The sequence below is a fragment of the Lissotriton vulgaris genome, chromosome 8 (genome assembly GCF_964263255.1).
Source record: "Lissotriton vulgaris chromosome 8, aLisVul1.2, whole genome shotgun sequence".
NCBI lineage: Eukaryota > Metazoa > Chordata > Amphibia > Caudata > Salamandridae > Lissotriton > Lissotriton vulgaris.
The window spans coordinates 61,363,224-61,651,581 of record NC_141696.1 but is presented as its reverse complement, the minus strand read 5'-3'; the positions used below and the strand labels follow the sequence as shown (position 1 = coordinate 61,651,581).

General features: G+C 47.8%; 1 protein-coding gene across 1 annotated transcript; it reads left to right on the top strand.

Annotated features, from left to right (window-relative positions):
- The first annotated feature begins 104,990 nt into the window (after positions 1 to 104,990).
- Positions 104,991 to 267,208, top strand: LOC147693383 (protein NSUN7-like). Its single transcript, XM_086933716.1, has 11 exons — positions 104,991 to 105,203; positions 130,340 to 130,398; positions 151,148 to 151,281; positions 177,781 to 177,933; positions 231,842 to 232,025; positions 253,559 to 253,772; positions 255,843 to 255,986; positions 261,554 to 261,655; positions 262,496 to 262,616; positions 263,507 to 263,633; positions 265,928 to 267,208. Exons 1-11 carry the CDS (start codon positions 105,020 to 105,022, stop codon positions 267,047 to 267,049), a joined length of 2,544 nt encoding a protein of 847 aa, XP_086789842.1. The 5' UTR covers positions 104,991 to 105,019; the 3' UTR covers positions 267,050 to 267,208.
- Positions 267,209 to 288,358: the final 21,150 nt, after the last annotated feature.

The following is a 288,358-nucleotide window of genomic DNA, read 5'->3' as shown; positions in this document are numbered from 1 at the left end:
CTCGGAAACATGCAACACTAGCCATGTTTGGTTTGGAGAAACGTCACACAGCAGAAAACATTTTGGATGTCTTTAACACAAAGGTCCTTAAGTGGCTGTCCCCAAAAAAACGCCAGGTTGGTTATGTTTCCACGGACAATGGCGCCAATATAGTTAAGGCCATGAGGCTGGGTGACTATTTCAGAGTGCCGTGTTTGGCGCACTGTATAAACCTGGTTGTCCAAAAATTCTTGGGTAATAAAGGCAGTGCAGCGTACAGAGTATTGGACACCTGCCGAAAAATGTGCAACCATTTCAGCCATTCTTTTAAGGACCGGAAGCATCTGAGGGGCCTGCTACATGACCGTCGAATGCCAGTGAAAGCACTCATCCAGGAGGTGGTAACACGTTGGAACTCAACCTTCTACATGCTTGAGCGTCTGTATGAGCAGTATACGGTACTCGATCAATATTTCTTAACAGAGGGTACAGCTCAGGAGGACCTGAGGATGGGTGCGGCGCAATGGAACATAGTTCAAAGCCTGACACGCATGCTTCGTCCTTTTGAGTTCTTCACACGTGCAGTCAGCAAGGAGGACTGTAATTTCGGAAAAGCTATCCCATTGTTGTACATGCTGGAGCACCAACTGAAGGAGGTGTGTTCTGTGTTTGAAAAAGATGTAAAAAACCAAGACTCTTTTGTTCTGGCTGAGAAATTATTAGAGCTCCTACAAGGTGATGAACGTCTTAAAATGATCCACTCAGAAGAGCATTACATTTGTGCTACTATTCTGGATCCACGCTACAAAAAGGCGCTGGCAGGCCAAGCATTCTTTCCTTTTGATGATGAACATGTTCCAAAGTACAAACGTTGGCTAGCCTTGTCAGCCAAGAGGTTTGAAAGAGAACGGCAGAAAATTGAAGGAAATGGCAGTACATCAGCAGGCCATCCCCAGTCAAAAGAATCCACTTCTGCACCTGTGGCTGTGGCACAAGTGACCTGTCAGCCGTTAAAGACACCGGCAACCGGATCATCTGCCCCAGACACAACAGAAACATTGGAGGCTGAAGAGGATTGGCTAGCTCGGCTTGGGTATGGTTCTCAATAGGGCAGAGGCACAGCAACAGCTAAGCAAAGTGGAGGAACCTTGGATGAGGACCTTGAGTCGATGGTGAAGGACTATCTGAATGACTCAACAGAGGTCTATGTTAATGCTGACCCATTGGCGTATTGGCATGGGAAAAAATAATTGTGGCCAGAGCTCACCAACCTGGCTTTAAACTACTTGTCTTGCCCACTCGCAAGCGTGTCTTCTGAACGTGTTTTCAGTGCTGCTGGTGGCATTGTAACTTCCAAACGGAGCCGCCTCTCGCCCAAAAGTGTGGAGAGGTTAACAATGATCAAGATGAATCAGCACCTCATACCACCAGATTTCAGAGTACGAGAAAGCGCGCCGGATGAAGACGAGGTGGCCAGCAACATAGATGAGGGAATTTCTACTCTGTCAGGTGACACTGAGCTCACCCTGCCTGAATTCGCAGAGTATGATGACGAAGCCTTATTCTTATTCCTGGACCGTGATACCGAGCCCTGAAAATGAGACAACGAATCAATAACTTTCTTTTTCGTCCTTATTCACTTTTATTCCTGTGTGTCTGTCTTTCTTTGTTGTGCACAGTTAATATATTTCAAACTTTAATCAGATAATCACAAAAACAAGCCCATCAGCAGAACTGTCTTCACTGGTTTGCTAATTGATTTGAAGGTGCCGCAGTCTGCATTCCTCAGGTTCACAAGTTCAGAAGAACATGCTCCTCTATCCTCCTCCTCCAGACTCCTATTTCCATCAAAGCAGAGGGCTGGTTTACGCCCAATGAAGAAAGACTCAGCACTTGTGGGGGTGTTGTTCTACCTCTTTGCAGGTGAGTTGACGGCTCTGGGACCATTGTTGGGAAGCTCTAATACCGGATAAAAGTGGTTTGGACCAAATCCGAGGTGCAAACTTTTTAGTGTTTTTGCTGATTTGCTTGCCTTTGAGGTGCTCTTAGGGGGGGTTCCGTCTGTGGGTGAGTTTCGGGGTCTGTCAGCACTGCTGGGACACTCTAATCTTGATTGCATTTGCTTTTCAGGAAATCCATGGTGGCAACCCCGACTTATGGCCTAGCTACGCAGCGCGTTTGGACCGAAGGCCGAGAAATATTGTAAGAAGGAGATGTTGCTTTTGGCCTGTTTGGGGGTGTTATGCTTTTTGGTGGGTGGGTTGGCAGGTCTTGGGGCATTCCTGGGAAGGTCTAATACCGGGTAGAAGTGGTTGGGACAAAACCCACGCCAATTTTATTTGTTGCTATTTCTGACATTTTGCTCAATGTAGCGTTTTCGGGGGCCTGTTTGGGGGGCTTCCTGGTGTTTGTGGGTGAGTTTCGGGGTCTGGGAGCACTGCTGGGACACTCTAATCTTGATTGCATTTGCTTTTCAGGAAATCCGTGGTGGCAAACCGGACCTATGGCCTAGCTACGCAGCGCGTTTGGACCGAAGGCCGAGAAATATTGTAAGTAGGAGATGTTGCTTTTGGCCTGTTTGGGGGTGTTATGCTTTTTGGCGGGTGGGTTGGTGGGTCTTGGGGCATTCCTGGGAAGGTCTAATACCGGGTAGAAGTGGTTGGGACAAAATCCAGGCCGATTTTTTTGTTGTTGCTATTTCTGACATTTTGCTCAATGTAGCGTTTTCGGGGGCCTGTTTGGGGGGCTTCCTTTTGTTTGTGGGTGGGTTTTGGGGTCTGGGCGCACTGCTGGCTATATATACTTTACTTTGCAAGAGGTTTGAAGCAAATCCATGGTGGCAGAGGGGAGTTAGGGCCTAGCTGCAGAGCGCGCGCGGAGTGATTTGGGAAATTTGGAAAAAAATGACAAAGTCCCCATTTTTGTACTTTTGCTCTTTGGCTGTTTGGGGGTCTTCTACTCGTTTTCTCCTGGGTTGACGGCTCTGGGGCCATTGCTGGGAAGCTCTAATACCGGATAAAAGTGGTTTGGACAAAATCCACGGCGATTTTTTTTGTTGCTATTTCTGACATTTTGCTCAATGTAGCGTTTTCGGGGGCCTGTTTGGGGGGCTTCCTGGTGTTTGTGGGTGGGTTTCGGGGTCTGGGCGCACTGCTGGCTATATATACTTTACTTTGCAAGAGGTTTGAAGCAAATCCATGGTGGCAGAGGGGAGTTAGGGCCTAGCTGCAGAGCACGCTTGGAGTGATTTGGGAAATTTGGAAAAAAATGACAAAGTCCCCATTTTTGTACTTTTGCTCTTTGGCTGTTTGGGGGTCTTCTACTCGTTTTCTCCTGGGTTGACGGCTCTGGGGCCATTGCTGGGAAGCTCTAATACCGGATAAAAGTGATTTGGACAAAATCCACGCCGATTTTTTTTGTTGCTATTTCTGACATTTTGCTCAATGTAGCGTTTTCGGGGGCCTGTTTGGGGGGCTTCCTGGTGTTTGTGGGTGAATTTCGGGGTCTGGGAGCACTGCTGGGACACTCTAATCTTGATTGCATTTGCTTTTCAGGAAATCCATGGTGGCAAACCAGACCTATGGCCTAGCTACGCAGCGCGTTTGGACCGAAGGCCGAGAAATATTGTAAGTAGGAGATGTTGCTTTTGGCCTGTTTGGGGGTGTTATGCTTTTTGGCGGGTGGGTTGGCGGGTCTTGGGGCCTTCCTGGGAAGGTCTAATACCGGGTAGAAGTGGTTGGGACAAAATCCACGCCGATTTTTTTGTTGTTGCTATTTCTGACATTTTGCTCAATGTAGTGTTTTCGGGGGCCTGTTTGGGGGGCTTCCTGGTATTTGTGGGTGAGTTTCGGGTCTGGGAGTACTGCTGGGACACTCTAATCTTGATTGCATTTGCTTTTCAGGAAATCCGTGGTGGCTAACCGGACCTATGGCCTAGCTACGCAGCGCGTTTGGACCGAAGGCCGAGAAATATTGCAAGTATGAGATTTTGCTTTTGGCCTGTTTGGGGGTGTTATGCTTTTTGGCGGGTGGGTTGGTGGGTCTTGGGGCATTCCTGGGATGGTCTAATACCGGGTAGAAGTGGTTGGGACAAAATCCTCGCGGAAAAGCCTTTTGGCACTTTTTGTAACTTAGGGTTCGTTAGGGTTAGCCCTTGCAGCAGGATTGCATGTGTTTCGGGGTGTTCTAGATTTTTGCAACTGAGTTCTGGGGTCTTAGAGCACTCGTGAGAATGTGTAATTTTGGTTGCAAGTCATTTGAAGAAAATCCATGGTGGGAAAGGGGGGATTTGGCATAGTTAAAGAAAGCCTTTGCCACTATTCTTAACTTAGGGTTCGTTAGGGTTAGCAGTATTTCTATTGCATGTGTTTGGGTGGGGGGGTTTTCGAGTCTTGGAGCGATGCTGGCTATGGATACTTTTGCTTGGTTGCTTGCAAGTGGTTTGAATGCAATCCACGGTGGGTAAGGGGGTACTTGGGCCTACTTTTACTTTCAAAGTACGTTTTGTCACCAGTTTTCTGCTAGGCCTCGTTTTTTGAGATTTGATTGGGGGTCTTCTACATTTTTGCGACTGGCTTTAGTAAGGGTCTGGGTGGGAGCACTGCTGGGAAGATCTAATTTTGTTCTAAAACACAGTTTACAGGACACCTAGCTTGAGGGGAAAGATCCGCTACATTAATTTGCCCATACTTATTTATCCCTGAAAAGGTGACTCAGACAGAGTACGCACTTTCAAAAATATTGTACTGTCTACTAGGAAAATCAAAGTGTGACTTTTTGCACTCCACAGCCTACATACCTTATATTTATTTATCAGTGGTGTTGTAATATTATATCACTTCCTGTTTTTCGTTGAATAATTACCGGCCGGGTTTCAGTCTGTGCAATGGGGAAAAAAGGATGGAGTCAGGCTTCACATTAGCGAGCCACAATTCAGCATCAGGCAGGCAGTGGACAGGGTGTCTTCTGGTCACCAACATTGATGGACGAAGCGTCAGCTGCAATGGAGGAGTGCCACTAATGAGAGGAGTTTTTTTCTGCATGCAACTTACTTACCAAATTCAACAGGACAACTACAACAACATACAGATACAGTATCCTTTGTCTTTTTCTCTGACTGTGACTGCATTTCTTGGATCTCTCTCTGCTTCTAAATTGATCCCTTAACACATCACTTAATCCACTCCACTATCACATCTGCACCACACATAGTCATTTGTAAGTGCTCCTACGTAATTCGCAAGTCGCAGCACGCCCCAGCCCGTAGAGGACTGGGATGGCCCCAATGATGAAGCATGTCACCAAGGGGCAACCCTGGTGAGTGAGGCGACACCTAGAAAAAGAGCAATTTCTCTTTTTCTATCTACTATACCTTCCAGTCCAACCCCATTGAGTGTTGTGAATGGATTTATAGTGACCAGCAAGGCTCTCAGGTATCTGGCAACAGAGACCTTATGTTGAATATAGTTATCAATAATTCCACACACACCCTGTACTGTCGCATTCTTTCTTCCACAGTTGTCGAAAGTACTACTTACTTTTCACTGACATGCATGCAGTAGTGCATGCACTTTCAAAGATTGATGGATAGGTTTGTACCCAAAGATTTGTTTATGTTCAATTGTTTGTTCATGCTGTGCTTTTTTTACAGGGTGTCTTCTGGTGACCAACATCGATGGACAAAGCGTCGGCTGCAATGGAGGAGTGCCGCTAATAAGAGGATTTTTTTTCTGCAGGCAACTTACCTACCAAATTCAACAGGACAGCTACAACAACATACAGATACAGTATCCTTTGTCTTTTTCTCTGACTGTGACTGCATTTCTTGGATCTCTCTCTGCTTCTAAATTGATCCCTTAACACATCACTTAGTCCACTCCACTATCACATCTGCACCACACATAGTCATTTGTAAGTGCTCCTACGTAATTCGCAAGTCACAGCACGCCCCAGCCCTTAGAGGACTGGGATGGCCCCAATGATGAAGCATGTCACCAAGGGGCAACCCTGGTGAGTGAGGGGACACCTAGAAAAAGAGCAATTTCTCCTTTTCTATCTACTATACCTTCCAGACCAACCCGATTGAGTGTTGTGAATGGATTTATAGTGACCAGCAAGGCTCTCAGGTATCTGGCAACAGAGACCTTATGTTGAATATAGTTATCAATAATTCCACACACGCCCTGTACTGTCGCATTCTTTCTTCCACAGTTGTCGAAAGTACTACTTACTACGTACTACGTACTACGTACTAATGACATGCATGCAGTAGTGCATGCACTTTCAAAGATTGATGGATAGGTTTGTACCCAAAGATTTGTTTATGTTCACAATTGTTTGTCCATGCTGTGCTATTTTTTCTTGTCTTCCAAAACCTTTCCCAAAAAACCCCGTACCCATCCATTTTTCAAACCCTAACCCTCTTCCCCCGGGCTGTGTGGTTTTGATTGATGTGTGACTAAATTACAGCAATAAATCCACACACTTGCTGGGGAGGATAAGGTGATAGCCACAGGCTGGTGAAGAAATCCGAGGATATATTCTTACTCTGCTTGGCAAAGACCCATGGCTAATGTCAAAGAACTTCAACCAAATTAGTTATACTTTACCATTTGTTAGGCTACAATGTGGCACTGTTGTAGTGTACTTCTGTCACCTGCTATATTCTCTATTGTACCGTTGTATTGCTCAGGAGGACAAACCAGATTTCATTTTCTTTTTTTTCATAGGCATGCAACTGCAACTGTGTCACACCACTAGTACCACCGCTATGAGGAAATTTTATCCGCCCAGGATTGCCAACCTTATTCGCTGTTTCCCGTGGAGCCAGCCCTGGGCCTAGCCCTACTTGCAAACAGAAATTACAGGTAAAATAGGCGTTTGGTTGGAGGTAGTATAATGGAGTATTAGGAGAGACGAGAGATTGGATTGACGGTAGTACTACTAAAGTCCTAGGACTATTCAGGAAAACAAACTTACTGTTAAACCCCCACCCACCAGACTCAAAAGCAGTAAAAAACAGGTATGGTCAGATAAAGTTTCAAAAAGTATATTTTTATAGCCCTAACAAAATAATCTCCCGCAAGACCCTCCCTAACCCCAACGATTGTCCTTCAAAAGTCCCCAAAAAACCCAACTCCCAATTCCCACCCCCCAAAAGTCTCTAAAAAAGGGGCAAGGGACACTATGGCAGGGTGCTGTTGGATTTAGCAGCCAGGGCATCATGCTCCTTGCGGAGGGTGGCAAGTTCGAAGCGGAGGCCCTCCACCGAGTTCTTATAGTTATGAACCTCCTGCTCCAGGTACGACAGTCTGAGGGATAAGCGGCGCCGGTGTGCCTTGCAAATTCTGTGAGGGGCAGCTGCTTTCTTTGCTGCCCGGCGGTGGCATTTGGCTTTGGTAGCCCGGCTCCGTACCGCTGGAGCACTGCGCTGGCTGGCAGCCCGCACGGAGGAGGATGCAGCTGTCCAAGTGGACGTTGTTGTTGTACCAGACTGCGTCTCCTCCTCCTCCAGGGCCACCAGCCGCCGATATTCAGCGACAGTGGCATCCAGCCTCCGTTGCCGGGCCATTCAAGCCAGCTCCTTCCTCCTTGATGGTGTCTTGGATTTGGAAGGAGCAACTACATGAAGAAAGAAAGACAGTCTGTAACCAATGCTCCTTAAGATTAACACAAAATGATTGAGCAGAAAGTTGTCACAGTACAAGTAGCAAATTGAAAGCACAGTACATAACTATTGAGGACAGTATCTATGTAACCTCCGACTTCTTCATCCTTGCTCTAACATTAGTGGGAGTTTAAGGAACAAATTCTACGAGCACTATGGACTTCCATTACAGTCGACTATGACAGTACACCACTCTTATTCTTCTTCTTCTCTCTTGTTTAGGAAAATTGGTACGTTATCTTATGCAAGCCGGCATAATGCCAGCGCAGTGAACTTGCACCCGAGAAAAACAGACGCACACCATGGTGAGTGAGACAGACTTGCGTTACTGTACTGGTCCAGTACATGCAGGTGGTGAAGCTCTTACTTTTCTATTACGGGTGGCACTGAGAATACTCTGTTAAAAGGGCTACTGCTTAATTAATTTCGCTTTCACCCTACAGTGCAAATGAGTATTAGAAAAGGAAAATGAAGAAGCTAAATTATCTGATTATCTATCACTTCACATGGGATGTATTTGATGACATATGGGATGACTTTAGATGCTTTGCTTATTATTGAGTGAACAGTGATACCCCCACACATGAATGACGTACTACTACTAAACTAAAGTTATTAAGAGAGGTAGGGAGTGTCCACCGTAATAACCGGATATATGCTGTGCTTGCAGTTGCAATACAAACTACTGCTACTATTCATGGTAGTATTTGGACAACGTTACAACTTCTTTTCCTTGCCTTTCCTACACTGGAATGGACGTGCGGGTGCGGTGTTACATGCTCTTCAAAGTAACACTTAGTTCATCCAGTGACCGTCTACTCTCTCTAGATACACATATGCTATCTAAGAGTCAGATAGTACCATGAATGATCCAGGCATCCATCCATTCAAAGTATATGCACACATACAGTTTCTGTCTCACCCACCCAGGCTGTTCTCCTTCCACCCATCCTTGCTTCATCATTCACCCAGCCATGCACCATACCATATTCTTTCCTTCCCAGCCACCTCGGGGACCAAGCAAACACATATCATTCTTCTTTGCCAGTCATCATTACATATCTCGTCCTTCCACACTTACTTACACCCTTCTTTCGCTTTTCGTTCATCCCATCCATCAAGTTCACCTCAGATCTGATTGGGATTCTTCTCGTCAAAAACTTCACAGCTAAGTCGAAGTACATTTAGAGGAGGCTACTACCTGGTTTATTTATAAAAACACCCGTGCAGAAAGCACACTCTGCAGTCTTCAATCTCAATGACTAAGGAATGTATAGCTTACCTCTGCCCGCCACCACCGTGTGAACCCTCACAGGCATGTCCTTGTCCGGCACTTGCACCGCCTCCTCCCCAGAGTTGTCCTCCTCGTCCAATGCCACCACCACCTCCGCGCTGGCCCCGTCTCCAGATGTTCCACCTACAAAGTACATTTAATAATGTTAGAATACACCACTCACTACTATATAATATTTGGTCTAGGAGGAAGAAAGAAATGTGAAAAAAACAGTATACAATTTAATAATTTATGACTGTGTACTCTAAAGTAAAAATTTGCCTTTTTCCAGGGAAGGCTGTTGTCTTGCTGCACTTTTTGGCACAACTGATGAATGTTTGCTTTTTACTTTTTAACACGCAACACTTTTTCTCCTAACAGACAGAAGCTTGACTTCTAAGAACACGAGCAGGATCAAGTTCAAACCAGGTGAGAGCTCGGCCACAAGAAATGTGTCCAATTAATCGTCAGCACTAAGCACTTTTCCATTTTCAGTTACACGTTCACTTTTATGACAAACTTGATTTTAATAAATGTGTTTACTTTTATTAAAGCTTTTAAACTTAAATAGACTCTGTGGTTTTTGGTCCTCCAGACTAGAGTGGATGAGCTAAAGGTTTTGGAATTTTTGCAAGCATGAGTCCGTGCCTCTGCCATCGGTGACTTTGGGAGCTAAATGACTCTGCCACACTATCTAGTCAGTAAGGAGATTGGGGGTTCAACTACAAAGTCTGTTATCACTGAGGTATGTGGAAAGTCTAACAGCACCTATTATAATTGATAAGCTAAGCAATGCATTATTTAGTGTCCATAGTTCTGTTTGTGCAGATTTGTCCCTGCAACAGTAGTAGAATGGATTGTCCTCCTATCCAAACCAAAAGTAAAGTAGTATCTTATTCTTTCTTGGTGGTCATTCACCTTTTTATTGTTGGCAATGGTCAAAGCATAAACATTTAGAATACTTGAAAAGACATTATGGACAATCCCAGAGGACTGCACTCAGTGCATAGAGCTATTGCTGACTAGAATGGGAGTCCAATGGAAATGCCAAATGTGCAATCTTAGTTAGCTACACAGACAGACTAATAAGAATAATCTAGTGATACCACACGGAGTCATAGTCGAGGCAGGATAAGAATTTAGATCCTGTCTACAAGAAGATCAAAGACGATTTAGAAAAAATCGAATGAGGAACGCTAGGAAAAAATAAGTACTCTATATTAAAATTAAAACTTACTGGGGCCAGCAAAGGAGCCCTCGCCTGCCCGGTCCTGGCCTGCATCGTCAACAGCACCCTCCTCCTCCTCCTCCTGTGTCCTCCTCTTGCCCCTGGGGGAAGCTGATATACAACATGAAAGAAAGAAAAACAGAAAACATGGATAATATTTCTCAACCAAATCAAACATTTCAAAAGAACTAACAAAATATTTTTGCGAAATAGCAAATAGGGAACGACTCCACGGGATATATTATAGACGAATCTCATGTGGTCGACTACGTTATTACTTTAGTATTGCTTGATTTGCGGACCGTCGAATTGGAAACTACCCTATGTAACTCACTAAACAAAGTACTAAAAAGGTTTGCCTAGGATTGGCAGGCAGCAGTCCGCAGCACGCAAAGTGACAGCCAAAGTCCATCGTGATTGAAGATCAGCGACAACACTAAAGTTTCCTACTACATTAACCAGTCATTAAAATACTCAAACTATTAATCCACCACCACTATTTCTTCTTATCGCCATGTGTACAAAGGAAGGACTGGACTTGAGTCTGTAGGGGCTGATTTAGAAGCCCCTTGCGGCTCTTTTGCTCCATTGTTGCGTGACTTTTGTGACGCAGCGACAGCACAAAAGAGGCGCAATGGTGCGGCGTATATTAACAACGTGACGCATATGGGAGATGCATCACGTTGTAAAGCCCTGCGCCAATAGGGGGCGTTCCTGCGCAAGGGAGGGCGTTCCTGCGCAGGAACGCATCCTAAAAGTGGCTGAGGGAAATCTACAAGATTTCAATCAGTCACTTTGAGGACAATGATGCGTGACTCAAACCCTGCGCCTGCTTGAAGCAGACGTACGGCTTGACGCAGCATTGGGGAGATAGGGCACCCCAGAGCATTGATGGAGCTGCACCATCGTTGCGACGCAACTCCAGCAATGCGCCGCCTTTACGGCACAGATGCGTAACGCTTTGGTGACGTTTTGGGCCCATGGTGCGCCGCATTGTAAATACGGCGCACCATGGGTGATGGTGGCGTGAAGCACAATTACTGGCGCATCCCTGCTACTTTGCAGGGATGCGCCGGTAATTAAAAATCAGAACCTTAGTGTGTAGCATTATGCAGTTCTTTAAACTACACTCATACATAATTTCACAGGCCAATGAAATGAACACAAAATCTAAAACAAATAAGCATAGTAGCAACACTACTGAGAAAAAGGAGAGCAGTGTACCTGAAATGCACAGAAGATTTTGAAATATAATTTACCTACAATGTAATGAGCAGCATTATTGCTCTTGGTAAAAAACAAAAATTTGCAATATAATAACACAGCAGGAGAAAACATAGTAGTAAAGAAATAGCTACTACTACTCACCAAGCCCGGGGATCTCAAGGCCAAGGAGGTCGAGCAGATCTCACTCACGGGTCAGGACATCCGTCCAGCGGTGGGTGGCCTGGTTGTAGGCCGCCAGACCCGAGAGTGGTGGTAAATGGCCTGGCACACCTTCTCCCACGGCTTCCGGCGCTCCCGGACCCCGTACCCGGCACTGATCTTGCTGCCTCCCATGATGGTCCTGGGGAGGCGGCGCTGAACATAAAAAATGAGTTGGCCCACCTCCTCCGGGGTAAAGATCTCCCTGGGTACGACCTCCTCCCCCCTCAAACGCCCGCACGGGAGCCGGACACTGGGTGCGGGACCCTTCCCCTTCTCGGGATGCTTCCCGGCTCCCTTCACCATGGTCTGGGCGGAAAGGAATAAAGAAAATAGAATAGGGAAGAGAAGAAAAGAAAAGAGTTTAAAAAAGTAGTTTAAAATTAACCAAAAGTAGCAGTAAACACAAAAATATAGGGCTAGAAAAATAGAGGGATAGATAATAAGTAAAATAGATTACAAAAAACTTCAAACAAGCAAAGGATGGCAGAGATTGACAGAGGATACAAAGACCATGCCCAGAACCATAGCAATGAATGAGAAACAAGAAGGTCGCGCCCGTTCACGACCGCGCGGGTAAGTTCGCGCGAGATTTTCCTTGCGAACATGCGTGAAACTATACTGGCAAGCCGCAGACTTTGCGCGATTACACTTCGCGCCCGGAAACAGAAATACGTCAGGCAAACAAGATGGCCGTGCCCTTGAACGACCGCAAGGGTAACTTCGCGCCTTGCGCTACGAGCGGCTCGCAAAAACGCACAAAACCTTGCCAACGAACACGCCGCAAAAAACAAATTGCATATTCGCACGAATTTGCGGCTTCCGAATCCGATCTCGCGCGTGTTCGCACCCCGCGAATCCCGCGAAATTGCAGAAAAACAAGTTTTTCAAAACTGAAAGCACTCGGCAGGGGCAAGAGTTCAAACTCATCATTAGTAACAATTCCCTGTAGTGCTTCCTGACTGGGGCCCCTCCAGAATTCAGTTGCTAGTTGCAACAATTGTATGACCCTGCTCTGACCCTCACAGCAGGCTCATAGAATAGCTACAAGTAGGCCACAAAGGTCCTGGGAAAAAAAAATGCACTGCAACAGAAAGCAAATTACAGATAAGGAAGCAGGTGCCAGACTGGAATTTTAAAACAGTGACACATTAATAAACTAACCCCAAATTAATTCATGTCAGTTGAAGCAGGGCTGGTGTGCTTGCTTTTCCCCCCCATAATCTACAGTGATGATGAACCAGAGGGTGGCATTGATGTAACAGAGGGTTGCAGTGGTGAAACAGAGGGTGCTGGGAACCTGTGATGATGAACCAGACGTAGAAACAACATAATCGCGACCGTTGCGTGCCAAAATGTAAGTTCGCAATTGCGAACTGGTACGAAACCCTCGTGAACTGGCAGAAATCCTTGTGAATACAAAAAAAAAATCCGCAAATTCGCTAGAATTTGCGGATTTTGCGGACTGTGAGTTCGCAAATCCGCAAAATTCGCGAACGCGAGATTCGCAAAATTCGCCCATGCTTATCCTTGATCCTGGAAATACCTATCAGATCCCAGTTCCTAAAACCCTTCGTGCGACTAAGGGTACCAAGCCTCTCAGAGGCTCACAATGGGGTTGCCTGTGTGAGTTTACCTGCCCAACCCAGTTTCTTATGGACTATATGCCACAGCTGGACGGAGTGCCTGGTTGGCCCCGTCAAGCTATACCTGCCCGGTCTGGAGTAGAAAGCCGCCTCAAAGTCCCCCCCCCCGGTAAGAGCCATTTATCCATCTCATAGCCCGGGTCGGCACCTGCACTATACGTCCCCTGATTAATGGCCGATAGATGTGCTGCCCAGTAATATTTCCTGATGTTGGGGAGTGCTATCCCCCATCATACCAGCCCAGCGTTAGCTACTGGAGGGAGATCCGGGGCGCACCGTTCCAAAGAAGATCTCTCTGTGTAGCCTCAATAGCGGTGAAATATTTGTGTGGAACCAAGTCTGGGTGATTCTGTAGGGCATAAAGAAAACGTGGCAGTGCCATCATTTTAAATAGTGCGGCCCGGCCCAATAGAGACATTGGGAGGCCCTTTCATACCGCTGCGCCCCGTCGGAGCCGCTGAAGGGGTGGCAGGAAATTTCGGTCATAGCATGTGGCGCGGTCTTTCGAGATATAAATGCCTAAGTACGTGAACCCATCTCTGACTATTTGGATTGGGCAGTTGGCCAGTGTCTGAGGGTGGGATCCATGTAGGACATACATGAGTGATTTCCCTCAGTTAATACTATAACCTGAGTACTGCCTGAAACTCCGAAAAATGTCGAGTGCTGCTACTAGGGACTTGTGAGGCATCGTGATGTAGAGGAGGATGTCATCCGCGTAAAGCGAAATCCTGTCCTCCCAGCCGTCAGTCCACTGTATCCCATGCAGGGAGGGTGTCTGCCTCACCCATGCTGCCAAGGGTTCGAGAGCCAGAGTGAACAGCAGGGGGGAGAGGGGACAGCCCTGCCTCGTGCCCCTTTCCAAGCGGAATGCCTCCGATAGTTTATTGTTCACCACGACTTGGGCCAACGGATCCGTATACAGGAGCCATACCCAGCTAATGAAATTAGGACCGAACCCCAGCCTTCGAAGTACTGCCATCAAATATGGCCATTCTAGTGTGTCAAAAGCCATGGCTACGTCCAAGGACACCACCACCGCATCTCTGCGAATCCGGTGGCAGCAGCCCAACACCCCGTGGAGGCGTCGTAAGTTCAACGCCGTATTTCGGTGAGGCATAAAGCCTGATTGATCCGGATACACCAGAGTTTAGAGGACTGGGTTGATTCTGTTGGCTAAAACCTTGGCAAGGAGTTTTGGTTCTACGTTGAGCAGTGAAATTGGCCTATAGGAGGAACAGGACTCTCTAGGTTTCCCCGCCTTAGGAATAGCAACAATAGTGGCTATCCGTTGATCACGAGGCAAACTGCCTAGCTCCCTGCTCTCATCGAACATCCGTTTGAGATGCGTGCCAAGGCTATTAGGCTTAAGTTTATAGAGTTCCACCGGCAAACCATTGGGCCCAAGGGCCTTTCCAGGACGAAGGTCCTGGATGGCCTTCACAATCTCGTCCACGGCCAGGGGTGCCTCCAGAATCTCGTTTTCATCGTCTGAGAGAGAGGGAAGGACTACGCCTTCCAGGAAAGCCACCGGATCGCTCTTCGTCATTTCAGATCTCCGAGAATATACCTGCTGATAGTGGGACGCGAATTCCCTGACTATTTTGTGCGGATCTGTAATAACCATTCCTGCATCCGTCTTCAGTTCAGCCACCACCTTCTGAGCCTGCTGCTTTTCATCTAACCATGCTATCAGTTTGCCTGCCTTGTCTCCCTGATCATATAACCTTCCGTCTCTGACCCTCGCCAATGTCCTAGCGGCATCCGTAGCGAGATCTCTGTACTCTGAGGCCTTTCGTTGGAGCTGGTGAATTGCGTCTGGGCCCCCACCGAGTTGCGCAGTGCCCTCTAGTCTCTTCAGGTCAGACTCCAAAGTTCGCATTTGTGCCTCATGTTCTTTGCGGTGCCCTGCTATTGCAGAGAGTGTTTCACCCCTTATCACCATTTTGAAGGCCTCCCACAGGACCACCCCCGAGTCCACGGTCCCCAAATTTTCTTCAAAGTAACGATCAATTGTGTGAGTTATTTTCTTTTTCATAACCTCGCCCTTTAAATGTCATGCTGCTATGGGAAGACACACATCCAAATTTCCGGTCACCCAGTGTGACATGTGCCCATAGTGGGGAGTGATCCGAGATGCCCCGTGGCAGGTGAAATGTGTGATGTGGAGCCTACAAGAAAGTATACTGTTGTTGCGATGGGTGTAAGAGGCGCCAGAGATCAACCAGACCGAACACCTCTAGTAGGTTGGGGAGCCACCGTTGTCCAGCCCCAATATCTCTAGCCGGGTGTCTATCAATCTGCCCCGAGACCACTGCGTTGAAATCGCCTCACATCCTGAGGAACCCCTCGGGGAGGGACAATAGAAGCTCCCCCAAGTCATGATAAGATTGTGTTTGGAGACCCGGTGGGATATATATAGTTACTAAAGTGAGTTTACAACCCTCCCATTTCCCCGAAATTGCCGCAAAGCGTCCCAGAGGATCTACCTCCGTACGGTCAATGACCATGGGAAAGGTGCGGCGTACTCCTCTAGACCCCGAAGTGAAACCGGCATGGGCCGCTAGTGTGTACCCCCATCTATTTAGTGCCTGACACGTGTTCCCTCGCAGGTGTGTTTCTTGCAGTAGGACTACGTCCGGTGAGTGTTTCTTCACAAACTGCAGCACAATGCTTTGTTTAAGTTTATCCCCCAGTCTGTTGACGTTCCTGCTAATCAATTTAAGACTTTTATCACACTTTGTATCCATGGACCCTATAGTTAGCCTGCACCTTCCTTTGATTCCTGTCGTGCTGTTCTAGAATGTGTGCCCTGCCGTGCTGTGAAATGAAATTAAATGAATGTGTACTTGTAAAGCGCCCTTATACCCCAACCGGGGTTTCCTGGCGCTCTACTCATACCGCTGTGGAACCATTCCTGGCTTTTTCCCTGTGAAATGCCCACTCCAGGGCACCCCCAAGGTGAAGCCAGGCATCCCGGCACTGTTGGGGCCGTTGTGGAGATTAAGCAAGCTATTGCCCAGAGTTGCAGAGTGGGACCCATGATTAGAATAGGCACCGAGGCGAGAATTATCAGGTCCGAGGATATTGAGCCCAAGACCCTCCGAAGCGGGAATTGAACCTTGGTCCCAGGCCAGACCTCTGCATCAGGGTCTGCCGCTCTAACCATTGAGCCACACTTCTCCACTGTGCTCCTAACAACCGCGCCCCGTCCTCCCCTCTGTGAACCCCCCAACTTCCTTCCCCCCCCTACCAGACCCTCCCTCCCAACCAGTGCAACCACCCCCCCACCCTGCTTCCCTCTTCCGTAGGCTCAGAACTACCCACATCCCCAATTAGCAGAGCGCCTTTCGCCCGATACCCAACCTGGAATTGGGAGAAACAACAAAAAAAAATCCCCCTTTTCCTTCACAAAGAAAACATGTTTGAAGCGGAGCGTGCGTCAGCCCCAGCTCCAACCGCCACCCATGGCCACCCCAATACTGTAACATAACACCAGTAATCTCCACACCCTTTACCTTTAGAAGAGACATCCAGTTGCAATTTGCTTCGTACCCAATCAGACAAGAACTCAGCCCTTTACGGGGCCGAAGGAGGACTGGAGTCAAAGAAGGCAGGGGGGGACCATAAGCAAAGCTACTATGAATGACATCCTCCCCATCCCACAACAAACAATATCCCCCCCCCCTCCTCGTCCATCAATCCTTAAAGAAATCATGACCCACATCCAAACAATAATTCCCAGTGTACATTACAGTTGGTAGAGGTCCGCAGTGATCGATCTGGCACCCTCAATGTTCAGCCACATCCCAGAGCGTCCCCCAACGAGGACTTGCCGACCTTGACCTCCACGAACGCTGACTCTGTCCATCATTGTCCGATCTGTCAGCCGTCGACGCAGGAGACGCCGCCTGACTAGTTCTCCAGCTTCCATCACCGGCCTGTTCCCGAACTGGTGGCGACTTCCGGTCAATCCATTCCTGTACGTCCGAAGGAGAGGTAAAGAACAATGATTTACCCCGGCCAGAACCTTGAGCTTGGCAGGGAAAAAAAATCATATATTTGATGCCTCTTTCCCTCAGTGCTGCCTTCACGCCCACAAAGGAGCGTCTCTCTCGCTGCACCTGGAGGGTAAAGTCCGGAAAAAAACTAATTGTGGCATTGTCGTAGGATAAGTCTCCTGCTTGCCTGGCCGCTTGTAAAATTGCGTCCCTGTCTCTGTAGTTCAGGATTTTTGCAATGATGGTCCTGGGCGGCACCCCCGGTTTGGGTTTAGGGATAGGTGCACGGTACGCCCTTTCGACAGTGAAAATGTTGGACAAACGTTTAGGCTTCAAGTGGTTGAGGATCAGATCTTCCATGGAAAAGTTCAACACTAGGCCCCTCCAAATCCTCCGGCACACCCACCACGCGGATGTTGCTTCTGCAGGCCCTCCCTTCTTGGTCCTCCAGCCGCAGCGCCATCTAGCGATGCTGCTGCACAAGGTCGTTGACTCGCTGTTCCAAAACCTTGGTCGACGTTTGTAGCACTTCGATGTCAGCCTCATTGGCTTTAGTTTCCTCCGAAGTTTTCCCAAGGTCTGCTCGGAGGAGATTGACCTCTATGGAGACCTTGTCAATTTTCGTCTCCAATGTGGCGCCAAGCGTTTGTATGGCCGCCATGATGGAAGCAAGTGACGGTTCGCCTGGGTTGGCCTGGCCACCCGAGGCACTTTCCGCTTGCGGCGTCCCCACCTGGACTGTGTACTTGTCCACTTTATTCGATTGTGTCGTCGTATTTTGTTTGGGCCTCATGGTGGCTACAGTCCCAGGCAGTCAGCCTATGACGCACCAGTCACTTCAGGAGTGTTGTCTACTGCCACTGTTAGAGTTTGGCACCCCACCAGGGTCTCAGCAACCCCTCCCCGTTCTTATTAATGGCGCCGGGCCGCTGGACCGTCCTTCAACACACCGATCTGAGCCCACGGCCGAGGGGCTCCCCTCCACTGTCTTCTCTGCCGTGTCCCAGCGAGGGATGCGCTCCACCATCGCACATGGCACCTCTGCACCGGCCGCCCCTCCGTCGGGTGGGTCCTGTCCGCAGGTGTCCCTCTCGCACCCCAATGGCCGACCTCACAGCGGGGGGGCTATCTCGGATATTGGTCCCTCTGGGCGTGTTGACCACCACCAGTGAAGGGAGGGGAGTCACTTGTGTGGCCCGGGCTGCCTTTGCAGTCTCCTTGACTAACCTGTCAGGTGCTCACTGTTGGGCCCCTCAATCTGTCCACGGGTCTGCCTCGGGGCCCCTGTGCCACCACTGGGTCTCTGCTGTTTGCGTTGATGCACCCTCCTCAATTGAGCTGTTCAGCCGCTCTGTGTCGCCCCCATCGGGGGTTGGCGCCCCGCTTACCGCCTTCCTGGCCGGGCACTTCTTGTCTGGGCCGCGTTTCTCGTGGGGCCCAGGCCAGTCTGGACTTCTGGTCCCACCGTTGGCAGCCCGTCCTGATGCTGGGAGCACGGCGCAGGTCCACACTCGAAACCCCTCAAAGTTGGGCCCTCCTGGAAGCTATCTGGTGCGGCACCATGGTCCGAGCCAGGCTCCGGCCCAACCCGACTAGGCCGCAAAGCCAGGACCTTGCCCGCGCCGCCAGGCCGTCCACAGCGCCTCAGGTCCTCTCCCCGACCTCCGGTCCCGGATGGAAGGAGCGCAGCGCGGCCTCCGCAGCAGGCAGTGGGGCCGGAGTCGGGATGTTCCGTGCCTCTTCCTCGATCCAATTTAGCACCACTCTGGGGGTGTAGAAATCCTCGGATTTTGGCCTGATTTCCTCTGGGTTAAGGCTCGGCTCCGCAGAGCTCCAGGTTCAGGCGGTCATCTCTGCTGGCGCCCGGCCACGCCCCAAATTTCTCTGATTTTGTACCAGGGAAATCTGAGCCTAACTATAACGCCCCAGTAACCTTTGTTTTTATTCAGTGAAAGAAAGAAAAAATAATATATGCAGCAGGCGAGCGATATAGACACAGCAAGTGAGGGAGGAAGGGGACGACTATAGTGCGGTGAGATGGAAGGGAACAGAATAATGATATAAGAAAAATTGCCGATTGGGGCACAATGAATAGAAGCGAATGTTGCATTTGCATTGCAGTGAGCCACACTTCTCCACACAGTGGAGAAGTGTGGCTCACTGGTTAGAGCAGGAAGACCCTGAAGCAGAGGTCAGACCCGGGACCAGGGTTCAATTCCCGACGCGGCAGGGTCTTGAGCTCAAATGTCCACGGACTCGATAATTCTCGCTTCGGTGCCCGACCTAATCATGGGTTCACACTCTGCAACTCTGGGCATTAAGCTTGCTTAATCTCCACAACGGCCCCCCCCGCGGCGGGATGCCTGGCTTTCACCTTGGGGATGCCCTGTAGGGGCTATCTCACAGGGAAATGCCAGGACGGGTTCCCAAGGCAAGCGCGGAGATACCCCTTCGGGGGTCGATTCTGGCGCTATATAAGAACCATAATAATAATAATAATAATAACATTGTTACCATTCTGATCCCTGGAAAACACACTGTAGTAATAATGCAGTCAAAATTAGTAATAAAGAAAAGTTGGTTTATTGGCAGCACAAATGACATCCATCTGTATCTCAGTTCAGGCTTCTTCTGAGCTACTACAGTAAATCAACGCAGTAAGGCAGTTCTGGAATGCAGAACACTCTTAAAGAAAAACATGTCTTAAGCCATGTCTCATGCACTGGCATGCGACCACAGTAGTACACTTAAAGGGAAAGAGATAGGCAAGAATATAACACATCTCCCTCCTTATCAAACAAAACAAAAAGAGAAAATAAACTTAAACAACAATAAACTGAATAGCATATCTAAAAACAAAAAAATAAAGTCTTAACATAAACAGAATCAATTGACATATCTTTTAGGAATGTTGATGACACGTTTGGTATCTTTCACTCTATGAGCAATAGAATCATCTGCAAACAATTTGCTTTGCTTATTAGATGGGTTTCTCTTATCATTCATGACAGTACACTTTGCTAATTTCTTAACATTCCAAAATTTGCCATCCTGAGTCATGACACTATTAGAGAATATTTTTTTACCTGAATGGGATCACTAAACTTTTTGGAACCCTTGGATAACAAACCCGGTCTGAGGATTCTCACCCACTCTCCCACCTGAAAATCTTGAGATTTTGTATTCCACTTTTTGTCATACCATTCCTTAGTCTTAATTTGCTTACTCTCCACACATCTGGCAACATCCTCCATATTAACCTGGTCCACAAAAAACTGATTGCATTTCTCTTTTAACCACCACGGTAACATTATCGAAGCTGGATTTCGACCCTTGAACAACTTAAAAGGACTTACCTCAGTGGTAGTGTGAGGTGTAATACGGTAAGTCCACAACCTTTCCCTCAAAGCACTTATCCAAGACACTCCAGATTTGACTGATTCCACAACAAAATTCTTCAAGACTCGATTAAATCTCTCAACTTGGCCGTTCTCATGCGGTTCGTATAATGAAGTAAATCTGTGAACAATGTTACAATTCTTAAGAAAATTGGCCATTTCACCAGATGTTAATTGAACACCATTGTCAGACACCAAAACAGAAGGACATCCCTCTCTAGTAAACACCTCTTTGAAGAAACTAATGACAGCTTCAGTAGTAGCCTTAGGGACAAACTTCACCTCAGGCCACTTGGAATGATAATCCACTATCACTAAGGCATAACGTGAAGACTCAGGTAACACATTGAAAGGACCTGTTATATCAAAAGCAATTTTTTGCCACGGTTCTGAAGGCCATTTAACAATTTTGAGTGGTGGAGTATACACTTTTAGCATTCTTTCTTTACACACACACTCTTGACACTCCCTAACCGTTCTGTCAACAAATCTGTCAATACCTGGCCACCAAAACACAGAACGAACCAACCTTTTCATGGATGAGATACCAGGATGCGTATCATGAGCAATTTGTAAAATGATGTCCTGCATGCCCTCTGGAGGTATACATTTCCCAGATTTGAAAATGAAACCACAATCCAATTCCAATTCATCTAAAACATTGTAAAATGGCATCAATTCTGACCTGATAATGTTCTTATTTGGCCAACCATCCTGAATATAATTCACTAAATCTTTCCAACTAGAATCTTTTCTAACACACTCTTGCCAATCAGATTCAGAAACATACTTGAATTTCCCTTGTAAGACATCTTGAATGGCTAAAACAAAATCACCATCATTCCTTAATTACACTGACATTCTCCATCTTGCATGGCAAACGTGCAAACAATCTGCTGTGACGTTTTTTTTTCCAGGGACATAAATCGTGACAAAATTATATTCTTGCAACCTAGAAGTTAGTCTTGCGATTCTGGCTGTGGAGTTCCATCCCCCACCCACAGATAAAATATTAACTAAAGGCTTGTGATCCGTTCTTAGGGTAAATTTTGATCCCCAAACATAAAGTCTAAAATGCTCAATGGCCCAAACGCACGCTAACAATTCTATTTTATCACAGAATATCTACGCTCACACTCATTCAAAGTTCTCGACGCAAATGCTACATTCCATTCCTCACTACCTTCCCTTTGAGATAACACCCCACCCAAACCATATAGGCTGGCATCAACCGTGATAATACATTCTTTGTTGATTCTAAAAGGTTTTAGATTTGGAGCTTTAACAATGTCTCTTTTGACCTCATCGAAAGCTTGTTGTTGAACATCAGACCAAACGTATTCGGCACCATGTCTCAACAACCTTCTCAAAGGTTCCATTTTATTAGCAACATGTTCTACAAATTTGCTATAGTACTCACACATACCAGAAAAGGATAACAACTGATCCTTGTTTTCTGGCACCGGAGCTTTGGTGATAGCTTCCACATTGGATTTTTTTGGAAAAACACCTTTACCTGATAAAGTATGTCCCAAATATTCCACTGACTCCTGAAATAGTTTGCACTTATGTGCTTTCACAGTTAAACCATTACTCTGTAGTCTCTTACATACTTCTTGTAAATGATGTTCATGTTCACTGGTATTTTTTGAGAAAACTAATATATCGTCCTGAAAACATTTTACATACGTATCTATATCTCTGAAAATGTGGAACATGACCCTTTGAAAAACTGATGCAGCAGACACAAGTCCAAAAGGCATGCGTATATATTGAAACAGACCCTGAGGTGTTATAAATGCCGTAAGTTTTCTAGACTCTTCTGTTAATTCGATCTGATGGTAGGCAGATCTTAAATCTAATGTAGAGAACATTTTTGCCCCATCAAACAGTGACACTAACTCATTTATATTTGGCAAAGGGTGGCAATCAATAACAATATTGGAATTCAACGCTCTCAAGTCCACACATAATCTTAATTTTTGGTCAGGTTTTCTCACCAAAACTATGGGAGAAACCCACTCTGATGATTCTATAGGTTCAATGATCCCCTCCTTTAACAAATCATCTAACATGGCTTTGAGTTCTTCTCTAATATTGATGGGAACTCCCCTAAGTTTTTGAATAACAGGCGTATGATCCTTTTTTAACACAATATTGTGCGAAAAATGTTTGAGCTTCCCTAATTTTTCACAAAACACTGTATTAAAATGTTTGATAAGATCACATCCTTTACTACTTAGAATGGGATCATTGGATAACTCAACCACAGAAATGGTATTCATCAAACTATCATCACACAACGATACCGGTTCTTTTGCCTTTTTTTCCTTTCCGCGCCCATTCTTTCACCATCAATAGCTTTCATGTAATTTATGAACTCTTCCTTCCACCTTGTCCATGGCATAGGTGGATCACCTTTTGTTTGAAGAAATTTGGTGGGAGGATCAAACTGCATGTTGCTTGTAAATAGGATAAAATGTAAAATTTTGTCTTAAAAGTCTTAAGAAAATGAACACTTTTCCTTTAAAAATTGAATAATAAAGTGATAAATTGCAGATATAAATATACAGCATACATTTCTGTTCATAAAGAAGTTACCTGCGTAATGTGGTAAAAAAAAAAAACGCTTACTTTAATAAAAGAAAGGCTTACTGCTGCTCAAAATGCTTGTAGAAATTGTTGTCCAAAACGATCTGGTTATAACACGAATTACTGTAAAGTATTATCCAAAAATGATGTGAAATAGTTGTTAACTCCGATGATGAGAGATCGGAGTAGAGTTGCTATGGTAACCAGATTGCCGAAAATGGCTGCCAGACTTAATACGTAGTGCGCCGTGCGCGATGACGTTATCTGCGCATGCGCATTGGAATTGTTGACAGGCGGAGGATTCCAAGCAGGTAAGACGCGAGCAATATTTTAAAAGTAAATAAACATGTGTGGTTCGAAATAAGGCAGAAAAAGGGGCAGAAGGTTAAGAAATCCAAACACAAAAATATCGGCAATAAGCAGATTGAACCACAAAATGGAAGGATAAATCGGAGATGGAAAACGGAGATGTGGAGATTTCTTCTAAAGTTTAAATAATCCTTGTTCAAACAATATTAGTTAAAAATAGTTGAAATAAATTACGAATACTGCTGCAGGTGCAATCAAAGCACAATGAGTAAATAACAGCCGCTGGCACAATCAAAATTGCATATAATAAAATGTTGTACATACCATTTGAAAATTTTCAAATTGAAGAGAAATAAATGAAATGGGTTCAAAGCACCACTTAGATAAATCCGTGCTGCAAGTGGTGATTTCCCTCGTCGCCAAAAATTGTAGTAATTATGCAGTCAAAATTAGTAATAAAGAAAAGTTGGTTTATTGGCAGCACGAATGACATCCATCTGTATCTCAGTTCAGGCTTCTTCTGAGCTACTACAATTAATCAACACAGTAAGGCAGTTCTGGAATGCAGAACACTCTTAAAGAAAAACATGTCTCATGCACTGGCATGCGACCACAGTAGTACACTTAAAGGGAAAGAGATAGGCAAGAATATAACACACACCCTCGATGAAAGAGATGCCGCCAATTGAGTTGTCAGAAGCCCCACCAATAGGGAAAGACATTGCTATATTAAAACAAACCACACCCTGTGCTGGAACCATGGATGTAATATGTGCTGGTGAAGGCCGATGCCGAAATGCATTTACTGAAATAAATCTCACCTGAACTCCCGAGAGTGCCCGAGCATCCTTGGCGTAGTTGTTGTGTAACATTGGCGGACTCATCCCCGGCCCAGAGGCACCCGCCGAGTGTTCGATGGTGGGGATGAAGCGAGGAATTGATATATATATATATATATGTGTATCCTTCCACACTCTCGTCTATCAAAACGAAACAGACAGCACTCCAAGGTCGTGTTTATGGAAAAGATTTATTGGCAGACCCCCTGCCCCACCGACAGACGCGGTTCGCCTTTCGCTTCGTTAGTGTCCAAAAAAAAAATATATATATATGTATGTATCTATGTGTGATATGTGTGTGTGAAGCATGGAAATAAGACACACCATCACACCATAGGAACTAATTGTATATTGATTTAATTATTTTAACACAAATATATTTTCAAGACAAAAATGTTATACAATTGTTTTTATGTTAAAAGTTAATTATTCAGTTCACACGGATTGAATAAACAACTGGGTTGATTGTAATTTTTAAATGAAAAATAAGTCACTGTTTGGTAATGATATTCTGAATTTTGGGATACTGAGTTATGTGACCGATGTCATGAAACATCAATAGTCCTCGGATTCACTGAACATTTTACAAATTATCCAGTAGGTGGCAGTAGTGCGTTGTTATTGAGTTTTGCTGTTCTCTATTTTGAACTTCTCAAGTGCTACTGTAGAGTAATAAATTGACAATTAAGATTTAAATGGTCAAACTATGAGCTAGGATTGGCTGAGACATTTGGAAATAATTTTTTTTAATGCCGTGGGATCGGCTGTTAGATTTGTAAATCAGTGAAAGTTAATGTATTAATGAAGTTAACTATGTAATGTTTATAAATCGGCCGAGTTCCGCTCTGTGTTTGCTTCAGTGAAGGGTGAATGTTTGGTGTGGAGCTGGTTCTGTGAAGTTTTGCACGTCTGGAATGTTTTCGATTCCGGTCAATCGCGGTGTGTTCGTCCACCACAGAAGTGATCACAGCTGTGTGACCAACAATGGCGCAATTAGGAAAAATTGCTGAAACTTTTAAACCCCCTGATAAAACAAAACAAGCATTTACAATGCAATGGTCTCGGCATTATTAAAGGTAGAGCTATTGGCATTGCTCATGACATTTTTTTAAAAAATCATAAATAAATAGCATTGTCATTTACATTGCCAATAGCTTAATCGTTAAATAAATGGCAGTGTTATTTACGCCAATAGCTTAATCGCTCGCCTATGCATGACCTATTGCATTTACACCCACACAGAGCCTCACACACACACATACAGAGCCACCCACACAGTCATTCACATAGAGCCACCCACACACACAGATCCAGCCTCACACAGACAGAGCCACCCACACATAGAGACACCTACAAAAAAAAGCTATCCACACAGAGCCACACACCCAACCACACAATCGCAGTCTGTTACTAGAAATCCCTCTAGAGCCGTTCTCTAGCGCTGGCTGAACCGGGGTGCAGTGTCAGTCTGTGACTAGAGGTCCCTGTAGAGCCGTGCTCTAGCGCTGCGATGACAAATGTGCAGTGTAGCAGTCAGTTCCATTAGGCAAAATATCGCAGACTATTGCAGTGCTTTGTAGTAGTAGTATCCTGCATAATCATTTCTAAATACGTAACATTGGGCGTAGGTTAAGTGCACTTTAGTTTGCTACTTTTAAAGCATGCGATGTTATGTTGTTGTTACCTGATGCACCCGTAGCCTAGTTGTATGCATAGTGCTTGCACATTTGTAACGCTTTAAAACGACTTTGACATACGGCACGTTATATCGTGGCTTAATTGCTGGCTTTAAATCGTGTGAAAGAGACACCCTGTGTTTTCAAAGAAGCACTCGTAACAACGCTTAATCAAACCTAAGCCTCGATAGCTAATAAGAGACACAATAGCCACTTGTGTGCTCAGCAGCAGATCATTCCCAGCTTTCGCATATACAGAGCCAGGCTCCTGCGCGATGTGAATAGGATGCAGAATCGCAGTATGTTACTAGGGGTCCCTGTGTAGAACCATAATACAGTGCTGGCTTAGCCGGGGTGCAGCGACCATAGGTAATAAATGTTATCCTCTAAAACTGGGGTTGATAGAAAAGCAGTTTCTGTGGTTTAAATGCGGCAATCCGCTTTGGAAGTTCTACAGGGTGCAGGACTGTTACAATTATGGTTTCATTTTGTGTATAGAGGAACGTGTATATAATTGTGACCAAATATATAAATTATGCCTATATCTAGTATGTAAAGGGACATGGCATTTCAAAGTGTGTATTCTTATAACAAACCTGTATCCAAACTTTGAACTTTACCAAACAGCCCTAACAGTAGCCCTAGTCCCGAGACTGACTTGTGACTAAGGAGCCTAAAGGATAAAAACTACCACCGATGCCAGATCCCTAGGGTTTACACTGATCTTGTACCATGTAAATCAATGACTTAAATTTGCATAGGATTGAGTGCTATGTAGAGCTGAAAATGCCATGCCAGATCAAGATGCTACTAAAATTGTTCGACGTTCAGTTTGGGGTTGGAAACAAACCTTGAAGGCTATGCTGCAATCATCGATTCTATGATTTTGGCCCATACAGCATTTAAATGATGCAGTATTTGTGAGAAACTAAAATAATCTTGCTGAAAAGATTACACTATTTGTAGAATTAATGTCCATGAGGAGTTAACATGTCCTCAAGTTTCAGGTAATGCTTCTCAAAAAATTAAAATACTTCGAACTGGACCTACTTAACCTTACAAACATGAGCATAACACAAGCAGTGCCTACAATAACACAAGCAGTGCCCACCAATCAGAGGCCCCACACTTGGCTCAAGACTTGTGTACAGGTGAAGCAACTACGCTAAATGAAATTTTGGTGGCCCCTCACTAAATTTCGAAGATTCTGGCTCAATCATTTTGTACTACTCTGCTGTTTACACAGGAATATGCTATGATGTAGTTTACCTATTATTTTGTTGGTCTCTGAATTAAATGCTCATCGCTGTTATATTCTGTGATCTGTAAATCAGGAGTTCAATTTCCGAAGGGCCAACTCCTTCCCAGTTTACTAAACTGGTACCATCATATTTGGTGATACGAACACCAATTATTTACACAACTTGTAAAGACCAGAAGAGCAATATAAAATGAAACAAACATCGATTTATTATGTTTTACAAGAAGTATTTTCTCTGAAATAGATGGTTACCTCTGACAATCAATTGTATTTTCCAAATAATTCCAGTCCATATATGCTTGACTTCTAGGTTGCTTGGTGCAGCTGTATAAAAGTCGAATGCGAAGGTGACCCGTCAGCACATTTTGAAAACTATTCACAAGCAAATTACAAAGTGACTAATAGCTCATTATATGCCTACTGAAGTATTAATCTGTAATCTAAGGCGTTTAATGTTTTGAACCCAGAATTGTAAAGTTATGTAGGCATTAGGTAATACTTTGCATAATTTTACAGTCAATAGTACATGAATTAAAATAAAAATCTAGCTTCGCTTAGTGAAGGGGTGAGAGCCTTCTTACATCAGTAAAACAATTAGTTTGAGGCAGTTAGCGCTGGGCGCACCACAGGACTTTCTTTTCCTTTACCTTCAGTCATGGTGCACAGCTGTACAACATGGCTAAACAAAGCTTTGACAAAGTCAATAACTCTCGCTTAGTTGAGACCTATTGGCTTTACCACAGTTTTAGTGTTTTCCAATCCCCAGTCACTGCTGCCAGCTTCTGGCTTTTCAGTCATACCATTGCTGTAAAACTCGAAGGTTTAGTAGATTTTTGTGTTCGCAAAACGTTTGAGCATGACAAATCCCTAACAATCAAAGAAGTAAAAACATGCATACATGAAGAAAGAAAATGAGAGTTGTAAAATTGAGTGAAAACATAATCCAGGTTCTTCTTTATCCTAGAAATTACGCTCGATTATGTGGACCTAACCTTCAATTTTGCCCAGAAATAAAATCGTTCTAACCCTTTGTAGCCAGGGGCTTGAAAAACTGGAAATGAACCCCTTGTTTGAAATGTTGTTCAAGCCCTCGCAACGCTCGCTCTGAACGTCTCATCATTTAGGATGTCATCGGATGAAGTGGCCCTGCTTTAGTCCGTTTTCTGCCTGTAAATGTAACTGGTTGTGGTGGGAACCTCACACTATGCTGTATGGGGGCAAAACATGTATATGAAGTTTCCATATGTGCTGTTGCCATCTGCACAACTAATCTTAGACGTTTTATCCTTCAGTTGAATATGGCCCTTCTATCTCTTCTTCTTAAGGTACTTGTGAAATTTATGAGGTAGCAATGTTGTTGGTTTCTTTTAGTGCATGGAGGCAGTGCATGTGTGTTACCAGCTAGCAGGCTTTATACAGGAATGGGATTGATCTTCGTGTTATGTTTGAGATGTGCCAAAGGGAGATATCGTTTTTACTTTCCACACAGCTCTTTTAAAAATGCAGAGAATCCTAAACAGCACCTTATAGTAAGGGCAGCAGTAAAGCGATTAGTGGAAAAAAATCAAAAGTGCATTTGGTTGTTCTTGTTTGAATCTTTCACGGACTGCCTTAAATAAAATCATGCTCCGTTAATCCAGCCAGGAAGGTCAAGCTTAGCTACAGTAGGGAAGGGCAATTAAAACAAGCAAGCAACTATGTGGGAGGAGGACAGGGAACGAACAACAACTGCTGAGCGACGACGTGGGGGACGGGGCAATAACAGGCGAGCAACGACACAGGAGAAGAGCGAGGGGATGGCGAAGCAAGTGGCGAAACAGCAACGATGACATTGTGAGGCAGAAATAATAAGTCCTAAACGAGAGCGGGACGGAGGAGGGCTGCGGGCAGAGGGAGGGGGGGGGCGCTCCCTCACAAGGCAGTCTGGTGTCTCTAGCGGATCTTTCCTTTGGGCGCGATGTCTCAAATCACAGCCCCAGTCTCCTTACCTGGAATGTGTTTTCGGAACCCCAGTTAGACCGCTGCATGCAAGTGACCGGTAGGGTGACCAACCGTCCGTAAATTTCACGGACAGTCCGTAATTTCGGCCGTCTGTCCGTTGTCCATGAAGGATTCTTTAACGGACGCCATTTGTCCGTAATTTTAACCGAGCACAGCTTGCCCCCACCTCCCTTCTTGACTCCGATGCTGTATGAAAGATCAGACCCCCAGCAGCACTGTAGAGGCACAGCGGGATGGCAACCCTCACACCTCCAGCCCTTGATGAGCTGTTAAGAGGTGCTTGAAGGTGACAGAGGGAGGGGCGGCAGGTTCAGAAGCAAGGACATCCATTCGATGCAAACAGCCCTGAATGCGTCTTGTATCTGCTATTTAGAGGGGGGCTCACACATTCCATTTCTACCCAGGGCCCCAAACATCCTTGACTCGGCCAGATTACACCCCTGATTACACCGAGGCAGCAGCTGCTTCTCTTCACCGAGCTTAATTACTGTCACTAATTTGTAAGCAAACCTCGGTTCTTCAAACATGCATAATGTAATACAATAAAGAAATGGCACAATCGCACCCACACTGATTAACAAAGTATGGAGGACAATCAGTTCAATCAGTTCTCTTAGAGTATCTCCTGTAAGTACCGTATATCACAGTGGGGGTGGCATTTTGGACAGAGAGCCTGTCTTCTCGTTGTCTTGTGCAGGAGGGGGCGAGAAGCCCAAGATGATACTAGAATACTGCATGCCCACCCCTGTGCCCACCCTGGTGGATCACGTTCCCTCTCCTGTGATGACTCCTGCTCCTGTCCCCCCATGTGGTGGCTCCAGTCCACCCCCCGCCTGTGATGGCTCCTGTCCCCCATGTGGTGGCTCCAGTCCACCCCCGCCTGTGATGGCTCTTGTCCCCCCTGTGGTGGATCCTGTCTCCGCCCTGGGTGGCTTCTGTCCCAGTCCTGGAACGGCCCCTGCAGCGAGGGTGAAGTTCTTGATGGGCCTCTTCTCAAAAGGGCTCAGCTCAAAATTAATATGGAAAGGTGGGCGAGTGAGTAAGTGAAGGGATGGGTGGATGAATTAGTGAAAGGGTGAATGGATGAATGAAAGATTGAATAAATGGATAATGAGAGAGGATAGATGGATTGATGAGTGAGGGGAAGGATGGAGAGAAAATGTAAATAGCTGGATGTATGGGTGGAAGGGTAGCTGGATGATTGATGAGGGGAAAGATGGATGAGGGGAAGGATGATGGATGGAGGGGAAGGATGGATGGTTGAGGGGAAGGATAAATGGATGAGGGGAAGGATGGATGGAGGGGAAGGATGGATGGATGAGGGGCAGGATAAATGGATGGGATGGATGGATGGGTGAGGGGAAGGATGGATGAAAGGAAGGATGGATGAAAGGAAGGATGGATGAGGGGAAGGATGGAGGAAATATAAATTTTATGGTCGAGAAATGTTCCCTAACGTGTACCCCACCGTCTCCATGTACCAGTCTAAAGTGCATGTAACTTCCCTCCTCTGCCAGTTCCGAAGACGCAAATATATTTGCGTCCAATGTTAACATGTCCTCTTTCAGATCCGCCATGAATGGATCAATAATTCAGTTCCTAAGTATGTCATGCCAACGTCTTTACATGGTGCATGTATGGTCAAATTGCACCCGTTTCGAAGGCTCCACAAGGCCCAGATGCAAGTCCAGGCCTCAAGCCTCCTGAAACGCTCCGAAGTTACAGCCCCCACCTGCATCTCTGAACTCTGCCTTACTCCCTGCGCGGCTAACGGCGCGTGGGTCAGCCTGTTGCCTGCCAAGACTGTATTCAACCTTCGAATTATCTGGTCCGCTCCTCGGAATGCATTCCTGCCTACTAGTTTAAGTAAACATTCTCCCAGCTACAGAGCAAAAGGGCCGGCCTCACTGTCTTCATGCAAGTAATTCATAGTCTCTGTTACCATGGAAGGCCCATGCCCCTCGCATCTCATGCAGACACGTAGATGCCTATACACGCACTCACAGTCAGTATAGAATCGCCTCTGCCCAAGAGACCTTTTCTTTTTAGATAGTATGGTTCCCAAACATCAGATATCAGATATGATCTAGGTACGAGTTGATCTGACATGCCAGACTTCTGTCTCTTTCCGCTAGTGAAAATGTCAAGTTCCCTGCAACTCTCAGTTCCACGTCAGTCACACGTCATGTAGCTGCGCGCGCATCCAAGCCTCTGATTTCTGCTGACATTGCACAATTCTGTCAAGTACCCACCTACTTGTAACACCTACCTGTGACGTTTTCAACACTCATGCCTATGTTCACGCCTAGTTTACGCCTTCTAATTGCATATCTCTACCACGTGTATGCTGTTATCTTGTTTCTCTCAGCTGTTACGCCTACTGTATTAGTTTCTATAATGCAACTCAAGTATATAAGCTATGTATTGTCAATAAAATATTGCTCTATCCCTTCCTGAACCCCTGTGGTTGCAGGAACATGATATCCAGGTCTTGACCATTCCTTTTTAAGGAATAAAACCCCAAAGAACTCTAACACCACGGACTCTGCCTCTTTCTTTCCGATTGAGTTATTATTGATTAAGTACTTACCTGCATAGAAATTAGGACGGTAAATCATATATTTACCACATATTTTTGGCGCCCGAATAGGGACCCCTCCCCCACCCCACGCGCCGGTTGGTGCGTTGCAAGCTCTGTCCCCTGCCATCAGTTAGACGGAACTACGCGTACTGGCAGGATTTCCTGTATCTCCCTCTGGCCCACGGAGGTGACGAAGACTGCGATCAGCACCCAGACGAGGGGGTGAGGAGTGCGGAGGATCCCGACCAGAGCCTAGCCGAAAGAAGCAAGGTCCGAGGTGTCAAGAGGCCCACCAGTTTTCCGAAGTATCCACGTGTCGAGTCCAGTCCAGTCCAGTCCAGTCGAGTTTTCCGAGGCCTTCCGTTCCGTGCTTCCCGGTGAGTACCATTGCTGGGTCGTATCTAGACGGGTGCATTATTATGTATCCGGTAAAGACGTGTTTGGGTACACAAATGCGGTCTGCACTGTTTTAGACAGTGTATCTGTGCTGTTTAGCAGTACATCAGTTATTCAAGGTCTGCACTGTTTTAGACAGTGTATCTGTGCTGTTTAGCAGTACATCAGTTATCAAGGGTAGAGATATATGTTCTAAATGTTTTTTATGTGATTAATGTTGTGGTATGAGTGATTGTTTAATGTACAAAGTCCCAGGGGCACCCCTCTCAGGCTCACAGAATGTTTCCCTTGGTTTTTCAGGACAGCCTATTATAAATGAAGTATCAGAACCAGTTCCCCTGGCTGTGGGTCCATTATCACGTGTTACAGACTTGTTACTTACGAAATCATGTCCAGAAAACTTGTTAGGGATAAAGACATTGAAGGCTCTAGGAGCAGTGATATGTTGTTCTCCAGAAGGAGTTAGACTTTTCTTGCGTGACTTTAAAGGTCACTATGTATTACGAGAATTTGATGTCAGACTGAAAAATGTACCGAAACACCTGTGGGCACAAGGCCCAACCGATGTAGGCTGCATGCATATCACACCATACCGTGTTACACTCAGACCAGGAGTTGTTTTGCCCCGAATCAGACAATACAAGTTACCACCCGATGCTGTAGTGGCTTTACTGGAAATCATTGAAGAGCTTATTGCCCAAGGAGTGGTCGTAGAGACCGACTCAAATATCTGTAATTCCCCTATCATTCCGATTCTTAAACGTACTGACCCCAATGCACCGCCAGTATATCGGCTGGTGATTGATTTACGAGAACTGAATAAATGCATCGTTCCACAGTTCCCTGTGGTTCCCGACATATCATCCCTACTGACTGCTATTGATTCAGAAGCAACGTTCTTTACTGTAATTGACCTCAAGAACGCCTTCTTCAGCGTGCCCATCGACCCAGAGAGCCAATACCTTTTTGGATTCAGTTTAAATGGACGAAGTTTCAAATTTTCACGCGCACCTCAAGGATTCACAGAAAGCCCCAGCATCTATAGTCAAGCACTGAAAAGACAACTCGATTGTATTCAAATGCCAGTTAATACCGCTTTACTGCAATATGTCGATGATCTGTTGATCACCGCACAAAGTGAGCCCGAATGTGAACAAGCATCACTGACAGTTCTACATTTTCTGGCCGACAAGGGGCACAAGGTGTCCCCTTCGAAGCTACAATTCTGTGTTCAGCAAGTTGTGTACCTGGGTCACTTGCTGTCCAAAGTGGGGAGACAGCTCACTCCTGATCGCATTCAGCTAATTGTAAATATGCCACAACCCCAGACACAAAAGGAAGTGCGGGTCTTTGTAGGCCTCACCTCGTATTGCAGACAATGGATTCCTCAGTATGCATTTCTAGCTAAACCACTCATTCAGTTGACAACACAGGAGGCAGCGACTTCGACTGCCCTTCCTTGGACTCAGGAACATACACAAGCCTTTGAGGACTTAAAGAAAGCTTTATGTCAAGCCCCAGTTTTAGCAACACCATGTTACAGCAAACCTTTTACACTTTTTGTTACAGAACGTGACGGTACAGCATTGTCTGTCCTCACTCAAGATCAAGCAGGTTCACATAAGCCTTGCGCTTATTTTTCAAGTACATTGGATTCAGTAGCCCAGGCACTTCCTGCGTGCTTGAAGTCAGTAGCAGCAACAGCACTAGCAATCAGACAGAGCGATTCAATTGTTTTAGGACATCAATTAACAGTACAAGTTCCACATTCTGTAGAGGTTCTTTTAAATCGAACCCAGACTCAACATTTGACTATAGCACGACTGACAGGTTATGAATTAACACTATTCCAGCCACACATAGAAATCAGACGCTGTAACATCCTGAATCCCGCAACATTGTTACCTTCGATTATGACTAATTCAGCCCCGCATGATTGTATAGAAATCATTAATGCAGTAACAAAGCCCCGACAAGATTTAACCGATGTTCCATTGACAAACCCAGACCTGACACTTTATGTGGATGGTTCATGTATGAGAACAAATACAGGAGAATTAGTGGCCGCCTATGCAGTGACCACTGAAACTGAAGTGAAGGAAAGATATCGTATTGATATACTGTCCGCTCAAGCAGCAGAGCTCGTCGCTCTGACCCGAGCCTGTATACTAGCCAAGAACAGAAATGTTAACATATACACAGATTCACGTTATGCCTTCGGAGTCGTACACGACTTCGGAATGTTATGGCAAGAACGAGGTTTCCTGACCTCTCACGGTGCCAAGATCCAATATGGTCCTCTCATTCAAGCACTGTTAGAAGCAATACATTTGCCTTCAGGCATATCCATCATGAAATGTAAAGCTCATACTAAAGTTACCGATTCCGTTTCCCAGGGTAACGACCTGGCAGACCAAACAGCAAAACATACAGCATTAACTCATACTCAGACAACAGATATGACAAAGACAACAGTACCGACACATTGTATGACAGTTAGGGATCCCACACTAGACGTAATCGATATTCAGACACATGCTACTCCAGACGAGATTAAGAAATGGACCGAACTAGGAGGGACCCAGACAGATCAAGGTTGGATGACAAAGGGAAAATCTATATGGTTTCTCCCCGACTCTATGGTTCAAGTCATAATAAATACAGCACATAGTCCAGCACATCTAGGAGAGAAAGCGATGTTAGACAGTTTACAGAATCTCTGGTACAACAAACACTTACGAGCAGCAGCAAAACAGAAAGTGCGTACTTGCATGATCTGTTGTCAGTTCAATCCAGGAAAAAGCGTCCCTGTAGAGCAAGGTGGATTCCATCCTCCTGATCACCCTTTTGAAGTCCTCCAGATGGATTATATCCAGATGGACCGTTGTCGAGGATTTAAGTACGTCCTCGTAGTTGTTTGTGCACTTTCCCGTTGGACCGAAGCATATCCAGTCTCAGATTACACTGCTCCGACCACTGCCAGGCAGCTGGTTCGTGAATTTTTCCCACGGTACGGCTTGCCTCGTATCGTGTACTCAGATAACGGACAGCCATTCTCATCCGAGTTAATGAAGCAGGTTTCACTTCTGCTAGGATATCAGTGGAAATTCCACTGCGTCAGACACCCCGAAGCCGCAGGCCTTGTAGAAAGGCATAACCAGACACTGAAAACACGCCTCGCTAAAATATGTAGGGAGAAAGGGGTCGACTGGATAGTCGCCCTGCCAGTTGCATTATTCTATATGAGGATGGTCGCCCACTCGCGATCAGGACTATCCCCGTATGAAGTGGTCTTTGGCAGGCCACCGAATATGTGGGGGACGCCCATGCCGAAGAAAATTACCGATGTTGACTGTAATATGCTGACAGATTACCTTGCCTCCTTGATGTCTGCACTCCAATCATGTCGTTCACAGGTTGCTGCCGCCTTCCCTGACAACACTGATGTAAAGCCGCATGATGTCCGTCCCGGCGATCTGGTCCTAATTAGAAATTTTGACAGGAAAAGCCCGCTGGAGCCCCGCTGGAAAGAACCGAAGACCGTCCTTCTCACCACGAGGACCGCGGTCAAGGTGGAAGGCCGAAAGGGATGGATCCACACGAGTCATATTAAGAAATGTTCCGAACTACTGCTAGAGACTGACTCGTTCACCCCCTCCAAAGACTGCCTTGATACGAGTGACTTTAAAGTTCCGAAACAAGAGAAAACTCCCCAAGAGGAGTATAAATCAAAACTCCAATCTAGCAAGTCAGACAGTTTAATTGTTTAAGTCCTCCCCTAGGTGAATCGGTTAAATAGTCTCTGACATGTATCCCCTAGATCGAGATAGAGAGAGAGAGAGACAACTCAAGAAACGTACATATTGTAAATCACTCCATAGTCACTGTATAGTGACATTATTGATTATGTTTTTTCTGAGTCTTTTGATTATTGTTGCTAGTATATTGCTTCACACGTACTACCCTATCTTCAAGCGTGAACAATCTGTTTACAATGTCACTGCTGAACATTCTTTTAGCGAGTTACCCCCTCATGAGTTATCTTACAGACTAGCGCTGCGCAACAATACATTCATTAGTATGTTACATCATTCCCATCAGACTAATAATGCTACAAACTGTTGGATATGTGGCCGACTCCCTCCCTATCAGAAGTACAAGGGAGTTCTGCCCCTCTTTCCGTACCCGTTTACTCACAATGGCTCCTGTGGAGCATGGTTTAGAATAATTAATTCTCTAGATTCTGATATTGATGTTTTCAAAGGAAATTGGGTTTGGGGAAACCTGAACTTAGTTTTGCTTAACGCCTGTTATCCTGACAAGAAGGGACTTCCCATAAGAATAGGAACTGATCTAGAAAATGAAGTATATGGATTAGGTAATTACACAATTAACCTTATGATTCTTACTGTTGAATCTGAAGCCACACCAGTCCTTCCTGCTATGTCAGTATTACCAGTCACGGGTGATTTATGTGTCAGAAAGAAGGGTTCAGTACACTTAGGTCATAGTAAATGCACTACTGTGGTCGAATTCAATGATCAAGGCAAATCTTCCTTCAGAGCAACTCGTCATTCTTACTTTGTTTGTGGTCACACCGCATACATACGTCTACCCCCAGATTGGGATGGTACCTGTTACATTGCATTCCTTCTGCCACCTGTTTTCCTAGCCCCTCCTGATTATCACAGAAATATAAACCTAGTTAAGAGTAGACTTCGGAGAGGTCTCCCGATTGTCGATTACACTGAAACGGCATCGGAACAATACACAGATTTCAATAAAGGATTCTTTTTCTTCATAGGTCCTGTCCAAAACAGTAAACTAATACGCAGATTAACTAGAACACTCTAAGCAGTAGTGAATGAAATGGCCTCCGCCCTAGGTAACTTAACAGAGGAGCAGTCCGCTATGCGGGTTGTTGTTCTTCAGAATCGTCTTGTTATTGACGTCATCTTGGCAGACAGAGGCGGAGCTTGTAAGGTCATCGGGTCAAGTTGCTGTGTTTTCATTCCAGAAAACGCGCCAACGGTATACCAAGCTATTACACGTCTTCACAAAATTGCAAGTTTGATACATCAGAATCCAGGCACCTGGACTTGGTCCGGTTGGTTCTGGACAACGTTGACCGCTTGGGGATGGAAGCTCCTATCCTTCCTGGGCATTGCCCTTGTCATAGTATTCAGTTGCTGCCTGTGCCTACAGTGTGGGCCGGCGATTTGTGGCCTGTGCGTCACTTCATGTATTGAACATTCCAGTTTTTACTTAAAACGAGAAAAGAAGAAAGAAGAGCAAATGATGTTACAAGAACAGACTGATCGGTTTATGAGAATCGATATATCATGAAGGGTCCGTAGGGAACAAGGAGGGAATGAGGAAATATAAATTTTATGGTCGAGAAATGTTCCCTAACGTGTACCCCACCGTCTCCATGTACCAGTCTAAAGTGCATGTAACTTCCCTCCTGTGCCAGTTCCGAAGACGCAAATACATTTGCGTCCAACGTTAACATGTCCTCTTTCAGATCCGCCATGAATGGATCAATAATTCAGTTCCTAAGTATGTCATGCCAACGTCTTTACATGTGCATGTATGGTCAAATTGCACCCGTTTCGAAGGCTCCACAAGGCCCAGATGCAAGTCCAGGCCTCAAGCCTCCTGAAACGCTCCGAAGTTACAGCCCCCACCTGCATCTCTGAACTCTGCCTTACTCCCTGCGCGGCTAACGGCGCGTGGGTCAGCCTGTTGCCTGCCAAGACTGTATTCAACCTTCAAATTATCTGGTCCGCTCCTCGGAATGCATTCCTGCCTACTAGTTTAAGTAAACATTCTCCCAGCTACAGAGCAAAGGGGCCGGCTTCACTGTCTTCATGCAAGTAATTCATAGTCTCTGTTACCATGGAAGGCCCATGCCCCTCGCATCTCATGCAGACACGTAGACGCCTATACACGCACTCACAGTCAGTATAGAATCGCCTCAGCCCAAGAGACCTTTTCTTTTTAGATAGTATGGTTCCCAAACATCAGATATCAGATATGATCTAGGTACGAGTTGATCTGACATGCCAGACTTCTGTCTCTTTCCGCTAGTGAAAATGTCAAGTTCCCTGCAACTCTCAGTTCCACGTCAGTCACACGTCATGTAGCTGCGCGCGCATCCAAGCCTCTGATTTCTGCTGACATTGCACAATTCTGTCAAGTACCCACCTACTTGTAACACCTACCTGTGACGTTTTCAACACTCATGCCTATGTTCACGCCTAGTTTACGCCTTCTAATTGCATATCTCTACCACGTGTATGCTGTTATCTTGTTTCTCTCAGCTGTTACGCCTACTGTATTAGTTTCTATAATGCAACTCAAGTATATAAGCTATGTATTGTCAATAAAATATTGCTCTATCCCTTCCTGAACCCCTGTGGTTGCAGGAACATGATATCCAGGTCTTGACCATTCCTTTTTAAGGAATAAAACCCCAAAGAACTCTAACACCACGGACTCTGCCTCTTTCTTTCCGATTGAGTTATTATTGATTAAGTACTTACCTGCATAGAAATTAGGACAGTAAATCATATATTTACCACAGGATGATGGATGGAGGGGAAGGATGGATGGATGAGGGGCAGGATAAATGGATGGGATGGATGGATGGGTGAGGGGAAGGATGGATGAAAGGAAGGATGGATGAGGGGAAGGATGGATGGATGACGGGAAAGGATGGATGATGAGGGGAAGGATGGATGGATGGATGATGAGGGGACGGTTGGATGGATGGATGGATGATGAGGGAGTGGGTGAAAGGATGGATGGATGATGAGGGAATGGATGGATGATGAGGGGGCGTGAAAGGATGGATGGATGATGAGGGGAAGGATGGATGGATGATGAGGGGAAGGATGGATGGATGGATGGATGGATGGATGGATGGATGATGAGGTGGTGGGTGAAAGGATGGATGGATGGATGATGAGGGAATGGATGGATGATGAGGGGGTGAAAGGATGGATGGATGATGAGGGGAAGGATGGATGGATGATGAGGGGAAGGATGGATGGATGGATGATGAGGGAAAAGGATGGATGGATGGATGATGAGGGGAAGGATGGATGGATGATGAGGGGAAGGACGGATGGATGGATGGAGGGATGATGAGGGAAAAGGATGGATGGATGATGAGGGGAAGGATGGATGGATGGATGGATGATGAGGGAAAAGGATGGATGGATGATGAGGGGAAGGATGGATGGATGGATGATGAGGGGGTGGGTGAAAGGATGGATGATGAGGGGAAGGGTGGATGGATGGATGATGAGGGGGTGGGTGAAAGGATGGATGGATGGATGATGAGGGAATGGATGGATGATGAGGGGAAGGATGGATGGATGATGAGGGGAAGGATGGATGGATGATGAGGGGAAGGATGGATGGATGGATGATGAGGGAAAAGGATGGATGGATGATGAGTGGAAGGATGGATGGATGATGAGGGGAAGGATGGATTGGTGATGAGGGGAAGGACAGATGGATGGATGGAGGGATGATGAGGGAAAAGGATGGATGGATGATAAGGGGAAGGATGGGTGGATGATGAGGGAAAAGGATGGATGGGTGGATGATGAGGGAAAAGGATGGATGGATGGATGATGAGGGGAAAGGATGGATGGATGATGAGGGGAAGGACAGATGGATGGATGGATGGATGGATGGATGATGGGTGGGTGAAAGGATGGATGGATGGATGGAGAGTGGGTGAAAGGATGGATGGATGGATAAGTGGGTGGGTGAAAGGATGGATGGATGATGAGTGGGTGGGTGAAAGGATGGATGGATGAGTGGGTGGGTGGATGGTGGGTGGGTGAAAGGATGGATCAGTGGATTGGAGCGTGGGTGGGTGAAAGGATGGATGGGTGGGTGGATGGTGGGTGGGTGGGTGGATGATGGGGGTAGGTGGATGAGTGAAATGATGGATGGATTGATGGATTGATAAGTGCAAGGGTGAATGAATGGAGATATGAGTGAAAGGGTGGGTGTAAGGATGGATGAGTGAGTGAAAGGGAGGGTAGATGGACAAAAGGATGAATAGATGTGTGAAGGAGTGAAATGATAGATGGATGAGTGATAGGGGCAATGGATGGATTCATGAGTGGATGAGTAGATGGATGGGTGGGTGGGTGGATGGATGGATGGAAGGAAGGCTAAGTGAAAGGGTTGATGGAGAGAGAAAGGGAGGATGGATGGATGACTAAAAGAGTGGATGGGTGGAAGGATTAGTAAGTGAAAGGATGACTGGATTGGTGAAAGGGTAAATGGCTGAATGGATGAGTGAATGGATGGATGAGATGAAGAGTGGATGGATAAGTGTACAGATGGATAGGGTGAAAGGGTGGATGGATGGATGGATAATGGAGGATGAGTGAAAGGATGGATGAGGGGATGGATGAAGGGATGGATGAGTGAAATGATAGATGGAAGAATACATGATGGATAGGTTTGCAAATGGTTGAATATGTTTGGAAATGGCTGGGCTTACTTATATACTATTGCACGACCTCTGATGTGTCTGTAAAATGTACCTATTGTCCTGAAGTTTTGTCCTGAACTTTGACCTCCTGTCCTGAATTTGTGTCCTGAATTTTGACCCTTTGTCCTGAATTTTTACACTCACCGTCCTGAATTTGCACCAATGCCAGTTGGTCACCCTAGTGACCGGACTGTCACTGAACAGTGCTTGCTCCCCGGACTCCACTTCCAGCGGGGGGCAGGAAAAAGACACGGCTGAAGAGCCGGTTCACGGAGCCACTGCACAAGTAGCGCCTTGACCCACACGGATCACGGGCTGTGCTAAAGGGTCTCTCGTGCCTGGAGAGGCGCAGAGTTGCGGGACTGGTCTGGGTGGGCATAAGCGGAGGAAGGGATGTGGGTCCGGCGGAGGAAAGAGCGCAGGGAGAGGAGGAGGCTGAGAGAGGAAAGGCGGAAGGAAGGAAACCGAGGCAGGATGCAGCATCGGGACAACGGAGGGTCTGTCTCGTCTGGTGGTCGGGCAGAAATGGCAGCCTCAAGCTTCCGGAATTTTTCGAATTCGGGGGCGTGTTTTGCTGTCCTGAGTGACGGACGACGTCACGAGCTAAAGAACAGCAAAACTTACGCCCCCGAATCCGAAAAAGACGGGGCTTGTTTGGAGTGACTCACTTCTCTTCCAATGGCTGGCCTCTGTTTAGGAAGCCAGCCAATGGAAGCGAACGGAGCTGAGAGGCGGGTCTAAACTGCCTACTACACAACATAAGATCTCCTGACCGGAAGCTGCTTCGCAGCTTAATGGTCCCGAGACCTAAAAACTAATATAAATTATTTGAACACTGTGGGCCCGATGTAGGTAGCCCTTTACCGATCGGAATCGGCCGAAAATACGGATTTTCGGCCGTTTCCGATCGGTAAAGGGCTATCGAGATGTAGGGGCACATTTTCGGTAATTTTACCGAATCGTTATCATTACCGAATCGGTAAATTTACCGAATCGGTAATATTTACAGATTCGGTAATGATACCGATTCGGTAAAATTACCGAAAATGCAATGTAGGTAGCCAATGTTCCATCAGCACATGGCTTACAGAATCGGTATTTTACCATGGAATACAAATCCATGGTAAAATACCGATTCCTGTGTACATGCACATCTGTGCATGTACACATGTGCCATGTGACAGACAGACGTGCTCTTAGGGCATGTCTGTGTGCCACATTGCACACATGCCCGTTTTGGGGGTGCTAGAGGGTGTCAAAGTGACACCCCCTGCACCCTTGTGAATTCTTTAATTACCGATTCGGTAAATACCGAATCGGTAATGCCTAATCATTCCTATGGGCTCCAAAGCCCATAGGAATGAATGGGCATTACCGATTCGGTATTTACCGAATCGGTAATTAAAGAATTGTTAAGGATTCGGTAACGAATCCAGATGTTGGGACCTACATCCCATTTACCGATTTTGAAATACCGAATAGGTAAAATTCGGTATTTCAAAATTGGTAAATGGGATTTACCTACATCGGGCCCATAATTTTTTAACAAAATGTGATTCATATGAAATTTTTTTTTAAAAACGCTAGTGATAGAGGTGTTTTTCAAAAATTGTTTGTAAAATAGATTTATTTTTTAATTCTCTTAATTTGAGTTAATGTGCTGTAAGACATTAGTTCTTCGTTAAAAATAAATATTTAACATGAATTTGCATTAAAATATTTTTTATAAAGAATAATAACTTTAATAATTTTCCCTACATAGTTCAGAGGCAGATTAGCAGCGGTGTTTGAAATCCCTACCTCGATGCACACAGTTACCGGCAGTAACTTTACCCTCCTAAAAGCTGCTGTAGGAGGTTCCACCCCATGATATGAGATGGAGACGTGTAAGTCTACACCAAGGTAAAAACCTAGGCTCGGAAATGGGGAATAGGAAAAAGGTTTACACTTGCACCTAGGTGTGGTAGTAAATGTACATTGTATTGTAATTTAAATGCATTAGTATAGCGCTTACTACCCCTGACGAGGCGTCAAAGCACCTTTTCGGCGAGTAGCACGCTACTCTGGAACCCATAAGCATTAGTGTTGAATTAGTATGGTGAAACATGAAATTAATTTGAGTGGTGGATATGTTAGTTATTTGGATTGAGAAGGGTTGGGGGGGGGTAGAAAAGGGAAGAAGGTTTGCATTTATATAGCGCTTGTAACTCTGATGGGGTTTTGAAACACTGTATTGGCGAGTAGCACGCTACTCTGGAACCCATAAAGGATTAGTGGTGAATTTGAGAAGTGAACATGTTGGTCTGTTATTTTGATTGAAAAGGATAGTGAAGAGGTGCTCGGAGACTCAGGACTGGCGTGGCAGACGAAACCACTCAAATACCTAGGCCTGCTTTTCGGGAGAGACCTAATATCCAAACTAGAACACAACGAGGAGTCAATCCTGAAGAAGATAAAGGAAAGACTAGACCTATGGTCACCCAAATACATAAGCTGGTGGGGCAGGATCGAAACAATAAAGATGATGGTAACACCGGCCATCAACTATACGCTCAGCATGCTACCGCTCACGATGACCGACACATTCCACAAAAAACTGGACAAACTCATAAACAACTTCATATGGAGAAACAAAAAACCCTGAATCAACCTACAGAAGCTGAGATTAACGAAAGCCCTTGGAGGACTCAACTTAGCGAATTTTAAAAACTTTCAAACCGCATGCCTAGCAAGGCAAGGAATCTTCTGGCTGGACAACACCCAAAGCTACGAACCTGTTTGGTTAGAGGTGGAAAGGAACATCTTGGGGGGGCTAAACCCCGTAGCGCTTCTAACCGCGAACAGACACCCCCTAAGAACAAACCCGATACTGAGACACACCAAGGAGGCACTGATGAAAATAGACAAACGTCTGGCACGGAAACTGAAGGGCACGACATGGGAATCGATCTGGTTCAACACAAAGATAACTTACCAAGGAGCAACAATGCACAATGATACATGGATAGAGAAAGGAATAAACCTCCCAAGCCAGCTAGAAACTAAACAATCACCATTAACATTCAAAAACCTGCAACAACTACACGAGCTCCCGAACCCGGAACTTTACACCTTCCTGAAGATCAAAACAGCCATAACGAAAGCAAACCTAAGCAAGGAAGAACCGACGATCATCAAATACATGCAAAGCCTAAACTCGGCAGGCCACCAAACGGCAAAGATATACAAGCTCCTCAACCCATCCACATCGTCACTGAACAAGAAAACAATGAGCACATGGGAACAACTCCTGGGAAGGCAGCTAAACGACAGCGAACAATGCAAACTGTGGCGCTCGGCATCGAAAAACAAGATAACCCCACAACTAGCCCAGACAAAATTCTGGCTCCTCCACAGAGCCTACTGGACACCGACAAGACTCCACAAAATTGGCATTACAGAATCAGGCAACTGCTGGAACTGCGGGAAAGAGGAAGGAACTCTAGAACACCTGATCTTCAACTGCACAAAGGTCAGGAAGTTCTGGATGAAAGTGAACAGCTTCCTGAACGATATATTCAACAAAGACTTAACAATCAGCTTTGTAAGCCTGGCCACAGAACACATGACAGCAGACCTAAACAGCAAAGAAGAAAGAGACCTACTAGACTTACTGCTCACAGCGGCCCTAAAAATAATCCTGACGAACTGGAAAAACACGGCCAAAGCTAACTTTAAAACGTGGATGAACTGGGTCACCTTTCTCAGAGGAGCAGACAACATAACAGGGAAATTCTCAAAGGAACACAACTCAAAAGAAGAGATGTGGGAGCTCCTAGACGCACAGCTGACGCGAGCCCAGCCAAGGACATAATCAATCAATCAATCAAAAGACATTTATAGAGCGCACTACTTACCCGGAGGGTCTCAAGGCGCTTGGGGGGTGGGGGGGTGTGCTGCTACTGCTCGAACAGCCAGGTCTTGAGCTTCTTCCTGAAGGAGAGGTGGTCCTGGGTCAGGCGCAGGTCAGTCGGGAGGGAGTTCCAGGTCCTGGCGGCCAGGTAGGAGAAGGACCTTCCTCCTGTTGTCGTTCTTCGGATGCGGGGGACGGCGGCGAGGGCGTGACTGGCTGATCGGAGATGGCGTTTGGGAGCGTAGAAGTTGATGCGGTTGTTGAGGTAGCTCGGGCCTTGATCGTGTAGGGCTTTGTGTGCGTGGGTGAGGAAACGGAAGGTGATTCTTTTGTTGACGGGGAGCCAGTGCAGGTCTCTCAGATGTCTGGAGATGTGGCTGTGTCGTGGGATGTCGAGGATGAGTCTGGCTGAGGCATTCTGGATCCGCTGGAGTCTCTTCTGGAGCTTGGCGGTGGTTCCGGCGTAGAGGGCGTTGCCGTAGTCCAGTCGGCTGGTGACGAGGGCCTGGGTGACCGTCTTCCTGGTCTCAGTGGGGATCCACCGGAAGATCTTCCGTAGCATGCGCAGGATGTTGAAGCATGACGAGGAGACGGCGTTGACTTGTCTGGTCATGGTGAGGGAGGAGTCCAAGATGGAGCCCAGGTTGCGTGTGTGGTCTGTCGGTTTGGGTGCGGTGCCCAGGGCGGGGGGCCACCAGGAGTCGTCCCAGGCGGAAGGCGAGGAACCCAGGATGAGGACTTCCGTCTTGTCTGAGTTCAGTTTCAGGCGGCTGGTCGTCATCCACTCGGCTACGTCTTTCATCCCTTCGTGAAGGTTGGCTCTGGCGGCGGCGGGGTCGTTGGTCAGGGAGAGGATCAGCTGGGTGTGGTCAGCGTAGGAGATGATGTTGAGGTTGTGTTGGCGTGCGATGGGCGCGAGGGGGCTCATGTAGATGTTGAAGAGGGTGGGGCTCAGCGAGGATCCTTGAGGGACGCCGCAGATGACTTCGGTGGCCTCTGACTTGTACAGTGGTAGACGGACTCTCTGTGTTCTTCCGTCGAGGAAGGAGATGATCCATTCCCGAGCCTTCTCCTGGATTCCGACGTTGCTGAGGCACTTCACTAGGGTGCGGTGGCAGACAGTGTCGAATGCCGAGGAGAGGTCTAGGAGGATGAGGGCCGCTGTTTCTCCGTTGTCCATCAGGGCTCGGATGTCATAGGTGGCAGCGATGAGGGCGGTCTTGGTGCTGTGGTTGGCTCGGAAGCCAGACTGTGAGGGGTCGAGGGATCCGTTCGTCTCGAGGAAGGCGGCCAGCTGTTTGTTGACGGTCTTCTCGATGACTTTGGCTGGGAACTGGAGGAGCGAGATGGGGCGGTAATTCTTGAGTTCGGTGTGGTCCGCTGTAGGTTTTTTTAGTAGGGCGCTGAGTTCGGCGTGCTTCCAGCTCTCCGGGAAGATGGCGGTGTCAAAGGAGGTGTTGATGATGTCCCGCGGGTAGGGTGCGATGACAGCATTGGCCTTGTTGAAGACGTGGTGAGGGCAGGGGTCGGTCGGAGATCCGGAGTGGATGGAGTTCATCATGCGGACGGTGTCTTCGGTGCTGATCGGAGTCCAGGCGTGGATGGTGGTGGTGGGGGGCGGTGGTTCGGTCGTGGCGTGCGTCGGTTGAGTGCTGAAGCTGTTGTGTATGTCTGCGATCTTGTTGTGGAAGTAGGAGGCGATGGAATTGCAGAGGTCTTGCGATGGGGTGATGTCGTTGTTTCCGGCGTTGGGGTTGGAGAGCTCTTTCACGATGTTGAAGAGTTCCTTGCAATTGTGTGCGTTGTTGTCCAGCCGGTCCTTGAATGCAGTTTTCTTGGTGGCGCGGATCAGTTGGTGGTGTTTCCGGGTGGCAAGCTTGAGGGTGGTCATGTTGTACGGTGTTGGTTCCCTTCTCCAGGCTTTCTCGAGGGCTCGGCAGTTCTTCTTGGAGCTCTTGAGTTCGTCGGTGAACCATGGGGCCTTCTTGCTGCTGGGTCTGCTGGGCGGGGTCCTCAGTGGGGCGAGTTCGTACGCGCAGTTGCTGATCCACTTCGTGAGGTTGTCGGCGGCCTGGCTGGGGTTCGCTGAGCTGGCGGGAGGGTGCTGGTTAAGGGGAAGCGGCGAGCTGGTCGGCTGTGATCTTGTTCCAGCTTCTACGAGCAACCTGTTGCTGGTGGTGGATCGTCGTTTTTCTGAAGGTGAAGTGGACGCAGCTGTGGTCCGTCCAGTGGAGTCCAGTGGCATGGCTGAAGGCGATGTCTTTGCTGGATGAGAAGACTGCGTCGAGTGTATGTCCGGCGAGGTGGGTGGGGGTGGACATCAGTTGCTTGAGTCCGAGGTTGGCGAGGTTGTCGAGCAGGGTGATGGTGTTGCGGTCGTTGTTGTTCTCCAGGTGGAAGTTGAGGTCCCCCAGGAGGATGTAGTCAGCGGAGGGGAGGGCATGCGGGCTGACGAAGTCGGCGATGTCCTCGCTGAATTGTGTGCGTGGTCCCGGGGGTCGGTAGATCAGGGTGCCCCCGAGGGTGGTGTTCGGGTCGGTGCGGATCTGGAAGTGCAGGTGTTCGGCTAGAGTTAGACATACAACTAAGGCCCCCCCCCCTCTTTCTTCTTTTCCTCTCTCCCCTCGGAGAACACGAAGGCGAAGCGTACCACATTATGTACTGTATATAAGAATGCCAACATGTATATTCTACTTTTTTATATTTTAATAAAAAGTTTTAAATAAAAATAAAAGAAAAAAAAGAAAAGGATAGTGAAGGGATAGAAGACCGAAGGATTTGTTTTTTTTGTTTTTTACATTTTTTTTTAGGTCATGGCAGTAGGAGGAGGCTTTTGGATGAGTAAAAAGGGTTTTTGGAGGGGAGGAGTCAGAGGGAAGAGTTTAGAAAGGTTTGTTTTGGGGGAACGGTATAGTAAAAGAGGTGTCAGATGATGCAAGGAGGGGTAAAACAGGAGAGAGTCTGGAAAGGGTTATTTTGGCAATCATAGTAGTGGTATGGGGCTTGGGATAAATGAGAGAGTGGATGTAGAGGATATATTGATAGATGTGTAGGATGAGCGATAGGGTAGTGCATTCGAAAGGAGTAGTAGAAAGAAGTTTGAGATGAGTCAGAAGGTTGGGCTAGAAGATATATTGAGAGAAATATAGGCTGAGAAATAGGGTAGTGCATTTGAAATGCTAAATTAGAAGAAAGTAATAAATATATAGATCCATAAGTACATTGAAAGTATATAGATGCATAAAGGAGGTAAGTATATGTAGATTAAAGATATTGATAGAGGTACGGGATGAGAAATAGGGTAGTGCATTGGATATATTTTTTCAGGAGAAAAGTAACAGACACACAGATCCAAGTACATGGAAGGTACATAGATGCACAATGGAAGCAAGTACATGTAGACCAAAGATGATTTTTTTTTTTTAATTATCATTTTAACAACATAATGACTCTAAATGTTTATACAAAGCGATACACAAAGATAGGTACATATTTATAGTGAAAATAAATGCTTTTATATAGAGGGATTCGCTTAAATTTCTGTTTGCGTATGGTGCTTATGTGGTGAAGAGCCAATTCTTGAGTAGTTTTTTGAAAATAAGGTGGTTGTCGGTGGATCTTATGTTAGAGGGTAAAGAGTTCCATAGTTTGGCTGCTTGAACAGAGAAGGATGTGCCAATCATGGATTTTTCTCTTGTATCTTGGGATTTTGAGGCAAGATGCTCCTTTAGAGCGGAGGTTTCTTTGTTGAATGTGTTTGGAGATTTTATTCCTGATGAAGAAATGAAATGAAATGAAATTTGATTTTGTAAAGCGCATGGCTGCCCTAGAGCGCCCCAGCGCTACCTAACTGATAACAGAAAACTCTAAAGGATCCTGAATTTAAGGGGTTTTAGGAAAAAGAAAAGTTTTAAGTGATTTTCGGAATTTAAGATGGCATGGTTCAGTCCGGATATACCTAGGGAGTGCGTTCCAGTTTTTTGCCGCATTTATGGAAAAGCGGCGGCCTCCTGTGCGGGCCTTCCTCACTCTAGCAACTATGGCCAGGTTGTCCCCGTCCGATCGGAGGGCCCTGGCCAATCTATAGGGACGAATCAGGCTCCTCATGGCCGGGGGACCTTTGCCTTGAAGTGTCTTATGGGTGATACAAGATGATTTGAAGGCAATTCGGTCATGAACTGGAAGCCAGTGGAGAGCTCTCAGCAGTGGTTTGGCCGATGCTCTTCTTGGCGCCCCCATAAGCAACCTGGCTGCAGCGTTCTGCACCCGCTGCAAGATATTAATAGTGGCTTCCGGTGCTGCCAGAAAAAGAGCATTGCTATAATCCAGTCTGGATAAAATTAATCCCTGGATTAGTAGTTTCCTGGACTGAAAAGGCAGAAGGGGGATAACTTCCCGTACTGCCCGAAGCAAGCCAAAACACACACCTGCAACTTTCTGGGCGTGTGTCCTAAAGGTTAGCTCGGGCTCAAACCAGACCCCTAGGCTTTTCATTTTCTCCTTTGGTTGAGGCAGCTCGCCCATACAGGGCGGCCAAAAGGCTTTGGGCAGGGATGTAAATTGATGGCCCAGAATCATGATCTCGGTTTTAGCTCCGTTCAATTTGAGCTTTGACCAGGTCATCCAGGAAAAGATTCCAGTGAGGCAGGCTGAGAGATTATCTGAGCATCCCACTTGTTGCGTCAACGAGATGACTAATTGAGTGTCGTCTGCGTAGGTGATGGATTTAATCCCAAAAGGGGCTACTACCTCCTCCAGCGGGGCCATATAAGCATTAAACAAGGTAGGGCTCAAAGACGAGCCCTGAGGAACTCCGCACCGGAGGGGAGTGGATTTAGACATGACACCATTTTCCCAGATCCTGAAAGATCGTTCGCTCAGGAAGGATTCCAGCCATCTCAGGGCGGATCCTGCAATGCCCAGTCTAGCAAGACGCTGGACTAATATTTCATGGTCCACCATATCAAATGCAGCGCTCAGATCCAGGAGGATCAGAGCCGCTGATCCCCCTGAATCTAGGATGCACCTTGCCTCCTCAGCCACCACTATAAGGGCTGTATTGGTGCTCTGTCCTGGGCGAAAACCTGTTTGAGAGTCACTCAGTAGGCCATTACTTTCCAGGAACCCTGAGAGCTGTTGATTGACTATTTTTTCAGCAATTTTTCCCAGCCCAGGTAACAAAGAGATCGGGCGAAAATTAGCTAAATCGGCAGTGTCGAGCCCTGGTTTCTTTAGGAGTGTTTTAATTCTGGCCTGCTTCCAGCTGGGTGGTACCACCCCATTGGTGAATGAGGAGTTTACCAACTCTGTTGCAAGGGGGGCAATAGTATCTGCAATTTGTTTGAGGATGTACATCGGCGCCGGGTCAGATGGGGAACCACTATTCAGGGAGGATAGCGTCTTACAAAAATCCTCCTTGGTAATGCGTCTGAAAGCATCCAACCGGGGGCCAATGGTCGGGGGCGAGGGGGTGTCATCACCTATGGTGGTGATAGTCTGTGGTAGACTATCAAGGATTTCTTGTATCTTGACGTCAAAGAACTCCGCTAACTGGTTACACCTTGCTTCAGTATATTCTTGGCCGATCATCGGAGCAGGGACTTTAAGAAGCTGCTTAACGATCTTAAACGTTTCCTTCGAGGAATTGGCAGATAAGTTAATTTTTTCCTCGAAGAAGATTGCCTTAGTTTTCTGCCGTGCAGCTTTATATAGTCTCAAGGCAGACTGATAGGAGGCTTTGCTATTAACTTCCCAGTCTTTTCTCCAGATGCGTTCCGCCCTTTTACAGGCTTTTCTGAGGTCTCTGAGTTCTGTGGTGTACCATGGGGATTTAAAAGTACTACTTTTTTTTGGTGACCATTTTGAGAGGCAGTACCGCATTCAGGGAATCATTGAGCCAGTTCTGAAAGCTTGTGTCTGCCCGCAGGGGATCTGATTCTATCCCCGGAGCCGTTTGTTCTAAAGTGCCTGTCAGTTCTTCCAACGATAGCTTTGGCCAGGCTCTCTGTAATATACGAGGACGAGGAACACTTCTTTCTTCTGTGCGGATTTCTCAAGAGAATGGAACCTCAAAATGGTCCCATTCCATGTATCGCTTTGTGGGTGATACAAAGCAGCTTGAACGTGGATCTTCTGGCAACCGGTTACCAATGCAGGGCTTTCAAGGCAAGGGAGATGTGGTCTCGCTGTTTGATATGCAAGAGTAGCCTGGCAGCCGAGTTCTGAATCCATTGTATTCTTTTCATGGTCTTTAAAGGTGATCCGTGGTAGAGGTTATTGGCGTAATCGAGTTTGGACAGAACAAGGGAGATGATAGCTTGGACTTTGTGCGTAGTTCCCAAATGAGGGAAAATTTGTCGCAGTGTTTTATAGTGACAAAGCTTGATCTTGCTAGTTTATCCACTTGGGCATTCATCGACAGCTTGGAGTCCATGGTCATTCCGAGGTTTCTTACTTCCTTCGATACTTTAGGCGGTGATCCCAGTTCATCAGGCCAGGCGGCAAGCGGGTCGGAATGTTTTCAAACTCCACACGTGAGTATTTCCATTTTGGAAGCATTCAATTTGAGATGGCTCCAAGTCACCCACTGATTCACGTCTCTGAGACAACTGAAAATTGGGGATTTTCTAATGTCTTTGGGGCATTCCAGTTGACTAAACACACACATGAATTTTACCTTTGTAAATAGGCCCAAGGAACTACAACATATATTGTTCGCATCCACAAAGGGCCATTGTATCAAGCCAGCTATGTATAGTAAGGCGTGTGATATCACAGCAGCTGACATATGTGCTTTATCACTCAAGGGAACACGGTATTTCACCTCCTGATCTTTGGTCTGCATACATCATCGGCCACGGCATCACATCAGTCAGCTCATAGTTACATAATAAAGACATCAAAACAGCTGATGCATCACAACAGCTGATGTACAATCTACATCCAACAAGGAACCGTGATCTCAAACCAGCTGATGTACGATCTACATCCAACAAGGGACCGTGATCTCAAACCAGCTGATGTACGATCTACATCCAACAAGGGACCGTGATCTCAAACCAGCTGATGTACGATCTACATCCTACAAGAGACTGTGATCTTAAACCAGCTGATGTACGATCTACATCCAACAAGGGACCGTGATCTCAAACTAGCTGATGTACGATCTACATACTACAAGGGACCGTGATCTCAAACCAGCTGATGTACGATCTACATCCAACAAGAGACGGTGAGCTCAAACCAGCTGGTGTACAATCTACAACCAACATGGGACCGTGATCTCAAACCAGCTGATGTACGATCTACATACTATAAGGGACCGTGATCTCAAACCAGCTGATGTACAATCTACATCCAACAAGAGACGGTGATCTCAAACCAGCTGGTGTACGATCTACAACCAACATGGGACCGTGATCTCAAACCAGCTGATGTACGATCTACATCCAACAAGAGACGGTGATCTCAAACCAGCTGGTGTACGATCTACAACCAACATGGGACCGTGATCTCAAACCAGCTGATGTACGATCTACATCCAACAAGAGACGGTGATCTCAAACCAGCTGGTGTACGATCTACAACCAACATGGGACCGTGATCTCAAACCAGCTGATGTACGATCTACATCCAACAAGAGACGGTGATCTCAAACCAGCTGATGTACGGTCTACATCCAACATGGGACCGTGATCTCAAACCAGCTGATGTACGATCTACATCCAACAAAGGACAGATCTCAAACCAGCTGATGTACGATCTACATCCAACAAAGGACAGATCTCAAACCAGCTGATGTATGGTCTACATCCAACAAGAGACGGTGATCTCAAACCAGCTGATGTACGGTCTACATCCAACAAAGGACAGATCTCAAACCAGCTGATGTACGATCTACATCCAACAAGAGACGGTGATCTCAAACCAGCTGGTGTACGATCTACAACCAACATGGGACTGTGATCTCAAACCAGCTGATGTACGATCTACATCCAACAAGAGACAGGGATCTCAAACCAGCTGATGTACAATCTACATCCAACAAAGGACAGATCTCAAACCAGCTGATGTACGATCTACATCCAACAAAGGACAGCTCTCAAACCAGCTGATGTACGATCTACATCCAGCAAAGGACAGATCTCAAACCAGCTGATGTATGGTCTGAACTCATCAAGTAGTAATGGTATCACTTCGGGTAATGTATGCTCTACATCCAACAGTGGGAAATGTATCACACCAGTTGACATATGCCTTACAGCCAAGGAGAGGCAATCATATTACACCTATGTATGGTCTGCGTCCCACAACCTGCCACAATATCACCAGCTGGTTAATGGTCTGGGTCCAATAAGGGGCAGTGGTATCACTTCAGCTTTGGCGAACCTTTTATTATCATCAAGAAGAGACAGAGATGGCAGGTGCTCCCTGAGAGGTCGTTATTACAGGGGGCCATTTCATGATCTTGGATTGTGTCATGGTGAGCTGCCCTGGCTTAGTGCTGAGCTGAGTGCCTGCTTTTATGTGGGCGCAGTGTGTAAAGAGCAATTGTTTAATCAGATATTTATCTGAGTTAGGGCTTGAGTTTTAGCCGTACTACTGTTCAGACACCGCGAGCAGAGGTTGCCTCTTGCTCTTTCTCTTTACAATCGGTGCTATTTTAATGCACTAACTTAGAGACATTTCGGGTCAAATAAATTCACTTTTCACACTGTGGGAGCATAAAATAACTCTTTGGCTCATCATGATATGACTCTAGATGCACAGGGCCTGTGCATAGCCGAGTGTCCGGCGTTTGGGCCAGAGGCATCTAAAGTTCATGCATATAATTTGGAATCTTCAAACTCTCAGACACCAAAAGTCAGGTGTTCGGTTCTGCACTGCGCCGGCGCAGCTCATCGCGATATGTCCTGAAGATCATGTTCTGATTGACTTCACACTGTAGGTGCTGGTAGGAGGTCGGCAAGTGCATTGAAGATCATTAATGAATGATGACGTCTAGACTTAAATGTTTCACCTGTTAGATTGAATATTAGTCAGAAGCTTTTTTAAAGTTTTGGAAGATCAGATCTGAATTAAGGTTAAGTGGTTGGGGTTTTCAAAAGATGAAATCATTGTTATGACCATGAGATGCAATGGAAACATTGAGAGAAGAGCAGCTGAATTTTATTTATGTTTCATTTGGTGTGAAATTAAATTCAATTAACTCAAAAGAGAGTTTGATCAGTAGCTCAAGAGTCATTCCATATTTCTTTTTAATTTTTAATAATTATCTCGGGGAAGGGCTTTTAAGACCAGCACCTGCTACCATATAATACATGTGTATTAATAGTTAAATATTGAGTTCACAACACGTGTTGAGTTCATTGATGTGTGATCCTTCGATCATGTTTGCTCTTCTGGTTGCTCCCTGCACCTTGATGGGAACACCCCTTATGGATCCAGTCACCTCTGTTCTCCACTTCCGGACCTGCCTGAAGATCTTCCAGTGACCTCCCTGATGTGACCTTCCAGTGACCTCCCTGATCTGACCTTCCAGTGACCTTCCTGCCGCATCATGAGCGGTTCTTCAAAGATCCACCTCAGTCCAACATTCTAGAGCAGCCCGTGGGAGCAATACCGCCTGCTCCATCACCACTGAGAGGCTTCTAACCGCATCATTTGCCCCACCCAGCTGATCGGCTAGGGGCTATTGGTCGGCCCACTATAGAACTCCCTCTCTTTCTTACTCCTAATTATGGTGACAAAGATGAGCAGGAAAAGGATGTGTGTTATGGAGCCCATATGCTTCAGCTCTCTGGTGGGGGAGGCTAGAGTCACTCTCAACCTCAAAGAACAACAAGCATTTGCAATGCAATAGGTCTCACATTTGTTAAAGTTAGAGCTGTTGGCATTTAAAATAACAATGTTTTTTGCTTTTGTTTTTTTTATTTACAGTAGAGGTATTATATTTGCATAGCCAATGGTATAAAAAAGCAAAAGTAAAAAACACTGTCATTTTCAACGCCAACTGCTCTAACTTTGACAAAGGCGAGACCTATTGCACTGGGAAATGCAATCGGTCTGGCATTTGTTGGAGTTGAAGTTATTGGCATTATAAATACCAATGTTTATTACCTAGCCATGCTGCAGGGTGCAGTACCATATGTGGACAAAAGAGGTCCCATGGGACCTCTTTTGGCCACATATGGTATTACACCCTGCTTAAAATATGGTAAATCCATCCTACCCTTAATGCAGTGGTACCCAATCTGTGTGCCGCGGCACCCTGGTGTGCCCCAAAAAATAGCCAAGGGCGCCGCAACACATTGCGTCAATATCCCTTGTGCACTTACTTGCATTTTGTAAACTCGCTTTCTAAAATACGTTTTGCTAAAGTTAGAGGAAACTCCCTCTAGCACCGCTTGATTGAAGTGCGACATACAAAATAGAACATGCATTGCTGCTGCATGCCAGATATTGTTGCAATTAAATCAAACTATGAGCGATGAGGAAATCCAAACACACGCACAAAGGGAAGGCAATTTAAATCATAGAACAAGTACCGTATTTTCCGGCGTATAAGACGACTTTTGAACCCCTGAAAATGTTTTGGAAAGTCGGGGGTCGTCTTATATGCCGGATGCCAAATTAGACCCTTTGTTTTTATGGATTTTTCGATAGCGCGGACTACTCTTGGGTGCGAGTTCGAGCTGCACCATTTCCCGCCCACGCTTCCGACCCAGCGGGTGGGGGTGGGGGACTCTAATCTACCGTCCGACACAAACGGGTAAAGTCCGCGCTATATAAAATCGCATGCCATCTAAAGATTGCAGCCGGGGATACCGAGCAGCTTCCACAGGCGTTTCTGTAGGCACAACTACCGTGGAGCGGAACGTTTATTACATAAACCCAAACTACGAGCATATACCGGTAATAGTACAAAATGAACAAATTAGAAAAAGCAAACGTTAAGTTACATGGATCAAAAGTGCCTAGACTGACCTGCACACGCGCCTCCACATCCCCAGGCAGATTAGGCAGCAGGATGAGGCAGCAGGAGGTCCTGAAATATAACAGGCAGCTCTGAAGATGGCGGCCCCCACTGTGTTCCATATGTGCTGATCTCTCTCTCCTTCCAGAAATCTCGTGCTCATCGGAAGGAGGGGAGTGTCAGTACCACGTGATCTCCTGAGTCCATGGAGATAGAAAGTTGGACTGCGCTGGAAGTGGGGGTAGTCTTATACGGCGAGTATAGCACGAAAAAGAAACCTAAATTTTATCAAGCAAAGTAGGGGGTCGTCTTATACGCCAGGTCGTCTTATACGCCGGAAAATACGGTAACTGTGCCATTAAATGAGTTCATTGACGTTAGGAGTGTATGCAATTTAAGAGGAAAGATCTTCTTATTCTCAGTCGTACCCTTTTCATGAATGACTCATGATAATCATTAGCTAAAAGAAAGCTATGTGTGCGTTTGGGAACTCTGTTGCTTTGAGCATTAATTTACAAGGTTGGATTGCATCCTGGTCTGTGGTAAAAAGAGATTCAAGTGCTACAATATCCTCAGCAGGAGTTCACTTGAGGCTTGGCCTCCCAGTGCTTCATGACAAACTTGAAAAATTGCAGCAAGTAGAAATTATTTGCCGTTTGCTTTTCCAGAATTCCTGGCATTTCTGCACTTTAGGGACACACACATTTCTAATTACTCTTGCTGTAAAATGTGTGGGTTACTATATGCAAGACTCTTGCATATAGTAACCCACACATTTTACAGAAGGTGTGACCTGCAACAAGCAGCCCAGATCATATCTAGCTGGGCTTCCTACCAGTCCCACTTTTGCTAACGTATGAAGATCCCTCAGTAACACAATTCCCAACTACCTGGCTCGCACACAGAATTAAATAGACATGGAAAGGGGCACTATAGTTGAGATTCATGAAGGGTGTCGCAGTGGTACCTGCCTCTCAAGCTGTACTTAAGGTGAAGCAAAAGCAGGGTGCATTTCTTTTTGAGTCTCTAGCTTTAGCTTGTAAACTGTTTCGCAGCCGCTTGGGTTCTACTGTAAGTCCCAATCAGCCTCTGCCTGTTGTGGACCTGGTTGAAAAGGCTGTCTTCAAGCTTGCAGGCTCACAGGTGAGTTTAAAGCTACCAAAGCTATCAGTAGCCGCTAGCGCCATTTTGAGAATCGCTGTCTTGCTTCGTTATATTTTTACATTTTGCTTGTACGATTTGTTTTACCATCACCAACTTGTACAAAGATTGGGACTTCAGCATTGTACAGATTCCTCGGTATTTCCACTTTTCATTCTCCAGCAGTCTCCACCGCCATTCTTGAAACCTGGAAGTTGGTAGAAGTGTATGCTTTTTGATTGTTCTCCTAAACACGTTGTAATCAATTGTATTGCTACCCAACCTTTAAAATCTGTAGCTTAGGTTTTACTTGGTTAACAGCAGATTCCTCAAATTGTAAGACACATTAAAGTGAGAAGTAATTAGCATACTTGCCATCAAACAAGAAGTGATATGAGAGAAATGCTAAATATATGGAGAACACCAAAACTTTACTAATGTGGACAAATGGCTAATAAGATTAGTAGAGCAGTATTCTCACATATCAAAAGTGGCTCCTTAACAGCTAAAATGATCTGTAGGCGTGCACCCAATGCTAGTGGCAAATATTTAAATCAAAAACTAGTTTTAAGCTATTCCATATACAAACCACAGTGCTGAAGAGAATTCTTTCTGCCTTAGCCAATTCAAGATTTTTAAAAAAAATTAAATAACTGTTATACTTTTATTTGTTACATCTACAATTATAATACCATTGTCAGCTTCATGTCTGGAATCCAGAGGCCAGGCTTGCATTCCCATCTCCTGCCAAAAAAAAGTAACATTATGGGGTGCCTCAGCCAACTGCAAATAGGTCAAGGGAGCCGCAGGTCAAAAAAGTTTGGGAATTACTGTAATAATGCATTGCATGCAAGACAGTACCCCGAGTACATTCAAATAGCTATGTCCGTATATACAAATAGTAGCTTAGAAATGTGACAAAAGAAATATTATATTACTGTTGGATTAGGTTGTACTCTATGTGGAGCTGATGAATGGAAATGTATAGATCTCCTATACATGTGAAATGTGCTAGCAAGTAAAGTAACCACTGCCAGCCTTGCTTAGGACCAAGAGTGTGTCCTGCCTTAAGCCTTTTATGAAAATAGTACTCTGAGGCTGTATATGAAACCTAGGGAGTAACAACACATGTAACAGGGGGTGGCCTCATGGGAGGTTACAAGAAGAGACAAGGCGGTGCTAAGGAGGGACTGCTAAGTCTATTGTTAAATGAAAAACCACCATTTACAAAGCACAGGGACAGGAGCCAATTAAAAACATGTGGGAAAGTGGGCAGAGCTTTATGCCCATATCCTGAATACAGCATGCCTCAAAGAGACAGCACAAGTGCTGCCTAGGCGAGACCTAAAAACTGCCACCAAAGAAGAACAGATTCTCTGTGTTCTACCTCAAATCAGGAAACTATGGTTACAAAATCGGCATGTTGCCGGAGAATATCCGACTTGCCTCAATTGTGATCATTCACAAACAAGGCAAACCAGCCAATGATTGCAAAGCATAAAGTTCTATCTCTATGCTCACAGCTGAGGCCAAAATACTTGCAAAACTACTAGCGAATAGACTTATCCCATTGATTACCAGGCTGATACACCCGGACCAGTCGGTCTTCATGCCAGGCCGGAACACCGCCCTGGTGCCTAAACGGGGTATTGGGTAGACTACACACAATTCAGGAAGACATGGCCATTTTGTCGCTTGAGGCTGCAATGGCGTTTGACACCATCGAATGGAACTATATATTTGCCATCTTGGAAAGAATGGGATTCAGACCTAACTTTATAAAATGGATTAAATCACTCTATTCCAACCCGATTGCACACGTGGCTGTGAACCGGCATTCTTCCAGACAATTTCCACTTGAAAGGGGAACCTGGCAAGGTTGCCCCCTTTTACCCTTAATTTTCGCCCTGGTGCTGGAGCCCCTGGCAACATTGGTGAGGGGAGACCCTCTGATCTGCGGACTGAAGTGGACGGAGGACCATGAAGACAGAATCTCACTATACGCGGACGACATCCTGTTATACATGGCCTCTCCGACCTCTTCCCTCCATTTTATCCTCCACATTTTCTGAATATTTAGTGGCCACTCTGGATATATAATAAATTGGTCTAAATCAAAATATTTCCATTTCAGGGCCCGCTGCCTCGTGGACTGCGAGAATATGAAATCCCAGTAGCATCGAGGGGTTTCCGATATGTAGGTGTTTTCATCACCACCGACTCAGCTCGATTTTGTGAGGAAACCCTACTTGGGCCCCTGACGCGTTTTCGGGCAGATGTCAAACACTGGCGTTCGCTCCCCCTGACCCTGCTGGGTGGGGCACCCCTTTTTAAGATGCTGGCGCTGCTGCATTATATATATATATTGCAAAATACCCCAGATAGGATTCCTGACGCTTATTTCTCCAGTACAGACTGTGCTGTGTGCACTTTTCTGTAGGACCATCAGGCACCTCGATTTGCAAAACAAAAACTCTCAGCGTGATGGTATGATGGGGGAATTGCGTTACCAAATACCAGGTCATACTACCGAGCATCTCACTTAGTTGCAATTAACCTTTGGGCACATTGGGAATCGGGGGGGAATCGGGGGGACCCGGTTTTTCGCACCGACTGGCGGCTTATGGGACAAGGAGGGTACAATAGAGCGCTCTACACAAACCCCCAAAAAATTGCACTTACTGGACGGACAGCACGTACCATAGAAACTTGGCATAAGGTCAACAAACAGATGGGTTGGCACAATAGAATCACACGTGCAACCCCGCTTTGGGAGCCTGAGCAACTGGGTCGATTTGGCACCAGCCCAGGGTTTGATAAGTGGGATCTCAATGGTATCTCTACAGTTCTGGACATGTGGAACTCTAAGGGACTGGTTACCTTTGCTGACCTCCAAAAAAGTATGACCTCTCACAAGACTAAACATTCCGATACTTGCAGATCAGTCATGTACTAAAAACAGTAATACCAGGGGGCGACCCACTCCCGGAGGCTTCCCCACTCAAGGATAGGTTGATATTGGACCCCATGCAAAAAAAGGCCATATCCTTGATATAACAAAAATTGATCAACAACCTCCCAGATCCTCTACAATGCCTGCGACAACACTGGGAGATGGACCTCGGTGAGCCTGAGGAGGAAGATTGGCGAGACGCCTTGGCCTCCCCAGAGAGGTGGTCCTTCCCATGAGAATGCGGTTAGTCCAGCTCAAAGCCATGCACCGCGTCTACCAAGCAGCAGGAGTCCTGGTCAGGATGGGCAGGCACACTGATCCCCTCTGCCTTAGGCAATGTCAACAAGAAGGGACCTTCTTCCATACGATCTGGGCATGCCCAGTTGTTGAGTCATACAAGAACGGAATTGATGGGCATCTTGAGAGGGCAGGGGGAAGGAAATAACAGCTACCCCACAACTATGCCTACTGAATATATGGGACGCCACAGACTTCATTCAGACCAAGCAAACATGGGTCTCGCTTGAGTGGGCCATTGCCAAACGCAACATTGCACAGAAATGGGGGGTCGGGGGAGGCGCCACGAATCAGAGACTGGTCAATTGAATGGATAGAGCCATGATTGCCAAAAAGGATGTATTTAAAAACAGAGGCCGCCCCAAAAAATAGGATCGTAAATGGGCAGCATGGTATACATATAGATGAGAGCTTTGCCTGTCACTTATTGTGGAGTTGCAACGTAGTGCGGTCGAAATGCATGGAACATTTACCGCAATCGCATACTTGTCAGAATAACGAGCTATTGTGTTGTCCAATTTATTCTTTCATGCTGATTGTATACCTGTAGACATGCCGAGCCTTGAAGGCATTGCTGTTTTGTTTGTGGTATTCCTCAATAAAAACAGTTTATTAAAAAATAAAAATAAAACAGGAAACTATGCAGATCTGCAGTTCAACAGCAAGAAGACACTGTGCAACCAATGTATAAGAAGCTGGGTTCTCGCTCCATAGTGCGCGCTGACCCACCTGCCCAATACTGCAGGCTCTCAGCATCTTTGTCCGTGGCAAGGGTCTACCGGCAAAGTCTCTCCATCTAGCCAATGTGGCAGAGGGCAGTTACCCCAATGAAAAGCCAGTTTATTGCAAGAGGCTTCCTGAATCAGGTAGACAAGCCAAAGTGCTTTTATGTCCAGGTATAATTTTTAGAGGTGATATTGTGTTACACTATGGGGCATATTAGCAAGAACCCCGTTAAAAATATCGCTGTTTTAGCGGCAGGAAACTGCTGCTAAAACGGCGATAATGGGCTTGCTAATATGCGTTCTAGAATTCCAATAGAAGCCCAGGTTAGATGTGCAGGACATCTAACCTGGGTTTCTATTGGAATTCTAGAACGCATATTAGCAAGACCATTATTGCCGTTTTAGCGGCAGTTTACTGCTGCTAAAACGACGATAATTTAAGGAGGTTCATGCTAATATGCCCCTGTTGGAACTGGGGTCACCAGTCCCCTAGGGTAGCATGGCACGAGCGGGTAGGCATCCGAAAGTACATGTGTTAAGCGATCATGCAGCACACACTCACACTGAGACAGAAACCTGGGCACGCAATAAATTACTCCACTCCAAAGCTTGTATAAAAACAAGTGATTTGTATTAAGATAAATAATCAGATAGATAGAGCAGGATCAGGGAAATCATAAATTCATTTAGAATACATGTGTCTCAAAACTTGCAATCAATAATGGATGAATAGATATTAAATAATCAATAAATATTAAATATTGGATCAATAAATATTAGTTAGATAAATAGTAAATATTCAATAAATATCAGATATTAAATAAATACATTTTCAGAAAACCACAGGCCTATCCTTCGCCTTGCTTCTTGACAGTGTAAAAATGCATTAAGGAGACAACCAAATAACATGGCATTTGTTCCTGCAGGTATTTCACCCATGTTTCACCAACCATAAATAGGTGAATAAATAACTGTAGGTTTCAGTAAATATAGCACTGTATAGGAGTAAACATGTCATTAGAATAAACGGATCTATGACAGAATATCGACTACAAAAATATCGACCTACAAGAATATCGAGTCAACAATATCGAGGGCAAAAATATCGACATCCTATCTACAACATGGTAAGTACAAAAATATCGAAAAAATAATATCGTTGTAAAAAATATCGATGTTTAAAATATCGTTTTTTTTTTTTAATATATATAAATGTAAAAGTAAGTATATAACACTAATAAATAAAATATACATATTTAAAAGTATCTAATAATGTTTAAAAATAATAAATAAACATATATATTAATAATACATTAATTAAATAAATACAGTAAAGATATAATATATATGTACTGAACAAAAAGTAGTAATAATTAATTAACTAATTTCTAAATTAATGAAATATATTCTAATTTACTAATACATGTAGAAACATAAAACAATAACATACATAAAAAGTAAGTAATATAAAAAATAAAATAAACGTTATATTTTAACAATTAATTATATAAAGCGTTTGATAGCATAGGGATAAAATTACTATTCCCACTCCAGAGAGTGCAACAGTCGAGAAAACTGACCCTGAACCCAAAAACAACCCCTTTACCCACGAACTGAAAACTGACCCTGAACCCTAAAAATACCCCTTTACCCAAAAACTGAAAACTGACCCTGAACCCTAAAAATACCCCTTTACCCATGAACTGAAAACTGACCCTGAACCCTAAAAATACCCCTTTCCCCATGAACTGAAAACTGACCCTGAACCCTAAAAATACCCCTTTCCCCATGAACTGAAAACTGACCCTGAACCCTAAAAATACCCCTTTCCCCATGAACTGAAAACTGACCCTGAACCCTAAAAATACCCCTTTACCCATGAACTGAAAACTGACCCTGAACCCTAAAAATACCCCTTTACCCATGAACTGAAAACTGACCCTGAACCCTAAAAATACCCCTTTACCCATGAACTGAAAACTGACCCTGAACCCTAAAAATACCCCTTTCCCCATGAACTGAAAACTGACCCTGAACCCTAAAAATACCCCTTTACTCATGAACTGAAAACTGACCCTGAACCCTAAAAATACCCCTTTACCCATGAACTGAAAACTGACCCTGAACCCTAAAAATACCCCTTTCCCCACGAACTAAAAACTGACCCTGAACTCTAAAAATACCCCTTTACCCAAAAACTGAAAACTGACCCTGAACCCTAAAAATACCCCTTTACCCATGAACTGAAAACTGACCCTGAACCCTAAAAATACCCCGTTACCCATGAACTGAAAACTGACCCTGAACCCTAAAAATACCCCTTTACCCAAAAACTGAAAACTGCCCCTAAACACTCAAAATACCCCTTTACCCAAAAACCCAAAAATGACCCTGAACCCTAAAAATACTCCTTAACCCAAAGTAAAATAATATTATTTAATTAGCAATTAATAATTAATTAACAATAACAATAAAGTAAATATATTAGCACATAAGCTGTAACTAATATAATTTAATAATTAATATCATTTTCCCCAATTAATTAATTAACATTAACTAAAATTTTTATATATAAATAAATTACTCTAATCATGTAATTAACTAACTAATATTATTTAATTACCAATTAATTACTAATTTAAAATATGTACCAAATTATATTAATTAATTAACTAATTAACTAATTAATATTAATTATTTGCCAATTAATTAGTTATAAATATTTATAAACATATATTAATTAATTAATTATTATTAAATTACTCCCCACCCTATTCCCCTATAAACCCACATCCCGCTACAGAAAATATATATCAATTAATCAATTAATTATTTCCCAATTAATCAATATTAATTAGCAAATAATTATAATTAATTAATTAATCCTACTAATTATTAATCAACTTACCATAATTAAATTACTTCCCACCCTATTCCCCTATAAACCCACAACCCGCTCCGGTACTAAAACATCAAATTTCCTTATAAATTTCTATATTATTATAGAAAATGTATACACATATAATAGTAATTATTTTAAATACTTAAATTAAACATATAACACATACACAATAAAAAACTATAAAATAATACAAATATCGATATTAGTGTCATCGAAATTATTAACATCGATATATATGCTATCGATATTACTAACTTCGATATTACTTACATCGATATTAAGTATTTCGATATTACTTACCTTGGGTCGATATTCTGTCCTACGATATTCTTGCCTTCGATATTATGCACCTTCGATATTTCAGACTCGATATTATGGTAGGTCGATATTTACAACTCGATATTTTGACTGTCTACCAGAATAAACATCCCCTAGTGCAAGTATATCCATCTCCTTAATCAGGAATGACCGATTTATGCATCCCTCCCAGTAGGAGTAGACAATCCTTAGATCAGGACTACACAGTTCCAAAACAGTAACAACTCCTTGTGCAGGAATAAACAGTGCATTAAGTGTGGAGCAAACATTTCCTAAGTATAAACATCCCTTGTGCAGGTTTAACTAGTTCCTTAATTAGGAACAACCATTTTAGGAATTACCCCTAGTAGGAGTAGGTATTACGCAGTTCAACAATAGACGTAACCTTTTCATTGTAAATATGCCCATTTCAGAAACCCTGGATAGGCATTGCGTTAGCCATTCCTTCAGCCGGATTAACACCTTTAGTGAAGTAGGGGTAAACATTTCAACATGAATATCTATCTCCTTAAAATCTTCCCATCAGTACATTTCAGTAATCCTGTCTGGAAAGAAATAATGTTTCCTTATACAGCAGTAAACAAGCAAATGAGTAACGGTAGGCTTTCACTAAATATTGCACTCAGTGCGAGAAATCATTTCATAAGAATAAACATCCCTTAGTGCAAAATTAACCATTTTTAACACGCAAGCCTGAGCTTAGAAGACTTGGTTTATGCATGTAAAGCCTTTTAGTAAATGAAAACATTTCTTTAAAGCAAGGAGCATCTCACTCCATAACTGTGGGCATGTGCTCCACCTTTCAACCAACATGAATAAATATTTAATTATCCAGCAGTCACAGTTCATTATGCAGCTGTTGGCGTTCCCACCCCCAGGCCAGAATCCACATTCTAATTCCTACATTAAGCAGGCATAAACCTTTCAGCACCCAAGAGTAATCCTGTAAATAAGTAGAGGTTATAACACTGGGGCAGGGGTGTAATAAAACTTCTATAGTTCAGAATAATCCTGGTTCCAAGCACGAATAACCACTTCAAAACTCTTCCCCAATCATAGGTAACATCCCCCTAATCAGGAGTAAACATTACAGGGAAGGAATCAGGCATAGGCATTTCATGTAAGTAATTTTTATAAATAGAACATTACTCATTGCTAGAGAGCAACATCTCATTAAGCAAGCACAGGCCTTGCTTTAGACTAGTAAAACATTTCTGTTAATTAAGGAGAACATTTCAATAAGCAATTCAGTAAAGCATTCTTAATGAGCATTTTACTATGCCTTGGACTCCCCTATGCAGGGCTAAGCCATCGCAGGTGAACTCAGTATGTCTTTAGGCCTACGCCGGAACCAGGGCCCAAACAGTTAATAAATGGCAAGCCTGTCCTCAGGCATAAACAGTAACTTAATGGCCTACACGTCACTAGAGGCACATAGGGGCCAACAGGTGAGCACTTAAGGTCAAAAATACAGCGTTTGGGGGCGTGGCCAAGATGGCGGGCTGAGCGGTCGCACTTGCCGAGAGCCCCCGGACCCCTGAATTCCTGCACCGCCTGGAACCGCAGACTCCCCCCCGGGTCAAGCGGCAACTGAGCCTAGTGCTTACGGTGGAGGTGTAGAGAGCCTGCTGAGCCTGGTTTGCGCCGTCGGAGACGAGATTTTGGCCGGGGAAGCCCGGATCGAAGCCCGCTGAACGGCCCGAGTTAAAGCTGGAAGCCGCGAGTCTCCCAACCCCCGGAGCGTGACGGAGCGCCCGGCCTCCGAGGTTTGAAGCCCGCAGCGGTGCATGAACTGTTGAAGAGGGAGCCGGCGTCGGCTCCGCGAACGGCTCGGAGTTGTCTGACAGCAGCTGAACGGAGCGGAACGGAGCGGAGGTGCAGAGCGGAGGCGGAGTCGGCATCACTTCGCTGCGCCAGCCCGTGGCTTGACGAGGCCCGTTGGAGAGACCGCCTCGGCTAGCTATCTGGGCGGGACTGTGGAACGAGTCTCTCGGGGTGGATATTACCCTGAAGCAGTGGACCCCGGCGAACGTTGCATTGTGACTTGGCCCGCTGGCCGAATTTTTGGATCTCGGGTCGGAGAAGAAGGGAGGGTCTCCATCTTGGGCGTTGTCCCCTCGATCCTATTGAGCGGCCATTTTGTGGAGCTCGGCCGGGTTGCTCGGCCCTCCTGGTGCTCTTTGTGTGGGCAGCTCCCGGCTGGCATATAGCGGTTTTCTTTGCAATCCAGTGAGCCTCAGTGTCCGCTATTGATCTACAATGTCGAATGCCAGGGGGCAACGACGGGGCGACCGGACCTTGCCGGAAATGCTGGGACGAAATGCCCTACGCAGTGGAGGTACCCAGCCTGCCGCGACCTCCCCGGCACCGACCAGGGGGGCAGAAGGTGGAGAGCCCCCGGTGACGAGGTCTTTTCTCGAGTCCCTGTTTAGTTCCCTCCGGGAGGACTTCCAAACACTCAAGCGCGAGGTGGCCGGGGAGGTCCGCGAAGTGAGGAGAGAGATGGACTCCCTGGGGGACCGGGTGAACACAGTGGAGGAGGCTGGTCACTCCAGGGATGAGGAGATCACCCATCTGCAGCAGGAGGTCCTACGGCTACGGGAGCAACAGATTGAGCTGCAGGCCCACGCCGAGGACCTTGAGAACCGGTCCAGGCGAAACAACATACGGGTCCGCGGTGTGCCGTCCGGTGAGGAGGGCGAAGACGTGACTGCATATCTGGTGGCCCTCTTCCGTGCGATCCTGGGAGAGTCGGAGGACTTTCAGATTCGCATTGACCGGGCACATCGAGTGGGTCGCCCCCGCAGAGCCACGGCGCCCGCTCCGGACATCTTGGCCTTCCTCCCGAACTTTCCTTTGAAGGAACGGATCCTCCGAGAGGCACGAGGGCAGCAACCTTTCCGATTCCGGGGCCACCCTGTGACCCTGTTCCAGGACTTATCCACAGTCACTCTACAAAAGAGGAAATCCTTCAAGATCGCCACGGACTTCCTTCGAGAGCACGAGACACAGTACTCCTGGGGGCACCCCTTCCGTCTGATCTTCAGGTGGAACGGTGTCTTGCATCAGCTTCGGTCCCTTCAGGATGTCTGCGCGGTGTTGGGCCTAACTGCATCGGATACTGATACCCCAGCCCCACGCCGGAGGCGCAGCACTCGTAATGGATGGCAGCAAGCTGGGGGGGGTGCCTCTTCTCCGGCGGAGCGCCCAGGTTCACCTGCAATCCGGGCGGATATGGAGGCCGCCATCCAGGAGGCCTCCAGGGTGGCGGCGAACGGCGAAGTGGCCTTGACGGCCTGAACTCACTCCGGGGGGAGTCTTCTTTAGCTCATTCTTCTTGCAGGTGCGGGGATCCGGGGGGTGGGCTGGGAGGTAGGGCGAGTGCTGGAGGTGGTGGCTGGACGTCCACTAGGTTGACTTACCACGGCCTTGCCCGATTCGGGCCGGACTGGGACAATGTCTTTTTTGAAAAGTTTGGGAAGCGGGGAATGGAGTTGGGGCGGGAGGGCAGATGTTTTGACTTTGGGACCTAGAGGGGGGGCCAGTGGTGGGGGGTGGTGTGGATTCGGTGGTGTAGAGGTGGGGGGGGTCTTTTGGTTGTGGGGTGTTGGGGTTCGGGGACTGTACTGTGCCAGTGGTTGATTCAAAGTTGCTCTGTTTTGAGGCCTCGAAGGGTGCCTTCTGTGTTTGCTAGCGGGGCTTTGCTTCTTGATATGTGCTCCTTGAACTCCCTCTTTGATGGCTCTTAAGGTGCTTACTCTCAATGTGAAAGGGCTGAATAATCCGGTTAAGCGGCGGGCAGTATTATCCCTGTTGGAAAACTCACAAGCGGATATCTGCCTGTTGCAGGAGACCCATTTGCTGGCTAAGGATTGCTCGCGGATGCGTACCCCCAGGTTCCCCACACAGCTATTCTCCTCGAGTACCTCCAAGACGGCAGGGGTGGCCATTTTGTTTTCCAGAGGGTTCAGGGGTGAGGTCGTGAGCAAGGTAGCAGAACAGAAAGGGAGACTACTAGTATATAGGATTAAGGTGGGGGGCTTGACACTGACTGTAGGCTCCGTTTATTGCCCGAATGAACATCAGGACCACTTCTTACACAGGGCCTTGGATGACGTTGCATCCACATCTGATAGGCATATAATGTTGGGGGGTGATTTGAATCTGGTCTTCGACGCGGCGCTGGATAGGTCTGTGCAGCGGCGCCATCAGTCGGGTGAGCTTTCGGGCTCGATTCGAACTCGACTTGCGGAGCTGGACCTGCATGACATGTGGCGCCGCCTCCACCCCACCACCCGCGCATACTCTTACTTCTCACACGCCCACAGATCTTATGCGCGCTTAGACCATCTCCTAGTGTCGGGCCCACTGCTCCTTTTGGCTTCGAATGCGGACATGGGGGTCCTCTCTCTTTCTGACCATGCTCCGGTGGAGGGCGTTTTTACTCTCCCGCCGGTGGCTCGGCCGAGGGGGGTCTGGAGGCTCCGAGACACGCTTTTGCATAGGCGGTCGGTGGTGGATCAGATCAGGGCGGCCATTTTGGCTTTTCAGACCGTGAACGATAATGGGGATACTTCCCGCGCGACGCAGTGGGCAGCCCTAAAGGCCGTGCTCCGAGGCGAATTTATCGCGATTTCCGCTGCAGAGAATAGGGACCGACAACTCAAGAGAGATGAGCTTACTCGGCAGGTGAAGGAGCTGGAGCAGGTTCATCACAGGACAGGGGCCCCCAGGGTGTGGAGGCAGCTGAAGGCGGCGCGGAAACTCCTGGCGGCCCTTGACACAGATCGGGCGGAGTACGCGGTGCTCCGCCTGAAGCACAAATATTACACGGGAGGCGATCGATGTGGGCGGCTCCTGGCTAACAAACTCAGGGTGCAGCACTTGCAGCACCGAGTGACGGAACTAGTGGACCCGGCCGGAGGCAGGGTCACGACCGATGAGCACATAGCGGACGTCTTCCGAGGCTTTTATGCGGACCTCTACTCCGGGGAGCCCCCATCGGCCCAGACTGAGGGGGACTATTTGGACTCGGTCTCGCTCCCGTCGCTGACACAGGATCAGGCTCAGTATTTGGAGCGCGACATACGTGTCGAGGAGGTGATCACGGCGATATCTCGGCTCAAACTGGGCAAGGCCCCGGGACCGGATGGCTTCATCCCGCTGTTTTACAAAATCTTCTGTCAAGAACTGGCGCCTTTGCTGACTCGCCTCTTTAATTCCTTCGCAGACCCGGGAGCCATCCCCTCCGAATTTCTCCAGGCCACGGTCTCAGTGATCCCTAAGCCAGGCAAGGATAGGACTGCCTGCGGGTCCTATCGTCCCATTTCGCTGCTGAACACTGATTTGAAGGTGTTCACCAGTATCTTAGCTGCGCGCCTGGCGTTGCATCTTCCCGGCATGGTGGATTGGGACCAAGCGGGCTTCGTGCCCGGTAGGCAAACGGTAGATAATACGAAGAGGGTGACACACATTCTTGAGAAGGCTTCCAGGATCCCTGGAGAGAGGATGCTCCTGTCCATAGACGCGGAAAAAGCTTTTGACAGGGTGCACTGGCCCTATCTTGAGAAGGTCCTATGCAAATTTGGGATGGGGGAGAAGTTCCGCCATCTGATTTTCAATTGCTACCGGTTCCCATCTGCGATGGTCCGAGTGAACGGCGGTAGCTCTCGACCCTTCCCCATTGAGCGGGGCACGAGACAGGGGTGCCCGCTCTCCCCTTTGCTCTTTGCCTTGTACATGGAGCCATTTGCACAGAGGGTTAGGCAGAACCCTGACATTGTCGGTGTCCAGATGGGTGGGTTTCGTCACGCGATTAGCCTGTACGCGGATGATGTAATTCTGACGCTGGATGACCCACGGAGATCGCTACCGGCCTGTGTGGAGGAACTGAACTTATTCGCTGACGTAGCGGGCTTCAAGGTGAACCTGGGCAAGTCAGCCGCCCTAGACATCTCGCTAACTGCTGCCACTAGAGTGGAACTGCAGAGGCTTTACCCTCTGAGCTGGTCCAAGGACCGGATCCCGTACTTGGGAATCCTGTTGGCGCCCTCCCTCCCGGAGATGGTCACGGCCAATTACGCAGCTCTGGGCACGAAAATCAGGGAGGAGCTGGGCCGGTGGGATAAAGGCACGCTATCGCTACTGGGTAGGGTGGCCGCAGTGAAGATGACCCTCCTGCCTCAGGTGCTTTACCTCTTTAGAGCATTACCGCTCCATCCTCCTGCGGGGTGGCTTGCGGAGATTCAGACTGCCATTGCGCGGTTCGTGTGGCAGGGTCGCAGGCCGAGGATCAAGAGGGGCATCGCTATGCTATCACCGGAATCCGGTGGGCTGGGGATACCGGACTTGCGGAAATATTTTCAGGCCGCTCAGCTCCGATATCTTGTGGAATGGAGCAGGTGGGAGTCTGATAAGCATTGGCTGTTCCAGGATCAGGCGGTGGCGGGTAGGACGCTGCAGGAAGTGCCATTCTTGAGGCGAGCCCATCGGCCCCCCAATCTTTACGCGTCTTTGGTAACGCGGGTCCCACTTCAGACGTGGGACTCGGTGGCTGCCAGATGCGAGCTAACTACCTTCCCCTCTCCCTTCACGCCGCTCATTGGCAATCCTGACTTCGGCCCGGGGATGGAACTGGGTGCCTATGAGCGTTGGCGAGTGGCCCGCTGCTGCACTCTGTACCACTTGTACTCCCCTGAGGGAGTTGTCTCCTTCCAGGACTTGAGGAGGGATTATGGACTCCCCGAAGCGGAACGAATGCGATACTTGCAGGTGCGCCACTGGGCGCTGCAACCTCAGGTGCGCGACGTAGCACACCGGGAAATCACGGAGTATGAGCGTTGGTTGATCACTCGCACGTCGGACGCCAAACTGATCTCAGACCTGTATAAAATGCTGCAGCCCCCCTCATTTCACATTCACAACCCCGGTCGGGACCGATGGGAGCGAGAGCTCGGGCGCGAGCTGAGTCATAAAGAGTGGGACCACATCTCCTACCGCGCGCGCCACTCGGCCTACCACACGGGTCTTACAGAGACCTTTACTAAAATCTCGACCTACTGGTACCGCACTCCGGAGAAACTGCACGAAATGGATAGGGCGATACCAGGGACGTGCTGGCGCAACTGTGGCAACACGGGTACACTGACACACATACTATGGGATTGTCCCCTGCTGGCTCCTTACTGGGATGAGGTCCTGAGCGAGGTGGACAAATGCTTTGGTATAGAACTGCCTAGATTCCCAGCCTATGTCCTGTTGGGGTTGCCGAATGGGTTGATGTATCCCCTTAGGTCTAAGAGGGGAAGGCAGATCGCAATTGCGCTGGGATCAGCAGTGCAGAATATTCTCACACACTGGCGCACTACAACACTTCCCTCTGTCGTTGGTTGGCTGCACAGATTATGGCACGTTCTTGGAATGGAGAAGATGTCCTTGGTGGCCCTGGGGGATACTGATACCTTTGAGGAATTGTGGGAGCCCTTTCACAGCCTGTTATGTTCCGAGTTTCGAGAGATCACCTGCCCTAGATATCTTCGGTTGTTGAGGCTGACGCCGCCGCCGAACCCGCCTACTTGACTGGGTGGGGTCGGTATTGTATAGTAGAGATTCATGGAGAGTTCACAGTAGTGGAGACTGTAGATGCTGGCACAGTACAGGGGGTGGGTCGGGGTATGGTAGTTGGGGGTTCGGTTTGGTTAGGTAGGTTTTTGGAGCGGGGTTGCTTCTCCTCCCTTCACCCCCCACCCCCCCTTTTATTTTTATTTTTCTTTTCTTCCCTTCCCTCCCCCCCCCCCCTTTTTTTTTTTTTTTCTCCCCTTTTCATTCGTTCTCCTTCTTGTCCCCTCCCTCCTGATTTTTTCTCCTCCCCCCATCCCGCCCCTCCCCTCCCTTTCTCCCCCCCCCCCTCCCCTCGTTGTCTGTCCGTGCCCACAGGTACGAAAGCTACGCTCCCGGATCGGATGGGGCTTCTTGCACACTTGTAATTGCATTGTTGTATTGGCTGTACGGTGCGCATTGATGTGCGGATCTTGTGGTTCACCTGTTCCTGCCCCCTTGTGTCCTACCCCACCCTGCTTCAATAAAATACTTTAAACCTAAAAATACAGCGTTTCTCTGGGGCCAACAAGAGAGCGCTTGGAGGCACAATTACAGCGCTTCTATGGGATATTCAAGAAAGCGCTTGGAGTGAAATTACAGCGCTTCCCTGGGCACTACCTCAGTTCCTCACATGACAGCGCTTGGCCACAGGCAATGCTGGGGACAGCGCTTCAGCAGGCAATCAGGTTTAGATAATAGCACCCTGCAGGTACAGCACTTCACAAGGCAGCAACCCCCTTCAGTACCTCAGCGCTCTTCACAGGGACAGCAAGGGAGCGTTGGGGGAGCAGGGAGTCAGCGCTTCAGACGGCAGCAACTTCTAGAGCCACAGTAGTTCTTGGTGACACAGCGCTTCAGGGGGATAGCGCTTTTCAGGATTCACAGCGCTACGATATAGCAGGCAATTCACAGCAGAGGTAGCGCTCGGCAGACAGTTAATTCCAGGTAGCGCTGCTGAAGGGCACCACAGAATATAGCGCTTCAGGCAGGAATCACGCCCAGGATTCTAGCGCTTCACAGACAGCAGGGTGCAGGGCTATAGCGCTTTGGCCCACACGAGGTGGGGGCAAGACAAGCAGGTCTAACAACATTCAGTTCAGGGTGCTGCAGTTCAGGCAAATATAGCGCTTCAGAAGGCAGCAACCCCCTCCATTACTTCAGCGCTCTTCACAGGGTCAGCCAGGGCAGCGCTAGATATACAGGACAGGTGATACCCCAGTAGCAGGTTAGCAAAGGAGACCCCAGGTGACATCAGGAAACGCAGGGTCAGTACAGCGCCAATACCTGATTGCTTCTTCAAAAGTCCTGTGATGATTTAATTTCTTCTTAGCACTTGCTGGCTGTCAATAAAATTCTCCTCAGCCAATCCCTTCAAGTGGTCCCTGGGGGTTCCCTTCTGCTGGGCTAGGTCAGGGGGGATTTACAGGAGTCCTCAATACTTGTAAGGCAGCACTCCAAGCCCTGTCACTTCCAGTATCATAGTCCCTGACTAGGCCCCTCTGCCTAAACTCCTGCGTAGGTTCCTCCCCCAGGTCTCCCCTCAGTCACTCTGACAGGAAAGTCTCCTTCCCTTTTCTTATTTACTGCCAGTTGACAGTTGGTAGTGGCAGTTGGTGTCACCTCACCTCTTCCAGAAGGTTCCAGAGGCTTCCAGGAGGTTCCACCATTTTACCTGTGGGCAGGCTGGCAGGGTAAGTTGATACATTGTATGGAGGGTTCCAGCCAGGCCCTAGCCACTAGAATGCGCCCACTAAACCCCGCTGCAGCAGCAGTGGTCAGTGGCAGCCATGTTAGGGGTATAAGACACCTGCATCTTAACATTAGTTTAACATTACACAGGGCTTTCTCCATTACACAAGGCCTATACATTGTTGTTACCATGAGGGCATTCTAAATTAAAAGGGAAATAAAAGGCGAACATTTTTTGGGGAAAGGGCCAAGTCTCACAGCCCCTAAGTATTTATAGGGCGTGTACATAACCAGGGAAAGCTGCCTGGTGCCGAAACTGTGTTTTCAGCAAAACTACATGCATTGAAAGCCCAACTGGATCAAACAGGTTAGTGGGAGAATTGAGACACTAGACATATCTTACATTTTGTAGCAAAAAGGGAAATGCGCTTTAAGCCATTTTAAATTTTGAGCGAAATTGATTCCGGATCTTACATACATGAACAGAGAAGGTCCTTTCACAGGTTTTTGGAGCATTGGCACAACACATCTGTTTGTAAATGCCAACCTCTGGGTCGAATGGGGACAGCGAGTGCACTGGGGGAAAACATGGCTTTGGGAGGCAGGGATTGGCAAAGCGGGTCATGTGCAGGTTCGGACTGGGATCACCATTAGGCCCGGGCACCCCCAAAAATGTGGCACTGTTAGAATTCAGGGTCTCTAGTTGGCAGAGGCCAAGGCTTCTGACCAAATAGGGACAGGGTAAGGGGGATACACGTGTGTGGACAACCCCTGCTCACCCCCTTGGTAGCTTGGCAGAGCAGACAGGCTTATCTCCAGGGCAATGTGTAAAGTATTTGTGCCAACACATACAGTAATGAAATAGAGCACCACAAACGGACACCACACAGGTATATTTATAAAAATAATATATCTTTATATATTTTTAGGCAGACTTTTAAAAAAACGGACATAAACCAACATAACATATGCTTCTTGAAACAAAAGTATTCTTCTTGTGGAAAGTGTTCTTAAAAAGTAAAAAGAGTCTGTTGCAAAAGAGTGTGCAATTCAGAATGCACCACGAGCAGTCTTTGATTGAAAAGGACTGCCCCTCTCCTCATGGGGACCCTGTGCGCGGGTGCGCATAAGAATGTAATGCCCCCATGAACTGTACCTCCTTAAGGCTGCTCGGATGATGATACAAACAATAACTTCCTTTTAGCACGGTACCGCACTTCACTCTGGTGCCGGTACAGGCTTCCAGGGAGGGGCTCGGCGATAGATCACTTCAGCGCCGGCTGACACCGGTGATCCACACACCCCGCGCCTCCCCCTCCCCCCAGGTGGACAAGCGCTCATGCGAGGAAAACACTTGAGCGTTACCTGGGGGGGGGGGGAAAGCGGCAGGCAGTACGGCTCCCGGGTTCCTTGTGACGCGAAGCTCGTGGCAGACGCTCTGGGCCAATCCCAGCGCTGATTCCTTGCTTTCCTCCTGAGGACTCGGCGAGTCGCGAGCCACTCACGGCGCGACATCTGGGGACTCCGGCGATGACATCAGGGCCTACGGGCCAATTGCAGCGCGGCTGGGGCGATGAGCCCCTCTTCCCTCATGGCGATCTTCTCCGTGCGATTTCTCGGCGGGGGGGGCACCTCTGGAACTATCGGCTCCAGCGGTGGAGGTCAGGGGCCCTCAGCGCTGGGGGGAAGGCACGGCCAGACAGGCCCTGTGGCCGCAGCGGTGATCTTTGGTAAAACAGGCACCAGGGGGAGATCAGGCCGGCAAGGCACACACCGCTCTTTTTCTCCTCCGGTGCAGACGCAAGACAGGGTGATCTTCCCACTCTGAAGGCAGCAGAGCGGTGTAGGTCAAAACGGCAGGAATTTGATGACCCTGATTCCTGGGATCAGGAGGCTAGCTCTACTTCTAGCCCTTGGAGAGTTCTTCTTGGCAGGAGGGGGACCAAGCACACAGCACAGTCCCAGCGGTCCCTCTTAGGTAGAACAATAAAGACAGCAGTTCAGCTACCAGACACACAGCAATGGCAGCACTGTTCCCCCGGTCTTCTTCCGGCGTTCTTCTTCAGCAGGGATCCTCCTCTTGAGTCAAATGTAGTCTGCTTCTATTGTGCACGGGTCTTTCCTTTATACAGCAAATTGTCTTTGATCCCTTTGAGGTTTTGTGATTTAGGCACGGGTTGCCCTTGTCCAGATCCTGGGGGTGGGAGTCTCTTGGTCCTGGGGAATCTTTCCCTTTGAAGCAGGGAGGCAGGGACATCCGTCATCCAGCAGACAGGGGAGCCGGTATCGTAAAAGGCAGGGCACAGCCCAGCACCACTCCTAACCCTAACCTTCAGGGGCAGCCAGCTATCGCCCCACTGCTGGAGCTTTCCCAGACCCTGTCACACTCCCTCTAGCTCGCACACCAAGGCAGGCCCACAGACAGACTGGACAAGAAAATAGCCACTTTCTAAAAGTGCTATTTCCAAACACAAAATTTAAAAACCATATATGCTATAAGATGTATTATCAATTTCTGAATCCTGTGAAACCAGGTTTGGATTTTCTATCTTGCTCCTGTGGGAACATAGGCAGGTACACATGGGACCCAGCCACCCCCCATTTTGTCCTATGGGCACGATAGCCTTGCTGCAGTGAAAAACTAATTTGGCAGTAGTTCACTACTAGAGCATGTCCCCTACATCAGTACAGGCTCTACCTTTCACCCACACTGCCCCCTGCCCAGGGGGTACCCAGGGCTTTCCCTGGGGGTGACCAATGTGTAAGGAAAGGGCAGGATCCAGCTTGGCAAGTGGATACACCGGCCAGGCTAATAGGGCAGATTTCAAACTGCGCGCAGGCACTGCCGTGGCAGGCCTGAGACACCTTTTCAGCGCTACTCCTGTGGGGGCACAATAAGTACTGCAAGCCCACTAGAAGCATTTGTATTACCAGCCCTGGCACACTCAGTGCCCTTTACTAGGGACCCACTGGTAAAGCAAATATGCCAATCATGTATATCCCATTCGGGGACAATATTACCCAGGGAGCACTTGCACTTTGGCACTGATCAGCAGTGGCAAAGTGCCCGAAGCATCTAAACCAGCAAAACGTAATCCAGCATAGAGTCAAAAACATAGGAGGCAGAGATCAAAAAGTCAGGGGAAACCATGCCAAGGATGTCAGGTCTAACAGGCACCCAATCCAGGATCGTCCCTTTCATGGTCCGCCATTTACTTAGTCTATTTGGACTCATTTTTAGAGCAAGGTTTGATAAATTAAGCATTTTAAAGCTTATAGAGCCAGTAACATTGGTGAAAACTAGAATCACTGCAGCTTGGCCAGTGTAGAAAGGTAAAATAAGGTGGGCCAAGGGCCACGACCACTGATCTGGCTAGGGTTGCTACCTGGTGTTTTCTTTTGCCAGTTTAACTGGTATTTTAACGTCCCGGCTTGTATGGAAATGAAGAAAATCACCCAAAGCTGGTCTTTTTCCTCTGATCAGTTTGTACTTTAAAAGCAAACGTGATGCAAACGCATATTAAAATGTGTTCTAAAGGTGACCGGTAGTTAAACCCAGACAAAGGACAAAAGCCATTTTAAGAAGGAATATGGATGTTTTCATATACAGAGTCCTCTTTATTTATCATTTATCGGGCGTTAGCAGACTCTGGTCGTTAATTTTGGTTTGTGTCGTTTTTAATACCTTGAACTTGGCCCGAAGCTACTGGAGCGATTTCCATGAGCACTAGTTACATTGCACACGATCAAATAAATGTTTATTTTAGGCCTTGGGAGCTTAAGTGGTTTGCCCAGAATCACAGGATGCTGAGCTGGTGCTGGGACTCGAACGTAGCTCAAGCCTCTCTATTGTTCTCTCTGGGAAAGGTGCACTCCCAGCGAAGCCTATGCAGACGTACATCCCCTCCATAGGGTATTTAAAAGACACTGGGGCAGAGGTGACAACACCTGGCCCTCAGGAGGCCTCGGCATGGTCCCTCCTCCCCCGCCCACCATGGCCAGAATGAGGTGGCCTGGCGGAGGAGGGTCAGGGGAAAAGCACTGCTGCTGGGCAGGGTCAGACAAATGGGGGTGAGGTGAGAGTGGCCCAAGGGCCAGAGCAACACTTGCCCAGCAGCCTGGGTCGGCTGAGATGAAGACACATTACAGTGGCCTGGTGACTTGTCCCTCCAACCCTGATCATGTGTAAATGTGGAAAGATGCAACTCTGGAATGACAAACAAGACAACCAGGTGAAATGACACAGGTCTGGGATACGTCTCAGTACACCCACGGGGTCTAAAGGAAGTCCACAAACCACTAATTAGCCAAGCAGTACCCAATAAATGCAGTTATGGTTCCCACAATGACACTGAGGAGGCTTCTGGCTGGTATATTATAAGCAAACTTACCCGCCCGAAAATAATGTTCACCCTGTGATAGTCGAAGGCGAAGAGGCAGGGCCCAGGAATGGGGATGAGTCATGGGCAGTGGGCATTGGACCCCTGCACTCTCCAGTCACACAAATCCCCACCCCACCTCCACAGCAAGAATGAAGATATATGGAGCCTCCTCCCATGTCCTAGGGAGGTTTGAATTGGAGCCCAGCCGTGCTGAGAATTCCCCCCCCCCCCCTCCCCCCCGAGCTGGAATCCAAATCTGTACAAGGGCTTTCCATGTCCCAGTCTGAGGTGGCTCTTCACTGCGTCACGTGTGAAGAGTAAAGAAACCGTGTGTAACTCAGTGGCACCATTTAAGTAGGCAGGTCTATGTAAGGTATGTGTGAAGGTAGTCTGTCTTCTTCACTCTCTTCTCAGCACAAGCCAACATGCACACAGAATCCCTGCACACCTCTCTGAGCATCCCTGGGTCCTGGCTCCGGCCATCAGCCTCCAACTGTCTATTCTACCCTTCGTTCGCAGTCGCTCCCTCTACCAACCATCCATGCAGGCTGTGGCCCACACATGACGCGGTGAGGTGTGCACGCTCTAGGATGCAATCCATTGCACATCGAGAGAGAGCTGCACCTCCAGCCAGAAGTAGAGGCTTGCCATGCAAATGACAAGCAGCAGAAGGTAGCACTTGACTGTTCCTGTGTAATGTACAGAAGACACTACAAAGATCAGAGTTCTGGTGCACTCAAGTCCTTATGCTTGGAGCTTCCCATCAGGCTCTACGCGGTATGTTAAACTCACAGTCCGCGAGTGCAGGGAGTCTCCAAAGTCCACACTGATTGACAGAACCTCAGTGGTCACAATAAGTTCTGGGATGGGTTCAGATCGGAAGTATTTTCTTGAGCCTCCTCAGCTCAATGGACCATGCTGATGAGGCAACTGGTTCTCAAAGAGAAGTTGGGACTTGTTTGCACCTGTCATCAGCTTTGAGGGTTTTTAAGCTACAAACGGGGCATCCAAGGATCATGTCCCGAGTGACCAGCAGGTCGGTTTTATTTACTTTGTGTGTGTGTGGTGCTCGCACAAGGGCGGCAGGCCTTTCATCTGGTCATCCAGAAAGTGATTCGTGATAATGCGCAATAAACAAAATGGACGACAGGCAGACTCCTGGAGTGACCCACAGAATCTAGCATTGCAGAAACAGAAATAGGTGGATGCCTGATCTTTGTGATCCCAGAGGAAAGAATGGATCTGTTTAAATCCTGTCTTTAAATCCCACAGCCGGTCACCTGTTCATCAGGACTGGCGGTGGATGGTGTCAAACGCTCCTTACCGCTCTACCAGAGCGAAGGGGTTGACATCCCTTCTTTCCTCTTCAACTCTCGCGTGATTCATACGGGTGACCCGACAGATGGGCTCTCACCCCTAGATCAAAATCCACCAGGAGATGATGGAATAAGTTATCTTCCAGGAATCTCCCATCTGCTCACTTATGTGTGTCTAAGGGTGTAGCTCTAGATTCAACTGTGGTTTCCTGGTTCTTCGACCAGGAAGTATCTTTAGCAGTGAAAGTTTCAGCTTTGGAAGAAACAGCTAAAAGATGAGAGCCTGGTTGATACATTTCTCCAGACAGCGGAACTAGCTGTTGGCAGATTTTTTAGTACAGCCTGTGACGCGGATCTTTAAGACCTTTTCCTTGTTTACTTAATGCACCTGGAAGGAAAGTGACCAAAGATGTCAGTAAATGCTGTGGCAATGCTGCCACCACAACCTGGCCAAGAGGGCCTCCACAGAGGCAAACCACAGCCTCACAGTGTTATCACCTGGCTCGCCTTTTGGAAGCATAGACTGAGCTCCAGATGTACCCTTTTCATAGATGTGAAGGTGAAATGCAAGAAGAATAAAACAGAAATACAACTGAGAAACATAAAACCAGGACCACTGGAATGATGCAACAGTGGAGGACCATCTGTGCGGTAAGGTTCCCTACATTACACAGCCAGAAAAGGCAAATTAGGCAGCGTCATGGCACATCCTTTGACAGTATCACTGCATTATTTTGTCTGTTTTACACATGTTAACACTGGACAAACAGTCCACCTAATTGGTAATAGTTTAACACTCAAATACAGCAATAGGCAAATGAAAGATGACCAGTCGGCTTTTGTGAAGGGTTTTGTACTGTGCAGCAACATATTTTTGGAGCAAAATTCTGAATATTTTTCAATTGATAATGCTTTATTTGACAAATATGGCAAATCCATAGTTATGTGGAAAACACCACAGCCCCAAAAAGACATAATTCCAGTGGTCCTGAATAAAGCTTAAATATTCATATCTAGGGTGTATAAGAAAAGCTAAGGTGTCATAAGTAAGTGCCCAAAAATTGGATGATTGAAAAATGAGGATAAAATGTTCAAACATTCCCAGGGAAAGTCAATGGGACCAACAATAAACATAAGCGTCAAAAGGAACAATTGTTCATACAAGAGAAGAAAAGGATGGCTTTTCTATGAGAAAATATATGTTAAGTGTAATATCTAAAAAAACAGTGACATTCTGTTTCCCTGAACTGGGCTTTAGAAGGGTTCAGCCGCAAATGAACGTGATGTGCATGAAAGGGGTTAGTGTGGGTTGAGAATTTAGGCATCAGACATGGACTCTCAGAAGGAGCAAAAATCATTCCAGTAGGTAGGTAGGTAATATTTATTGTTTGGTTAATTAAAACCTTTACAATTTCCATGTAAAAACATAATAGCAACAAAATTCATATTTGAAAACCATTTAAATTGAACATGTAAAACTGTCATGAATTACATTGATATACACAGGGCAGCAGCAGCAGAGTTCATTTTCTAAAACCTTTTAGATAAAACATGAAACCTTCTTGAATTGTATAAAAAGCACACAGCAGTTGTCAGTAAATATTTACACAGTCTATAAAATCACTCCAGTAGAGTGGTTCCCAAACTTTGGACTCCTGAGGACCCCCAGTAAGTCACCAAGCAGTTTGTACTATTTACATTTCAAACATTAAAACAGAAGTCAGTGAAAAATACACAAACAAGTGCATACCAAACAAATAATCCAATAGTGAAAGATTTGATTATTTTATAATTGAAAACATTTGCAAAAATCTAAAGATTTGAATGGGAAGGTTGGTGCTGCACCTCGGCGAGTAACCTTTTTTCAATGTTTGCTTTTATTTTGCGGTATGATACTCCTGCTTCTGCCAGGGCCGTACTGGAAACCCAAGGCAGCCCTGGCAAATGTTGTCAGAACAGTCCCTCCACTGTGCACACCAAGTGTAGCGAGTGAACCTGGCCACTACAAAGGGAGCTTTGGGGGGCTGTACCCCCAAATAAAATTTGGAAAACATGGTACATTTCACATACATTTGTCATTATATATTGAATTGTATTAGCTTTTAAAGCAGAGTAAATGATGAGCTTACTGTGCAGCAGGATACAACAATCTTTTATTGGTGCTCTTCAACGATTCCCTCACTATCACCCTCCAACAGTGCCTTTTATCTCTCCATAGCTCCTCTGTCACATGTATTGCATTTGTTTTATAGCGCCTCTCATAGCAGTGTAGGGCAGAGACAATGAATCCTACATGTGCAAATCAGTGCATAGAAATTGTTACATAAGGCAAAGGTGACTTCAATGTGTGGGATTTATGTCATCTATACCTGTAAGCATTTTTTTAATAGTGCTTGGTCTGGAGAAGCACAAACTCAAGATTCAGAACATAACAGTGGTTAGCACTGACGTTGATAATAAGAATGTATTTCTACCCAAATAAACCTTTATTAGCAGCATCAGGATAATGAAAGACTGAGAGAAAACATAATTTACTACCTTGTACCATGCCGTTTTAATGCAGCTCTTTGATGGCAGTTCATAGCTCACGGTGCTAGTTTACGATTGTAACTTATGAACTGCACAGTAACCACAGAAGCTCTGTGACAAAAGCTGTAACCCACTGAGCTATGCACATAAAATATTGTTGTTTTAAATACATGGTACATATTCTTTGTAGCAGGCATATTACTTCTCTGCGCTTCCGTAGAGGAGTCAAAGTTGCCAATAGACAAAACTTCAATTTCTCTCTCCAGCAGGTACATTAATCACCAGAGTTATCTTGACGCTTTTATTTTTGCTTTGAAAACAGCTGATTATACAAGGAACTTTGCTGTTCTTTTAAAACTGCTGCCTGGGGACCCCCTGGGAATGTGTCACGGACCCCTAGAGGTCCCGGGACCCCAGTTTGGGACCCACAATGCACTATTAGGTACATGCATCAATATTGCTTTTTGCGATTCCTTAATTGCGAAAAATAAGGAATCGCATTTAAGGAATTGCAAAATGCAATGCATCAAGAAATCGCTAAATAAATTGCGATTTCTTAATATTCCTTAATTGCGACTCGCACATTGCGAGTCGCAATTAAGGAATACCTCCCCATTCATTCCTATGGGCCTAGAGGCCCATAGGAATGAATGGGAAGACATTCTCAATTTGCGATTAGCAATTAGCGAATCGCAAATTGAGAATGCGATTTCAAGGGTGCAGGGGTGTCCAAAGGACACCCTGTTGCACCCCTGAAATCAATCTGTGCACATATGTTGTGCACACACGTCCTTAGGGCATGTGTGTGCACAACATGAAACTTTGAAAAATGCACAAAAGTGCATTTTTCAAAGTTTTCGCAAATTACCATGAGGTTCAACCTCATGGTAATTTGCTCCCCCTAATTGCGAAATCGCAATTTTTTAAAGTTTCGTGCATTGCATTTAAGGAATCGCAAAATGCGATTCCTTAAATGCAATCGCAATTTGAGAATTCGCAAATATTTGCGAATTCTCAAATTGCGAGGGCCTTCACCCTTCATGCATTCAAAAAGCAGATTTTGCGATCGTAAACGGCCAATTTTTGCGATTCGCACCGTTTGCGAACGCAAAATCCTTTGATGCATGTACCTGTTAGACTCCACAGAGACTTCAGCAGCCACAGAACCTCTTTGTGGGAACCCACAGAGAGGGAGGGGGTGAAGTCTAAAATCAGGTCAGGATGTGCTGCCTGCTGGTGGCTCATGCATCAGACGTGGACATTGGACCGAGCAGAACCACTGCAATATAAGTTCTTTTACAAATTCTCCTCCACTTGGATGGGGTCCAGAAGCGAAGCCAATGGGTTCAGCCAAACTCATCAGACCTGAATATCCACTTGGTTAAATACACTTTTCAAGCAATAAGGAAGATGATGCGGTCACTAGATAGTTTTAATTCCTACTATCAATTTCCATAATGTCCTCCTCCAAAATGAAGTTGCTCAGTAACCCCAGTACATTTTCCAAGTCATGTTAATGATGTGGAAAGGTAAATTTATTGTATTAAGTGAAGGCACTTTTACTTTCAGGTTCACCCGCTGAAATACTTTTCTGCTGCTAGTCTGAGATTTGCTCCTGGCCCACTGCTTTAAATGGGCCGGTACTCACCAGCACTGAGTACCAGCACTTCTGATTTTTTCACCCTTGAGTACCAGCACTTCTTCTTGGCCAAGGAGAGTGCAGGTACTCATAAGGGTATCAAGCTCAGTGGAATATAAAGGTGCTGCTGAGTAGCTGCCGACACGCATGTCGGTCTCTGAGCTAGAATCTGCTGCTTACCGCGAACCTATGTGATGACCACAGCAGCACTATTTCAGCCAGAACATCTCTGTAGCCAGGCTGAGGTGTAAGGGGCTGAAACAGTGACAGTGAGGCAGAGCATGTGGCAACCGAGGCACAGCAGAGTGGACATCAGCGAAGATAAGCATCTGTAAAAAGAAATGTATTGACTGATATGTACGCGGCATCTCAGGCAGTGCCAGTATGTTCCTGTGCATGCTGCCTGTGTAAGTGCTGTTGTTTCCAGTCACCTTAGCTGGTATATAGCTGCCAGCCCCACACGCCTTGCATCAGGTCAGCCTGTCCTGTCCCTGAATCGTACTCATCAGGGGTAGCTTGTAGCAGTCCAAGGCCTCCCGATCTCACCAGTGGGGATCTGCCTTTTTTTGTGGGGAGTCCTCATTGTCTCAAAACGAATGTACTTTGGCTCGAAGAGGCCAGTCCCTTTGCAAAGCTTATAACAGACTTTTTCTGCTGCTATGGTTTAAAGTGGTTAAAGATTTCTAAAACATGTTTAGGTTTGTACAAGCCAGACCCATTTAAAAGTCATACCGTGGGATACTCATGTAAGCAATGGATGCTCTGCAGGCATGCATTTAAAACTGTAAATCCTTACGCGGAGAGTTAAAGGAGGTTCGGCCTCAAGTGTATCCTTCCAAAGATACAACACATGAAAATGGGCCCTTGAGTGTACTGAAGTCAAAATAAACCCATTCTTTTTTTACTTATTCGGGAAGTAGGACATCCCTGGATAAGAATAATACCACCCATGGGGTTCAACCGAGGGAAGCTAGTCTATCCCTCGGAGTTCTTATAAATCTATGTTCAAGACAATTATAGTGGGTCCTGTTTTTTGGGGGTCAGAATTAAATATAAAATATACCTTGTGGTATGCTCAAAAATATTCTCTATTCAGGGTGTACCACTGGTATGTTTAAACACACTATAAAAAAGTTGCTTGCATAGTGAATTGCAATGAATCACTGAATGTAAAGATTCAAATTACCAACATGTTTCGGCCTCTATATAAGCCTGAAATGGTCTAGGGTCTTCATCTGGGTAATGTATTAAAAGGCAATGATATACATTCTAACCATGCAATCAGGTAAGTAATTCTACCTTACCAGTCCCTCTTGAACATCTGCAAAACCCCAGTCATACTAAACTACGGGCTCCATTGCAAAGTGTGGGGAATGGCTCCTCCATTATCACGAATGCTGGGGTCACTTCCTTCACACATACATCAGAAGGCCAGCGTCTGGATTGCACCTACTGGAGCACCCTCCACTGCCACGGTGGAGGGGGCTCATTTAAAACAGCCCATGTTTTTTTAATCTACTCTCCTGCTCATTGGAATCTATAGCTTGTACTGAAAGACATTCATTGGTGTTGACTTTGAGGCTTTGATGCTGATGGTTTTGTAAATGTATTTCCATTTCATCAAACGGCGCAGGTAATTCTCGAAGATACAAGTGCGGTATTCTAATCGGTTAGGGTAAGCCATTTATTGTAAAGAGACTTGTTTAATTCTAGGGACAGGCCAGTGGGATTATCCTACCTTTTCCTACTATTTATTATCCCTAACGTATATGCCATGGAGTAGAGTAAACTAAGTAAAGACAGCCTGGTTGGTGTAAATGTGGTTTGAAGTATTTGGGCACTGTAGTGATAATACAATAAACATTAAACATTAGAAAAAGAAAACCACAGATGTTAGAATGAGATCATGGTACATCATTTGTCAAGTTTTCTTTCTTGAGTGCTCATGCTATTCGCTACTGTGCATGGTAGAGAATTGCAAAATGTTTTTTAAGTGTCATGTATTGAGATAATCCGCACACATGGAAAATCTGAACGATGATATTACATGTACACTTTTCTACATATAAGGACAAAAAGAATATTCCATACATGCATCTTTAAAATCTCGATCCTTTTAATTGTTCAACCTTACCCTGCCTCTTAGGGCTGCCTCTAGCTCTGGCCCAAAATCACCCCTCGGCCGCAGCTCAATTTAGTGAGTGCCTGCACTTATTTTTTCCCATTTAGAGTTCTGCTCCGGGGGCACTTAGGGGCTTTATCTCTGCTTTTTTGGCTTACAAAGCCAAACAAGCATTTGCAATGCAAAAGGTCTCGCATTAGGAAAGTTTGAGCTATTGGTATTGTAAATGACAAATTTTTTATTTATGTTTTGTTTTTGAAAATAGCGAAATCAATAGCTTTGTCATTTACAATGGCAATAGTTATAACTTTCGCAAATGTGACACCTATAACATTTGTAATACAATATGTGTTGTATTTTCATGACTTACATGTATTGATATTACAAATAACAATGGCTTTTAATTTTTTTTCAATAATTAATACTTAAATAAAAGTTATTGTAATTTATAATGGCAATAGCTTAAAGTTTTGTAAATAACTTTTGTGAAGATTATGTTCAGTGTATTTTATTGTGACGAAAATCCAAGAACAGAAGTGAAATATTAACATCTTTTTGTTACATTTGTAATAAAGCTTGAAACATTGAGAGAACATATTTGAATCAGGTGTTGTTGAATGGTTGCGCAGATTGATGCTGTGGTGGCGCAGATTGATGCTGTGGTGGCGCTGAGTGATGTTGTGGAGGCGAACGAGTGATACTGTGGCGTTCAGTGATGCTGTGGTAGCGCATAGTGATGTTGTGGTGCCCCTAAGTGATGCTGTGGTGGTGCGGAGTGATGCTGTATGCTATGCTATGTTTTGTTTTGCTATCCTATGTTTTGTTTTGTTATGCTATGCTATGTGTTGCTATCCTATGCTTTGATTTGTTATGCTATGCTATGCTGTGTTTTGTTATGCTATGCTATGTTTTGTTATGCTATGCTATGTTTTGCTGTGCTATGCTTTGTTATGATATGCTATGTTTTGTTATGCTATGCTATGTTATGTTTAGTATGCTATGTTTTGCTATGCTATTATATGTTTTGTTTTGCTATGCTATGCTTTGTTGTGTTTTGTTAAGCTATGCTTTGTTATGTTTTGTTATGCTATGCTATGTTTTGTTGTGTTTGGTATGCGATGTTTTGCTATGCTATTATATGGTTTGTTTTGCTATGCTATGCTTTGTTGAGTTTTGTTAAGCTATGCTTTGTTATGTTTTGTTATGCTATGCTATGTTATGTTTTGTTGTGTTTGGTATGCTATGTTTTGCTATGCTGTTATATGTTTTGTTTTGCTATGCTTTGTTGTGTTTTGTTAAGCTATGCTATGTTTTGTTGTGTTTTGCTATGCTATGCTATGCTTTGTTGTGTTTTGTTAGGCTATGCTATGTTTTGTTGTGTTTTGCTATGTTTCGTTATGCTATGTGTTGTGTTTTGTTATGCTATGTTTAGTTATGTTATGCTAGGTTTTGTTATGCTATGCTATGTTTTGTTTTGCTATCCTATGCTTTGTTTCGTTACGCTATGCTATGTTTAGTTTTGCTATCCTATGCTTTGTTTTGTTTTGTTATGCTATGTTTTGTTGTGTTTTGTTATGCTATGATATTTTTTCTTTTGTTTTGCTAAGCTATGCTTCGTTATGCTATGTTTTGTTATGCTATGTTTTGTTGTGTTTTATTATGCTATGTTTGTTTTGCTACGCTATGTTGTGTTATGCTATGTTTTGTTATGGTATGCTATGCTTTGTTATGCTATGCTAAGCTTTGTTTTGTTACTCTATGCTATGTTGTGTTTGGTTATGCTATGCTATGTTTTGCAATGCTATGTTTTGTTATGTATGCTATGTTTTGTTGTTTTGTTATGCTATGCTATGTTTTGTGTTTTTTGCTATGTTTTGTTTTGCTATGCTTTGTTTTATGTTATGTTATGTTATGTTTTGTTATGTTATGCTATGTTTTGTTCTGCTATGTTTTGTTGTGTTTTGTTATGCTATGCTATGTTTTGTTTTGCTATGCTTTGTTATGTATGCTATGCTTTGTTTTACTATGTTTTGTTATGCTATGCTATGTTTTGTTGTGTTTTGTTAAGCTATGCTTTGTTGTGATTTGTTATGCTATGCTATGTTTTGTTGTGTTTTGCTATGCTATGCTTTGTTATGCTATGTTTTGTTATGCTATGTTTTGTTGTGTTTTATTATGCTATGCTTTGTTTTGCTATGCTATGTTTTGTTATGCTATGTTTTGTTATGCTATGCTATGCTTTGTTATGCTATGTTTTGTTATGCTATGCTAAGCTTTGTTCTGTTATGCTATGCTATGTTGTGTTTTGTTATGCTATGCTATGTTTGCAATGCTATGTTTTGTTATGTATGCTATGTTTTGTTTTGTTGTTTTGTTATGCTATGCCATGTTTTGTGGTGTTTTGCTATGTTTTGTTATGCTATGCTTTGTTTTATGTTATTGTTGTAACTTTATCTCCCTAATGGTACGTCCCACCCACCCCTTCCCCTATGACCCATTTGGTATTCCCTGCCCTGAAGCTTGCCATGGAATGTTGGGACACTCTCCAGTGAGGAGGGCGGATGGTTAATAAACAGACTTGCTTCTACTGGTGTCCTTCTCATTGAGCATTTGTACTTCTAACACTGGCGACGGAACTGCGCAGGGAGCAGTAGTTAACCATCTCCCCTTTTACTGCTCTCTCCACACACACACAAGAAGAGGAGGAAGTACTTGTGTGGGAAGAATCGAAGAAGGAATAAGAACTTTCTGTATAAGGTCAGCTACTGATGGAAATGATGCTTTATTGGCTAAGAGCATACTAATTTTCGGAAAGAAGCAGTTGGAAGGACTGCCTAAGAATAAAGGTCAGGAGTGTGAGAGCCAACCTGCTATCTGTGGGCGTCCTGCGAGACACTGTTTGCGCATAAGAACCCTAGCTAAATCTCCCCGTCTCTGTGGAAATCGAAGTTGAGTGGCAGAGGCTGATTGTGGTACCAGGCTAGACGCGCAATGAGGATAACGAGACTGTGTGTATTCTGCCCACGCTGTGTAGGGGAGTTTTGCGTACACCAGACCACCTTATCGCGCCTAGCATTTAAGTTAGGAAAGACATTCATAAAGAAATCGCACCTGATCCTTTGGACAGCCTTGGCTTCTGACCGGGAGAGTGTGTGGCGCCTGGTGTGACAGCGGAGCCCAGGCTTGCACTTGTGAGGAGCCGTGCTGTGTCCAATTGGCTTTGTGTGCCTGCGATCATCTGTGCGAGCGTTTGGGGCACTGGTGAGGCCATGCATCGTCGTCGAGCCTAGGAGAGGTTGACGGGGTCTGCAGTGGTCTGCCGCTCGAGAGGAGCTGGGTGAGCCGGTTCAATCCGCGGATCGGCGTTCGTCCGGAGCCTGTGTGTGGGAGATCGAATTTCCTGTCAGGACGTCAAAGAACATCCTGACTAAGCCGGATATCCAGGACGCTCCCGGCGCACCAGTAGCTAAGGGCCTTAAATCTTGAATAAAAGTTAACCCCTTCTAGTCAGTGATCGCCATGCCTGTTGCCCTGTGAGGCTGCTTTGCGGGCTAATTCGTAGTGCTTCCCCGCATCCCATCGAAGGCGAGCAAAGAGTTCAGGAGTTTATGGACACAAGCTTCAGGTCGTGGTGGTGAGTGAGATTATCCTACGGGCTGTGTGGAACTGGAGGGACAATCAGTAGTCCTCCACCATTAACCGGACTGAGACCTTTTTGTAGTTATAACTAGACTCTATATGTAAGAGTTGTACGGGGAAGTGATACTCTCTCAGGTGTGCACTCCTGGAAATCTATAGTCTGATGGTGGTGGTGTAATACCTAGGCTTTATTTCCTTTCTCTGAGTAGTTGGTGTAACCATGGCAGCGGCAAGCATGAGCCAACCCCCACCCTTTTTGAATGAGATAGGCGAACCGGAAATCAGTTGGAAGGAGTGGGTGAAACTTTTTGAATCTTATTTAATAGCTGTTGGTGGAGAAAAATACAAGCCAGAAAGGAAAAAACACATTTTATTACACAATTTGGGTAGGCAAGGGCGCAAGGTCTATGAGTCGCTACCCATGTTAGAACAGAAGGGAGAGGATGAAACGGGTGTTGATGTGTATGAGCAAACTATGGGAAAGTGAGAGAAACATTTTGGGGACAGGATAAATGTAGTGTTGGAACGCCATAAGTTTTTCAAAAGATGTCTAGGTAAGCAAGAGTCTGTGCAAGATTTTATTGCTGCATTGTGGGGCCTAACACAGCTATGTGAGTTTGGTAACTTAACTGATTCCCTTATAAGGGACCAACTTGTGAGATGCACCAATAACCCACGCATCCAGGAGAAGTTGCTAGCAAAAAACCCAGGGTTAAGAGAAGCTATCGAAATAGCCAAGTCTGTAGAACACACGGCAAGATGCATTAAAGAAATGAAAACCAATGGGGAGGAAGTAGCTTCTGTAAAAGATGAAGAGGACTGTAATGAGGTGTGTAAGATTAGGTCTAAAGAAAATTACAGTGTGAGAGGAGAAACGAAGGAGAAGGGTCCTAAATGCTACAGGTGCGGCAGCAATAACCATTTTGCAACCTTTTACCAGTGCCCCGTCAGGTTTGTCACGTGTAAAAAATGTAATAGGAGAGGGCATTTCACGAGGGTATGTAGAGATGGTGAACAGCACACTAGAAATGATGATAGGAATATGGAGAAGAGTGCAGCCAGGGAAGTTAAGTGTATAGAACAAAGAAGTGAGAAGATAATTTTGCAAGTAAAAGACATAGATAGTACTGTAAACTCGATTTACCCCAAATGTGATGTCTTCCTCGATGACCAGTGTGTAAAAATGTACGCAGACTCATGCTCTCCATACACCTTACTGAACAAAGATGATTTTGTGTCCATGGAAAATTGTAATGTGAAATAGTTGAAAATGCCTGACATTTCTCCCACAGGGTATAACAAGGGGAAAATACCATTGGTAGGCATGAAAAATGTACAACTACGCTTTAAGGACAGGGAAACGTATGGAACAGTGTATGTAGTGGAATCAGGATCTAATTTACTAGGATGGGTTCACCAAAAAGAGCTGGGTATCATCCTAGATCCAAATAGTACTCAACAAGTTTTGCTCACTGACAGTTCCCGGAGAAGTGAAAACATTTGTGAAGAATTTGGGCAACTATTCAAGAATGAGCTTGGCTGTCTACACAAGATTCAACACAGAATCAAGTTGAAATATAACGCTAGACCGGTCGTACATAAACTACGCCCTGTGCCACACAAGTTGAAAATACCCCTAGAAGAGGAATTGCGCAAGCTATGTGAGTTAGATATAATTCAACCTATAACCTGCTCAGAGAGGTTGGCTCCGATTGTTATCGCAGCCAAAGCCAATGGGGAAGGTATTCGTCTTTGTGTGGACTTGCGCAGTCTCAACGACAATATATGGGTGGAAAGACATCCCTTGCCCATAATTAACGAAATGCTGAGCACCATGGGCCCGGCTAAATACTTCAGCGTGATTGACCTGTCCATGGCATATCACCAAATTGAACTCCATCCAGAATCGAGGCCCCTCACGGCGTTCATCACCCCATTCGGAGCATACATGTTCAAACGGATGCCTTTTGGCCTGGCATCTGCAGCAGCCATATTCCAGAAAGCTATGCAGAAGATATTGGAAGGAGTGGAACACACCATGTGTTTCCAGGACGACATCCTGGTCTATGGTCAAACTGAGGAAGAACATGATGGGGTCGTGAGACAGGTGTTCAGCAGACTCATGAAGGCCGGTCTGACTGTGAAGAAAGAAAGAAAAATGCAAAATAAAAGTGAAGGAAGTTGAGTATTTAGGCCACAAGATTACAGAAGATGGATTCAGACCGAAGGGCAGCTTAATCCAAGCAGTGAAGGAAGCACCCAGCCCCAAGAACAAAGAAGAACTAAAGTCCTTCCTAGGACTTTTAGAGTATATGTCCAAGTAAGTAGACAATTTTGCTGCCAAATGTGAGCCCATGAGGGAGTTAATGAAGAAAACCAAGGATTTCCAATGGAACAAGGAGCATGATGCTGTGGTTAAGTCACTAAAAGAGGAATTAATAACCTCCCCGGCATTAGGAACATGTGATGCATCTAAGAAAACCATCCTGGCCACAGATGCTTCCAACAAGGACCTGGGTGCGACCCTGATACAGAAGGATGGAAAAGAGGAGAAGATCATTACGTTTGCATCCCGGAGCCTCACAAACCCTGAACGGAACTATTCCGTAATTGAAAGGGAGGCCTTGGCCTGTTTCTGGGCTGTTAGACATTTCAAGTTTTTCTTGTGGGGTTTAAGGTTCTCCATCCGGACTGATCATAAACCCCTCACCTTCATCTTTTCTGTGAAGGGATTAGAGAATTGTACACCTCGCATCAGCAGATGGATCCTGGGACTGGAGCACTATAACTTCAATGTGGAGTATGTGCCAGGAAAGGAGAATAAAATCGCGGATTTCCTGTCAAGGTCCCCGTTACCAGAAGTGGGGGAAAAAGGAGAAGCCCTCGACAGTCCTATACTAATGACGGAGATGCCAGCTATCACGGAAAAGGAATGGGAGGAAGAGACAAAAGAGGACAAGGAGTTAAACGCGCTGAAAGAATACATGGAAAAAGGATGGCCGATCAAGAAGAGAGAACTTGAAGCTGGCATAGAAGATTATTGGGAAGTAAGAAATGAATTAAGTTTCATAAAAGGCAGAATCTATCGCAATCATAGAGTAGTTCCACCCAAAAGCCTCAGGAAGAAGGTCATCGACTTAGCACATGAAGGCCAACTAGGGCGCAGCCTTACTAAAGCCAGAGTCAGATCCAGTTTCTGGTTCCCATGGATGGATGCCATGACTGAACAAGCTGTTAAGGATTGCGGGGCGTGCGCCAAAAGCGACAAATCTAAGGCGGTGCAGAAGGCACCATTATCTCCAGTAAAAGTGCCAACTAAACCATGGAGCAAGCTGGGCATGGACATTATCGGACCCATGCAGGAACTAGGTGAAAGGAGGAGGTTTAAGCTGGTTTTAATCGATTACACAACCCATTGGATCAAGCAGAAGTTTGTCCACACTGTCACCACAAGGGCGGTGATCGAGTTCTTGAATGGAGTATTTGTCGAAGAAGGCATTCCAGTGACTTTGGTGACAGATAACGGAGTGCAGTTTTGCTCGGAGGAGATGCGTGCATTCCTCAAGGGTTTGGACATCAAACATGAAACCACAGCTTTATACTGCCCTAAAGCCAATGGTCTAGTCGAGCGGGCAAACAGAATCATAAAGGAACATATCCAGTTAGCTGCAACCAACGGACACGCTATAGAAGGGTCCCTTAGAAGGTGTCTGTGGGCATACCACACCTCCCCTCATAAGGTCACAGGCATTTCATCCTTTGTAGCATTGCGTGGGAGCGAACCCTGCACCAAGTTGAATCCTAGTTGGCTGAGTGGGGGTGAGCCCAGAGTAGTGGATCAGGGAGCAATGGCAGAGAAAGTCCAACTCCACCAAGACAATTACAAGTGATGGTATGATACTAAACATGGGGTGAAGGATTCCCAGTGGGAGGTGGGTGACAGGGTACAAGCCATGAAGAACATCAAAGTGGGAGCCACCCAAAGCAAATACTACATGCCCTGTAAAATTGCTAAAGTGCTTAAGAATGTGGTTCAACTTGAGAATGGTCAATGGTGGAGCTTTGACAAAATTGTAAATTCGCATGAGTAATGTTCCGAGTTCAGTTTTTCCTTCAAATGGTGACATAGTACAGTTCTGTCCCACCTCTGTGGGTCCTATTCCTTGTTCTGTGTCACCCCTATGGAAAGGAGATGTGTTGTAACTTTATTTCCCTAATGGTACGTCCCATCCACCCCTTCCCCTATGACCCATTTGGTGTTCCCTTCCCTGAAGCTTGCCATGGAATGTTGGGACACTCTCCAGTGAGGAGAGTGGATGGTTAATAAACGGGCTTGCTTCTACTGGTGTCCTTGTCATTGAGCATTTGTACTTCTAACAGTTATGTTATGCAATGTTTTGTTCTGCTATGTTTTGTTGTGTTTTGTTATGCTATGCTATGTTTTGTTTTGCTATGCTTTGTTATGTTATGCTATGCTTTGTTATGCTATGTTTTGTTATGCTATACTATGTTTTGTTGTGTTTTGTTAAGCTATGCTATGCTTTGTTGTATTTTGCTATGTTATGTTTTGTTTTGCTATCCTATGCTTTGTTTTGTTATGCTATGCTATGTTTTGTTATGCTATGCTAGTGAGGGTGTGTGAGTGTGTGTCAGGGCGAGTGAGGGTGTGTGAGGGTGAGGGTGAGGGTGTGTGAGGGTGAGGGTGTGTGAGGGTGAGGGGTGTGGGGGTGAGGGTGTGAGGGGTTGTGAGGGGTGAGGGGGTGTGAGGGTGTGAGGGTGTGAGGGTGAGGGTGTGAGGGTGAGTGAGGGTGAGTGATGGTGTGTGAGGGTGAGACGGGATAAGGGGGTGTGAGGGTGAGGGTGTGTGAGGGTGAGTGAGGGGTGTGAGGTTGAGAGTGTGAAGGGTGTGTGAGGGTGAGTGAGGGTGTGTGAGGGGGTGTGAGGGTGAGGGGTTGTGAGGGTAAAGGGGTGTGAGGGTGAGGGGTGTGAGGGTGAGTGAGGGGTGTGAGGTTGAGAGTGTGAAGGGTGTGTGAGGGTGAGTGAGGGTGTGTGAGGGGGTGTGTGGGTGAGGGGGTGTGAGGGGGCGTATGATGGTGTGAGGGTAAGGGGGTGTGAGGGTGTGTGAGGGTGAGGGGGTGTGAGGTGAGGGGTGTGATGCTGAGGGGGTGGGAGGGTGAGGGTGACAGGGGTGAGGGTGAGGGGGGGTGAGGGGGTGTGAGGGTGAGGGGGTGTGGGGGTGGCGGGGTGAGGGTGTGTGAGGGTGAGAGGGTGTGTGAGGGGGGTGTGAGGAGGAGGGTGTGAGGGGGTGTGAGGGTGAGGGGGTGAGAGGGTGTGTGAGGGTGAGAGGGTGAGTGAGAGTGAGAGGGCAAATGAGGGGGTGTGAGGGTGTGGGGGTGAGAGGGTGAGAGGGTGTGTGAGGGTGAGAGGGTGAGTGAGGGTGAGGATGTGAGTGTGTGTGAGGGTAAGGGTGTGTGAGGGTGAGGATGTGGGGTGTGAGGATGAGGGGGTGTGAGGATGAGGGGGTGTGAGGGTGAGGGGGTGTGAGGGGGTGTGAGAGTGAGGAGGTGTGTGAGGGTGAGCGGGTGAGGGTGAGGGGGTGTGTGGGTGAGGGTGAGGGGGTGCGAGGGTGAGAGTGAGGGTGGGTGTGAGGGTGAAGGTGTGTGGGGTGTGAGTGGGTGAGGGGGTGAGGGTGAGAGGGTGAGGGTGTGTGTGAGGGGGTGAGGGTGTGTGAGGGTGAGGCTGTGTGAGAGGGTGTGTGAGGGTAGAGTGAGAGGCTGTGTGAGAGTAGAGTGAGAGGGTGTGCGAGGATGAGAAGGTGGATCAGGGTGAGAGGGTGGGTGAGGGTGAGTGAGAGGGTGAGGGTGTGTGTGAGGGTGGGGGGTGTGGGAGGGTGAGGGGGTATGTGAGGATGAGGGGTTGAGGGGTGTGAGGGTGAGAGTGTGAAGGAGGGTGAGGGGATGTGAGGGTGAGGGGGGGTGAGGGTATGTGAGGGTGAGGGGGTGTGAGGGTGTGAGGGTCAGAAGGTGAGAGGGTGAGTGAGGGTGAGGGTGTGTGATGGGGAGGGTGTGTGAGGGTTAGGATGAGGGGGTGTGAGGGTGAGGGAGTTTGTCATGTGTGGAAGTGAGGAGATGTGTGAGGGGGTGAGGGTGAGGGGGTGCAAGGGTGAGGGTGTGTGGGGTGTGAGGGGGTGCGTGAGGGTGAGAGGGCTGTGAGGGTGAGGGTGTGAGGGTGAGGGGGGGTGTGGGTGAGGGTGAAGGGGTGCGAGGGTGAGAGTGTGTGGGGGTGTGAGGGGGTGAGGGTGAGTGAGGGTGAGAGGGTTGTGAGGGTGAGGGGGTGAGGGTATGAGGGTGAGGGTGTGAGGGTGAGTGAGGGGGGGGTGAAGGTGGGTGAAGGTGAGTGAGGGTGTGTGAGGGTGTGTGAGGGTGAGTGAGGGTGAGGGTGTGTGAAGGTGAGTGAGGATGAGTGAGGGTGAGAGGGTGTGAGGGGGGTGAGGAGGTGTGTGAGGGTGAGGGGGTGAGGGTGAGGGGGTGTGGGAGGGTGAGGGGGTGTGAGGGTGAGGGGGTGTGGGTGTGTGAGGGGGTGAGGGTGAGTGAGGGTGAGAGGGTTGTGAGGGTGTGTGAGTGTGTGAGGGTGAGTGAGTGAGGGTGTGTGAGGGTGAGAGGGTGTGAGGGTGTGTGAGGGTGAGGAGGTGTGAGGGTCAGGGTCTGAAGTAAATTGTGGCAGGGCAGACATCATAGACAGAGAGAAGAGACTGCGTGGTGACTGCAAGTTGGTCAGTTTCAGAATCAGGAGGGGCAGAGTCAGCACAGTCTGCGATGGATCAACGTGTCTAGAGGCAAAGCATAGCGGATGTAGCAATGCAGCGAGCAAGTTGAGTGTTTTCAAGCTGAGTGTCCCTAGAGAGATGGCAACACAGCAACAGCATTTGAGGAGCAAGGCTACTGTAAACAAGTACAGTAGGCTTTCCCTTTCATCCAGAAAAAAACCGAGAAAGTTGCAGAGAACGCCGAACTAAACACAGCTTCCCCGCGAAATGGATGCAAAAAAAACCCCAAGCTCTCTGCATTGCTGTGGCGGGGGCGGGGGAGCGCATTCCTTTGAAGTCTGATGCCAAGGCTCAGACACATGGTGGTGTGTGATGTGCACGCGGGGGCGGGGGAGCAGCAGGCTTTGAAGTCTGATGCCGAGGCACAGACAAATGGTGGTGTGATGTGGTTGGCTCTGTGCACGCGCATAGCTCACATGAACTATAAGCGATCCGCAGGCTAGGTAGACTTTCTTTTCCGCTTACTATATTCTCGCCTATTTATCCCTGTGGGATATAATAGGCAAGACCTAAAAAGCAGAGATAAAACCAGCGCCCTGTTTACAAGAGGGTGCTAACATGCATAATCGCATGTTAGCACCCTTTTTCCCAACGCCTCCCTTTGCATCTCTAATGAGTTGCAAAGTGGGCGTCACTGGGCGTATCCCAGATGGACAACCTTCCAGATATCACTGATGTTCACCTCGCGAGAATTTACAAGGCTGCCCCAGCATTTTAGCACACGTTAGTTTTCTCCAAAAACTAACGTCTGCTAAAGTACAGACTTACCTATCACCAGCATTGGGGTGGATTATGCTGATACGACCCTCTAGGTCGTATCAGCAAGGTTATAACCGTTTTGCAGGGAACATCGCTGGAAAACCAGGTGAGGGTGATCTGCCATTCTTGCATCGCTAGAGTGGTGTGATGGGCCAAAAGCAGGAATTGGAAGCATGGGTTTTTTTCTTACTGATATAGTCTTGTTGGGGATCTCTGGCATACATTGGCACAGCACGCTGAAGAAGCTGCGGCACAGACTAGTGGGAGGCAGATATTCTCCTAACATTTTGGTCCTCCAGCTGGGAGGCAATGGCCTGTCTTTCATGGATAGAAAGGTTCTGCTACAAACACTGAAATCTACTTTGAGAAAGTCAAACAACCAATTAGGTGCATGCAAATTATGGTGGTCCGAGATCACTCCACGTTAGTTTGGCATGGGGCCAGGTCTGGAGAAGCCATGGAAATTTCTCCCAGGAGGGTAAACAGCGCCATGCGCAAAATCACGGAACAGAGGGGTTTTGGCTTTATCAGACACAGACTCTTGCAAGCCAAGACCACGGGATATTTCGATGTGGATGGGGTCCATTTGTCTAGGGTGGGCATGGACCTGTTTCTGTTGGACCTGGGTGATGCCCCAGAATCAGCAGGGTATAAATAAGAATGCCTGCCTTGGTGGGTGGTCCTGGGTGTGACGGGTGCCACACCCAGAGCTAAGGCAGAGTTACAGGGCGATCCAGAGGCTGAATGGTACATAGGGGTACCCTCTTCAGGAGCACAAGAAGGCTGCCAATGAAAAACAACCCCAGAAAGTCCTTACGGCAGGACCCTGGAGGAACGATGGTGCCCCGTTAGTCCTGCGGGCGGTTGTAAACCTGAGCAACCGGGGGTTTGCCTGGATACTCTCCGCCCCCTCAAGGGGCATGAGTACATGGGTGAACTGGTGGTCCACAGGATGTAAGGGGTTAGCACCGATGGGTTAGGCCACGGTGCAATTTGGCTCTTCAGGTGGGCAGTGCAGTTTAGGATTTTCACTGTTTCCTGCCCTTGGATCGCCCGTAAGTTGACCCACCATGTTGGTATATTTCTTAAGCAAATAAACCTGAAGCAATGTTTTCTCCAACAACCAATGTGTCTTGTGCGTTCTTTATTATGGTTTTGCTGTGTTTGCGGGTGAGATGTGTTTCAGATATTGGCACTATGACTTGTGATCTGGGCACTCACAATTTGTTGACAGAACAGACTTTTATCAAACCAAGAGAAGGCACCAAGTGTCCAAGAGGCCGCTGTTCTTCAAACATTATATGACTGCTCGTTCTGCGGTTTTGGAGTTAATGTACACAAAAAATCTTCAATGGAAAACCCATTTTTAGGTCTCGCCTGTCGATGCGCATGCGCATCGAGCAAGCGAGACTATTGCGAGTTATCCACTCTTTATCCACACTGCAAGGAATCGTGGCGATTCCTTGCAGTGCCCGTGACTTTTAAGGTCAATGCGCATGCGCATTAAGCTTATGCGCATGCGCATTGACCTTAAAAGTCACGGGCGCGTGCATGTCCGTCTTTGTTTACCCGCTCCGCCCCCTCCCCTTCCCGCCGTGTCGCATTTCTCCTCCCCCCTCCCCTCTCTTCCCTCCAGCTTGTTGTTTGTATAATTTAACCCGCTCCGCCCCCTCCCCTTCCCTCCGTGTCGCATTTCTCCTCCCCCCTCCCCTCCGTCCGTCCGTCTTGTTTAAATATTTATATAGCCAATATTTTAAGTGCTCGGCTTGTACACGGGATGGCAGATCCGATCAAGACCCTTCGCACGGCTTTCCCGGTTAATTTCTTGGCTTGCCCACCTCCGTACACTATCTTGCAAACCTCTTCCTGGGAGCAACAGTCGCGACTTTTCCCAAACGCAGCTTTGTTTCTGCCGATCAGCATTAATGTTGTGCCTGGGAGTGAGTAAGTGAACGTGATTAAATCAGGCGCTGTAATCACGCCCTCTCTTCAGTTGCAGTGCCCGTCTTTTTTTCTTCTTCCATTAGTTTCCTGCTCCTGTCAGCACCCGTCACTGCTCACAATTTACTTATTCTCCCCATGCAGTGCCGCCCCCCACCCCATCCAGCCCATCGCTTCTTGTTCTAATTGTTAGTGATATTTTCTGGCTTTATTGTTAAGCGCTCTGATACCTAAGGGCCATTTCAGTGCTACATAAAAGCACAAAAAGAAACATATAAATACGCCTCATTACCCTTTCAACACACACAGAACACGGTTGCAGAATGCATTTGTCACACAAAAACTAAGCACATGTGCTGTAGGGACTAGCCACTATCATTTTCTTGGTGCCAGAGGCTTTCTCTTCTAGGAGGCTTGATTTTAACACTTCCAGAATGACTGAATTTCCCGTTCTCGAGGCTGCTCCTTCTCTTTCTAACCAACGGCTGATAAGGTAACTCAGCACCTCCTTCTACAGCCACCAGTCTATCAGTCACTATGAGTAAACATTTCCATTAGCTCTCCCTTATTTCTGTTTATCCTGTCATGTTTTTCGAGTCGGAAGTAAAACAGAGGCAATAGGATCTATAGATTTCCACAAGAAGACGGGAAGTAAGTCCTGCGCCTGGGAAGCTTGCAATGTATTTTTCAAGTGCTCGCCTGCATAGCAAATGTCTTCTTTTAGAACGTATATTTTGTTTGCGTTGATGGGGACTCTTTTGCTTAAAGAAAGACATGTATGCCACCGGCTGATGTGAGGATCAAACATATGCTGGAAGTGTGAAAATTGCATCAGACCCGACCTTACATTTGCCGCACTTTAAAGACTCTGCTCCCCACCCCCCTCCCGCTCTGGTCCCCGCCCCCCCACACTTCCCCTCCCACGGCCGCTCTTCCGCTTCCCATTCACGCGCTCGCACATCAAAGGCTTCTGCTACCCCGTCAATGTGCTCCCGCCCCGCCCCCCCCCCCCACAGCAATGCCAAGAGCTTGTTCTTCATTTCGCGGCCAATGCTAGTTTTAGCCCCCCGCATGCCACATCTGCGTAAGCATGGCTCCTGTTCTCTCGTCAGTCAGTTTCCTGTCTTTGCATACGTCTCCCTTGTTTTCTTCTTCCATTAGTTTCCTGCTCGTGTCAGCGCCCCTGTCTCGGAAGAAGGCAGGGAGGCATTCGGGCAGCTTTGTCAGCATACACCAACCAGGTTCGAGCACACTCACTCACCCTCACTCACTCACCCTCACTCACTCACACTCACTCACCCTCACTCACCCTCACTCACCCCCACTCACCCTCACTCACCCCCACTCACCCTCACTCACACACCCTCACTCACCCTCACCCTCACTCACCCTCACCCTCACCCTCACTCACCCTCACCCTCACTCACCCTCACTCACCCTCACCCTCACTCACCCTCAACCCCTCACCCTCACTCACCCTCAACCCCTCACCCACCCTCAACCCCTCACCCTCACTCACCCTCAACCCCTCACCCTCCCTCACTCACCCTCACCCTCAACCCCTCAGCCTCACCCTCACTCACCCTCAACCCCTCACCCTCACTCACCCTCACTCACCCTCAACCTCATGCTAAAGATTTACAAAAAAACCCATAAACAATTCTAAATGCACTAACTCTAATGCTGCGAGACCTATTGCATTTCTAATGCTTGTTAAGTCAAGTGAGAAGCGGGACCCCTTCGCTTACAAATTTGGAAGTGTTGGCCATTAGGACCCAGATCTGGCATGGTCTTAGATATCCCTCTATAAATCGTCTCCATTTTATATGCAGATTGGCCAGGTCAGGGAAGTTTTAAGGCATGAGCAAAGAGGGCTCTGGCCCAGGGCCCCTGCCTTTATGGGGTCCCCTGGTAGAGCCAGCTCTGTTCTGCAGAGTCTTGCCCTGATGACTTTGAATAATTCTTAAACATTGTTTTAAATACTATTTTCCTTTAGTTTATTTTTTATGTGGGCGATGTGTGAGAGTCCATTACAGAAATTTTGCAGAGAAATATTGTGTTTATATTTCAAGCAACATCCATAAAATGTTTCTTTTAGATCAAAACAGGAACTCATCATATATGATAAATGGAAGATTCACTGAGATTATTTGTAGTAAAATTAGTGGGCTGCTGCTGTATTACAGTATTGAAAATACACAATATTATCTCTGAATATTAGATGTAAACACATTTAGAATTTGGACTGTGTGTGTCTGTGCAGTGTCAGTGATCCAGCCAGAGAGGGCGTGAAAGAGCTGAAATTGCATCATACATTCAAACCTATTCCGAACGGGGCCCCCAAAATATGTTCAGCCCAGGGCGCCCCTAAATCCAAAAGAAGTCCCTGGGTCAGATGGGGCCAAGTTATCAAGGATTCAAACGTCTGATTGGCTCCGGGGAAAGTTTTGGGGGGCACAGATTTATATAGCGCAAACTCGACCGAAGTATTGGAGCGCTTTAAATGAGCACCGGTTACGTTACACAGGGTCAGACAGAGGAGATTAAGGACCAGGGGCCAGATGTAGGAGCCTTAATACCGGTCGGAAACGGCCGATTTCGGCCGTTTCCGACCGGTATTTGGCTTTTGAGATGTAGGGGGCATTTTATTTACAGAATCGGTATATTTACCGATTCGGTAAATATACAAAATCGGTAAAATACCGAATCGGTAAATTTACCGATTCTGTAAATTAAGATGTAGGTGGCACTGTAATCAGTGCCACAGGCCCTTACCGAATCGTTATTTACCATGGAATACTATTCCATGGTAAATAACGAATTCCAGTGTACATGCACATCTGTGCATGTACACCTGTGCCATGTGGCACACAGACATGCCCTAAGGGCATGTCTGTGTGTCAAATGGCACACAAGTCAGAAACAGGGGTGCAACAGGGTGTCAAAGTGACACCCTGTCACCCTTGCAAAATCGGTAATTTTACCGATTCTGTAATTACAGAATCGGTATTTGCCATTGATTCCTATGGGCTTCAAGGCCCATAGGAATCAATGGCAAATACCGATTCTGTAATTACAGAATCGGTAATTACCGAATCATACAGATTCGGTATTTTTACCGATTATTTTACCTACATAGCAATTACCGAATAGTGAATACCGAATCTGTAAAATTCGGTATTTACCATTCGGTAAATTGCTATTACCTACATCTAGGCCCAGATGTAGGCAATCCCAGATTACCGATTCTTAAATACCGAATCATACCGATTCGGTATTTAAGAACAGGCAATTGGGATGTAGGTAAAAAATTACCGAATCGGTAATTGCCATTCATTCCTTTGGGCCTGGAGGCCCATAGGAATGGATGTCAATTACCAAATTGGTAAATACTGATTCGGTAAAATTGGGAAACATTGAAGGGTGGCAGGGTGTCACTTTGACACCCTGTTGCACCCCTCAATTGTGTATGGGTGCACATGTTGCAGACATACATGCCCTAAGGGCATGTATGTCTGCAAAATGTCACTGTTGGAAAAGCAAAAAAAAAGCTTTTTCAGAGGTTTTCATTATTTATCACCAACTTGTAGTTGGTGGTAAATAACAAATCCTAAAATGGGAAAATCACTCATTTGAGTGCTCCCTACATATCAGGATTCGGTAATTTACAGAATCGGTATTTAAGAATTCGGTATTTTACCGATTCCTTAAATTACCGATTCGGTAAAACACCGAGGGCCTGATGTAGGTAATTTTATTTTACTACTTCTTAAATACCGAATATTACCGAATCGGTATTTAAGAAGTGGTAAAATAGACGGGGGGATGTAGGTAATACAGAATTGGTAAATACCGAATCGTTAAGACTCGGTATTTACCGATTCTTTAAATACCGATTCGGTATTGCCCATTGATTCCAATGGGCATTGAAGCCCATAGGAATCTATGGGCATTACCGAATCGGTATTTACCGATTCGGTAAATACCGATTCCAGCAAGGGTGCAGGGGGAGTCACTTTGACACCCTCTAGCACCCCAAATACAGGCATGTGTGCCATGTGGCACACAGACATGCCCTAAGGGCATGTCTGTCTGTCACATGGCATAGGTGTGCATGCACACATGTGCATGCACACCTGGATTCGGTATTTTACCACCCAATTGGATTGGGTGGTAAAATACCAATTCTGAAAGGCCTGTAGCACTGGAAACAGTGCTACCTACATCAGGAATATTCCGAATTGGTAAAATTACCGATTCGGTATTTTACAGAATCGGTAAATTTACCTAATCAGTAAATTTACCGATTCTGTAAAATTTAGCCCCCTACATCTCAATCACCAAATACCGGTCGGTAACGGCCGAAATTGAAAAATGCCACCTACATCTGGAAAGCCCAATACCGGTCGGTAACGGCCGAACTTCGGTAATTTCGGCCGTTACCGACCGGTATTTGGCTACCTACATCGGGCCCTAAGGGATTTGCCCAGAATCACAGGATGTGGACGCGACCCCGAGGCTCGAGCACCAAAGTCGGGAGTTCTAGCGTCAGACCACAACAAGGGTTCAACCTTAACTGCAGATGAAGGAGGCACCTCTGTGGTATATACATGCATATGATTTCCACGCATCTTCCAGTCACAATGCAAACTCCTAGCTAGATGACAGGCACAGCAATTAAAGTGAGGGCTCCCTTGGCACCCCTGCACCTCCCAGCGCCCAGCCTGCCTTCCCTCACCCCCACGGTCACTCGCCACCCTCGGTGTAACCGTAGACGTGGCCTACATTTGGTCATGTTAGCACCCACCTGCCTCTCAGGTAATTCTCTGCGCACAAGCGCTGCGAGTTCAGGTTCTGTGCGCTGGATGAATTATTGAAAGCGGCTTCTTGAGCAGTGGTCAGAGAGCGGACACCCCATGAGGCAAGACGTTCCAAGAAGCATCTTGGGATGCTTCTAGGAGGATGCACGTGCGCTTACCTCACCAGACGCCCCATTAAGTATTGAAGGGCGGCGCGCGCAGGTGACCCACATCCACAGGGTGTGGGTGCATGGGGAGCCACGCTAGTTTATCCCCGGGGTGAGAGCTCGCAGAGTATCTTACACGTGAATTCATTTAACGAGAAATATTCCTTAGAGAAACCCGCGACGGCCACTCCATTGGAAATCTTATAAAAAAACACAAAATAACTTTATCAGTGACTCGTGTATGAGGGGCACAAAACAGACGCCCCCCTCGCACGGGTGTTCACAAGCAAGCGCGCGGCCTCTGTCTGCACAGGAAGGACAGCGCCTGGTGTGTAGTTGCCATGCAGGCGCTAGATTCGGAGGTGTAAGTACCTATCAGACTATACAAATAACATGGCCATGGGACCCGGCGCTCTGGAAGGAACCTTTAAAGGGTTCAACTGGGCAAATCTAGAGAGTCCCAATCCCGAAAGAGCCCAGAGGGGAGAAGAGGATGAATATAGATGGCATGTAACACGTGAGTGCGCGTGCGTGTGTGTGTATTTGGAATGAGATAGGGGAGAGGGGTAGAAGAGAGTTAGATACAGTCAGGGTGAAGCAGAGAGTGCTCGGGCAGAGAAGATGAGGTAGAAATACTCGAGGTAGAGTGTGGTAGAGACAAGAGGAAGGGAGGTAGAAAGGGTGGGGGGGGGGGTAGTACTCTGGGGGGTGCTTGAACGCACATGAATTGAGAGTCACGAGTTCGTACCGTGGATAAGGAGTGGTGGGGGCTCATAAACCCGAGCTGAAGGAAGGGTCTTGCCCCGACCTCAGGTGTGGGGCATAATAGCGGACCACTCTGGACGGGTGGTAAGGAAACACATGAAGAGGGGGTCTTTGACAGAAGGAGGGCACAGCCAATAGAGCGCAAGGGGCGGGCGCACAGGTGGTGGGCGCTGAGGCCATCGCTGTAAGGGTGTGGCTGATACACCTGGGGTCGGAGAACAGGCCAGGACTGGGGGAGAGGCTTTGTACCGATATGTGGCGCAAGCCACTACTGTGCCAAGAGGTGGACGCGCATTGAGGGGCAGATTTACAAGCCCCTTGCGCCACTTTTGCGTCATTTTTAACTTAAGAAAAATGACCTACGGGTGGCGCAATGGGCTTGTAAATCTGCCCCTGAGTGCGGGTGGCATATGTGACAGGCAGGGCAGTACTGTGTGGGTGAAAGGAAGCCATTGGTACGGCCACAGACCAGTACTGTGCGGTAAGTGTTTCAACAGAGGGGGGTCCAGGTCAGTACTGCGGCAGGGGCTTTGGACACGGATTGGGCGGGAGGGCGGGGGTCAGTGCTGTAGGCGGGGTCTTTGGAGAGATATAGGGCACAGGCCAGGACTGTGGGGGCGGTGCTCGAAGCCACATGAAGTGGAGGTACCGGTACTTATTCTAGGTGAGGCCGGTGGTCACACAGGGGGAGGGGGTACAGTCCCGTGGGAGGCTGCTCCTTGGGCACACACGGGGTTGGATGGGGCCGCCCCCTCCCTCCTCAAGCTCTGCCCCCCCACCCCCCCCTCCCACAGCCTCGCAGTGCCAGCCTCACCCCTCTCAGAGCAGGCTGGTGCCCGAGCTCACAGGAGCCATGAGTCGGGGGCAGAGCGGGGCCCCCGGGGGTGGGCTGTACCGGGGGGCGGCCCGCTTCTTCCAGACCCTACGGAGAAGGGGGGACGGCAGGATCGAGTACGGGGCAGAGCAGCCCCCGCCCGCCCCCAGCAACTCCCGGGAGAGTCGGGGGGAGCTTCGGACAGCGGTGTGCGCCCTGCGCTGTGAGTACGGGGGCGAGGGGGAGGGGAGACGGGTCCGTGGATGACGGGGATGCCCCAGCACAGTAGGTGATAGATACGGCAGCTGTGAATGCGAGGTGGGTGTGAGTACCAGGGAATATAGAAAGCAGGGAGTATAGAAAGCTGTGAGCCCGGGTGGGTGGGTGTGAGTACCAGGGAGTATGGAGAGCTGTGAGCCTGGGTGGGTGGCTGTGAGTACCAGGGAGTTATGAGAGCTGTGAGCCCGGGTGGGTGGCTGTGAGTACCAGGGAGTATGGAGAGCTCTGGGCCTGGGTGGGTGGCTTTCAGTACCCCGAGTGTGTGTTTGTTACTGAGAAGTGCTGGCACCCACTGTCCCCGAATATCTGTTTGTTAATGAGAAGTGCCGATACTCACTGTCCCAGAGTATGTGTTTGTTTCTCAGAAGTACCAATACTCACTGTCCCAGAATTCATGTTTGTTGCAGAGAAGTGCTGGTACTCACTGCCCCTGAGTGTTTAAAGTGCTGGTACTCACTGTCCCAGGCTGTGTCTTTGTTGCAGAGAAGTGCTGGTACTCTCTGTCCCAGAGTGTGTGTATGTAACGGAGAAGAGCTGGTACTCACTGTCCCAGAGATTGTGCTTATTAATGAGAAGTGCTGGTACTCGCTGTCCCAGAGTGTGTTTATTACTGAGAAGTGCTGGTACTCACTGTCCCAAATATGTGTTTGTTACTGAGACGTGCTCACACTCACTGTCCCAGAATATGTTCTTGTCAGTGAGATGTGCTGGTACTCACAGTCCCAGAATATGTGCTTGTTACGAGAACTGCTCACACTCAATGTCCCAGAATATGTTCATGTTAATGAGAAGTGCTAGTACTCACTGTCCCAGACTGTTTTTGTTGCAGAGAAGTGCTGGTACTCTCTGTCCCAGAGATTGTGCTTATTAATGAGAAGTGCTGGTACTCGCTGGCCCAGAGATTGTGCTTATTAATGAGAAGTGCTGGTACTCGCTGGCCCAGAGATTGTGCTTATTAATGAGAAGTGCTGGTACTCGCTGTCCCAGTGTGTGTTTATTACTGAGAAGTGCTGGTACTCACTGTCCCAAATATGTGTTTGTTACTGAGAAGTGCTCACGCTCACTGTCCCAGAATATGTTCTTGTCAGTGAGATGTGCTGGTACTCACAGTCCCAGAATATGTGCTTGTTTATGAGAAAGTGCTCACACTCAATGTCCCAGAATATGTTCATGTTAATGAGAAGTTCTAATACTCACTGTCCCACAGTGTGTTTGTTACTGAGAAGTGCTGGTACTCACTGTCCCAGAGTTTGTGTATATGTTACTGAGAAAAGTGGTACTCACTGTCCCAGAGTGTGTATATGTTACTGAGAAGAGCTGGTAATCACTGTCCCAGAGTGTGTGTTTTTTACTGATAAGTGCTGGCACTCACTGACCATGAGAAGAGTAATACTCACTATCTCAGAGTGTGTGTATGGTAATGATGAGCAGTTAGTCACTGTCCCGGAGTGTGTGTTTGTTACTGAGAAGTGCTGGCATTCACTGTCCCATAATATGTGCTTTTTAATGAGAAGTGCTGGTATTCACTGCCCCAGAGTGTATGTTTGTTACTGAGAGGTGCTGGTACTCACTGTCCCAGAATATGTGCATGTTAATGAGAAGTTCTGATACTCACTGTCCCACAGTGTGTTTGTTACTGAGAAGTGCTGGTACTCACTGTCCCAGAGTTTGTGTATATGTTACTGAGAAGAGTGGTACTCACTGTCCCAGAGTGTGTTTGTTAGTGAGAAGTCCTGCTAATCACTGTCCCAGAGTATGTGCTTGTTAATGAGAAGTGATGGTTCTCACTGTCCCTGAGAAGAGTGGTACTCACTGTCCCAAAGTGTGTGTTTGTAACTGAGAAGTGCTCACACTCACTGTCCCAGAATATGTTCTCGTTAATGAGATGTTGTGGTACTCACTGTCCCAGAGTGTGTGTTTGTTACTGAGAAGTGCTGATTCTCTTTGCCATTGAAATGATTGTTCTTTGCTGAGCGGGCATTTTCCCATTTAAAACCAGGTGCAGGGACCGCCCATTTACAGCTCTGTCTGTACTGGGGCTGTGTCTGTCTGTCTGCGCAGAGCAAGACTCAGTGTGCGAGGAGCAAGTGTGTCAGTGTGTGAAGAGCAGGACCTGTGTGTGAGGAGTTGGGTCTGTTTGAGGGGTAGTGGTTTGTATGTTTGTGTGCGCGTAGCTGTGTTTGTTGGTTGGTGTGACTCTCAGCCTGGACCTCCCCCCTCCCCTTCAGTCCCTGAGCCCACCCTCCCTGGGGGGTTTATTGCTCCCTCCAGACAGTGAGGCCCCTCAGACGCCATTGTCGGGGGGCGGAGGGGGTGATTTACCGCTGCAGAGTCAGGGGGACTCTTTCTTTACAAGCCTGGAATAAAGGCCGGGTGACATCTGCCGCCGTGTGTCTCTGCTGCAACCAGTGATAATGGCTCAGATATCACTCTTCCTGACAGGGGGGCACCCCGAGCATTGTGTGGGGGGCGCAGGGTACAGGCATGGGGTCAAGGAGCAAAGAGCGCCTACCGAGTGCGAGTCTCTCGCGAGACAGTAGCCGGGGGTGTTTGTGCGTCACCGTGAGAAGGAAACTGCCCCAGCGGGGGCAGGAAGGCGATGATGGGGGGCCCGGCACTCAGTGAGAGACAAACTCAGTGAGAGACAAACTCAGTGAGAGGCAAACTCAGTGAGAGACAAACTCAGTGAGTTGCAACTGTCACCATTTTACAGAGCTCATTTGAGTTTATATTAACAAGTTTCGCTCCTGAGAAAATGAGATACAATAATTGGCGAAGCCAACAGGCCCTGCCTTTTGTCGTGGCAAATGCAGACCCTTCGGGTGTGCTACGGCTTTTTGCCGATGCTATATAGTATTTTTCTTCTTCTTTGTTTTTTAGAATGTTTATATAGCGCTATTGGTATTGCAGCGCTATACACGAGCACCAATTTCGCTTTTATAGTTCACATAATATGTGCCAAATGAAGCTGTTCTGACTTGACTTGCGCACTTGTTACACTCCACAAGATAACGTATTACTGTCATTATTATGTTTTTAGGCACAGAGAAATTAAGTGATTTGCACAGAAACACAGAATGTTGAGCCGGCGCTGGGACTGCAGTCTAGTTCCCCAGCTACGAAGTCGGCAGCTCTGACCATAAGGCCACATCCTCTCCAGCCTGATAATAGTAATAACAAAAAAGAGATACAGGGGCATATTCTAAAGGACTTACCGCAGAGTTATCTGCACTTTATCGCAGCCAAATTGGCAATACATTTATGGCCCCATTCACAAGCTGGTGCTAACAGCCCATATCACCAGTTTCCCTGCGATAGCACACGCAAAAAACATCACCACAGATGACCCAGGCAACTATCGCTAATGAGATGCAGAGTAGGCCTTCCCGCGCAAAAATCAGCGAACACACCACTTCGCAACAATCTCAACAACCAGCAAGATCGGCGATAAGAACACAAAACAGGCGATAAGGCGCTTTAGCAGCTTGATATTAACACCTGGTCTGACCTGGTGTCAGATGCCATGGAGCCAAGAACAAGCAGCTCAGACACCCAACAGGGCCACCACACCCACGGCCGCCCCTCCCCCAGGAATCCCCCCCCCCCCGCCCGGAGTACCACATTGGCTGCGCAGGCAAAGACAGTAGACCTTCAGAAAATGCACCAGCCTCACAGACCTAACACCAGATGATGTCATTGCCCACTACAGGCTCAAAAGGACAACCATCCTCCGCATCCTGAACATCATTGCCCACAGGCTGACGGTACCAACACATCGGACAACCAACATCCTTCCACAGACAAAGCTGCTGGCTGTGCTGCACCTGTTGGCCTCTGGTACCTTATAACTAACAATCGCCAGAGTGGGAGGAGTCTCACAGCCAGCCCTATCAAAGTTCCTCACACCTGTTCTGGATGCCATCATCAGCTTGGTACCCCAGCACCTTCACTTCCCCCACACTGCGCAGGAACAGCTGGAGACCAAGCAAGGCTTCTCCACCATAGCTGGCTTCCCGCACTTGATGGGGCAATTGACTGCACACATGTCCTACTTGTGCCCCCTGCCGAAACTGCACTCAATTACCACAACAGAAAGCTCACGTATTCCATCAATATGCAGGCAATGGAGGACCACCAGGGACTCTTCACCAACGTCGTCGCCAACTACCCAGGCAGTGTGCATGATTACTACATCTTCCGACAGTCCATCATCAACCAGCGCTTCCAGGATGGCACCTACGGAAATGCATTGCTCGTTGGTAAGTACCAAATGAACACACCACACACCTCAACTCCACAATCATGTAACTTACAACTCTGGGAATGCACATGTTACAAAATCATATTCAACATGCTAAACAACCAACCCATCAGACACGACAGCTTTACTTACAGTGGTAACCTGGGCTTGCCATGTACATGAGCCAACAATGGCATGGCACCGCAGCCACACAATAGCAGAATGTGGGGAGAGGTGGGAACCAGGCGTGTGCGAAAGAGGATAGTGACCCATGAATGAGAATGTACACAATGCCAAGTGTGGCGTGGATGAGCTGGACAGACTACAGTATGCAGACCACACACATATCCATGTCGACATACACTGCTTGCGTTAGGAGTGTACTGGACAGTGGATGCAACCATGCCACCCCAGCCAGTGGGGAAGATCGCGGAAATGTAGCTTGTTACATCCCCCCCTGTAAGCTTGAGCGGGAGTGGGCTGGCCAGGCGTACGCTAGGCTAGCCTAGGGGTGTGAATAAAAAGCACATAGCTCTAGGCATGGTTCTCTTCCGGAATGCCCAACGTGTCTTCCAGGGCAGCACCTCTCACCCCTCCACAAGGCCGTAGCTGTGTGCGGCAGTGCCTGCGATCCTGTGCGCCTGCTGCACCCCGTGCCGCTGGTCCCCGGACCCATCTTGCCCGCACCTGCACATCCACGCCTCCCTGCTCACCTGCCGACACCGGCGTGTGTCTAAGTGGGCCCACTGCGTGCCGGTGCACACTCCACGCCTGAGGCATGTGACCGTGGCAGCCTCTTCAGACCATCACGGCCTCCGCGACACAGGCCCGCAATACTCTTTTCTCATTTACCTACTCCACCAGCAGACACAGTGGACAAGTAGGTCACACATTTGAACTGAGTCTTGATTACACAATGGCTATGGACATATTTTATGGCAGTTTTTATATCACTATACTCCCTTCAATGTGGTGCCACCAAGTCTGCGCATAGCATTCCAGCCACACGTGTCTGTGGACCCTTGCTGACTCCTGCCTCCGGCCTACAATGCAGTCAAGTAGGTCACACATTTGGAACTGAGTCTTGATTTCTTCATGGCAGAGTTCATATCATTGTACCGGCCTCACCGCAGACTGCACCCCCTCTCAGCCCCGGTGCCACTAAGTCTGTTTCCCGAAATCCATGGACACTCTCTGGTTGAACTTTAGTGGCGTCTGAGTCTTTGGACTGGGGGTTGTCTTCATCCTCAAGTAGCTGATACTAACTTGGTGGGAATAATAAGGCAGTAGCAATCCACTCCTTCATTTGCAGCTTCTGGGTGGCTTATGCCCTCTGCATCATGCCCTGGAGGACACCTGCCACTGTCACCCGCAACCCTCCGCCACGTTCACCTTCAATATCGAGGAGGACCCGCTCAGTCCGTGTGGCCCTACCTCAGTGCACCGCAAGTCACCATCCCGTGACGGTGTGCCTGTGCATGCCACTGACTCTGTGCAGCTCAAGTCAGGGACGCTGTCTGATGAGATATTGGATTGCCTCTGGGTCAGTGGCCTGGGCTCATCAATGCCATTTGTCTGTGGCCCTGCGCTGTCCGCTGCCTCCGGCCTCAACTGCGGTCCTCCAGGGCTCACACATCAAATCGAGTCCTGACCGGCGCAGGACATCGCATCAACGCAGTAGGCACACACCACCACCGCCAGGACCACCTTCAAACGCAATCTGCTAGAGTCGAAACAGTGGTGCTAGCAGACTAACATGAGTTGCTCACACCTGTCGTGGATGCCATCATCTGCCTGATACCCTGTTCAGCACTCCGGGTGCCACTAACTTAGTGCTCCGCAACCCATGGACCGTTACTGATTGAGTTTTGTGCTGTGGAGAGGTTATGCAGCAATGTCACCTCAGGCAGTGTGGGAGACCTGGGACGATGATGAGGAAGAAGATGCAGGTGTAACACACCCCACCGCGGCTGCATCAGGAATATCCCAAAGGGACACAATCCTAGACAATTTATTCACATGAGCTCGTTCAGCTCTAATGCCCCAACCTCAGTGCACTGCAACTCACAGACACTTATATTTGCCTATTGGAGGACCTCTGTACTTCCTCCGGCTACCACCATGATGCTCCGCAGTTGTCTCTGTAATGCTGGTGTTTTCTGCTTCCATTTTAATAGTGTTCACTTTTTAAGTTGTTGCCAGCACAAACCACTCCGTGAGGGCTGGCTTACACTCACCCCGCACACATCCTGCACAGGCATCACTGTACATGGGGCCCTGCCAATAAAGGTGCCGGGTGCACGTACCCATAGCCAGTTCCACATACTATCTGAGTGTGGCCATAAGGGCCTTACAACATTATATTGTGCTGTGTACAGCGGTGGTAACCATGTCACCGCAGGCAGTGTGTAAGACCTTGGACATGTAGCTTTGTCGTTATCCACTCAATATGTAAGAAGAGTGGACTGGGCCATCGTACACAGGTACAGCTTGGGTGTGTGAATGATAATTGCGGGGCTCTGGGTGTGGTTCAATACAGGAAATGTGCAAATTCATGTGTCTCTATGGCAGTGTGGGTCTCCTTTGTGGGATGTAGGTGGTCCCTGATGGGACTTAGACACCCACGTATGTGATCTAGTTCGGCTTCCATGAGCTCTGACCCCACCTGCACCTGTTCGGTCACCTCCTTTTGGTATTCTGACACCTGCATTGGAATGCCATTTGTGTCTCGGTGAAGTGTTGGGAGCCAGCTGTGCTGGCGGGTCCTTCCTGCTGTATGGTCTGTGCAGGGGCTGGGGTTTTCTCTATGTAGCTTGACAGCCCTGCTCCTGGGAGTGGGTTGCCTAGGATGTCCATGAGCTGTTGTAGGGTGTCGGTGTCGAAGGTGTGGTTATCCTTGTGAGAAGTTGGCCCGATATGCAACGTTCGCTATTCTAGCGACCGCTATGTATCGTTCCAACGACCCTTATGGTGTTTGGTTGTAAGTCAACCTATAGACCAGCTATCCTAGTAGCGTGGATACGAGCAGTCTAAGGCTAAAGACTCGAGAGGGCACGTTAAGCCAGCTGTTTACCACACATGTACCCCTTGAACACCCAGTGAAAGGACACCACACAAGTGTTATGAAAATAAACAGGATATTTATTAAGATTCACAACAGCCCTGGACTCTTTATGAGGACAGGGTACTAAGCACAAACCAAATCTCTTAGGAAAATACTTCAAGTGCACAATTAAAACAAGTGTCCGAAGACACGGAAAGTTTAAGGTCTCGGGCGGACCCGATAAGGCAAGTCGGAAGCGAGGGACTCGGGACCCTAGAGTAAGGAGGCTATGCAGGCACCGAAATGCCGAGTTACCTAGCCACGAGGGCTGCGGCTGCACAAGTCTTACAGGCGTCGGGGTCTTCGCTGACGAGCCAGGAGCCGGAAGAAGAGGAGTTGCTGGCCGGCGACCAGTGATGAATAGTTCGTAGAGATCCAAGCCTGGATCAGAGATTGATGATACCTGAAAGCAGAGGGGACCAAGTTCGTACTACTAGCCAGTAGTCAGAGGGTACCAGGAAGGCACCGGTTGGCCGTCACCTCGACCAGGTGAGTGGGCGACGCTAGGCTCTGCAGTCTCACGGACCAGGAGGCGTTGTCGGCGACCACGGTGGAGGTGCGAGCTGTCCCACGAAGGATGATGCTGTCGGCGTCGCTGGGCCCAGGATGGGGCAACAAGCCTTGGCAGATCTCAGGGCCACGTGGTGGGCCTAAGATGGCGTCTTGAGTGGACCAGGAGGGTCCGGGGTGCTTCTCGCAAAGATGGAAGCAAGGGCCAGTCTGGAGCAACCAGACCAGCAGTGTTGATTGTCGGATGTCGTCGTAGAAGGGCACAAGCCAGCGGCTAGTGACCAGACAACGTGCTGAGCAGCGAGCAGAAGGGCCCCACGCAGATCGTGGAGATGCTGGGAGACTGCACTTCGGTGCTGGAGCGGCTCAGGGTCGGGGCTTCTCGGACCCCAGAGCACTCACCAGAGAATCGCTTCGATGGTCGTGCTGCTTAAGAAAGCGTGCAGGTTTTGATGATGGCCGGTCCCTCGAGGTCTCGTCGCACCCACAGATCACAGCTGAGCTGATGACGTGGATAGAGGTCAGAGGTGCCAGGGAAGCCGGTTCTCGTCGAGCTGGGCCGTCGGATTCCTTGAGGAAGGACTTACAGCAAACCGCAGAGTTCTTAGATGGTGCCCGCTGATGCGGGGTGACTACTCCTTAGTCACAAGGGAGAAATCTTGAGAAGAGTCTCGAATGTCCTTTCGTAGAAAGTAGTTCTTGATTCAAAGATGATCTAATTAGGAAGGGTCCCCGCTCCGGCCTTTATTCTAAAGAAAGGGGTGGGTACATGACTAGGTCCTGCCCTAAGGGTGGGACCAGGAAGGGGGGTAGTTACACCCCTCTCCCCTGCCGGACTTTCCCCAGGCCAGGGCTGGCGCCCCTGGAACTGGTTCTGACCGGCAGATGCGTAGTGAGCACCGGGGTGCCACTCCGCAGTCACCTTCTCGCAAAAGCCCTACCTACCCAGAATACACAAACCCTGTCTGGGACGGTGCGAACACCGCCCTTGACAGGAAACCCTTTGTCCAAGCGCTCCTCGCTGGAAGGACTCCCAGCAGCAGGAGGTCAGACTCGTGTCTGTGGTGGCAGCATCCATTTTGTGGAGCTGAGGCTTTAGTTAACTTTAACCGGGGTTCACAGTTACGTACATGTCGTGTCCCTCTAGAAGGGCGGAATGCTAACCTCGTCGCCAGAGTTGGTGAGAGGGCAGCATCCCGATTCGTATGACACCTTACTCGACATGTCTTGATAACGCGACACCGAAGTTACCGATGTGGTACGCGTTATCATGGAACAGCCATTGGGTCTGGATTCCGCAAGCTGCAACCGGGCTCGGCTCGGGCCAGAACCTAGTTCACACGAGCCCACGCACTCTGCCTTCAGGATTGTCAAGGCCTGCCATAGGAGTGACTGATAGGGACTCGGGTGTCCATTGTATGGTTAGATATAGAGCTACTATACCTAAAGCAAAGCGTGATTACACGACTTCGCCCCAGCTGTCATGCAGCCAGTTGTGTCAAATTTAGGAGGCCAGCCAGGGGTGGCATAATACATGCTGCAGCCCCTGGCGGCCCTGGGTACACCTGTGCCCTGAGTTACAGAGTCTGATAAGGTGGCCCAGTACCAACTGGTAAATGCACCTAGGGTACATCTCGTAATTTAGAAAGAGAACAGCCAGGCTGTGGGTCTGATTGGCAGGCCCACAGCCAGAGAAAGTCGTAAACCAGTGAAACAAAAGCAAAAAATCTGGGTGATCATAGGATTGCAGACCCTACTCTCCTACATGACCCCCCCCCCCCAAACGTCGGAACACTAAGCTAACCTTGACCAGGTGAGTCTTCTTGTTCTAAGTGGAAATATCTGGAGAGCCCATCGGCATTGCCATGATCAGTACCAGGTCTATGTTCCACTGTAAAGTCCATCCCCTGTAGGGAAATGGACCACCTTAGCAGTTTAGGGTTTTCACCCTTCATCTGATTTAGCCACAAGAGGGGCTTATGGTCGGTCTGAATCTTGAAGTGAGTGCCAAACAAGTATGGCCTCAGCTTCTTCAGGGCCCAAACCACAGCAAAGGCCTCCCTCTCAATAGCTGACCAATTCTTCTCTCTAGGGGTCAGCCTTCTGCTTATAAAAGCAATGGGCTGGTCTTGACCATCAAAATTCAGTTGAGAAAGAACAGCTCCCACACCCAACTCAGAAGCATCTGTTTGGACAATGAATGGTTTGGAGTAGTCCGGACTCTTGAGGATAGGCGCCGTGCACATGGCCTGCTTTAGGTCATCGAATGCTTTTTGACAGCTCGCTGTCCACTGAACCTTTTTGGGCATTTTCTTACTTGTCAGTTCATTTAATGGTGTCACGATGGAACCATAGTTCCTGACAAACTTTCGGTAGTAACCAGTCAGGCCCAAGAAAGCTCGAACCTGAGTCTGGGTGGTTGGAGGAGCCCAGTCCCTGATTGACTGTATCTTGCTCTCCAGTGGCTGAACCTGGCCTCCACCTACAAGGTGGCCCAGGTATACAACCTGTGTCTGCCCTATCTGGCACTTGGTGGCCTTGATAGTGAGGCCTGCTGCTTGCAGAGCCTCTAACGCTTTCCGCAGGTGGACCAGGTGATCCTCCCAGGTGGAGCTAAAGACAGCAATATCGTCAAGATACGCCGCACAGAAGTCATCCAGCCCAGTAAGGACTTGATTCACCAACCTTTGGAAGGTGGCAGGTGCATTTTTCAGACCAAAGGGCATCACCACGAACTGATAATGCCCACCAGGGGTTGAAAATGCGGTTTTAGGCTTGGCGTCCTCAGCTAACCTGATTTGCCAATACCCAGCTGTCAGGTCAAACGTACTTAAGTAGTTGGCCGAAGCCAATCTATCGATAAGCTCGTCTGCCCTTGGTATTGGGTGGGCGTCAGTCTTAGTGACTGCATTGAGACCCCTGTAGTCTACGCAGAACCTCATCTCTTTCTTACCGCCCTGGGTGTGAGGTTTCGGCACTAGAACTACGGGACTAGCACAAGGGCTATCCGAGGGTTCAATGACTCCCAGCTCCAACATTTTCTGCACTTCACTCTTGATGCAGTCTCTAACGTGATCAGGCTGCCGGTAGATTTTACTCTTGACGGGCAAGCTGTCACCAGTGTCAACCTCATGGGTGCACCAATCGGTCTGACTGGGTGTTAGAGAAAACATATGTCTGAAAGACTGAAGAACCTGTTTACAGTCTTTCTGTTGATGTTCGGAGAGGCTGCCACAAAAGACAACACCATCTACCGATCCATCGTCAGGATTCTGAGTGAGCAGGTCGGGGAGAGGGTCACTCTCCTCCTCCTGTCCCTCATCTAGGGCCATGAGCAAACTCATGTCCTTCCTGTCGACATATGCCTTGAGCCTGTTGACATGAAGCACCCTGTGGGGGCTCCGGGGAGTTCCCAGGTCGACCAGGTAGGTGACCTCTCCCTTTTTCTCCAGGATGGTGTAGGGCCCGGACCATTTGTCCTTGAGTGCTGCTGGGGCCACTGGCTCCAACACCCACACCTTCTGTCCAGGCTGGTAAACAGTCAAGACAGCCTTTTGGTCATGCCAAGCTTTTTGGAGTTCTTGGCTGGCCTTAAGGTTTTCAGATGCCTTCTCCATGTATTCAGCCATCCGCGAGCGGAGGCCAAGCACATAGTCCACTATGTTGGCTGCAGGCTTTTTGAGAGGTCTCTCCCATCCTTCCTTCACCAAACACAGGGGTCCCCTTACAGGATGCCCGTACAAAAGTTCAAAAGGGCTGTAGCCAACCCCCTTCTGTGGGACTTCTCTGTAGGCGAACAAGAGGCTGGGGATCAGGACGTCCCATCTACGCCGAAGCTTTTCAGGTAGTCCATGAATCATCCCTTTAAGGGTCCTGTTGAATCTCTCAACAAGCCCATTGCATTGTGGATGATAGGGTGTAGTGAACTTGTAGTTGACACCACATTCCTTCCACATAGCAGTTAAGTAGCTCGACATAAAGTTTGCACCTCTGTCGGAGACGACCTCCTTAGGGAAGCCCACTCTGGAGAATACTCCAACTAGGGCTCTTGCCACAACAGGTGCTGTAGTGGTCCTAAGGGGAATAGCTTCAGGATACCTGGTGGCATGATCCACTACCACCAGTATAAACTTGTGCCCTGATGCTGTAGGTGGTTCCATGGGACCGACGATGTCGATCCCCACCCGTTCAAAGGGCACCCCCACCACAGGCATTGGTATAAGGGGGGCCTTTGTCGTGCCACCTGACTTACCACTGGCTTGGCAAGTGACACAGGAGCGGCAAAACTCCTTCGTATCTTCGTTCATATGAGGCCAGTGAAAGTGTGAGACAAGCCTGTCCCACGTCTTCGTCTGGCCTAAGTGACCTGCTAAGGGAATCTCGTGGGCCAAGGTAAGTAGGAAACCACGCTGAGACAAGGGTACAACCAGCCTCCTGGTCATGCCAGGCTTGGGGTCTCTTGACTCAGTGTACAGGAGTCCATCTTCCCAGTATACCTTGTGGGTACCTGTGGCGTTCCCAGCAGCCTCAGCATTAGCCTGCTGTCTGAGGGGTTCAAGAGAAGGGCAGTCTAACTGGTCCTTCCCCAGGTCTTCCCTTGAGGGTCCCCCTGAACCCAAGAATTCAACTTGATCAAGTTCGAACTCCCTAGGCTCAGTTTCCCTCAATTCCTGTAGGTCAGCCTCCTCTGAGACTTGATCCACGACCTGGGGCAAGGGGGAAGGCACAGCCATAACCCTACCGCTCTTCTTCTTGGGAGGTGTCTGGTCCGTTGTTCCAGGATCCAGCACCTGTTCAGTGGGGCATTTCCTGACCTGTGACCTGGTCACAGCGAACACATGTGCTGGCAAGCCTAACATTTCCATGTGAGTCCGGTGCTCCACTTCTGACCATTGTGATGACTCCAAATCATTGCCCAACAAACAATCCACTGGGAGGTCTGAACTAACTACAACCTTCTTTTGGCCAGTTACCCCTCCCCAGGAGAAAGCTACAATTGCCATACTGTGATTGGTAGTGACATTGCTTGCATTGGTCACCAGGAATTCTGTACCTGGCATGATCTGTCCAGGGTCCACAAAGTTAGGCGTCGCCATGGTGACGCTGGCACAAGTGTCCCTATAGGCCTGAGCCATCTTTCCATTTATGAAAGGCGTCTGTCTGTATTTGCCCAAGGTATTGGGACTTATGTCAGGGGACACGTCCGCGTCCCCTGTACTGACAAGGACAGCCTGAGTGAGTGTGCCAACTAAGTTGTCACGCCCCTCAGAACCCAGGGTTAACCCTACTAAACCCTTGGGAGGCGCACTACCACTGCTGACTGTACTAGGGGGCACAGGTGCCTTAGGGGCTGCAGTGGCAGGAGTCTGCCCTCCTCCTTTCTTGGTGCACTCACTAAACCAGTGAGATTTACTTTTGCAGTACTGGCACCATCTTTTGGATTGGCCTTCTTTCTTCTTTTGGGGAGCCTGACCCCCACCCTCTTTGGGTTGTTGGGGACCTGTCGAAGACTTCTGGTCATTTTGTTCCCCCTTAGAATCTTTACCCTTTTGGTCTGCTTTCTTCTGACCACCTTGATTCTGGCCCTGGTTCTGTTTAACTCTTGTACGAACTCATCTGTCTGCCTTCTTTCCCAATTCTTGGGGAGAGGTCAGATCCGAGTCGACAAGATGCTGATGCAACAACTGGTTCTGACAATTGTTTAAAATTTGTTCTCTCATCATCAAATTATACAATCCTTTGTAATCAGTAACCTTACTGCCCAGCAACCAGCCCTCAAAAGCCTTAGTGGCACAATCGACAAAATCAGACCAATCTTGAGACTGCGTTTTCTGGGTATCCCTGAACAGCACCCTGTACTGCTCAGTGGTTAGGCCGAACCCTTCAACGAGTGTATTTTTCAAGACTTGGTAATCGTTAGCGTCCTCCACCCTTGTGGTGAGGAGCTTGTCTCTTCCTTTTCCTTCAAAGGAGAGCCACAAGATAGCTGCCCACTGACTCTGGGGAACACCCTGCACAGTGCAGGCCCTCTCCAAAGCAGTTATCCACTTGTGGATGTCGTCCCCTTGTTTAAAGGGGGGCACTATCTTACCAAGGTGTTTCGTATCAAAACTCCTTTCCCTATTGCTAGGTACATTGCTGCCCCCAGTGGGGACTGCCCCACTTAACTGTTGCTCTCTAGCAAAGGCAAGCCGTTCTTTGGCCAGGGCAAGTTCTTCCCTCTCAATCCTCAGATTGGCTGCCCTTTCTTTAGCTTTGTACACTCTCCTCTGAGGGGACGTCATCCCTCTTTGAGAAGAGTTGTGAGAGCCATTGGTTCGAAGGGATCTGCCAGAGTCTCTTGACAGAGATCGGGCTCGTCCATTCCCAATGTTAAGCTGACCTGATAGTGGCCCCAGGGGTCCCCCAGTACCACTGTCATGTTTGCTTAAGTTGGACCTGCTTAGTCTAACGACTTCTACCTGTCCCTTATCTGCCTCATCCCCAGAGGGATCCTCATCCTCATCTTCCTCCACATCTTCGTTCTCAGTTGTGAGGTGGATGAGGTCAGGATCGTCTCTGGTTCCCTCGAGGGGAGGCATGTCTCCTTCTGGATTAGAAGAGCTAAGACGGGTCTCAGCTTTTCTGGCATCATAAGTCTCCAAGAGACCAATCAGAAAGGACGTTGTGGGGTTAGACCCCTGCTTGATCTTCCTGGAGCGACACACCTGTCTTAACTCCTTGAAGCTCAGCGCAGTATATCTTGAAGGAATGACCTGTGGAAGGTCAACTGACACAAGGGGAGACTCAGAGTTTCCTCCTTTGTCCGACATACTGTTTCTAGTGTGGTGTAAGTGATGCACCTACCTACACTATGTGTTTACCTACTATTCCCTTGCTAAGAGTTGCAGCCAAGGTGTGCTAAGCCTTGGGGAGCTGCAACAGCTGGTTCAGTAGAACTCAGAGTATTCTAAGCTTTAGTTATATGTACTAACAGTACTTATGTGATCTTTCAACAAGATATTCTTAGGATACGTGTGGTAAAACAACAGCAAGCTCAAATCCCAACCGCTGCTCACCAATGTGAGAAGTTGGCCCGATATGCAACGTTCGCTATTCTAGCGACCGCTATGTATCGTTCCAACGACCCTTATGGTGTTTGGTTGTAAGTCAACCTATAGACCAGCTATCCTAGTAGCGTGGATACGAGCAGTCTAAGGCTAAAGACTCGAGAGGGCGCGTTAAGCCAGCTGTTTACCACACATGTACCCCTTGAACACCCAGTGAAAGGACACCACACAAGTGTTATGAAAATAAACAGGATATTTATTAAGATTCACAACAGCCCTGGACTCTTTATGAGGACAGGGTACTAAGCACAAACCAAATCTCTTAGGAAAATACTTCAAGTGCACAATTAAAACAAGTGTCCGAAGACACGGAAAGTTTAAGGTCTCGGGCGGACCCGATAAGGCAAGTCGGAAGCGAGGGACTCGGGACCCTAGAGTAAGGAGGCTATGCAGGCACCGAAATGCCGAGTTACCTAGCTACGAGGGCTGCGGCTGCACAAGTCTTACAGGCGTCGGGGTCTTCGCTGACGAGCCAGGAGCCGGAAGAAGAGGAGTTGCTGGCCGGCGACCAGTGATGAATAGTTCGTAGAGATCCAAGCCTGGATCAGAGATTGATGATACCTGAAAGCAGAGGGGACCAAGTTCGTACTACTAGCCAGTAGTCAGAGGGTACCAGGAAGGCACCGGTTGGCCGTCACCTCGACCAGGTGAGTGGGCGACGCTAGGCTCTGCAGTCTCACGGACCAGGAGGCGTTGTCGGCGACCACGGTGGAGGTGCGAGCTGTCCCACGAAGGATGATGCTGTCGGCGTCGCTGGGCCCAGGATGGGGCAACAAGCCTTGGCAGATCTCAGGGCCACGTGGTGGGCCTAAGATGGCGTCTTGAGTGGACCAGGAGGGTCCGGGGTGCTTCTCGCAAAGATGGAAGCAAGGGCCAGTCTGGAGCAACCAGACCAGCAGTGTTGATTGTCGGATGTCGTCGTAGAAGGGCACAAGCCAGCGGCTAGTGACCAGACAACGTGCTGAGCAGCGAGCAGAAGGGCCCCACGCAGATCGTGGAGATGCTGGGAGACTGCACTTCGGTGCTGGAGCGGCTCAGGGTCGGGGCTTCTCGGACCCCAGAGCACTCACCAGAGAATCGCTTCGATGGTCGTGCTGGTTAAGAAAGCGTGCAGGTTTTGATGATGGCCGGTCCCTCGAGGTCTCGTCGCACCCACAGATCACAGCTGAGCTGATGACGTGGATAGAGGTCAGAGGTGCCAGGGAAGCCGGTTCTCGTCGAGCTGGGCCGTCGGATTCCTTGAGGAAGGACTTACAGCAAACCGCAGAGTTCTTAGATGGTGCCCGCTGATGCGGGGTGACTACTCCTTAGTCACAAGGGAGAAATCTTGAGAAGAGTCTCGAATGTCCTTTCGTAGAAAGTAGTTCTTGATTCAAAGATGATCTAATTTGGAAGGGTCCCCGCTCCGGCCTTTATTCTAAAGAAAGGGGTGGGTACATGACTAGGTCCTGCCCTAAGGGTGGGACCAGGAAGGGGGGTAGTTACACCCCTCTCCCCTGCCGGACTTTCCCCAGGCCAGGGCTGGCGCCCCTGGAACTGGTTCTGACCGGCAGATGCGTAGTGAGCACCGGGGTGCCACTCCGCAGTCACCTTCTCGCAAAAGCCCTACCTACCCAGAATACACAAACCCTGTCTGGGACGGTGCGAACACCGCCCTTGACAGGAAACCCTTTGTCCAAGCGCTCCTCGCTGGAAGGACTCCCAGCAGCAGGAGGTCAGACTCGTGTCTGTGGTGGCAGCATCCATTTTGTGGAGCTGAGGCTTTAGTTAACTTTAACCGGGGTTCACAGTTACGTACATGTCGTGTCCCTCTAGAAGGGCGGAATGCTAACCTCGTCGCCAGAGTTGGTGAGAGGGCAGCATCCCGATTCGTATGACACCTTACTCGACATGTCTTGATAACGCGACACCGAAGTTACCGATGTGGTACGCATTATCATGGAACAGCCATTGGGTCTGGATTCCGCAAGCTGCAACCGGGCTCGGCTCGGGCCAGAACCTAGTTCACACGAGCCCACGCACTCTGCCTTCAGGATTGTCAAGGCCTGCCATAGGAGTGACTGATAGGGACTCGGGTGTCCATTGTATGGTTAGATATAGAGCTACTATACCTAAAGCAAAGCGTGATTACACGACTTCGCCCCAGCTGTCATGCAGCCAGTTGTGTCAAATTTAGGAGGCCAGCCAGGGGTGGCATAATACATGCTGCAGCCCCTGGCGGCCCTGGGTACACCTGTGCCCTGAGTTACAGAGTCTGATAAGGTGGCCCAGTACCAACTGGTAAATGCACCTAGGGTACATCTCGTAATTTAGAAAGAGAACAGCCAGGCTGTGGGTCTGATTGGCAGGCCCACAGCCAGAGAAAGTCGTAAACCAGTGAAACAAAAGCAAAAAATCTGGGTGATCATAGGATTGCAGACCCTACTCTCCTACAATCCTCTCCAGAATCACTGATGAGTTGTCTGGTCTGCTCTGCTGGAGGTGTTGTGTATCCCTCTTGTTGGACTTGGCCCTCTCTGCAGGGTCATCCCTGAACTTTTTGCCTCCCTACAATATTCTCTCTGACCTGTTTATGTTGGCTTAATGACTCTGGGCACTTTACCACTGCTGACCAGTGCTAAAGTGCATATGCTCTCCCTACTGTAAAATGTATACATTGATTGGTTTCCATGATTGGCTTATTTGGTTTACTGTCAGTCCCCAGTAAGGTGCACCAGGAGTGCCCGGGCTTGTAAATACAAAGGCTGCTGGTGGGCTTGCAGCACTGGTTGTGCCACCCACAGAAGCGGCCTGGTAAAATGTGTCTAAGGTCTGCCATTGCAGAACCTACGTGCAGTCTGGTACAGTCATGCTGACTGCGCAAGTACACCTACTTGCCAGTTCCTAAACCTTCCCTTAACTTCATATTAGTCACCCCTATGGTAGGCCCAAGGGCAGGGTGCATTGTAGGCATAAGGTAGGACAAGCCCTGATGTGTGTGGCATGTCCTAATAGTGAATTACAGCCACTTTAGTTTTTCACTATTGTAAGGCTACCTGTTCTCATAGGCCAGAATGGGCTGCTGGAATTAATACACCCTATAATCCCAGCAGGCTCAGGGAACATGGTAGAAAGTCAAGTTTACTATGCCTGAACTCAGAATAATAAAATACTTATTTTAGTAAAGTTTATTTTAATATCCTGTGTTTACAAATGCTACTTTTAGGAAGTTAGCCTTTGCTTGCCCGACCATTTCAGCCCGCCTCTGCTATGATGTGTATCTGCTGTCTGGTTTCTGTGTGTGACATGGCTGGGGGATTCCAGGAGACAGTCTGGGCTGCCAGGTGGTGAATAGAGAGATTACACCAGGATGGGTGGGAGGAGTGTCCCTTGACTCTAAATAGGGCTGTGCTCTGCCACCACAATGCTGGCTCCAACTCCTGCAGAGCGTCTGATGTCTCTGCCCTGCACCCTGAAAGAAACAGCAAGAGTCTCCAAAACAAAGTGCTCCAAAACTGGGCTGAACCAGGCTCAGACCCCCTGGCCTGCAAAGACAAAAGAAACTGTGTATAAAAGTAGGAGCCCTGCTCCTAAACATTAGATCCTGTTTTGACCCCGAAGAACCTCTGCCCGACTAGAAGGACCAGGAGAAGCTGAAGGAGGAAGACTGTCCCTGACCTGGGGGACTGGCCTGCAGTTGGTGCCTTGCTGAAGGAAGGAGAGGAAAAGACCAGAAAGGACTTTGTAGACTTGTGCCTGAAACGATCTCCAAGGGCTTGATATCGAGCTAACCCCCTGAACTGAGCCCCAGGATAATTGGGCTCATCCTACCTTCGCTCCTCGACTACTGACTCGCTGGGATTTCTCCCCTCGCCGGAGCTGTGCCCTATAATTGTGTCTCGCCCCCTCTTTGGGCCGTAAACGACTCGTGCCTGGCCGCCCCTGCCTGCTGAGAGCCCCGCTTGACCTGAGCCGCTCTCCTTACGCTTCCCTGGGCTGCCCGCACCTCGTCTACCCCGCCCGCTCGGAGCGCGCTGGGGGCATCGCACCCTTCCTGCAGGAATTCCCTGTGAGTGCTTCCTCGAGCCTCGGACGGCGCGTACCTTGAAGACGTACGCCGCTGCCCCGCTACATAGCCTTGACATTCGCCGCGCCGCATGCTCCAGGCCTCTCGGTACACTATGTACTGAGAGTACTTTGCCGCGACAGCCCCGCCTTTACCAAGTCAGCCCCGTCGACCCGAAGGTACGCCACCACCCACCAGCGTACGGAAGAAGTACGCCTCGTTGGCCTGACGGAAGCCTCGTCCCGTGAGCCGCACATCGCCCCGGACCGCCCGCACCTCTTCCCTCTGTCCCGCTCGTTCGCTTTGCTCCTTGAGGCGGCACCGAACCGGACACCTATGCGGAGAACCGCCGGCCCCGTCCCGGGCCCGCCCTCTCCTGGCCGCACCTGAACGCCGCGACCAAGCTCTACAACAAGGTACTGTGACACACGAACTCGATCGCGGGTTCGCATCGGATCCAGGGTCCACAACGTTTGCTTTCCCTGCCTGCCTACAAGCATAAACGGGTCGCTCCACCAGCGCGAAGCAAGCAGGACCCACAGTTCACCTTGTTTTACCAAATGCCGAAGAACTTTTGCATTATCAAATATTGTGGCCTCATTTAACAACGTTATAACGGTCTTGTAACTAAGCCTGCATAAGAAGTATTTTTTCATCCACCAAGAACAGAAAGCAGCAGCGGGCCCTCAGGTGCCGCACCTCGATCCCAGTTCAAAAATAGTTATATGGTTTTGTGCAAACAACCCCTACGTCAGCTGCTGGATGACGTCTCAGAGCTTCAGATCACTAGAATATTTGTAATGTTGGTTGGGGGTGCACGTATTAACACCTTCAATGCTAAAGGTATTTTCCCAAGGTGCTGCATGCCCCTTTTTCCCATGTGTAGGATAGACAGGAGAAAACCCATAGACCGAGTTGGGATGGGTATATACTGTAAATAAGAACAATTCCCAACAGGTATCAATTGGAAGACAATTTCAACAAGTGTATGCAATATGCATTACAAAAGAAAGAGATTAAGGAGTCACTGCAGTTTTTTGAAAAAAGGCGGGTATTATTCACCACTTAAAGAGCATGGCGGGTCTGTTGCAAAGTTATACAGTTAACCAGCACTGTACACATCAAATGGGGTGACAACCCAGTGGCACTTGGTGAGGGTGATATATACATAAATATATACAGTGAATAGTGATGATAGTGCAAGTGCTGGGGTGAAACAGCGTGGTCGGCGCGTAGTGACAATAGGTGAAATATACAGAGTAATGGCTCCAGGGATCAAGTTGTAATCACTTAAAACAAGAATGAGTCAATTTCCAGGAGTACAAAACAAGAAGGGCGCCATAAAATTAAGCTGTGTGGTCGACGGCGTTTCGATCCCCGTCAGTCGGGATCGTCATCAGGACTGGGTTGTCGAGGGAACAGTGATGTTTGCCAATGGCAATTTCATGCGGATGGAGGGGCTGGTGTGTGAGATCCAATGCTGAATAGCGATGTGGAAGGCTTGAGGCAGCGGGGGTGATCGGCGTCTGAATAAATCAGGACGTCGGGTCGGCTAACGCGAAGGGCAGCTTCTGGCAATGAAGGCGGGAGCTGAGGCTGAGGAGCACTGTACTGCATGACGAGCTGAGCTCGTCATGAGCATGGAAGGGGTTAAAGAAAGCCCAAAGAATGCGATATTTGTATGCAAAAAGTTTCTTCTTTATTTATATATTCTTTTCATAAAACAGCTTCTCATTGTCAAACAATGAGAAGCTGTTTTATGAAAAGAATATATAAATAAAGATGAAACTTTTTGCATACAAATATCGCATTCTTTGGACTTTCTTTAATACGTGCACCCCCAACCAACATTACAAATAAGAAGTATATTTTTACATAAAGCCTACGTATTTTCCTACATAAATTACGCCTGGTGTCCATTTGTGGTGGGTAATTCATGTTACTGCATATGGTCATAAATGCTTAACTGACTTAACGAACGTCCTGAGGATTAGCCTTGTCTGCTCGCGCCACGCTACCTAAAGGGTGAGCAGGGGTTATTCTTGAGGAGTAGTTCCCTTGCCCGGATTAGAGGAGAGGGTCCCTGTTTGTCACAAGTGCATACCTGTGCCAACCAGAGACCCCCAAATCTAATACCTCTGCAATGTGCAGGGGAGATGCATGTTGACATTGTGTTGACATGTATGTTGGCGCATTGTTCTTGTTTACATGCAGACTGTATGACAATGTACATTGTACTGGATTTTGATGCGGGTCAGTGAACATTTGGACTACAGATGTGAAGTTGTACACGTATATTTCCATCTCACAGTTTCCTGCTATCTTAGGTGGAATTGGCCTGTTTCTGTGCATGAGCGGACACAGGTGTGTCCTCTGACCTGCAGTGTTGGGGTTGCACATTGTATCACATTATCGTCAATGTGGATGTGCTGTTATTGCTATGTGTGTGTGCTGCAGTGTGCCACGGGGATCAGGGACATGATCCAGGGTGATTGTGGATGTGCAGTGTGCTACATATCATTGTGCATGTGTGCCATTGTGCCCATCTCCCCCCCGTCCCCCCAGTCCCTGGTCGTTACTCACCCTGTTGATGTTGTGTCAGGTCCCATCGAGCTGTATCCGGACTCCCAACTCCTTGCACCATCTCCACACTGTTGACTGTGGCCTCCGTTTCCTCTGGTTCCTCCTGTGGTGCAGGACTCCCACCTCCTATCGCCGTTGCTGCCTTCCTGTTGGCAGCGGGTTTGTGCATGGTTTGGCTTTTCACATCATGCCAGCGCCTCTTAGCCTCCTCCATTGACCTCCTCGACGCTCCAACTGCATTTGCGTTTGTCTAATTGTAGTTCAGTTGATGGTTGTATTCTGTTACCTCCGTGACGCTGATCTGGTGTTCCTGCGGACTGCACCCCGTCTTCCTCTCCCTTTTCTCCTTGGCCATCCCACACCCCGTTGTTCCTTGCTGGTGGTCTATGTGCCTTGTGGGGTTCGTGTTGACCTCTGCACTGGGTCTGGGTGCATCCATGGTGCTACGCTGTTTATTTTTGTTTCCCTTTGTTTTTGTTCTGCTTTTATGGTGCCTTTTCACGCTTGAAACGTGGGATTGCAGGCCTGCCACTGGTTTTCGCTGCTTTTTGTATTGCGATTGGCCTCATCGCAAGTTTTTTTGCGTTCGCATTTTGCGTTTTGCAAGCGGAATGTGGTTGCAAAACTTGAATATTTTACTGACTCCGTGAAAAAGGTGGTTACCCATTCATAAATGGGAAAGTGTCCCAAAAGGACCTCTTCCCCTTTGTGAATGTAGGCGCCAGCATTTATTAAGAGCAAGCAGTAGTCTAACAGACCACAGCCTACTCTTAAAAAATGAAAAGGTAGCTTTTCATTTTTATTTTTGAAAAGCATCCAGTTTTCTTTTAAGGAAAATGGGCTGCATTTCAATTTTAAAAAAAAACTTTATTTATAAAGCAAACACAGACATGGTGGTCTGCTGAACTCAGCAAGCCACCATCCTTGTGATTACTGGCCATTGCCAATCGGTCGCAAATTGCAACCTCCCTCCTGAATTTTAATGAGGCAGGTCAATTGAGACCCCATTGGGAATCGCAAACAGTGTCTGGACACTGTTTTACAGCACATTTAGCGGGCTCCTAAGTGTGAGTCACAAAAAGTCGCTGTTACGAATGCAGAGAATGTTTTTGTCGCACATGTGGACGATCATGCTGATTGGGTCCCCAGGAACCAATACATAGTAATGAGCATCATGGCCAGGGTATTAATTGAGCCTTTTTCTAGCCTCAGTCCACATGTTATTCTGTCATGTTGCATAACATCCGTCTGTATAAAATGCAGAATAAAAAAAAATAGAATACTAATACAGTTCAATGAATGAATCCCCATGCTGCAATTATTACCCATAATTACCACAAACTATTCATGACAAAAAGCTGTTCCTCTAAAACAGCTGCATGAAATCCAAAGAGGAGAAGTTAGAGATGGAGAAATCCCCATGTATTCAACACAACATCAGTAGCCAGTGTAGCACCACACAAACTAGATACCATTTGTGCTTAAATGCTTTCAGATGCTTAGAAGCAAATCTTCATTTGAGGCATTTAAACAGAAAATGTATGCTGTTTCTGGATAAACATGGCAGCCGCCTGATCACTAATAGTGATGCAGTAGTTATACTTCACACGATATTGCACCAGTACAATACCAGGAAAAATTACACAATATAAAAAGTATTGGGAATGACACTCAAACTCTCATGGGTCTGATTTACAAAAAGCAATGTTCTCCAAAGTTGACAGAACTCCCAGGCTGTGATGGACTGGATAGAGTGGGCACGGGGCGACAATGACCAAAAATAATATGGTGGTGCCATCCTCCCTGGCTAACACTAGTGACAACATTGTGCAGAACTGTGCAGCCAAAACAAACAAGCCTTGATCAATAAATTTGGGGGCAGATTTATGTTAACTGGCGCATCCCCAGGGATGCGCCAGTTAACATGCGCCACAGTGCGCCACAGCTCCGCCAGCCATGGTGCGCCGCATTTATAATGCGGCGCACCATGGTGCAAAAACGGCACAGATGCGTGACGCATCTGTGCCGGAAATGTGGCGCATTGCTGGAGTTGCGACGCAGCTCCAGCAAGGCTCGGGGGTGCCCCATTTTAACAATGCTGCGTCAAGACCTACGCTTGCTTCAAGCAGGCGCAGGCTTTTGACGCAGCATTGGCTTAAAAGTGACTGAGTGAAATCTCATAGATTTCACTCAGCCACTTTTGCGAGGCGCACCTGCCCCGGAACGCCCACCCTGCGCCGGAACGCCCACAAGCGGCGCAAGGCTTTACAACGTGACGCATCTGCCTAGATGCGTCACGTTGTAAATCGTTCGTAGGGATGCGCCACGTTTACGCCGCCTTGCGTGACGCAACAGCGGCGTAAACGTGGCGCAAGGGCCTCATAAATCTGCCCCATAGTTATTTGGAATCTCATCTACTTCTGGATCCATTTTTGGGGAAAAAGGGGCATATTTATCAAGGTTTCACTGCCCTTGCCTGGCCTTGTGTGGCTTGATAAATATAGAGTAACGCAATGCAGTGCAAACGGCTGTGTTGCGTTTCTCTGAACCAGGAAGGCGTTCCGTGGGTGGAGCGTGGGTGTTCCCACAGATCCACCCATGCATTCTGAGGCGTTCCCAGATTTGTCAACACTGGTAGACCTGGGGATGCATCAGATTTGTGCCCTCACAACCAGAGGTGCAGTGAGGAGAAATGTCTTTAATTCTCCTCGTTGTTTCCTCTTTCTAAGTGTGCCGCAATGTGCAGCACATTTAGAAAGAGACAAATTCCTCTAAGGATTGTTTTTGTGCAGGAAGGTACCCCTTTCTGCACAAAAACAATCCTGCCTTCAATGCAGGCACTCTTGCAACATGACATAAGGGTGCCTGCTTTGGCACTAAGTAGCCAAATGTGTGCCAGTGCTAGGAAAGGACAGGAATACGTCTTATAGTGGTAAATATTGCACATTTCTGCCCTTTCCCTTTCACGCAGCACAGCAAGGGGGCTTGCCGGGTTGCGTGAATTTGTTTATACATATAGGCTCATGTTTTTATTCATCAAACGTGTTATATATTTAACTCTGCGATTCAATCTAGGTCCAAATAAACCATCCTCTGGGTCTTTAGTACCTGATGAAGGATGAATACTCAAGCTTACCGAGGAGCTACGAAGCCCTGCTTGTGTTCTGTATTGTGTGGATGTGTCTGTCCTTTCTCTCTGTGCAGGGATCTGCTTGCAAGAGGACGGAGAAATAGGAAAGGAGGAGAGGGTGGTCCTTTTTAGGATCCTGCATGTAGTGAAATAAACCCTAGTAGCAGCAAAATAAATCTAGAGCCATTTCCTGATCACTAGGAAACCTGCATGATGACAACACAGAGATGTTATGGCCTTTGATGTTTGAGTAACTTTAATTCAATCACAAAGTTGTTTGTCACGGGTTCTGCACACAGCCGGTTAAAGATCCAGCATGAAAGGTCTCTGTGTCTAATTTGTGCCTCATTCTTCCTGCAGATCAGGACATCCTGGAAGACGTCTTAATCGACAGTGGATTCCTCACCTCCTCGAGACTGGTAAGTTGGCCTTTTTGGCTCATGACCAGCCACTGACGTATTCATCCGTAGGGTGAGGTTCCAGCGAGGAGAAGCAGCGACATGTGTGGACGTGACTCCCTCCGTGGATACCTTCACACTGACTGCACTTTCACTCACTCATGGTGGAGACGCGTTGGTGGCCTCACTCATGGTGGAGACGCGTTGGTGTCCTCACTCAAGGAGGAGACGAATTGGTAGCCTCACTCAAGTAGGAGATGTGAAGGTTGCCTCACTCAAGTAGGAGACGCATTGGTGGCCTCACTCAAGGAAGAGACCTGTTGGTGGCCTCACTCAAGTAGGAGACGTGTTGGTGGCCTAACTCAAGGAGGAAACTTGTAAAAAACACAGTTAATGGACAGAATGTAGAACAATGTCATACATTCACCCCAGTACAAGGATCTGGGCCTAAATCCATCGTTTGTTTGCACTCCACACCACCCTGGGTTAGACACTGGCTATATGCAAATCAGCTCTGACCCTGTGCCTCATGGGAACAGTCCAGTCCGAACTACCAAGCCATGTCTTTCCCAGACCGGAATCAAGCATCCAAGGACCGGTTTCTGGCTATCAGCCTTCATCAGCCTGGATAGCTTGACTCCAGTGGTGTGGAGAGCCTGGGACTCACGTCTGAGTATACCCAGCCCACTCGGGGTGAAAATTGCAAAAAACACAGTTGATGGACAGAATGTAGAACAATGTCATACATTCACCCCAGTACAAGGATCTGGGCCTAAATCCATCGTTTTAAGGAGGAGACACATTGGTGACCTCACTCAAGGAGGAGACGGGTTGGTGGCCTCACTCAATGAAGAGACGCGTTGGTGGACTCACTCAAGGAGGAAACGCATAGGTGCCCTCACTCAAGGAGGACATATGTTGGTGGCCTCACTCAAGGAGGAGACGGGTTGGTGGACTCACTCAAGGAGGAGACGCGTTGTTGGCCTCACTCAAGGAAGAGATGTGTTGGGGGCCTCACTCAAGGAGGAGATGCGTTGGTGGCCTCACTCAAGGAGGAGACGCATTGGTGACCTCACTTAAGGAGGAGACGCCATGGTTGCCTCACTCAAGGAGGAGACGCTTGGTGGCCTCACTCAAGGAGAAGACGCATTGGTGGCCTCACTGAAGGAGGAGACGCATTGGTGGCCTCACTCAAGGAGGAGACGCATTGGTGGCCTCACTCAAGGAGGAGACGCATTGGTGGCCTCACTCAAGGAGGAGATGCATTGGTGGCCTCACTCAAGGAAGAGACGTGTTGGTGGCCTCACTCAAGTAGGAGATGCATTGGTGGCCTCACTCAAGGAGACACGTTGGTGGCCTAACTCAAGGAGGACATGTGTTGGTGGCCTCACTCAAGGAGGAGACGCATTGGTGGCCTCACTCAAGGAGGAGATGTGTTGGTGGCCTAACTCAAGGAGGACACGTGATGATGGCCTCACTCAAGGAGGAGACACATTGGTGACCTCACTCAAGGAGGAGACGGGTTGGCAGCCTCACTCAATGAGGAGACGCGTTGGTGGCCTCACTCAAGGAGGAGACACATTGGTGGCCTCACTCAAGGAGGAGACGCATTGGTGGCCTCACTCAAGGAAGAGACATGTTGGTGGCCTCACTCAAGTAGGAGATGCATTGGTGGCCTCACTCAAGGAGACACGTTGGTGGCCTAACTCAAGGAGGACATGTGTTGGTGGCCTCACTCAAGGAGGAGACGCATTGGTGGCCTCACTCAAGGAGGAGACGTGTTGGTGGCCTAACTCAAGGAGGAGACGCGTTGGTGGCCTCACTCAAGGAGGAGACGTGTTGGTGGCCTCACTCAAGAAGGAGACGCATTGGTGGCCTCACTCAAGGAGGAGACGCGTTGGTGGCCTCACTCAAGGAAGAGATGTGTTGGGGGCCTCACTCAAGGAGGAGATGCGTTGGTGGCCTCACTCAAGGAGGAGACGTGTTGGTGGCCTCACTCAAGAAGGAGACGCATTGGTGGCCTCACTCAAGGAGGAGACGCGTTGGTGGCCTCACTCAAGGAGGACATATGTTGGTGGCCTCACTCAAGGAGGAGACGGGTTGGTGGCCTCACTCAAGTAGGAGATGCATTGGTGGCCTCACTCAAGGAGACACGTTGGTGGCCTAACTCAAGGAGGACATGTGTTGGTGGCCTCACTCAAGGAGGAGACGTGTTGGTGGCCTAACTCAAGGAGGAGACGCGTTGGTGGCCTCACTCAAGGAGGAGACGTGTTGGTGGCCTCACTCAAGAAGGAGACGCATTGGTGGCCTCACTCAAGGAGGAGACGCGTTGGTGGCCTCACTCAAGGAGGACATATGTTGGTGGCCTCACTCAAGGAGGAGACGGGTTGGTGGACTCACTCAAGGAGGAGACGCGTTGTTGGCCTCACTCAAGGAAGAAATGTGTTGGGGGCCTCACTCAAGGATGAGACGCATTGGTGGCCTCACTCAAGGAGGAGACGCATTGGTGGCCTCACTCAAGGAGGAGACGCATTGGTGACCTCACTTAAGGAGGAGACGCCATGGTTGCCTCACTCAAGGAGGAGATGCTTGGTGGCCTCACTCAAGGAGAAGACGCGTTGGTGGCCTCACTGAAGGAGGAGACGCATTGGTGGCCTCACTCAAGGAGGAGACGCATTGGTGGCCTCACTCAAGGAGGAGACACGTTGGTGGACTCACTCAAGGAGAAGACGCGTTGGTGGCCTCACTCAAGCAGGAAACGCATTGGTGGCCTCACTGAAGGAGCAGACGCATTGGTGGCCTCACTGAAGGAGGAGACGCGTTGGTGGCCTCACTCAAGGAGGAGACGCATTGGTGGCCTCACTCAAGGAGGAGAAGCATTGGTGACCTCACTAAAGGAGGAGACGCCATGCTTGCCTCACTCAAGGAGGAGATGCTTGGTGGCCTCACTCAAGGAGAAGACGCGTTGGTGGCCTCACTCAAGGAGCAGACGCATTGGTGGCCTCACTCAAGGAGGAGACGCATTGGTGGCCTCACTCAAGGAGGAGACGCATTGGTGGCCTCACTCAAGGAGGAGACGCATTGGTGGCCTCACTCAAGGAGGAGACACGTTGGTGGACTCACTCAAGGAGAAGACGCGTTGGTGGCCTCACTCAAGGAGGAAACGCATTGGTGGCCTCACTGAAGGAGCAGACGCATTGGTGGCCTCACTCAAGGAGGAGACGCGTTGGTGGCCTCACTCAAGGAGAAGACGCGTTGGTGGCCTCACTCAAGGAGCAGACGCATTGGTGGCCTCACTCAAGGAGGAGACACGTTGGTGGACTCACTCAAGGAGAAGACGCGTTGGTGGCCTCACTCAAGGAGGAAACGCATTGGTGGCCTCACTGAAGGAGCAGACGCATTGGTGGCCTCACTCAAGGAGAAGACGCGTTGGTGGCCTCACGGAAGGAGGAGACGCATTGGTGGCCTCACTCAAGGAGGAGATGTGTTGGGGGCCAAGGAGGAGGCACATTGGTGGCCTCACTGAAGTAGGAGACGCATTGGTGGCCTGACTCAAGGAGGAGACGCGTTGGTGGCCTCACTCAAGGAGGAGGCGCGTTGGTGGCCTCACTCAAGGAGGAGGCGCGTTGGTGGCCTCACTCAAGGAGGAGGCGCGTTGGTGGCCTCACTCAAGGAGGAGGCGCGTTGGTGGCCTCACTCAAAGAGGAGATGGGTTGGTGGCCTCACTCAAAGAGGAGACGGGTTGGTGGCCTCACTCAAAGAGGAGACGGGTTGGTGGCCTCACTCAAGGAGGAGAAGCATTGGTGGCCTCACTCAAGGATGAGACGCGTTGGTGGCCTTACTCAGGGAGAAGACGCGTTGGTGGCCTCACTCAAGGAGGAGACGCATTGGTGGCCTCACTCAAGGAGGAGACGCGTTGGTGGCCTCACTCAAGGAGGAGACGCGTTGGTGGCCTCACTCAAGGAGGAGACGCGTTGGTGGCCTCACTCAAGGAAGAGATTTGTTGGTGGCCTCACTCAAAGAGAAGATGTGTTGGTGGCCTTACTCAAAGAGGAGAAGGGTTGGTGGCCTCACTCAAAGAGGAGATGGGTTAGTGGCAGACAGACTGATCTTCATATCAGGTTCAACAAACGTTTCAAAAACTTTAACAAAAGGCGGAGGTCTAGAATTTCTCACACTGAAATGTACTACTGTATGCAACACAATATCTCCTACAGCATGAGCTTCTGTTTCGTAAAACATCCTGGGACCACTCTTGTAAGGGGTGGAAAGGTAGAAAGCAAAGTCACACAAGAACAAAACGCACCAAACACACCCCTTGCCGTGCAAGGACACAGCGATGAGGTCTTGTCTATTGCAAGTGCTCCAGGTCTCAAAGTTACAAGTTCAGAAGTAGACAGAGCCAGTGGAATCAGTCCAGAGGAGAGCCACCATGCGAATGCGGGGTGGGCCTTTAACATCTTGGGGGTGTGCAGTGGTGAAGAGTGTTTGTGTGTGTGGGGGGGGGGGGGGGCTGATGGGGATTTTATATACTCCCAAGATAGGATACAGGAGAGAGCGTGAAACAACACTTACAACGCAACTTTTACAACGCACTACCTTTACAACAAAACTTTTACAACGCAACATCCATTACAACGCATGCCATTACAACGCAACCATTACAACGAATGTCACTACAACGCATACCACTACAAAGAAGGTCATTACAATGCATACCATTACAACGCATACCTACACTATCCAACACTTACCCTACTGTTGCACCCCTAGAGTTAGAATAGTAATTTTTGCCCCTACACTATCCAATACTTACCCTACTGTTGCACCCCCTGGAGTTAGAATAGTAATTTTTACCCCTACACTATCCAACACTTACCCTACTGTTGCACCCCCTGGAGTTAGAATAGTAATTTTAACCCCTACACTATCCAACACTTACCTTACATGCAATGTAATGGTATGCGTTGTAAAGGTATGCGTTGTAAAAGTATGCGTTGTAACGACATACATCCGGAGAGAGCAGATATGAAGGTGGTGCCTAAGTACGGCACAGATATAAATACATTGGGACAAGGGATAGCATTGATATGATGGAAACATTTTAATACCCAGGATTTACAGATGGAGAGTTAAGGCCTGACATGGGTACTATATAGGAGATACTGTAGAGATACCCGAATACCCCAGAGGTGTAAATATAATGGAGGAGGTGAGAGTGTCCCAGAGGGCCTGCAGCTTTAGAACACTTGGTACCACTTGAGCTGGGAGCCCTGAAAGCAGCATAAGAAGGTTCTTCCCACAGTGAGTGCTACATGCATGTGACTCGCCTCTCTGCGCCATGATGGGGCAAAAAAGTGACATTTTCTAAAAGTCTTGGGACAGACCTGAGGCGTGATCATTTAGGGAGAAGAAAGGCTCGGCTGAAGAACAGAAAGGTAAATGGGCAGACTCAATGGGCCAGGTGCTTCTTATGGACAGTGGAAGGAACACCGGAAGTCATTGGAATCTGTTGACATCGCAGGAAATGACATCACACAACCTTTAACCCTGATGGCAACCGATACACTTTAAACAATCCTTAGAAAAAAAATTATGCCGAATGTCTGCAGCTTGTTGATGAATCTGCACTACAGGAAAAAACAAATTGGTACCAAAACTAGCAAAAGATAAATCAAAAGCTACTTTTAAAAGGGCAGTAATCATATTAGGCAAATTATAGTGGTTGTAAACAGCGACATAGGAAAAGCAATTGCTAAAGTTAGACTCGAACGAAATGAAATAACAAAATTCTTGTAAATCAGACATATACGGTACCCTTGAGGTTTCTTGGCGCTGTTGACCACAAAAGCATTGAGAGAGAATTTCAGAGTCCTGACCTGGAACGGGAGGGGAGCATTGCTTAATTTGAGCGTGTGGTTTCCGGTGCTCAGGAGCAGCACTTATTCGTCAGAAACGGTGCTTTTCATGAGAACCAGTGAAGGACACATTAATTTCTGGTAGACACGGGAGAGATTAGGGGACATATTATCAAGAAACGGCGTTAAAATTATCGCCGCTTTAGCGACAGGAAACTGCCGCTAAAGTAGCGATAATGGGCATGATAATATGCCCTTGTGAATTCCTATAGAAGCCCAGGTTCTGGTGTTAACCTGGGCTGCTATGGGAATTCTCAAGGGCATATTATCAAGCTCATTATCGCCACTTTAGCGGCAGTTTTCTACCGATAAAGCGGCGATAATTTTAGCGCCGTTCTTAATAATATGCCCCTAAGCGATTTGCGCAGGATGTTAAGCCAAAGCGTAGACTCGAACCTGGTTCACAGCTCCGAAGTCGAGGCTCTGGCCATTGTGCCACGTCCTCTCCCCACTTTCATGGTGTAGTTGGTTCTGTTTTAGGCGGCGCTAACAGGAGAAATGGGCTGGTCCAAACTGCCTCCTGATGAGAGCCCCAGCACTTATATTTTTTTACACATTAGCCACTGAAGGGGAGCCAGTGAATCGCCTGCTGTACGGGGCCGCCGCACCATTGTATTTTACAAGAGCCAGCCCTAAAAAGGTGATGTGGCTAGGCTGTGATGCGGGGTGTCGGCCGAAGAACAGGGGAGATGATAAATTAAAAACAAACTGGAGTCCGGCACATCCAAATTGATATCAGAGGCTTCCCTATGAGTCAAGTTTCCTGGGGGAAAAAAATCAAACTAAATGAAAAGCGCGAAAATCCAAACCCTTAACTTAAAATATTGAATGGCAGTCCTTTCAATGAGGTGCTCAATTCGAATAAGGAGCTAGCCCTTACAAAAGCCAGCACTGAGCGCGCTTACAAGTGCGCGGCAACTATCCGTAGCTCGCTAAGGTGCAGGACGCTGTCAGTCAAACCCTCTGCTGACCGGTCTCTTGTTGGTCGGAAAACCATGTGCTGTAGGCTTTATGGGGAACCTCAAACTCTCTTGTTTATAAACACGTCTATAGAAACATATCATGTTCTACCAGAGTAACCCAGATATACTCATGGTGGTAGTAACCAACTTCACTGAAACCGAAATACCACTTCTTTCAATGCTCCCTCCTCCCCGGCAATACAACTGTGAACATAACAAAAGACTGGAACTTCAGAATTTGGACAGATTGGACAAATACAGAATGTATTAAATTGCACAATTTGATGTGATTTTTTTGCACTTAAATCTAAACAATTATACGTTTGTAAAATGCGTTAATCAATCAATCGGATCTGTAGAGCGCGGCTGCATCACTCATGAGGGGCTTGAGACACTGGGAGAACGAGCTGCCTGTTCTCTTATTGGTTGAACATCCAAGTCTTGAGGTCCTTCCGGAACTGCTGGAGCAATGGTGATGCTCTGAGGTGTAGGGGCAGGTTGTGCTAGGTCTAAGGGGCATATCATCAAACCCCGGAGATAAAATTATCGCCGCTTTAGCGTCCATTTTCGGATGGAAAGCGGCGATAATTTCATGTGGGCGTTCCTGCCCTGACATAACTGGAGAAATGTCGCTAAGCGACATTTCTCCAATTATCAAGGGGCACGCTAACCTGCAGAGCGACAAGCAAAGTAGCGATAACCTCTGTTATCGCTATTTTCCTTACGCCTGCTTCAAAACTGGCTTAGCCCTGATATCCTATGTAAGGTGGATATCATGGCTAGGTATGTCTTTCTGTATCAGCAAGCTTTTGCCAAACCTTGTGCGATTATCGCTGTATTTCTTGCGATAATCGCACATTTGGTAGCTTGCGCTCTGAATTTTATCGCTTTGGAGATAAGCGTTGCTGATAGCACGCTATCTCCGCGATAAAATTCAGAGTTAGCCAGCGATAATTATCCTCGCGGTAAGAGCGCTGAGCGATAATTATCGCATGGCCTTGATGATATGCCCCTTAGCCGCCGGGTGGGAGATGATGCGGCCTCCTCTGTTCGTCCGGCGGATGTGACGGGTGGATACTAGGAAGTGGGATTCGAAGCAGAGTTTCCTGTTAGGTTGGTTGAAGTTCATTCGATTGCTGAAGTACTTCGGTCCGTCATTGTGTAGCGCCTTTTAATGACCATTATAATATTTCATTTAACAATATCGATTTTGCTAAGCTCCAAATAACTTGTTTAACTTTTCTTATTGTGAATTAGCAGCCCGTCCCGACGTTGTCCAGTTATGAATTGCTGCCGGCCAGTAGTATATTGTTTTATAGGATTTCGTTTTGATAGAATTTCTTATCTGTGACAGGCCTGTGAAACGCTCCGATTCAGAGTGCACTGCTGATGCACTTAAGAGTGCGCGTTCAGTAGTGTGTGAACTCGAGTTTCCCTACTTTATTTTTCCTTGCAATATTATATAGCGCGAACTCGACAACATGGCATGAGCACAATTTACATTACAGAAGAACGCATTAATTTGTGGTAGGCACGGGGAGACAAAGCGATTTGCCTGGAATCACAGGATGTTGAGCTGATGCAGAGATTCGAACGTAGCTCCCCAGCTCTAAATTTCGCAATTCTAGAACTTGTGGCGGGAGGTGTATGTCGGTGCTGGCCATCAATGAGAGAGACCTGTACATTTTTCAAATGGGTGGTGAAAAAATATGACTATGTTGCTGGAGATGTGGGCCGCCGTGCCACCAATGTACTTACCGGGGGAGGGTAAACACCCATTATTCCGCATCTTTCTTTCCGCATACCATCACTCCGCATACTTTCATTACGAAAGTACCATGATTCCGCAATGCCATTATAACGCATGGCATTACATTTTATATGCTTTTACCAAGCATACGTTTACAACGAAATTCGTTGTAAATGCATGAATGGTAAAAGCATGTTTTTTTTAATGTTTGGATAAGGTAAGTATAGGTATAGGGGTATATCTTTTGGGGGTACTTAGTTATATGTTTTGGGGTGTTTGGGTATTTTAAGGGTTCAGATATAGTTTTGGGTTCTGGTGTACAGGGGTAGTTTTAGGGTTTAAGGATAGGTATGGGTTTTGGGGTACAGGGGTATTTTTAGGGTTCAGGGCTAGGTTTCGGTTTTGGGGTATAGGGGTATTTTTAGGGTTCAAGGGTAGGTTTTGGTTTTGGGGTACAGGGGTATTTTAAGGGTTCAGGGCTAGGTTTCGGTTTTGGGGTACAGGGGTATTTTTAGGGTTCAGGGCTAGGTGTGGGTTTTGGGGTACAGGTGTATTTTAGGCTTCAGGGGTAGGTTTGGGTTTTGGGGTACAGGGTTATTTTTAAGGGTTCAGGGCTAGGTTTGGGTTTTGGGGTACAGGGGTATTTTTAGGGTTCAGGGGTAGGTTTGGGTTTTGGGGTACAGGGTATATTTATAGGGTAAAGATGGGTTAGTGTTTAAGGGTGTTGGAGTATTTTAAGAAGTAAGGGTGGGTTATGATTATGGGGTGCAGGGGTATTTAATGGGAGCAGGGTGGGATTAGCACACGATATGAGACATGGCATGAAGGGCGGAACGTACCACACGCCCCCAGCGTTTATCATGCCACCAGCACACGCCCACAGCACAACACAGACACGCCCACAAGGAACTACTTTGCTGGCACGGTTCTTTTAACTTTTAAATGTATATGGTGGGCGTCTGCATAGCCTATGTCCTTCTGCTGCAACTGCCCTTTCCAACGCTGTATTGGGTGTTGTGATTGGTGCTGTGGTTCCTGAGATTACCCGCCTCAAAGGTTTGGGCTCCCTCTTTATTATATTAGTATAAATATGGATTTTAACAACCTTTTAAGCAAATAACTGTTATAACATTTTCATTAGCAAATCCACATTTTCTCAAACTCGTTAACATTAGAACTTACAACAGATTAGGCTTGTACTAATGAAACTGCCTTTCTGAATTTTGAAAAAGTTGTTATTGGTTGCTAAATGGCCTTGTGCAAAGACAGTTCTGCCTAACCACATATTTGTGGGAGAATGAAACCTATTTCAAACTCTGTTTTTGCCTGCTGAAAAGAAGGTCCCCCAGTGCTTAATTTGTAAAATATGAAGTGCAGGTGCTGAAATGTTTGTCGGAGGCCACACCCTCTTTTTCTGGCTCCACCCACTCTCTCAACTGGCTCCACCCACTTACTCTATTAGCTCCACCCACATCTTCAAGTGACACTGCTAAAAGTCAAATATAATACCTGATCTGAATTTCAGAAAGGGAGCCTTCGTAAGGTTTTAACAGGAGGTTCCCCGTGAACCATTTTGAAAAAGATTAAAGCAAATGTGCACAAGTTTGGAATAAATTAGCTAAAACCACTAATGCATTTAGATGGACAATTTCAGTGCTCTGTGTGCTGATTTGGGGAAAGGACAATACTGGGAGTAGGGCATGCCATTTTTAACAGAGTCTATGATTTCCAAGGTACATAGCTTAAGTTATGTGACAAAACAAAATGTTGTGAAAACGCTAGTCCAAACAGATAAGCTGAATAAAATCATGCAATACACTTGAATTAGTCCTGTAACTTCCAGTGGCCGAAGTGGTATGGGGTTAATCAGTATAGTGGAATATTCCGTTAAAGCGACTGCGTTAGAGCAACAACAACAAAAAAGGATGATAACCAATTGGGCTTGTTAGTATAACTTACTCCCCTGGAGCTATATGTGCATTTATTTGACATTCAGAATAGTAAACCAGAAATAACTATGTAGTTCTGTATGGCACAGGCAACAGATTAGAAAAGAGGCATATGTTCAAAATATGATTTTTTTTTATTAAAGATTTGTATTCTTAAGATAAAGCAAAGAAAAATGTGATCTCCACCAAAATGTCCTTGAGGTATAATGTAGCAGAGTCCTCAGTATTCTTTCTCTCCCTTACTCGTTTCTATTTTTCTCTCTTACCCCCCTGTGTACCTCTAACAGGGTTACGCATACAGTCATAAAAATGAGAAATTACTCAGTTTCAGGGCAGAAATCCATTTGTAGAAATAAGTTTAACCTGCTCGATTAAAATATATCAACACATTTAATAACAAGCATTTGCAATGCAATAGGTCTCACATTTACGCGAGTTTGAGCTATTGGCATTGTAAATGACAATGCCTTTTATTTTTGTTTTAAAAACAAAAATAAAAGCCATTGTCATTTGCAATGTCAGTAGCTCAAACTTGTATAAATGCGAGACCTATTGCATTGCAAATTTTTGTTTTTTTTATAGCTGCTTCCACCATGTTGCCAGACCACATGGATCATGTCCATATGGGTAAACCACAAACAACACCCTTTAAACCATGCTCTACAAGGGGGGCAAGGGCCTGATGCAAATTAAGGTACTTCACAATCACAACCTCCCTCTGGTTATAAAGACCAATATAAATGTTACATGTGGACAGAAAGCACTTCATCACAATACTTATGCATTGCATTCACCAATGGTTGTTACACTTTGCATAGAGCCGTATATTGAACATCTTCTGCCATCTTGCATACACCTTTCCTGGGAGTTTATACTTTCTACATAAGCGTTATTGCCTGGAAATCCTAGCACACAAAAGGACCAGCCTTTTCAACGTTTTTTTATGGGCCCAGATGAGTGTGTTCTTCAGTGCCTTTCTCTCAACTTGTCCGGAATGCTATACCAGCTGTCACCATGTGAGCACCACCATAAGGACTGCCTCTTTTTTCTTATTTGTGACATTTGAAATTTGCCTCCTTTAGATGTGAATTACTAATAATACTTCAGATACAGTTTGAATTTGATGTGCAAGCATTTAGCCTAGTCACAATCTGTTTGGTTATTCCTGGTGTAGGTGCCCATTCAGATAAATTGCTTGCTTTCTTAAATGGTGCCCCAGCTCCTTGATTCACGTGTAGATAGTTGGTAAATTGCCTTCACCTCATGAGTTACTGGCAGTAGTAAATGAGTATATCGTTGCAAAGAGGTTGCTTGTTTGCTTGCCATAGAAAAAAACATTTTAGGAGCGCTACTCAGACACAGACAGAAGCTTTGAAGCTGCGAGCTTACAGTAGTGTCAAGGAGGCGTTGTTGATATTGACAAAGGCCAGACCAGGGCGGTGTGGGGGGTGCCGAACTTGGGAGGTGGGTTGCTTCTCAGGTCACCACAGCAAGGCAGTGAAATAGAGACCTCTGTTAATCCAATTACCCCCAGGGTGCCGATAAGCAAACCACCCTCTTAATGTTACTTGTATTACTCAGAGGCGCGGGAGCTCGCGAGTAAGTCAGCAATTAGATGGCTCAGTGTGTTGTGCACCTGCTGCTGAGATGGCCTGCTAAACCCAATCAAGTCTTAATTTATTTCTGCGTAATTAAAACCTGTTTAACTAATGATTTTGCAGGTTAGGCCCATGACAACGATGGCAGAACCCCTTAACCTTCGCAAAGAACCCATTGCAAGGTTTCTAGTTCTAAGCACCTTGGAAACCTTTGGAGACTGGAGCTGAAAGGAATTGTTTCTCATTGCTTGGTGCACGGCGTGGCCTGTTGCGCACCTCGGAGCGCTGTAATCTACTGTCAGCTCGAGCGCAAGTGAACCCAAACAAATTATAAAGCCTGCTGCCACGGGCCACCTGTGCTGTGCGGCCACTGCCCCCAAACTAGTGGCGCCTGGGACGGGCCGCCCCTCCCCCGCCCAGACTGCCAGGCAGAGGCAGGCTGCCTGTAAAGTGTATCCCGCCGTCCAATAAGTTACCTACATTTTGAATTGAATCCTTCCTCCCCAGGCCTCCCCCCGCCCCCTCCCCTTATCTTTAGCTTCAGAGCTTGAAATTGGAGCGGAAAAATAGCGTATGATTAGAATAGAAAGCTGCCCTGCTGCATCATGCATGCCCCCTTATCATTAAAATTAAACATATATTCGGAATCGGCACCCCACCTCGCTCCTAGCCCCCGCCCCTCCCCTCCCTTCGTCCACCGGAATAACAAAGTAAGTGTGGGAGCAGCTCAGCAGCTGACCCGACTGGGTCAGCTTAACTTGAAACTCTTAAAGTGCTTCACTTAATTTGGAGCTGGAGCTTCTTAGTTCTTCTTACCTTTATTCGTCGTGGGTGGGTGGTGGTGGGACCGGCCGGCACAGCTGCAGCTCTGCTTCACACTGCACTGCCTGGTTGTTGTAACTTTGCTGCCTGCCTGCTGCAGCTTGCTACCAGGGCCAGCCAGGCCGCAGTCTGTAGTGCAGTGCACACAAGTACTTGCAGTTGCTTGCTGCACTCACGCGACGTCACTCCACCAGGCAAAACCGCCAGTTGCAGGCAGCAGCAGTGTGCACACAGCCCCAGCCCAGGTGGTTAGTCGTCGTTGTATGCGTTGGCCGGGCCGGGGGCTAACTTAATGGACAGGACTCGGAGGACACACTTGTGGCGTGCGAGGGGGAACGAACTGCGCAGCGCGGTTAAGCTGGGGCGTGGCTAGCTAGAGCCAACCAGTCACACTCACAGTGAAAAAAAAATCTGCGTGCACAGCCCCCGGCCAGCCCTACCCCCATCAGAACCTCCAGGCTCCATCCCGGCCCGGGCCCCCCGCCCCACCAACTGAATTTCCGCGGCCCGCCCACAAGTCAAACAGAAACTATCAACAACCCTCCATGATGATGAAAAACGAAACTTGACTTCACACATTATTTAATTAATTATATACATATTGTATTTATTATTCAATTTTATTTATATATTCTCTGCGCCTGTGGGGTATCATAGGGCACTTCGAACCGAGGTCATACGATGATGTTGTGGAGTCGAGTCAATCAAGTGAAATTATTTTCAGGGCAACAATAATATTCCCTCATTGTAGGAGTGCAATGTTGGTGGGAGTGTGGAACGGGCGAAATATGTTTCAGGGCACCTCAGCGTCAGCGGTAATTATTTAATTCTAAAGTCGCGTCACGTCAGCAGTTAAATGTTGCAGTAACAGTGTGCATTTATGCGTCGAGCCGCGAGGCGGACTGAGTCTGACTGAGACTCTCTGAGCTGAGCAGCAGTGTGAGCAATTTTTCAGGCATTAAATGGCGTTGTTCAATAACCGTGGTCGCAGTGCGCAGTTCAAGTTGGTGACATGACATAGTCAGTTAGATGAGTCACTGCCAGAGTCAGACACGACGAGTAACTAGCGGGAGCAGCACCGCCCAGTCCGGAGCAGGCAGCGCACAGTGCAAGAGAGTTAGTGTGAAGAAGACTGACGCCGCGGCCACTGCGCGCCGGTGAGTGTTGACATCCTCTGTGTTCTCTCTGTGTCACGTCACCCATGCTGCAGGGGCGGCCGCGGGGCGGGCCTGTGTGGCTGGCTGCCGCTGCACAGACAGTGTGTGTGAGACTGTGACAGAGAGAGTAAGAACAGAGAGCTACAATCAATCAATAAAGAAGTTATTTACAATTACACATGGTCATCAATGTGGGTGTGCGCTGATTCATAGACCCGGCCCTGACATTTAAGTGCCGGTGCTAAGCACCGGATAGCACCGGCACAAATTAAGCACTGAGGTCCCCACATCTCTAGTGTGAGTTATCGCGTTACGATGAAAACTTGCGTTTCATTCTCTTATCAGTTATCACTAAAAACGTAGGGCCTGGTTTAGATCTCGACGGACGGGTCACTCTGTCTCAACGGTGAGGGATAACCCCTCCGCCGAAATAAAAATACCATTATATTCCATAGAATTTCTATTTTGGTGGACATGATATCCGTCACCCTTGTGATGGAGAAACCCATCCACCAAGATCTAAATCGGGCTCTTAATCATTTAAAATATAAATATTGAACAAAGCCAGTAGGTCTGGGTTGTTTGTAAATTCATGCGTTCATTACATCTGGATGAAATAGTAGGAAGATAGATGAGTGAACTGATGATAGAGTGAAAGTGTAAATATGGATGTTGAATGTCCATGAAGAGGACTGATGGCTGCATGAATGAGAGCCAGACGATGGATGAAAGGGAGCATGAGGGTGGATGAATGTGTGTGAGGATGGACAGGTGAAAGAATGTGTTTGAGGATATATGAATGGGGGAATGAGTAAGAACATGGTTGCCTGTATCTATGAGGTTGCAATGGATAGGAGGTGAATGAATATGAGGACTGATGAATGGTAGTGTGAAGAAACACAAATGAATGAACCAAGGAGTGTGTGGGTGGATGATGGATGGATGAATATGTGAGTGTTGATGAATGATGAGTGGATGAGCGTGCAGGCCGGGTGACTAGCTATAATAAGAGGACAGATAGAGGAATGAATGAGCGGAAGAACGAATGAGTGAGTGTGACAATGTACAGATGTATGGGTGAATGGGCATAAAGATGCATCTATAAGTCTTTGTATTGATTGATGGATGAATGGATGGATCAATGAGTGTAAGGATGAATAAGTCTGTGAGGTTGAACGGATATGAGGAGGTTCTGGTGCAGGGGGAGTCAGGCCAGGTTTAGTGATATATTCGTGAAAAACAAGGACCCCCTGAACCATGAATAGTATGATTCCTAGGACAGGGATACACTGTTTGAGAAAAACAATCCTAGGCAATCTAAAATATCCAACTCAAGTTAGACAATAACATAAAACACAACAGTATGCAATATAAGAACAATAGGGAGGCAATAAGTTCAAAATAAATTCAGATTTTAATAATTAGTTTTGTTAAAAAAATTACCATATTGGAAATTACACAATGCATTACAGTATTGTTCTATCCATATATATTGGTCAAATCTATTTTTGTACAATCAATAAAAACCAAAAATAAAATACATTTCATAAAAAAGTGGCACTAAAGTCTTAATTTTGTCTCAAAATGGATCGAACAATACTGTCATTTCTGTTAGTATTATCCATATTTCTTTTTTGGCCATGTTATTCGTACTTATCCACATTTATTTGAGTGTTTTGAAAATAAATGGAGTTGTAAAATGGTGTATTTCCACATTTATTTAACTGCTAAACTTGCACTCATACTTGAATGACTATCACCTTTTAGGAAATTAAGCAGCCAAATATAATAAAACACTACAGCCACAGGTAAATATTAGCAATATTCTACAAGTGCATGTTTGTTAACAAATGCCTATATTTAAAGGAAATCTCGTGTTCTGGTTTTTAACTCTCTTATGCTCTGTATCTGTTCGGATCTTGGTCTGTAACTCGCCAAAGACAGCATTGAGAGTCACTCACAAGAAACTACATTTTCAGTATTTTTCCTCTGAAAAATAAATACAGATAGGAAACACATAGTTTTTCTTCTGTATTTATCTGTAAATATCAGCAAAAACAGAAACCTAGGAGCCTTAGTTATAGTATATATTGTGGCCATTTTTACTTGCGATTGAGATCTATAACATTCCAAAGTGAATAAAAAACCCCATGCACAGCCATATGTTTTACACCCTGAATATCGAACCCCAAGTATCGGTGGGACAGAATATTGAGGACAAAATTCAGAAAAAAATATTCACAAGTACATAAATCTAGATTTTCTATACCACATATATGTACCTGTGTGGTAGATATATCTTCAAGGTACGTCGATGTGGAGTTAGGAATAGTAAATCTATACTTCTCTTTAGATATTTTGGCCCTTATTTATGAAAGACTTGCGCTGCCGTTGAGTCACTTTTTTGTGACACAGGAGCAGCGTAATCAATGTGCCACACTGCGCTCTATTTACAAAGTGACACATCTAGGCAGATGCGCCACTTTGTAAAGGCCCGCGCTACATTATACCTGCTTGACGTATACTGATTGCGGGGTGGGCAATCCCCTGTAAAAATGGCTTATAGAAGTGGCACAGTAAAATCTACGAGATTTCACTTCACCACTTCTATGACTTGGCTGCATCAAAATCTTAGGGCTGCTTCAAGCAGACGTAAGGATCGATGAAGGGCTTTTCACATGGGACTCACCCGTGGGTTATGACACATTGCTAGAACTGCATCAGTTTTCAGAAACACTCCAGCAATTTATCACTTTGTGTCACCAGCTACATCAGAATTTCTGATGTAGGTGTACATCCTTGCGCCACGGAACACCGTACTGTAAAAATGGCACATTGATGGGGTCATAATGATGGTGCTATGAAAAGTGATGCATCGCTGTTTTTGCCCAGCGATGCGCCACTTTTCATAAACACGGCCCTTTCTTTGTCCTTGTGCCAGGATGTTAGTAGTAGTATAACCCGCAGACCAGTTAGTTGTCTATTGCACTTTTTTGCATATGGTTTGCATTAAGCCCCCTATTATTGACCCTACATTACAACTACAAGGAGAGGTAAAACTCTGCACAGCCAGACCCCGTTCACTACTACAGAAGCAGTAGTGTGCGTTGCTTGGGTGATCCTTGCTTCTTCTGTTGACTGTTCCTCTCTCGCCAGCTCCGCCTGATCCGCGCCAGGCTGGCACTGGATTTATTCAACGCACATACAATGTTGAGGCGCAGCCAGCCTGGGAGTTGCTGCTTGTGTTATCAGATGCACGTGCCTTATCAAGAGGAGAACAGAAGGAATAAATGAGCAGTAGAAAGAGGGCTGCATTGTTGTGTAGAGTTGGCAACCTTTGTTTTCAGCACATAATGTTTCCTCTGTAAAATGCTGATTGTGCATTGATACGCGGAGTAGTTAAACAGGCGTAACTCCAAAGCAACAGGAAACCATGTTGTATTAATAGCATGAGATTGACAATAAGTTTCAAAGACTTATTGAGTTTATAGCTTAAGAGCAGAGCGTAGTAGCACGGTACGTGTCAGAGAAATGGGCAGACTACGTAGGAAATGTAGGGATTCTCTGCCTCGGTTTGTGGACTGTCAAGTCTTGTTTAGTAAATATTAGAACATTGCAATGTTGGCAGCTCCATTGAAAACAATGGAGTGCTCTGGGCTTATAATGGCTGGTATAAGCCAGGAGCTCCAACATTCCAATGATACTTTGTTCACAGCTCTGGCTGTGAACAAAGGCTTCAGGGAGCCTGAGGGGATTCCAATCCCCTCACGCTTCCAAAAGGCTTTATTTTTGTGTTAGAACATTCTATCCTCTAGTGACAGAATGTTCTAATAGCCTTATAGCCCTTCGTAGATGGGCTATACCGCTATTAGAGTCCCTCTCCCTTGTTAAAGGCCCTCGCCTTCGGCTCGGGGCCTTTAACGCTGAAGAGGGCCTTTAATAGCCGGTATAGCCCTCTACGGCGGGCTATAAGGCTATATTAAAGCCCTACAACTCCACAAAACCAACAAAAGATAAAAATCACCTTCATAAAATTTCATCTGACACCAAATCTATTGCTTTCAAAGAGTGAAGAGAGGTCAACATACATTTACTGCCCTGACTTCTTCTAGACTGCATCTCTTACAGTCTGTACAAATTATCTGACATGATCTGGGTCTGACATCACGTCACTCGCTTCATTCTATTCCCCACATACAAGTAAAACAAGGACCGTAATTTGAACCTCAACGCGACAAACATTACAAACACTTCCAAGGAACGGAACGCACTCCCAGGTACCCGTACCATAGACTAGCCGCAACCCTCGGATAGACCAGGGGACATGTTCATCTAAGTGTGCAGGTAAATTAAAACAGCCCACCTTTGCAACTCCAGAACTACGGCTAAGCCAGCGGGGCATATTTACAAGGAAATATCAGAAAGCGAAGCTGCACCAAATTTGGCTGCGCCGTGCTTCACCATTTCCAAAATGCAGCGATGCGCTGTGTTTTCAACAATATAATGCACCCCTGTGTTTTGCGTAGCGCTAAAATTAGCTGCCTAGTTCCAATACAGGCACTCTTGCACCATAGCGCAAAGGTGCCTACGTTGCAGGTGATTATTGTTTGTGTAGGTTGGTGTCCCTTCCTTCACATAAACAATCATTAATGGTGATTTGTTACTTCTATGTGCTTGGAATGCAGCACACATTGTAAAAAGCAAAAACTATGAGAAATAAAAGTATTTCTCCTCGTTGCACCATTCTAATGCCTTCTATTGCCTTGCGTAAGTTTTTTGCGCTGCCTCAGATATCTACATCCTTGTACATCTGGGAAGCGTCAAAATGCAACAGGTGTTGCAGTTTAACTCCCACAGCTACACCCATTGAATGCCCCTTTCACTCAAAGTGAAGCGCCGCCTTGTAAATATGGAGAGCAGCATAGCACCACCAGAACGTCGCTGAAAGTAAAATCTGGCGGCACTATCCCCTTAAAAATATACCCCACATTCCTCATGTTCGCGTTAAAACTATTTTCAATTACACTAGTTTTCAGTACAGGTTTTAACCAATTCCTGAAGGGAAACCCAACAATTTCCTTCAAACCCCAATTAAAAATTGCCAGTGCCACCTTTAGCGGCATCGATGGTGGCTGAGAGCACACAATAAACTGAAATAAACTGTTCAAAGCTTCTCCTCTTCATGCCTCTCACACCCAAGTCTATCCTTGTGGCCCCAAGTGACAAGGGCTGTCTAAGCCCTGGGCAGGCCCTCCAAGTCTTTCAACCAATTGTGTTTAGCTTTGGTGGATCAGATGAGGCAGTGATTGAGGGTCCAAGCCACAGAGTGAACTTACTGGATCTTTTGCTTCATAGCCTTTCCTGGGGGTCTTGAGCTCAGCCCGCAAATTAAAGGCAAACCCTAATGCCGTGAAACTGAGCAAGCGGTCAGACTCTGCTTCCTCACGTGTGGCAACCATGCGTATATTTACAACACCCACAGATGAATAGTTGCAAACTTAATAGCAGATGGCTTTCCAGAGCTCCAGATAATGAGGGGTTTATTTATGAGCCCTTGCGTCACTTTTGCGCCGTCGGTGTGTCACTTTTTGTGACGCTCCAGCAGGGTATAAAATGTGCGATGATGCGTCATATTTACAAAGTGACGCATCTAGGTAGATGTGTCACTTTGTAAACCCCTGCGCCACATTATACCTGTGGCAGGTATAACGTATGCAGGGGGGCGCTTTGATGCAAGTAAACCTCGTAGAGGGGACGCAGTGAAATTTATGAGATTTCACTGCGCCACTTCTAGGACGCAAATGCGTCAATATCTTACGCCAGCCTCATGGCAGGCGTAAGACTGACGCAGGCACATTTGAAATGGGACTTGCCCATTTGAAATGACCCATTGCTGGAGTTGCGTCACTTTTGTGACACACTCCAGCCATGCGTCATTTTGGCGCCTACAGATACGTCAGAAATACTGACGTATCTGTAACTCCTTGCAACATGATGCGTCATTCTGTAAATATGACCATCCAGCATGTCGCAGGGAGGGCGCAATTAAAAGTGATGCGCCACTTTTCATAAATGAGGCCCTCAAAGCTTTCCTGACACACCCCTCCCCCTGGCTGTCTGGGCTCTTTTTATTGGCTACTTCTCCTTTAAATCCTGAATGGCCCACAATGCACTATTTTTAGGCAGAGGAACACATCACGTAACAAGGAAAACACAGTGATGCATCTAGTGGAGAGAAAAACTGTTGCTCACAGCCAGCTGGGAAAGCAAAGCTCCAGGGCTTGTTAGGGTGGCTTCATTCAAAGCCGGTCCGCTCCTGGAAGTTTACTGGGAGTTGCCTGTGAAGCAGAGAATTGAAAATGTGGTCAATGCAACTTGAAGATTTTCTTTAGCCAGGCACACAAGTCTGGCTTCAGTCCTTGTGTCTTCTGTCTGCGAATGACTTTTTATGCTCAGTCTCAGTACGGCATACTTTACTTTAGTCTTTCCCCCAAACCAGTGGCGCGCTCTGTCCATCTCTGCTCTGTGAATCCTCAGATCTAGTTCTTGTGAGCATTCCATTTGCATTAAAGATGGTTCCTGTTGTGCTTTCCTCCCTCTCTCCTCGCCTGCAGCCTGCACACCTGACCTCCCTGGTGCTAGTTCTACTCTACGAGTTCCACAAAAGCAAGTTCACGGCGCTGCCATTTTTGGGCTCCGAAGAGGAAGCGGGGAAGGAGGTGACCGACGCAGCAAAGGCTATCTACAAGTAAGTCCACAGCCTCGGCTGCGACCATGGTGGAGGGCTCCTGGCAGACATGATACACCAGGGGGATATGCATAAGACAGAGCAGAGTGTCTATGGGACAAGTCCCATGAAGGGCTCTAATTCCATCTGTTTCAGCAGCCTCAGTATGTATGTCACAGCTAGGAATGTCAGAACATGTTTATATATTTAACATTTAGTCATGTACATCTGATAATGTCCAAGTATGTATGTGTTAATACACCTTTATATCTTAACATTTCTATATGTCTCAGCTAAATACGCATGTATAACATAGCATGACTCAGTATGTATGCAACAGCTAAAACCCATATATTACATAACATGTCTATGTACATTCAAATATGCATGTTTAGTTTAAGTATGTATGTCCCAGCTAAGAATGAAAGTATATTATAACAAATGTATGTATGTCTTAATAGGCATGTATATTTAAATATGTCTGAGTATGTTTGTCTCAGCTAAGAATGCATATATATCATAACATCTCTACTTCTATATATGTATATCTTAACATATCTCAGTATGCATGTCTTAGCTACATATGCATGTATATCATACTGTGTCTGTGTGTGTATCTAAATATGCATACATATCTTAACATATCTAAATATGTGCATGCATATCGTAACATCTCTGTGCCCAGTTAAATATGCATGTTTTTCTTAAGATGTCTAAGTATCTATGTCTCAGCTATGTGTGAATGTATATGGTACCATGTCTAAGTGTGCATGTTTAAATATGCGGCAATATTTTAACATGTCTAAGTATGTATGTCTACATCTACGTCTCAGCTAAGTACATCTCACCAAGTGTAAGTATGTGTATTTCAAATATGTATGTCTCAACTGTGTATGTGTGCCTCAGCATCTCTAAGTCTGTGTCTGAATATGTATGTGCCTCAGCACCCCCACATATGTACCAATCAGCTACGTATGCATGTAAAACATGTCTAAGTATGTCTAAAGGGACATGCCTCAGCTATGTATGTATGCCCCAGCATATCTAAATATGGCTGAATCAGATCTCTGTGAGTCTCATACTGTCTTTGTTCGTGGTTTATACATTTGTGCCGCAAATGAATGGAACATAATTATGCAAAATGGCATTACGGCATAAATTCGTACATTTTGCATAACAAGTATGAATAGAATTTACACTGGCGTAATTTAAATTTTGCCCCGGCCTAATCCCATCCTGATTAGTTATGCTTCCCCTAATCACCCTACAGAAACTTAATGTAGTATATCTCAGCATATCTAAAGTATTAATCTCGGCTAATACTATACATCTCAACTAAATATGCATGCTGCATCATGGCTAAGTATGTATGCCAAAATGTGTACCGCTCATGTGAGTATAGGTGTCTCAGGAGGTATAAACAACTAATGGGAGATGCTCAGTCAATTCTTAAGGAACAGAAAAATGCTGAATGCTGCTGAAATGTAGGGACCCAATTCAAATGGTTTGCCCACCACCTGACTAGAATAAAGAGTCCATCGGCCCACCCTTATTGGCGGAGATTCGTCATCTGGAGCTCAAGGAGAACTAGATCTAGGACCACAGCCCTGAGCCACCTTGCCCTGCTGGGTACCTGTTCTCATGCTCCTAAAGGCTCTTGCCAAGGTGGATGTTCAAACCATGTGAACTCGAGTGAAGTGCAGTGCTCAAGTGTGTGAAAAGTTAAAAATGGCTATTTGGACAAAAAATATGTTTATTAAAGATTGTCCAAGTGTCATATTTAAAATAACCTGATAGTATGAGAAATATTGACTATCTCCTGGCTATGGCTAATGCGGTCGACATGTTTCAGCCGTACTGGTCAACTGACCCGGCTTTCTTCAGGACCTAGATGCTAAGTAATATAGGCTACTGCAGGAAAAAACTCACAACTAGTGCATGAAAAACTGTGTAAACATAAAATAGAACAAGGATATTTAGGTAAATCTGTGGCACTTGCCACCCTACCAGACACGCAGTGTACGTGCTTGCAGGTAAGAGCTACCTCTTCTTTCCTGAAATTAAAGAAATACAAGGGTCAAACTATTGAAGGGATTTTAACACATCGCAGCATCAGCAATTATAGTTCGGTAGTGAAGTTTATGCACTACTCATTATACAACCCAAATCGTGGTTTCGTGCAAGTGCAAATATCATCGTTTTCTAGAGAAACTATTCTTCACTTACCCAGCTTTATGTGGGAGGAAAACCTCACCTCACCCGGCTGACTGCTCGGAGAAGGAAGCCCGCTCTGTTTACATGTAAAGTGAGACAAAGAAGTTGCATGTTGAAACTACTCTGTTTGTATACTTTACATCAACGTTAAACATTATCAAAAACCTATAATCAAAAACCAAGTAACACTCAGCTCCTGATAGCATAAACATGCAGGAAGACTAGTATAATCTCGGTCACACTCCCAGTTTCCAAGAGAGCCTCCAGAATTGTGCAGTTCTAATGTATCTTGGAGGAACCTTGGTCTATATCTGACCTAGCAGTTCGCTAAAAATATATTTAAAAAGTGAGCAAAAACGTCTAGGTAAAGTATAAGCCACTAGAAGTATAATGCAGACACCCTCCCCTCCCTGCAAGGTCATTGGAAAAGCCAACTACTAAGGGAAAGCAAAGGGAAGGAGCAATACTCAAAAGTTAAGGAAAAAGACCTCTCTCCTCCCTACCTGTCCGTCGGTGCTCCAAACACGTACACTGCGTGTCTGGTAGGGTGGCAAGTGCCACAGATTTACCTAAATATCCTTATTCTATTTTAAGTTTGACCAGTACGGCGAAACATGTCGACCGCATTAGCCATAGCCAGGAGATAGTCAATATTGACTATCAGGTTATTTTAAATATGACACTTGGACAATCTTTAATAAACATATTTTTTGTCCAAATAGCCATTTTTAACTTTTCACACACTTGAGCACTGCACTTCACTCGAGTTCACATGGTTTGAACATCCACCTTGGCAAGAGCCTTTAGGAGCATGAGAACAGGTACCCAGCAGGGCAAGGTGGCTCAGGGCTGTGGTCCTAGATCTAGTTCTCCTTGAGCTCCAGATGACGAATCTCCGCCAATAAGGGTGGGCCGATGGACTCTTTATTCTAGTCAGGTGGTGGGCAAACCATTTGAATTGGGTCCCTGCATTTCAGCAGCATTCAGGATTTTTCTGTTCCTTAAGAATTGACTGAGCATCTCCCATTAGTTGTTTAGACTGTGATTGGGGAGCAGAGGTGTTTCTGTCATTAATCAATTCCCCTGAGACCCTTATTTACATTGTATTTTTGTCTCAGGAGGTATGTCTAAATATGTATGTTGCAGCTTGTCACGTTGTATATGTCTAAGTATGCACGTTTCTGCTAAGTATGCAGGCCTCCGCATGCCTCTGTATAACTACATAATAACTTGTGTTGTATGAAACACTGCATACTGCACCTCTGCTCTTTCTAAGCGCTGTGAATTACAGATGTTTGTCAGTACCCACAAAAAGTGCACAGTTTACGGAACTATGGAAGCATCAAAGGCAGGGTATCTCTTGCTGGGGTTCAGGCATGACTCCCAGCTCACCGCCCTCTTGCCAGCCGCAAACATTAAATTACCTGAGCCATCCTGCCATATATCTCAGCACATCAAAGTATCTATGTATGTCCCAGGTGAGCATGTATGTCTCAGTACCGCTAAGAATGTACTCCTCTGCTAAATCATGTCTGTATGCTCTAATAGGATGAACTTTAGTTCTTGGCAGAATCTGCAGTGCTTAATGTGTAAAATAAATCATTTAGGGCCATATGTATCATCAACCTTATTTGCGATTCTCAAATAGCGAGGCCCATATGAATGAATGTGAAGGTATTCTCTATTTGCGATTCGCAATTTGAGAATCGCAAACTGAGAATAATTTCAAGAGTGCAGGGGTGTACAAAGGACACCCTGTTGCACCCCTGAAATATGCATGGGTGCACATGTGGCACACATACATGCCCTAAGGGCATGTGTGTGTGCCACATGGCACTTTGAAAAATGCAAAAATGTGCATTTTTCAGAGAAATCACAAATTACCACCAAGCTGAATTTGGTGGTAATTTGCGATTCCTTAAGACAAAATTGCACTTTTTTTGTGCTTCTTACATTGCATTTAAGGAATCGCAAAATTTGCGATTCCTTAAATTCAACTGCAAAAAAAAAGGAATTGCAAATTTTACGATTCCTTATTTTGCATGCAGGTTTGTGTGATACATTCCATTTAACGAAAATGCATTCGCAAACGCCGAAATTCTGCGAATTTCGGCGTTTGCGAACGCATTTGGGCTTGATACATATGGACTAAAAATACTATGAGTGTAGGTGCCCAAAATGTTCCTAAAAAGCCCACCGCCCAGTGGCTGTGTCAGTACAACCCGCTTCCACCTCAGGTACCGCCTTCTTCCAGCAATGTCGGACCCTTCCATTTGTGCAGTAACTTTTCCTCAAAATGCACTAAGGTCAGGGTCGCTGGATGTTTGCGATTTTGTAGATGCAGCATTTTCGGCGTTTCTGGGTTTGTCACGTTTGCCACATAATCCATCCTGGTCTTTATAATCTTCAGATTTCAACAAAAATTGTTTCTTGTTCAAAAGGATCAAAAGTTCCTAAAAACTCAGCAGTGTATGTTGCAGTGCAGTGGAAGGCCCTTGGTAAGCGTTGACTGGTCACCTTTCTCTTGCTTATAGCAGTGTTTGTGGGTTAAACCGAAACTAAGGAGGAACTTTGCTGAGCCAGTAATAAGATGTGTAAAAATGGCAAAATAATGAATTAAAACTATCACAAAGTATGCCACATTAACCCACATAATTGACCTTTTCTTGCTACATAATGTAATCAACCCTGCTGCTTAATTTGGTCCTCCCCTGCCGCATAATTCCAGTGGCCCTAACTAAGGTGAGCCCAGAATATGCATGCGAAGGTCACCCAAACATCTATCCGACTACCTTTGTAGACATGTCTGAGAGCATCACACAGAAATGCATCCAGCCCTGACATGTGCACAGAATTGTAGCTAAGAGATGCTCTACACAGCACCACAGATGAGCAACCCCTTCACCAAGGTTTCCAGGTCTTTGCCAGAAGTATGGAACCAGGTTTCCGCAAATTTGCACCAGGTCTTTCAACGTGGATGCATGAAACTGTTGTTAAATATACAACAGAGAGCCTCCGACCGTGTAACCGGTTTACTTCATAGGAGGCCCCTCCTCTCCTCAGGAAACATTCATCAGACTATTTACAAAGCTGCAACAGATTCCCCTCACACATGCCTCAGGCTGCCTCGCTGGGTCGCTCTCTGTGAGTGTCTCAGGCCGCCTCACTGTCCTGCACTACGAGTGCCTCAGGCCGCCTCACTGGTCCCTCACTACGAATGCTTCAGGCTGTCCTCGCTGGTCCTTTACTACGAGTGCCTCAGGCCGCCTCACTAGTCCATCAATACGAGTGCCTCAGGCCCTCCTCGCTGGTCCGCTACTACAAGTGCCTCAGGCCGCCTCACTGGTCCCTCACTACAAGTGCCTCAGGCTGCCTCACTGGTCCATCACTACAAGTGCCTCAGTCTGCCTCATTGGTCCTTCACTACGAGTGCCTCAGGCTGCCTCGCTTGTCCCTCACTACAAGTGCCTCAGGCCCTCCTCGCTGGTCCTTTACTACGAGTGCCTCAGGCTGCCTCACTGGTCCCTCACTGCGTGTGCCTCAGGCTGCCTCACTGGTCCCTCACTGCGTGTGCCTCAGTCTGCCTCATTGGTCCTTCACTACGAGTGCCTCTAACTGCCTCACTGGTCCTTCACTACGAGTGCCTCAGGCTGCTTCACTGGTCCTTTACTACAAGTGCCTCAGGCCCTCCTCGCTGGTCCTTTACTACAAGTGCCTCAAGCCGTCCTCGCTGGTCCTTCACTACGACTGCCTCAGGCCCTCCTCGCTGGTCCTTTACTACTAGTGCCTCAGGCCCTCCTCACTGGTCCTTTACTACAAGTGCCTCAGGCCCTCTTCACTGGTCCTTTACTACAAGTGCCTCAGGCCCTCTTCACTGGTCCTTTACTACAAGTGCCTCAGGCCCTCCTCGCTGGTCCTTTGCTACAAGTGCCTCAGGCCCTCCTCGCTGGTCCTTTACTACAAGTGCCTCAGGCCCTCCTCACTGGTCCTTTACTACGAGTGCCTCAGGCCCTCCTCGCTGGTCCTTTACTACAAGTGCCTCAAGCCGTCCTCACTGGTCCTTTACTACGAGTGCCTCAGGCTGACTCACTGGTCCTTTACTACAAGTGCCTCAGGCCCTCCTCGCTGGTCCTTTACTACAAGTGCCCCAGGCTCTCCTCGCTGGTCCTTTATTACAAGTGCCTCAGGCTCTCCTCGCTGGTCCTTTACTACGAGTGCCTCAGGCCGTCCTTACTGGTCCCTCACTACGAGTGCCTCAGGCCCTCCTCGCTGGTCCTTTACTACGAGTGCCTCAGGCCGTCCTTACTGGTCCCTCACTACGAGTGCCTCAGGCCCTCCTCGCTGGTCCTTTACTACAAGTGCCTCAGGCCCTCCTCACTGGTCCTTTACTAAGAGTGCCTCAGGCTGTCCTTACTGGTCCCTCACTACGAGTGCCTCAGGCCCTCATCGCTGGTCCTTTACTACAGGTGCCTCAGGCCCTCCTCGCTGGTCCTTTACTACAAGTGCCTCAGGCCCTCCTCGCTGGTCCTTTGCTACAAGTGCCTCAGGCCCTCCTCGCTGGTCCTTTACTACAAGTGCCTCAGGCCCTCCTCACTGGTCCTTTACTACGAGTGCCTCAGGCCGTCCTTACTGGTCCCTCACTACGAGTGCCTCAGGCCCTCCTCGCTGGTCCTTTACTACAAGTGCCTCAAGCCGTCCTCACTGGTCCTTTACTACAAGTGCCTCAGGCCCTCCTCGCTGGTCCTTTACTACAAGTGCCTCAGGCCCTCCTAGCTGGTCCTTTGCTACAAGTGCCTCAGGCCCTCCTCGCTGGTCCTTTACTACAAGTGCCTCAGGCCCTCCTCACTGGTCCTTTACTACGAGTGCCTCAGGCTGCATCACTGGTCCCTCACTACGAGTGCCTCAGGCCCTCCTCGCTGGTCCTTCACTACGAGTGCCTCAGGCTGCCTCGCTGGTCCTTTACTACAAGTGCCCCAGGCTCTCCTCGCTGGTCCTTTACTACAAGTGCCTCAGGCTCTCCTCGCTGGTCCTTTACTACAAGTGCCTCAAGCCGTCCTCACTGGTCCTTTACTACAAGTGCCTCAGGCCCTCCTCGCTGGTCCTTTACTACGAGTACCTCAGGCTGCCTCGCTGGTCCTTTACTACAAGTGCCTCAGGCCCTCCTCACTGGTCCTTTACTACGAGTACCTCAGGCTGCCTCGCTGGTCCTTTACTACAAGTGCCTCAGGCCCTCCTCACTGGTCCTTTACTACGAGTGCCTCAGGCCCTCCTCGCTGGTCCTTTGCTACAAGTGCCTCAGGCCCTCCTCGCTGGTCCTTTACTACAAGTGCCTCAGGCCGTCCTTACTGGTCCCTCACTACGAGTGCCTCAGGCCCTCCTCGCTGGTCCTTTACTACAAGCGCCTCAAGCCGTCCTCACTGGTCCTTTACTACAAGTGCCTCAGGCCCTCCTCGCTGGTCCTTTACTACGAGTACCTCAGGCTGCCTCGCTGGTCCTTTACTACAAGTGCCTCAGGCCCTCCTCACTGGTCCTTTACTATGAGTGCCTCAGGCCGTCCTCGCTGGTCCTTTACTACGAGTGCCTCAAGCCGTCCTCACTGGTCCTTTACTATGAGTGCCTCAGGCTGTCCTCACAGGTCCTTTACTACAAGTGCCTCAGGCCCTCCTCGCTGGTCCTTTACTACAAGTGCCTCAAGCCGTCCTCACTGGTCCTTCACTACGACTGCCTCAGGCCCTCCTCGCTGGTCCTTTACTACAAGTGCCTCAGGCTCTCCTCGCTGGTCCTTTACTACGAGTGCCTCAGGCCGTCCTTACTGGTCCCTCACTACGAGTGCCTCAGGCCCTCCTCGCTGGTCCTTTACTACAGGTGCCTCAGGCCCTCCTCGCTGGTCCTTTACTACAAGTGCCTCAGGCCCTCCTCGCTGGTCCTTTGCTACAAGTGCCTCAGGCCCTCCTCGCTGGTCCTTTACACAAGTGCCTCAGGCCCTCCTCACTGGTCCTTTACTACGAGTGCCTCAGGCCGTCCTTACTGGTCCCTCACTACGAGTGCCTCAGGCCCTCCTCGCTGGTCCTTTACTACAAGTGCCTCAAGCCGTCCTCACTGGTCCTTTACTACAAGTGCCTCAGGCCCTCCTCGCTGGTCCTTTACTACAAGTGCCTCAGGCCCTCCTCGCTGGTCCTTTGCTACAAGTGCCTCAGGCCCTCCTCACTGGTCCTTTACTACGAGTGCCTCAGGCTGCATCACTGGTCCCTCACTACGAGTGCCTCAGGCCCTCCTCGCTGGTCCTTCACTACGAGTGCCTCAGGCTGCCTCGCTGGTCCTTTACTACAAGTGCCCCAGGCTCTCCTCGCTGGTCCTTTACTACAAGTGCCTCAGGCTCTCCTCGCTGGTCCTTTACTACAAGTGCCTCAAGCCGTCCTCACTGGTCCTTCACTACGACTGCCTCAGGCCCTCCTCGCTGGTCCTTTACTACAAGTGCCTCAGGCCCTCCTCGCTGGTCCTTTACTACTAGTGCCTCAGGCTGCCTCACTGGTCCTTTACTACAAGTGCCTCAGGCCCTCCTCACTGGTCCTTTACTACAAGTGCCTCAGGCCCTCCTCACTGGTCCTTTACTACGAGTGCCTCAGGCCGTCCTTACTGGTCCCTCACTACGAGTGCCTCAGGCCCTCCTCGCTGGTCCTTTGCTACAAGTGCCTCAGGCCCTCCTCGCTGGTCCTTTACTACAAGTGCTTCAGGCCCTCCTCGCTGGTCCTTTACTACAGGTGCCTCAGGCCCTCCTCGCTGGTCCTTTACTACAAGTGCCTCAGGCCCTCTTCACTGGTCCTTTACTACAAGTGCTTCAGGCCCTCCTCGCTGGTCCTTTACTACTAGTGCCTCAGGCTGCCTCACTGGTCCTTTACTACAAGTGCTTCAGGCCCTCCTCGCTGGTCCTTTACTACTAGTGCCTCAGGCTGCCTCACTGGTCCTTTACTACAAGTGCCTCAGGCCCTCCTCACTGGTCCTTTACTACTAGTGCCTCAGGCTGCCTCACTGGTCCTTTACTACAAGTGCCTCAGGCCCTCCTCACTGGTCCTTTACTACTAGTGCCTCAGGCTGCCTCACTGGTCCTTTACTACAAGTGCCTCAGGCCCTCTTCACTGGTATTTACTACAAGTGCTTCAGGCCCTCCTCGCTGGTCCTTTACTACTAGTGCCTCAGGCTGCCTCACTGGTCCTTTACTACAAGTGCCTCAGGCCCTCTTCACTGGTCCTTTACTACAAGTGCTTCAGGCCCTCCTCGCTGGTCCTTTACTACAAGTGCCTCAGGCCCTCCTCGCTGGTCCTTTACTACAAGTGCCTCAGGCCCTCCTCGCTGGTCCTTTGCTACAAGTGCCTCAGGCCCTCCTCGCTGGTCCTTTACTACAAGTGCCTCAGGCCGTCCTTACTGGTCCCTCACTACGAGTGCCTCAGGCCCTCCTCGCTGGTCCTTTACTACAAGTGCCTCAAGCCGTCCTCACTGGTCCTTTACTACAAGTGCCTCAGGCCCTCCTCGCTGGTCCTTTACTACGAGTACCTCAGGCTGCCTCGCTGGTCCTTTACTACAAGTGCCTCAGGCCCTCCTCACTGGTCCTTTACTACGAGTACCTCAGGCTGCCTCGCTGGTCCTTTACTACAAGTGCCTCAGGCCCTCCTCACTGGTCCTTTACTACGAGTGCCTCAGGCCCTCCTCGCTGGTCCTTTGCTACAAGTGCCTCAGGCCCTCCTCGCTGGTCCTTTACTACAAGTGCCTCAGGCCGTCCTTACTGGTCCCTCACTACGAGTGCCTCAGGCCCTCCTCGCTGGTCCTTTACTACAAGTGCCTCAAGCCGTCCTCACTGGTCCTTTACTACAAGTGCCTCAGGCCCTCCTCGCTGGTCCTTTACTACGAGTACCTCAGGCTGCCTCGCTGGTCCTTTACTACAAGTGCCTCAGGCCCTCCTCACTGGTCCTTTACTACGAGTGCCTCAGGCCGTCCTCGCTGTTCCTTTACTACAAGTGCCTCAGGCCGCCTCGCTGGTCCTTTACTACAAGTGCCTCAAGCCGTCCTCACTGGTCCTTCACTACGAGTGCCTCAGGCTGCCTCACTGGTCCTTCACTACAAGTGCTTCAGGCCCTCCTCGCTGGTCCATTACTACAAGTGCCTCAGGCCCTCCTCACTGGTCCTTTACTACGAGTGCCTCAGGCCGTCCTTACTGGTCCCTCACTACGAGTGCCTCAGGCTGCCTCACTGGTCCTTTACTACAAGTGCCTCAGGCTCTCCTCGCTGGTCCTTTACTACGAGTGCCTCAAGCCGTCCTCACTGGTCCTTTACTACAAGTGCCTCAAGCCGTCCTCACTGGTCCTTCACTACGAGTGCCTCAGGCTGCCTCACTGGTCCTTCACTATGAGTGCCTCAAACCGTCCTCACTGGTCCTTCACTACGAGTGCCTCAGGCTGCCTCACTGGTCCTTCGCTACGAGTGCCTCAGGCTGACGCACTGGTCCTTCACTACGAGTGCCTCAATCCGTCCTCACTGGTCCTTCACTACAAGTGCCTCAGGCTCTCCTCGCTGGTCCTTTGCTACAAGTGCCTCAGGCCCTCCTCGCTGGTCCTTTACTACAAGTGACTCAGGCCCTCCTCACTGGTCCTTTACTACGAGTGCCTCAGGCCGTCCTTACTGGTCCCTCACTACGAGTGCCTCAGGCCCTCCTCGCTGGTCCTTTACTACAAGTGCCTCAAGCCGTCCTCACTGGTCCTTTACTACAAGTGCCTCAGGCCCTCCTCGCTGGTCCTTTACTACAAGTGCCTCAGGTTGCCTCACTGGTCCTTTACGACGAGTGCCTCTGGCTGCCTCACTGGTCCTTCACTACGAGTGCTTCAGGCTGTCCTCGCTGGTCCTTTACTACGAGTACCTCAGGCTGACTCACTGGTCCATTACTACAAGTGCCTCAGGCCCTCCTCACTGGTCCTTTACTACGAGTGCCTCAGGCCGTCCTTACTGGTCCCTCACTACGAGTGCCTCAGGCTGCCTCACTGGTCCTTTACTACAAGTGCCTCAGGCCCTCCTCACTGGTCCTTTACTACAAGTGCCTCAGGCCCTCCTCGCTGTTCCTTTACTACAAGTGCCTCAGGCTGACTCACTGGTCCTTTACTACGAGTGCTTCAGGCCCTCCTCGCTGGTCCATTACTACAAGTGCCTCAGGCCCTCCTCACTGGTCCTTTACTACAAGTGCTTCAGGCCCTCCTCGCTGGTCCATTACTACAAGTGCCTCAGGCCCTCCTCACTGGTCCTTTACTACGAGTGCCTCAGGCCGTCCTTACTGGTCCCTTACTACGAGTGCCTTAGGCTGCCTCACTGGTCCTTTACTACAAGTGCCTCAGGCTCTCCTCGCTGGTCCTTTACTACGAGTGCCTCAAGCCGTCCTCACTGGTCCTTTACTACAAGTGCCTCAAGCCGTCCTCACTGGTCCTTCACTACGAGTGCCTCAGGCTGACTCACTGGTCCTTCACTACGAGTGCCTCAAGCCGTCCTCACTGGTCCTTTACTACGAGTGCCTCAAGCCGTCCTCTCTGGTCCTTTACTACGAGTGCCTCAGGCCGTCCTCGCTGGTCCTTTACTACGAGTGCCACAGGCCCTCCTCGCCGGTCCTGTACTACGAGTGCCTCTAGCTGCCTCACTGGTCCTTCACTACGAGTGCTTCAGGCTGTCCTCGCTGGTCCTTTACTACGAGTACCTCAGGCTGACTCACTGGTCCATTACTACAAGTGCCTCAGGCCCTCCTCACTGGTCCTTTACTACGAGTGCCTCAGGCCGTCCTTACTGGTCCCTCACTACGAGTGCCTCAGGCTGCCTCACTGGTCCTTTACTACAAGTGCCTCAGGCCCTCCTCACTGGTCCTTTACTACAAGTGCCTCAGGCCCTCCTCGCTGTTCCTTTACTACAAGTGCCTCAGGCTGCCTCACTGGTCCTTTACTACAAGTGCTTCAGGCCCTCCTCGCTGGTCCATTACTACAAGTGCCTCAGGCCCTCCTCACTGGTCCTTTACTACGAGTGCCTCAGGCCGTCCTTACTGGTCCCTTACTACGAGTGCCTTAGGCTGCCTCACTGGTCCTTTACTACAAGTGCCTCAGGCTCTCCTCGCTGGTCCTTTACTACGAGTGCCTCAAGCCGTCCTCACTGGTCCTTTACTACAAGTGCCTCAGGCCCTCCTCGCTGGTCCTTTGCTACGAGTGCCTCAGGCTGACTCACTGGTCCTTCACTACGAGTGCCTCAAGCCGTCCTCACTGGTCCTTTACTACGAGTGCCTCAAGCCGTCCTCTCTGGTCCTTTACTACGAGTGCCTCAGGCCGTCCTCGCTGGTCCTTTACTACGAGTGCCACAGGCCCTCCTCGCCGGTCCTTTACTACGAGTGCCTCTAGCTGCCTCACTGGTCCTTCACTACGAGTGCCTCAGGCTGCTTCACTGGTCCTTTACTACAAGTGCCTCAGGCTCTCCTCGCTGGTCCCTCACTACGAGTGCCTCAGGCTGCTTCACTGGTCCTTTACTACAAGTGCCTCAGGCCCTACTCACTGGTCCTTCACTACGAGTGCCTCAGGCTGACTCACTGGTCCTTCACTACGAGTGCCTCAAGCCGTCCTCACTGGTCCTTTACTACGAGTGCCTCAGGCTGCATCACTGGTAACTCACTACAGGTGCCTCAGGCCGTCCTCGCTGGTCCTTTACTACAAGTGCCTCAGGCCCTCCTCGCTGGTCCTTTACTACAAGTGCCTCAGGCCCGTCTCACTGGTCCTTTACTAGGAGTGCCTGAAGCCGTCCTCACTGGTCCTTTACTACGAGTGCCTCAGGCCGTCCTCGCTGGTCCTTTACTCAGGGGTGTGGAATTTAATGAAATATGTACTTGTCCATGGGACAAGTAGCTTCATAAATCTACATGTCCTGTAACAAAATGCACTTGTCCCTTTGGTGCCATGTAGTGCGCCGTCAAATAATGGCTGCAATCTCCTTATAGAAGAGCTCTGATAATAGCCTCTCTGGTTATGTCAGGCTAATACTATAGAAGGATTTGAATTTTGGAGTTTTTCACCAGCTCTTCTCTAATCTTTTCCCATACTAAGAAAGGTCGGCAATTTACCCCTGACAATGGCAGAAGTAAAGTTTCTTCCAGGGCTGGGAAAAATGTGGTTGGAGAAAAAGTAAACTTGTAAACACTCAACAGATTTCCACTGGGGCATATTCATATTTGCTCATGCTAAGATGCAATTCACAAATATTTCCTAGGACTACGGTTTACTGGCCTACTTAAGGAAATTCGTGTGAATTCATGAAAAACGTAAATCTGCATTAATACAAGGACATATATCATGGGTGCACTTTTGTGACTTTAACATTTGAGCCCCTAATTAAATATGAGTTAACCAAGACCTTTTGTTTTTAATAAAATGCTATCTCTTCCTATCTGTGAGCTTGCTTCATTGTGTGTCACAGCATTCTGCTCTTTTACAAAGTAGTTTTGTTCAGTGCCAGGAATTTCTATGGCAATGTGGCCTTTATGAGACCAAATACTAGCGGGCTAGTAAGAACGCGCTGGCAAACAGCACCACGCCTACCTGATAATCCCAAGGTAGAGAAAGGAGCATAGTGTAGGCCAAGTGAGTAACTAGAAAATTAAAATACCCCCCACGTTGATCCAAAGTTCTTATGACACCAAGCAAGCGAAAAAAGTTTTTGGAATCCTCGACAGAATAGCTCTTGTCTCTTCCATCTAAGCATCTATCCATTCATCCTTTCACCCACTGATATCTAGCCTTTCACCTTTACATTGGCACCCATTCATTTTTTTATCCATTAGCCTTTCACCAATCTGTTCATCCATCTGTTCATCAGTCAGTCCATCCGCTCATCCATAGCCAAACCTACCCATTCATCTCCAAACCTATCCATTTCAACCATCCATCCTTTCTCTCATCCATACACCCTCCATTTCACTCATCTATCCACCCTCCCTTTCACTCATCCTTCCACCCACCCTTCGACCCATCCATCAATCCATCCTTCCACTCATCCATCCATTTATCCTTTACACTCATCCATCCTTTCGCTCTCTAATCCTTACACCCTGTAACCCATCCACTCATTCACCCTTTTCTTCATTATAACAACTGTCCATCCACCATCCCTGTCACTCAACCATCCCGGTCACTCATTCATTCATTCATTCATCCATCCATCTATCTAGCCAGCCACACTTCCACTCACTCATCCTTTCACCCACACATCCGTTCATCCTTTCACATTAATTATGAATCTTAGTCTGCCGAGCTGCAGACACAAGGGGCCCATCAAGGGCTCCACCTCTACTGTAGCTGCTAAAGCGGGGCGTTCACGAAGCCCCTGTTCAAACCTACCCTGCCATCTCCAAATCTATCAATCCAACTGATCCATCCAGCCTTCCTTTCACTCATCCATCCTTTTGCTCATCCATCTATCCTTTCACCCCACACATCCTCCCTTTCACTCCTTTTCATCCACCCTTTCACTCATACCTCCATCCATCCTTTCACTCATCCATCCATCCACCCTATCCATCCTCCTATTCACTCCTCTATCCACCGACCCTTTCCCTTCCTCCATTTATGCTTTCGCTCGTCCATCCACCCTTTCGCTCGTCCATCCACCCTTTCACCCGTCCATCTTCCGTTTCGCTCATATATCCATCCACCCTTTCACTAATCCCTCCATCCACCTTTACACAAAACTGTTCACCCATCAACCCTTCCACCCAGCCACCCACCCATCCATCCATCCATCCCCACCCACTCAGCCATCTATTCATCTACTCTCTCACCCATTAATCCACCCTTTCAATAAGCCGTCCATCCTTTCACTCATCAATCCACTTTCAATCTATCCATCCACTCACCCAGCCCTTCATTCACCCTTGCACTTATCCTACCATTCTTTCACACATCCATCCTTACATCCATCCACTCATGCATCCATGCATCTACTGTTTCACTCCACTCATTCATATATCTATCCATCCAGCCTTTCACTCATTCATCCATGCATCTATCCATTCACCCTTTCACTCATTAATGTATGCATCTATCATCCACCATTGCATGTATTCATCCATGCATCTATACATCCAACCTTTCACTTATTCATACATGCATCTATCCATCCACTCATTCATCCATGCATCTATCCATCCACCCTTTCACCCATTCATTCATTTATGCATCTAAACATCCCCCCTTTCACTCCACTCATTCATCCAAATATCCATCCAGCTGTTCACTCATTCATCCATGCATCTATCCATTCACCCTTTCACTATTCATCCATGCATCTATTCATCCACCCTTTCACTCACTCTCCCGCCCACCCTTTCTGTGGACTTGCAGACTGAAGAGGCCCATCAAAAACTCTACAGCTGCTGTAGTTGCTACAGTGGTGTGTCCACAATGCCCCTGGTGCAGGCACAAAGTGAGATGAGAGGCCTAGTGCAAGGACAGAATTGGGGGTGGCCAGGCCTGCATGAAATCCCATGGGGAAACTAATGAGCTTTAATGTAAACCCTTGATGACGTAAGATATGAGAGGCCAAGGGGAGCAGGTCAGAGAGGGCGGCGGAGGGTGGGGTGGAGTTAGCATGTTGAGGCCCGGGTGTAACATAAGGTGTAAAGGGAAACACAAAGTGCAAAGGAGGGGGTTCATGAGAAGGGAAATCAAAGTGAGTTGAAGATGAGCAGGGATATTGGAGCCCTATGAGGCCCAGGAGTGGAGGAGAGAATACAAGGCAGGGGTCATACAGTTCAAGTCAGAGCAAGGGGCCAAGAGGCAGAAAAAGCAGCCTCGTACATGCCATTGCTGCAAGTGTACTGGAGCTGCCGAAGCTCGATTTGTATCTCATGCTTGAAGAAAATAAAAAGACCAGGGGAGGGCCTGGAAGCCACACAAGCGTATCGAGCTGGCTCCAACTTTGAGCTCTGCTTTATCATTTTGTTGTTCTGCTCTGAGGAAATTAAAGTGCAGGCCCCAGCTTTTGCATTGACCCTTTCACTGCCAATAAACTGCTCAGAGCAACTTATTTACTGGCTGTGACCTACAGGGTTATACAGCTGTGTATCATAGTACCATAAAACTGTCTACTTGTCCTTTGGACAAAATGCAGATTAAAACCTCTTGCCCTCCTAAGAAATCTAGATGTCTCGGGCGTCGGGAGATAGGAATTCCCCACCCCTGTTTACTACGAGTGCCTCAAGCCGTCCTCACTGGTCCTTTACTATGAGTGCCTCAGGCTGTCCTCACAGGTCCTTTACTACAAGTGCCTCAGGCCCTCCTCGCTGGCCCTTTACTACGAGTGCCTCAAGCCGTCCTCACTGGTCCTTCACTACGAGTGCCTCAAGCCGTCCTCACTGGTCCTTTACTATGAGTGCCTCAGGCTGTCCTCACAGGTCCTTTACTACAAGTGCCTCAGGCCCTCCTCGCTGGTCCTTTACTACGAGTGCCTCAAGCCGTCCTCACTGGTCCTTTACTACGAGTGCCTCAAGCCGTCCTCACTGGTCCTTTACTATGAGTGCCTCAGGCTGTCCTCACAGGTCCTTTACTACAAGTGCCTCAGGCCCTCCTCGCTGGTCCTTTACTACGAGTGCCTCAAGCCGTCCTCACTGGTCCTTTACTACGAGTGCCTCAAGCCGTCCTCACTGGTCCTTTACTACGAGTACCTCAGGCCGTCCTCGCTGGTCCTTTACTACGAGTGCCTCAGGCTGCATCACTGGTCTCTCACTACGAGTGCCTCAGGCTGTCTCACTGGTCCCTCACTACGAGTGCCTCAGGCTGCATCACTGGTCCCTCACTACGAGTGCCTCAGGCTGCATCACTGGTCCCTCACTACAAGTCCCTCAGGCTGCCTCGCTGGTCCCTCACTACAAGTGCCTCAGGCTGCCTCACTGTCCCTCACTACGAGTGCCTCAGGCTGCATCCCTGGTCCCTCACTACGAGTCCCTCGGGCTGCCTCGCTGGTCACGCACTACAAGTGCCTCAGGCTGCCTCACTGTCCCTCACTACATGTGCCTCGGGCTGCCTCAATGGTTCCTCACTATGAGTGCCTCAGGCTGCCTCACTGGTCCCTCACTACAAGTGCCTCAGGCTGCCTCACTGGTCCTTCACTAGGAGTGCCTTAGGCTGCCTCACTGTCCCTCACTACAAGTGCCTCAGGCTGCCTCAATGGTTCCTCACTACGAGTGACTCAGGCTGCCTCACTGATCCCTCACTACAAGTGCCTCAGGCCCTCCTCGCTGGTCCTTCACTAGGAGTGCCTCAGGCTGCCTCACTGTCCCTCACTACAAGTGCCTCGGGCTGCCTCAATGGTTCCTCACTACGAGTGACTCAGGCTGCCTCACTGATCCCTCACTACACGTGCCTCAGGCCCTCCTCACTGGTCCTTCACTAGGAGTGCCTCAGGCTGCCTCACTGTCCCTCACTACAAGTGCCTCGGGCTGCCTCAATGGTTCCTCACTACGAGTGACTCAGGCTGCCTCACTGATCCCTCACTACAAGTGCCTCAGGCCCTCCTCGCTGGTCCTTTCCTAATAGTGCCTCAGGCTGCCTCACTGGTCCTTTACTACAAGTGCCTCAGGCTGCCTCACTGGTCCTTTACTACAGGTGCCTCAGGCCCTCCTCGCTGGTCCTTTACTGCAAGTGCCTCAGGCCCTCCTCGCTGGTCCTTTACTACAAGTGCCTCAGGCCGTCCTCACTGGTCCTTCACTACGAGTGCCTCAGGCCCTCCTCGCTGGTCCTTTACTATGAGTGCCTCAGGCTGACTCACTGGTCCTTTACTAAGAGTGCCTCAGGCTGCCTCACTGGTCCTTTACTACAAGTGCCTCAGGCTGCCTCACTGGTCCTTCACTACGAGTGCCTCAGGCTGCCTCACTGGTCCTTTACTACAGGTGCCTCAGGCCCTCCTCGCTGGTCCTTTACTACGAGTGCCTCAGGCCGTCCTTACTGGTCCCTCACTACGAGTGCCTCAGGCCCTCCTCGCTGGTCCTTTACTACAAGTGCATCAGGCCCTCCTCGCTGGTCCTTTCCTAATAGTGCCTCAGGCCCTCCTCGCTGGTCCTTTACTACAAGTGCCTCAGGCTGCCTCACTGGTCCTTTACTACAGGTGCCTCAGGCCCTCCTCGCTGCTCCTTTACTACGAGTGCCTCAGGCTGACTCACTGGTCCTTTACTACAAGTGCCTCAGGCCCTCCTCGCTGGTCCTTTCCTAATAGTGCCTCAGGCCCTCCTCGCTGGTCCTTTACTACGAGTGCCACAGGCTGCTTCACTGGTCCTTCACTACGAGTGCCTCAGGCCCTCCTCGCTAGTCCTTTACTATGAGTGCCTCAGGCTGACTCACTGGTCCTTTACTACAAGTGCCTCAGGCAGTCCTCGCTGGTCCTTTACTACGAGTGCCTCAGGCTGCTTCACTGGTCCTTTACTACAAGTGCCTCAGGCTGCCTCACTGGTCCTTTACTACGAGTGCCTCAGGCCGTCCTTACTGGTCCCTCACTACGAGTGCCTCAGGCCCTCCTCGCTGGTCCTTTACTACAAGTGCATCAGGCCCTCCTCGCTGGTCCTTTCCTAATAGTGCCTCAGGCCCTCCTCGCTGGTCCTTTACTACGAGTGCCTCAGGCTGACTCACTGGTCCTTTACTACAAGTGCCTCAGGCCGTCCTCACTGGTCCTTCACTACGAGTGCCTCAGGCCCTCCTCGCTGGTCCTTTACTATGAGTGCCTCAGGCTGACTCACTGGTCCTTTACTAAGAGTGCCTCAGGCTGCCTCACTGGTCCTTTACTACAAGTGCCTCAGGCTGCCTCACTGGTCCTTCACTACGAGTGCCTCAGGCTGCCTCACTGGTCCTTTACTACAAGTGCCTCAGGCTGCCTCACTGGTCCTTCACTACGAGTGCCTCAGGCTGCCTCACTGGTCCTTTACTACAGGTGCCTCAGGCCCTCCTCGCTGGTCCTTTACTACGAGTGCCTCAGGCCGTCCTTACTGGTCCCTCACTACGAGTGCCTCAGGCCCTCCTCGCTGGTCCTTTACTACAAGTGCATCAGGCCCTCCTCGCTGGTCCTTTCCTAATAGTGCCTCAGGCCCTCCTCGCTGGTCCTTTACTACAAGTGCCTCAGGCTGCCTCACTGGTCCTTTACTACAGGTGCCTCAGGCCCTCCTCGCTGGTCCTTTACTACGAGTGCCTCAGGCTGACTCACTGGTCCTTTACTACAAGTGCCTCAGGCCCTCCTCGCTGGTCCTTTCCTAATAGTGCCTCAGGCCCTCCTCGCTGGTCCTTTACTACGAGTGCCACAGGCTGCTTCACTGGTCCTTCACTACGAGTGCCTCAGGCCCTCCTCGCTGGTCCTTTACTATGAGTGCCTCAGGCTGCCTCACTGGTCCTTTAATACAAGTGCCTCAGGCTGCCTCACTGGTCCTTTACTACAAGTGCCTCAGGCTGCCTCACTGGTCCTTTACTACGAGTGCCTCAGGCTGCCTCACTGGTCCTTTACTACAAGTGCCTCAGGCTGCCTCACTGGTCCTTTACTACGAGTGCCTCAGGCCGTCCTTACTGGTCCCTCACTACGAGTGCCTCAGGCCCTCCTCGCTGGTCCTTTACTACAAGTGCATCAGGCCCTCCTCGCTGGTCCTTTCCTAATAGTGCCTCAGGCCCTCCTCGCTGGTCCTTTACTACGAGTGCCTCAGGCTGACTCACTGGTCCTTTACTACAAGTGCCTCAGGCCCTCCTCGCTGGTCCTTTACTACAAGTGCCTCAGGCCCTCCTCGCTGGTCCTTTACTACGAGTGCCTCAGGCTGACTCACTGGTCCTTTACTACAGGTGCCTCAGGCCCTCCTCGCTGGTCCTTTACTACAAGTGCCTCAGGCCCTCCTCGCTGGTCCTTTACTACGAGTGCCTCAGGCTGCTTCACTGGTCCTTTACTACAAGTGCCTCAGGCTGCCTCACTGGTCCTTTACTACGAGTGCCTCAGGCCGTCCTTACTGGTCCCTCACTACGAGTGCCTCAGGCCCTCCTCGCTGGTCCTTTACTACAAGTGCATCAGGCCCTCCTCGCTGGTCCTTTCCTAATATTGCCTCAGGCCCTCCTCGCTGGTCCTTTACTACGAGTGCCTCAGGCTGACTCACTGGTCCTTTACTACAAGTGCCTCAGGCCCTCCTCGCTGGTCCTTTACTACAAGTGCCTCAGGCCCTCCTCGCTGGTCCTTTACTACGAGTGCCTCAGGCTGACTCACTGGTCCTTTACTACAGGTGCCTCAGGCCCTCCTCGCTGGTCCTTTACTACGAGTGCCTCAGGCTGACTCACTGGTCCTTTACTACAAGTGCCTCAGGCCCTCCTCGCTGGTCCTTTACTATGAGTGCCTCAGGCTGACTCACTGGTCCTTTACTACGAGTGCCTCAGGCCCTCCTCGCTGGTCCTTTACTATGAGTGCCTCAGGCTGACTCACTGGTCCTTTACTACGAGTGCCTCAGGCAGTCCTCGCTGGTCCTTTACTACGAGTGCCTCAGGCTGCTTCACTGGTCCTTCACTACGAGTGCCTCAGGCTGACTCACTGGTCCTTTACTACAGGTGCCTCAGGCCCTCCTCGCTGGTCCTTTACTACGAGTGCCTCAGGCCGTCCTTACTGGTCCCTCACTACGAGTGCCTCAGGCCCTCCTCGCTGGTCCTTTACTACAAGTGCATCAGGCCCTCCTCGCTGGTCCTTTCCTAATAGTGCCTCAGGCCCTCCTCGCTGGTCCTTTACTACAGGTGCCTCAGGCCCTCCTCGTTGGTCCTTTACTACGAGTGCCTCAGGCTGACTCACTGGTCCTTTACTACAAGTGCCTCAGGCCCTCCTCGCTGGTCCTTTACTACAAGTGCCTCAGGCCCTCCTCGCTGGTCCTTTACTACGAGTGCCTCAGGCTGACTCACTGGTCCTTTACTACAGGTGCCTCAGGCCCTCCTCGCTGGTCCTTTACTACGAGTGCCTCAGGCTGACTCACTGGTCCTTTACTACAAGTGCCTCAGGCCCTCCTCGCTGGTCCTTTACTATGAGTGCCTCAGGCTGACTCACTGGTCCTTCACTACGAGTGCCTCAGGCCCTCCTCGCTGGTCCTTTACTATGAGTGCCTCAGGCTGACTCACTGGTCCTTTACTACGAGTGCCTCAGGCAGTCCTCGCTGGTCCTTTACTACGAGTGCCTCAGGCTGCTTCACTGGTCCTTCACTACGAGTGCCTCAGGCCCTCCTCGCTGGTCCTTTACTACAGGTGCCTCAGGCCCTCCTCGCTGGTCCTTTACTACGAGTGCCTCAGGCCCTCCTCACTGGTCCTTTACTACGAGTGCCTCAGGCCCTCCTCGCTGGTCCTTTACTACGAGTGCCTCAGGCCCTCCTCACTGGTCCTTCACTACAAGTGCATCAGGCCCTCCTCGCTGGTCCTTTCCTAATAGTGCCTCAGGCCCTCCTCACTGGTCCTTCACTACGAGTGCCTCAGGCCCTCCTCGCTGGTCCTTTACTACAGGTGCCTCAGGCCCTCCTCACTGGTCCTTTACTACGAGTGCCTCAGGCCCTCCTCGCTGGTCCTTTACTACGAGTGCCTCAGGCCGTCCTTACTGGTCCCTCACTACCAGTGCTTCAGGCCCTCCTCGCTGGTCCTTTACTACGAGTGCCTCAGGCCGTCCTTACTGGTCCCTCACTACGAGTGCTTCAGGCCCTCCTCGCTGGTCCTTTACTACGAGTGCCTCAGGCTGACTCACTGGTCCTTTACTACAGGTGCCTCAGGCCCTCCTCGCTGGTCCTTTACTACGAGTGCCACAGGCTGCTTCACTGGTCCTTCACTACGAGTGCCTCAGGCTGACTCACTGGTCCTTTACTACAGGTGCCTCAGGCCCTCCTCGCTGGTCCTTTACTACGAGTGCCTCAGGCCCTCCTCGCTGGTCCTTTACTACGAGTGCCTCAGGCTGCTTCACTGGTCCTTTACTACAAGTGCCTCAGGCCCTCCTCGCTGGTCCTTTACTACAAGTGCCCCAGGCCGTCCTCGCTGGTCCTTTACTACAAGTGCCCCAGGCCGTCCTCGCTGGTCCTTTACTACAAGTGCCTCAGGCCGTCCTCGCTGGTCCTTTACTATGAGTGCCTCAGGCTGCCTCACTGGTCCTTCACTACGAGTGCCTCAGGCTGCATCACTGGTCCCTCACTACGAGTCCCTCTGGCTGCCTCGCTGGTCCCTCACTACAAGTGCCTCAGGCTGCTTCACTGTCCCTCACTACGAGTGCCTCAGGCTGCATCACTGGTCCCTCACTAGGAGTCCCTCAGGCTGCCTCGATGGTCCCGCACTAGAAGTGCCTCAGGCTGCCTCACTGTCCTTCACTACGAGTGCCTCGGGCTGCCTCACCGGTCCCTCACTACGAGTGCCTAAGGCTGCATCACTGGTCCCTCACTACAAGTCCTTCAGGCTGCCTCACTGGTCCCTCACTACGAGTGCCTCAGGCTGCATTACTGGTCCCTCATTACGAGCGCCTCAGGCTGCTTTGCTGGTCCCTTATTACGAGTCCCTCAGGCTGCCTCGCTGGTCCCTCATTACGAGTCTCTCAGGCTGCCTCGCTGGTCCCTCACTGCGAGTGCCTCAGGCTGCATCACTGGTCCCTCACTGCGAGTGCCTCAGGCTGCCTTGCTGGTCCCTCATTACGAGTCCCTCAGGCTGCCTCGCTGGTCCCTCATTACGAGTCCATCAGGCTGCCTCGCTGGTCCCTCCTTACGAGTGCCTCAGTATGTGGACGTGTATTTCTTGCACTCAGTGAAATCCGACATTGCTGGGCCTAAATTTACCGGGCGAGATAAATAGCTCCAGTTATGAGTTCATCCTTGCTAATGGGAATAACATGTGGACATTTGTGAGCAACATCGCACCTGGAGATGTGAGAATGTCATGCACATTGCTTTCGCGTAGTTACATGAAATTATGGCAAATTTATGCAAAGTTACATGTAATCATGTGAAACGCTATTCGTAATTTCATGCTATATTTGAGTGCAAAATGTGATGTTTCCTTGCAAACTTTTTGGGCTATTGCTCCCTTGCGTTCTGCAAATTGAACATTTGTGGTAAATGTTTATGGCAAACGGCACTTAATTACGCAAAATCGCATTATGGGGTCATTTCAAGAATTTTGCATAAGAAAATATCGAGAAAATCCCCAAAATATGCGAATTACACTGTTGTGATTTCAATTTCCCCCAGGCCTAATCCAATCCTGATCACTTTCATTTCCCCTAAGCATCCTGCAGAAATCAATGAGGACTGCTGCTGAAATGAGGAGATACAATGAACCAGGCTCGGACTGCACCCATGAGGGACCACACCTAGCAGTGACTGGCCAGGAGGCCCTCTTCAGTGTTTCTAAAATGAGTAGCCACGGAGTCAACGGGCCCTGCCGTGGTGGTGCCCCCACAGTCCGTCAATCTGTCCTTCGCTCCCCTACACCAGTGGAAGCCACCGCGGAGCAGTGTGGTACTTGCGCCACTCAGTGGAAGGGCAGAGATTACTTCTGGACGTCCGGCGGCATGAGGGGCGGCTACTGCTGGCATCATTGGTACAGCAACCGGTCCATGACTGGTAAGCAGTCCAGGCCGCCGGTCCATGACTGGTAAGCAGTCCAGGCCGCCGGTCCATGACTGGTAAGCAGTCCAGGCCGCCGGTCCATGACTGGTAAGCAGTCCAGGCCGCCGGTCCATGACTGGTAAGCAGTCCAGGCCACCGGTCCATGACTGGTAAGCAGTCCAGTCCACCGGTCCATGACTGGTAAGCAGTCCAGGTCACCGGTCCATGACTGGTAAGCAGTCCAGGCCACCGGTCCATGACTGGTAAGCAGTCCAGGTCACCGGTCCATGACTGGTAAGCTGTCCAGGCCGCCGGTCCATGACTGGTAAGCAGTCCAGGCCACCGGTCCATGACTGGTAAGCAGTCCAGGCCACCGGTCCATGACTGGTAAGCAGTCCAGGCCTCCTGCGGTCACAAATTAATTCTTAGTCGTTGAGTGTGTCCATGCAGTCCGCTGCTTACCAGTCACAGGATAATAAGGGCATGAGATGGAGCAGGCTTTGGGCCAGCAGTGGGTGGACACAGCACTTGCAGCCCAGGTTAGGCACAAGGGCTGTCCACGAGACCTATTGCATTGCAAATGCTTGTTATATATTCTAAACCTACACTTAAACTTGTTGGATGCACTTTGATATTAAGCGACAAGTGGGGGATAATGACAGTATAATATACACCTGGTTTTCATTGTGTATGTGGCAGTCTCTATGAAGACTTCCTTTGCCTTATGTTTTTTTTTTAAGAGGTTTCTTTTATGGTCATATTTTTATATGCCGAATAAAGATTATTATTATTATTACTATTATTAAGTCGGTAAGCACTATTTTATTTGATGCTCTTCCCCTATTCTACAGACTACCATGCAGCACGACACCTGCTTTTATTTACATTTTTGCTAACGGGGTTCACTTTAACTATAGCGACCACACTTTTTAATGTATCTATTTATTTTAGCAGCGCCGTCAGAATTTAGAGGCCACGCTTACTTATTTATTTAGTTTACTAGCGCTCAAGCGGCGCTTTCACATTCACAGAGGCAGCGCCAGTTTCTTTACACAAACTGCGTCTAAAGAAAGGTACGCGGCTGACATTAAAGGGAAAGTGCGGCCTAGGCGCTTTTTCCCCAAAAAAATCAGTTTGTCAACCTGACAAACAGATGCATTTTTTTGTCAAAGCCCCCATGCCACGGTTTCACTTTAATGTCAGATACGCCCCTTTCTGTAGGCGCGGCTTGTTTAAAGAAAGGGGAGTGGCCTTCATTAATGTGAAAGCGCTGCATGGGTGCCAGTAAAAAAACAAATATTTGCAATGCAACAAGTCTCACATTTGCAAGACTTTAAGCTATTGCATTGTCAATACCTTAAGCCCCTGCTAATGCGAGACCTATTGCATTGCAAATGCTCGTGTAAACTTACCATATGCAGACTGCAATAAAAGAGGCCACTCTACCACTAGGTAACCTTTAGACTACATGCAGAGTTTCCTGAAGTACTTTGACACACAGTCCACAGGAGCCTCCTTCTCACAAAGGATCCATCACCAGTGATACATGTCCACTTAGAAACCAAGGCCCATATTTATCAATATTTCACGCAACGCAATGCAGCGATCCACCTTGCTGTGCTGTGTGAAAAAGAGAGTGCAGGAATGCATCATATTTAAATTATACAAAGCATTCCTGCTCTCTGCTTGTGCTGGTGCACGCACTGCTGCCTAGCAGCAATACAGTAACCCTTGCATGGTGCAAGGGTGCACGCGTTGTAGGCAGGGTTGTTTTCAAGCAAGAAGGGACACCTTCCAGCACACAAACAATTCTGACAGGTTTTTTCCTCTTTCTATGTGTGCTGCAGAATGCAGGAAAAAACGAGGAGAAATAAAGATATTGTTTAATTGACACTGGTGGGGAGGTGTACAATTCTGATGCATTCCCAGGTCTACCAGTGTTGGTAAATCTAGGAATATGTCCGATTGCATGGCAGGATGTGTGGAAACACCCGCACTCCATCCACGGGTCGCCCCCTGCTGCTGAGTAACAGAAGGCAGTGATTTGCACTGCCTTGCGTTACTCTAGATTGGTAAATCTCACGTAGGTTTTGCGACACAAAGCCTTGATAACTATGGGCCCTAGGGTCCACCAAGATGCCCATAGAGAGCTGCTACTTAGGAGCCCACCTTACAAAAAAATATTGAGCCCACCATACACATTTTTTTTTAATCCAAGGCAAGAAACCGACCCTAAGATGAAGCATGCCAGATGGATGGGCGAGGGTTCAGCCTCCTTAAAAAGAAGAAATTAAATGTAATTATAGAATGTTGCAATATACCTAAATAACTTGGAGGAACAAGATATCCTGTGTTACTCATGCTCTATGTATTTCAGAATATTACTTTGCAGGGACCATAGCCTGTCAGTGTGATGGTTGCCATGGCTCTCAGGCCAGGTGACCCACAGATTGCTAAATTGGTAAACACCAGGCAGGATGAACCCTTTTCAGCCAGACTCAAAACTGAACTTCAGCTGTGTAGGGAGGGAGAGCATTCACTGGTGGGGACCAAAACATGGACGACAGCCAGCGAGCAGAGAGAGAACATGTGTATTGTCCAGTTTGGGTGAGGGTTAACCTCCCCTGGTGGTGAAGGGTCATTCCTTTATGCGCATTAACTCACCCTCACTTTCTCCCTCACAGCCACCGGACGAAGCTCGCCGCAGCCTTCGCCCGAGTGCGGATCCGGAGAGAAGTCTCGTCCCTTTCATGCCTCCTACCAGAGTTCGTGCAGAAATGCCAAAACATGACAGGATCGGTGCCATTCCACGCCTGGGTGAATAAGATGAAAATCAGGTGAGGCGCCCAACCAGCGTGCACTGTGGGGACATCGTGAGCATGATGGGTGATGGTCCTGGCGGGATCATGTGCGACACTTCATGGCATGCTCTGGGGATGGATTCTAGGACAATGTGCTAGAAAATCTTACAGGATGCAACCTAATTTTAGGACTTACTACTTGTACAATAAATACTGCATGAGAAATGCATAGATTGCTGTGTTAATGCTGATGCACTGTGCTATGTATCCACTGTTGTTACACATGACACACTTGTACAAGTGTTTAAAAGACGTGGCTGCATTAAGCAGCCTATCACTGTGTGTAAAAATACACCCACCATCTTGTGACCCTAAGCAAAGGAGCGCCGGTGGGTCAATAGCCTTCGCCACCTGCCCCGTTTATCACCAAGAGAAAGGCTCTGTGGGAGGACCCTGTGTTGGGACAGGACTGTCCCCTGTGTGCGTGTGCAGACATGTACCCCGCGCCCTGAGTAAACCATATCCTTGTCATGCATGCACTCAGAGGCCTGGGGTGTTGGTTCACGACTGTCATCTGTGTGCGTGTGCAGTCACGTACCCCTGCCCTGAGTAAACCATATCCTCGTCATGCATGTGCTGAGAGGCCTGGGTGTTGGGACAGGACTGTCCCCTGTGTGCCTGTGCAGACATGTACCCCGTGCCCTGAGTAAACCATATCCTTGTCATGCATGCGCTCAGAGGCCTGGGGTGTTGGTTCACGACTGTCCCCTGTGTGTGCGCATCAAACGCATAGTTTCTGATCCTAATCAGTGCAAAACGCAGATGAAAGACACCCTTGAACGACTAAAAAACAGAGGATACCCTCCACCGATACTGGACTTAGCTATGTCAAGATGCGAGAAAACAAGTAGGCCTGCCTTGCTGCAACCCAAAGCTAAAGATCAATCAGACCGGCTGGTCGTGGTATCCAAATATTCCAACATCTCTAACAGATTTCAATCCATCATTCGAAAACACTGGTCAATCTTAACACTAGAACCAGACTTCATGGGTCTCTTCAAACAACCACCTATTTTCGCCTACACAAGAGGGAGAAACCTGAAAGAACTTCTATGTAACCCCAATCAGGAAGATAAACCAACGGTATACAAGGGACTGAGACCATGTTACAACTGTTTGAACTGCAACAACTGCATTACTGGAAACACCATATGCCATCCTATGAAAGGACACTCCATCAGACTTAAAGTGAATGCCACGTGTAATTCTAATAATGTCATTTACCTTCTCAAATTTCCATGTGGCAAATGCTATGTTGGTCACACCGAGAGAAAAATCCGCACTAGGATTTTAGAACATAAAAGCAACATCCGGACCAACAATCTAAAATCTAGTGTGGCTTCTCATTTTACTGAATCCAGACATACAGTGTCCCAACTTAAATTTCAGGTTTTGAACAAGTCCAATTCAGTCAAAACAATAAGACTAATCTATTGAAACGTGAAAACTTCTGGATCCGATTTCTTGCCACGATGGCTCCTAACGGGTTGAATGATCGCATTGAATTTTTATGTTATTTGTAATCTTACTGCATTATTTCACTGTTTGAACATTTCTGCAGCTCACATGTTTATGTTATTCTCTACTTTTGTTTTACTTGATTTTTTTACTTGTCCAACATGGCGACCGTTTCCTTCACTTTCCCTTATCACAACTTGGTCCTTCTTTTATTTTATTTTTTCACTCACGCGCCACTCACCATCTTCCCTGTTTATCATTTCGATACTTAACTCACACGCGCACGCTGACTAACTGCACTGCCGTCCCGCTGGTTCTCCGCGAGGCACTTCTATCAGATTTACCGAGTAAGTAACTCACGGGGGAGTTCCCTCTCGCTCTTCTACCCGCAAACACGACGTTGTTATCTTTCAGTCACTTGGGATATCAGTCTGTATACACGAGTGCTTTGACGTTTTGAGCACATTTCGGGTTTAAACACACTTTAGATTTCGAATCCACTTGGTATATGGTCAGATCTTGGCAACACTTCGGATTTCCGCCTTTTCTCTCTGCAGACCCCGTCACTTTCCTCAGTTTCTTTACACCCTTCTAGAGACCACGGTTTTTCTTGGGTATTTACACGTGTGAGACATTTTCTCATTAGTACATTTTTCATGTGACCTCATTACTGATTCTGGCTCCATTCCGTTTTTCATTTTAGAGTATTCCCTTGAAAAACGGCTCAGGCCCGAAATGCATCGGGATCTTTGTTGAGGATTATATATATGGATGTATTGAGTGTGCCATAACACAATTTCGGTTTGACATACAAAGAAAATATTCAGCTTGAAAAAATTAAAATGTGAAACCACATACATAAACTTGTTGATCAATTCATTGATGGAATAAGACTACGGTCCTTTTGGTTGTGCACTGGAGCGTTCCCCTCCCAGCAGGGGGACCCTTAATTTATTGTAAACCATATCCTTGTCATGCATGCACTCAGAGGCCTGGGGTGTTGGTTCACGACTGTCATCTGTGTGCGTGTGCAGTCACGTACCCCTGCCCTGAGTAAACCATATCCTCGTCATGCATGTGCTGAGAGGCCTGGGTGTTGGGACAGGACTGTCCCCTGTGTGCCTGTGCAGACATGTACCCCGTGCCCTGAGTAAACCATATCCTTGTCATGCATGCGCTTAGAGGCCTGGGGTGTTGGTTCACGACTGTCCCCTGTGTGCGTGTGCAGACATGTACCCCTGCCCTGAGTAAACCATATCCGTGGCATGCATGCACTCAGAGGCCTGGGTGTTGGGACAGGACTGTCATCTGTGTGCGTGTGCAGACATGTACCCCGTGCCCTGAGTAAACCATATCCTTGTCATGCATGCGCTCAGAGGCCTGGGTGTTGGTTCACGACTGTCCCCTGTGTGCCTGTGCAGACATGTACCCCTGCCTTGAGTAAACCATATCCGTGGCATGCATGCACTCAGAGGCCTGGGGTGTTGGGACAGGACTGTCCCCTGTGTGCGTGTGCAGACATGTACCCAGTGCCCTGAGTAAACCATATCCTTGTCATGCATGCGCTCAGAGGCCTGGTGTGTTGGTTCACGACTGTCCCCTGTGTGCGTGTGCAGACATGTACCCCTGCCCTGAGTAAACCATATCCGTGGCATGCATGCACTCAGAGGCCTGGGTGTTGGGACAGGACTGTCATCTATGTGCGTGTGCAGACATGTACCCTGTGCCCTGAGTAAACCATATCCTTGTCATGCATGCGCTCAGAGGCCTGGGGTGTTGGTTCACGACTATCCCCTGTGTGCGTGTGCAGACATGTACCCCTGCCCTGAGTAAACCATATCCGTGGCATGCATGCACTCAGAGGCCTGGGTGTTGGGACAGGGCTGCCCCTGTGTGCGTGTGCAGACATGTACCTCTGCCCTGAGTAAACCATATCCTTGTCATGCATGCACTCAGAGGTTTCCGGTGTTGGGTCAGGACTGTCCCCTGTGTGCGTGTGCAGACATGTAACCCCTGCTCTGAGTAAACCATATCCTTGTCATGCATGTGCTGAGAGGCCTGGGGTGTGTGGAGAATACTGACACCCAGAGCATGGTTCTTCGGTCTTGGGGAGCAAATCAAACACATCCCTAAGAGAAGGGATAATGTCGCGGGACGTAATCACGGGGAGGTGGGGACAGTATATTGTTTTTCAGGTCCGCAGTTTACATGACAGATATTTTTTCAGTTATTGAAGAGTGCACTGCGTTCCTTCCTCACTCCGGTATATTTCACTACCATCCAGTGCTCAGATCCTGCAGTGACATCCTTGGGTGAGTGGTCTTTGCAGGGGTAGTGTGACTCCCTGATGAAGACACGTGGTGATTGCGAGGCAGTGGGGTCCACTTCCGGATAACAGGCCTGCCGTATACCGGTAAACGCTTTGTGTGTGCAGATCCCCTCCCACGCCCCCCCCCCCCCACCCCACTGCACAATACTGATTGCAGTAAATAGGGCACTGGTAAACATACCATTATGAGGTTTGTGGTGCTGGGTGTAAAGTGCTCTCTTCTCTTGAGCTCCTTTGGTCGCAGCACTGACACAGGCTGCGGGCGGCAGGATGCTTCTAGCTGATTCTAGAAGAGGGAAGGCAGATTTAAAGAGTTTAGGGGAAGGGATGGGCTCCCCTAGGGCACAGAAGTAAGTGTGGGCGAGTGTGCTTGCTTTAAGTCTTACCAATCTAGGTGGGGTAGCGTTGACTGCAGATTGCATGGAGAGCCTGGTGAAGGAGGAAGCCTCTTGGGACAGTGGTACCTCGAATGATCCCCCAAGAGAAGGGATAGCTCTGTAGGGTAGACTGAGACTTGAACCAGTGGAGACCAGGTCAGCCTGAGCTTCTGGATGGACGGTCACTCATCTCAATCAACTAAGTGACCCTGCACCTGATGGGACACACACCTTTACATCCAGAGGGAGACCGATACATGGGAAGGCATGCTGGGCACAGCAAAGGGCTACTAATCCCAAGGGTGTCTCCTGGTACTTGGAATCCCTCTGTGTCTGTCTTGTCTGAGTGGTGGCTCCTCTGCTGGCACTCTGCCAGGGCATGGGGGGGGGGGGGTGTTGTGGGTATGTATGGCCCTTTGTAGAGTGTATTACTAATCTCAGATTCCCCAGGTCCACGCCCGAGTAGCTCATCAACTCCAGGTTTTTGTCTTGTGTTCTGGGAGCGTACAACTGATTTAATAATGGCATAAAGAGGGCTGCAAGTCCTAGAAAGCAAAACTAAAACCTAGACGGGGTGAGCTGCCCACCCACGCACCGGGGTAACTTGAGATCTCTGGGTGTGGAAAGGTCCTCATCACTTTAGACCCACAGGAAGGGCACTCTTAACCCATGAGAATATCCGATCCTCCCCTAGACCGGGGTGGTGAATTTAATAACCTACAGAATCATTGTATGTTCCTTATCATACTACTAAGAGTGCGGGAGGCCTAGGGGCCAGAGTAGATCCAATGTCCCCATCTGAGAGTAAGTGTTATGTAACCTCAGCCTGAGTGCAGAAGGTCTAGTAGGCCTGTTCCCTAGAAGGCGTCACCTTATCAGTTCTCATCATGGAGGTTTCCGTTCGCACCCACATTCAGGGATGCTTGTTTTTTAGGAGCGGTATTGTCGCTCAGCAGTCCTGGAGCTGTCTAAAGACCAGATGGTGCCACTACCTTCATTTGTGGATACTAGGGTCAATCTGGTCGCGACTGTTGAAAGAGTGGGCGCCCAGTCATTGGGGAATACCGGGTGTGGTCAACGCACCCCTGCAGACACCCACACTAGGCCTGACCAGCCTTCTGCTGTTCACCACTGCAAGCTGCCCCATTATTGGCTCATCCTTGGGAACCGCCCTGCTTCAGGGTCTTCAATCCCCTGGGATAGGCCACATGGTGGCCACCGGCTGATAAGTGGCTAACTGAAGGTACAATGTCTAATTTAACCTCTACGCCTTCGCCAGTGAATACCCTAATTTCAGACGCGTACCCAGCGTAACAAGCGGAAGCAGAGGCCATGTCTTTGCAAGTTCTCTACCGTCCCAGACATTGGTTCACCGCTGGTGGAGTGGTCCCAAAAAGACGTGTTGTAATGCGCACATGCTTTGGGAAGCCTGATTAGTGAAGCCAACGGAAGAGAAGAAAGCCTTATGCACTGAAGGGAATTTGGTCAGGCCCTGCTGGATGATCACTGAGTGACCTCAGAGGTACTCAGTAGGAGTGACGCAGCATGCCTTGTGCTTAGGTTGGAAAAAAGGTAGCTGTGAAGCTGGAGAGCCATTGGGTGACCTCCAGTGCGTTGTCTTCTCTCTGAATGCAATGTTAGCCGGCCCCTGCACTTATGCGATGGGGAGGACCACATTACGCAGCAGGGCTGTCTATACAGACAGAAAAGGCAAATAATGCAGCACATATTGTGATATCTGTTAAAATGTGTAAAAAGGACAAAATAATGAAGGAATACTGTCTGTGCAAAGGTTTCGCCTCATTAGTACCGGGGTATCACTCTAATACAACACTCGGAAACTGAAATGTGGCCAATGAGCCTTTTCAAAGGGGCGTTTAGCAGCTTTTTTGGGTAACTTCCGATCCTTTTAAGTTATGAACAACATTTTTTTCTTAAAACTGAAAATAAAGGGGGGCGTGGCCAGCAGCCGGCGATGGCGGCAGCTTAGGAGGAGAGCTCCGTGACTGAAGCGGCCTCCTAAGAAATCCGACCACCTATCCGTTCACAAAATTTCCCAGGCGGGAAGGCAACGAAGCCCAGGACCGGGCGGCAGAGACACAGACTAGCGGGACTCCAATCCGAGGTCGGAAAGTCCAGTTTTGAGCGGACCCCATGTGGGCCTGTGTGAAGCATCCGGGCCGGGGAGTAGACTGCACCGCTGACCCGGCAGGAAGTGTACCGATCCGGGCAGAGGGACACCGGAAGTGCCTGCCCGCGGCCGGCGACGACGAAGGGGAACCCTAGGCGTCCAGATATCGCCACCGGACTTTAAGAGCCCAGAGTGCGAGCCCAGGCACCCATCCGAGGTGAGGAGGAGAACTACCCTGACAGCCGGCAGGGGCGGGAAGACGCGCTCAGAGCGGCGACACCGAGAGAAGTGACCGCCATCTTAGGGTCACGCAGAAAGCCCTGCTTCAGCCGCTGCGGACCCGGCGTCGCTGACGGAGCGCTGGGACAGACGGGGAACGGTCTCTCACCGCCAAATAGACCAAAGTATAGCTCCTGGGCCCCTCCACTGACTAGGGGCGCATAGCGTTGCGAGGAGCCCGGGCGGGCACTGGACCTTGTGGTGCCTCCTCCCAGAGCTGACTCCGGGTGCTGGAGTTCGTCCACGCGGGACTTTCTCCTCGGATCCGGACGACTTACCTGCCAGTGCCACGGGCCCTACAACAGAACCAGGGGTACCAGGCAGGAGATTCGACGGCCGCAGAGCAGGGGCGGCACATGAGGTATTGGGGAGGAGCGGCGAACGCTCTTCCAAGGGAAAAAGGCTATCGCCCGCCCCACGACTGGGTCTAATCCTCCGCTGGCAGCTTCATCCCGCCGTTCCCGCTGGCCATTGCAGGAGCGGCGACAGAGTAGAGGGACCCTGTGATAAGTATTGTCACCAGTTATCGCATGGACCAGAAGCGACTCTCAGGGGCCACGTCGAACCACTGAACGCCACGTGGGCTCTTGGACTGTGCCCCGTGGTCATCCGGGGGAGACACGAGTGGGTCTGCTCCAGCGGAGCCAGGTGTGAGTGCAAACGAACAGGTACACCGGCTCAAGGGACTGGGACACCGGCTACCTTCACCTTTGGCGAGCCCCGCTGCCAAGATGGCCGGCAAGGGGCCGAAAAACGGAGCGGCGCAGTCCCGCCTTGACCGGTTTGCATATGAGAAGCCCGTCTCCTCCCCGCCGGACGCCAAATCGCAGCCGGGCAAAACTGCGGAAGCAGCGGGGGGCAAGAAGGTGACCCTGGATGATGTCATGCGGGCCCTCACGCAAGTGCAAGCCATGGTGGGGTCGATCTCAGCCGAAATCACACTAATAAGGGCGGGCTTCCATAAGATGACGGAGAAAGTGAATAATATGGAAGTGGTGACCAAGTCCTTGGTTGAAGATGTGTCGGAGCTGCAGATTAGTATGGAACGCATCTCGAAGGAAAATAAGGAACTTCGTGACAAGCTCGATGACCAGGAAGGGCGCTCGAGGCGAAACAACATCCGTATAATAGGTGTGCCGGAATCGGAAGACACGAGGGCGATGGACCTGTATGTGGAGAACTTGATCAAGCAGAACCTACAGCCCAAAGGACTCTCCGCTTTTTTCACAGTGGAGAGAGCACACAGGGTCCCTGGAGGATGCCAGAAGACGGGCGCTAACCCCAGGCCGATCATAGCGAGGCTCTTTAATTTCAGGGATCGGGACGCCATCCTGCAGGCGGCGAGGACCTCACCCCCTATTAGGATCCAGAACTCTACGCTGGCCTTTTTTCCGGACTACACAGCCGAGGTCGCACGGAGGAGGAGAACTTTTTTCGAAGTAAAGAAAGAACTGAGAGCCAGGGAGATCCCGTATTCAATGCTTTTTCCGTCCAAGCTTCGGATTGTGGCAGACAATAAAACTTGTTTTTTTGATTCCCCGGAGATGGCGCAGGAATGGCTGGAGGGGTGGAGGACGGCGGGCCTCCCTCGTCGCTCCAACAGGCAAAACAAAAACCGTAATGCTGGATCCCGATCGGGCTCACAATCCACCGGGGAGGATGCGGAGGTACTCTCCCCTTTGACTGAACTTCAGGAGGAGGGCGACGACGGGGAACAGTGATTCACTGCTATTGTCTGGCTGAACTGACTGCAACGACGACCGGCAGTGCCGCCTTGGACACTGGGCTGAGGGCCTCCGCGGCCGAGGAAGGGGGCCGCTGACTCCGGAGAGTCCTTCACCCCAGCGAGCAAGTACTATGTTTTGGGTTGGGGTCAGGCACTCTGCTGAATTGGGGGGGCGGGCAGTTTTGAGTCCGTTGAGCAGGGGGGCAGGGAGGGGGGGAGTTGGGGGTAGGATGTGTTCTTGGTTTTTAGTTAATACACGGGGTCAGGAACGGTACCATGGGGCACACACGCGTAGAGTAGCAGTATCGCGGCACAGCACACATGCTCACTTCACAAGCTGCTTGGTTCTCTGCGAGCACAGACTAACTTTCCGCTCATCCAAGCATGGTGGGGGGTGACGCTAGTATGGGGCAGGCATCCCCATTGAGCCTCATGTCCTGGAATGTGAGGGGTCTCGGAGACAAAATAAAGCGTGGGTTGGTCTTACAGAGCATAAAGAGGTTGAATCCCGCCTTGGTCCTACTACAGGAAATGCATCTAACTGGCACAGCAACACGGGCCCTAGATAGGAAAGGCTACAGCATGATTGTCCACTCTGAGTTTACTAAGGGGTCCCGGGGTACAGGGATATTAATGCACCGCTCGTCCAGGTTCATAACCCAATCCGTTAGCATCGACACACAGGGGCGCTTCGCGGCGATACATGGGCAGTGGGAGGGGAAGCCGCTCAACGTGGTCTCGGTGTATATCCCGCCGGCACTGCACACCATAGCCCTCCCAGAACTGGGAAAATTTTTGTTGGACCTTCCAGAGGGGGATCTCGTCATGGGGGGTGACTTTAATGCGGTGGCACACAACTCCCTAGACCGCTACCCTGTGCGCACACAAACACCAGGGCCTTCCAGATTGCATGACTTCATGGAAGCACAGGGCTTAGTAGACGTATGGAGGCAGTTTCACCCAGAGGACCGGCAATACACATACTATTCGGCAGTCCATGATAGCCTATCACGGATTGACTACTTCCTCACGCTGGGGGGGGGGGGGGCCTCCTCAATTTCACTGACACTCAAATCAGACCGCGAGGGGGTCTCAGATCATTCCCCGCTGACACTGTCTCTTTCCAGTCAGGAACGAACCCAGAGACGCATCTACCCTATCTACCCGGGATACCTCAGAGAACCTGTTATAGCCAAGGCTTTGAAAAGAGGCACGAGATCTTACCTCACTGAAAATGCAGGGTCGGTGGCATCACATACAACCTTATGGGAAGCATACAAGACGGTTCTTCGCGGGCAGGCAATCTCTGTTATCACACAGCATAAGCACACGCGGCGTCAGGAATTGTTAGATCTAGAGGAGCAACTTGCCAGGGCAACACAGGACCACGAGAGGAACCCGACTGGTGTTACACAACACGCGCTCCGACTGTGTCAGCAGCGTCATACCGACCATGTGCGCCGCAAGGTAGTGGACAGTATGGCAGCAACAACGAGTAGGATATATGACGTAGGTGATAAGGCAGGTAAACTCCTAGCCTGGTTGGAAAAAAAACGGGGAGGACAGAGGGCCATACTGCAACTGAAAGACTCAGAAGGTGTGATACATACCAGTCCGGCGCGAATAGTGGAACTCCTGGCAGACCATTTCCATTCTGTATACTCCCCTGAATTCGAGGTCACGCGGGAGATGGCAGAAGGATCTCTCATAGGGGTACCTACCCGTACTCTCCCCCAGGACAAACGGGACGAGCTTGACTCAGACCTGACGGCCGAAGAAATACAAGTAGCTATAGCAGCGTTACACCCAGGGAAAGTGCTGGGCCCCAACGGAGTGCCGATCGAATGGTACAAGATCATGTCCGAAACGCTGTCCACACCCTTACTCCATATGTACGAGGAATGCCAAGAGCGGGGGCAATTACCTCCTGATCAGCGCACAGCCACTATAATCGCAATACCGAAGCCCGGCAAACCCCCTGAAGAATGCGGATCTTACCGCCCAATCTCCCTCCTTAACGCCGAAAGTAAAATTTTGGCAAAAATACTGGCCACTAGACTGATGCCCCATCTGGCGCACCTGATTCATCCGGACCAGTCGGGCTTTATGCCACACCGGAGTACGGCGTTGAATCTGCGACGGCTGCACGGGGTACTAGCACGCGCCCCACAGTTGGCGGAGCCGGCAGCGGTGCTGTCATTGGATGCCAAAATGGCGTTCGACATGGTAGAATGGCGCTATCTCTTTGCGGTCCTGGAACACATGGGTATTGGCTCGAAATTCATATCATGGGTCAGGCTATTGTACACCGACCCCGTGACAAGGGTGACGGCCAATGGGCATATCTCGAGGGAGTTACCGCTGGCGAGGGGCACGAGGCAAGGATGCCCGCTCTCGCCGCTGTTATTCGCCTTAGTGCTGGAACCCCTGGCCACGGTTATTAGAACCACCCAGCTGCTGAAGGGCATACAGTGGGGAGGTGGCTGGGAGGATAGGGTTTCCCTGTATGCTGACGACATGCTCATTTACCTCACGGACTTCACGAATGGTATTCCCGTCCTACTGGCACTGTGTGAGAGACACAGCGCAGCTTCAGGGTATAAACTTAATTGGTCCAAGTCCATACTCTATATGGTACAGGGCGATCCTCCGGTCCTACCTACGGATTGCCAGTTGCTCATAGAACCCCTTTCCTTCAAGTACCTGGGGATTCAAATTACAAGGGAACATGCGACCTTTCTGGACTTGAACCTTAAGCCCCTGCTGGACAGGCTGAAGGCAGACGTGCGCCACTGGAAGACCCTGCCCTTGACACTGCTAGGTAGAGCGGCGCTCTTCAAAATGATGGTGCTGCCTCGCTTCCTGTATGTCCTGGAAAACACGCCGGCGATGGTCCCAATATCGTTCTTCCGCCAAGTGTTGGCACAATTGTCAGGCCTACTGTGGGGAGGCAAGCCGGCCAGGGTAGCACATTTGAAATGGATTAGAGACTGGTACAGCGGGGGGATAGCGCTCCCGAACCTTGAATTGTACTATTGGTCAGCACACCTTAAGGTGATCAACCAGTGGATCCATGGTGCACAGGATGACCCGGCCTACCTGGCGGATAGACGCCAACTGGGCACGAACACCCTCCTGGCCCCGCTCTACAACAAGGGAATGGTGAGGAAGCTGGAAGGACCTACCAAACACACGGTGTCTATATGGCATAAAGCTCAGAGGCGGCTTGCTTGGGAGGGAGTGATTACCAAACTCACACCACTATGGGATGCCAAGGCCCTCTGTAATCTGCGCAGCTGTAAAGGGTTTGACCAATGGGATAACATCGGAATCTCCACGGTGGGCGATCTATGGACCAGGGATGGCTTGCTCTCCTTTGCGACCCTGAGGGAGCAGTACGATCTTGGGGTGACTGAAACATACAGATATGTACAAGTTAGGCACGCACTCATGTCTGTGTTAGAGCCAGGTGTGACGGTTCCGGAGTCTGCTCCGTTAGAGGACCGACTGCTTACGGACTATATGGAGGCAAGTGCTACCTCCCTCACCTACCGTAAACTGCTGAACAACTTACCGGATCCACTGGAGAGCTGAAAGAAAATTGGGAGGATGAGATAGGGGACCTGGATGAGGCGGACTGGAACGCAGCATTGGCGTCGCCCAGGGAGGCGGGTATATCCACCCGATTTAGACTGGTCCAATTTAAAGTATTACATAGGGTTTACTACACCCGCACGACACTACACAAAATCCACAGGGCGGAACACCCTTACTGCCTAAGAAATTGTGGGGAGGAGGGTACGCTGTTCCATACTTTGTGGGCCTGTCCTAATATACAAGATTACTGGAGGCGTGTAACACGCACGGTCAGTCAGACCCTACAGAACTCGTTCACACCTGACCCTAGGGTTTGCCTACTGAATGTGTGGGGCCCAACCAACCTGCCACTGCATGGGAAACGATGGGTGATCATTGGTATGATGCTGGCAAAACGGGATATCGCAAAGAATTGGGGGGCGCTGGAGACCCCGACCCTGGCTCAGTGGTGCAGGAACATGGACATGCTAATGTTGACAGAGAGGGCGATTTACCAACAGAGGCTTAATCCACGCAAATGGAACAAAATATGGTCACCTTGGAACACGTACAGGGGGGATATTTGTGAGCCTCTGCCTGAAGATGAAGATGGGGACAGCTCAGGGGAGGACGAGGACATGGAGTAGTAGGGGGGAGCAAGGGAGAAGGCATTAGAAGCAGCGAAATGCACAGGGCCCTATGAACTGAAAATGCAGGCAGGCTTGTTTTTGCTAGTGAATATGTGAAATGCCTTTAGATGCTTCTATTCACGCCAATGTTGTATTTGATTTATGATTTACAAAAAGGGGGGTGGTGATGAACAGAGTGTCTGAGTTAAACAGACCACTCTTACCCAGTCCAAAGATCAGGGCTTGATCCATCACCGTTATTTATCTCACTGCCCCATCCCAGCTCAGAAACTGGCTATATGCAAATCAGTCTGTCCCTGGCCCAGTGCATCATGGGAACAGGGCAGACTAAACTACCAAGCCAATTCTTCACCAGAAAGGAGACAAGCTACCGGGGACCGGTTTCTGGCATTTCAGCCTTCTTCGGCCCGGCTTGCTTGAATCCTGATGGAGCAGTGAGAAAGGGACTCATGTCTGAGTATACCCTGCCACACCTATAGTGGCCAAAAACGATTTACAACAAGCATTTACAATGCAATGGTTTTGCCTTTGTTAAAGTTAGAGCTATTGGCATTGCTCTTGACACTCTGAAGCTCCACTCTGAAGCTCCACTCTGAAGCTCCACTCTGCACTCTGAAGCTCCACTCTGAAGCTCCACTCTGAAGCTCCACTCTGAAGCTCCACTCTGAAGCTCCACTCTGCACTCTGAAGCTCCACTCTGAAGCTCCACTCTGAAGCTCCACTCTGAAGCTCCACTCTGAAGCTCCACTCTGAAGCTCCACTCTGCACTCTGAAGCTCCACTCTGCACTCTGAAGCTCCACTCTGAAGCTCCACTCTGCACTCTGAATCTGCACTCTGAAGCTCCACTCTGCACTCTGAAGCTCCACTCTGCACTCTGTATCTGCACTCTGAAGCTCCACTCTGCACTCTGAAGCTCCACTCTGCACTCTGAAGCTCCACTCTGCACTCTGAATCTGCACTCTGAAGCTCCACTCTGCACTCTGAAGCTCCACTCTGCACTCTGAAGCTCCACTCTGAATCTGCACTCTGAAGCTCCACTCTGAATCTGCACTCTGAAGCTCCACTCTGAATCTGCACTCTGAAGCTCCACTCTGCACTCTGAATCTGCACTCTGAAGCTCCACTCTGCACTCTGAAGCTCCACTCTGAATCTGCACTCTGAAGCTCCACTCTGCACTCTGAAGCTCCACTCTGAAGCTGCACTCTGAATCTCCACTCTGAAGCTCCACTCTGAAGCTCCACTCTGAAGCTCCACTCTGAAGCTCCACTCTGAAGCTCCACTCTGAAGCTCCACTCTGAAGCTCCACTCTGCACTCTGAAGCTCCACTCTGAATCTCCACTCTGAAGCTCCACTCTGAAGCTCCACTCTGAATCTCCACTCTGAAGCTCCACTCTGAAGCTCCACTCTGAAGCTCCACTCTGAAGCTCCACTCTGAAGCTCCACTCTGAAGCTCCACTCTGAAGCTCCACTCTGAAGCTCCACTCTGGCTGAACATAACAGTCTGCAGTTTCACACGTTACATTTGTGTTAGCTGCATTACGTCATAATTTATTGTCAAAGGCTGGTTCAAATATGTTCTTTCAATGTTTCAAGCTGTTTTCAAGCGTTCACGCTTTATTACAAATCACAAAAAGATGTTAATATTTCACTTCTGTTCTTGGATTTTCGTCACAATATAAAACTCTGAATATAATCTTCACAAAAGTTATTTATAAAAGTTTAAGCTATTGCCATTACAAATTAAATACATTATTTAACAATTAATTTAACAAAAAAAATAAAAGCCATTGTTATTTGTAATATCAATACATCTAAATCACGTAAATAAAAAACATGTTGCATTACAAATGCTATAGGTGTCACATTTGCGAAAGTTATAACTATTGGCATTGTAAATGACAAAGCTATTAATTTAGCTTTTTTAACAAACACATAAATAAATAAAAATGCCATTTATAAGACCAATAGCTCAAACTTTCCTGATGCGAGACCTATTGCATTTCCAATGTTTGTTTTTGTTTCACTTTTACTTGCGGCGTTACACAGTGTCCTTGATAAGTCGGTAAGCACTATGTTTTTTGAGTCAGTCGATTTTGATTGACCGGCAGTCCTCAGCTAGTCATAAATCCATCATTTAGAGGCCAACCCTTCATTTGCAAATAGCCGTGCTATTCGAAGGTTTCTGACTACACAGTTAATCAAGTACTAAGGCATCTTTTCATGACCTGGACTTTTCAGCGCTCAATATGGGGGAGTGTCACAGTGATCATCAATTGCCAGTGGCGCTTCTGTTTATTGAATGTGGCAGAGCAGCCCCGTCTGTGCTCTCCACGAAATAACTGAGCTGTCTGGAAGACTCAAGTAACCAAAATAGTCGCTGCTAACATTTTTTGTTTGCACAGGTCGTTATTTCATATCCGGACTGGGCCGACACGGCTGTTCAATCTTCTGAGGTCGATAAACTGAGTGCTGGTAATGTGCTGCTAATGTGTGCAGTTATTTTCCAACACTTAGAAAGGGACGAATTTGAGATTTTAGGTTCACAGATGCCAAGAAGGTTCAACGTGGAGGCATAATCGTAAGGTAGGTTCAACAACATTTTGCAGCCCACGCCCATCTGTCAGTCACGTTCAGCAATCATAGACACATTATACCCTGTGCGGCTCATCTGTGCGGTACACTGGTCATTCTTTCAGAATAAACAAGCATTTGCAATGCAGTAGGTCTCGCATTTGCTGGGTCTGAGCTCTTGGCATTGTAAATGACAATGCCTTTGTTTTTTTTTTTTAAATCTAAATAAAAGACATTGTAATTTACAATGCTAATAGCTTAACCTCTCGCAAATGCAGGACCTATTGCACTAAATGCTTGTCTTGTTTGCTCGCGGGCGCTGCGGGGGAGGGGCATTGCTGCTTAGTGCGATAAGTTTCACTTCCTGCTAGTTCACCGTTTCGGCATGTCGAGGGTCCGTGAGTGGAGCCGGATATGGAGGTAAGTGCGCCTGGTAAGACCGCAGCCAAGCCAAGGGTCACTCCGCCTAATGCATATTTGCTATTATCACAGCCCTTCCCTCAAAATACACTTGCTTGAATCACTGTGCCAGCGATGGCTTTGTGCCGATACTAAGGATGTCTGTTGTTCTGCTGCTCTGTGAACGTTCCCATGAGAGGTCATGGGGTCATGGGTTATCAGCCGTTTACAAGTCACAGACTCCCATGGCTGGAAGCTTATGACCCAGCTTTACTTTAATATTCATGGCAGCCCTGGCAGCTTCTTTTCCCCTCCCTACCTCCTTTCGCTTTTCTTCTTGGTTCCGACAACTTCCGTTTTGTTTGTGTGAGTGGTAAGGGGGCGGAGGGCTTGGTTGAGGGCAAGTGTCTGTTACGGAGCTCTCGCCACGAAGCTCCGCCCCCTCCCCGGCTCCACTCCTCAAACGGTGATTTCAGATCTGTATGCAATATTAACAAAGCAACGCATGGCCGCCCGTGCTTTCCTCGTACTCACTAGTGTTAAGAGGCGGTGGCTTCCGAGTTTCGAACAGCACTTCGCGCTGCAGGAGGTCATTGACAGTCACTAGTCAGCCCACTACCGAGCAGACTGACCCGGACCCAGCCCAGTCCATCCAGGGCTTTCAGTGGCATTCATCACAGTGTCTCACCGGAAGGCGGGCATCAGAGAGAAGCGGGAGGGGGCGGGAAAGGGGGAGGAGAGAGCTGACGACGGCCGGCCGGAGCAGAAGACGGGCACCAAAACAAGCGGGAGGGGGCGGGAAAGGGGGAGGAGAGACGCTGACGACGGCCGGCCGGAGCACGAAGGCGGGCACCAGGAAACAAGCGGGAGGGGGAGCAAGGGAGGTGCCGGCAATGCCGGAACAGAATGGGGGGCGTTCCCGGCGTCGCGTGACGTCGGCAATAGCCAAAGAATGTCGGGAACGCCCCCGTGTCTGGTCCGGCATTGACGGACAGGCCCCTCATCCAATGGCTAGGCTCCATTTATGGAGCCAGCCAATGAATGACGAGGGCCGACCCAAAGCCACACTACAGTTCTCATTAGGTTTTTGCTGCGCAAAAAAGATGCGCAGAGCGCATCTTTTTGGCGAGGCAAAACCTAAAAAGGGGGGTGGTGATGAACAGAGTGTCTGAGTTAAACAGACCACTCTTACCCAGTCCAAAGATCAGGGCTTGATCCATCACCGTTATTTATCTCACTGCCCCATCCCAGCTCAGAAACTGGCTATATGCAAATCAGTCTGTCCCTGGCCCAGTGCAGCATGGGAACAGGGCAGACTAAACTACCAAGCCAATTCTTCACCAGAAAGGAGACAAGCTACCGGGGACCGGTTTCTGGCATTTCAGCCTTCTTCGGCCCGGCTTGCTTGAATCCTGATGGAGCAGTGAGAAAGGGACTCATGTCTGAGTATACCCTGCCACACCTATAGTGGCCAAAAACGATTTACAAAAAGGGGGGGTGGTGATGAACAGAGTGTCTGAGTTAAACAGACCACTCTTACCCAGTCCAAAGATCAGGGCTTGATCCATCACCGTTAATTATCTCACTGCCCCATCCCAGCTCAGAAACTGGCTATATGCAAATCAGTCTGAGAGAGCGCAAATTTGAATAAAACGCACGAACTAGTCGTATTCACAAGTACAGCACATAACGTAGGAATGAAATGCATATCGTAACGTGAAGTTGATGCTTACAGCATAAAGTTAACCGATGTAGTCACAAGTAATATAGGAAATGTAACTGTATTCACTTTAGAACATGTATTAGATTCATAAGGCCCGAATAAGTAGTGGGCTGATGTATAACGGATGTAGAAATGCTTACGAAATATAGAACGTGCAAAGTAGAATTCATGTACGTGTGTAACTTTTAAACGGAGAAACGAAATGTGAAGAAATGTTTAGAAATGTATAAAACTATATAACAAACGAGAATGTATAGTTATACTCTATGTAGTTGTATTCTTAGATGATACATTCACTTATATTCCATATAAAGGATTTTAGTTAAATACGAATATATAAATGTATGCTAAAGGTCACACTGTGTAGAAGGCTTTTTTTTGTGTGAACGTTGGAAGGGTTTAGGTCATTTGTAGTTTTAACCTGACAGGCCAAGGGTTCACAGGAGTGTAGTCCGCTGTTTGTAATTTAGTGGGCTCACAGGAGTCGTGAAATGTTTGCTGTGAACGTGAGAGCCAAAAAGTCTAGCACTTGTTAGATTTAAGGTGACAACACTGGACGAGGTTTATGGCCTAAACGTGATAAGAAGCGCTTAGAATTTGAAACTTGTTTTGAGAAGTCCGTTCACAGGACCAATAGAGGTTAGGAACATAACGATAAAGATTAAGGTTCTGTTGAAGTTGTCAAAGTATGTTTTAAAGTCAAATGAAAGGTCGAATGAAGTCATCGAAAAGAAGACGAAGATGGCGACTAAGGAGAAGGGTCAACTTAACGGACGACGCGAAAGAAGGAAGAAGTGGAAGGTTCCAGAGAATGAGTTTGCGTAAATTGAGATGTGGTGGGCGTCGAGGGGCGTTCCATTCACACGGTGATTGTGTATTTTAGGGACAGTACCCCGGGGAGGAGGTAGCAATTGGCGATTAGCAATTAGCTCAGAACAGATGCGCTGAGAGAGATCAGAGCGCAAGGGAGCAGTAGGCCGAGGACCCTTAGAGAGCGGATGGGTAGGCAGAGTGAGGGTACTGCTTCTTAAACTTAAGTTACCTTTAGAGGCTAAGAGAGTTTGAACTTCTTTGGGAGTCAAACTGCTGACACCTTTTTAGGTTAAGGAACTTGCGAAGTAGGGATGTCACTTAGTACAGAGTAGGGACAGAGATAACCTGTTATATTTTATCTTTCTGTAGATTACGCAAAAGAACCACTTCACATCGAGACGACAACTGGAGATTTCTGAATAGATTTGATTGTAATTCTTTGTATACTTTTGAAATTGATCCCGAGAGGATTGTAATCGCATATAATCTTGATTTTTATATAAAACTTTTAAACTTTATTAGTTGTCAGTGGTTCTTCAGAGTCGTATCAATCATTGGGGTCGATTTAACCTAATTAGGGGGTTGTCTTTTACTCAATGACAGAAAAACATCGGTCCAAACAAGAATGAGATTAATATCCAATTAATTAATTTAAAACGGTATCAAAATCTCATTCCCCGCAGTTGGTAGCAGAGTATGATGGTTTTCTTCTTGAGGAAGACAACCTAGGCCAGGTTTAGATTACCCCAAGGTCCCTAGTCATCGACGACCAGAAGAAGAATCCCAGCCGAAGACGGTGCTGACGGTACGTCGAGAGAAAAGCAGCAGAGTCGGTCGAGAGTGTGTATAAGGGTCATGCGTTTTAAGATTGCGGTGTTTTATGTTGTTCCTATGTTGTAATGTCAAGCGGAGTTTGAATGCCTGTAGTGAGATTGAGGGAAGGTTGTGAGCGCGCGCAACTGGATAAAATCTTGAGTTCAAGGAGAGCTTAAGTGGTTCGGGTGTATCGAACACCCAGAGTAATTTGTCTACCATTGAAAGGGGGTCATGAGGTACCATTGATTTCCCGACAGACCGATGATAGGGGGAGCGTATGAGTGAGTGAATGAGTAAGCGGACGCTGGTCGTACGTTTACTGTGTGTAAGTAACCTATCAGTTGAGGCGATCGTCCGACCGTAAGAGGAAAGACGTTTCGTCAGTTGAGGTGACAATTACAGTTAGACTGTGGCCGTACAGTCAGAGAAAAGTGATCGCTTGGTCGGAAGTAGTCATTTTTCAGTGTATGAATGAAAACGCATGCGAGATCGTGAGACGGGTTGAGAAGTAAGGGAGAACTGCTGTAGAGGGACGAGTGACGTCAGCATAGAGCCGCGCTGAGATTAGTTAGTTTTGTCAGACGTCAGCGTAGAGCCGCGCTGAGATTGGTCGGTCAGCATAGAGCCGCGCTGAGATTGGCTGATCAGCGAGAGCCGCGTAGAGATTGGTTGGTGGTTGTCATCGGGACGTAAACAAGGAAGAGTAAAAAGGAAAATCGTAGATTATCGGAAAATGAAGTGTTTTAAGAGTTTAAGAGCACTCTTCAGGAGGAATAGGAGAAATTTATATGCCGGAGAAGAAGCTCCACCAGAAGGCACACCAGCTTATTATATGGCAGTGAATGTAGGCTTGCACTCGATATTATGGATCTCCGAGTGGAATAAGCTAACTGAAGGGAAACAGGAACTGACGTTTCCGAGATACGGAACGTTTAAATTAGACGTGTTGAATGAACTAAAAACGGTAATGCTTGCAACAAGACCTCTACCGAGGCCAACACAGTTTGAAGCACTCAGTGTATGGTTTAGAACAGCACATGAGAAGAGTCTAAAGAGGCGCCAGGAAAGAGTGAGACGATCAGTAAAGGCAGTGCAGGATGCTAAATGGGACGAAGAAGCTAAGAAATGGAGGGTGCAGAAGATAGAAGCAGATAAACTGTTCACAATGATAGAAGCCACGGGAGAAAGGAAACCTCTAGAAGAAGATGAGGAAAGCGAGACAGAAGAGGACCTGATAGAGAGGTTACTAACGGACAGACCACCTCCGTACAGCGGAGGGGCCGCAAGTCCTATAGTACCACAGGAAGAAGGAGCTAGATGGGGGGAATATCAATCGATCCCCGTAACAGAGTGGGATGCCAGGAAAGAGGAGGAAGTACCTCGATCTAGTCCCGAACAGAGAGTAGTGGGAAGATTCGTGGTCCAGAAGGTGCCAGAAACGCAATGTGCAAGATCGTACCAAATGCCAGATGCCCTACAAGTACCGGTTACCATAGGTCCTATTGTGTCAATCTACAACCCAGAAGGGGTCCAGCAGGAGGAACAGGCACGATGGGAAAGGGAAAGAGCAGAGATGGAGAATAGGAATACCATGATGAATCCTCAGAGGCAGATACTAGCACCAAGAAATCGGAGTACCCCATTAGATTCGGCAACGGGTCCCTGTGTAGAACAAAGGGGTCAAAGAGGGCCGACGGACTTGAGGGGACCGAAACCGAAATCCTTTAAGGAATTAAGGGAATACCTGAAAGAATGGGACACTGCCGAAGAGGCTCAGAATAAAAGTATAGAAACAGGAGCAGAGTGTAGAGATCAGGATAACAGGATCCTCTCTCATTATGGAGCTGGCGAAAGCAGCCCGGAGTGGGAGAGAGGGAGTCAAGAAAGCAGAGGAATCAAATGTCCTACCATTAGCGACAATAGGCAAAGGTGCGATGACAGGAGTACAGGGTGTGGCGAAGTGCCTCGTGTCACCTTTAGTGAGGGGGAACGAAGGACGCAGGAGTACCGAAATACCTTTAGGTGCTCTCACCATACCCCGGGCGATACAGTGCAACATTGGAATCACGGGAACATGGGGAGTCGTGAAGGGTCTCGCCATGCATCCAGTGATCATGGACGAAGTCATGAGAACGTAGGGAGTCACGAATCGTCTCGCCATACTTCTGGTGATCAAGAACGAGATCGCGGGAGCATGGAGGGCCATGAAGGACCTTATCGGTTATTAAGCGACACCAGACAGCAAGCGAGTTACAGTGGTTTAGAACAGAACGGTGGATCTTATCTCGAATCTGGAGAAACCGAGCCGAAAGGACGCAATGTAGGGATGGGGGATGGAGTACTGTTCCACCACACCCCACGGGAAGATGGAAAGGCTTGGGATCTAGAGAGATGGGAACAAAGGGATGGAAAGAAAACTCCTCATAACTCACCTGTGTCCAGGCGTAGGGCGCATAGTGGAGATGAGAGAGCTATGAGCGAACCACCTAGGACAGACGTACTGAGAGCTGAAATAAAAGCAAGACGGCTCGATGTAATGAGCTTGAAGTCAGATTTAGATGAAATAATTGATGGCACAGTGGCAATAGAGAGATTAGAACTATACGCACCAGATGAAATTCTGTTTTTGTCTAAAGATATTACTCGCAGAGCGAGGTCAGCTCATGAAAATCTAACGAACTTGGCAAATAGATATATGGTGGATTTGTCAAGGACCAAAGCTTTACAGCCCAATCATAGGCTGAATTGCACAGACCTCGATTTGGATGAGCGTAGAACGATTGGATTAAAAGTACACATACGGGAATTAGTCATGTGTATCAGAATATGGAAAGATCTGGATAGATGGGAGGAAAAATGGTCTAAGAAGGGATCAGTCAGAAGAAGTACAATTGTGAAGTCCCAGGATACAGACTTAATACGAATGGAAGCTTTCCCTTTGCGAGAAATCGCGAACGGAAACTACGTTCACGTACCATGGAGTAGGGGGGATTTGGCGGCATTCACCAACTCCTTCCCAAAGCTTAGAGAGAATCCCGTCGAATGGTACAAACAAGTAGAGAGGTTTGTGAAGATCTCTAAGGTGCTGTGGATCGATTTGAACACACTGTTCGATATCGTAGTACCCGGAGATTTGTGGACGGCATGCAAGCTTAGTGTCGAATGGCCTGCTTGTGAGCCTCCGAGAGATGCCCAGACAAATGGTCCGTCTGGGAGAGTCATGGAAAAATATGAAAGAGTAATAACATGGCTAAAAGAGAAAGTGCCAGTGCAAGACATAGACTGGGTTAAGATAGACCGAACAACTCAGGAACCTAAAGAGACAGTTCACGAGTTCTATGAGAGATTGCTGAAAGCGTTCAAGCAGTATAGTGGGTTAGACGTAATGGATCCTAAGGACATAGGACAGTTTGTGTCAAAGTTTGTTTTAGGATTAAGACCAGACATAAGCCTAATGATTCAACAGCATCTGATCTGTTGGCAGAATAAACCTTTAGACGAAATTCTGAGGTATGCAAGATACTGCAGCGACGAAATAGAGACAAAAGCAAAGAAACTTAAGGAAAAATTAATGCTGGTACAAATGCAAGCAGCTGGAAAGGGTGGACAGCGGCAACAGGTAACAGGAACGCAAGCAAAGAAACAGAATAATCAGAGTAGAGATGAGGAAGAAAGACCGAGACCAAGAATGGATCTTGCGACACTGAAAAGGACAACGAGATGTCATCAGTGTAACGAAGTGGGACATTGGAGACGCGAGTGTCCTTATAATGTTGAGACAGGGGAATTAGAACAAGAGGAGGAAGAGGTACAGAATAACGCGGTTAAGGGAGCAGCAGCCCCGAAGGGAAAGTTTGTCAAAGGGGGGACGCAGACTCCTCGAGCCCCGTTTCCTCAACCACCTCGCATCACAAACGGAGGGAAAACCTATAGACAAATGCCGTTGTTTGTAGGAGGAGAAGAATGCTATTACGTTGATCCTCTTACAGGGCAACGAGTGAATAAGGAGGAAGATTGTACTTTAGGTGCAGCCTTGGAAGTAGATCAAAGAGGACCATACGTAGAAGCTGAAGTAGCGGGATGTCCTACAACCTTTTTGGTGGATACAGGGGCCACTCGATCCACGTTGAGATCAGCGGTAGTCCCAGGTTTACCAATATCGGGAGAGACGATACAGGTGGTAGGAGTTGCGAACAAGAGGATGACGAATCCTCTGACCGAACCAGTATCAGTAAAAATAGGGAATTACAGTGACGAACATCAGTTTGTGATCTGTGATTCTAGCCCTGTATGTTTGCTAGGAAGAGATCTGTTGTGTAAACTGAATTGCACAATACATTGCACACCAGAAGGAGTAGAAGTACAGACTAATGATGAGGATGCAGATTTCAAAGTCGTAAACTCACAAGAGTGTGTGGAATTATATCCTACCTTAACAGTGGAGGAGCTTCCACAGGATTTGAGGGAGAAAGTGTCAGCTGAGGTGTGGGATTTTACTGGAGAAGAAATAGGACTGATTAAAGGGGTAGAACCAGTAAAGATTATGGTAAAACCCAATGCTGAGTATCCGAGAACTCCACAATACAAGTTGACTCCGGAAACTATAGCAGGAATAAAACCTGTGATTGAATTCATGATTAAACAGGGAATACTGAAGGAGATCGTGGGAAGTCCATGTAACTCCCCGATTATGGGTTTACAGAAGCCTAGTGGGAAGTACAGAATAGTGCAGGATCTTCGAAAAATCAACAATATTGTTGTTTCATGTTGTCCAGTGGTACCGAATCCTTCAGTGATATTATTTCAGATACCGTTCCAAGCTGAATGGTTCACAGTGATAGATTTGTGCCAGGCTTTCTTTTCGATTCCTTTAGATGAGGAGAGCCAGTATTTGTTCGCATTTAAGCTGGAAGATCGCGTCTTAACATGGTGTCGTATTCCTCAGGGGTATACAGAAAGCCCATCGATCTTTAACCAGCTACTGAAAAGAAATCTTGAAAGTCTAGTACTGCCCAAGAACTCGGTTCTAGTCCAGTACATAGACGACCTCCTAGTTGCGTCAGAAACTGAGGAAGCTTGCAGAGAAGACACCATAACCTTGTTAAATCACTTGGCCGAGAACGGACACAAGGTGTCTCCAAGTAAACTGCAATATTGTATGACTGAAGTGCAATACTTGGGCCACAGGATTGAAAAGGGAAAACGGAAGGTGTCTCCAGACAGAATAGAGGCGATCATGAAAATGAACGCGCCTACAACACAAAGAGAAGTCAGGATGTTTTTAGGCATGGTGGGGTATTGTCGGCAGTGGATAGCCAACTTTTCACTGAAGGCAAAACCTTTATTACAACTGACGCACAAGGGAGTGAGTGATCCGGTACCATGGGACAAAGACTGTTTGATGGCATTTTTGCAGCTGAGGGAGGACTTATGTCGTGCCCCGGCTTTGGGGATGCCAGATTACACAAAACCATTTTTGCTTTACTGCTGCGAAAGAGAGGGATGCGCTTTAGCAGTTTTGGCCCAGATACATGGAAATGCGCGTAGACCAGTGGCGTATTTTTCGGCTACATTAGATCCAGTAGCCGCAGCGTTGCCCGGATGTCTCAAATCCGTAGCCGCAACGGGTGTCAGCATTGAAAGGTCTGAATCAGTAGTAATGGGTCATCAGTTAGTGGTGTACGTACCTCATTCTGTAGAATTGTTAATGACCAGGACTAAGACTCAGCATCTGACGAATAGCAGGCTCACACGCTACGAGCAAGTCATATTGGCTGCCGAGAATGTGACCCTAAAAAGATGCTCCGTCTTGAATCCTGCAACTTTGATGCCACTTCCAAATGAAATTCAGGATGACGATGAAATTTGTACAGATCATGACTGCCTTGATGTGACTGAACTATGTACCAAACCAAGACCCGATATTGTAGATGAGCCATTGACTGACCCCGATGAAATTTTCTTTGTCGATGGTTCGTGCGTAAGAGATGATATCGGTCAGCTGAGAGCAGCTTATGCAGTTTGCACAATTACGAGAGTAATAGAAGCCGCTTGCCTGGAAGGAGTACACTCCGCTCAGGTAGCTGAAATTGTGGCTTTGACTCGTGCTTGCTTAGCGGGCGACAAACTTCGAGTCACCATATACACCGATAGCCAGTATGGTTTCGGGGTAGTTCACGATTACGGGCAGCTGTGGTCTCAAAGAGGTTATATGATCTCCTCGGGTTCTCCAATCAGGAATGGAGAATTCGTGAGACTTTTGTTAGAAGCATTACAAGGTCCAACAGCTATCGCAGTGGTTAAATGTGCTGCGCATACAAAGAATGTAGACTTTGTATCTTTAGGTAATCGCTATGCAGATGAAGTAGCACGTTATTGCGCAGAACAGGGATATTCTCACACTGATGTGAAAGTGGGGGGAATTCAAGAAAGAACTGAATTGACAATGATTTTGGATACTGTGAATACGTGGGATGAATTAAAATGTGTTCAGGAAAATGCACCAGATGATGAGAAAAAGAGTTGGGAAACAGCAGGTTGTAGCAGAAGTGAGATGGACTTTTGGATCTCCGCCGATGGGAGAGCAGTTTTACCAAATGAACTTGTTAGTCCAATGGCAAGGAAATTGCATGGATCAGCTCACATAGGAAGAGATGCTATGGTGAGAGTTTTTAGACAAACGTGGTTTAACCCAAAGTTTAGAGTAGCGGCAGAAGCAGTGTGTCAGCGATGTACTATCTGTCAGCAACTAAACGTGGGGAAGAGAACACCAGTTACGTTGAGTCACATTGGGAGGTCTGGGGGGCCTTTCAATAGGATGCAGCTTGATTTTATAGAAATGCCTAAATGCAATAGACTCAGATACGTTTTAGTGATTGTTTGCATATTTTCTAGATGGGTTGAGGCTTACCCTACACGTAGATGCGATACACTCACAGTAGCAAAATTGTTACTTAGAGAGTTAATACCGAGGTTTGGGGTGCCATCCTCTTTGGAATCGGACAGAGGAACTCATTTTAACAGCGAAATAGTGAAGATGCTATGTTCAGCTTTGTGCATCGATCAGAAGTTACACTGTAGCTATCGACCAGAAGCTTCAGGGATTGTAGAGCAAATCAACAGCACAATCAAGTCCAGACTTGCCAAAGTTTGTTCAGCAACATCCCTGAGTTGGCCAGACGCACTTCCAGTGGTTCTAATGAGCATACGTAGCACACCGGATAGGAAAACAGGCCTCTCTCCACATGAAGTGCTAATGGGGAGAGCTATGAGATTGCCATCGGTTCCGACTGCAGCTCTAGTGAACATCACAGACGATTTGATCTTGGACTACTGTAAGGGACTATCTGACGCCGTTAATTCTGTGTCCCTCCAGGTCCAGGCTGCAGAGGTTCCATCAGCACAAGACTTGTGCCATGACCTGAGTCCTGGAGACTGGGTCCTGGTGAAAAAACATGTCAGAAAGAACTGCTTAGACGTGCGCTGGAGAGGACCATTTCAAGTCATACTAGTGACGAATACCGCAGTAAAGTGTGGAGGTCTGCCGAACTGGATACATGCCTCACACACCCGAAGAGTACCAACACCTCTAGAAGAAACAGCTCCTCTCTCGGATGAGAATCCAGCAGAAAGTGGAGAAGCCATAGAGGGGGAAAGCCAAGCTGTGGAGGTGAGCGAAGAAGCAGAAACTGAAACGGAACAGGTCGACGAAGGTCAGAACACTAGTGAGACCGAAGTCGCTTCAGGAGAAGAGAGTAATTGGGAGACTGAATCGGAAACAGAGCAAGCAGAAAGTGACCAAGAAACAGGTCCAAGGACAAGGAGCGGGAGGACAAGAAGTGATGAAGCTGTTTGGCCGGAGAGAAGGAAAAGGTCAAGTTTGAAAGCAAATCACGAAAGAACACTTGTCCCAATCGTTGAAGAATCGGACCAAGAAGAAGAAACTACAGACTCTGGAACAGAAAGTCCAAGAAGATCGAGAAGGGTACGTGTGCCGTGCAAAAGGTACGCCACCCCAGAGTGGACTTATCTGGCAGATGTCTTGGGGACAGAAATCTGGGAGAGTAAAGAAAGTGAAGGTAATCGATCACAATCCATTTGTGGCAGTGGAGATATGGATGTTGACTCCTGGACTCGAGACTGAGGGGTTACTGACTTTCACACTTCCTATACCCCCATACTTGAGTCAAATTCAAGATCTAGTGCTGAAAAGATTACAATTTCCAACATTTGGTCAGCAAATGACAGCAGAAGAAGAAAAAGTCATTCGTTTTGAACTATTAGAAATTGTTGTGAAAGCAGCAGGTGCGAGAATAATTGTGGATGCATAAAAGACTTTTGTACATAAGTTATCAAGAAGAAGATAACCTAGCGCCGAGTGGAAAGAAGAATAAATTTAGGGATTACATTTAGAGGACGGAGAAGGGTTAGGGTTGTCTATTATTGAAAAGAAAGAGACATTGTTGCGAAAAAGAGACTCTTGTTGATAAAAAGCACTTTACAGATTGAGTAAGCAAATAAAGCAAAGACTGCAGAAGAAAGTTTTTCGCAAACGAAGGAGTTAAACTGTTTGATAACATGGAGAGTGACAACCCAAACCGAAAAACTAGATGTATAGTAGGTACACTTATAGCCGTAGTAATTTTTCTTATTATTTCCGTAGTTACTATATCATATATAATAGGACATGAAACTGATAAAGAAACAGCAGAGATAAAGCCTGTAACGACTTTAAAACCTGCTCTTGTTGGGAAGAAGGAAGAGAGCAATGTTATACGTGAAAAGGCGTTACTGACAGATGAAAAACGTAGGTTACACATAGACGAATCACAAGGAAACTTTAGGTCAAATGCATATGCCAAGCTATTGTATGAGTATATCGATGCAATGGAGGCCAAAGAATGTTATGTATGTATGCAGTTGCCGGCTTCCGTAGACGAAGGCATCAGATATCATCATCTCCCACTGACATATGGGATATCATGTAGCTTACTACTCAGTATATTTTATGGTAGAGAAGGGTTTGAGTACTACTTTTCAAATTATGATTCGGTACTGCCTGAAGTCCCGAATTATAAACAAATGAATAAGTGGGACTATCATAAAAAGGAGGATAGACTAGCAAAATTCTTTCTTCCTTGGGATACATTAGATACTTCATATGCACGCAGAAATAATTTAACTTGCAAAGTGTCAGAGGTAGAGAAGAAGTTTATAGGACAAGTAGACGACAGATACAGAAGGCAGAAGATTTTGAAGATGTCAGGACAGTGGAAAACGGATTGGACCGAAGAAGAGAAGGCACATAAAAAGAAGGGTAGCAATGGTCCAATAGCTTTGGATAGAACGCAGAAAGGGAAGTTATGTTTAACTCGAAGCAAGACATATTATGAGAATGTATTTATAGGTGAGGTTAATTGCGAACATTCCTTCCGAATAGAGTACTATACCAAGGACTTTATGAAGGGGATGCAAGCAATTCCGAATGTGTATTTTGTATGTGGAAGAAATGCCTATGTCAAACTGCCTGACAATTGGTTTGGCTCGTGTTACTTGGCAATTGTCTTCCCCAAAATATACCATGCAAGGGATTTAGCGATCATAGAAGGAAAGGCTTCGAAGAGAACGAAAAGGGATGTAGAAGATGTGGAAGTAGTAGGAGATGTATTTGGAGCGACGTTTCCTTTGTTAGGGTTAATACTTAACGATGTTAAGATCAGGAGACTAGCAACTGTTGTAGATAGATTGTCAGCAAGTACTGCAAGGTCATTAATGTTAGTAGAAGGAGAAATGCAGTCGATTAGAGCAATGGTTCTTCAAAACCGACTTGCTTTAGATGTACTGCTAGCAAAAGAAGGCGGAGTTTGTAAGGCTTTGAAGGTTCAAGAATGTTGTACTTACATTCCTGATAATTCAAAACCACTTGAGAAAGTCATACAGAATATTACACAGATTCATCAAGAAATCGAAGATTTATCAAAAATAAATGTATGGGAAAAAGTTGGTCATGGAGTAGGAAAGGTTGGTAGTTGGTTTGCCAATCTTGGTAAAAGCATTGTATGGTACATATTGAAACCTGTATTGATAATATTAATTTGTATAATTACATTATTAGGTTTAGTGAAACTGTATAAATGGTATAGGTCAAACCGTTTACAAGGGTCTATGAGAGAACAAGAAGGGAGATTAGCAGCTTTACAAGATCAACAGTACAAAAGCTTAAGAGCACTCGAATCGATGAAAAGAGGGAATGTGGAAACTAGTTCTGTTTAAAGGTATTATTCAAATTGCTTTTAGTGATGACTCCTAAAAGTCATCAAAGGGGGGACTGAGAGAGCGCAAATTTGAATAAAACGCACGAACTAGTCGTATTCACAAGTACAGCACATAACGTAGGAATGAAATGCATATCGTAACGTGAAGTTGATGCTTACAGCATAAAGTTAACCGATGTAGTCACAAGTAATATAGGAAATGTAACTGTATTCACTTTAGAACATGTATTAGATTCATAAGGCCCGAATAAGTAGTGGGCTGATGTATAACGGATGTAGAAATGCTTACGAAATATAGAACGTGCAAAGTAGAATTCATGTACGTGTGTAACTTTTAAACGGAGAAACGAAATGTGAAGAAATGTTTAGAAATGTATAAAACTATATAACAAACGAGAATGTATAGTTATACTCTATGTAGTTGTATTCTTAGATGATACATTCACTTATATTCCATATAAAGGATTTTAGTTAAATACGAATATATAAATGTATGCTAAAGGTCACACTGTGTAGAAGGCTTTTTTTTGTGTGAACGTTGGAAGGGTTTAGGTCATTTGTAGTTTTAACCTGACAGGCCAAGGGTTCACAGGAGTGTAGTCCGCTGTTTGTAATTTAGTGGGCTCACAGGAGTCGTGAAATGTTTGCTGTGAACGTGAGAGCCAAAAAGTCTAGCACTTGTTAGATTTAAGGTGACAACACTGGACGAGGTTTATGGCCTAAACGTGATAAGAAGCGCTTAGAATTTGAAACTTGTTTTGAGAAGTCCGTTCACAGGACCAATAGAGGTTAGGAACATAACGATAAAGATTAAGGTTCTGTTGAAGTTGTCAAAGTATGTTTTAAAGTCAAATGAAAGGTCGAATGAAGTCATCGAAAAGAAGACGAAGATGGCGACTAAGGAGAAGGGTCAACTTAACGGACGACGCGAAAGAAGGAAGAAGTGGAAGGTTCCAGAGAATGAGTTTGCGTAAATTGAGATGTGGTGGGCGTCAAGGGGCGTTCCATTCACACGGTGATTGTGTATTTTAGGGACAGTACCCCGGGGAGGAGGTAGCAATTGGCGATTAGCAATTAGCTCAGAACAGATGCGCTGAGAGAGATCAGAGCGCAAGGGAGCAGTAGGCCGAGGACCCTTAGAGAGCGGATGGGTAGGCAGAGTGAGGGTACTGCTTCTTAAACTTAAGTTACCTTTAGAGGCTAAGAGAGTTTGAACTTCTTTGGGAGTCAAACTGCTGACACCTTTTTAGGTTAAGGAACTTGCGAAGTAGGGATGTCACTTAGTACAGAGTAGGGACAGAGATAACCTGTTATATTTTATCTTTCTGTAGATTACGCAAAAGAACCACTTCACATCGAGACGACAACTGGAGATTTCTGAATAGATTTGATTGTAATTCTTTGTATACTTTTGAAATTGATCCCGAGAGGATTGTAATCGCATATAATCTTGATTTTTATATAAAACTTTTAAACTTTATTAGTTGTCAGTGGTTCTTCAGAGTCGTATCAATCATTGGGGTCGATTTAACCTAATTAGGGGGTTGTCTTTTACTCAATGACAGAAAAACATCGGTCCAAACAAGAATGAGATTAATATCCAATTAATTAATTAAAAACGGTATCAAAATCTCATTCCCCGCAAGTCTGTCCCTGGCCCAGTGCATCATGGGAACAGGGCAGACTAAACTACCAAGCCAATTCTTCACCAGAAAGGAGACAAGCTACCGGGGACCGGTTTCTGGCATTTCAGCCTTCTTCGGCCCGGCTTGCTTGAATCCTGATGGAGCAGTGAGAAAGGGACTCATGTCCGAGTATACCCTGCCACACCTATAGTGGCCAAAAACGATTTACAAAAAGGGGGGTGGTGATGAACAGAGTGTCTGAGTTAAACAGACCATGGCTGAAATGCCAGAAACCGGTCCCCGGTAGCTTGTTTCCTTCCCAGTGTAAGAATTGGCTTTTGTAGTTTGGTTTGCCCTGTTCCCATCATGCACTGGGACAGGAACAGACTAATTTGCATACAGCCAGGTTCTGAAACTGGGATGGTGCAGTGAGCTAAAAGACGGTGTTGGATCTAGCCCTGATCTCTTGACTGGGTGAGAGTATTCTGTTTAATTCAGAGACTCTGTCCCTCACCACCCCTTGTTGTAAATATTTTTGTCCACCCTAAGCGTGGAAGGGTATACTCAGATGTGAGTCCCTTGCTCATTGCACCATCAGGATTCAAGCAAGCCGGGCCGAAGACGGCTGAAATGCCAGAAACCGGTCCCCGGTAGCTTGTTTCCTTCCCAGTGTAAGAATTGGCTTTTGTAGTTTGGTTTGCCCTGTTCCCATCATGCACTGGGACAGGAACAGACTAATTTGCATACAGCCAGGTTCTGAAACTGGGATGGTGCAGTGAGCTAAAAAACGGTGTTGGATCTAGCCCTGATCTCTTGACTGGGTGAGAGTATTCTGTTTAATTCAGAGACTCTGTCCCTCACCACCCCTTGTTGTAAATATTTTTGTCCACCCTAAGCGTGGAAGGGTATACTCAGATGTGAGTCCCTTGCTCATTGCACCATCAGGATTCAAGCAAGCCGGGCCGAAGACGGCTGAATTGCCAGAAACCGATCCCCGGTAGCTTGTTTCCTTCCCAGTGTAAGAATTGGCTTTTGTAGTTTGGTTTGCCCTGTTCCCATCATGCACTGGGACAGGAACAGACTAATTTGCATACAGCCAGGTTCTGAAACTGGGATGGTGCAGTGAGCTAAAAAACGGTGTTGGATCTAGCCCTGATCTCTTGACTGGGTGAGAGTATTCTGTTTAATTCAGAGACTCTGTCCCTCACCACCCCTTGTTGTAAATATTTTTGTCCACCCTAAGCGTGGAAGGGTATACTCAGATGTGAGTCCCTTGCTCATTGCACCATCAGGATTCAAGCAAGCCGGGCCGAAGACGGCTGAATTGCCAGAAACCGATCCCCGGTAGCTTGTTTCCTTCCCAGTGTAAGAATTGGCTTTTGTAGTTTGGTTTGCCCTGTTCCCATCATGCACTGGGACAGGAACAGACTAATTTGCATACAGCCAGGTTCTGAAACTGGGATGGTGCAGTGAGCTAAAAAACGGTGTTGGATCTAGCCCTGATCTCTTGACTGGGTGAGAGTATTCTGTTTAATTCAGAGACTCTGTCCCTCACCACCCCTTGTTGTAAATATTTTTGTCCACCCTAAGCGTGGAAGGGTATACTCAGATGTGAGTCCCTTGCTCATTGCACCATCAGGATTCAAGCAAGCTGGGCCGAAGACGGCTGAAATGCCAGAAACCGGTCCCCGGTAGCTTGTTTCCTTCCCACTGTAAGAATTGGCTTTTGTAGTTTGGTTTGCCCTGTTCCCATCATGCACTGGGACAGGAACAGACTAATTTGCATACAGCCAGGTTCTGAAACTGGGATGGTGCAGTGAGCTAAAAAACGGTGTTGGATCTAGCCCTGATCTCTTGACTGGGTGAGAGTATTCTGTTTAATTCAGAGACTCTGTCCCTCACCACCCCTTGTTGTAAATATTTTTGTCCACCCTAAGCGTGGAAGGGTATACTCAGATGTGAGTCCCTTGCTCATTGCACCATCAGGATTCAAGCAAGCCGGGCCGAAGACGGCTGAAATGCCAGAAACCGGTCCCCGGTAGCTTGTTTCCTTCCCAGTGTAAGAATTGGCTTTTGTAGTTTGGTTTGCCCTGTTCCCATCATGCACTGGGACAGGAACAGACTAATTTGCATACAGCCAGGTTCTGAAACTGGGATGGTGCAGTGAGCTAAAAAACGGTGTTGGATCTAGCCCTGATCTCTTGACTGGGTGAGAGTATTCTGTTTAATTCAGAGACTGTCCCTCACCACCCCTTGTTGTAAATATTTTTGTCCACCCTAAGCGTGGAAGGGTATACTCAGATGTGAGTCCCTTGCTCATTGCACCATCAGGATTCAAGCAAGCCGGGCCGAAGACGGCTGAAATGCCAGAAACCGGTCCCCGGTAGCTTGTTTCCTTCCCAGTGTAAGAATTGGCTTTTGTAGTTTGGTTTGCCCTGTTCCCATCATGCACTGGGACAGGAACAGCCTAATTTGCATACAGCCAGGTTCTGAAACTGGGATGGTGCAGTGAGCTAAAAAACGGTGTTGGATCTAGCCCTGATCTCTTGACTGGGTGAGAGTATTCTGTTTAATTCAGAGACTCTGTCCCTCACCACCCCTTGTTGTAAATGTATTTGATTTATGACACGGATCGTGTATCTTGACCCTTTAAGTAGTAAGTTAAGAGTTTGGGAGAAAAACAAAAATTTGAAAAGTTGCTCTACTGCTTGACTGCAGCTGAATGTTGACGCTGCATTGAGGAATGACTAACCGTTGATGTAGAACATGAGATGGGAACAATAAAAACAAATTAAATAAAAAAAAAAACTGAAAATAAAGCAGGAGATGGTGGACAAATGCGCCATCCCCATAAATTATACAGAAAATGTAGTGGACCTGATTATAGCCTTTGAAGAAGCAGCACGCACTTTGATTTGGTTTGGCCTCTCGTTTCACGTATTAGAAGTTTTGGGGCAGTCCTGCTTTTTCAGTAAAGGACATGTCCCATTGCTCTCTCCAGAGTGCTAGTTATGACTTGATATGGGGCACTTGCGACCATGCGTCACTCATGGATGGATCATAAACATGACATATGAGCTCCTGGGATCTTCAACCAGTAGCTCATGAGTTATTGTAGCTCTCCAGCTACCTCTGAGCAACTCACCCGTGTGCACCCCAAATCATTAAATTATAAAGATTATGCTTGTTAAATAATATACATATAATAAAATTGAGATTATAGAACACTAATAATATTAGTAGCTCTCAATGTGTTTCATTGAACAGAAATAGCTCTCAATACAGAAAAGGTTGGAGACCCACTGTAGCACATCCCATTTTGAACACTTGCTGACATTAAAATGCAGTGTCCATTCGTTTAGTCTGATCAGGATAGTGACAGCGTAATGTGGCAGGTTCTACTTCTTGCTAAGGGCGTGACTGCGCAACCTGATATTGGCTGCTATTACCTCACCTCGGATAGAAGTACAGTGACAGTCATGTCATGCGGTAAGAAGCCTGATTTATTGGTCTTCTCTCTGCTATTTAAAGGAGAGTGGAGGCGTGCAGTGGGTTTAGCACACAAGGCTGGTCCAGCGAGCACTGATGCACAGCGGTTGCATTTATCACACCCACTTACACTATAAATCAGAGCATATATATAGAGAGAGAGCATGCAACAAACTGCAGATTCTAACACAAGCACACACAAGCATCCTCTCGCGCATGCAAACATGTGGGGGGGTCTCTCACAGGGGCGTGTCCCATGTATTTAAAGGCGTGGCTGAAAAACACGTAAACTGAAAAAGTGTGCCACCTAACTGGTATTTTGCTGTTTGTCCATACATCCAGATATGTATTACAACAAGTAACATAACATCTACAACAAGGCAGGACTATTGGCTCTGTCAATGGTTGTTAGTTGCAAATGATTAAGGAGCACCAACTTTGGCTTTGTTGTATCTACCATTGAAAATGCTTCAGTTCTGACATGAGAATTTGAAAGAACTATAACGAGTCCCTTTTGAGTTACATTAAAAGCAGTAAAGGGTGGCGCTGCTGCAGAGTTAAGATTTGTTTTTTTCACCGAGGGTGAGGGCAAAAATGGAGAGCCCGATAGGGACCAGTCTCTTCACCTGCTTTTAAGAACTGCCAGAGCTGACCACCAGCAAGATCCGTTCCACTTAAAGCCCTGATACACACCTATCCCAATAAGACATGCAAAGACATATACACGCAGTCCTCAGCAAGCAGAAAAACACACAAAGTTGGAGAGTGAAACTGCTGAAAATGAAACGTAGCTGGGTCAGTAGTCTTCGATAAGAGCTTGCGAGCTCTGCATGTCTCCTGATTCCCGCTCTCCCGGCTCCTCCCTCTATCAGCACACCAGAGCCAGTTTCACAAGCTTCTACCCTATCAGAAGCCGGGCTATAGTTGGAGGTACAGCCTTTTTCTCTATTCTGACTCTTGATAGGGCTAAAGGGTGCTTGATTGACAAGTCCTGTAGTTCCTTTATCTGACATCTTGCAATGCGTGACACTTGTGCAGCACTTCAGAAATGTATTGTGACTGTGTGAGGTTGAACTGTAAAAGCCCCGCCTGACATATGTGCAATACAATTCACGGGTCCTTTTCTGCTGCCAACCTGACATTGCAACTTTTACATGCAAACAAACAATTCATCAGATTGTTTTTTTAATACAAAAGCGATAAAAGCCAAGGTAAACAATTATTGCAGAGGGAGGTGGCGAGTCAATGCCCTGGCGCCCCTAAGGAGGAACCGCCAATGTCTTGAACCAATTTTCACAAATGTTGAGGGTACTACCGTTAAAGACTAATTTCCTACTATTTGGCCTGATCTTTGCCCGAGTTCTTTTTTCCGGCCTGTTAAACAGGGGCATTCTCCTTTTAAATCTCCTGGTGACCCCACTCATTCCCCCCCGCCCCCCCGGAAGTTTTATTTCCAAAGGTACAATCTTAAATATCTTATTAAACATCCTGTTAGCTCCTAGCTCAGGCATGTTGTCCGCTGCTAATAATTTTAATCATTGGTTTCAGTACTCTACATTTTATTACTCCTTTTAAAAACAGACCCCCCTCAGCTGCTTGGTATTGGGAGGAATTAAAAGCCCTAAAAAGCCCCGCTAACCCTTGACCATATCTAGAGATAGTTTTACTTTCTGATAAACTCACATACAACTCTCAAGAATTGCCATTTAAGATTGTTATGCCACACTTTGCTAGTCTTATAACTTCTAGTTCTAACTCTAACTCTTCTCGCCAGATGGTCTCCATTAGTAAGTACGTGATATATCCTCAAGCCTGGTGCTATGCAAGCATACAGATTGTCCATCTCTGCACACTTATTAGATTAAAAAAAAAAATACAAGTCAATTTCGATTGAGCCTCAAGTAGATTCCTTGCCTTTCCTAAATTCCAGTTCTTCATACAGCAATAGTGCTTTCCTAGCCTCTTGATCCCAAGACTCTTAACAACCACCCCTACTATTAAATGTGGGTCTTCTCTACCTTGTGCCACAATTATATCTATGACATAGGAGTCAACATTTTAGGTCCTGCTCTTGCATCTCTTTGCAATCTCTCCCTGTCCTCAATTTTTGTTTCTTAGTTCTGGAAACATGCCCTAGTGCTTCCTCTGCTCATAAAACCCACTGCTGATCCCAACTGTTTGGTTAATTACCAAACTGTCTCTCTTCCACCTTATGCCTCGAAACTGAAATGATGGTGAAGGCTCAACTTTCCTGTTATTTGGGAACCCATAAGCATGGGCGGATTTTGCGGATCCACGATCCGCGGATTTTGCGGATTTGCGGATCGTGGATCCGCAAAATCCGTGGATTTTGCGGATCTGCGGATTTGGGGCGGGGGCGGGGCTTCCATGCGAGTGCACATGCCTCTTGTGAGGCCTCTATCCAGCATCACAGCTTATTTTCCACGGTAGAGTTGGGAAGAAGGCACACCTGTCCAGCCTCGGCGACGCTCACAATTGTTTTTGGGCTAATGAATGAGTCACTGAATTTGAGCATCAACTAGTTCGAGCGACCATGTGTGTGTTACTATGCAATCGCCCCGACGGGCGCAGGGGTCCCTTGAGTGAGCTGTCCATCATAGTGGGTGAATGGCGGGCAGACGGTGCAAACCGCGAGTGTGTGGGCGGGGCCAAATGGGCAGGGCTACCATGCGCGGTCAACATGCTTCTTGTGTGTATAAAAGGTCAGAGAAAGATCAGTTCAGCAGATGAAGAGAAAGAAACCCCTGGTCACAAGAACAGCACGGGTATTGTGCTCGTGAAAGTCAAGGATGCAAAGGCCTCTATCCAGCATCACAGCTGATTTTCCACGGTAGAGTTGGGAAGAAGGCACACCTGTCCAGCCTCGGCGACGCTCGCGATTTTTTTTGGGCTAATGAATGAGTCACTGAATTTGAGCATCAACTAGTTTGAGCGACCATGTGTGTGTTACTATGCAATCGCCCCGACGGGCGCAGGGGTCCCTTGAGTGAGCTGTCCATCATAGTGGGTGAATGGCGGGCAGACTGTGCAAACTGCGAGTGTGTGGGCGGGGCCAAACGGGCAGGGCTACCATGCGCGTTCAACATGCTTCTTGTGTGTATAAAAGGTCAGAGAAAGATCAGTTCAGCAGATGAAGAGAAAGAAACCCTTGGTCACAAGAACAACACGGGTATTGTGCTCGTGAAAGTCAAGGATGCAAAAGCCTCTATCCAGCATCACAGCTGATTTTCCACGGTTGATTTGTGAAGAAGGCACACCTGCCTCGACGACGCTACAGGAAGGGCATGTTGTAACTATTTTAGGATGGCGCCGGCAAGCTGCCAGCGCCATCCTAAAATACTTACTAAATTAGCTTCAACAGGAAGCTCTAATAGATAAAATCGAGCACCTGCTCGATTTTATCTATTAGAGCTTCCTGTTGAAGCTAACTTAGTAACTATTTTAGGATGGCGCTAGCAGCTTGCCGGCGCCATCCTAAAATAGTTACAACAGGTTCAACTTTTGCCCCCGGAATAATCCGCCGCTCGCGGATTTGCGAATTCTCGGTAAATTCGCGGGAGTTTGCGGATCGCGAATTTACCGAAAATTCGCAAAATCCGCGAGCGGAACGGATTTTCCGCTCATACTTAGGAACCCATGCGTTACTTGCCCCTTCACAATCTTGCTTTTGCACATTCCACTGCTATGATACTGCTCTGTTGGCCCGCATGGACAATTCGCATCTGATTTTGGATCATGGAATATCCACTGCCATGATCCTCCAGGACTTTTTTGTGTGGCATTCAAGACGGTGTCTCATGCAATCCTTCTTGCCTTAAACTGGCTGAGTTTCAACTCCTCACTGTTCACAAGAACCGTATCCCAGGGATCGTCCTTGAGCCACATCTTATTTACAGGACATAGGTTCTCATGTTTGGCAATTTAGTCAACATCTGGTCCTCTCTTTGGCGGCCGGCTGACATGGGCAGTGTTCCGAACCCAGCCAGTCTGAATGTCGGTCTCCTCTTCGATTGCGATCTTACTAGGACTACTTAAGTGAACAGAGTTGTGCCAATCTGTTTGGCCATTCTTAAAATGCTTTGAAAAGTGTTGTTGTAGCTTTCCATTGCCACTTGGAGAAATGTTGTTCAGGCACCTATCGCCTTGAGATCGCAACCGGGATGGAAATGTCTTTTACACAGGTGTCTCCAAACACCTGACACACTCGCTTCAAGTTGTTCACACGCAGCTGCCCGACTTGTTCCTAATATTTTAGCCTTTCATCACTGATCAACTTATGAACGTTCTCTGACTCCCTCTGATGAAACAAGTTCTATTTAGGTTCAAAGCATTTTATTGAGCATTCACAAAATGAAAAGAAAAACAAACAGTTGACACAAAGGAGCAAAGCGTCCGATACAATCATATAATAGCGCACCAGCGTGTTAGGGTCCTGTAAAGAGTAGCGTACATCCAAATGTGATGGCTGGTGCGTATGCTACAACAAGGCGCTCCAAAGTGAACAAACCCCCCCAACTTCCCCTCCTCCCCAAACCCAACCATGTCCCTCCCCTTCCCCGTCCAGTGCCTCAGAACATCACCCGCCCTCCTCCCCTAAACCGCTCCTCCTTCCCCAGTGCTCTCTTGTCTAGGCACGTTGGCCATCCGAATCTGCCAATGTAGTCAACCTCAACAGGCGGAGATATCTGGGGCGATGTAAGCTCTGTAAATTCCCCTACAAGCAATGAATGAAACGGTTGCCACAGCTCGTTAAACTGCTCCACCTCTCCCGCCACCATAAGCGACAATTTTTCCATTCCCAGGACATGCCATAATCTATGCAACCACCCTGTGGTGGAGGGGAGTGTGGTGGTGCGCCAATGAATAAGTATATTCTGTACAGCAGAACCCAATGCTATCGCAATTTGCCTCCCTCTACGAGACCTCAGAGGATACATCAGCCCGTTGGGTAAGCCCAGCAGGACATATGCTGGAAAGCGGGGCAATTCAATATCAAAGTTGGAGTCGATCATGTCTAGGACCTCTTCCCAGTACTGGGATAGCATCGGGCATTCCCATAAAACATGAGTGAGGGTGCCCATTTGCCCGCAAGCTCGCCAGCAAGTTGCGATTCATCTCATGCAATCTCTGAGGCGTGTAATACCAGTATGTGAACACGTTTGTGAATGTTTCCGTAAGCCTAGTGTGATATGTGGAGTGTCGAGCCCTATAGGCAATGCTGTCCCATTCCTTACGGCTTAAGGATCTCCCCAGTTCTCTTTCCCATCGTTCCCTACCAGGGTTATAGAGGTCAAAAGGTGGAGGGCTGCAAAAATTTGTACAAGTCCGAAATAAGTTTCTTGTCTGAGGCGCGTGTTATAAGCCATTTCTCATATGGAAGGAGCTTCCGATCTGCCGACTCCCGTATCTGTGGCTGCAGTGCCCTATGGCGCACCTGCATATAGCGCAACCGTTCCATTTCCGGCAACTGATATTCCTTCCTGAGCTCTGGGAACGGAATAATGCCATCTAGGCCATATAGATGAAAGAGTGCTCTGCATCCCGCAGCCCGCCAGCGTGCAAAAGCCCCAAGTTCCATGCCAGGTTGAAACTCTGGGTTATCGATCAATGGCGTGAACGGAGAGGGGAAGGTGGTAAGTGTATGAGTCAAATTCGTGGCGGCCCACACCCTCATGGGAACCCGTGTGATGTAAGATGCATATAAATTGGGAGGGCGATGTGTCCGTCGCAAAAAGGGGACTTCCTGCAAGGTCCGGCCCGCCACTGCCTGGTCTTGAAAAAGCCAGTGTTTTTCGGTCTCCCATTTGCTCCATTCTACTAGATACCTTACCTGTGCCGCCTGAAAATATTTACGGAGGTCCGGTATTCCCAGTCCCCCCGCCTCAGGTGCCAGGGTAGCCAAGGCCCTCTTGAGCCTAGGTTTGCGGCCCTGCCAAATGAAGCGCGCAATGTCCGCCTGAATCTGCAACAGCCATCCTTTCGGGGGCTGCAGCGGCAGGGCGCGAAACAGGTAAAGCGCCTGCGGCAAGATGGTCATTTTTACCGCGGCTATTCTGCCTAGCCAGGACAACGTGCCCTTGCTCCAGAGGCCCAGTTCCTCCTTAATTTTCGAACCTAGGGCAGTGTAGTTCGCGGTCACCATTGCGGGTAGCGTGGGTGCCAGAAGAATGCCCAGGTAGGGCACCAGGTCTTTCGACCAGTGCATGGGAAACCGCCTCTGCAAGTCAGTCCTGGTGGCCGTGGTGAGCGAGACGTCAAGGGCCGCCGATTTCCCCATATTCACCTTGAAGCCTGCTATGGCAGCAAAGGCTTCCATCTCATCAATGCATGCAGGGAGCGCCCTCCCTGGATCCGCTAATGTCAGAATGATATCATCTGCGTACAGACTGATAGTGTGGGTGTACCCCCCATCTTAATTCCCAGCGCATTCGGATTCTGGCGTATTCTCTGGGCCAGGGGTTCCATATAAAGTGCGAATAGAAGCGGGGATAATGGACAGCCCTGCCTAGTGCCCCTTTCTATCGCGAACTGTTGGGAGCTGCAGCCATTAACCCGTACCACTACTGATCGAAACTTGTAGCAGTTAAACACCAGAGTGCGAAATTTCTCGCCAATACCTACTTTCGCTAAAACGTTCTCTAGGTATGGCCAATGCACCCTGTCGAAGGCTTTCACCGCATCAACTGCCAGCAACATCCTTTCCCCGGGTATCCTGGAGGCTTTCTCCAGTACATGGACCACCCTCTTGGTGTTATCCACCGTTTGCCTCCCCGGAACGAACCCGGCTTGATCCGATTCCACTAGTCCCGGGAGGTGAAGCGCCAGACGGACCGCCAGGATCCCAGAATACAACTTAAGGTCAATATTCAAGAGAGAGATTGGCCTGTAGGAGCCACATTGCGTCCGATCCTTCCCCGGTTTAGGAATAACCGAGACCGTTGCCCTAAGCAAATCCGGGGGGATAGCTCCAGGAATGGAGAAGGAATTAAATAGGCGCGTGAGGATCTGTGCCAACGTAGGGCAGAAAGTGTTATAGAAGAGGGAAGTATAACCATCAGGGCCCGGGGCCTTCCCATGTTTGAGCCTGGAGATGGCCGTAATTACTTCCTCCACCCGAATGTCCCTTTCGAGATATTCCGCTTGCTCCGGAGTGAGAGAGGAAAGGTCAACCGAGGCCAGGTAGCCCTCCTTTGCTTGTGATGACGGGGGTTCGCCCTTGTAGAGATCAGCATAAAATCGGCGGAAGCCTTCAGCTATTTGGTCGTCTTCCGTTACTGACCCCCCAGCGGGTGACGATAGTTCCTCCACTAAGTGCCTCTGATGTGCTTCCCTAAGTTTGTGCGTCAGGAGTTTCCCGCACTTGTCCCCACCTGTATAATATGCATGCTTCAAGCGCAATGCAGCATATTCCGCCCTGTCCATATCTAAGGCTGCCAAAAGCTTCCTCGCAGCCTTAAGCTGCTTCCAGATTCTGGGAGCCCCCGTCCTCTGGTGAACCTGTTCCAATTCTCGCACTTTGCCAGTGAGTTCCTCACGCTTCTGTTGACGCTCCCTATTCTCAGCGGAGGAGATGGCAATAAATTTCCCTCGGAGCACCGCTTTCAGTGCCGCCCATTGTGTTGCCAGGGTAGTGTCACCATTATCATTGTGCTCCTGGTATTCCCGAATTGAGTCTTGAATATGCTTTACCACCGTCTGTTTGTGCAGCAAGGTATCCCTGAGGCGCCACACTCCACGCCTAGGCGACATCGGTGGCAATTGGAACGTTCCCGTAACCGGGGCGTGGCCCGATAGAGAGAGAACCCCTATCGCTGAAGCTGTGGCTAAGTCGCGGACCGGTTTCGAGACCAATAGATGGTCGAGACGAGCGTAGGTCTTGTGGGAGTGCGAATAATAAGAGCAGTCCCAGGTGGTGGGGTGTAAGCAACGCCAAAGGTCATGGAGATCTGACTCCTCTAGTTGGCGTTTGCCCGTCTGCGAGATCTCCCCAGTCTGCGGGTGCCGCTGCACCGACCTATCCAGGGAAGAGTCGAAGACCATATTCAGATGTCCCCCTATGATTACGTGTCTATCTGGTGTGGCGGTGACATCCACCACAACCGAGTGTAGGAATCGTTCTTGGTGTTCATTGGGGCTATACATCGACCCAATAGTGAAAATCAGTCCCCCGTATTTGACCCTATAAGCCAGGAGTCTCCCCTTCTGCTCAGCAAACTTATGGAGGATCTCTCCCTTAAACGTTTTGGATACCAAAATTGCAACCCCAGCGGTCTTAGTGGTATTGCAGGAGAAGAGTTGCGTGGGGAATTTATGGGAGCGCATCCTCTGGCAGTCTTTGGCTAGGAGGTGAGTCTCCTGCAGGAGACAAATGTCTGCGTGGGTATTCTCCAATAAGGAAAGGACCGCCCTTCTCTTGACAGGATTATTTAATCCCTTCACATTAAGGGTAACTACTGTGAAAGCCGTCATCTGTGTGGGTAAAACAAAGGTAGAAGCAGTGTGTCACGGTCTAAAAGAGGTGGGTGCGGTGTAGACAATGTATAGAAGCACAGCAAGGCTGTGATGACTGAAACAGTTGCACTGGACGGTCCCCGTGACTCCCCCTCAAACGCCCCCCAAGCTGCTCATCCTCCCCCTCCCCCTTCAACAAACACCCTCCACACCCCAACAAACCCTTCATGCAAACAACCAAGCGCCCTCCTCCCACACCCCCCCACAAACCCCTGAAGTCCATACAAATGTCAGTCCCAGTCATGCCCTCGGGCAAGCCTGTGGTGAGTTACCAGTGTGGACGTCCGGCCACTTACCCCCGTCCCTCTCCCCCCCCACCCCCCGCCCTCCAAGACCCGAACCTGCTACTCCAGTAAGGCTGTGGTGTTCTCCCCCCGGAGCGTCATTATGCTGTAAGAGCCACATCACCGTTGGAGGCGTTGCTTCTGGCCGTCTCGGAGACTGCATCCGCCATGTTGGCTCTAATGGTGGGCGAGTCCGGCCTCCTGGGGTTGGCCGACCCTCGTCTCCGCGACACCCTCTGCCATCCGTCTCTGGGGCCGCGCCTCCGGCTCGGCGTGTTCGTATCTTCCTCCTCTGCTGTGATCCCCAGAACCTCACAGGTTTCCTGAAGCGATCTAAGTTGATGCATCGTTCCATTCCATCGAAAGATAAGGCGGAAGGGGTGACCCCAGGCATAGGGTGTGTCGTGCTCTCTCAGAAAGTCCGTGGCGATCTTGAATGATTTCCGTTTTTGAAGAGTAATGGCGGACAAGTCCTGATACAGGCCCACAGAGTGGCCACGGAAAGTGAATGCGGATTGTTTCCGAGCCTCAGCCATGATGCGTTCCTTTAATGGGAAATCCGGGAGGAAGGCCAAAATGTCCGGAGGGGGTGCCGATGCTCGTCGTGGCGGGCCCACTCGGTGCGCTCTATCGATCCTGACCGGGAATTCAGGTGGTTCACCTAGGATAGCTCGGAACAAGTAGCCAGCTATATCTGAGCCTTCATCCGAGGACGGAACCCCCCGGACTCGAATATTGTTTCGCCGAGAGCGGTTCTCAAGGTCCTCATTGTGCATTTGCAGATCTAAGTGCTGTTCTCTGATGCGCAACACCTCCTGTTGCAATAGGACTAACTCCTCATCAATACGGTGGTTCGTGCCCTCCACCGTGGCCACTCGCTCCCCGATCTCTTCTACCTCTCTGCGCACCTCCCGAACCTCACCCGCCACTTCCTGTTTCAGTGTCTGAAAATCATCTCTGAGGGTGCTGAACAGCGACTCAAGGAACGATCTGGTGACCGGCGGTTCCCCTCCATTCACACCCTGCGATCCTCCGGCAGGGCTTGCTGATAGCGGCCCCCTATCTCCTCTTTGCTGGGATCTGCTGAGCATGTCGGGGAGAGTGCGTTCTCCCCGCTTGGCGCCTCTGCCCGACGCCATCTTGGATTGAGTGCGGGCCAGGTCTCCCGTCCCCTTCTACTCGATGTGTCTCGGTCCGCCGGTGGTGTCCTAGGTCAGAGAAGGGACTGGTGATCGTCACCGGCAACTGCACCAAGCACTGCCTGGGGATAGCACCTCTGGGTCCGTCACGCTAGGCTCCAGACGTGGCCGCTATGACAGGATGCTCACTCCTCCTATAGGCCTCGCCGGTTTCCGTCTGTCGCGGGCTCCACTTGGCTCGGATGGTATCACCGGCGATCGTCTCCTCCTTCTGCCCCCGATCACTCCTGAAGGGAGAGGCATTGTGAATCCCTACGGTAACATGCAAGACTCCCCAGCCACAGCTGCCAACAGAGGCCTCTCAGGGCGAGTCCGCCATGTTCCACCTCCGTCTAGTTTCGCCGTGCGTCACAGAGCCAATGGCCAAGAATCGCTCTGGAATTGACAATACAAGCTGCGGGGCCACCAAGGACGCCGGTTTTGCTGTGGACCTCGGCGTCCCCTAAGCCGTGGAGTCTCGCCACTGGAGGGGCTGGGGCGGGAAGGCTCCGCGCGAGGCCCCGGGCCCACTCCCCTGCCGCTCCGATACTCTTCCGGTGGGCGGTCTCACGAGTAGGCCGGGACTCGCGCGCCGCACCCTGCTGCCCCCACGGGGCTGACTCGGGGGTCCCCCCAGGCACTCAGGACCTCCCGGTCGTGGCGTTGCAGTATCTCCTCCGGCTGCGCACTCCAAGCGGCAATGGGCGCGGCGTGCGTCCGGTCGACGTGCTCTGGGGTCGGCCTCCTCTTCTTCACGCTTCTCGGGCCAGACCTCCACCGTCCGACGGGCTATCCTGAGGCTGAACGGAGGCTAGGACTCGACCAGCGTCTTCTCCTCAGGTTCCTCCGCTTCTCCCCATGCCGTTAAGCTCCGGTGGGGGGAGAAAAAGCTATATTTCAGGGCTCGGGCCTAGTCTGGTCGGGGAGCTGCGAGAAGAAGCGTCCTCTCACTCCGCCATCTTGGCCACGCCCCAACAAGTTCTATTTAGAGCCCTCTGCTTCTCCCATAAAGTTTTACCCAAGAAAGTATCTTATCTTAATTGGAAGCTCGCTTTTCATCACCCGACCCATGTCCTATGTTCAACCGGCCTCTTCCTAGCCAGCTCCCCTCATGTTGTATGCACTAGGCCAGCTGGCTGCACTTAATCATTGGTGGCGGCAAAAACTGGAACATGCTCCCACTCTCCCAGCACTAACTGGTCAATGTTCTGGTCTGGAAAAAACCCTCAAAACCTGGGTCTTCAAGACCCCCGCCGAGACTTCTTTCTATTCAGGAGTTGAGTTTGCTAGCACCAGGATGCCTTAGAGGGCAGCAGCTTGAGCCATAAAATCAAAATAACATAACATAACATGGCAGCCAGGTGCAAGTGTTCCCCATGTGTGATTGTGCTCATGTGTAGAGTGCTTCGTTTTGAGACACCCCGCACTACCTGCTGCGGAAACCCTACTCTGAATCAAAGACTAACCCCTCTCCTTTGTAACTTTTCTCCTCATCACTACCTGCTGTGGCAACCATCCCCTGAAACAAAGACGGTAACTCCTCTGCAGAAAGGAGATATGCTAATAGCGAGACTACTTCAGACAGGTTCCTGGTCGCTGCCTGCAAAAAGACTATGAAAGTAGTATAGAAGCTTCCTCGCTTGGTTCAGATTTCTTTCTGACCAAAGAGGTGGTACTTTACAGAGTACCGGAGGAACTCCTGGGGAGAGTGGGGTCCCTGACAGTCAGTTGTCCATAGATGTGGAGGCAAGACTTGCAAACTCTGCAAGAAGCTTCCATAGATGCTGCGGACTGCCTCGATATCAGGGAAGTGAAAAATGCCTTCAGTGGAGGACACTGGCAGAGGAACACAGCCGCTGTGTCTCAGAGAAAGCATAGCAGTGCAAACTAGTGTGGAAGCGATGAAGGACTCTTCCCCAACTGAGGCTTAATCGGCATTGGTGTGCTGTTCCCAAGAAGGAGAAAGAGTGATTCCGGGGAGGGCATGAATGCTGGAGTGACTCTCCCTGCCTCCCAATCACTGCTTAAACCATAAATGGCGCTCTGCATCAACCAATGATAAGGATAGGGGGTGGCCACATTCGTGGTCTCCAAAGACTGCGCCCAACACCCGACACCCTGTACTGACTGACTGTACTTGAGAAGGGAATATTGACGAAGACAAAGAATCACAGACACCAGAGGGTGGGCATTCACTTGTTCAGTTGCTGCCTGTTTTGGCCTTTTCCCACACTGGAGCCTGCAGCTGCATTGATCATCAGTAGCAACCTTCACAGAACTTCCGAACAACATCAGATGAGGACTCAGGGCCGGTTCTAGGGCTGTGTGACCGGTGCCACTGCACTGGGTGCTGACTTCAGGTGAGACCTGTCTTGGCCTTTTCCCACACGGGAGCCTGCAGCTGCATTGAGGACCAGTTGAAATCTTCACAGAGCTCCTTGACAACATCAGAGGAGGACTGGACCTTTGCTCACACACTCCAGAATGGCCGTCATGCTGGAGACTTCACTACCTCTATGTTCATGTAACTCATGCAGTCTTGATCTATGACATATTCACATGTTGTGCATGTGTTGTCATCTCGTAGTCTGATACAATTTGACTTATTGCATTCATTTTTCTGTGGGCGGTCATCACAGGCATGTCTGTAATGCGACATCTTAATGATGTCCGCCAGTGGACCACAATACTTCGCAGGTTTGTTGCACCTTTAATCCGTCACCCAGGGTGTTCATGAAATAGGAGAGAAGTAAATGTTCTCTGAAAAAGACAGCAGTTTTCTTTTTCTCTGAGATCGTATTTAGAGTAAGGTTGTACGAAGATGTTTAATATTTTTGACAGCTTCTAAGGGTCAGATGTTCGACTCATTGCTTTTGCAACTCGCAATTTGTGAAAAATCGCAAGTCCCAATTTGCGAGTTGTAAAAGCAAATGTACAACAGACAATGTTAGTGATTCCCAAAGGGGTCACAAAATGTGAGGCTCGTGAATATTAATGAGCCACTCGCAATTTACGACCCCATTGAGAATGGCTAGACCTCCCAGGGATGGTGGCCTGCTGGGCTCAGCAGACCTCCATGTTTAGGACTGCTTTTAATTAAAGCAGGTTTTAAAAAACCGCTTCAATGCTCATGACGGAACGGTTCCGTCATGAGCGTAAGGTGGCCTGTGCTTATGACGGAACCGTTCCGTCATGGTTCCATAGCCCCAATGGAACGTTCATCACCGGGGCAAAATTCGCGCAGTACAGAAGGGGTTAAAGGAAAGCAGGATGCATTAAAAAAAAGGAAACTTTTTCATTTAATTTTTTGAGGGCAGGCAATGGTCCCTGGGACCACTGCCTGCCCTTAAAAAATATTTTCCCCATGTATTCTCAAAGGGGAAGGGGTCTCCTGGGGACCCCTTCCCTTTTGCGAATGCTTTACTACCTACTTGAAGTAGGTGGTAAATTTTAACTGTTTTGAGACCGCAATTGCGGTCACAAAACAGTCATACATGGGGCTCAGACTCGCTATTAGGAAGGGACAACCATTGAAACACCCCTTCCTAATAGCGAGTGGCACATCCTAATTAGCGAGTCAAAAATAAGTTGTGACTCACTAATTAGGGTTTGTACATGGCCCTTAGGTATTTTGCATGCGCAAACCTGTTTGCGCATGCAAAAATACGTCATACATCTGGCCCTAAGTTCTTACAACTTTAGTAGTTTCAGGCAATGGAAAATATCCAATATTACATTTTGCTTTAACCCCTTCGATGCGTATGACGAGCTCGTGCTCGTCATCAGCCACGGGTGGCGTGTGCTGATGACGAGCTGAGCTCGTCATGTAACGCGGTATTTCGAAAAATGCCGCACAGCGCAAAAATCACCGCAGCAGCGATGCGGTTAATTGATGATGTGGGACTAATTCACAAGAGTAAGAGGTACATTTGCAACCTCAGGGTTTCACCCATGCTTGACAAAGCACATGCAATCTCTGAAGCAGGTTTAGAAACCTCCGAACGCTACAAGTTTCCATACGCACTTTTGTAAATTCCATTTTCTCATGAAAATATATATTTCTGCACCAGAAAATCAGCAGCGCAAATGCAAATGCTTTTGGAAGCTTGTGAGTTTTCTTCCTCCTCGGGGAGAGCATTTTCATCACAGAGACACCCATTCACTCAAGCCTCCACCAATGTTGTGGGGGGAGTGCCCTTCTTCTCACACTCAATGGATTTAGACAGGCCCTCACATGAGGACATCTCCCACTCTGTCCAGGATGGGAAGAGCTCGCCAACAAGTTTCACAAACAATCTGTGTTCAGTAACCGACAGGCGCCACCCCTGTTACACCCACACTCTGGTCAACCGAAGACCCCAGCTAAATGATTAACGCCTAAGAAATTGTTTGTGTGAGTAAATCCTTTCACAAGCGCAAAACAAACATTTGCAGTCATAAAATAAATAATTATAGATTAATAGAGCCACAATAAATCCAACTTGTTATTATGTCGAATTGTAAATCTCTTTGAATGTTAAAGGCGACCCCAAAAGCAGCCTTGCCACAGAAGCCATCAGGCAGTCAAAATGAGATGCACAATATATCATTGCTTTCAAGAAGCTCCTGATTCTGCAGGACAGAGGCTCTCACAGTGAAGCAGCGGCCAAGAGGCTATTGCCGAGGTCTGCAGCACGCGAGCAGGCAGAGCCGGAGGTCCCGAAGAGATGTCCACTCCAGACACCAGGGGGCAGATGTATCAAACGTTCACGCAGAGCAGCAAGCCACCTTGCTGCTCTGCGTGTAAGGGAATGGGCAGGAATGCACTGTATGTATCATCATTGGGCGCATTCCTGTCCTTTCCATGTGATGGCGTACTTTTGGCAGCCTAGTGCCAATGCCGGGACCCTTGCAACATAGTGCAAGGGTGCATGCCTTGTAGGAAAGACTGTTTTTTGTGCAGGAAGGCACACCTTCCTGCACAAAAACAATCCTGAGACTCATTTTCCTCTTTCTATGTGTGCTGCAGAAGCAGCACACGTAGAAAGAGGAAACAACGAGGAGAAATAAAGATATTTCTCCTCGTTACGCCTCCCATCGGGAGGCAAAGCATTTTGACGCATTCCCAGGTCCACCAGTGCTGGTCAATCTATAAATGTGCCAAAATCCATGGGTGTATGTGTGTGAACACACACGCTCCACCCATGGAATGTCTCCCTGGGGCTGAGTAACGCAACGTTGTGTTACTCTGGATTTATCAAGCCACACGGGGCCACACAAGGTGGCTTGATAAATGTGACTTAGTTGTTGTGTCGCCCTTGGGCCCCCTTTGCGTGACACAAGGTTGATGCAAGACATTGATAAATATGACCCAGAGCTCTCTGAGGAAGGCGGGGTGAGTCAATATCATGACATGAAACCTAGGTACACATCAATGGGCAAAACAAGAACTTATTATTAAAATACCCTTAATTCCGACCGGAGCAGGTGGCCAGTAAGAAGTCTTGCTATGTGGACAATTTGGATGTCTCCTTGAAATCTCCCTAAAAGGCCCCTGCCCTGTTCCACTTCAGGTTTAATCTTTATTAGGCGAGTCACGAGGAACACTTCGAAGACCTTCCAACAGGCAAAGATAGACCTCATCTAACCTTCTTACAACTTAGCTTTCCCCCGCTAGTCCCATACACAACACAGCTCTTTCTTGACAACCATGCTTTTTCCAAAACCTCCTGATGCATCAGGGGCTTCTGGTTGGAAGACATACTGTGGCAAACTCTGCTCTACTTTCCAAGCTCCAGAACCCAAAGCTGCAACTGCAACTGGAGGTTACATTCAGTGCTGAGCAGCAAAACGTTCCTGCAAGATTTTCCAGCTCCAGCTGAACTTTTTAGGGCATCACCTCCCCAAACTCATCCCCATATGGAGCTCGGAAAGACCTTCCTCAGGTAGAAGTTTACCAGTCAGGGCCATTGAACCTTTCCATGCAGCAGAGGAGCTAATACAGGATATGAGCTATGTTATTTTGTTATGTTATTTATATTTTTATAGCGCGCAGCTGCCCCAGCAAAGGGGCGTCCTGGCGCTTTGACAGACACTATAACATAACACACAGTAAAAGAAAGAAATTAACCAGACATAGGAAACAGGAAAGCTCTCTTATATTTCTACATGCCGCCCGCATACACCAGTACTGGTTAGGTGGAGCCCAACCTCATTAAACGAAATAGAAGCCTTGCCTCGAGGTTGATTAATTTAGAATTCATCTGTCCTAAGCGCTTCAGAGGATTTGTTCCAAAAGGCATCACTTTAACTTTTCAGGTCTGGCCTTTGGAGACCGCTTTAGCTGACTTGTGCTGCATCCTTGTTTTAACGGTAAAATACGTCATCATAGAGGGGCTTTTACTGAGGGGTCTTTATCCATTGTTCTGTTAAATTGGCATTCTTGCTTGGCTTTTGCTCATCACAGCAAAGCGCATGGGGCAACTAGTAAGCCCTCTTCAGCAGGAGACCTCATTCTATTTCAACAACAGCAGGCACCCTGTGCAAAATGTCTCCTTCCATTCAGAAAGGGAGTGCCATAGCTTGTGGGGTAATATATTTTTTTTAATGTATTTACAGTTTTTTTTTAATCTGTTTTGTGATGTTCTGGTAGCATTCCACACGCTGCTGCTGGGCCTCACACTTTGTTTTATACGTGGCATTCACACATGTTCTTTATTTACCAGTGGCAGAAACAGTTCCGAAATGGCCATCCAGGTGGGAGAATGCGTCCACATTCATGGACGGTTACCATAATTCTTCTTTTATTCTTATTTAATTACATTTTTTGTTCCGATGGTGGGCAGCAGTAACACACACAGATACTAGGTAGCTCACTCCACTTTTCATTTGCACCAGTCTGCATTTTTTTTTTTAATCTAAAACCATTTCAGACATACTCATGCTGCACATGCAATCACATGCATAAGTGGCCATCTAGAATTGCTTTTACAGTTGATGAAAGATATACTTTCAAGATAATAGCGCACACAGGCGCAAGCATCGGCACCTATCTCGAAATGAATTTTATACTTTATAACAAAAAACATTTCAAGATGGCCGCCAAGGTGCATAAATGCATGTGCACTCTTCAGAACAATCCTGTAATTATTTTTTTTTAAATGAAGTATTACTAAAAGCACATAGCCAACCACAAAACACAAGCATTGGTAAAGCCAGTAGTTCCATGGTTCACCAATAAAGGACAGACATTTTGGCTTTGTGAAGGCTTTGTTTTTTTTTGTTGCATTTTTACTTAACCTGCTAATTGAGGTACAGCAAACATTTATTTATTTATTACAGGATTTGTAATGCGCATGGCTGCCTCAGCGACGAGGCGTCCCAGCGCAACCAGAAACCAGACAAGAGCAGGGAAACATAGCAGGCAACAGGAATCACAAAGTAGGGAACAACCACATCTTCAGAGATTTGCGAAACGTCCGAAGGCTAGGGGTAGCTCAAATATTTAATGGAATAGAGTTCCACAGTTTGGCCGCCAAGAGGCCGAACGAAAGGCCCCCTGCCCTTGCTTTCCTAACACGGGGGACACAGACCAATCCTTGATTAGCCGAATGCAGAGCTCGGCTAGGAAGGTATTGCTTCAGTAGGCCCAATAGCCCCACCGGGGCTTGGAGCCTCAAGATTTTATGCGCAGTGCAGAGCACCTTAAACTGTATGCGCGCTTCGATTGGCAACCAATGCAGCTTCACAAGAACCTGGGCCACAGAGTGAGATTTTGGGAGAGCAACTAACATGCGTGCGGCTGCATTCTGGACCCTCTGCAGGCGCTTGATGCTAGCTTTATTGGCACCTAAATATAAGGCATTGCCGTAATCAAGCCTCGCCAGGATGGAAGCCTGCAAGATGGTCTGGCGCACTCTGGTAGGGAAGAAACCAAGCAGAGGTCTCAGTCCTCTCAGAAGCCCAAAACAGACTGTGGCTACAGCTTTTGTCTACTTATCGAATGTTAGTCCGGCGTCGAGCCAGAGACCCAGATTCTTCACCCTCTCCTTCGGCAACGGCGCAGGCTTCAGATGATCAGGCCACCATTGCTCTGACCAGAGTCCCTGGTCCTTCCCAATGGCATCATTGAGGATTTGCGCTGCTTTAAATGTAAATGAGCAACCTTGTTTGAGGCTATTCAGAGTTTGTAAAGTATCCAAGTATTTCCCTCACTCTTGAGCTGCACACGGGTCCACATCTTGGAGTGAAGCTCTCATAGAAGGTGCCAAAATTTAGGATCTAATTCAATCTGTGCAGCTTCCCGCAGGTCCGATCCCTGTGACCCTGTCAGACGCAGATGAGGGTCTATGAAGTAAACATGCATGTTTTTGGCTTTTCCACGTGCATTGAGGAACCATGTTGTTTGATATTATGCCCACACTTTGGCAAGAAGGGTGAGCTGTGAATTCAGTTTGAGCTCTGCTGGTGATGTGATGCTGCAAGGCCCACTTTTCAAAAAAATACCAGCAAGACATGTGCATACATTTTTACCTGCATTAAAAAACCCATAAGAAGCTGGATCATCAAGGGCACCACTCTTGGGAAACAAATATAGTCAGCAACTAATACTGACAGCGTAGTGGACCTCCAGGAATCCTTGCTCTTTAAGTAGATTGACAGTGATGCCAACAGGACCTGCTGCTTGAGTGTGTTGTCCTTTGTCTAATTTTCCTTACCACTAATGTGGATGCCTCGAGTTCTGATCCCTTGTAGAACACACTCTCGGATTTCGCCCCTCTTTACACAACACCGTTTGTGAGACAAATGGTTCAGCAGTTGAAATAAGGGTGTAAAGAATAGTTATATAATTGAGGCACATTTTTGGCTCCAAAAGTTACACGTTAGTAGTAGTCCTATTGCTTCTCCTATTCACCAGGAGCGGCACCCATGTGATGGGGGAGGAGCGTCACACACTGCTCAGGCCAGCAGATGATAAATAAAATGATAATAAAACAATATTATCATTTTATTGATCACCGTATGACAGAGTTGATGTCACACTGAGGGGGTGAGGGGAGGGCATGGCAGTGAGGAGGAATGGTGGGCACTGAAAGTGCCCATATCGTTTTGGACATGCCGCCAAACGACATATGTGCTTATGTTTCTCCAACCGTGGAGAAAAGGCACAGGCTCCCTGTACTTGAGCGAGGATCAGACCAGCCCGCCCAGGCCTATCCTGGCGCTTCTCTCATGCTAGGTATAGCATGAGAGCAGCGTCTGGATTGGGTGGGGAGCCTGTGCTTTGTGGCCCATGGACTTTCGGGACAAAACGAGCACTGAGGCGGCCAGCAGCATCAGCGGGATTGGCAGGTAAGTCTTTTGATTTGATTTTTTTTCCCTAACCCACCCTTGCGCTGCCCTACCAATTTACATTTGGGTCAGCCGCCACTGCTGTTCACCAAACCTTTTGAGATCTGTTGCCAGAAATATAGGGTATTTCACAGCGTTGGGGAGTTGTCCTTCACATACATCTTGTGTCAATATAACCCCCCAAAATCACAAGAGGGTTTATACAAATGATTACAAATCAGTTTTGTATTTAATGTGCTATCTTGTCACTGCATCTGTGGGCTTTTTGCATTATTTAAGAGTTGTGTCTCTCTCTTTATTTGTGCCTCTCCTGCTTTTCACAGGGTGGAAGATGCCCTCCTCACACTTGGAAAACTTGGGCTGTCTCAAGTTAAGAGAAGTTCAGAGTTGAGGGGGCACACATTCCTACTGGACAAAGACTGTGATGATGTCATCGCCTTCCCAGCAGGTCTTCGGGACCTGCTCTGTGACTCCAACCTGGTCTCCAGCAAGTCCCTGGTGGTGCAGGTAAGGAGATACTGGCCAACAGAAGCAGGGAGGAGTTTGCTGGAGAACTCACCCCACGATATAATAACTCCCTGCATTTTACCAGTGGGGAGAGCACATTTGAGTTTCACAAGTAACAAATATGTCAACACACTTGCTTTTATTGCTATTCACTTTTTCCTCACTTAATCACCTTTTCTGTTATAAATTCTCTCAGGTCATGCTGTCCTTGACAGCAAATGAGGCGGCCTCAGTAATTTGTGATGGCAAACCACTTTTCCACATACCAAATCCCTTTTACTAGCTGATAATGTCTATCCCACCCATAATGGTGGTTTTGCATCCAGTGGCGGCTGCCACATACAAAAGGTAGTGGGGCAGAGGCACGTGGGAGGGAGAGCACGGGGGGGGTGGGGGGGTTAGGGGAGTATAAAAAAAAAATAAAAAAAAAGTACCTTATATTTCTGGCTGCGTCCCGCCGTGTGTTTTCTCTTCCGTGTCCCAGCAGGCACTGGGGCAGCATCAGACTCCCTGTCTGATCCCCGCGCAGAGGAGTGGGGGGATTGGCCTGAGCAGGCTGAAAAGACACTCTGCTCAGGTGACGGAGCCTGTGGGGATTCTCCAGCCAGGCTGCTCAATGTAGCTGGGCTGGAGAAACCTAAGTGCGCATGTGTCTTTTGGTTGGCCAGAGACGCTGGCCAAACACATATGTGCACTTAGAGAGTGCACATAGCACTACTCCTACCCGCATCCCATGCCCCGGTCCTGACCTTCCCTGCACATGCTGGCTGAGCCAGCTGCTTGAAAATCAAACAATGAAATATTTTATATTTTTGCTGATGGCTCTGTCAGTGGGGCTACGCTCCTGCACCATTGCGGAGTAGCCACACCTGTTTGCATCCCTTTCCAAATCACAAACAAGGGACATGGTAGAAAGAAATGTACCAATGGGTTGTGATCTCAATTGCGGTTGCAAACCACTGAAAAGTTACCAACTCTCAAAGTTGGAGTGGCAACTGATAGTGACATCATGAACCCCCCTGCTTTAGTAGCTAACGTGTGCATTACCACAGTGCCGGGTGCCAATCTAGTTGTGTCACATGCAATGTTTATTTGTGTTATAAACTTTTCTCTCTGAAGGTATTCAGACAATAGCTCATTAAACTCAGGCTATGAATCTTGTATTGTGTTTTGAGCAAATTAAGTCTGAAGAATAATAACACAAAAGAACAAAGGAAGGATATTTTTTTCCAGTTTTCTGAAGACTCATTGGATTCATTTGGGAAATTCTTTCTCGTGCTTTAATCATTAAGTATGATTTATTACTGTACTTTTTGAAACTGCATTTTCGATCATAGGTGTGTGTAGAGCTAATCTGTATCTTGTGTTTTTGGCTTTTCCAAATGAGTGGGGACATGGGAAGGTCACGTTCCCGGCTCTTTGCAGCACTATCTTTGCCCAAACTTTTAAATACTAAACGGACCGCTGCAGGCCCTGAGTGCCCTGACCTTCTGTCTCTTGTCCTGCGATATAAAGATGCATTCGTTGTTCAGACCGCGTTAAGTCAGGCGTGACTAACGCCTGCGTGGTTCCGACATACAACCCTTGAGTGGGTGTGTCTTCGAAACTTATGTTCAGTGAAAGAAATTATGCAGACATGGAAAAAAGGACACAGAGACTAAGAAATAGAGACAGCGGAAGAGAGGTAAAAAAACGAAAAAAGTGAATTAAGAAAAAGAAAGAAAGGCGTGTAGATGAAAATGGCAGAGAAGAAAGAATGCAAGACAAAACGAAAGATGGAAAGAATGAAGTTAAAAGAACAAAGGAAGGAAATGTTCAAGGATAGATGGAAAGATGAAGGAATCAACTGATAAAGGCTGGATTGAGGTATGGCTGGAAGTATGGTGGATGGATGGAGGTATGAAAGGATGAATGTGAAAGGATGGCTAGGTTGGTGAATTGATGGATAGATGTGTGAACAGAAAAATCAATGGATTGGTGGAATGGGGAAAGAATGGCTAGCGGGATGAAAATATGAAAGCATGAAAGCGTGAAAGTATTAAAAAATGGAAAGGTGAAATGATGGATGTATGGAAAGATTTTATAAAGTAGCATTTGTCACATTATTGGACATGGCCATCTTTTAAAAACAAGCAATGACAAAGCCCAAAGGTCCCACCTTTGAAAGGCTAAAATTGGGGGTGGGGGGAATAATTATTCCCAAATGGCTTCTAGTGCATGGCAGTGCATGCATAAATGCAGCATTTGGCATATGATTTGAAAGTTTTATTTACCATTGCAAGATGTCCAACAGTCATGTTTTTTAAGGTAATTGAATACAAAGTATGAGTGATGCTGCATAAAAGAAGCCAGCAGTTCAGTATCAGTAGCATATTAACTGACAATAGGACTCATCAGTATTCGAAGGATATGTAGTAATTTCTGGATAAATTCAGAAGTAAACCTTAAATGTGTGCATTGTTTCAACCCCAAAAATGGGTTACTCGCAAAACTTCCATGTCAGTAATTGGTCACTGGTGTATATTTAGTGAATGAAATCAACTAATCTGATTTATTTACCATTCCAAGATGGATGAAAGCCATTTTAAATGTAATTTAAAAACAAAGTATGAATAATGCCGTACAAAAGAAGCAAGCAGCCCAGTATCAGTACTATATTACCTGACAATGGGACACATCCATGGTCTAAGGATATAGAGTCATTTGTTAATAACTGTGTAATTAAACCTCAAAGGAGTGTATTGTTTCAACCCCAAACCTATAGGATTATTGAAAGATTTAATAAGAGCATTAAAGAAGGGATAAAGTTGGCTGGAGAGAATTTTGTCTCTACCGGAGCTCTCAACACACCCAAATCAAAGCCAGGCCAAAAAAGACAAGAGCCATCTTTCCTTGGACTTATTTACAACCAAATGTCCATTGTGTGCTAGTTCAATTCAGTTTATTTTCTCAAGATGGCATCCCTCCCCTTGCCCCTCTAACTCAATAATAGCACTACTGTCACAATTCACTCCCTGTGTTGTTGGTTCTTGATCCATGCAGAGTTTTGTGGAAGCCACTCTGCTTATGCTTAAAAACTCCAGCACCTAGATTTCCCTGCTCAATGCTTCATTTCCACCCCGGTAGGCCAAGGATGGGCGGAAGAATTCAGTACACCTGCGACTGGCAGGTGATAGCCTGCTCACAACTGATGCTTGTGATGATAGTGAGTACTTTCAAGCCCCAGTCCCTTTAGTCCAGCGTTGTTTATTGTAGCAGTGTTCCTGTTTGACTGACCCCATGGTTCCTAAGATTTTCCTATCCCAGTTTCCAGTATTCCTGAGCTATGGTTAATCCTGAGCCTTAGTGTTTCCATGTGCCTTGTACTAGCTCTGCCTTCAGTGTTTCCTTGATTTTGGGGCTATTTACTGCTTCCTTGAACTTTTACTCCTTCTGTATTAACCTTTTCCCCAGGACCTGCCTTCTTCCCATTTACCTTATTTCCAGTTTCTAGTTTGCTATCTCCCTATTCCAGCTGTTTTAGCTTCCATTTACCTTGCGTGGTTTGTTTCTTGCATTCTGCCAACTGTGTCTTTTGTTTTCTCTTCTTTCCTGTTAAGCACTCCTCCTTGCAAGCTCCTTGTCTATCGTGTTTGTGTATTTAGTTCTACATTCCTATTACCTCCTTGCGTGTTCCTGTTCAATTGCCAGGATTTATGGACACAGCTGACAACCTAGGTGGTGTTTCTTGTCTACCATGAGTACTGTCTTATAGTTATGTTTATAACATCACCATAGGTATCAGCTGCACAGACCCTGCCTTTGCATGTGTATCTAATATATGGATATTTGCAGTCAAAATCTATAACTGCAATTGTGGATGAGGAACTTACTGAGCTTCAGTCCTCCTGTGTAGAGCTCCCGAGTGCTTTACCCCACATCCCCTTTATTGTTAACTAGCAGCCCGTCCCGACGTTGTCCGGGTATGAATTGCTGCCGGCCAGTAATATATTGTTTCGTAGGATTTCATTTTGATAGCATTTCTTATCTGTGACAGGCCTGTGAAACGCTCCGATTCACAGTGCACTGCTGATGCACTTAAGAGTGCGCGTTCAGTAGTGTGTGAACTCGAGTTTCCCTACTTTATTTTCCTTGCAATATTATATAGCGCGAACTCGACAACATGGCATGAGCACAATTTACATTACAGAAGAACACATTGATTTGTGGTAGGCACGGGGAGACAAAGCGATTTGCCTGGAATCACAGGATGTTGAGCTGATGCCGAGATTCTAACATATCTCCCCATCTCTAAAGTTCGCAATTCTAGAACTTGTGGTGGGAGGTGTGTCTAAAAGTGTATGTCGGTGCTGGGCATCAATGAGAGAGACCTGTGCATTTTTCAAATCGGTGATGAAAAAATATGAGTATGTTGCTGGAGATGTGGGCCACCGTGCCACCAATGTACTTACCGGGGGAGGGTAAACACCCATTATTCTGCAACTTTCTTTCCACATACCATCACTCCGCATACTTTCATTATAAAAGTACCATGACTCCGGAATGCCATTATAACGCATAGCATTACATTTTATATGCTTTTACCACGCATACATTTACAATGAAATTCGTTGTAAATGCATGAATGGTAAAAGCATGTTTTTTTTAATGTTTGGGTAAGGTAAGTATGGGTATAGGGGTATATGTTTTGGGGTACTGAGGTATATGTTTTTGGGTGTTTGGTTATTTTAAGGGTTCAGATATAGTTTTGGGATATGGGGTACAGGGGTAGGTTTAGGGTTTGGGGATAGGTATGGGTTTTGGGGTACAGGGGTATTTTTAGGGTTCAGGGCTAAGTTTGGGTTTTGGGGTATTGGGGTATTTTTAGGGTTCAGGGGTAGGTTTGGGTTTTGGGGTACAGGGGTATTTTAAGGGTTCTGGGCTAGGTTTGGGTTTTGGGGTACAGGGGTATTTTTAGGGGTAGGTTTGGGTTTTGGGGTACAGGAGTATTTTAGGTTTCAGGAGTAGGTTTGGGTTTTGGGATACAGGGTTATTTTTATGGTTCCGGGCTAGGTTTGGGTTTTGGGGTACAGGGGTATTTTTAGGGTTCAGGGGTAGGTTTGGGTTTTGGGGTACAGGGGTATTTTATGGGTTCAGGGCTAGGTTTGGGTTACAGGGGTATTTTATGGGTTCAGGGCTAGGTTTGGGTTACAGGGGTATTTTAGGGTTCAGGGGTAGGTTTGGGTTTTGGGGTACAGGGGTATTTTTATGGTTCAGGGCTAGGTTTGGGTTTTGGTGTACAGGGGTATTTTTAGGGTTCAGGGGTAGGTTTTGATTTTGAGGTACAGGGGTATTTATAGGGTTCAGGGCTAGGTTTGGGTTTTGGGGTACAGGGGGATTTTTAGGGTTTAGCGTTAGGTTTGGGTTTTGGGGTACAGGGTATATTTATAGGGTTAAGATGGGTTAGTGTTTAAGGATGTTGGGGTATTTTAAGGAGTAAGGGTGGGGTATGATGAATGGGTGCAGGGGTATTTAAAGGGAGCAGGGTGGACACCCGGAGCTGGAATGTACTGAACCTGGGAAGAAAAAACAATGAAATATTGGGCACAACGCACACTTTTTTTTCCGTAATCCCCTGCCCCGCACACGCCCACGCCCCCAGCACACGCCCACAGCACTTGATATGAGAAATGGCATGAAGGGCGGAACGTACCACACGCCCCCAGCGTTTGTCACGCCACCAGCACACACCCACAGCACAACGCAGACACGCCCACAAGGGACTACTTCCAACGCTGTATTGGGTGTTGTGATTGGTGCTGTGGTTCCTGAGATTACCCGCCTCAAAGGTTTGGGCTCTCTCTTTATTATATTAGTATGGATTGGTGAATTCTTTGTCAAATAAAAAACCTTTGTGAGAGAGAGAGAGCAGTGACTGACCATATTCCTGTTCTCTGAGCTTTACTTAATGCTCTTTCCTTTCCCTTGTGGCCAGAGCCAGCGAGGTCACGAGACAGGAGGGGATTAGAAGAGAGCAGTCAATGTCATTGCTCATTTTTAGCCTACAAAGCAACTGTTTGTAAACCCTGCCTGAAGGAGGCAGTCCGGGTCAGTTTTCCTCCTGGACACTGAACTCGCTTGATGACTTAGGTTCTCTGTTGTGGCAGTGGCTGCTGATGAAAATTAAATTCGTTTTATCAAGTGATAATTTTAAAATTTACGTGGTGGGTGGGAAAGAAATGTTATTTTATTTTTCTTTGTTAGCCACTGGTCGCTCTGACTCCATATTTAGTTTGTCCTTAATTTTGAAGTGGTGCCTATGACTGTCTAAGGTTTTCTAGTTGAGTTACTTCTAGGCCTGATGCAGCAGCACCTGTGGGCCCATACATGAAGCTTTAACCTTGTTTCTGTCCTCCAGCTGCTTGTTCCTAAGTGTGGAAACCTGACCATAATTCTAGTGTTCTGACAAAAAGACTGTGGGCCTCATTTATGAGGCCTTGCGTCACTTTTGCGCTGCTGATGCGTTACTTTTTGTGACCCATCGGCGGCGTAAAACGTGCGCCTTGTTGCGCCATATTTAAAAAGTGACGCATCTAGGTAGATGCGTCACATTTTAAACCCCTGCGCCACATTATACCTGCGTCAGGTATAATGTATGCAGAGGGGGCGTTCCCCCGCAAAAAGCCTCGTAATAGTGACGCAGTGAAATCTATCAGATTTCACTGCGTCACTTTTAGGACGCTTTTGCGTCAAAATCTTGCGCCTGCCTCACAGCAGGCGTAAGACAGACGCAAGCCCTTTCACATGGGGCTTTCCCCATGTGAAAGGACACATTGCTGGAGTTGCGTCACTTTTGTGACACACTCCAGCAATGCGTCACTTTTGCGCTTACAGATACGTCAGAAATACTGACGTATCTGTAACTCCTTGCGACATGATGCGTCATACTTTAAATATGACGCATCATTGGTGTCGCAAGGAGTGCGCTGTGAAAAGTGACGCATCGCTGTTTTCACGCAGTGGTGCGTCACTTTTCATAAATAAGGCCCTGTGTGTGGCTCAAGTCTTACACTTTTCTCCCTGGGGGTAACTGGTTCGGTTTCATGGATTAGGCCTGCCCTCTCCTCCACTCCAGGCATAATAGCGCAGGCCTCCGTGCACACACAACAGACAGGAGGCTTAAAGACGCATGCCGTTTATTTTCTGCTGCTTCTTCAGCGCTGTAGATGCTGAAATAGAAAGTGAACATGTGTAAATGGAGCGTAATTACACTCCAGACCCAGTGCACAGCTTAGGAAAGGTGATTGTCCCAATCTTTTACATTTATTTAATTCTTAGCGATAGTTCATCAAAAATACTCCAACGTTATAATGAAACTTCATTTATTTCCTCAATTTCTTTTACACGTGAGATGCAAATGAGTTTTTCAGCTTCTCATGCCGTGGATATGCCCATCCGGGCCTTTTTCCGGACACGTAAAAACACATAGAAACATCCTCAGTAGCTAATCAATGTTGTACCCAATGCATTTCGGGCTGTTTAGAAAGCCCTTCGTCAGGGGTTCACTACAATAGAAAGAGATCGCAATTAACATACGGTTTCACCCCCTCTGATTCACTCGAAAATGCATGCTTATAAATGCGTGCTATGTATTCAAATTTCCCTTTCACACAACGCTTTCCCTCTAAAAATGCGGTGTAAAATGCCACCGTGACTATTTCCTTGAGCGCGCCGTTGCTTATTGCTTATTAGTCTTAACTTTCCTTTTTCTCATCCATGAACCTGCATTTATCCAAAAGCCACCTTTCACTCCCTCCCTCTTTCAACTCCAGCCTTCTAGCCATAAGTTCGTACCTTCACTGCTTCTTTCACATGTATCCTAGAGAGGGTTCCCTTTGTCAGCAACTATTACCAAACGTAGGTTTCCACTGTTTTAAAGCCATGTGACATCATCCCGCCTCTTTGGTTAGTCCTATCAGCGCCTTACATTAATCACTGAATGAACGTGAATGACTCCATAACCCATAATGCACCTCTTTCTAAATCACCATAAACAGAATGTCGTCCTACAATCTATTTCTAGATCTTTCTACCACTTGTACTTATCACTAACAAAGCTCCATATTACCTCAGGCATTTGATACTATACCCCGCCCACCCATATGATGTTAAACATTGCGTTGCCATTTAGTTCTTTTGATTGCAATTTAAATAAGAGTAAAGCTTATACGCAATCTCGTGATCTTAAACACATATTACACAAATATTCGAACATCGTTAAATATGTAACGTATCTTTAACAACTGCTTTTCAAGTCTGTCAGCTAAATGGAACCGTCTGTAAAGTTCACAATGTTCCTTCTGTTTCTAGGATGTGCATATCACGTGTGGTGATTCCTTTCCGTTAAAGTTTTAATTGCTGTTCGTTTTCTCTTTGTGGGTGCAGCTTACAGGTAGGGTAGAAAAAGTATCCAATACATCGCAATGATTGCAGTGCACACCTCAGTTCTCCTGTTTTTTTGCTTACTGTTCTGATCATCAAATATTCTCCGTTTTGCGTGCTGCCTGGGTTACGTGATCCACCCTGTTTTCACGCTTAATAGTTAACATGTGTAAGTGAGCCAGATCAGCTTTAAATTGCTATCGTGCCAGGTCACTGCTTGGTCTCCCTTCGTTTAATTAATGTTAGCCTCTCTGCTTGTTGCTTAGGAGGGACCCCTGTCTTAGCGCTATCCCACCCCACCTCCATGCCAGAGATTGTAGCATGCCCCGTTCACACTCAACACACTTGTCAATGAGGAAGGGACTGACATCGCGAGCCGGCGGAACTACAAAAATGGCCGCTGTGATGTCATTTTGTAGTCCCGCGGAGAGATTCCCTCAGCGTTTTGCTGTTTTTTGACCGATGGTCAGTGTTGCCAGAGCTATAAAATACGAATAAACAGACTCTCGCTAGTAAGAGCGATAGTTTCCTTGCAGGCATCAGCCATTACCTTTTAAAAACGGGGCAGATATAAAACGAAGAAAAAGTAGTCCCCTTTGCTGAAACAATACTAAAACGCCCAGTTTCTTTCCCGATGTCATCACGCAGACGTCACGGCCGGCGCTACTTGCAAGGGACTACTTTATTTTTATTCCTAATTATTTAAACAACGTATATTTTTTATTTTTATATAGCCTATGTCCTTCTGCTTGCCCTGAGGTTTTCAAAGATTTCTTGGGTGTTTGGATTGGTGGTGTACTTTTCGAGTTTACCTGGCTCAAAGGACACAGTTCTCTCTTTATAATAGTAGTATAGATGTTGTTCCATGCACGTCTGTCCTGGGTGTTCATCTGAATGCCAAATTGCCCCTTGAGTGCCTGTTCTTTCTGATCTTGGACTTTCTTGTTCCCTTGTGCAGAGCTTCACCTTTGGATCCACTTTCTCCTCGGACTCCTTGTGTGCTCTTGGGAGACTCTTTACCCAACATTCTGTTTACTTTAGTTACCCTGCCACCCGTCCTTGCCAGTGTTCTTTACAGCCACTGGTAACAACAAACACTTCCATTTGTTCAGTCATCTTCCTCACTTAAATTAGAATATATTTGATCAGAGACTACAGACAATCCAGGGTGCAATATAATCAACACAGAGGCTTCATTCTTGCATCCCAATAACACATTTCTAGGCTCTTCCTAAAACTGTATCCAACCCATTTTTGGTAAAGATTTCCTTCAACGACTTATGGTCCATCCTCACTGTCAAATCCCCACCTGGCGCAAAATTCCTAAATTTGTTGCCTGCCAAACTGTGTACCAATGTCTCCTTTCTAATAACATAGTATTCGAGAAATGCTGAGAAAGTGGCTTTTTTCACACTATTTTATTCTCTTACTGTGATGATCGAGCTCCATGACGTTTGAGGAGATGAGCGCTTTTGAAAACTTAAAAAATTAATAAATGAAGCGGTCTGTGGGCGAGACCTAAAAAAATGTTTCCTGTTTCAGACAGTAAATACAGGGATGGTGGGCTGCTGTTCCTTACAGGCTGTACAAAAGGGGGGGGGGGGGGGGGGTGATGGACGGAGCATCTGAACCAAACACTCACACCCAGTCAACAGATCTGGGTTTAATCCATCACCGTTCTTTAGCCCACTCTGCCACCCCAGTTCAGACATGGCTATATGCAAATCAGTCTGACCCTGTGCCTCATGGGAACAGTTTAGCCCGAACTCCCAAGCCATGTCTTTCCTGGACCGGAAACAAGCTTCCGGGGACCGGTTTGCCACTGGATTCAAGCAAGCCTGGCTGAAGATGGCTGTAATGCCAGAAACCTGTCCTAGGAAGCTTGAATCCGGTCCAGAGAAGGCATGGCTTGGCAGTTCCCACCCCCGTTATTTGATTTGGAATAGTACATCAGGCTCGTAATTATTAAATCACAGCATATTTGTAGAAATAGACCTGCTGCTATCAGGTTAACAGCCTTCATCGCACTGCACACCTCTAGCTAAGATTCCACTGGTGTCCTCCTTGCATGTTTAACGCAACACTGGTGCAGCCTCTGTTGTCACTATTCAGTATGAGCAGTCTTTACTAGAACCAGTAGGGCAGCTCAAAAAGTTAATGCACCTTTTGCTGACATGTAACAGAAGCGTCAGCAGATTATCATCAGCATTCTGGGTGCTTGGAACAATCCTGCGAATGGCAAGTCTGTGATATCCCGCCACGTTTTACCCACTGGATTGTTAATGAATTGGCTCTTTTTTTTACTGTATGTTTAAATAAATACAATCTTTTCCATTTGGATATATACTAACACAGGTCTAATTGTAGTTCTATGCTTATACTCGTATGTTCTTTTTGTAGGGACCTATGTCTTTTGTAATAGACTGTAGAGCCCCAATCATGTCTATTGGTGCACTGTAGAACATCCACAAGTGTACATGCCGGTGCGCTGTGGAGCTCCAAATGTACACCTTGCTGTGGAGACCCACAAGTACAAAGAGAATAGGCTGTGAATCTAATCAAGAATGCAGAATGGGCCATAGAGCCTGACAGGTACACCAGAGAATGGTTGCACAGCCCCAACAAGTGCTCCTAATGATGGCATCGCTGAGGGTGGGCTTTAGAGCACCACAGGTATAGCACCAGGTAGAGGGTGAGCTTTAGAGCATCACAGGTATAGCACAAGGTAGAGGGTGAGCTTTAGAGCACCACAGGTATAGCACCAGGTAGAGGGTGAGCTTTAGAGCATCACAGGTATAGCACCAGGTAGAGGGTGAGCTTTAGAGCACCACAGGTATAGCACCAGGTAGAGGGTGAGCTTTAGAGCATCACAGGTATACCACAAGGTAGAGGGTGAGCTTTAGAGCACCACAGGTATACCACAAGGCAGAGGGTGAGCTTTAGAGCACCACAGGTACACCACAAGGCAGAGGGTGAGCTTTAGAGCACCACAGGTATAGCACAAGGTAGAGGGTGAGCTTTAGAGCAGCACAGGTATACAACAAGGTAGAGGGTGAGCTTTAGAGCACCACAGGTATAGCACAAGGTAGAGGGTGAGCTTTAGAGCAGCACAGGTATACAACAAGGTAGAGGGTGAGCTTGAGAGCACCACAGGTATAGCACAAGGTAGAGGGTGAGCTTTAGAGCAGCACAGGTATAGCACAAGGTAGAGAGTGAGCTTTAGAGCACCACCGGTATAGCACAAGGTAGAGGGTGAATTTTAGAGCACCACAGGTATAGCACAAGGTAGAGGGTGAGCTTTAGAGCAGCACAGGTATACAACAAGGTAGAGGGTGAGCTTTAGAGCACCACAGGTATAGCACAAGGTAGAGGGTGAGCTTTAGAGCAGCACAGGTATAGCACCAGGTAGAGAGTGAGCTTTAGAGCACCATCGGTATAGCACAAGGTAGAGGGTGAGCTTTAGAGAATCACAGGTATACCACAAGGTAGAGGGTGAGCTTTAGAGAATCACAGGTATACCACAAGGTAGAGGGTGAGCTTTAGAGCACCACAGGTATACCGCAAGGTAGAGGGTGGGTTTTAGAGCACCACAGGTACACAACAAGGCAGAGGGTGAGCTTTAGAGCACCACAGGTATACCACACGGTAGAGGGTGGGTTTTAGAGCACCACAGGTACACAACAAGGCAGAGGGTGAGCTTTAGAGCACCACAGGTATACCACAAGGTAGAGGGTGGGTTTTAGAGCACCACAGGTATACAACAAGGTAGAGGGTGAGCTTTAGAGCACCACAGGTATACCACAAGGTAGGGGGTGTGCTTTAGAGCACCACAGGTATACCACAAGCTAGAGGGTGAGCTTTAGAGCACCACCGGTATACCACAAGGTAGAGGGTGGGTTTTAGAGCACCACAGGTATACAACAAGGTAGAGGGTGAGCTTTAGAGCACCACAGGTATACCGCAAGGTAGAGGGTGAGCTTTAGAGCACCACAGGTATTCCACAAGGCAGAGGGTGGGCTTTACAGCACCACAGGTATATCACAAGGTAGAAAGTGGGCTTTAGAGCATCACAGGTATACCACAAGGTAGAGGGTGGGCTTTCGAGAGCTACATGTATACCACAAGATAGAGGGTGGGCTTTAGAGCAGCACAGGTGTACCCACAAGGTAGAGGGTGGGCTTTCGAGAGCTACATGTATACCACAAGATAAAGGGTGGGCTTTAGAGCCACATGTATACCACAAGATAGAGGGTGGGCATTGGAGCAGCACAGGTGTACCCATAAGGTAGAGGGTGGGCTTCATCATTCAAATCGGATTTTAACTAAGTGGCTGTTTCGTCTCAGGAGATGTATACAATCTATCTACCCCCACCCTTCTGTCAGAAGGGGGAGGGGGACAGCCCCCGGTAAGCACTATATTATTGCATTGCAGTCTTGCAGCTGGCTAATGTGCTTGGACACACCTGCGAACAGAGGGACAACAGCGTGTGGTCGTGAATGGCTCGTCGGACTAGCTGGTGGCCTCCCCTTCCTCCAGCATGGAGGGAGCAAGAAGGTAGAATGAGGCCAGAAATTTCATCATGCAAGTTGGGAGTATTACTGAATAGGGAATGAAAACACTGACCACACAGAAGCAGCAGGACAGTGATACCCTACACTAATTGTTTATGAACGTGACTGAACATAAAGGCAAGACCAAGCCTCCCAGGCCAGCCCCCCAGGAGACATGGCTGCCAGGACCAGCCAAAAAGTATCAATATAATAAATACTACATCACCAACACTCAAAGTCCCATCATGAGGACACATTGCTCTTCCTTACTCGGAAGGTGTTATCTTGACAGCTCTCCCATTCCAGTGGAGAAGGTGTAATTGTGAACTCAGCACTTGGATTTCCCACTAGGTGCTGTCACTTCTGGTGTAATCCTAGGCCTGGCCAGCAGGTGAGAACACATCACAAGAGAACGCTGCTTTCCCTCACCCAAGAGCGGCCATGTCAACAATCAGCCCCGCAGAGATATGCCATTGTAGACCGTCGCACTACAGAATATTGCGGATCCAGGAAATCCCCGACCCTGTTCCACTGCGGTTATTCTGGGGAGCAGCCATGAAATAATGCTGACAGCAAGTATTTAATTTTTTTAAATATTTTTGGGCACTCTCCAATAACATCCCTAAGGATTCTTTCCTTCAATTTACAAGACAAGATTGACAGTGATTCAGCAGCATATTGTAACAAAAAGCATTAGAACATCTTACGAATATGTTCATAATTGTACCACCAAAAGCTCTAGAACAATAAAGCAAAGTTTCATGGTGACTATTACCTGAGAGTGTCCCAATAGTCGCCTGCCGATCCAGGAATCACAGTATGGGCGAAGATGTGTAACGTGAACAAGCAAAGTTAACTCCAGGGTTAAACACTGATAACCAATAAACATAGCCTGTTCCCCATGAGCTCATTCACCTACTCCCTTCTCATTTACGACACTCTATATTTGACCAGCTAGGAGACTGTCATATATGCTCTTGTCATCTCTGCAATCTTCTTTAGTCTCGGAGGCAGAGCCTGATAGTGAACAAAATCAATATTAGTTTAAAAAACATTCTAGGGGCGTGGCCAAGATGGCGGGCTGAGCGGTCGCACTTGCCGAGAGCTCCCGGACCCCTGAATTCCTGCACCGCCTGGAACCGCAGACTCCCCCCCGGGTCAAGCGGCAACTGAGCCTAGTGCTTACGGTAGAGGTGTAGGGAGCCTGCTGAGCCTGGTTTGCGCCGTCGGAGACGAGATTTTGGCCGGGGAAGCCCGGATCGAAGCCCGCTGAACGGCCCGAGTTAGAGCTGGAAGCCGCGAGTCTCCCAATCCCCGGAGCGTGACGGAGCGCCCGGCCTCCGAGGTTTGAAGCCCGCAGCGGTGCATGAACTGTTGAAGGGGGAGCCGGCGTCGGCTCCGCGAACGGCTCGGAGTTGTCTGACAGCAGCTGAACGGAGCGGAACGGAGCGGAGGTGCAGAGCGGAGGCGGAGTCGGCATCACTTCGCTGCGCCAGCCCGTGGCTTGACGAGGCCCGCTGGAGAGACCGCCTCGGCTAGCTATCTGTGCGGGACTGTGGAACGAGTCTCTCGGGGTGGATATTACCCTGAAGCAGTGGACCCCGGCGAACGTTGCATTGTGACTTGGCTCGCTGGCCGAATTTTTGGATCTCGGGTCGGAGAAGAAGGGAGGGTCTCCATCTTGGGCGTTGTCCCCTCGATCCTATTGAGCGGCCATTTTGTGGAGCTCGGCCGGGTCGCTCGGCCCTCCTGGTGCTCTTTGTGTGGGCAGCTCCCGGCTGGCATATAGCTGTTTTCTTTGCAATCCAGTGAGCCTCAGTGTCCGCTATTGATCTACAATGTCGAATGCCAGGGGGCAACGACGGGGCGACCGGACCTTGCCGGAAATGCTGGGACGAAATGCCCTACGCAGTGGAGGTGCCCAGCCTGCCGCGACCTCCCCGGCACCGACCAGGGGGGCAGAAGGTGGAGAGCCCCCGGTGACGAGGTCTTTTCTCGAGTCCCTGTTTAGTTCCCTCCGGGAGGACTTCCAAACACTCAAGCGCGAGGTAGCCGGGGAGGTCCGCGAAGTGAGGAGAGAGAAGGACTCCCTGGGGGACCGGGTGAACACGGTGGAGGAGGCTGGTCACTCCAGGGATGAGGAGATCACCCATCTGCAGCAGGAGGTCCTACGGCTACGGGAGCAACAGATTGAGCTGCAGGCCCACGCCGAGGACCTTGAGAACCGGTCCAGGCGAAACAACATACGGGTCCGCGGTGTGCCGTCCGGTGAGGAGGGCGAAGACGTGACTGCATATCTGGTGGCCCTCTTCCGTGCGATCCTGGGAGAGTCGGAGGACTTTCAGATTCGCATTGACCGGGCACATCGAGTGGGTCGCCCCCGCAGAGCCACGGCGCCCGCTTCGGACATCTTGGCCTTCCTCCCGAACTTTCCTTTGAAGGAACGGATCCTCCGAGAGGCACGAGGGCAGCAACCTTTCCGATTCCGGGACCACCCTGTGACCCTGTTCCAGGACTTATCCACAGTCACTCTACAAAAGAGGAAATCCTTCAAGATCGCCACGGACTTCCTTCGAGAGCACGAGACACAGTACTCCTGGGGGCACCCCTTCCGTCTGATCTTCAGGTGGAACGGTGTCTTGCATCAGCTTCGGTCCCTTCAGGATGTCTGCGCGGTGTTGGGCCTCACTGCATCGGATACTGATACCCCAGCCCCACGCCGGAGGCGCAGCACTCGTAATGGATGGCAGCAAGCTGGGGGGGGTGCCTCTTCTCCGGCGGAGCGCCCAGGTTCACCTGCAATCCGGGCGGATATGGAGGCCGCCATCCAGGAGGCCTCCAGGGTGGCGGCGAACGGCGAAGTGGCCTTGACGGCCTGAACTCACTCCGGGGGGAGTCTTCTTTAGCTCATTCTTCTTGCAGGTGCGGGGATCCGGGGGGTGGGCTGGGAGGTAGGGCGAGTGCTGGAGGTGGTGGCTGGACGTCCACTGGGTTGACTTACCACGGCCTTGCCCGATTCGGGCCGGACTGGGACAATGTCTTTTTTGAAAAGTTTGGGAAGCGGGGAATGGAGTTGGGGCGGGAGGGCAGATGTTTTGACTTTGGGACCTAGAGGGGGGGCCAGTAGTGGGGGGTGGTGTGGATTCGGTGGTGTAGAGGGGAGAGGGGGTCTTTTGGTTGTGGGGTGTTGGGGTTCGGGGACTGTACTGTGCCAGTGGCTGATTCAAAGTTGCTTTGTTTTGAGGCCTCGAAGGGTGCCTTCTGTGTTTGCTAGCGGGGCTTTGCTTCTTGATATGTGCTCCTTGAACTCCCTCTTTGATGGCTCTTAAGGTGCTTACTCTCAATGTGAAAGGGCTGAATAATCCGGTTAAGCGGCGGGCAGTGTTATCCCTGTTGGAAAACTCACAAGCGGATATCTGCCTGTTGCAGGAGACCCATTTGCTGGCTAAGGATTGCTCGCGGATGCGTACCCCCAGGTTCCCCACACAGCTATTCTCCTCGAGTACCTCCAAGACGGCAGGGGTGGCCATTTTGTTTTCCAGAGGGTTTAGGGGTGAGGTCGTGAGCAAGGTAGCGGAACAGAAAGGGAGACTACTAGTATATAGGATTAAGGTGGGGGGCTTGACACTGACTGTAGGCTCCGTTTATTGCCCGAATGAACATCAGGACCACTTCTTACACAGGGCCTTGGATGACGTTGCATCCACATCTGATAGGCATATAATGTTGGGGGGTGATTTGAATCTGGTCTTCGACGGGGCACTGGATAGGTCTGTGCAGCGGCGCCATCAGTCGGGTGAGCTTTCGGGCTCGATTCGAACTCGACTTGCGGAGCTGGACCTGCATGACATGTGGCGCCGCTTCCACCCCACCACCCGCGCATACTCTTACTTCTCGCACGCCCACAGATCTTATGCGCGCTTAGACCATCTCCTAGTGTCGGGCCCACTGCTCCTTTTGGCTTCGAATGCGGACATGGGGGTCCTCTCTCTTTCTGACCATGCTCCGGTGGAGGGCGTTTTTACTCTCCCGCCGGTGGCTCGGCCGAGGGGGGTCTGGAGGCTCCGAGACACGCTTTTGCATAGGCGGTCGGTGGTGGATCAGATCAGGGCGGCCATTTTGGCTTTTCGGACCGTGAACGATAATGGGGATACTTCCCGCGCGACGCAGTGGGCAGCCCTAAAGGCCGTGCTCCGAGGCGAATTTATCGCGATTTCCGCTGCAGAGAATAGGGACCGACAACTCAAGAGAGATGAGCTTACTCGGCAGGTGAAGGAGCTGGAGCAGGTTCATCACAGGACAGGGGCCCCCAGGGTGTGGAGGCAGCTGAAGGCGGCGCGGAAACTCCTGGCGGCCCTTGACACAGATCGGGCGGAGTACGCGGTGCTCCGCCTGAAGCACAAATATTACACGGGAGGCGATCGATGTGGGCGGCTCCTGGCTAACAAACTCAGGGTGCAGCACTTGCAGCACCGAGTGACGGAACTAGTGGACCCGGCCGGAGGCAGGGTCACGACCGATGAGCACATAGCGGACGTCTTCCGAGGCTTTTATGCGGACCTCTACTCCGGGGAGCCCCCATCGGCCCAGACTGAGGGGGACTATTTGGACTCGGTCTCGCTCCCGTCGCTGACACAGGATCAGGCTCAGTATTTGGAGCGCGACATACGTGTCGAGGAGGTGATCACGGCGATATCTCGGCTCAAACTGGGCAAGGCCCCGGGACCGGATGGCTTCATCCCGCTGTTTTACAAAACCTTCTGTCAAGAACTGGCGCCTTTGCTGACTCGCCTCTTTAATTCCTTCGCAGACCCGGGAGCCATCCCCTCTGAATTTCTCCAGGCCACGGTCTCAGTGATCCCTAAGCCAGGCAAGGATAGGACTGCCTGCGGGTCCTATCGTCCCATTTCGCTGCTGAACACTGATTTGAAGGTGTTCACCAGTATCTTAGCTGCGCGCCTGGCGTTGCATCTCCCCGGCATGGTGGACTGGGACCAAGCGGGCTTCGTGCCCGGTAGGCAAACGGTAGATAATACGAAGAGGGTGGCACACATTCTTGAGAAGGCTTCCAGGATCCCTGGAGAGAGGATGCTCCTGTCCATAGACGCGGAAAAAGCTTTTGACAGGGTGCACTGGCCCTATCTTGAGAAGGTCCTATGCAAATTCGGGATAGGGGAGAAGTTCCGCCATCTGATTTTCAATTGCTACCGGTTCCCATCTGCGACGGTCCGAGTGAACGGCGGTAGCTCTCGACCCTTCCCCATTGAGTGGGGCACGAGACAGGGGTGCCCGCTCTCCCCTTTGCTCTTTGCCTTGTACATGGAGCCATTTGCACAGAGGGTCAGGCAGAACCCTGACATTGTCGGTGTCCAGATGGGTGGGTTTCGTCACGCGATTAGCCTGTACGCGGATGATGTAATTCTGACGCTGGATGACCCACGGAGATCGCTACCGGCCTGTGTGGAGGAACTGAACTTATTCGCTGACGTAGCGGGCTTCAAGGAGAACCTGGGCAAGTCAGCCGCCCTAGACATCTCGCTAACTGCTGCCACTAGAGTGGAACTGCAGAGGCTTTACCCTCTGAGCTGGTCCAAGGACCGGATCCCGTACTTGGGAATCCTGTTGGCGCCCTCCCTCCCGGAGATGGTCACGGCCAATTACGCAGCTCTGGGCACGAAAATCAGGGAGGAGCTGGGCCGGTGGGATAAAGGCACGCTATCGCTACTGGGTAGGGTGGCCGCAGTGAAGATGACCCTCCTGCCTCAGGTGCTTTACCTCTTTAGAGCATTACCGCTCCATCCTCCTGCGGGGTGGCTTGCGGAGATTCAGACTGCCATTGCGCGGTTCGTGTGGCAGGGTCGCAGGCCGAGGATCAAGAGGGGCATCGCTATGCTATCACCGGAATCCGGTGGGCTGGGGATACCGGACTTGCGGAAATATTTTCAGGCCGCTCAGCTCCGATATCTTGTGGAATGGAGCAGGTGGGAGTCTGATAAGCATTGGCTGTTCCAGGATCAGGCGGTGGCGGGTGGGACGCTGCAGGAAGTGCCATTCTTGAGGCGAGCCCATCGGCCCCCCAATCTTTACGCGTCTTTGGTAACGCGGGTCCCACTTCAGACGTGGGACTCGGTGGCTGCCAGATGCGGGCTAACTACCTTCCCCTCTCCCTTCACGCCGCTCATTAGCAATCCTGACTTCGGCCCGGGGATGGAACTGGGTGCCTATGAGCGTTGGCGAGTGGCCCGCTGCTGCACTCTGTACCACTTGTACTCCCCTGAGGGAGTTGTCTCCTTCCAGGACTTGAGGAGGGATTATGGACTCCCCGAAGCGGAACGAATGCGATACCTGCAGGTGCGCCACTGGGCGCTGCAACCTCAGGTGCGCGACGTAGCACACCGGGAAATCACGGAGTATGAGCGTTGGTTGATCACTCGCACGTCGGACGCCAAACTGATCTCAGACCTGTATAAAATGCTGCAGCCCCCCTCATTTCACATTCACAACCCCGGTCGGGACCGATGGGAGCGAGAGCTCGGGCGCGAGCTGAGTCATAAAGAGTGGGACCACATCTCCTACCGCGCGCGCCACTCGGCCTACCACACGGGTCTTACAGAGACCTTTACTAAAATCTCGACCTACTGGTACCGCACTCCGGAGAAACTGCACGAAATGGATAGGGCGATACCAGGGACGTGCTGGCGCAACTGTGGCAACACCGGTACACTAACACACATACTATGGGATTGTCCCCTGCTGGCTCCTTACTGGGATGAGGTCCTGAGCGAGGTGGATAAATGCTTTGGTATAGAACTGCCTAGATTCCCAGCCTATGTCCTGTTGGGGTTGCCGAATGGGTTGATGTATCCCCTTAGGTCTAAGAGGGGTAGGCAGATCGCAATTGCGCTGGGATCAGCAGTGCAGAATATTCTCACACACTGGCGCACTACAACACTTCCCTCTGTCGTTGGTTGGCTGCACAGATTATGGCACGTTCTTGGAATGGAGAAGATGTCCTTGGTGGCCCTGGGGGATACTGATACCTTTGAGGAATTGTGGGAGCCCTTTCACAGCCTGTTATGTTCCGAGTTTCGAGAGATCACCTGCCCTAGATATCTTCGGTTGTTGAGGCTGACGCCGCCGCCGAACCCGCCTACTTGACTGGGTGGGGTCGGTATTGTATAGTAGAGATTCATGGAGAGTTCACAGTAGTGGAGACTGTAGATGCTGGCACAGTACAGGGGGTGGGTCGGGGTATGGTAGTTGGGGGTCGGTATGGTTAGGTAGGTTTTTGGAGCGGGGTTGCTTCTCCTCCCTTCACCCCCCACCCCCCCTTTTATTTTTATTTTTATTTTCTTCCCTTCCCTCCCCCCCCCTTTTTTTTTTTTTCTCCCCTTTTCATTCGTCCTCCTTCTTGTCCCCTCCCTCCTGATTTTTTCTCCTCCCCCCATCCCGCCCCTCCCCTCCCTTTCTCCCCCCCCCCCCCTCCCCTCGTTGTCTGTCCGTGCCCACAGGTACGAAAGCTACGCTCCCGGATCGGATGGGGCTTCTTGCACACTTGTAATTGCATTGTTGTATTGGCTGTACGGTGCGCATTGATGCGCGGATCTTGTGGTTCACCTGTTCCTGCCCCCTTGTGTCCTACCCCACCCTGCTTCAATAAAATACTTTAAACCTAAAAAACATTCTAGAGATAAACTACCTGTTTGTAACAAGCCTACAAGTAATAGCGAAATGAGATCAACAAGTATGTCTAGGAGAACTCATTAAATTACACTCCTACCTGTTGTCACACTGGTGTAAGTGAATAATAGAGTAAATATACTAAATGGTTTATGTTTCCAATATTTTCTATTTATTGCTTTTGCTATAAATGTTTTAACACCACAAAGGAGCAAACTATAAGTAACGAGCAGTATTAAACAGAAAACATACATATATTTTAGAACAACACGTCCTCATTCTTAGTCCTCTATAGACAGTTCTGCAGCTGATTATGTGGTCACAGTGGCAATTCCTCATTTTAAGTCCTCTAGACACTGCTGCAAAGCCTCTACTCTGGTCCTATCGGAAAATCCTCACATTTTAAGTCCTCTAGACAGTGCTGCAGCTGTTTCGCTGGTCCTGCTGGTAATTCCCGATTCTTTGTCCTCTAAACAGTGCTGCTAGCTGCTTCTCTGGTCCTGTCAGTAACTCCCCAATTCTAAATCCTCTAAGCAGTGCTGCAGCTGCATTTTTGGTCCTGTTAGTAATTCCTCATTCTAAGTCCTCTAGACAAGGATGCTACCTGCTTCTCTGGTCTCATCGGTAATTTATCATTCTAAGTTTTCTACACAGTTCTGCTAGCTGCTTCTCTTGTCCCAGTGAGAATTCCTCATTCTAAGTTCCCCAGGTAGTGCTGTGTCTCTATTCATACATCAAGTACACTCTAACCAAAACACAGTGAGAAAAGACGTGGTCATTTACAATGCCAAAAGCTCTCACTCTGACAAATGCGAGACCTATTGCATTGCAAATGCTTGTTACTGTAACATGTGTCCATGTACCCTCTCTGTTATGTACAGGACAAGTCTCGGTGTGTCTTGGCACATTGTACCAGGACAATACTGAACCCAGCAGAGGATGTGCTCTTCACCACCGCTGGCTCCGGACTCACGCCTGTGCATGTGGCCACCCTGAGAGACGACGACAGTGGGAAAGTCCTGGCCTGTGCAGCCACAGAGAACGACTGCAGCATGGACCATCTGAGAAACCTTTGCAAGGACATGGGAGTGAGCAGTGAGTTACTTCACCACCGCCTTCTTTAGGGGACTACATAGAGAACTCAACCCACACAAGGCACAGGGTTGTGGGACTTGACCGACTCTGCTCTCAACCTTCATTAAGCAGAACCGAGTTGGGGGGGGGGGGGGGGGGGGGGGGGGTTGGAGGGGGGGGGGGATGTTGGTTGGTTGGTTGGTTGGTTGGCTGGTTGGTTGGCTGGTGTTGAACACATTTGAAGAACCTTCCCATGCTCCCCAGTAGAAGCACTCGGTGACATACCTGTGGTGGGCACCTATCAGGATGGGTCATGATATATTTCATGCAGTGCCAGTGCTTAATTTGAGCTGGCGGTTTCCAGTGCTTGCCAACGGCACTTAATAGTCAGCACAGACGCGTGTGACAGTCTGCAACAGGGTGGCACTGTCTGTTTAATTTAGAGATGACCACAACAGCTGTTTATTAATTCAATATACATTAACAATGACCGATACCTGCCGCCCAAGCCATTCGTCTAACTTTGGGGGCCTGGAATTGTCTTTACCAAACTTGTCAGAGTGTGATGGTAATTACCTGTGTTGCTACTGGTTTTGGCAGCACCTGCAGGGGCAATGGGTGCTGCAAGCTGTAGTGTCCTCCTGATGAGAGCTCTGGCACTTATTGCTTTACACATTAGCCACTGAGCAGTCGAACACTTAATACAGTATAGTGATCACCATGGCTACAAGTCCCCACACCGTGACTACCGATGCAGCTCTGTGGAGAATTCCTCCGATTCACAAGTCCTACACTTCGAGATGGCCCCTGACCAGAGTTCAAGTCTCAGTCTAGAGACTGGAGGCTATACTGAAATACACAGGCCCCCCAAAGATAAGACTGGGGCTCATCTGAAAGCAGTTTAAATACATGAATGTATCTATCTGCAGGCTATGCCTATTGGAAGGGATAGCCAGGGTGCTGAGGCGAAGGAGCCCAGGACTTCAGGAAGGAACCCAGGACTTCGCGAAGGGACCCAGGACTTTGCGAATGGAACCCAGGACTTTGCGAAGGAACCCAGGATTTCACGAAGGGACCCAGGACTTTGCGAAGGAACCCAGGACATATGGAAGGACCCCAGGACTTCGCGTTAGAACCCAGGACTTCGCGTTAGAACCCAGGACTTCACGAAAGAATCCAGGACACCGCCTTTCATGAAATACACAAAACTCCTTCTTCTCTTTCGCTCTAGATTCTACACACACCCATAAGTCTCTGCCCTTGAAGTAACAGTTGCATGCATCAGTTCTCTTTCTTGATGTGCTCCGGTGGTGGTGCTGTTTCAGCAACCCTTTGCCTTCTTAGTGAGTCACTACTCTGCTGCTCCAACCCTACAATCTACGTGCTGTGTTCAAGAATCCTCTGAGAATTTAGAACGGAGACCCTACAACCTCAACCTCTTCCTTTCTCCTATAAGAAGCTCTGCATATAATGGTGCCTGTTCCTTGACTCGTGAACTTTTCAGTTGGGAACATGTTAGGAAGTGGACGTCAGGTGATAGGTGGAAGACACATGGTTTCCAAATGTCACTTACCGGTCCAGGGAAGACCTGGCTTGGAAGTTTGGGCTGAACTATTCCCATGAGGCACAGGGTCAGACTTATTTGCATATGGCCATGTCTGAACTGGGTTGGCGGAGTGAGCTAAAGAATGATGATGGATTAAACCCAGATCAGTTGACTGGGGGTGAGTGCTTGCAATGTTCAACACTCCGTCTATCATCCCCTTTGGTTTTACTCTTCGTTAAGACTCACCCGCCATGATTCTTTGGGTCATCCATACATCTATATTTTGTCAGGTGTCAATGGAAGCTTCACCAGTTCCTCAAATCACTCTCCTTTTCATTTATGGATGAGTCTCTGTTTCCCATGGTTTGCCAAAGTAGAACATCTAGTCTCATTGATTTTGAATCTTAAACAGCGGAGAAGGTGTGACCATGTCAGGTCATTTAGAAACTGTTTACCGATGCACCTGCTCATTTTCTCCCTTAATCTGTGACTTAGGACACTTTTTAGCGGAAAACACATTTTGAAGTCAACTATTTTTTTTCTAGAAGTGACATTCATCCCTGCTAATTTCCTGGATTTGCAGCCAGCGGACCCCCGGCTTCAGCGAGTACGAGTGATTGCGTTGACAATGGTGGGCTCAGCTTCCGGTTTGGTTGATCCCACAGATTTTCTGCTCACTGAAGGCGAAGGTAGGTCCTCTTATAAGTTTAAGTGCAAGAAAGATTTCAGAGTAACATGTGCTCTTATTTGCTGATCATGCTAGCCTCCTTAGAGGTCCACACCTATCATTCCTTGTAACTGGCTGTCAGCAACATCCGAAAGAAAGACGTCAATGCCCCCCGAAGGACCTGGCTTTTGAGCATGTTACAGTAAGCCAATTGTGATATTTTCTCTAAAATAATTTCTCTCCCCTCATTACTCTGATTTGTGCTTTGCAAGCTCACAAAACTGCCCTGGTGTGATAACCTATTAAAACAAATTTCTATAGGATCAGAATCAGGTTTAAGACACATTGTTGATCAAAAGCGTGAAATACAATATAGAGTGAATAACTGCTTAGCAAAACCTGTAGCATTCCACTTCTTGACGTCATACTTTGCTTGTTTCAGTTTTAGGCATTGGTCTTCGAACATTTTACCAGCCAAGTCCACTTTTCTAGGCTGCTAACATCATACTATTTGCTCACATCTTTTTTGTGAATTGTTAAATCTCATGAGCACACAAAACCATTGTGGTAGTACCTAGGGGCAATTGCTCGATTACAACAAGCATTGGCAATGCCAACAGGTCTGGCTTTAAAGGAATGTTGTTTGGTAATGTGAAGTTTTACAAATAAATAGCATGGGAATATACACGTTATTTGTATGGAAGCAAAGAACTGCAGAATAATATTGGCATAGGTTAAAAAGTTAGATGACAGTAACACTGTCAAGCCAGACCCAAACATCGATGTAGGTTAATGACTGCTTTCGTCCCCACTGTGCTGTTGCTAGAGAAAGACAACATAATAAATTATCTAGTTACCTAAAACACTTTTACAGCATTACAAGGCCATGTCAGTGTCCCTGAACGTTCAACCTCAGCCAACTGGATAAATGAAAGGATCACATCTGTAGTAGAGAGAAAGCTTTTTTTTATGGAAGTACATAACATCTGCCCAATCAAAACATATACTCCTGGCTCCCAACATGTGGGCAGAGTCAAATTCCCTCTCTAGGGATGCTCACATAATTGTCTGGCGACAGCTGTGTTGTCTAGCCAGACCATAAAAAAAAGAAGCCAAAATCTGGCATTCTGTGGGGGTTTTGAAAGGATCATGTTTGCAGTGGAGCTTACTGCACAGAAACCAATTACAGTAGAAACCGAAGGGGCGTCGTTAATAACGCTACATTCACTGTTGATTTCGCAACCCTGTTGCACTTCAATTAAATGACCAAGTGCAGTGGCCCCAGACCGCAGTGATAAACATTAATTTGTGCCAGTAAGGCTGAGTAACCACGGATTCCTCCAGGGCTTCAAGGTCATGCCTGACAGTGGTGGTGGTGGTCATGCAGCTGTTTTTACTAAACTCCAGTCTCAAGCGGTACACAACAACAGTAATAAGTCAAACCATTTACATATATGCTTCTCTCAAAATGGTAGATGAGCTGTGGGTAGAAGCTGAGCTTAGAGAGATGTCTGTGTCGGGCTGAAGCGCCTGGAACCAGACTCCCTTAATGAGAAGGATATCATACAGAAAAAAGCAGGACAGTTTGATCTGGAAACGAGGTTAATTCAGCAGAAGAAGGAAAAGGGAGAAGGAGTAAGATTGGGCTCAGGCAGAGACTCAAAGGGTAACATAGAGAAAGGCAGAGTACTGGAGAAAGAAAGACTGGTCGTAGCAAAACAAATAGGGGCCTCTGACATCAAGGTGGGAGTTGGAAACAGCAAGCTATGCCCAAAGATGCTAGATTGCTCGGTCATTCCCAGTTACCTTCCAGATTAAATGTCACCAGGGAGATAGTGACCACCATCTGAAGTGAGGTGTGCGACCTTCAAGCGCGCTTGTACTATCCACGAAGTGAGTCTTTTTTGTTCCAATATCTTATAAAGCGAGTCTTAAGGCGAAGGTAATGGTTCTACTGCGTCACTTCTGCTCTAGGAGAAACTATGCCAAAGTCAGTGAGTGATGCTAAGACTGGGGTAAGACTGCACAACAACAGCTCTAATACAGACATTTGACCTTCTCCATCCCAGCACAGAGCCCACCTCATGAACTGCAAGAAGGAAAGAAGGAGGCGCCCTTCTAGGGGGACTGGATGAACGTGGCAGAAGGAAACCGGAATGGGCGATTGACCTGAATCGCCCAGGTACCTAGGTACCTAAACTGCTTGCTGAGTAACTTGAGAGAGGCGTCCACCAGGGTTCAGGTAGTATTTACCTGATCAGAAAGACAAAGGCTCTAAATGTCTATGGGGTTGTTTAGAGGGCAGGAGTCTCACTACTTCAATCTTAAGGGTGACACAACAGCTCAGCCAAAAGCCTGAAAAGAAGGATCATTCCATTGGCTCCTGCAGGACAAAGGCCCATGGGGAATATATCCTTTGGACAAGGACGAAAAGAAAAAAAAATAGCTACGATTTCCGTCACCAACCCAAAGACCAGTGAGTACTTTGTGGGAAGTGAGAGGCCACTGCAAGGAGGACTGTCAAGGGCCAGTGCTTCTAGCTTAGGGAGCATTCTCTTCAGTATTGAGCACTCCTGAGAGGGACCAAGCAGGAGGGTCTATAGGCATCTGGGAGAAAGACCCAGAAGTGCTGAAGCATTTGCACCCAAATACAATGTAATGGGTCCAAGATGCAACTGAATAATCCCTTCTATGAGAGACGCTGCTGCCCACCACTTGGTGAAGCAGGCATTTGCCAGCCCTGACAAACATATCCTGTCCTAAAGAGAAACAAGGCTATATGTCAAATGATAAAAAGATGGCCAGAATGGAAGTAGAGATAAAGGAAAGGATTTCCATTTCCAGTTTTCCTGGCTTATTTTTTGCCCTAGGGTTCACATCAGCTCTGCTCACTAGGGCACAGTTAGTCTAACAGCCTCTTAATTAGGCAGTAGTACCTCCTTTAAATGAGATGCCTGAACAGGACAACCTTATGCAGAAATTCACTGGTTCAGGCACCAGTGACTCCTGTTCCAGAAGAAGTGGAGGCAGAGAACCCTTAAGGGCATCACGTGTCCTTCCAGAGCGTGTTGCTTGGTGCATCCAAGGATGAGTTCTGCAAGTTTCATGCTGAGTATCCTATGCCAGTGGGACAAAATGAAAATGACAGAGGACCAGGTCTGTGAAGGAGTGACTAATCAGTTCAAGTTAGCTTTGAATAAGGTCTCTTTTTTAATTGTGCCCTCAGACCAAGTATCAGGCACTAGTAAGATGTTGCTGGTACTTCTATTGCACAGGTATTTCCTGATGCAGTTTGTGCATGAGGTAACTTGGGTTGAGCACCTAGGCATAAGGCAGAAGAAGATATGGTATCCCTCCTTTTCCACTGTCCCAGGATAGTCTGATTTAGGCGTGGCTGGCAGTGGCAAGTCAGAAGTCCAGACCAGGTCTCTACTGGTACCCTTACAAACTGGGGGAGAATCCCTTCAGTGGTGTGGACTAATGTTGATGTGCTCTTAAAACCTCAATAACGTCAGGCAGCAAGTAGATTCTTTTTGTGGATCAGGCCACAAGAAATAAAAAGGCTTTGTCCCTAAGCATCACTGCTGCACCTGTAGAAGTTGGACATTTCCTTGGATTCTTTTGAAGACTTGGAGTCCACAAAACAGTGTCCTGACTCCGAGACAAACATCCTTACAAGTACATGAAAACAAGGGTGGACGAGGTCAGGTTGACACAAAGCATTTCCACATTTTGCCAACCCAGACCAATGTGCTTTTGTAAATATTAGACAAGACACTGAAAATCACGAGGGGGCCCTGGAGAACTCTTTCAGGGGCAAGTGGGCCATTCTCCTACTATGCCTTTGCTTTGCCTATACCTTTGGTGAAGGAAGGCTGGGCAGCAACCCTGGGTCACCTACACATAATCCGGTGAACTGTCTGCTGGGCATCTGTGACAAGGCGCCTTAGCTTATGCATACAGTAGTTGATAACATTCATGGCATCCAACAACGCATGAAAGAGTGGTGGAGAAGTGTGGCTCACTGGTTAGAGCAGGCAGACCCTGAAGCAGAGGTCTGACCCGGGACCAGGGTTCAATTCCCGACGAGGCAGGGTCTTGAGCTTAAATGTCCACAGACTTGATAATTCTCGCTTCGGTGCCTGACCTAATCATGGGTTCACACTCTGCAACTCTGGGCATTAAGCTTGCTTAATCTCCACAACGGCCCCCCTGCGGCGGGATGCCTGGCTTTCACCCTGGGGATGCCCTGTAGGGGCTATCTCACAGGGAAAAGCCAGGACGGGTTCCCAAGGCAAGCGCGGAGATACCCCTTCGGGGGTCAATCAATCAATCAGGAGTTTGTTAAAGCGCGACTACTCACCCGTAAGGGTCTCAAGGCGCTAGGGGTGGGGGGCTGCAGGTTCCAATCCATCAAGGAGGGGGTCTGTCGAAGAGCCAGGTTTTGAGGTTTCTTGCGAAGATGGGGAGCGATGTGGTCTGTCTGAGGTGGAGCGGAAGGGCGTTCCATGCTTTGGCCGCGAGGAAGGAGAAGGAGCGGCCTCCCGATCTGGTCTTTCTGGTGCGAGGGACCACGGCGTAGGAAAGCTGGGCTGATCGTAGGGTCCTTTGGGGTGCGTGGAATTTGAGTCGGCTGTTCAGGTATGCTGGTCCGGTGCCGTGGAGGGCCTTGTGTGCGTGGGTGAGCATCTTAAAGGTGATTCTCGCCTCGACGGGGAGCCAGTGGAGTGTGCGCAGGTGCTGGGAGATGTGGCAGTGTTTTGGCAGGTTGAGGACCAGTCTTGCGATCGAGCGGGGTCGATTCAGGCGCTATATAAGAAACATAATAATAATAATAATAGGGCCAGAAGGCTTCTCTTCCTGCTACCAAGAGGGTTAACATGTCTGGATACTAAAGCCTGTTCTTCTTCTGGCCCTGGAGGACAAATGGTGTGCCCGGATTAAGTTGTGAGGTAGGTCTCAATTATTTAGGTGGCACAGGTGCAACCGGGGAACCCCATTGATTAGTCCATGTAAATCGGCTTCAACAAAACCCCAGAAAGGAGTATCCAATGTCATCACTTGAACTCGCAGAAGAGGGCGGGGACAATGAGCTCCTCCCTTGCTTATTGGGAGTAGACAGATGGCTCAGTTGAGGGAGTGAGTCACCTTAGGGCTCACAGCCAGAAAACCATTGCCCATAATATAGTAAGATGTTTCCGTTTTAGGTTTTGAACGTTTTACTTCCTGTAATAGATTGATTTTCTTTAGAAAGTTAAGAACTGCCTGAAGGTTGAAGTTAGCATGTGTTATTTAATCTGGATGTGTGACACTGTGAGTGTCAAACCTCAACCTCATTGAGGGAGCCTTGGCTGCCTGACCAGGTACACCGTAAGAGTCAAATGCTAATATGCAGTACTTGGCCATTTAGTTAGATTCAACAGTATTGAAATTTCAGGACACTAGTATAACAACATTGTTACTGTTACTACCCAGTGCCCCCTTAATGCTCTGGGACCCAAAGAAAAGGCATAATATTGAAATGTTTCTCAAAGCAAGCTATAGTTGTCTGAAATCTCCATGAAGGTTTATCTGCTCCTGTCTCCACAGACATCACATTGATGCAACATCTGGCCCATGGACCCGTGCCACCACAAATGGTGAAAGCGTTCGCTGACCTCCATCTAGAACTGGTGCTGCATGCCATGAAGTGTAAGTGGTGCATCAGTGTCACTCTGCAGTGGAGCATCTGGCTGCCAACCGGTTTATGCGATAATGCCCACATACACACAGCTTTTCATCTCAAACTCTATCCCTGGCACTGGTCTTTCCTTTTAGTCTATCGTTCAAGATCACGTTCACTTTTCCTCAATGACCCCTTGTTAATCTCCTTTGTTGCATGCGTTTATCCCATCGACACCACTTTTCCTTCTCTATGCCTTGCATTTTTTTTTCTCCAGTGCAAGAACTTTTCTGGTTTCTGGTCAACATTACCTTGATACCGTGAGAGCATTTACCGCTACAGGATCTACTATACGACACTGTACATGAAAAAACATACCATGCAACACGTTTGAAACTAGGGTGTCCCCTACCAGCGTGGATCCTACTACAGTACAGGACATGCTATACCAGAGCAAACAAAATCAATTCTTACACTCCATTTATAAGGCAATAAGTAGTCACTAAGCTCATATTTATGTCTAGATATTAAAAATCGCTAAACCAGCAAGTAATTTCTTAAAGTAGAAATTTCAACAAGCCTCCATGTGGCTTAGATACCCAGCAGATAATGACGCCTCAAAGTGGTTCAGGGTGATTAGCAAGCTTATTATAAGTTTTTTTCCTGGTACCAGTAAACAGTAGTGAAAGAGAAGGTATCAAGTCAAAGGAGCTAAATTAAATCTGGTACACGACGACAGGGAGGGCGATGTTGACCTGCTGTGAAATACTGGTACCACCTTTGTGTTGTTGCATCACCGCTGATCTCTCGATACCTGCCCTGATGCTTCATGATCACAATGTACATTTACCAGACTCCTTTCTCCCTAGTTCCCAATGTCCACTCCATCTTGTACAGCACCAGCTCCATGCACGAGGAAGAGAACGAAGCGATGCTCAGCCAGGCTCTGAAACTACAGCCCGAGAGGAACTCACCGGAGCTGGTTTACCGGTAGGTAGTGCTGTGGGCAGATGTGTGCAGAGAAACTGTAATTAAGCCAGGCGAGGGCAGAACATGAGCAGAAGTCTTCAGACAGGTGAGTGAAGATGTGAAAGAACCTATCTGGGAGCAAGCAGGGAAGGTATATCAGTACTGGAGCTGAGGAGTGCAGAAGAGACAGACACAAAACATCTGCACTCCACCCTAGAATTGAAAGATATGAGAGAGAGCGCAAACCAACATCTGGAGTATGGTACAGTGGGAGAGCCAGGGAGAAATGAAAGAGCTGCCTATAGCTCTTAACACGTGACATTGCCGATATTTCCCTACAGATGACGTGTTAGAGTAGGAGAACCGACTGGATGTCAGTTTGTGGCTCACTCAGCATTCCTCTCCCACTGCCACCCTGGTTATAGCCCTACTTGTTCCTACACTAGAGTAGATCTCTTACTGTGCCTAGGATGAGAATGTGTCTTGTGAAAGTTTGCGTTTGCAAACAAATTTGCAAGCGTGTGTTGCTGAGTATCCCGGCTAAAAAAAACATTAAAAAAAACCTCACTCCTCCAATCCCGCAAGTTGATTTCTTGTGTGTAATATTACACTTCTATAGCTTTGAATTGGCCAGATGTGTACATGAAACTCCCTTTCCAATATTATTTCACTAAAACATAAACCCACAGCATGTCCTGGTAAAGGTGCCGACCAATAAAAAAGCATCTTTATAATTAATGGCTATGGCAACTGCATTTCAGATTAACTGGGGCAAGAAGAAAAAGAGCAATGCCTCGTTTTTAGTGACCTAAGCATGCGAATGACCAGAGCAACAGATCTCATCATTCTTAACCCCTCTAAGAACGAGCTTTCTTTGCAGAGACGATATTTAAAGTGGTTACTGTTCGCAGGTTGACTCTTCCGCTGGCATCCAGGATCTCATCCTCCGAGCCCCTCGCCGCACCTGAAGATCCAGTACGAAGAGTGGAGCCGTCCACAGATGGCAATGGGTTCTTCTTGGCACAGCTCACACGGCAGGTGAGAACAGCCCCTCGCTTCCCACCCAGAAGTAGCACCACCCACTGTCTTGAACACGCCTTTATCCATCGGCATCTCTTAGCCCTTCGTTCACATTGCCCTTTATCTCTTATCCCTCCAGATCTGCATATCCCTTTCCTCCTTCTGTCCATTTCCTTTTGAGACTTTTCCTAACTGCATTAGTGAATCAATTGTTTGTGTGTGTCCCTGTGTGACTATCATGTACTTCAATCTTTTTACATTTGTATTCAACAAACTGAACTGGTTAGTTTTACAAGTCACAGACTCATAAACCAAGTCCCAAATAGAAGGACTAGTCATTTGCTCCCAGTGCAGCCGCAATTCCACACACCACTTCAGGTTTCCATTCTCTGTTGAGGAGATAATCTCCTTGCACCTCTGAAGATTCTTGGGACCCTCTTGTGGTCAGGCAGAAGTTCAGATCCCATCTCCCACGGTCCCTCTTTAACCTCTTCAGGTATCCCCAGCCCACTTCACAAGATCTTCCCTTAGAAGTCAATATCACCAGAGTGGCTTCCCCAACGTTTGTTTGTGGGTGACAAGAAGGCAGGAGGTCCCGTAGGGAACCAGCATATGATTGACATGTTTCTGCCCCCCAAAAAACCTTAATTAAGGCTGCCCTCCAATATAATAATCAATGTTTCAGGTTTTGTAGGTGGGAGCAGAGTGACTATGTTTAGCCTTTCCTTAAGGCATATGTCATGTGTGCCTTCTTTTATGGACAAAGCTATAGACAGGCTACTGTAGGGTGTCTTCTAAAGTCTCGCCTAAGACAGCGCATGCGCAGTCTCTTGTGAGAGACATTGTTTTCTTTCACCGCTGGCTCAGAGGCTGCCCATTGCTTTCAATTGGTTGGCTTCAGTGTCACTCATGGGCTTAAAGTTTTCCAAATTTCCCTCTCCACACGATTCTCCCATCATTGCTGCGTCCAGATCCATCCATCAGCAATAAATGAGAAAAAAAAAAAAGCAAAGGCCATGTCATTGCACTTAAAAAAATGTTTTACTTTTAGCCATGCTGCTGTACAACATGGCTAAAAACAACAACAAAGCCAATACTTTGCGAAAGTGTGACCTGTTGGCCTTGCCAATACTTGTTTGCAATCCTTTGTCTAGGCAGTGACAACGAAAACAATATACTTGTGCTTTAAACACTGCAGCTAAGTGGGAGAAAAACATTCACCAAAATAGATGTAGAAAAGAATGGACTTAAGATGCAAGTCAAAGATGTGCATGAAGGGGGACACTGAGATCTGTGTCTGTGCTAACAGGTTTTAGCCTGGAGCCACGTGCGATAAGGAAGCAGCACCAAGAACGCAACATCAGATTCTGCGTGTTCTCGAGTTTGGTACCGGCGCCTTAGTTCTTCATCACCTGAAACGGTTCTCTATTGTTTTCTGAACCCTACAGCAGTTTGTTGTCTCCTCACTATCCTCATCCCCCCACAACCATCTCCACCGAAGCACTCTTTAAATTTCTTTTTTGGAGTAGCTTGCGCTCCTTAAGAGATGGGCGTTATTCATTCTAAACACATGATGAGCTGGTGCAGTGGTACACTGGGTAAAATAAGCGTGTGCTGTGCTCAATGATACACAAAGCCCATCAGAAAAAAATAAAGATAAGCTGGGCGGGAGAGATCAAAGTCCTACTATTGTGTAAATTGCTCTATTTATTTTATTGCTACTGATGGCATAAGTGCAAATGGACAAGAAACAATAACAGAGAATAGGGGGTCTAAGGGAACATTTAGAGACCATGCTTGCATATATTCCCCAAACAAAGTATGCAAAATTACCTGAATTCTGCGGGTCTAATGAGTCTGACCAGACCCTCAAGCACACATGGACCTAGATAACTGTGATGCTACTCTCAGCAGAAAATCTTAAGAAACAGAAAATCCTAATGAGAGGACTGATTCCCATCACTGAAAAATTAAGTGAATTAAAAGGACAAGATTGGAAAAAATACAACCATGTAACTTATTTTCCAACCTTGCCCATTCAGACTCATGAGACCCATGGATATTCTGGTTATTTTGCATAAGTGCAAATGGAGACAGGTTGTGGGGTTTTGCCAGACCGTGCCTTTTATTTTGAAATTTAGATAACTTATGAAAGTTCAATGCAGTTTGTTGCACTGGGTGGCAACCTATTAAAACTTGCAAAAATCACTATATTCTACAAAAAACACCAGGTTAAAAGTATTTGATGACCTAAGATATTGTCATACAAAGGATGGCCAAGGTAATGAGTGATTTTTTTTTCTCTGTTGCAGGGAATCACAGTAAAGGGGATCTTGGCCAGAGCAATTAAGAAGGGCCTGTTGGACAAAGCAATGCTGTCTCTTTCAGACAAAGAAGAGGAGAATCTGACAGTCACCAAAAGAGGTCCACCCCGGTCAGTGGCCACCAAGCAAGGGCTGGTAGGAAGTCCAAAGACAACCTCACAACATCATGCAAAGAAAAAACAACCAAAGCAAAAGACGTCTAGGAAGAGGTTCGATAAGCAGGATGGCACGCAAGGAATTCTGAGAGTTAAAGACATTATCAACAGAAAGCCAGCTGACCCCACAGTGGAGGAAGGGGGCCTTGATGTATCTAGTTCAGATAACAAGGCTAGGCTCTGGCACCCAATGATTGACAATAGAAACAGAGTGCGAGAACTTACAAGCAGCACGAAGACTTCCAGGCTCCTCAACAGGGAGCAGTATGGAGAAGGTGAGAAAGAAAAATCTAGACATATTGATCAACAAAGATCTGCCATTGGCTTGGATCACCATCAAAGGAGTGCTGAAGATTACCTTAGGGTCCTGGAAGACAAACACACCAGAAGCCAGGTGTCTGAACTGATACCTCCACTCAGAATAATATACAAAGACTCTGGAGGACACAATGCAGATAGACTTCTGTCGATAGTAGGAGATAAGACGAATAATACAAATATTAGAGGACATCATCCAGCTTTAGAGGAAGGCCCTGTGCCCAAGACAAACAAGTTTATCACAGTACAGAGCAAACTAAACAATTTGGTCCCCAAGAAGGTGAAGGCCAATGTGTACCCTGCTGGGATCCAGGCTCTATGCTCCAGCACTGGAGGAATGCCAGGAAGGGACACTTTAACTCCTGTCCCCTTGCTGGCCAATTCCCAAGTCTTTCTGTCCGCCTCACTGACCTGTAGGTCGCACAGCGCTATAGTAGCGAGAGAAGGGGACTGGGAGGACATTAGGCCACTACTAAATAAAGGGGCCCAGAGTCTAAATATGCAGCGGTCATTGGGGCGATCTCAAGTCTTGTCCCTCTCCCAAGTTTACCTGCCTCCACCCAATCCAGAGTTTCTTGGTGTGGTAAATAAGCAAAGGAGGGCTTCAGTGAAGAAGAGCAGCCTTCTGCAGAGATGATGCACATCACCATGCACTCACTGAAGAAAAGCAGCCTTCCGCAGAGATGACGACCAACTCCATGACCTCACTGAGGAAAAGCAGCCTTCTGTGGAGAGAACGACCATCTCCGTGACCTTACTGAAGAAGAGCAGCCTTCAGCAGAGAGGACTACCATCTTCATGGCCTCACTGAAGAAAAGCAGCCTTCAGCAGAGATGACGACCATCTTCATGGCCTCAGTGAAGAAAAACAGCCTTCTGCGGAGATGACGACCATCTCCATGGCCTCACTGAAGAAAAGCAGCCTTCCGCAGAGATGACGACCATCTCCATGACCTCACTGAGGAAAAGCAGCCTTCAGCAGAGAGGACTACCATTTCCATGCAGTCACTGAAGAAAACCAGCCTTCTTCGTAGAGAACAACCATCTCCGTGACCTCACTGAAGAAAAGCAGCCTTCAGCAGAGAGGACTACCATCTCCATGTACTCACTGAAGAAAAGCAGCCTTCTGCAGAGATGACAACCATCTCCATGCACTCACTGAAGAAAAGCAGCCTTCTGCAGAGATGACGACCATCTCCGTGACCTCACTGAAGAAAAGCAGCCTTCTGTGGAGAGGACTACCATCTCCACAGCCTCACTGAAGAAAAGCAGCCTTCAGCAGAGATGCACAGCTCCATGGCCTCAGTGAAGAAAAACAGCCTTCTGGATAATTACGACCATCTCCGTGACCTTATTGAAGAAGAGCAGCCTTCTGTAGAGATGACGACCATCTCCATGTACTCACTGAAGAAAAGCAGCCTTCTGCAGAGATGACAACCATCTCCGTGACCTCACTGAAGAAAAGCAGCCTTCAGCAGAGAGGACTACCATCTCCACGGCCTCACTGAAGAAAAGCAGCCTTCAGCAGAGATGCACAGCTCCATGGCCTCAGTGAAGAAAAACAGCCTTCTGGAGAATTACGACCATCTCCATGACCTCACTGAGGAAAAGCAGCCTTCTGTGGAGAGAACGACCATCTCCCTGGCCTCAGTGAAGAAAAACAGCCTTCAGCAGAGAGAACGACCATCTCCCTGGCCTCAGTAAAGAAAAGCAGCCTTCGGCAGAGATGATGCACAGCTCCTTGGCCTCACTGAGAAAAAGCAGCCTTCTGCGGAGATAACGATAATCTCCACTGCCTCACTGAAGAAAAGCAGCCTTCAGCGGAGATGACTACCATCTCCGTGACCTCACTGAAGAAAAGCAGCCTTCTGCGGAGAGAACGACCATCTCTGTGACCTCACTGAAGAAAAGCAGCCTTCCACGGAGATGACGACCATCTCCGTGGCCTCACTGAAGAAAAGCAGCCTTCCGCGGAGATGACGACCATCTCCATGGCCTCACTGAAGAAAAGCAGACTTCCGCAGAGATGACGACCATCTCCATGACCTCACTGAGGAAAAGCAGCCTTCAGCAGAGAGGACTACCATTTCAATGCACTCACTGAAGAAAACCAGCCTTCTTCGTAGAGAACAACCATCTCCGTGACCTCACTGAAGAAAAGCAGCCTTCAGCAGAGAGGACTACCATCTTCATGGCCTCACTGAAGAAAAGCAGCCTTCAGCAGAGATGACGACCATCTTCATGGCCTCAGTGAAGAAAAACAGCCTTCTGCGGAGATGACGACCATCTCCGTGGCCTCACTGAAGAAAAGCAGCCTTCCGCAGAGATGACGACCATCTCCATGACCTCACTGAGGAAAAGCAGCCTTCAGCAGAGAGGACTACCATTTCCATGCAGTCACTGAAGAAAACCAGCCTTCTTCGTAGAGAACAACCATCTCCGTGACCTCACTGAAGAAAAGCAGCCTTCAGCAGAGAGGACTACCATCTTCATGGCCTCACTGAAGAAAAGCAGCCTTCAGCAGAGATGACGACCATCTTCATGGCCTCAGTGAAGAAAAACAGCCTTCTGCGGAGATGACGACTATCTCCCTGGCCGCACAGAAGAAAAGCAGCCTTCAGTAGAGATGACAACCATCTCCCTGGCCTCAGGGAAGGAAAACAGCCTTCTGCAGAGAGAACTACCATATTCATGGCCTCAGTGAAGAAGAACAGCCTTCTGCAGAGATGACGACCATCTTCATGGCCTCACTGAATAAAAGCAGCCATCAGCAGAGATGACGACCATCTTCATGGCCTCAGTGAAGAAAAACAGCCTTCAGCAGAGATGACGACCATCTTCATGGCCTCACTGAAGAAAAGCAGCCTTCAGCAGAGATGACGACCATCTTCATGGCCTCAGTGAAGAAAAACAGCCTTCTGCGGAGATGACGACCATCTCCGTGGCCTCACTGAAGAAAAGCAGCCTTCCGCAGAGATGACGACCATCTCCATGACCTCACTGAGGAAAAGCAGCCTTCAGCAGAGAGGACTACCATTTCCATGCAGTCACTGAAGAAAACCAGCCTTCTTCGTAGAGAACAACCATCTCCGTGACCTCACTGAAGAAAAGCAGCCTTCAGCAGAGAGGACTACCATCTTCATGGCCTCACTGAAGAAAAGCAGCCTTCAGCAGAGATGACGACCATCTTCATGGCCTCAGTGAAGAAAAACAGCCTTCTGCGGAGATGACGACTATCTCCCTGGCCGCACAGAAGAAAAGCAGCCTTCAGTAGAGATGACAACCATCTCCCTGGCCTCAGGGAAGGAAAACAGCCTTCTGCAGAGAGAACTACCATATTCATGGCCTCAGTGAAGAAGAACAGCCTTCTGCAGAGATGACGACCATCTTCATGGCCTCACTGAATAAAAGCAGCCATCAGCAGAGATGACGACCATCTTCATGGCCTCAGTGAAGAAAAGCAGCTCGATAAACTGCCATTTGTGGGTGCGACTAGCGCAGGGACATTTCTCAGTTCAACTATTCCCCCTTTTTATTCAAATGCGACTCCAAGTAATGATTGATGCTTGAAGAACAGATGACACACTGTCACTTGCATCCTCTGAGAAGCTACCACCATACATTTGCAATGCACCAGCCCACTCTTATCCACCGCAGAGAGAACTGATGCCACCACCTCCTGTATAAAAGACTTTGCTACATCAATGCTAAGTGATTGCGGTCTGCTCCTCAAGTCTTTAGACACTTGGCCACATCTGTGCTAAGTAACTGTGCTCTGCTCTAGTGCACTCTCATATCCATGGACACTTTGCTACACCTTTGCTAATTAAGTGATTTTGCTCTGCTCCAGAGCGTAGTCTGCTAAAGATCCAACGTCTTATTATAGCCAAAGTTTCATCAATAAGAATAAATGCTTCCAGGTGACAAACTATGGCCTTTCTGTGATGAAGTTACCATTTTCAGATTAAAAACCAGGTCATTTCAACATATGTGTCTAAGTTTTCATACCGTCAACCACACACACAGATCTCGACTATTTCTTGCCTGCTGATGCCGTTATGTTCGAGACATGTGGCTGTCGATACGCCTGCTTAGAGTACACCTGCCATCTAGGATTGGGTTCCGACAATCAAAAGCTGTCTTTCTTCAAAGAAGCTACGAGTTATGGAAAGTGGAATAACTCCTCCCTCAATCCACAACAAGCAAGATCCCCAACTCTGCCCTTAGATAGTTATTTTTCACCCTAGCGGTTGGAAGTGTTAAGCTGCAACTCACACCTTTGCATTTGGTGACTTCAGGCCCTGCTTCAGTATGTCAGTTCCAGCAAAAGACAACTGAGTTTGTTATCTACACCTCAAAGCCATGTAATCGGCTTGATCACTGGATACATAGTACTTGGCCGAATCTCTTTTCAGTTACGAAGGACATAGCCTCAGAAAATGTTGGCAGATAGCCTAGACTCCCTACCGATTTTGCCCACACTCCAATGCAAAATACCATTGAACCAATCATTATTAGATGAGCAACCGATGTCTCTCCCAAGCACGATAAGTAAATGGGCAATTTCGAACTTGCCTTTAGGTGCAAGAAGATGCAGCAGTACCCAAGGGAAAGACCTTTGGCACACCTGAAGATGCAGCAGGGATCACTACTTGATATTGCAAATATCTTCAGGGAACAGGGAGCCCTTGATGACTAGGGCAGCTGGCAGCCCCTTCGAGCGCATCACTAACACAGCCCACGTTCCTTGTGTACCCCCAGCCATGGGACAAAGCAATGGCGGCTAGCATGTAAGGAGGGCGGAGGAGGGGCAAAAATAAAAGTTAAAAAAAAAAATCCTACTTACCTTCCTGGCGCGACATCCTCCTCCTCGCTCAAGTCTCAGGCAGGCAGGCTCCAGGAAACTGCAGTAACCATTCCTGGTGCTGCTCTCAAGCTGCATGAGAGCAGCGACAGGATTGAAGGGAGCGGGCTCTCAGTGCTCCCGAGGACTCTGGAGGCCTAATGCAGTCTCTGACCCAGCTGTCAAAGAGAGCTGGGTTAGTAAAGTTTAAAATGAGTAGGTCTGGCTAGCCGCCGCAAGACGGCCGGCCAAAAAGACATGCGGGCTTTAAATATAAGTGCCCTGCCTAACACTGCTTCATCAGAAAGCCCCGCCCCTCCCCCATACTGACACTTTGCTCGGGACGGGGTTTTGAAAAATAAAATGGTAATAAATTAACTTCTATTACCATTTTAGTTCTCCATCTTTGGGGGCAATTTTTTAGTGAGGTGACGCTCCTCTGCTTTAATGGAGGAGCCACCCTGGGGTAAAGACAGTCAGAGAAACTGCCTTACACCCAGAAGGATCAGCGTTCGTGAGGGAGCACTGAAATGATCCCCAAACTGAAGTTGTGGTCTCTGGTCCACCGCTCCCTTTGGGCTTCGGTTGGAGCAGTGATAAAGCTTCAGAGAAGAGACACAATCCAAGCTCTACCGCGACATCTTCATGGTTAAAAGGCACCAAGCCTTAACGCTTGGAGCCAAAAACACTGCATCCACAGTCTGTGCCAAAATAAAAGTTGAAACCCTCCTCAGCACTGGGCTCCGAGACCTTTGAAGCTCCCATCCTCGAGAGATTAGCAGAGAAGCTTGAGTGAATATATGTAGTCACTCAGAGACAGACAGAATGTCGGCAAAGCCTTGCCAGCTGAGGCCGGTTTACACACTGCCTCCCATTCCCCAGAAGAGGAGGCTGACTTTCGAGGAGCTCAAGTATATAGTTCCTCAGAAACAAGTTCCCTAAAGACGCAGGGATCAAATGACTGCTCCTCTAGCTTCTCCTCCACCTTCCATACCCAAGCCTGCTTCACCTTTACCACCACCTGACACACACACACACATTTTACAAGATGGAGAAAGTTCAAGCCCATATTCAAAGAAGCGCCATACAGCTAGTACAGGGACACCAACAGGGAGAAGAGAACCCTTAATATAAGTCTTCATCCCTGAAAAGGATTATGTTACTTACCCTATAAGCATCTGTTCTTGGCATGTAGAGCTGTAGATTCACATGCGTCGCATACTCCCGCCATCTTTGTGGAAACTTTGCTGGCGGACATGTTTGGGAGGGACTCTTTCACACCTGGCTTTGTGTTGGAGCGGGCCCACCCCACCCATGGACCTCGACCTAACCCGGGTCTCCCTCCTCGCCCACTGATAGCCCGTATCATGACCTTCAGAGATAGGGACACGGCTCTGCGCTTGGCCAGGGAGCGTGGGGACGTTACCTGGCAGGGCTCAAAAATCGCTCTTTATCCAGACTTCAAAGTGATGGTACAGGAAGCCAGGTGCAAATTTACCATGGTAAAGGCCACACTCCGAAACCTGGGCCTTAAATACGGCATGTTATATCCTGCACGTCTTAGGTTGGAGGTTGGGGGCGGGGTGCGTTTTAAAAAAATAATCCTAATGAGGTCCAAGAATTCTGTCGCAGCTATAAAAATAACAACGACCAGTCACAAGATGACAGAGGAGGCCTGTCTCCTCCGCACAGCGGATCCGTCGCAAGTTTGGAACTGTTTTCTGGCTCCGGTGTTGGGTGACATTGTTGAGTATTGGGCACTCCTTTTTGTAATTTAAAATACTGGGGGACACACTGTATTCCGATTGAGTATACTTTTCACAGTTGGTCTGCTGACATGGAGATGCTACCGCCCTAGGTGGATACCTTGGGTTTGTACAGGTGAAGAACATAGAAACCTTCTCAGGGGTCTCACTGATACACCTTGGTCCTTTTAAACAAACAAAAAGAAATTGGCACAGAAGCTGAAATATAAAAAGAATGCATTCATTCACCTCAGATGAGAGAGACTACGTCACAAAGAACCCTTAGCAACTGTTTGAGGCAGTCTAAGGAGTACAGAAAACAGGGGCCTTATATATGCTTAGGGTTACATAGTCAGCATAAGACCAAGGGGAGGTCCTAATGCTTCTGTTCTTTCGCCCAAGCCACCTACTTTCCTCTCCAGTGCTTCACAGGATGACCGAATATAATTCTGGTTTGTCTTAGAGACCAGAAAGTCATTACGAATCTCTTCTCTCATTGAGGCAATTGAGGATGCCAGGGCCACCAATGCGGACTCGGTGTTAGTAAATCTCTTAAGGCTGTCTCCTTCTTCTTTGTCTCAAGCCGCTGGGTTATGTGAATGACCTGTGAGGATCGAAGATTGCACCTCACCATCGTTTTCCGGGGCGTTTGCTATTACGCTCAGTGGTGGAGGGGACAGTGGATCGGCCATATCAGTAACTGGGGCAGAGATATCAGGAACTCTGGTAGGGTTGAAAATGTTCGAGTCAGTGTTAGTAGTAATCAGACTGACAGGGGGGGTATCTATACTGACACTCTCGTCCAAGTTGCTTACTGGTATCAAGTCTAATACTTGAGGCAACACTTTGAAAAAAGAGCGCAAAGAAGGGGTTACTCTCCCAGCACTACAAGTTGAATTCAGAGCCTTGCACCCCTCTTGGAGACTAGTTTTACTGCTTTTTTTGCTTCTTTCCCCTTTAGGTTTGGGCTTAGGCTTCTGGCTTGACTTTCCCTTTATTGGAGTTGTACAAATGGAAGTAGAGGGCTCGCTTGTTGCAAGAGTAGAGGTAGAGGGCTCAATTGCTGCCACTATCCCTGAAACAGGGGATTCTGGGAATTGTAGTATTTTTTTGCTGACCCTTTGTATCTCTTCCAAGTTTTTAATTACACACTTAAGGCTTTTAGTAATTATCTTCCCACAAGAGATTTCCTTATCTTTCACGCCCCTCTTGTGCGCAGGACCCTCAAGGCACACAGTAGCCTCCCGACTCCCTTCTCCGAGTGTAACTGATTCCCCTCCGGTCGTGCTCTCGTCTGCTTCGGTCGGTGAAATTGAATTCAGCCTGCTTCTGCAGCAGCTGAACCATCGCTCCCCCAGAACCAGCGCAGCCCAACCTACCTCTCAGCTGACCCCACGCAGAGAGGCCCCGTCGAAGCTCCACGGCTGCTCTGCGCCACGGGCCCCGAAGGGGCGGAGAGCTGCTGGGAGGAGGTAGCGAGGCGTGACACATCCGAAGAAGAAACCACCGACAATCGCCAGCCTCAGGTTGCGGTCCGGGATTGAAAGACACGGCTCAATGCTCTAACGGGGATTCAGAAAAAAGAGCATACTCCCGCGTAGCAGACCTCGAGAAGGTAGCAAGTCAGAACGAGGAAAGGCGACTCCGTGGTGCGGAGCTCGGCGTCTGACGCGCGCACCGCACTAGCCTGCGGCCGCCATGTTCTCCCTCCGATGAGCATTAGAGAGCTCGATTGGAGAAATGAAAGCCAAACTAGATGCAGCCGAGTCAAAAATCCAAAAATTACGGAGGGAAGGGGACGAGATGAAAGATAGAGTGGAATCGTTAGAGAACTATTCACGCAGAAATAATCTGCGTCTTCTAAAGATCCCGGAGGGAAAGGAAGGCGGAGACCTTAAAGGCTTTATAATTAAACTGTTGAAGGAAGCTTTAGACCTCGAGGAGTCAGCAGAGGAGTTGGATAAAGACATACAGAGAATCCACCGCGATCCTTTCCGATTAAACTCTGGCAGGACGAAACCTAGGAAAATTCTTATAAACTTCTTGACGTATGCCCTGAAAGAGAAAATTCTTAACGTTGTGCTTAAACTTAAAACCACAAAAGGCCCTGATTTCCCCTTCGAAATCTGCTCCGATCTATCTAAGACTACGTTTGATAGGCAGTGGGAGCTGGGCCAGAAGATGGATAAATTTAGAGCGGCCGGTGCAACAGTTCAGATGAGGTTCCCGGCTTTTCTGCGTATTATGTACAACAATAGGATGCACAATGTCAGATCACCTTACGAAGCAGATGAACTTCTGGAATCCATTTGCAATCACTCCCAGGGCAAACTAAGTGATCAGAATCATTAATTCCCCGTCCTCTATCATATTCTCCTTTTTATACCCCCTGTTTACTTCCTTCTCACTTGACTTGACTTGACTTACTGTTGAGAATGCAGTCTGAGAGACTACATCATAAGGGGGTGCTTTAGAGGGCTATATGAGGGCGTTATGAGGTATTTGAAGCTCTAGGAAAGTTCCAGGAAGGAATAGGAAAAAAAAAAAAGTAAGAGTTGAAAAAGGAAAAAATAAAAATAAAAAAAAATTTAAAAAAGGAAAAAAGGGGAAGGGGAATAACAAAAATAAATAAATAAATAAATAATTGATTAAGTAAATAAAACCAAAGGGGAACCGAATATATGTAAGATCCTGCACAGGTTAATGCACAGGGTATTTGTCAGTTTTCTGTATTTTCTTTAAGGTGAGCACTCTGTGGTGTGGGAGGAGAAGGCGCAGTTTGGGGCGAAGCCGGCCCTACATCTGGTCGGAGTAAGTATGGGTGGGTTCTCCAAGGGGGGGGGGGGGGGGGAGTGGGACACAAAAATTCAAAATTATCCTCAGGAGTCTGGCCCTCCAAACCAGGTTTTTTCTTTAAATTGTTCAATTGCCACAGACAAGACAAACAAGGCTAATAAAGGCAACAACATCAAAGTGTGTAGGAGGGAAGCGCACATCAGGGAGGATGTTGAAAGATTACCTCAGTTCAGTTCCTATCTTGGAATGTCAATGGTCTGCGCGTGCAAGGGAGAAGAGAGCGTATTTTACAATACTTACGGGACTCCTCAGCGCAGATCATTGTCATCCAAGAATCACATCTTTTAAAAAGTGAGGTCAATTCAATACTAAAAAAACAAAAGTGGATAGACAAATTCATTAGCACTGACCAAAACGCCAACATAAGAGGAATCCTCTTAATCTGCAAAAAAACAGCAAAGGTGCAGATTCTTATTTTCAACGAGGACAATAGTGGAAGATGGCTTCTAGCTAAGCTGTCTATCAATGGGTGGATGTGTAATCTAGTCGGATATTATGGCCCCAATATAGATGATCCGTCCTTTTTAAAAATTGTCAGGAACAACTTAATGACCACTTCGGATCCTATAATATGGACAGGGGATTTTAATGTTATATTGAATCCAAGACTAGATAAATCCACTCACCACAGCAGATATAGAAGTCATATCCCTTCTAAAGCCAGACAGTCTCTCAAAGGGATTATGGAACAAATAGGTTTGGCAGATCTATGGAGAGAAAAAGCGGGCAACAAACAAGGGATATCCTATAGGAACTTAAAATATAAACACACCTCAAGAATTGACTTTGCCTTGTTCAGCTACTGCCTCCAAAACTCTATTTCTACTATCAAGTATATACCCTCCCACCTATCGGACCACTCAGCTCTCTCATTTAGGCTAAAACTTCCAGATCAAATTAAACATCCCTCTTGGTCATTTGACCGTACTATTTTACTGGAGCTGGAGGAAGTGACATATTTAAAAACCGAAACTAGTATGTTCTTGGATATCAACTTGGGCTCAGCCTCTCTTGATACGGTCTGGGAGGCTCTAAAAGCATACTTGAGAGGTTGTATTACAACTAGAGCCTCCTACCTGAGAAAAACTTATATATCGAAAATTCAAAATCTCGAACAAGAACTAGAGATAATCGAGCAGAGACTCGGGCCTCAATTGGGTCACTCCAAGATCAAAAGAACATGTCCGACCTGAGAAATCAGCTAGAAAACACTTTACAAGAGAGAGTAACAAAGAGATGGGAGGCGAGCAAAATCTCAAATTTTGAATTCAGGGAAACAGCGGGTAAGATCTTGGCTTGGAGGGTCAAGGCTGATCAAGCTAAAAGCCATATAAGAGAAATCAAGGCTGGAGGTGAAAGTGAGCTCAGGACATCAAATCAAGAAATTAGTACAGTCTTCAGGGAATTCTTTGAGGAGATTTACAGGGAAGATATCTGTTGTACATTGATTCTTCATGTAATATGGTTGTCTTTTGTCTTAGTCCTTTCTTTGTGTTTTCTTGTTCTCTGTCTACCACAATGCCTATGTATGTTCTGACTTCTACCTGGAGAATTCCACTAGTGTCAGTTGGTGGTCTGGTCAGCTGGCGAGGTTTGTGTACTCGGCTGTGTCTTACAATAAATCTACATGTAATCAACTAGAAGTATCCTGTCATCTATGACCATCTTATTTACAACATTTTGGCGACGTTTTCCTGCTGACCAGACCAGAGAAGAAACCATCTAACACAGCCTGAGTTACACCTCGCGAAAAGAACCCACAGCTCTACACCTATGTGCTGCCAGTCTTGAGATCAGAGGAAACAAGAAAGAAGAAACCGCATGAATAAGAGATAAGTCAAATGAATTTTGCGCAACTAAGAAAATCTTATCTTTTACAAGCCTGAGTTTATTACTGTTCCCTGGCAGCGCTGACCAACAAGAACTTAAGATTCTGTGGCAATAAGTAAGGTGTAGAGAAAACTCAAGAAACTGTTCTCAAGTATTTGTAGCGCCTTGTTATTTTTGTAGCGCTTTCTAAGTTACTGCAAAACTCAGGCTAAACTGTTCCCCAACCAGCTGCAGCTAATACCAAGTTTTAAGGGAATTGCCTATGATGGGGTAAAGCATCACAACAATGAGTAAACCAGTAACGGCTAGAAATAAATGCTCTGCTTCCTGTAATGCTTCTAATGAAGAGTTTGACAAGAGAAACAGCATAGATTTTAACTAAGTATTTTTAATGTTCAAGGCACAGCTGCTGAAAAAACGAGTGAATCGGCTGGACACATGATCATTAATCAGTAAATGAAATGAATCATTTTGAGTCACAAACGGCAGAAACAAGTTCAAGTTCATCTACTGTGAGTCTTTACTGCTTGTTAATACCGTTATTTTCCCTCCGTGTGTGATCTGCACTTCTCCATGGCTCATTTGAAATGATGACGTAGTGGTATTTTCGTGTTCCTCAGCGTAGCAACTACATGCTCCATAGTGACGTACCCAGTGTCATCTCAGAGTTCCTTGTTTCCATGCTGCATACATCATCACGCATTCTGTACAGCGTGCAACGTCACTCTACTACGTCAAGCAGCCATTTTCAGCTTCACGCATGGTGTTCTCATGGTGACAGGGTTTGGGAACACAACGCAACGTTTTTCAAGTACTGCGTGTAGTGCTGTTTCAACTCGTGACAATTGATAAGTATCTCGGTGTCAACGCGACACCAACAGAAAGAACAGTTATACGCAGACTGATCAAGGAGCGGAATGTCTCAGCACAAAAGATGGGGCGCATGGACAGAAAGTCCACAACAGGGACAAAGGTTCCAAGGGAGACTCTAGACAGTATGTCCACAGTGGGAAAAAGGTCCCAGGTGAGAGTCTGGACAGAAGGTCCGCAGTGGGGACAAAGGTCCCAGAGGAGACTCTTGACAGTATGTCCACAATGGGGGACAAAGGTCCCAGGTAAGAGTCTGGACAGAAGGTCCGCAGTGGGGACAAAGGTTCCTGGTCAAGAAAATGTATCTTTTTACATCGCTTGTTATACTGCACTCAGTAATCCTATCTATGAATGTGGTATCTTTAAAGCACAAAGGCGTATGTTGAACTGTCCATCTTCAACTCGGAGCGTTAAGTGTTGCTGGACTGAAACAGTTTTTGAGAGAGTGGACTTTCTCTTCCTGTTTTGCCGGTCAAAGACAGTTTGGAGGGAGTGCACTATCTTTATCCGGCCTATTAGTTGCTTTAAGTGTTGTGTCTCACCTCACACTTCACTTTTACACTCTTTGTCCCAATATGCTCTTTTGCCTTCGTGGTTGTAAGTCCTAAGTGAGTCTCTGGACTGTAGGTTCACAACATTGATGAAGAATCCAAGTTAGTTACAGGGAAAGGTCGATGTGTGCCTCGGGACTGGAAAGAGACATGGATTTCAGTGTCTAGCTGGGAGAGGACAAAGTTTACCGTCAAGTGGCCGGGACTGAAATTGTACTGATGGTGACTTCAAAACTTAGTAAAATCTGAACTGTGAGTCCTGAAGCATGTCACTGAAGCAAGGTGAGGATTCTTTGTCGGAACGAATCCAAGAGATACATTTGAGACTGAAGGGTTTCAAGATCTTCCAGGTCTAAGGATTTGTGACAGCGAGTTGTTACAGAGAGGTTCTGAGAGGAACCAGGACTACGAGCTGTTGTGTCTTGTTGCTAGGCAGCTCATTAGCTTGTATTTTGGGGGTCAATGTGGAAAGTGTGTGGCTGTTCTTTCCCATGGCGGTGTCTTTTACCCAATGGTGTACCCTTCTTTGGGGAGGGGGTGGGGCCAGTCGGTACCCATGGTATACTCTATGTAGGGCGTGTTGGAGTATAAATCCCAAGGCGTGAGCCTTGTGCTACGTTTGTTGTCACCCTGTTTTGTTGTGTTGTTGGTGGTTAGGTCACCGAGTATGTTAGTAAATGTTGCATGATTGTGATATGAGAATGCTTGAACTAGATCAACACCAGGTATGCGATGACGGTTTCATGGGTCTGTTCTCCTTTCGTATTCTTTATTATGAGGTTGCACTGACATCTGGTGCCTCATTCTAGTCTGCAGGGCCATTTCCCCGATGTACTCTATCTAGGAGAGCTTATGTGTTTTTTCCTGGTGTGTTTAACCTTTTGAGCATTTTGGGGGTCAGTGTGGAAAGTGTTTTGAGAGCTGTTGTGGCTCTACTTTCCTATGGCGGTGTCTTTTACCCAATGGTGTACCCTTCTTTGGGGAGGGTGTGGGGCCAGTTGGTACCCATGGTATACCCTATGTAGGGCATGTTGGTGTATAAGTTCCAGGGTGTGAACCCTGTGCAACCTGTTGTGTGTTATTGGGGTTGGTGAGGAAAGTGTATTGAGAGTTGTTGTTGTACTTTCCTATGGCGCTGTTTTTACCCATTGGTGTACCCTTCTTTGGGGAGGGGGTGGGGCCTGTTGGTACCCATGGTATACCCTTTGTAGGGCATGTTGTAGGTTTCGTTTCAGGGTTTGAACTCTGTGTTGTACCCTTCTTTGGAGAAATAGTGTTGGAAGTTAGTCAATCTCCAAGTTAACCATCCTGTACTGTCGTGTGGTGTAGCCTACTTTGGAGGGTGTGGAGTTGGTGAGCAATCAATACCTATATTAGTTCTCAGGTTGACTGGTTTAGTTTTTCTGAAATGGGTAGTAGTGTTAGTGCTGCTCTTATTAGTCATTGCCCATGTCAGTTCCCAGGTTGTCTATCCTGAGGTGTACCCTGTTTAAGGAAAGTTGTGTTATTACTTTCTTGGGGTATGTTGTGTTTCTCCCAAGAGTCTATGTTTATACCTACCTTTGTTAATAGGGTTTCTACCCGGTTTCTCTGAGGGAGGGGGATGGAGTGTAATGATATTTCGGATACCTGATTGGTGTTGTGTATCTTGTTATTGTACACCATGGGGTAGGTGTTGTTTGGTCGTTTGAGTGTTTTGTTTCACCTCACTCTTCACTCTTCATCCTGTGTCTCTGATTACTCTTTTGTCTTTGTGGTTGTCGTTGCAGTCTCTTGTTTTGTAATCTTTGTTTTCCTTTATTTCTTTTCTTTTCTATAAAGGAGGGAGATGTGTTGTACATTGATTCTTCATGTAATATGGTTGTCTTTTGTCTTAGTCCTTTCTTTGTGTTTTCTTGTTCTCTGTCTACCACAATGCCTATGTATGTTCTGACTTCTACCTGGAGAATTCCACTAGTGTCAGTTGGTGGTCTGGTCAGCTGGCGAGGTTTGTGTACTCGGCTGTGTCTTACAATAAATCTACATGTAATCAACTAGAAGTATCCTGTCATCTATGACCATCTTATTTACAACAATATCCTTGATAACCAACAGGCAAGGGATACATGGTTAAATCAGATTCCTTTACCATCCCTTTCACTTGCACAACGCGAGGGGTTAGAGATATATATCTCCGAAACAGAAGTAAGGAAGGTCATCTTGTCACTCAAACATGGCAAAGCTGCCGGTCCTGACGGACTTCCTGGCGAACTGTACCGCGCCTTGGTCGATGCAATTGTCCCTACTTTAACGGCCCTCTTCAATGGTATCTTGAGGGAGGGTCATGACCCCCCTCGATCATGGAGCGAGGCCACCATAGTATTGATTCCCAAACCTGGCAAAGACCCAACTTTATGTGGGTCATACCGCCCAATATCATTATTGAATAGCGATTGCAAGATTTTTGCTTCCATCTTAGCAGCTAGAGTGGGTTCAGTAGTGGGGGAAATTATACACCAGGACCAGAAGGATTTCATCAAAGGTCGCCAGCTTTCCGATCTAACGTACGACCTAGTGGGGGCAATAGACATCGCCTCATCTTTCTCCCTTCCGCTGGCAACACTCACCCTAGACGCGGCTAAAGCCTTTGATAGGGTAAATTGGCCCTACCTCAATGATGTACTTAAGAAGTTTAACTTTGGGGAGAAATTTTGTCGCACAATAGAACTTATGTACAACTCACCATCCGCACGGCTCCTAATAAATGGTACACTGTCTGACTCACTTGGGATTTCGAGAGGCACTAGACAGGGCTGCCCGCTTTCCCCCCTCCTCTTCAATCTGTACATTGAACCGTTTGCGGAAGTCCTAAGACGAGATGCACTTATTCCATCTCTCAGGTTTGGGGAGTGGGAAAAGCGGGTAGCTCTCTATGCAGACGACATCCTAGTTTTTACCTCTGACCCGGAGATTACATTCCCAGAGGTAATAAGGAGAGCCGAAGAGTTTGGCCGCATCTCGGGCTATGAGATCAACCCAAGCAAAACTGACATCATGGCTTGGAACATCCCCGATTTACAGCTAAACGTAACCAACTCAATGAGATACCTGGGTATTCGGATAATGCAAGATGTCGCCAAAATCGCTCAAGTTAATCTCGAGAGAGTGTCTAATGAAAGTAAGAAATTACTAAAATCTTGGTCCAATCTCCCACTGACTATGGTAGAATAAGTCTGATGAAGATGTCCATCCTTCCTAAATTTACTTTTATTTTTAATACCATCCCCCTCGCATTCGATAACGTAGCCTTGGAGAAATGTCAGAGAGAGCTTAATTCCTTTGTTTGGTGTTATAAATCGGCAAGAGTGGCATGGAAGAAATTGAGAAGGAGGAGGGAAAAGGGGGGTCTATCATTGCCCGATTTGCAATATTATGCGTGGGCATTCCAACTGTCTCACTCAAGAATGCTTCTAAAAGCTCCATCCAACACCTCTATTGGTCTCATGTTTAATGCCATGCTGATTGGAGCTGGTCTACCAACTAACGGCTACATGTTTAAATATGGTGATCAGAAATACTTCAAAAAAGTAAAATTAAAAATTCTTATGTCCCAAGCGAAGACATGGTTACATATAAGGAGGAAACTAGGTCTGCCATATTACTCTAACTCTGCACCCATTTGGGAATCTCCAGGATTGCCGCTTTGCCTGGAAGACAGGCTCGCAATCCCGTTGAGACTAGGAGGAATATCAACATGGGGAGATTTATTGTTAGGCAAATCTTTGAGGCCCTGGGAGGAGTTACGGGATCAACTGGGTTCAGAGCTTTCGTGGTTTAAGTTCTTACAATTAGACAGTTGGTTTAAAGCACTGAGCAGGTCAGGGGTAACACTTGGGAAGCGCAGTATCACTGAAGAGAAATTGGTAGCTAGACCAGGAGGGGGCAAAGAAGTCTTGCAGTGGTACTGGAGCCTGTTAGAAGAGATAGACCGAGAATTCATCCTCCCGGAACAACTATGGGGTACAGAACTTGGAGCCCAGAGTATCGAAATCTGGCAGAAATCCTGCACCTTGTTATACAAGTGTGTTAAACCTGCATGGCTTAGGCGCAATCATTTTTTTACGATACACCGAGCCTATTTTAAACCTCTAAAGCTGTCTAAATTCATCCCAGGGAAGAAATGCAATAAATGTAACTACATCGCAGCTTCGGACATCCACATGTTTAAAGAATGTCCTAGCATACTACAGTTCTGGAATGAAGTAAAAGCGACTTTGGACTCTATCAATATCTCGATCTCTATTACACTTCCCCTGATTATATTTGGATGGGATAACAGCATTAAGGGTCATGCAAGGACATTTCTGTTTTATGCAATATTGCTTGCAAGAAGAGAGTATGCAAGGTCTGGATGGAAAACTTGGCACCAACACATGCAAACTGGCTATCATCTCTCTAGGCAACCTCTAAAACAGACATGTCGAGATCAGGTGGTCCACGCAACTGGGCCTTCTGGAACTTTTTGGTTCAGTGGAGACAGTAACCGGGGTTTTTTTTTTTTTTTCTTTCCCCGGTCCAATGATTATGCCTTAGAACTCCAAGAACTAGGCCCCCCTCATTTAGTTCCAAGGCTAGTTCAACTGGTTAAACATCAAGTTTGGAGTCATTATCCGTTTTCTCTTTGGGCCATCTCCTGCCGATTCTTATCAATCGCGTTTTCAGGTGCAGTGGGAAGTTTGCACTTTAATTTAATACGCGCATGGCAGTTGGAGGCTGAATAAGAGGAGGGTCCAGGCAAATGAGGATAAAAAAAATAAATAAATAAAAAACAAGACCAAGGGGAGGTCCTGGCACATGTAAGCATGCAAAATGCCTAATATGGGCATGCACGATCTGCCTGCTCAACAAAGTGGGAGGAGAGTTACTTCTCCATATAGCAGCAAAAATAGCTTGACAGTTGTATAAGAGGAGCAGGTGCATTCTACTAGCTAGGCCCTTCTGAGCATGTGCAAGGCTCTGAAGAGGGAAACAGCACATGGCGAACACATGGCTAACTAAAATGGCTGCCAAGTACAAAACTGGCTTTCAGGTCATGATAACAAATCCCTGCAATCTTTAACAGATGGTCCTTTTAGCATGAGTTAAGGACATTCCTATGATCCAGTAGGAACTTAGAAAATATTTGCACATTAATTTTCATAAATTTATAAATATCCTAATTCATTGCTAGGTGGGCATTTTCCATTCTAAACATTTCATTAAGTGGGTATATATAAGGTATAAGCAGGAATACAAAGGGAACAAAGCATTGGGTCATAATTAACATACAGATAGCGGGAGAGAATAATGACTATTATCACAAACAGAAGTATCAGTTCTTTAGTCCTGAGGGAATCCTAGAACTATCTAGTACAAACATTTTCAGGGCTCCTATGCATTTCAGGGACCATCCATGAATGGCACTATATCTGGACCTTTTGCACTAACCCGTGATACCCATCAGGGGGGTCCACTTTCCCCCTTTCTGTTCATTCTTGCCATGGACCCTTTAATACGGCACTTCCAGGCACGAAATCTCCAGAGAGGGCTGCAGTTTAACACTGGCCCCCTTTTGGTTTCATTATACGCCGATGATACCATCCTCTATGTCAGAGAGCCACACCAAAACCTAGCCCCGTTCACCCGGGAAATCCTCCGTTTTGGTCGGCACTCTGAGTTAGGAATTAATTGGCACAAAAATATTATTTTCCTTTAACCAGCAGCACAACCCATTGGTAGTGTGAGTTTCCATTGAAATGGTGCTCAGATTCCGTCAAATATCTGGGTATCCACATGCACCTGAAACAGGACCGGATTATGCGCCTTAATTATGGACAACCGGTTGAGAAACTGGAGACTCAAGTGGAGAAATGGTTGCACCTCCCTCTATCCATGGCAGGCAGAATCGTGATAATTAAGATGATGGTTCTACCCAAATGTTTATATCTTTTTAATAATATCTTTTTAGTAATATCCCCATCCCATCTTTTGCAACACTGCGATCACATCTTATCAGACTGATATGGTGTGGCAGACGAACTCGTGTTCAATGGAAGATACTTGAAGTTCAAGTTGAAGTGATTTGTAAAGCGCTCTGCTACCAAGCGGTTTCCTGGCGCTGAGGGGGTTGGCACAACGGCGGGAGACACCAGGGAGTTACTGTGATGGGTAAGCTGGAATGAAAAGGTGGGTTTTTAAGGCTTTACGAAAATCCAAATAGCCGGACCTGGACCTGATAGACAGAGGGAGGGCATTCCAAAAGCCGGGGGGGCAAGGGTAGAAAACCTCATGCCGCTTCGTCCTCCGAAACCGAGGGACGTTAAGAAGCGCCTGGTTGGAAGAACTAAGGCAACGGCTAGGAGCATGGGAGAAGATCATGGAGTTAATGAAGACTGGAGCCGTACCAGTGCAGGCCATAAAGATCAGGCAGCCCATCTTATACAGGGATCTCTGCAGGATGGGTAGCCAATGAAGTGACTTGAGCAGAGGAGTGGTGCGGTGAAACTTAGGGAGCCGATAGATGAGGCGCGCGGCTTGATTCTGTATGGACTGAAGGCGGCGCAATTCATAGGCAGGGATGCCCACGTACAGACAGTTCCCATAGTCTAGGCGGGAGATGATCATGGCCAGGATAATGAATTTGAGGGCTTCAAGGGAAAAAAAACGGGAGATCTTTCGAATGACTGAGGGACAGAAAACAGGAAGAGACAACAGAGCTGATCTGGGGGCGCATGGAAAGATCCTGGCTGATTTTAATGCCCAGAGTTTTGACAGAAGCGGACGGCACCGGGGGAGGACCAAGAACGGGTGGCCGAAAGGCAGAAGTCCAAGGGCAGGTGGAACCGCCAATTATGACCAGCTCCGTATTGTCCGGATTGAGTTTTAAACGATTGTGGTTCATCCAATCGTAGATGAAAATGAGTGTAGTCTGGAATTTGAGAGTGGATTCAGGGTAGAAGGAAAGGTCAAAGACAAGCTGGAGGCCGTCGGCATAATTGAAAACAGAGACTTCCATGTTAAGTAGAGAAACTATAAGGGGACGGATGTATAAATTAAAAAGAAGAGGAGAGAGAGAAGAACCCTGGGGGACCCCACAAGATACAGAGTGGGTGGGGGCAGTAAAGCCCTCCAATTGAACCGCCTGCGTCCGGCCTTGGAGGAGAGAGGCGAGCCAGGCCATACGATAGAGGCGGATTTAGAGAGCTGGATTTTTATTTATACTACTTGGCAGCTCAATGTAGTTAAGCCTTTGCTTGGTACCACCAGGATGCGCTGATCCCATTTCTGCACCCGGAAGTAGACTTTGTCCTCCCTGAGCGACTGACGGCTGTTTTACCCAGGGGCGAACCCAGGAGTCTAGTCGACATACAAACAGTCTCGACACTAGCTGGGTTAGGAGCAGGCTCCTCCGCTACACGGGCAATTCAATTTTATATTCCTCGGCCCTCCCATTGCGGAATACCTGTTGGCTCCCCATAACTGGTGAATTTGATAGTGTCAAAATAGGCGATCCGTATCCTGGCGGGCATATATTTTCGGCCACGGAGGACACCCGCTTCCATGAAGCCACGTTCATGGATAAATTTGTACTCAGAAGACTGCACTCAGCACTAAGAGCCACGATCGTTGGCTTCCCGCTGGAGCCAGACTCATTCAAGCCGCTAACTCTACTCATTGAGAATGAGAGTGGTGCACACATAATTTCCACACTTTACAAACTATGCATAGCACAAATTCCTAGTATGGACGACAGGCTCCATTTGGAGTGGGAGACCGACCTAGGGCATCCAATTTCGGACGACCAGTGGTCCGTCTGTTGCAAGGTTACAAAAACGTGTCATTAAATAGTCGTCATAAACTATTACACAACAACTTTCTTCATCGAATTTACACGACACCGGCACAACTAAATACAATTGACTCAGACAGGCCACACACATGCCGAAAATGTGGCGCACAAAACGATGATTTTGCCATTTGGCCGGGACATGCCCTCCCATACACCCATACTGGGACCAGGTGCACAAAACATTAGGGAACATTCCTGGGCTCACACTAGTTCCTATTCCCAGAGGTGGCACTGTTGGGCTACACGGTCAACTTTCCTAAAGCAGTCCGGAAGCTAGCATCCCTTGGCCCCCTCCTGGCAAAACGAGAGATAGCATTACACTGGGGCAGCAGGATCTCTCCTACGACGCGAGACTGGCAATAATTTAGCATTCTGTAGTACAAATAGCGAGATCTATTCTAACCTGCTACCCAGCGCAGCACGCCCGAAAGATATCTGGGGCCCATATAAGGCATATATTGACACCCTGAACAATCCCTCCAACTCCCAGACTAACTCCGGGATAGTTCCCAAAGGTCTTGGTTAGGACATTCGGATTGCACACTGATATGTCATGTAAGGCGCTGTGCTGCATGGGTGTATTTCACTCCACCTCACTCTTGCCCAGTCAGCATCATCGATTACTCTAGGATAAGGACAACAATGAATAGAGGGTCATGATCTGAAAGGGTCATTTCTACACAGATCGAGCTGTTAAGAACTGAATGGCATATATTGTGTTGCATAACATATTGTGTTTATAATCTGACGAGATACCTTTGTGTATTACAAGGAGAGAGGGACACGATACCATTTTTAGATTTGTTATATTTCCATGGACTGCAACAAATGAAACAATGCTTGGTTGTTTGATAATCAATGATAAATAAAGTTTAAAAAAAATAATCTACAGCTCTACATGCCAAGAACAGATGCTTACTGGGTAAGTAACAATTTGTTAGAGGTATGTGGGCTGTATATACACATGCTTTGTATAGACTGTTTAGCAGTACTTTTCCTAAAGCGGTGGCTAACCAGTGGGTGTTGCAGTTGTTTGAAAGGAAAATGCTACTTGCCAGTATGCATCTGTTCTTGGCATGTAGAGCTGCAGAGTCTCACACTGTGCATTAGATCGCCACCTGGTGTTGGGCTCGGATGATTGCATGTTGTTGTCTTTGAAAGAAGTCTTTGTAGTCACGATATAGGTGACTCCTCCCTTGGATGATAGTGCGCATGGGCATCAACTCCATCCTTAGATTGTTTTTCGCCATGATGGGAAATGATGGAGTTAGTAGAAATAGAAAAAGGGATGTCTATGTGTGTGTATCTAAGTAAGATAGAACTGGAACAGATACAGGCCCCGGGGAGGCGAGTTGGCGTGTGAGACTCTGCAGCCCTACATGCCA

Coding starts and splice junctions, on each gene's coding strand:
- LOC147693383 (XM_086933716.1), top strand. CDS start 105,020: ATGAGTCGGGGGCAGAGCGGGGCCCCCGGGGGTGGGCTGTACCGGGGG. Junction 130,399..151,147: donor TCCTCACCTCCTCGAGACTG/GTAAGTTGGCCT, acceptor CCTCGCCTGCAG/CCTGCACACCTGACCTCCCT. Junction 263,634..265,927: donor TGGCACAGCTCACACGGCAG/GTGAGAACAGCC, acceptor TCTCTGTTGCAG/GGAATCACAGTAAAGGGGAT.